The sequence below is a fragment of the Manis javanica genome, chromosome 1 (genome assembly GCF_040802235.1).
Source record: "Manis javanica isolate MJ-LG chromosome 1, MJ_LKY, whole genome shotgun sequence".
Lineage (NCBI taxonomy): Eukaryota > Metazoa > Chordata > Mammalia > Pholidota > Manidae > Manis > Manis javanica.
Window position 1 is genome coordinate 123,050,006 of NC_133156.1, and position 288,358 is coordinate 123,338,363.

General features: G+C 38.7%; 1 protein-coding gene across 11 annotated transcripts; it reads right to left on the bottom strand.

The window, feature by feature from the left end:
- Nucleotides 1-31,503: 31,503 nt before the first annotated feature.
- Nucleotides 31,504-235,813, bottom strand: SPEF2 (sperm flagellar 2). Of its 11 annotated transcripts, XM_073237244.1 has the most exons (37): nt 235,640-235,813; nt 219,503-219,605; nt 206,708-206,960; nt 203,537-203,707; nt 201,661-201,801; nt 199,976-200,040; nt 195,612-195,798; nt 170,547-170,735; nt 164,454-164,641; nt 160,449-160,617; nt 142,816-143,032; nt 141,275-141,423; nt 139,728-139,803; nt 138,407-138,468; nt 136,334-136,437; nt 133,476-133,732; nt 125,511-125,619; nt 124,331-124,488; nt 121,328-121,501; nt 117,839-117,913; nt 111,114-111,262; nt 109,484-109,611; nt 109,269-109,407; nt 103,129-103,266; nt 98,774-98,928; nt 94,946-95,126; nt 82,326-82,467; nt 77,688-77,816; nt 76,784-76,922; nt 73,958-74,187; nt 57,303-57,409; nt 56,447-56,629; nt 50,927-51,019; nt 45,408-45,587; nt 38,992-39,228; nt 38,677-38,799; nt 31,504-31,670 (listed from the first exon to the last, which is right to left on the bottom strand). In XM_073237244.1, the coding sequence occupies exons 1-37, from the start codon at nt 235,695-235,697 to the stop codon at nt 31,581-31,583; spliced, it is 5,448 nt and encodes a 1,815-aa protein (XP_073093345.1). In that variant the 5' UTR covers nt 235,698-235,813; the 3' UTR covers nt 31,504-31,580. The 11 variants fall into 11 exon arrangements, with proteins under 11 accessions (XP_073093345.1, XP_073093310.1, XP_073093323.1 ...); XM_073237209.1 differs by lacking the exon at nt 203,537-203,707 and having other exon boundaries at nt 31,506-31,670; XM_073237216.1 differs by lacking the exons at nt 31,504-31,670; nt 203,537-203,707 and adding an exon at nt 33,845-36,334.
- Nucleotides 235,814-288,358: the final 52,545 nt, after the last annotated feature.

The window sequence follows — 288,358 nt, forward strand, 5'->3', positions numbered from 1 at the left end:
TTCTCTCATTTAGTTTTTCCCTTGACTGATTTCAGCTTCACTGGTTTCACTGGCTTATTCACCCCTGGCTGGGAAAACTCCTCTCCCAAGAGCTACACTTTGTAAAAGTATTGCTGCTCTAAGCAGAGGTAGAGGAAATGGAGAGATAGAGCATGTGAAATTTGGTATTCCTGTCATTCCCAAACTTATCTGTGCTTATTGCAGATAAGGTAGTGGATTCAAATCTAGGCTCAAACTATGTTAGACTAGAATGTGATTAGGGTGCATTTTAAAAGAATCCAAGACAAATGTTTATAAACTTGTAAAGTCAACCAACTGATTGTGTGGAGTTAGCTTGGCCTTAAGGAGAAATTCCTTTTCCTTAAAAAGAATAATGTAATTTATGAAGTAGTGAAGTAATTTATTGCAGTTTTATTTTAAATAGTTCACCTCTAATCTCTAAACCTACACACTAGAGAGTTTCACAAGAACAGTGATTTTGTTCTCTGTGTATCCCTAGTACCTACTTATGATCATCCATCATAGCAGGCATTCAAGAATTGTTTGTTCAATTTAGGAGTTGGTGAGCTATGGCCAAAGGGCCAAGTTTGGCCCACCACCTGTTTTTGTAGATAAAGTTGTATTGAAACATAGCCACTTTTGTGCTACAACAACAGAGTTCAGTAGCTAGGATAGAAACTGTATGAAACACAACATCTGAAATCTTTGCTATCTGGCCCTTTATCAAAAAAGTCTGCTGATTCCTTGTTTAATAGATAAAATAGTTATTTTCTCAGTGTATTTAAAATAGGATTATATTTGTGAGGATGTGATCACTGCACAATTTTTCAGGAACATGCAAGCCACACTGAAACCTACATATACAGAGCAGTGGCCTGAAACAATGGCAGATATTTCACTCTCCCTAAACTTGTCTTTCAATCACAATTGTTCATAATGTGGCCTCATGGTTAAAGTAGTGATAGTTGTTAGGCCTGGCTGACTTCTTGGTAATTGTTGGATTTTTTTCCTTTAAGTCATTACAAATGTTCAAAGGCATAAACTGATAGAAATTCTGTCATCTACAGATAGTGCCTCCTGAAAGACATGCTTCTGCTCAGCCTTCTGAATAATTTCACATGGATTCAAGCATTATCTCTTTTGACTTGCAGCTATTCTTTTTTGGAAAAAAACCATAAAACTGCAATTATAGGGTGATGAGTACAAAGATGGTAAGTAGACAGTGAGTTATAAACTTCTTTTTGATTCACTGTTACAGAATTGATCCTATAAGTCTGTAAAAATGTCTAAGTTGACAGATGATAAGTTGAAGCAAATAGAAAACATGGACTACATCCTTCAGTGTGTAAAGCAGAATCTTTGAGAGCTGCATGAGTTAGCTTGTCTCTTTATTACAGTTGTGACAATCTCAGAAAACAAAAAAAGGGAAGGTGGGGTATTTGTACCAGTCTCTGGAAACCCCTCTTCATTATGAGGCAGATCCAGTGACAGAGGCTGGCCCCTGTTAATAATGTCACACTGTGGACTGCAAGCTCAAGGGATGTTTCAGAGCAAGAAACCAACTGAACAGGACATAATCTCTCTCTTCCATCTGCTGAGGCCTCCTTTTGCCATTTTCAAACATATCTTGAACCAAATAAAGAGTGACAAACTTTGCGCAGATAGTAATTTGTGTCCTTGATTCTAATCTTGTCTTGAAATCTTGGTTAGAAAATCATAAGCCTGATTCACAAAAATTGGTATGTTTTGTGCATTGAGCTGAATATCCTTTCAAGAAAACTGTGATTATAAATTCCAATGAACTGAGTAAGTGTTCCAAGAGGAATCACAAATTACATCTACCCTCCAGCACAGAGCTCATGAATGCTCACAGACTGTCACTTGATGGGTGAGTAATTGGCTCATGTCTCTTTAAATTCTCTTGTTTATCATTTAAGTGGACTATCATTTTGATTGTATCTCTTTCCTTTAGTTGTGAAGAGGTAAAAGAACAAAGCCAAAACATAATATTTTGGTACAGCATGTGCTAGTTTGCTCAGGGGATTTCCACTAGCGTACTTATTCTTTCTGGGTGGGGTAGAAGATGCCAAAGGACCTCAGAGAGAAACCTGGTTTAAGCATGGGGAGCTCAAAGAAAGAAGAGCCTTACTAGTCCTTCTAGAGACTACTGGGGAAACAATGGTACCTTCTCTGCTTTCTTTAACCAAGTTTTGTTAGCCCTTCGAAACTTAGAAAAGCTGAGGTAGAATCACCCTGCTCCATATACATCCCAAATGAGAGACCTTAACTCTGCTTCTGTGTCATTGCTGTCTGTGAGAGAAGTGGAGGGTAAGAAAACACATCAGGGAAGACCCCAGGGCAACTGAGCCTCCCCCTGTGAAATCAGGATCTAGTATCAGACCATGGACAAAGCAGCGGGATTGGACACTCACCCTCCTCTTTGTTTCTCCCATCATTTCCTTTCCTCTTCCCACTTTTGTATGTTGTTTTCCTTTAGTTTCAGGAGCTCCTATGATGTGGTGAACTATAAAAGAAGAAAGGCATTTTATTGTTTCTGTATACAAGGTGAACACAGTGACCTCGTAACACTCCCACTATCAGTTGGTCACTGTGCTCCTCTCTTTGTGATCGTTCAGCCCATTTGTTAAACAGACAAAGCACATGAAGATGATTTTCTTCTATTTTCATACTGTAATAAGTTATGTATCCTTCACATATAATTGGCTGAGTTTTAAAACTCAGAGACCTGATCTTTGAGCCATGTTTTAGATTCTGGAGTGTTAGAGTTGGAGGACCTTGTGTTCTCTTTATTTGATAGTTTGTTGTTTGTTTACTTGATAAAATTCCCCCAGGAGTCCCATGTTTTCTCTTTTTTACCAACCAGTAATGATAAACTTTTTCCTGGACAAATACAGGCTGAACATCTTATTACTAATTTTCACTATGGGACTTTCATTTCAATCCTTGCCGAGATTATAAATTTAGTGGGACAGATACCAGTGCATCATCTCTTTTAACCCCCTGGGGAAACAAGCTTTTTCAAGACCAAAATATTTCTTTGAGTCAGTTTTTCTGTAAAGCTTATCAAATAGCCCTTAACCATTTAGTAATTTGTCCTAAATGAGAAAGTTTAACAGTCTGTCACCTTGTGATTGAATGTTGGATCACAAGGTAAATAACGATGTCAGCAGCAACACTAGGAATAACAGGCAGGATATGTGACTATATGGATATCCTGGACAAAGTCTGATGAAACAAAAATGGAACATTTGAGTTTGAAAAATACTCTAAAAGTCCCAAAACACATTCCTTGAAATTTATATTAACTGCCCCTCCTACCGTCACTTACCTACCTTAATTAACAGTTAGACTTTTCTCTGTCAGGTGGAAAAATAATCTTGGTCACCTCCCTTCTGCTGGCAAAACACATTCAGTCCAGGTCAACGGAGTGACTAGGGACCCCATGAGCTATCGAAACAGAGAAATAAAAACACCCCAGGATGTCAGGTAGGTGTGGATAGCTGTAGAGAACCCTAACCTTGCTCTAGTCCTAAACTCATTGTCTTGAGCATTTAATCAGTGTGCGCTGAGTCAGTCCCTAGGGCTCTGAGGGGGAGTCCCAGCGCAGTGAAGTTTCATTTCCAGGAGCACAGTGTTTTCCTTGTTGTGGCTCTTCTTTCATTTCCCTTTCCTCCTTGCCCCATGTCTTCAGCCCCTTGCCTGGCTGTCATTTGATTCTTTTGGGGCAGAGTTTGAAATGTCATAGCTGTCTCTCCTTGACAAGATTTTAATCTCTGTCTTTGGCTGCAACACAAATTTTGAGGGCCTCAAATTTTGAGGGCCACCTCTTTACCCATTGCTGAAGAGATTTATGTTGGAAGACAAGTTTTGATGGCACCTATCCAGATTTTGATAAAAACAGGAACAAGTATGATCCTTGGGAAGAGTGGCCTGCCTTTTGGCAATAGCTGGAGTTCCCAGCACTTCTGTGAGCTGCTGGAGCAGGGTGTGGGTCCCTTTGCAGTTTGGAGATTCCCTCTCAGGCTTTTTCCAGCAGACAGTTCACAGCAGACTCCTGCTCACAACTCTAGCATCAGCACCCCATAGATTGTTTCGGAAATGTCTGGATTAAGTAACACCATTGCATCTGGGGCCCTGGCCTATAACTCTGCACAGATTTCCTTGTCTCAGGGTGAGCCCCTTTACTCCAGCAGAGCCCTTCCTGGGGGGACTCCAGAGCTGACACCTGCATCTGAACCCAAACAACTGGGAGAATTGGCAAGAGCCCTTGATTCTACTTCATAGGCTTCCCCTGCTCTTTCAGAACCCAGCACCTCTGTGTAAATTGAGTCCCCAGGAGAAGCATGTATTGTTTAATATAATTATAGGGTACCCTATAATTTCCTAAGCAAAATATGCAAAGTCAACATTAAAAGTGTCCTTGAGTGATACTGTTCAAGGAACTCACCCAGAGAATCAGCAGATGTTCCTAAAGAAAAGGAGCGAGGGGTCAGTTGGTTGCCAGACTTTATGACCTGGTCTAAGTTTTTTAAGACACATTTGTCACTTCCAGAAACTTAACAAGGAGGCTATGGGAGTTACATGCATAGACCATAAAGACAAAATGAAACTTCCATGTAAGATGCTCTTACCTCCCAGGTGTTTTGGGTGCACTACAGTGATCTTTGGGGCCCACTCTGCTGTTACTGAAGAACACACAGGAGGCCAGATTCCAGGCCTTTACCCCAAGGTTCCAGAAGGGCCAGCCATCACTGGTCCATGTGTCAAAATGTCCAAGGCCATGTCCACTTAACAATATCTCCAGGGTTTAATGCAGTTGGGGCTGGCAGCAGGATGTTGCTCTGCTGGCCATATCCTGGCTAAAATAACTTCTCTTTGGTTTGCACATACAGTCCTATAGGAGAGGCAGCAATGTGTGTTAGCATATCCACAGGGCTCTAGGCTTCCTTTCAGGGCTTCTCATTCAAATGCCATAGCACTGTCCATAAAAGAATTGACTAGGTCTGTACATTATTGGTGTCTGACTTCAGGCCAGATTTCAACAAACCATTGTACCTCTCTGTAATGCCTGCCCTTGTATAGTTATATGGTACATGAAACTTCTACTTTCTTCCTAATTGCTGTACCCATTCTTGTAGCACATGTCCTATAAAGTGGGTGCCTTGATTGCTCTCAATCACCTGCGGCCAGCTGTAGGCTGCTAAGAGATGTTCTAGGCCCCTTTTGTTGTTTACTGATCTGCATGATGTTCAGGAAAAGCAGCTAACAGTCTAGTAGATGTGTCCACACAAGTCATGGCATACTGATATCCTTTTGATATGGGCAGAGGCCCAATATAGTCTATCTGCCACCTGACAAGGGGTATCGGCCCCTTTACTATTGTCTCATGTTGCTGTGGGACTTGGTATAAGTCCCTCTTAGAACACCTCAGGCACTCCTTCTAAGCTCTGCTGACTTCTTCAAAGGTCAACGTCAAGCCCCACCAATGGGCTACAGCCCACATTGACTTTTGCCCCACATGCAGCAAATGCTAATGTAACCATTGTGCTGCATCAGAGGCAGGCTTTTCCTTCTAGCCAATGCATGCGTGTCAATTTGTCCTCTTCATCATTCCCTGGGGATGCCAAAGGCAAATGGCCAGTCGCATGATATACAGTAACAGTCTTAGTCTGACCAGAGGCCCATAGGTCTTGCCACAACTCTTGCCCCCAGAGGGGCCACTTACCAACCATTCAGTTAGCATGGTACCATATCAGTAGCCACAGATAGATGGCTCAGCTGTCAGTGCAAACAACTATAGGGGAGGGCTCCTGGGTGATCATGAGCCATATTGCCTGCAACTCAGCCCATCAAATGCTCTTCCCCTCTCCATCCTCCATCCATATTATCTCAGTCTTAGGATGGAAAGCCACAGCCCTCCACTTCAGGGGCTGCTCATGACTAGAGCCATCTGTATACCAAAGATCTTCAGGTATAGGACTTTTCCCTCCTGATAAGGACTCTTGGTTACCAATGGATCAAAAGCAAGTTCTTCCTGCTTTCCACTGGCAAATGTTACAGTCCTAAATAAGCCTTGGAGTTCTCTACTTAAGGGGCTAGTAGAGACGGAGCTACAGCATTGTAAATATGCACTCCATTAGGTCAGTGTAGGTATCTGTGCCACGCCATTCCATGGCCTTTGGGTCCAGTCTCACACATACCCCATGATGGGATAGGCAGTTATTAGCTTCCTTGGAGCTGTTCCAGTGATGGGCTCCATAGCCAGCAAGGCATGGTACACAGCAGCCAGTTGCTTCTCTGTCAGTGTGTACTGGACCTCTGCTCCTTTTCATGGTTGTGACCAGAATCCAATAGGTTGGCATGTTCATTCAAGCTGCTGCCAAAGACCCCATCCATAACCATCTTCGGTTACATGAACATCTAGCTCACAGGGCCTTGATGAGTCCATTACACCCAAGGCCTGCATGGCCTCAACTGCTAACTTAGCAGCAGTAAAAGCAGCTGTGTATGTTTCATCCCAGTCCCACCTGATGTTCTTTCATATCAACCAGTATAGGGTTTCAGAATTTGTGCCAAGTGCAGGATAAACACTCTTCAGTAGTCCAGAAGACCCCAAAACTCTTGTAATAACACCACAGTGGTAAGAGTAGGGAAAGCCTGGTCCTTGTCTATGACTGCTTCAGGAATAACATTAATTTTACGTGACTGGACAACCCCCAGGAACTTTACTGACAAACCAAGTCCATAACCTTGGTGCTGTTCACAGTCCATCCTTTCTCTTGCAGATGTTGTAGCACCTAGAAACTGTCCCTTCTAAATCTGCAAGAGACTCAGATGTCAGTGTAATATCATCAATGTAATGATACAACTGCACCATTTGCTGTTTCTTCCATGTGGCCAAGTCCTGGGCTACAAGTCTGTGACAAATGGTGGGGTTGTGGAGGTAGCCCTGTGGAAGGACTGTGAATGTCCACTGCTTACCTTTCCAAATGAAAGCAAACTCTTCCTGACTTTTCTGTGCTGTGTAAATAGAGAAGAAAGCATTAGCAAGGCCCACAACATAATGATACAACCTTAGGTCATGATTGAGGGTGTCTATAAGGGCTTCTATGGAGGGGACAGCAGCATGCAAAGGGTGTGTGACTTTATTCAATTCCCTGTAGTCCACAGTCATATGTCGGGAGCTGTCTGGCTTTTTCACTGGCCACACTGGGGAATTAAAAGGATGTTGAGTGGGGTTTATAATGCCCACCTTCTCCAACTCCTGTAGAGTTTCACCAATTTCCTTGTGCCCCCTAGGCAATTTATACTGCTTAGTATTTGTCATTCACTGAGGTACAGGCAGAGCTACAGGTGGGTACTTAGCATGTCCCCTCAGAACTGCCTTTACCACATGTACCCTCACATGCAATGGTCTGTAACCACAGACCCTGCAGGATATCTACCTCAAAAAACATATTCTGGGATGGGAGAAATGTACAGAGTATACTCCGTTAGGGATAAATGCCTTATCCCCAGTGGGATTTGGGCTTTTTTCACTCTAATTCCCTTAGCCCATAGCCATCTATCACAACAGGGATACCAGGAAAATGCTCAGGGTTTCCATAAATCAAGGAACATTCAACTCTTTTGTCTACAAGTGCCAGGACACATTGTCATTTAGGGAGGACCAATGAATTGCTAGTTCTACATGTCTCCTCTGGTCCCCATCACATCCCCCAAGGTGGGGCTTTGACCCTCCCGTCAACCGAACTGCAATGTCGAATCATTGTCTTGTGGGGGTGAGGGCCCAGGCAGAGCCTGAGTACTGTCCCCTATGAAGTCTTGCAGGGACACAGTCAGACATGGGGCTTTGCCTTTGGCTTCCATATCCTGGACCTCAGTGGCTGGAACTGCTGCTCTGGTTTTAGTTGGTGCCACAGTTCTAAGAAGATCCTATTGGGCTGCCCACCAAGTTTTTCTTTCACTACCCTGGCTTTATCTAATCAACCCACATCTGGGTCTTCAAGACCTTCACAGGGCCCTTTGCACCTCTCTTTTCAGTCATAGCCCATACTTCCTTCCATTCTCTTATTATTTCAACCTCCCCCAGATCTGCTAAAGTATGAGTAGCCTCTTTTATGGGTTTCCCTTTGTGGGGGGCAAAAATAGTCACTAGAGACCCAAAGAGAGATGGGGGAGCTGTATGGAGCACCAGATTTCTCATTCCTATGATGAACAACTCCTCACTGGGGCCTTAGGGGTCCACATTATACATATTTTTCATACGAACTCCCATAACACCACTGGAGCTCTGCATACTTTTTCCAGCTAGTGGATAAGCATGGTATATCACCCTGATTAGGCCAAACTGCCCTGATGGCTGCTGTCAGCCAATCCAGAAGCACCTGATTCCCTGAGGTGTGACGGGCACTTTGCAACTGTTGCTAGAGGGAAGGGTGAGTCGTCAGGGAAGCCAGTCTACCCAATTAAGAACCCGACATAACAATGTTTTCCACCTCCACATCCCAGAGACACAGAGCCCATATAGGCCAAGGTTCCAACAGCTTCTGCCAATACTGGACACTCATGTCCACCAGCTCATCCTGGGTATAGAGGCAGAGCATAGAGTGCTCTACAACCTGTGGAGGGGGCACCTCCTCCCCCTGAGGACCCCACTGGTTGTTCCATTTTTACTTTCTTAATTACAAGTGGGTGGGCCTTTAGTACAGGAGATGCTGGTGACTCAGGTGGTGGCCTCGGAAACAGATCAGCCCTCGGCCACAGCCCCTCATCTTCCTCTGGCATCTCCTCTACCATCTCTGGGGCTGAGGGCACAGCTCTTTCCTTCCCCTCCCCCATGGCCTCCTGCAACACGGATTCTCTGGCTGCTTCCTCCCTCACTGCTAACGTATCTTTCAGGAGCATGACCCATCCCAGTTACTGTCTCTCTTTCTTAAGGGCATCCTGTAGGTCATCATCCAGCTCATCCCAGCAATGCCGAAGTGTGTCTCTCTCCTGCTGAAATCTTTCTTTCTCCTTAATAACATTTTCCACTATCTCAAGGAAAAGAGATCCTACAATCCCAGTTGCTACACAGCCACTCAGGGTCTCTAAGCAGTCTTCTATCTTATGTAGGGCTAATTCTGCAGCTTCCAGTGTCTCTATCTTTCCTCAATTCTGAGGAAGGCCTCACTCCTCTAGGAGGTGCTATACGCTAGACCAATTCCCCACTAGGCACTTTCCAAATAGAAGCCCCACAGATAGGGGGCTCCCAAGTGAAGCTGCATCCTCACCATCCCTAGAGGCATCCCGCCCAAGGGTCACACCCATGTAGACATATTTTGGGTTCAGAGGTCCTGCTGACTAACCACCAGATGTAACTCCAGGGGGAAAACCCCGGGCAAACCGAAATCGCTCAAGGGGGGAAATAAAGTGGGAGAAACCCGTTATTTCTTACAAGCAGTTATTCCACGTCTCTCTCAATCCAGCTGCAGAAGAGCTCCATCCAACCTCTCTGTTCCAGATAAGCCCTCACTCACCCATGTAATTACCTATTGATACTGAGATGGACTACTTCTCTCCATCCCTTGGAAGCACCTATTGATATTGGAGAGGCACTAAAGCCAGGCAAGAAATTCTGGAAATATTGCAATTTTAGCCACACTAACCTTGACAGCATGTTACAAATCCCACAGCTTGGTTGGAGAACAACTGAGTGTTCTTCACTACTGGGCATCACCTGTATACTCTTTCTCCCTTTGATCCATCCCTAGCTAGGCAAGTTCCATTGCTTTCTCACTACCCCCATACCCCCTCCTGGCCAGGCTGGTGGAAGCCTTTGGTTCTGTTCCTGAAAAGCCTTATTGCTGGAGACTCAGAGTACACCAGCAGTCCCTAAGTCCTCCTCACCATTTCTCTAGGGAGAAGAATACCATACACTAAATAAAGAACTTTGTTCTTTCACTGTAAATATCCAGTGTTTGGAAAGGCTAGTAGTTGAAAAGGCTATTCTTTCTCTTTCCATTTGTCTTGGCACTCTTGTCTAAAACCAATTAACCATAATATAAAGTTATTTTTAGGCTTTCTATTTTCTTTCATTCTATATTCCATCATTTTGCCAGTAACACACTGTCTTTATTACCATAGCTTTGTAGTAACTTTTGAAATCAGGAAGTGTGAGTCCTTCAACTTTGTTCTTTTTTTCCAGATTACTTTGGCTCTTTTGAGTCCCTTGCACCTTTAGTATGAATTTTACAATCACTTTGCCAATTTCTGCAAATAAGGCAGCTGGAATTTGATAGAATTTAATAGACTCTGAAGGTCAATTTGGGGAGTATTGACATCTTAATAATATTAAGTCTTCTAATCCATTAATACAGGGTATTTTTCCATTTAATGGTTTTCACTAATTTCTTTCAACATATTGTGGTTTTCAGTGTACAAATCTTACACTCTTTTTTGGTATTTATTTCAAAGTGTTTAAATCTCTTTGATGCTCTTGTGAATGGACTTGTCTTCTTAATTTCATTTACAGATTGTTAATTGCTAATGTATAAAAATACATTTCCTTTAAGAAAATTGATCTTACATCCTGTAATCTTTCTGAACTCATTTATTAGTTTCAATCGTTTTTTTCTTGTGAATTTCTTAGTATTTCCTATATACAGCCCATGTCACTTGTGAATTGAGATTGTTTTATATCTTCCTTTCTATTCTGGAATACTTTTATTTCTTTTACTTTATTAATTGCCTTAGTTAGAGTCTCTCGTGCAATGCTGAGTAAAACTGATGAGAGTGGACTGCCTTGTCTTGTTCCTGATTGTAGGTGGAAAGCATTCAGCCTTTCTTCATTAAACATGTCATTAGCTATAGGTTTTTATTAGATGCCATTTATCAAGTTGAGAAATTGCCTCCTACCCTTGCTTTTTTGAGTATTTTAATCATGAAAGGGTGTTGTATTTTATCAAATGTTTTTGCTGCACTTAATATGAATTGAAGTGATTATGTGTGTTTTGTCTTTTATTCTACTAATAAGGGTGTAATAATTTTGTTAATTTCCATATATTAAACCAACCTTCCATTTCTTGGTCATGGCCTTATTATGTCACTGAATTCAAGTTTACTACTATTTTGATGAGGATTTTTGCATTTTTATTCGATGAAGGACATTGATCCGTAGTTTTGCTGTGATGTCTTTTTTTGGTTTGGCATAGGGTAATACAGCATAATAGAATAAATTGGGAAGTCTTCCATCCTTTTCTATTTTTTGGAAGATTATGAAAGATTCGCATCGAATCATCATTAAAGGTTTAGTAAAATTTATCAGTGAAGCCATCTATGTCTTGAATTTTATTGTGGGAAGTTATAAAATTACTAATTCAATCTCTACTTGTTTGGGTTATTCAGACATTCTGTTTCTTCTTGAGTCAGTTACGGTGGTTTATGTCTTTCTAGAAATTTTCCCATCATCTAGGTTATCTAATTTATTGGCATGTATTTGTTTATATATTCCCTATAATCACTTTTATTGTTGTCAGACCAATAGTGATGTCTCCTCTTTCATTCCTGATTTTAGTAATTTGAATCCTCTGTTTTTCTTGGTCATTCTTGTCAGAGGTTTGTGTAATTTTTTTATTGATTTTTTACAATGCTTTTCTAATTTACCATAGGTATGTATTTTTTAGAGAATCATGGAAAGGAAAGAAGACACTTTAGTGATAATGTCCCTTAAAAGTGCTTTTTGGTATCTGTGGGGGAAAGTTTTACCTACAAAAGAGTCATTCTTCTGTATTCTGGTTTGACTAGCTAGAATCACAGTACCGATCCAGAAAGAGATGACTTGTAGTTCAGATGATGTAGTTAAGTAATTATGTGTGAGATTTTGGTAAGTTTAATAAAAAATCTTTGATTTCACATAAAGTAATAAGCTCACAGATGTGCACAGGGACAGAGATCTCTGCTCTTTGTAACACATTTTGTTTCATGGCAGCTGCAAATGTGGTGGAAAGCATATTTGACTAATAGGACAGTGAGATGCTTTATTTGCATCTGAGAGATTGGACAAGATTATTATGTAGCTGAATGAGGGGTGGCTGGCTCTCCATGGGTACGACGGTCCCTTGTGGCTAAAAACCAGGTTTTAATATTGTTAGGCAGGTGATTTGCTTGGTTTCATTAAGAAAAGAAATGGTTGATGTGTATATGTGGGGGAAATCTGGGTATAGATGCAGAGAGCTTGAGTAGCCAGAGTAGAGAGGGTGAGGGGCCAAGAGGAGAGAGTGACACTGAACGGATGTGACAACTGCCATATGACATATTGACGTATTGACAATTGCCATATTGACCTTTGGGAAACTGAGAGTCTTAGGCTATGTTACAGTGTGCTGCACATTTTAAAGCTGTGTTACAAATTCCTAAGAGATCTGCAGTAAAATTTATATTAGTTATCAGTGCCTTTACAGTGTGTATGTGTGTATGTGCTTAATGTGACTAGTTTTAAACAGGCTTCATGGCAGGAGCAGATTATGTAAGGTATTTATTGTCTTTCATTGAGCTCCAGACCTCTGGAGAGGTTCTCAGGGAACACTGGAAGAAGGTGGCAGTGGTCCTACCTGCTTCCTCTATAATTAGCCTTGTTAATTTTTTCATATAGTGCAATTCCTTTTACAATTTCACTTTGAAAAGTTTACTTTTAAGAATTTTTGCCTGAAAAATATGGAACTAGATGATCTCCACAATCATTTCTGTAGTTACAGGATAAATGTGAATAGATTAAATAAAGAAATCAGAAGATAATCTATGATCATTTGCATTTTCCTGCACTTTTATTATTAATAGTAAATAAAGAAGAAACAGATAGGGGTAGTGAAAACTCAAGAAGTGACCATTTTAAGTCTTAAAAAACAAAGCCTACTTCTGCTACTTATTTATCCTCAGCTCTTTGGACTTTCCTCTTTGGCACTGCCTTTATCTTCCCATCTGCCTTCCTTTGCATGTCCCCTTGTTGTCCCAAGGGAATCTCAGGAGGTACAGTAGTATCAGTGACCTATCGAACTGATCCAAGAAGGTAAAATCAGCTGTCCCCTCTTCTTTTGACTATGTTGCCTAATACATTCTGTTGTTGGCTGTGTGTTAAGAGAGAGAAAAGATAATAACAACCTTGTATAGCCGAAGCCCTCTTATCTGATCTTCCCACAACTGACCCTTCAGATAAACCAATGTTCTCTGTTTCCTCTGTAAACACACACAGATGCTTATGGCGCACCAAGCACCCAAGGCACACTGTTTTGACCAAAGATAAACTGGATTTGTCTGCAGATTTGTTTATGCCAGATGTAGTTATTACCGTAATCACAGTTTCAATACTACATGGACTGATGAACTACCAAGATAATATAAAAATTATTCTATGATGAAACATTTGAATGATTTGAAAAATGAAGCTGATTCATTCATTGCATTGAAATATTACAATCAAATTATAAGCATGAGAAAATTGTTAATGATTGGTAAGAAAAAATCATAAACATCTAAATAATGCACTCTTCACTCAATTTCACAAGTATCAGTAGTTTATTGGCCCATTTAAAAGAAATAGAAACTGGAAATTGTTGACCTGGTAAAAGGTCTATGTGTGTACATGGAAAACATCAAATTCCAATAAAAGGATCTGTACTCAAAAAAAGCCCTTAGACTTATATCAAGATATTGGTAATACATACTAATTTAAGTTAAAAATGTCTAGGCTATGCTTTTTAATGATTCTACTTTTTATTCTATTATTTTCAGTTAGCTGATCAGTTCCCACTTCTGACAAGAGATCTTCCACAGTAACGGATTTTGTTGCTCACTTTGTTCATTTATTGTTTTATTTATGCCTCAGTACAACCATTTTAAATAGTACTATTGTTCTGATTTTACAGGTTAAGTATCTAAAACTTAGAAGGGTTAGCCCTCCTACTCAAAATTTTACAACTAGAATATCCATAGCAAGAAATAAATAACTGAATAAACTGGAGAAAGGAACTCTTTTCTAGACAAAATTCTTAAATTATAATATTCCCCTATTTGCTCATACTTTAAAAAAATTTCATTGAGCAACAGTTAGGGACCAGATCTCAAGGATATGCAAAGATTTAAAAAACTATCTGCATTCAACATGGAAGGATAAGGCGATTAAAACAAAAAATACAACCTCATAAAGCCTAACTGTGCTTACAAGGCTTACAGGATCACATCAGAGAGAAGAAACTGGCTGTGTAAGCCACTCTTCTGTGTCTCGGTTTTCTAATTTTTTAAAATATATACAATAATGCTTTTGCAAAGCTGTGAGCCTTAAAGTATTTAGCATTTAGATATAAATATATAAGATTACTTGTATAATTATGAGTATAATATAAATAACAAAATTTTATAGAAAGTATTTACATATAAATATACATAAATGAAAAATTGCATATAAAAAAAGAAAAAGGAACCTGGTATATAACAGGTATTCAGCAAATGGTAACTATAATTGCTAGCTGGGCCTTCAGTTCTGCTTCCTCTGTTGTCTTCTGCACCAAAAGTTACTCTGCTACTTGGCTTCCTGATTCCATGCAAACCTAGGTTCATTCTATTTCATCCCTAAAGTCAGGCAATTCAACATAAAACCAGGCAAATTAATCTTTGGAGGTCCGTCACATAATGTACTGAGCCTTTCCCCTCTGCCCCCTGTTCTGTGCTACACAGAAACAGCGCTTGAGCATCAGCTCCCAAAATAACCTGCTCCTGCAAGGTGGAGGAGAGTAGCAGCCAGGGAAGAAGGAACAAAACAGCTCATTCTTTGGAATGATTTAAAAAACCCACCTTACTGATGGAAGAAGGGCATGAGATAAGCATTCTTCCCTATAGCCCGCATTTATTGCAACACTTTACAGTGGACAAATGTTTCCTACATTTATCTTTCCTTCTTTATGTGAGTTTTTATTTGCCTCTCACTTGGCAAAAAGAAAAAACAAAAAAAACCAGTTTCTTATTGTCAGTTGTTCAGTACATAGATACAGGTTTTTTTTCCCCTTGTTGTGCTCCAAAACTGATTTTGGTTCACTGTTGCTCTGAACTTTTTCTTCTTTTTGGTCATCAAGGTGATAATTCATCTCTGTTTCACATTTGCAAATCAACTGAGAAATGGGATCCAAAAGTGTGTTTTGCCATGTTTAAAGTTTATTATTTGGAAATTTTTAATTTCATCCCTTGGATAATGAAATTTTAAAATTTAGTCAGGATAATAAAAAAAATGTTGGAAGTATGTATTTAATGTTAACTGAGGTAAGGCAGAGACATGGGACAAGCATCATGATTAATTTTCCTAAAAATGCTGAGGTATAAGAACAGGAGGGACTCCACCTGAAGGCTAAGATTCCATTTTAAAAAGTGGAGACTTAAGAAGATTCTTAACATATTCTTTGGCGATTAGTCAACAGCTTATCTTAAGGCCAGCAGTCTTAACTACTATGCTCCCAGTGCTTGAGGGTAACCACTATCTTGGAGAGGAATGGGATCAGTGAATCCCTTGTGTTTAGGTTTTTCTCACAGACTTAACTGGAAGGCTGACTGTGGGTGGGGACGTAGTGTCCTTCCCTGGAGACAGACATCATGAGGCCACAGTCTAGCCCACGGGCAACAACTCTCCCCGTCCCCTCTTTTGCCCCATTTTTGAGAGCCTTGAGAGAGAGAATCCTAAGCCCTTGGGTACACTTCTTCTCTGAGGTTGCCTACAGTCCCCTTTAAGTGTGTACTTTTAAGTAAAGCCTTCTCACTGCTCAACTTACTGTGCCTTGTCTCTGCGTTCTTCCAGTGGTAAGCGTCTTTGTTGTCTCTTTGCTATTTCATTTCCAAGTCCTCACTCTGTTTCTGCTTTACTCCTGGTAAGTAGGGAGGGGCTGCTGAGAGCTCAGATTTGGACCTGCAAGTTCCCATTGCCTGGGTGACCCAGACTGAACTGCAGCTGTGCGATCTGCTCTTAGTAGCCTGTCTGAAAATCTCCTTTCTTTGGGAAGTTCTCAGACATAATCTCACTCCATCCCAAGTTCCGTGGCTCCCCCAGATCCTGGGGTGGAAGGGGGTAGTCCCCATGCTATGCAGATCCAAGCAGACACAGGATGCCAGGTGACCCTGGCTTCAGGAGTTGGCAAGGGAATCTGCCCTAGGCTGAGAAGGATTTCAGTGAACTTCCCCTTCTACCCAACATATTTGCTTGCTCTCAGCTGCCTGTAAGGCAGCTGCCATTCCCTGCAACTCCTGCTTTAATGCATTCTTTCCTTACCTCCATTCATCTGAACTGCTTCAGAATTCTTTCTCATTCGGTCAAGAAACTTCCTCCGTCCAGGCTGAGATTTCTCGTAGTGCTTCATTCACCTAGTGTGCAGGGACAGACCTCCCCAGACACAGCTGCCCAGCAATACGGCCACTGAAGACTCTACACAAAGACTTTCATCAACTTGAAAAGTTGCATTTTTTTTAAGAGTTTAGTCATAAAGCACCACTTTCAGTCTTTCTCTGATTAACATTAAAAAAGAAACCAGTGCCACTAACCCTTTCCCTCATCTTTCTAGGTAGATGTTTTGCACTTACAAGAAATGTTTACGAAGCAACTGAGGGAATGACTGTGACACAAAGTGAGAATCCATTATGAATGCCGGGAGATAATTAGGAATGGTAAGACCACAGTTAAGGGTGGGAGAGAATCATGAAACTTTTATCAAAATAGAAGTCTGAAAGTTCTGGGTGAATGGAAAGAACCCCAAGCAGTTCAGAGAAATACATCTCCCAGGAGAAAAGCTACCAGCAAAAAAAGCAATCTCCCAAAGGGTTGCATTGTAAAGAAGGAAGGGTGAGACTTAGCACCAGCTCCTAAAGAACCCAGGGAGTGAATGCATGTGGCTGCGGCTCACTCTCCCTCAACACCATCACCGCCCCCACAACCGCCACCCTCATCACTAACACATGTTGAGCACCTTCTTTTATCTCATTTAATTATGACAATAACCTTACTTAGTACACAGCTGAAACTCTGAGATGTTAAATAACCTCTCCAGGATCACATTGTTATTTTAAGATGCAGGTCTGAATGATTCCAAACCCATCCTCTTAACTACTATACTAATGTGCCTCAAAGAACACAATTTAGGGATAGACCTTGGAAGAAGCCAACCTCTCAGAGTTAGTTTGGACCTAGAAAAGACTCCCAAAAGCCACTTAGTCAGAGAAAACTCCTCAGTCCTACCTCAGAGAAAGAGACCCCACAAGTTGCTTTTACTCTAGTGCTGGCTAGCTCTCCTTTACTGAACGTGTACACACTTCAGTTGCGCTCTGCTGCATTCTCATAGACTTCTGGGTGCTCATGGTCATGGGGAGGAATGACCAGCATATGAGTGATTTCACCGAGTGGACAGTTCTTGGAAGGAGGCTTGATTCTTGTCCATTTGCATAACACCATCACAGTAGCTGGTACGTGGTTAGTGTTCAATTAGGATTGAGAATGAATGCATGGGTGACTATTTGTAGCATTTACTGTGAAGTAGGAGCCATAGAATTGTGGCCATATGGCATTTCATTAAACATCTTCTAGTTTAATTCCTCAAAAAGTTTGCTGAATAAAGGAAGCTCATAAAGCTAATTCCTCCATAGAGTAGTTTAGGCCCATTTTCTTCTGTTGAGATCAATAAACATCAAGAATTGCTACTCATGAGTTTTCAGACGAGACTTCACATACATGGAAAACATTACTAAATTATATGAAGATCTCAAATCTGTTATTTTTTCATTGCTGCATCATAGCTGTCTGGTTCTCTGATGTCTCCCCAAGTTCTGCTCTTTTTTGGTTTAAGATCACAGAATGGGATTTGGGATGCCAGTGAATATCTGTCAGCACTGAGTCTCTTGAGAGCCCTACCATATTTGCTGTTATCTGAAAAATACTCATGTACCTTCCATGAGGGCAAATACATATGTTGATGCTATTTCAGTGAAGCAAACAAGAAGAATCTTTCAGGTGTTTCAGGGACAAGGTAGACTCTTATTTGAAATTTTCAAATATGACTTCAAGTTTAAAAAGTAGTTTGAATTAATTAATCAACTTGGATCAATATGACCTCAAAGAAATGAATTTCGATTCCCAATGAAAGCAAGCCATAGTCTTAAACATATTTCTTGCCAGTCTTTCTTCATCTTTGGTCCCTTCCCTCTTTTTGTTGCAGATAACACACAGTTGGCTCAGTTTGGGCTGTCTACAACTATTCCCATCTTTGTAATCTTGACCACTGAAGGCAGCATCTTGATGTTTCCTGGTGATTTACCAACATGCTTACTGAGCAACAAAAAAAAAAGGTGTTCAGGTAGGAAACTTTAGAGAGATTAGGTTTTCCTGTTTACATGGTTAAACAACAGTTCTATCTTAACACACTGGCTTTTGATATACCAGTAGTTAATTTTGTTTCAGCATCATTGAAATAGTGGTGCACTATGAGACTGAGTTTAAATGCAAAGGATTTGATTTGTATTTCAGGCAATAAAAACACAATACAAATCTGAGCCGATTTTGAATTGAAATGAAAAGGATTCCCCACACTCCTCTTCTGCTTGGTTTTTGAAGCCCACCCAGTTCATCCTAAGCCATTTATTTCTATAAACCTGCCTTAAGCTGTTAGCCAACATAGGGTCAAAGTCAGCACTTTGGGTCAGAATGGTGTCAATAACAATTTTTGCTTACAGATGCAAATTGTTCTTGAACATTTGCAGGAACAAAGAGCTTTGTTTAATCTGACACTCTGCTTGTGGTTTATAGGTGTTAAAGACATTTTCCCCAAAAAGGGAACACCCAAAATTAATGTAATTAGCACTTTGGCAATTATATAATAAAAAAATGAATGGATGCATGGTTTATCTGAGTAATTCTAGAACTTACAAATTCTAGGTCCTCCAAAGGCTTAGTCTAATATCATTTGGAGTTGTATTTCTACATATTCTAAGTAGAGAATATTATGTGCAACAGTGCTCATTATCAAAAATGTGATATCCAGGAAATGTTTTAAATGATACTCCAAAAAAAAACCTTACCAGATAATTTGATCAAGTCCTAAAAACAGCTTTTTAGTTCAGAGGTTAAAATTTTCATTCAGGTATGAGTCATCATTCTGGTAAAATGAATTAAACTGGTCATTTAAAAGGAGATAAGAGTTGACTAAAGGAGTAGTTTGGTTCTTAAGGATGGTTTTTAATGAATCATTAAGAATACTCAAGGAGAACAAAGGGGAAAAAGATGTCACTATCTAAAGAGCAGAGTAGAATAGGATTTTGTAGTGGCATTTTCTGTCATTTTGCTTTTGCCTGATTGAAGAGGTAATTCCATAATGATTTTAATTCATGTTCCTTCTCGGTAACTGTTTTGGAGAAGACTTACATAATTGGAAATAGGTCAACCAGTGTTGGTAAGTGATTTGCAATTGTGCAACACATTACTATCAAAGTAGGTCAGGTCAGTGTCTCACTAAGTGCAGTTCTACTTGTTTAAGAATGAGTTCAGCTTTCACAATAAAAATCTATGCAACATTTGAAAACAAAGAGGAAAAAATTAGGGTTACACAGCCCTCTTTCCAAAGTGATGAAATATGAGTTGCAATCCATGCAATGAAGTTGGGTAGAATGACAAGACCAGCAGTCAGGCTTCAAACCAAGACAGAGTTAGCCAAAAACAGTAACAGTAAAAATTGTCTTTAAAGCAAAATACCATTACTGTGGCACAAAATACTTCAGAAATGTGGTAAATTAGGTAACCGAGAGGGGTGTTTAATTAGGTACTATTTAGTAAAACACTTCCTAAGTCAATACATGGTTAAGCAAACAAACAAAAAACCTGAGAAGGTATAATGAAGAGAATGACTTCTTTTACAAGTACTCACGATTGCTTTAAAACCAACAACACTGATAATGTGAATTTGATATTGTTCTTATTTACTGCAGTTCACCAAATCTAGATGACATTAATTGTAAGATTCCTTCTAATTTCAGAGATATTAATTTGTGGGGAAAATAGTCCAGCTTATGAAAAATGTCCTTTGGTCAGAAGCACTTTTGTCATGTCCTGTTCCTGTAAACGTATGTCTTCGATATCTGTAAACAATAAAATTATACTGCTTGGAGAATATTATGTAACTTATTCCTGTCCATTATTTAGAATGTGTTCGCTATTAAATCATACAAATTAGCATGTGCTCTGCTGTGAAGTCATGAGACAAGGGCACTGAAGTTGCAAAGCACATGCCTTATGTGCTCCAAGACTTAGGGCTGTCTCTCCCAATTCATGGATCGCCCTGTACCTCCTTCAATACTGTATGGCTGCATTTTCCAGAACCAGCAACAGATCTGGAACCCTGAATTTCCAATTGGTTTTAACAGTCTTAAGGTGAATGTGGAGGAGGCATGGTGGGACTTTCTCCCTGGTGCCTTCTTAAGCCATCGAGGCTAATGCCTTGTTGGGAAAGGGTGGAACTGGATACTTCCCACCTGGTGGCAGCAGCTCAATAACTGGCTGGGAGGGGAAACTGTGATGGATCAGAGGCTACAGTTTTCCCAGTTTCCTTGGTGATGCCCCCATCTTTCACACAGGCTTGGGGATTCCTTGCCTACTTGGTGGATAGCACTTGGTTCCTACAGATGGAGGTGAGAAGGACACAAAGTTATTTTCCAAGGAAGACTGAACGTTCACGTAGTAGGCATCTGACGTCCTTAGAACACCAACTTTTTTCAGATTTGTCTTAATAAGCCATAAGTAAGCAGTAAACTCAACACTGTTATGAGAAAAGTTAATGCAGGTGACAAGAAAAAAATGAGACAAAGAAGTCTATCTTTGTCCTAATCTGTGGCGAGGACTTATCTTTAAGAAGGAATGTTCTCAGAAAATGAAGCAGATAGCAGATATATGGGTCATTTGGATGTCTAAGCATCTCAGTACTTTTCAATTTCCCATAAAAATAAACATTTTGGGTAATAGTACCTGAGTGTATTAGATTACATAGTTGTTTAGATCTAATAGCTTTGCAATTGAAGTCAAATTAAAATCTATGTTACAAAGAGAAAAAGGTAGAAACCTATACTGTGCTCCATTTCTGAAATGGTTAAAGCTTTGCCCTGGACTATAAAACCAGGACTGCGGCTTGCAAACAATCTTTGATATTATCTGAAAGTCTTCAAAACAAAATGCAAGTGTTGCTGTATTTTTTTATGGCTTATCTGCCGTATGTGTATTTTAGGTGTCTGTCTGATTGCACTCAGATGTGGGTAGGTGGTGGGGAGGAAAAAATAATGTTTGTTAACTTGGCAGATAAAAAGACTTCAAATTATGTGTGTCTCACATACTCTGGTAATCTGCCCCACATTCTGCACCATGATGTGGGCTAGATACAGCTAATTTGGTGTTTATTTCTTCAGGGAAAAAAAATAAGCTTTGAAATGAGTGTTGTTATAGATAGGTGGCAGTTTCTGAGGTGCATGAGGAGAAATCAGTGATACCTTTCAAGGAAGACTTCAATGGGATTTAATCACAGTTATGGAGCTTCCCTTACGAGCAATTTGATTTTGGGACTCATGTCCTCCTTGACCATGACAGAGATCCATTTTTACTATCTTTTTTTTTGTTTTTTTCGCTGAAAACAACCAAACTAGGAGGTAGCATGTAGGCACCAACGAGCTCAGCAAGGGTGCTCAGACCTTCATACCAAAGTCATTTTAAAAAGCTAAGAGAAGAAGACCATGTTCTGAGAACTTGAAGTCTCATGCTTTATCTTAAAAATGTATAAGTTGTTTGTTTTTGATACCATATGTTGGTATTTGTTTAATAAAAAAACAATGTTTTTCTGATTCCTTTATGCATAAACACACTTACATATACACATAATTTTACATGAATATGACAACACCATAACACAATTTTATAACACTATTTTAACACTATTTTCCTCTCATTTTCTTTTTTATTTATTTGCCCTTTTCACCCATAATCACCTTGTACCCCCTAAATCAAGATTAATAACTTAATGTGTATCTTCTCATATTTTTCTATATGGTCATAGAATCATATACAGCATATACACATATATATGTCTACATACACTACACACACATATATATATACACACACATACCAGGTTATATATATTGCACATATTATAAGTACACCCAGGAATATACCTTTTCATCTTTTATTTTGCAAAAATAGGATCGCTTAATGTATACTTGACTGAATCTGGCTTACACAGCAGTACATTATGGAAATTTCTCTAAATCAACTAGCTTCATCTCAAGTTTTTCTCTCTGTCTCTTTTTTAAAATGACTATACAAGGTCCCATGGTATGGGTATTCCACAATTGACTCAATCATACCCTAGTAATGAGAATATACGTGAATGATGCTTTCCTCTAGGTTAGATCTTCAAGAATGGGATTGTTGGGTTGCAGATTTCAAATATTTAAAATTTTAATAAATGTTATAAGATTGAATTCCAAAAAGTATGTAGTGGTTCACACTCCTGCCACATTAAATCACATTAGAGTAAATATGATGTTTTCAGCACTTGCTACTCAGTCTGTGGTGCATAGACAGGAAGCCTTGGCATTACCTGGGAGCTGGTTAGAAGTGCAGAATCTCAGCCCTACTCAAGATTTACTGAATCAGAATCTGTATATTAATAAGATCTTTGAATGATTCATACATACTGTATCATTTTTGAAAATCACTGTTTTAAGTCATTTGCAAACTGTGTTAAATTGGGAGGAGGTATATTTTTCAAATATCTTCTCTGGAGAGTTAACTAAGAAATTAGTATTTGGTTCTTAAGTGGAGCACTGTGGGCCTGGCAGACAGGACTGAGGTGGAAACTTGGATTTCACCATATTTTATTTTCATGTAACCTATGAATTTTTCCATGTACACGTATTATCTATTTTTTTAAATTTAAGATTCTTGCAAATATAACAATTACTTTCCACCCTCACATCTCCAGGGAGGTGGCAGCCCTGTGGCTCCACATGTACTCCCCACACATTACTGCCAACTTTGCACTGTCAGTGTAAGAAGCATGGTGGGAAAGGGAAATTCTTCAAGTCACACAGCTTGCTTTTTGAGAACACAAAATCTAATGATGTCATGGGTTTATCTGACAAAGGAGCTCTTGACAAGACAGACAGACTTAGTGTCATAGGGAGCCTTCGAATTTTTTCTGCAGCCTCCCCATATTTTGAAATGTGATCATCATCCCAGTGTTAAATTTGCAGTAATGTAAAATTTCCCAACACCAGAAAGCTGCGCTAAAAGTGTTGTAACTGACTGAACTTCTTGGAATACGAGAGTTTTCGGGTTTCTTGATAATCAGAGAACTGCCAGGCATACAGAACATCTCAGTTACAGAGCTGCCGCGCATCTGCTGACGCCAAGATGGGGGTCTGCGTTGGAGTAGGCAGGCAGCTCTGGGGCTGGGAACGAAGCATCCGCACCGCCTTCCGGTTCTTGGAAATCCCCCTCAGCCTCAATGATCTACTGTGAATACAACTTATTCTTAGAAAACATCTCATGCAACTAAATTGAAAATATATGGAAATTTTAAACAGTCTCTGAAGGTTAAAATATATAGATCTTTTCATTGTACTTTCTCCAAGTGTCACTGCGGTATGGGTTTAAATGGCTTTACATTAAGAGCAGTAGTAATTCAGACATCTATGACCCTTGAACTCACCCACTCCCTTAGGATCACCAGTCTCCTGAGAAATGTTGGCAAGTATTTGGGGAAATCTCTGGGAAGAAGTATTTTGGGGAACCTCTGCGAGGGTAGGGTTGGCTCTTACGCGCGCTCACAAGCAGATGAGGCTGGCCACCCCTGAGTCTGTCGTTTCTTACTTTTCACTGACTTTGCCCCCTTCCTCTGGGCATCACTTACTGCTCCTGTCAGGGATTTTTTCTTCAGCAGAGTATCTTCTTTCTCCAGTTGGTGCCTGTCTGCAGTTGCACCTGGGACCCTGGAGTCCCAGTGGGGGTGTGAGCTGGAGGGCACTGAAGCTGCCCTGCATTCTTCAGGGTGGGAAGGAAGAACTATATCTTCCCTTGGTGTCATTCTCTTTTAGAGGCCCCAAGCCCAAGGGTTTTAGCAAAACAGCCTTTTTAGCCTTTACTCATAGTCCCCTTTCTCCTGAGACCATGGGTATGAGAGGGCTTTGCCAGAATACAAGTCCAAGTAACAGAGATCACACTGTGGCCGTCACATGGTTACTGACTCGAGCTGCCCTAGCTCCTTCTGGGCTCAAGGCACATTTTGTCTCAGGATTCTATCTTCTGCATATGGGCTTCTGAGTCCCAGATTAAGTTTATGCTGGGGTCCTGCTATACCACCAGCAGGAACTCTAGGTCCATGAAAAATAGTGGTTTATTTTTTGGAGTTCTCTAGTACCTAAGTAAGGTAATACCTAGTACCTAAATGAGGGTCCATTGGCTAAGCAGATACTATCTACTCAGCTCTGGAGGAGCTTTCAGGGGCAGAGGACCAGACAGCTCTTCAGGCATGGGCTCCATGACAAGGCCAGTCCCACTTAATCTTCAACCACTTCTCGGTCTGTCATGGGAATGGAACAGCTCCGTCCTGTGTGGGAAAGAGCAGCACGCACTGCCTCACCCGGAGGTCGGGGAGATCCCTCTCCATCCTCAGGTTCTAGGATTCCTCAGAGCTGCTGCCTGTGCGCAGCTCAGCTGTGAGGGTGCCTGGTGTTGGTGGGTGGCCACGGGGACAGGGCAGGAATGGGCGGATGGGAGAACAGGGGTGGCACTTCATTCAGAGCACCCCTAGAATCAGCAGCAAGGTTTTTAAAAGATACATTTTAGTTTCATAAAATATTATTTTATTTTCCCAAAGAGTTTAAAGGGGATGTCATGGTGGCAAGGAAAAGGGGCAGGGTGACGGGGAGGGCAAAGGGGACACATCTGACCATGCTCTTCTGTCTCAGAGAATTTTTGCAAAAGAAGGGAATGCCTTATAAAGTGAGTCTGCAGCCAGTTTGAAAACAGATCCACCAGCTGTGGTTTCCAGGACAACAGTTTGATCACGACTGATGCATGAGCTGTTAATCATCAGCACCTCAGTGGCCCTGCCTTGTTCAGGAACCGGGGAGTGGTGGCTACAGGAAGCTGGGCTGGCTTTTCCATTTCAATTTAGCCTTGCAGATAAAATTGAGAGTATGGTAAAACATGCACTGCCAACAACCTCCTGATGCCTGGGAATGCGTCAGCCAATGCATCACCGGACTGTCCATGTGCTTGCATGCTTATTCTTAGACATGTCCCAGTCTGCCATTTCCAGGTTTCATCAAGGTTCAGCCTTGTCCCACGCATATGTACAATTTTCTCTTTTACTGTTTCGCGTCTAGTATGGATTGGAGATGCAGGCAGTAAAAGAGACTGTGGAGAGCATTGTACCTATGATCTCAGTCTAGCGTTTTACTTGGTCCTAGCCTCATGGAGGGTCAGATGCCTTGCAGCTCTGGAATTACAGAGTGGCAGCTGGAGAACCCTGGCTGCTGCTTGCCTTCCTTCAGATTATTTTATTTTTTTCATTTACATAGTTCATGGTTTGAATGTCCAGATATGCTGGGTGGGGCCACGTCAGTGCTGTTGTACATGGTTAGGTGGTCTGTACACTGCAAAAATGCAAGCAGTTGAGGGGATAATGGGGGCTGAACTGTTAGGAGGTCTGTTGCACCCTGCCTTGGTGCTCTACGGTCTGGGGGAAGGCGTATCTCCCAGAGGGGGCCCTTTGGAAAGACACACAAAGGGGCTCTACAAGCTGGCAGTGGCCTGGGGTCATGACTTAGACTGGGAATCTGGCTGGGTTTGGCAGCTTCGACTTTGGCCACCACCACCAGTCCTTCTCACTTGCTTGGACTGACCCCTTTTGGGAAACCTGACAGGCCACAGGCCACACAAAGGCCCATGAATATAATCATTTGACTTACACAGAGTTAGTCCACACAATGTTTTCAAATATTTGAATGAGCAATCAATAGTCACAGTTGAAGGGGTTTTGCTTAAGGATCAGAGTTTCTGGCTTCCACAGTGTTTCCAGGTAACATTTGGCAGCAGCCGGGCAATGTGACAGTCCGCAGCATGCCCTGTGGCCTCCTAGCCCTGAGGACGAAGGCTACCTGCTGCTGATCGAAGTGCTTGTGCTCCATTTTCTTGGAGGAGTATTAAGAGGGAAATTAAACCTAGCTTGTGCTCTTCTTTAACTGTGGAAAAACTAAGGAGAGACTGCCAATCCATTTTTAGGACCTGCCAAGTCCCTGTAGCATCTGTGTTTGCTGCCTGCTCTGTCTTGCCAATTGTCCCATCACCATGCAGTCGAGGAAACTGGACGAGTTCAGTGAAAGCACACACTCCTCCATTTGGTCATTAAATTAAGCTGCTAGGCTGACAGAAGAAACTGGATTTGTTGTGATCCCCCTGCAGTCGAGAGAGTAGCTTGTAAAGTGAATTCTAGGAGGTTGTCTGCCCTTGGTCTTAAGTGTTTGTCAGGACCGAGGGGTTAGACCTTTCCTGGACCACGTGCAGTCAGATCAAGGGTCAAAGAAAGGGATATTGTGATCAGACATATGGAGGTCCCAAGATGGGGAGGAAAGACAGAGAAATTAGGAACACAGATAAGGCAAGCCACATGGCCACAGAAAGTCAGGTATGGAGGTGAACTGAGTCTGATTTCATAAGTCAAGGCCCCCGATGCCATAGAGCTGTCAGTAGGGAGGTATTTCTCAAAGGGAAGAGGGTTGATGAGACAAGTTCTTTTCTGAGGGGATCTACTGGGGCTTGACATGTGTGGTTATATCTTGTGACACCTCTACCTGACTCTCAGATGATAGAGAAGCAGCCCATTGGAAGGGTCAAGGGCAACGACTCCCAGGTAGGAATCTAGCCTCTTACTAGCTGTTACTAGTACTACTTACTTGCTCCTTAGTTATGAGTAGGGGAGTTTCTTTGGCTCCTTTCACTGTTTAATGAGCATAGTAATATACTTACCATATATTGTTGCCTAAAGGAGAGAATTAAATGAGTTAATTCTTAGAAAGTACTTAGAACACTGGCTGGCACATGTCAAATACTCAAGAAATATTTTTACTACCTGTTTGTTACCTCTTTTAGGAAAATGAAATCTTTAGAGACATGGTTATCACTTGGAGGAAGTTGCTCTGTGAAAGAAATAACAGCAACATAGTTTTACAAGTGGCACCTTAGCATTTTAAAGAAACTTTCCCAACAATGCCATGGCACCATGGGTGAACTTGAGGACGGGTAGCTCAGTTCACAAAGACATTGGAAAGGTCTCCTGTAGGATGACAAAGCTAAGTGATGTCTTACAATCCAGGCCACTTTTCCTGAACACACTTTTTGCAAGAAGCAGGGTGGCGAAGGCTCTGGTTAATTTACAGGGATTTTACCATGACATGGGCTCAAGCAGTGAAACTAGTGGGACAAGAGTAAAGCCGTCCTCTGTCGGGCTGCATGGAGAAGAAGCCTGCCGCGTGTGAGAAGGATGTTGTGGCTGCAGCCTGGTTTGTGGGGGCACAGCAAGGTAAGGCTGTTTCAGACAGTGCTCAGCGTCACTGACTCCCTGCGGTTAGTGTGAAGGGAGCAAAGACAGCAGCGTTGGCCTGGAGCCCCAGTGCTCAAGGTGCTGCTTTGAGCCCAGTGTGGCCTTTTTGGGGCTTTAAACTGCAGCCACAAGACTCTAGTGGCATCTCTTTCCTGATTTGTTTTGACACAGACTTAAAAACAATATTTCACTCTGTCCTTATGCTAAGAATCTTAGAGTGAATGAGCATGTAGACTTGTGTGTTTCAGGTGCAAAGAACCTTTGGTGATTCTTCTAGTAACAAAGGATGCCCTGCTAAGCTTGTGTCAGAGAACATGGCAGAACCCCTGGAGGCAGAAGGAGACAGTGAGGACACAAGGACTCAGATCGATTTGAGTATGGGAGACCAAGAGAACAACAGGTGCTGTGCTGACATTAACAGAGATGGGAAATTAGTGGGGGGACCTCTTCCCAGGAAATCTCAGAGATGGATGGGACCATAAAGTCATTGAGCCAAATGACCCATTAACGCTTGTATCCCCTCTGCTTCCATTGTAGTCCTCCCCTAAGGAACTGGCCTGGACAGGATAATAACTCAGCAACTAGAGTATGGTAATGGGCTCCATATAAACTTAGTCAAAGCACTGTAAAGAAACGTGAGATGCCCATATGAAGAAGCCTATGCTGAAAGGCTTCTTTGGGGAGATGGATGGTAGGGAAGCAGAGCTTAAAAGTTGATTCAGTAGAGAGAGAATTGCAGTAGGAGCAGGAAAAGGGTAAAGTTCTGGGCTCCTGTTGTGGCTGCCAAGTTCCCTGCCACAACAGCAAATTTGATTCAATTTGCTTTGAACAAAACCCTCTGTCTTTATTTGTAAACACCCCACCCTGTGTTTGTGCAATCAGCTTTTTGAACCCAAGTTGAGTGAATTGCATAGAGGATAGCTTTGGGGGTTAATATTGGGTTCCCTGTCTGCCTATTATTTACCAGCTGTGTGACGTTGGACCAGTTATGTAATCTCTGAATGTCATTTTCATTATATGTAAATGACGATCTTACAAGTATCTGCCCCCCTGAGCTGTGAGAACCAAATGAGATAATGCCTATAAAGCTCTCCACACAGTGCCCGACTCATGGTGAACCCTCAGATGGCTACTACTGTCTACTGTTATCAATTATTAATATCTTAACCTTGTTTTTGGATCCTCTTTCTCTTATTAAACATAGTCTAATTAAAATTTATTTTAACATTGTGTCTACCTTGGTTACAATCTACCTGGATTCTACATCTGTCTCTGCATTTCTTTGTTGATGTTTTGTATGTGAGGTGGGTAAGACAAATGTGGTATTTCCGATAGCAAACAGTCCACTGAGGGGAAGACTTAATGAATAATTCATATGATGAAATTTTTGTGTGTGCTAAAGTCACTCCACTGGTTACAGATTCACTTATCTTTGCACTCAGTCTGTATTTGTTTACCTTGTTCCCAAGGATATCATGAAGATACCAGGAATAATCCTCTAAAATGCCACACTGGTAAACAGAGAAGAGCCACCAGGGTAGGCACTTCAGATCCATTTCACAAATGCAGTAGCTGGAGGATGTGGTCATATTTGGTGCAGAAGCAGTGTCAGAATGATTTTAAGATGGCTGGACATTCCTTAGAGTTGTAAGACTTGAAAGGCCCTCAGGGAGATGACCACCTCATACATTCTCCCTTTCTCTGGGAGAATCTTGTGCAACCCCTGGTTTCACTAAGTTCCATTCCTTGCCTGTTGTAGGAACTGCAGTGGAAAATCTCCTTTTACATCTCCAGGTCATGCCAGTCACCACATCTATCCAATCCCGATGCTGATTAAGAGACTATGATGCAGTGGCGAAGACCCACCAGGGAGACCTTTTGTGAGGTGGTTGCTCACCTACTATTTAGTTGAGTCAATGGGCCTCAGGAGGGAGAGCCTGCAATTTCCTTATTTAGCCACATTGTGCAAGAACATTATTATATAGCAAGGAATGCTGTTGGTTCTGCTTTTGCTTTTTTCTGTTGTAATGTAATGTCGCCTTGTCTTGTTCAATCCTGAATGAAATGTGGCTTAGTGCACAGCCTGTGCTCTTGTCATGATATTTTACTTATTTGTACTCCATTTTCAGATATTCCTCTGCTCCTTTCTCTAGATTAACTAGAATTATCCAGTAATAACTAGCATTACATGTGAGTCAGCTAAGCAGAAATTTTGCAATCTCTGTCAGAGTTTCTTCTCCATCTCCCAAGCTTGCTGCGGGGTCGTCTGTGACCTTGAAGACAAGGGTTCTGGGAATGAAGCCCGTGAGAAGCAAATGTGGGGATGTGTCATTCTCTGGAGACAGAATATAATTCCCACTAACAATAGCAATTGTCTTTGGATGTTCATTGTTTTAGTGATCAATCTAAATGTGGTATTTCCATGCCTTTTGCACAAATATATCAACATAATTTAGAGCTGGCTGTGATTTTAGTCTTGGTTTTGGAGCATAGCAATAAAGAAAATTCACAAAATTCCTGACTTCATGGAATTTACAATCTAGTGGAGTGACAAACAAAAGAGTAAACATATAGTTTATCAGATGTTGACCAGTGCAATGGAAAAAGAAACTGTGGGTGAAATGTGTAGGGGTGGCGGGTTATTTCTGTTTTGTATTATGTGTTGAGGGAAAGCTTTACTGACTAAGTACCATTTAAAAAGACACCTGAAGGAAGTCAGAGGACCAGTCATATAGATATGTGGGAAAAGAAATCATTCAGGTCAGAAAAAGCAAGGGCAAAGGCCCTGAGGCAGGATTGTGCCTGGTGTATTCCAAGACCAACAAGGTGGATTTTTTGCTTAAACGAAGTGGGTAAGGGGGAGAATAGCAGGACATGAGATCAGAGAAGCAGCAAAGGGAAAGATCAAGGTGAGGACAGACTAGACTCTGCATGAGATGGGATGCTAATGAGGGTTGGTGCAAAGGATGACATGACTGACTTGCATTATGACAAGTTCCCTCTTCTGGCTTGGACAAGTTGAATTTTCAGTGACCATTAGCCATCCATGTGGTAATTAAGTGAATAATAAGAGAGAAGTTTGGATTTCAGGGGAAGAAGGGAATAGAAATTTCACCATTAGCCTCTATAAAATCCATAAAGTCATGGAAATGGATGAGTCATCCAGGGATTGAACATGGACAGAAGGCTGTGTGCTGGGGCCCTCCAACATTTAGAATAGAAGTTGAAGATCCCTCAAGAGAGCCTCAGAAAGAACATCCAGGGAGGAGACCCAGAGGGGGCTTCATAGAAGACCAGCCACTGAGAATACGTTATTACTCACTTTAAAACAATGCTTATTTCTGGTACATATCACTGAATTTGTTGCTATTTTATACAAGTAAAGAGATACAGTTTTACATCTACTGATACAGGAAACATGTTCAATTAAGAAAGAGTTATGAATAGATGCCAGGAGCATGACTGTATTAGCAGCTGACAATGCAGCCTTCTCCTCAGTTAGTAGGATGAACCTTGGAATTTTACTGCATGTAGAGCAAGAATTACTAAATGTACCTGGAAGTACTGCCCTGATGTGGAGCTCTGGGGTAATTTTCACTACATTTGCCTAATGGAGGTATTTCTCAGAGGGATTGTTCAGGACTCATGAGTGCATTTATTTTTGAACGTACTGTTCTGGTGCCTTCTATTTTCAGAATCCCTTCAAAATGCACTCCTTCTTACTTGGAATTTTTGCTCTGAAACTTAAGGTTTATTACAGAATATCCTCTGAGTTAAGGAAGGCCCTCTTTCCAGGGCCCATCATAACCTAGTAGGGGTCATTTCTATGTTTAAATAACAAATATGACAAACACCATGTTTATATTTTATGTTTGGAAGATTAGTTGCCAAGTTATTAAAATCATATTCTTGTCTTCATTTCTTTTCCTCTGTAAGTCTTGAAGGAGATCTCTCTCCATCACTTCCTTGTACATGCTCATTCCTTTGGAGAATTATTTTAATATCCTAAGAGAAGAGATTCAAAGAGAAGTTGTAAACATTAATGAATGATTTAGAATTAATGATCATCTAATAGATGGCAGTGATTAAACAGTAAGTTGTTTTTAGTTTTTTCTCCTTTGAGAGTATTGTTCTCTATTAGTTTGAATCCTGCCCTGCATCTTACTAGTTTTACCCTTAGAAAGCTATGAAAGATCTAGGAGCCTGTTTCCTCATCTAATAATGGAGTTGTCATAATTTGTAAAAACAGTTACACAGAGTTTGGCACGTAATAGGTAATCCAAAAGATTATTTCCCTACTAATGAATAAAAAACAGTATTCACCTTCTATTCATGGAAGATGCCAAATTAATCATGTCTATAGATTTGTAGAATTTTAGAACAGTGGATTATTTGGCAGAGGGGATGGTCTCATTTCTCCCAAGTTTTTTAATTTATTTTTTAATATCAGGAATAGAGGGATCTATTTTTTGTCCACTAAAAATAACCAGATATCTTAGACTTTAAATCTCAGTTATCTTACAAGTAAATTTAAAATACTCACACAATGTTAAAGGGATATGAACACATGGGAAATGCATAGAATTATATTTATGCAGTTCCATTTTCTTCCCACACATTTAGGGAAGTGTTTTAAGAATACAAGTTTTTTTCTTCAGAGCTAGGCTCCAAGGTTTCCATTTGACTGAGTCATTTTACTCATAAACATGAGTTAGTTTGCTATCTGAGTTGACTTTTGCTGAGTGATACGCACATTCCTTATATCCATCACTGTCAGGAATCATAATGAATCATTTTCTTGATGGACCTTTTCTTTGAAAATACAGATCTCTTACAGCCAAAGGTCAATCTTGAGCAAACTGGGTGACAAAGAACAGCTGCTCACCATTGACCTTTCTGGTCCTACCTAACATAATTCTTGATAACATGTCTCTTTTGAATAGTATATTTATAAGAACCAATGCTGACGATTGGATGCTAACTTGGGGATTAAAGAATGAACTGACATGTGATTATTTGACACTCCATAGCATGGGGAAAATGATAAGCTCCAGGTATTTAAGCCAGCCCTTGTTAAATCAAGGGGCATAATTTTCAGTACAATTAACAGAGAAAAGCCTCAGAGAGTCTGGAAATGTTTGACATGGGTATTTTGAAAATGCAAAGCTCTGAAACAGTCATAATATTTTATTATAAAGATAAGGGAAGTTAAAGCATATTTTAAAGTCAGATATCTTGAAGAACAAAGTGAGATGAAATTCCCTCCAAGTCACATGTGTATTTATAGGCATTTTGTCCTCATATAACTGGACCCTGGCTCATTCATTTATAAGACATTCTCCTCTGACATTCTGATTTTAAAACTAAAAGATTTATTGTGATCTCTTATTGAATGGAAACCTTAATTTAAGGATATGTGCTCAATTTATAGGTTTGCTAAAAGAAACTTACACTTATTCAGCATGTGCTCATTATAAGAAACTATATTTATGAGGTTGGCATAGAAAATCAAGTGTTCACTTGCATTTGTAGATACATTTGTCATAGGAAATTAGCTGACTTTACTAACAACCCAGTTACAGTATTCTCGTTGATCTTGTTAACATTTAACCAAAGCATTTTTTAAAATAATTTAGGAACATTAATTGAAAATAACCTCTTTGTATAAGCTTTATGTAAGTTGAATTTAACTCAGTGACTTTAATAAAATAGCTATAAAATCTAACACAAAATATGGATCTTCCACGTAGGAATTGGCACATGGAGTTTCCTGGGACTCCATTTTAGACCCTTCGTCATCATGGCTGGGACCAGGGAAAGCCAACTTTGTTTCCCAAGAGCAGACACTGAATTCAGGAAATGAAATGGCAGCTTTGATGTCTGTCCATATGTACTTTCACATGGCTCAGAAATTTTTCCTTGCATTGCAACTACTAACAAACCAGTAATAGTGATAGTTATAATCATAGTGTCTAGCATGTATTGAGTGCTTTCTATCTGCCAAGCACTGAACTAAGTGCTTGGTGTGTAAGTTAGTTCATCCATAGAGGGACCCTGGGCATATGTATGATAGGCCTACTTTACAGATGGAGAGAGTAAGGCACCATGAGGTCACTTGTCCAAGGTCATGTTTGAACCCATTTGGTGTGAGCCCATTCACTGTGGCTCCTGAGCCTGCTCCCCTGGCCACAAAGCCAAGACACCTCTCAACAGGAGCAAAAGTAAAACATATAAAAATAATTATGCATACTCGGTTGTTTTCAAATATGTATTTTTTTAATGTTGCTGCTTCCAAACATGAACCTTGTAAACACAGAACTGTCAGGCAACAACCTTCACTTCCCACTGTTTATAACAGCAAACAACATTTTAACCTGAAAAACCACATTCTAGCTTTTGCTCTACTTATCTAGAAAGATCTTTAAATAACATCACTGTGGTTTAAGTTCATTTTAAAATGTGATCTATTTACTTGTACATGGATACCTGGAGCAAAAAATGATGACAGGATGAGTCGTAATGGTAACCGAGTTTTCAGAGATTCCCCCCCACCCCTTCTTTCTTTTTTTTTTTTTTCTTTTTTGAGAATAGAGCCCCTTACTGGAAAAAAAAAAAAACCAAACTTCTTTTGTTTTAGAACATCTGAATGTAGGCTTTTCAGGTCCTAGGTTCAGCTCTCCTTGACTCACAGTAACATGAGTGAGTTCCCGTTACAGCTGCCCGTGGTCCTCTGTGGTTCCTCCGCGGCGCCTCAGGGAGGAGAGGAGAGGAGGTAAGGGGCCAGGAGAGCAAGAGTGGAAGAAGGTGACTCAGTAGAAGCACTCCGGCAACAAAGGAACAAACCAACTACCAATGGACAGACTGACTGACTGGCAGACAGACAGAGTCCCCTTCTGCTGTTGGAGTGTCAGGCCATCCGGCTATGCGAGACTTGTTCCCTGGAGGTCAGAAACCCTCCAGCTGGGTTGCTCACAGCCAGAAGAGTCCTGTGCAACTGGGAAGATTTGGGGAATGTGCAGAGGCAGGCTTGGGGGTCAATGTCATGGTCCTCTGGGAATATAGTGGGTAGTGGCCCAGGATGTTAGGCATCCTGATACACTGGAGACAGTCATGCAACAAAGAACCACGGTGTTCAAAATACCAGTGGCATTTCAGCTAAGGTGCACTGCAAGCTGATGAAACTCCTTCCAGAATGAGGGAAAAGCAGAAATTTTAAAAAGCCCTGTGGATTCCAGTTTTCCTTGGGAGTCAGAACACCTCTTCAGGGGCGCGATTCTCGAAGGCCGTCATCGGTTGGCTCTTTTCTTTTCTCTTGAAAATGCTAAATAGAATCTTGTCTGTAAGTTAATCATATTTCATTATTCTGGATGTTCCCAAATTATCCTGACTTTGTAGGGAGTTCTCCCACTAGGGGAGAAGACTACTGTGGCATCATTTTATGTTCCTATGTATACTTGATAATGTAAGCTAAATCTTATTATACATAATTACAAGGGATTTTGAAAATCATTTTATTGGTTCAAAATAAGAGGACTGTTCCATGAAACATGGGGCAGACATGTAGGATAGTATGCAGTCAGAAGTGATGGGCTTTGGGAACCTACCTGATATAGTATGGCTTTTGCTGAAATGAAGACAAAAGCGGGTCACATCCTCAGGGCTGCTGACTCCCCATCCTGCACTTGACACTGACTCATTGTCCTCTCTCCACCCCTTGTCTGGGCCTGAGGGGCACTGACCTCACTAATTCTAGGGTCACACTGACTCAGGCCCTCCTCAGCCTAAATAGTGAAGAAAACTGGTCTTTATTAATGAAAACATGAAACCTAAGATACTGAAAAGGGACATGCAACACATTGGTTTCAATGCAAACAACAAATGTTTGTGGAATGTATGAGAATAACAACTTGGAACAATAGTCTATACCATGTTTATAAAACTTGGAAGCCTATTTAAATAAAGAGATATAAGTAACTTTTAAAAAGAGCTTTGTTAAATGTACAGACATAATATGACATGGTTAAGAGGCAAGGAAACACTTAGGGATGAAGAAATTAATTTCACATCAGGCCCCTGCTCAGAAGCCTATCCATAAACCATTGCTTTTCACATGGAACCCAAATTCCTGTGTGACATCTAGAATCTTCACAATCTGGCCTGATCTTCTCCACTGGATGGGGTCACTCTAAGCCCTGCACAGACCACTCTTCAACCCCTGGGCCCCACTCCTCCATACAGTCCTGCTTCCATGCCTTTGCCCAGGCCCCGCCTTTCACCTGGGACACTGCCCTCTCTCCATTTCAAAACCAAAATACTTGCAGACCTCTCCTCTCCCTCCACCCTGCCCATCTTTGAAGACTCAGTTTCTAGAACAAAAGAGGCTCTTTTGAATTCCTCTAACTGTGTGCTTGGGTAGTTTGCCTTCTATCATTTTCTTACAGTTCTTGAATGTAAAAATCCCTGGCAAACAGAAGTGGGATTTGCTTGAGGTCAGCACCTGAGTTTGGGATTCACTTTTCTGTCTCCCATGAACCTTCCACTACCAGCCTCAGTAAGAACTTGGTATTGAAGAGTAATCATAACAGCCATCAGTTCTGTAGTACTTGCCGTGTGTCAGGTACCATGCCAAGTGCTTTATGTGCAGGATCTCAGTTAATCCTCACCACAACCTATTGAATAGGAACGGCTGTTACTCCCATTTGACAGATGAGAAAGTCAGGATTGAGAGAAGTAAAGGTCGGGTGCCTAGGGAGCAGCAGCCCTGAGCTTCAGTCTCGTGACGCTCTGATTCCAGAGCCCTTGTCCTTCCCTGCTATCATCATGCTTCATTGCTGGGAGAGCTTAGTGTCTGCTGGCTTGTTAGAAGTCAGTTTCAGTCATGACCAATTTCAGTCATTTTAAACTTATATTAAAAAGAGGATCAGAAATTCAGAACAAATAAATTTAGGCACAAATATATTTCAGTCTAGACAGTCTCATTTCTGGTCATCAGAGGTTATCACTGAGAATTAGGAGAAATACACCTTAGACCACTTTCATTTTATCAAAGTAAAAGTGCCCAGCAAACCCACTGTAGTCCAAAAAACTTGCAGAAGCCAAACGGGGGAACTCGATGCTGCTGAACAGGGGTGGAGAGGGTTAGAGCAACTCTGCACACCCTGCGGGGCTCGGCCTCCGCCTGCTGTCGCCCCTGCCGCTGGAGACGCCGGCTGGCTGTAGTGGATGCATGCTAGCACCTGCAGGTGGGGCTGGCTTGGGAACCATGCGGGCTCTTGAGTGTAGTTTCACCTTTCTTCCTTCCTTCCTTTTGCTGGGTTGGCCCAGTTTCTATGGGTTTTGTCCTCAGTTTTCCCATATTGCACACTGTTTCCCTGATTTTCTGTATATATTGTCACTGTCTGCACTATGTAGACTATGTGACCGTGACTAGAGGACAATGAACTATGTTAGCACTTATCTGCGGATCATTGTCTCCTTAGTTCCCTTTGGCAAGGGAGGATTCTATTCTCTATACTCTTCAGTTACAAGCTAGAGCCATTAGATGGCTAGAATGATCCAGAACAGCAATACTGCTACCCACCCATCTACCTCCAGTCTTCTGTTGAAAATACAAGGTAGCCCCATAGTCCTGATGAAGCTGCTCCACAGAACTCATAGTAACATCAACAGTATTCTTTCTGTACCTCCCACAGTGCTGACGGTACCCATCCTGGTGCTGAGAGTACCATATCTAGTGCTGACGGTACCCATCCCAATGCTGATGGTACCCCATCCCGGTGCTGATGGTACCCATTCCCAGTGCTGACGGTACCCATCCTGGTGCTGACAGTACACTTCCCCAGTGCTGACAGCACCATCCCAATGCTGACAGTAACCATCTGGTGCTGTACATCTGGCAGTACCATTCCTAGTGCTGACGGTACCCATCCCTGTGCTGATGGTACCATCCCCAGTGCTGATGGTACCCATCCCAAAGCTGACGGTACCCATCCCAAAGCTGATGGTACCCATCCCCGTGCTGACGGTACCCATCCCCAGTGCTGACGGTACCCATCCCCGTGCTGATGGTACCATCCCCAGTGCTGATGGTACCCATCCCAAAGCTGACGGTACCCATCCCTAGTGCTGACGGTACCAATCCCGGTGCTGATGGTACCATCCTCAGTGCTGACAGTACCCATCCAAAAGCTGATGGTACCATCCCCAGTGCTGACAGTACCCATCCCCATGCTGATGGTACCATCCCCAGTGCTGATGGTACCCATCCCAAAGCTGATGGTACCCATCCTGGTGCGGATGGTACCATCCCCAGTGCTGACAGTACCCATCCCAAAGCTGACGGTACCCATTCCCAGTGCTGACAGTACCCATCCCCGTGCTGACGGTACCCATCCCCGTGCTGATGATACCATCCCCAGTGCTGACGGTACCCATCCCCATGCTGATGGTACCATCCCCAGTGCTGATGGTACCCATCCCAAAGCTGACGGTACCCATCCCCAGTGCTGACAGTACCCATCCCCGTGCTGACGGTACCCATCCCCGTGCTGATGGTACCATTCCCAGTGCTGACGGTACCCATCCCCATGCTGATGGTACCATCCCCAGTGCTGATGGTACCCATCCCAAAGCTGACGGTACCCATCCCCAGTGCTAACGGTACCCATCCCAATGCTGACGGTACCCATCCCAGTGCTGATGGTACCATCCCTAGTACTGACAGTACCCATCCTGGTGCTGACAGTATCATCCCCAGTGCTGATGGTACCAATCCCAGTGCTGATGGTACCATCTGAGTCCTGATAATTATCTCTATTGTGCCTGACTTTGCTGCCCTTTGGGAACTGTGTGCTGACCTTTCTGACCTGAAGCTATTAGTGGCTTGGCTTTCCTTGACCCTGTTCTGGCAAGTCTGGCTTCTTACCCCTCTCTGCTAGTCTAGAGTGGAGATGTGCTACCATGCCCTGAATCTGAGCTCAACCGAATTAAGACACCTTTAGGTAATACTCACAGGAATTTTATAGTCTGAATAACTTGAAATCAGGTCTTGAATAAAAGGATGCTTCAAAAGAACAGCAAGTTCAATCGGCTCCAGATTCTTGGCACCTAGTTCCTGAAATACTTTTATGAAGCTCTTTAAAGAAGAGAAAAATGAAGTTAATTAACTTTACAATCCTTCAGATGTTAGAAAATGCATTTAATAAAGCAATTAGCCAGAATTTACATAATGATACATTTTGAGAGCAATTCCTTGAAAACACATTAAAAATTGAGGGCAACTTTTCTTATATACAGGTTACCCCTTTTACAAAATAATCTAACCAACCTCTGAGTAAATGTTCTGTGTCTTTAGGTGGCTGGCAAATCGGTTGGTGTCCTGTGCTTCTTTTCCTCCTCGGAACACTTTGAATAGTGTTTCCATGGAAATCTTTTCAGTGTTTGCATTTTTGGGGATTTCTTCTTTTTCCTCCCTTTTCTCTCTTAATTTCCTTTCCTCACTCATAAAATTTTCCTGAAGTTCAGGATATTCCTCAATTGGACTCATATTAGTAAAGGAAGAAGTCTGCACAATTAAATGAAGAGAACATGAGGGCAGGTCTCTCCAGTAATAGAGACATTTTAAAAACATCAATTTTGTCACATACTTTTTATGCAATGGAATGATAGTGTGTACCACAAACTAGCTAAACACAGTCTAGAAGAGAATATGGTAGCTGCAAAAATCCAAGACCAGTTCTGCTGGTAGTTTACTGAGGCTTCAGTATGGGGTATATCTTGTTCATCTCCATACATGCTTCAGCTTACTGCATGGCCAGGTACATAGTCTTCAATAGACAGATCCTGGAATGAATTAGTGTAGCATGTAATTGTGCACATGAATGCAGGTTGTTAACAGGATTTGTTCTGAAAATTGACTGCAGTTGAGAGGTTGTGGCAAATTAACCTCTCACGCTTGATAGATTCTAGGAGCTTCATAAACATTTATTTGGATACTGGAGGTTAAATCCTACTAAATATTCAGAAGGCAAAATAGAAAACAACTTGCACATGGAAAGTTAGGTTGAAAGTCTTACTGCTGCTCTTTGAACTTAGCCAAGGGCCATGAACTCAGGCCCTGGCATTTTGAATATAGTACAGAGTACATTGTTTCTGAAGCAATTTCTTATGTATCAAACACCTGAAAAAAATTCCTATCCTTTGACCCAGTAATTATAGATCTAGGAGTTGATTCTAAAGAAATATTCATGTGCACAAAGAATTTTGCATATGGGTGGTCATTCAGTGTTACAGCAAACAGAAAACCTGTGGTTCCCCAAACGGGGGAATCATGATATAAATTATGCTGGATCTCTGTGTAGAAAACTATACTGGCCTAAGAATTATCATTTAGAAGAGTATCTAGTGACATGAGAAAAACTCATAGATTAAGTACACTGAGAAAACAGAACAAAGTTAAATACACTAGGATTCTCATTTTTTAAAATGTATCTCTAATTATTAGTGAAAAAAGAGATACATTAAGGAGTTAACAATGGTTACCTCTGGGTAGTAGAACAGGTGATTTCTTTTTCATTTTGTCTTGCACTTTCCAAATCCTTCACAGATTGACATTTATTGTATTTACTGTAGTAAGTGTGCATATGTGTATGTGTTTCTGATGATGAGGCAATCAGTATTTAAGGATTTGCTATAGAAAAATAGGTATTTTCAGAATGTTGACTGGCCTTAGGTCAGAGAACACCTGAGTGCTGATTCTCCTTCACCCCAAGGAAGAAAAAAATGCTAATTTAGGCTTAAAATAAGAGGTGAGTGCCAATGTCTGTGAATATTCAAATCAGTGCAAATTCTTTCCAAATAGTCATGTAAGTCCCTTGTATAAAAGAATTGTGACCCAGCACAGAATTAAGCTTCTAGGAGTAGTAAGTGCATGCAAGGGATTTGCAGGGGCTGTGGGCAGTGTAATAAAGACAGATTGCATTTGCTCTAGCTCTGTGTGGGCTGGGTTTCTATATCCTTTGGTAAATTGGGAATTCAATGTAATCTGAGAGAAAGAGAGAGAATGTTGTGTCAGGTAAAGGTTTTTGGAATTAAGTATAAATCTCTCTCTCTGCCTATCTATCTATCTATCTATCTATCTATCTATCTATCATCTATCTATCTATCTATCTATCTATCTATCTATCTATCTATCTATCTATATCTATCTACCTACCTGCCTATCCAGGTTCTTCTCCATTTTAAATGACTGAAATGCTACATGGCAGAAATGTTTCCACCTAGGAAACTTGGGGATGATCACATTGGCTACTTGTCAATAATTTCCCAGGGCAATAGGACATTTAGTAGAAAGAAATGAACATGGTCAAGCTGTAAAACATCTTGCTGAGTGAGTGGAGGATGAATGAATTTCTATTCAGAGTGCAGCATATGTGCTGTGTGAACAACATAAAGAGAAACTGTGAGGAGCAAATGACTGGTTGGGTTAGATGAGCAGGTGATACCAAAATGAAACAGAAAAGGAAACTGGTCTCTCTAGACTATTTACACAATCAGAGGAGGACTAGTTTTCAAAGGCCCACCATCATGGAATAAATGAATTTTCAATTTTAGCTAAAGGTAACAATTTAAACATTTAAAATTTTAGTTGAAGTTTTAGTGAAGAATCCTTAACTTACTAATGTCAAAGGATGCTTTTAAAAAGTTTGCTAATTTTGCTCTCTCAGGGGTTGGGACAGAATAGACTTAGTGATTCAGTAGGAGTGAAGTTGAGATGGGGCCCAATGGCCTGGCTCAGCATCCCGGTGGGATTGCAGGATGTGCAAGAAAAAGTCACTCTCACCACAGACATCTCTGCAAGACCATGATTTGGGATGTGGGTGTATGAACAAAACCAGGGGTGCCATTTTGGAGTAAAGCCAGTGCTTCTGGATGAGCAATTACTAGTGACATAAAAGCTCTGTGTGAGTCACATTACCAGCTAAGCAGCGGGACAGACTGTGGCTCTCGCAAACACTATGTCACAGTCAGCTAACTCTCAGAGGCTAACAGACTCCCGACAAATGTGTCCCTGGAAGGGTGCCTGGCAATGCATTTTTCTCATTTAATCAAAGGCCCACATCTCAGAAGCAGAACACGTCAGTCCTTGGGACAAATGTGAGCAAAGTGTTAAGGAACAGAACGGAATGAAAATTTATGTGTTTCGAACCCCAGGGCCTCAAACACTCTACTGAGATGCTTTAACAAGGCTTTCAAAATGGGAGATTCAAGCTCCCAATTTACTGAATTCTAACATCATAACCCCATACCACACAGGCCAGAATAAATCATTTTCCAAAATTTCACCTTATCTAAGGCTTCCCTAGGGCTAGTGCATACTCATGAATACTTTGCTCTTGAGTTTCTTTTAAATTACCCAAGAAGCTGTGTAAATAGAAAGTCTGAGCCACATTGAATAAAACAACATGAGTCACAGAAACAGGATAAAGAACAATGACAAAATAGGGAGATTTCCAGTTGTTTATGTGGGAAGCAAAAGCAGAGATCTGAGTACATGTCTTGAGAGGATCTCTGGATTTGTCAGAGGTGTTATTTCTGCGCAGGCTCATCCTGGCTTCCTGGGACGAGGTTGCCCCGGAAACGAGAACACAGTTGGAAAGGCCACAGAAATGGAGCAGCATAATTACAGGCAGGATTGTGAGGAGAAGGGGCAAGAATGAGGGAAGTGGGTAGAGACTGCATTTCAAAAACCCCAGAATTTACTGCAAGCCAGGCAGTGTGTGACAGACATGCACTCTGTCCCCTGCCCCTCACCCTGCTTTCACCTCTGTTGGGCAGAGGTCATGGGTCATTTCCTGTGCTGCGTCCTAGGACTTGAGAAGAGTTCTTGAGAGAAAGGGAGCTCCTTCCTGGGTGGGGCCACTAGGTTACAGCAAGGAGTGGTTTAGGGACAAAAGGGATAGAGCTCCTTCCTGTGCTAGCTGGCCTGGCTTCTACCTACCCAGGCAGTTGTCTATTGCTATAGCAACAATTCTAGCACCTGCTTCCTTTTTCCTGGTCTTTCTGCTCACCACAGCCTCCTGGATTCTGCTATTGCCTTTTCCTGGAACATCTACTCTCCTCCTCTCTATTTGGGAAAAGCTGGATTCCATTCTTCCCTCTCTCTCCCTCTCTTCCTTACCATCATGTTCATGAACATTCATTGAACACTTGCTATGTGGCAGCTACTTTGGGGAACATAGAAATGGGTAAATGTTGTCGTCAACTCAGGGTGGAAATAACTTAGCTAAACAAATCCCTACCTGAATTACTAGGTCCCCTTACTTTCCTCCTCTGCCACCCTCCCCTCCCCATGTATTCTCTGCACAGCAGCAGAGATCCCCATCCACTTTAAGTCAGACGGCCAGATTCCAGTGACTTTGCATCTCCTCTCTTGGCAGAGTCAAAGTCAAGGCCCTATGGTTGGCCCTCCAATGACAGAGGCTGACCTACTGCTTCTTGGAATACACCAGGCTCGACCCCACTGGAGGGCTTTTGCATTCAGTGTTATCTTCACATAAAACGCTCCTCCCCAAGAGATCTGAAAGGCTCTCTCCCTTGCCTTTTTGAGGCTTCTGGTTACATGCCTCTTCACAGAAAGACCTTCTCTGACCTCCAAATTTAACAATGCACCCTCACAACAATGCCTATATTTTTCCCTATACTCTTTTTTTCCCTGCAGCATTTATTACCATTTAATGTGGCCTGTATTTTACTTATCTTATTCCCAGGTCAAAGATGGTTCCAAGCACACACAGAGGCTGGATAAATATTCATTGAATAAATGCATGTATGCATGCAATGGCACTCAGCCCTCCTAAAAGGTGGCTGAATATAAAGGGAGCCCTTTGGAGAGAGCTCAGTGTTTCTCCTGGGTGTCAGGGGAAGCTTCAGGAGTGATCTGGCAGTTGAAATAGGCCTTGGATCCTGGGGACGGCTTGGACCCTTCATGATGGGATGAAGGACCAGGCGGAGGGAAGAGCAAGAGCAAAGATAGGGACGTGGGGAAGAAGAGGGCAGAAACCTCTCTGCTGACTGGAGAGACCCCCATGTTAGTCTTTCCTTTACTCTGTAGTCCTTCTAGGTTTGGCACATTATGTCTCATTCTTTCCTGTGTGGATGGGGGCAATTAGATGGAGTCACTTCAAGGGAGCACATTTGTCTTCTGCTGTATCACTTGCAGATCACGGGGCCATGCCAAGGGCATGATTTACAAGGGTAATTAATTAATTAATTACTCAATCCACTCAAATATTTAATTTCATGAGCTCCATTCCAGTAATTCAGGCTCAAGGATAGAGAATAAAACAGATGGCCCCTCCCTACACACAGGATGTTTAGAATCTAGAAAGGAAGTGTGCCCTGAGAGGGGTATCATGAAGGGACGTGCACGGCATGTTACGGGAACATGCAGCAGCAGGGTGGCGGGTATCTGACATTACTTGAGGTCAGGGAAGGTCTCCTGGATGACACATTTAATTGAAACCTCATGGCAGACTATGAGCCAGGCCTGAGTTAACTTAAGGAGGCCCAGTGTATAGGGGGATGCATCTGCTACTTTCCCAGGGGAAGCATACCATATCTAATTCCTTATTTATCTGGGAAAATTTAAACTGGCCTTGTACTGTCTAAAAGGACAGCATTCTTGAGTGAAATAAACAGTCCTTGCTGAACTTTCTGTTGCTGTGTAAGTACTGAAGCAGAGTCTACAGCACATTGAGGTGAAGAGGCCCAAGTCATCAGCTTGCTAGGCATCTGTCTGGCCTTACTCTGGCCCTATGGAAAGGGGAGGACATCTCTGGTCCATCTGCTCAGGGCCAAAATTTGGTGTTGCATCTAAGAGAATCTATTTCTTTCTGGATGTGAAAGCTGTCATAGGAACTTGCAATTTTTGTTTGTTTTTTTCCAGAGGACCCAGGATACTCTATTTTGACAAACACATATGAAAGAAAAAAAAGCTAGGACATCTAAAGAGTTTGCCGTGGGCATCCCTCTCTGCTCTGTGTTTACAAAGGAAGATAGAAATAAAAGCATTCTATCACAAGGCCACAGCTCTGTCCCCAAAAGATCAGGGGAAGACTTAAAAGTCATGCAAATGGGCACCTAGTAAGTACACCACTTAGAAACCTGTTCTCATCCCTTTCCACTCCAAAATGCCAGAGAATGTCAACCCTTTAGAAATGTAAAGAAGATATGAGGTTTTATTAGTTATCAAGCTTTCTTGTCCTTGGATTCAGGAGCTACAAAATGCCAGGTGGTAGGGCTTTGACCTGAAACACTAGCAAGTGTCACATGTATGTGGAATGTGTCTGAGGCCTGAACTTGCTTTTCCCTGGAAGTTCCACACACTAAGACAAGTAGATTGGGTTAGTATCTCTTTTTCATTGATTAGGGTCAGCACTTCATGCAAAATGAAGGCTGTCTTTGACAGAAAAAACTTTGATTCTGCTAAGAAACTTTGAGCAAATTTTAACTACAAGAGCATTTTGTGGATCATGGATCCCTAGTTCTTAATCTAATAACTGCGTTGTGTTCTTATAAATATAACTATTATTTATAATAAGGCTTTATTGAAGACCTAGCATGTGGTGGATACCCAGAAAAATACAGAGATGGGAAAAACAGAGCCTCTCTTGTTAGAAATGTAGGCTCTCCTGGCATCCCCCTCCAAATCCTAATGCTAGTCCATCTCTGGAATGCAATTACCTTTTCTGCAATAAGAGTAGGAGTTCCAATTGGTTGGAAGACATGAGTCCCAGTGGCCACACTAAGGGCCCTGTAGACCCCTTCCATAGGGTCTGGATGGCAAGCAAAATACAGCAGCATCTGTGTGTAGTCAAGCTGGGGTGGATCCTTCTCATAGTCAGCAAATAGCCTAAAGAACAACTGTCACACAAAAAGAATTTCACCAAGGGTAACATGAGTATATTCTGGTAATCAGTAGATGGACAGGCGATGAAGAATCCTTCTAGCACATAAGCATTTATATGGCCCTTATTTGGAGACTTGATTGGCTTTCTTGACCAGCTTTTCTCAATCATGTGCATTAATAACCTGCAGAATATTCTTAAAATTCAGATTCTGATTAAGTAGATAGTTCTGGAGTTGTCTAAGGTTCTGCACATTTAGCAAACTCCTGAGGGATTTCAACAGCTACTGGTTCTGGTCTACGCTTTAAGAAGGAAGTGCCTAGATTCAGAGATACCACATTATTCTCTATTACCAATAATCGACTCAACTATGAACAATTTAATTAAATATGCATGAAGATAACAGAATAAATTTCTAATATTTGACAAATCCAGTAAAAATGTAAATAAAAAAACTTTGATAGGAAAACGCATAAAATCTATTATGCTATAAAGCAGAAGAGCATCTTAGGGTCAATAGGACATGTAAGTTCATTCATTCAGTCACCCTTTTATCAACATTTATGAAGTGTCTTCTGTGGGCCGGGCACAGAGCTAGGCTGGGATGCTTAAGAACACTATCTGACAGTAAGGCATTGACTGTTTTAGGAGTCATGACCCAGCTGGTGGGTTCCTCCAGGTCCCTGTATCTTCTCCATCTTCCCTCTTACCTTTGAATTACTTTAGGGTTGCCAGCAGGACTAAGAGCAGAAGGGAGCCTGATGCTAACAGATGACCATGACATTGTCCCTGGGTGCTTATCTGTCATTTCTTCCACAAGAACCGGTGAATTTTTGTATTATCTCCATTGAATTTGCTCTTATAAATGCTATGCAGGTGTAACACATCATTACTGCCATTGACAAAGAAACTGAATAGTACAAATTGAGGGGAGATGAGTTAAAATCAAGTTCACATGCAGACTCTGTAATTATACAGGCTTGATTTTAAAGTATTGGATGTTCAAAAAAGGTAAGGCTTGCTATGCTCCTAAGGTCATTTAAGATATTATAGCAGGCAGAATTCTAAAAAGGCTCCAGAGCTTCCCACCTGCTGGCATATGTATTTTGTATAATCCCTTGCCCTTGTGTGAACGTGATGGGAAAGTCATTCCCATGAGTAGGTCACTTTATATAGCAAAGATAAAGGGATTCTGCAAATGTAATTAAGGCCCTTAATCAGTTGATTCTGAGTTAATCAAAAAGGAGCCTGACATTGGGCTTGACCTAATCAGATGAGCCCTTTAATAAAGGGAGAGATCTGAAGCCAGAGGCATACTCTGGCCATGAAGGATCAAACTGTCAAGCTGCAGAGAGGGCTATGTGGTAAGGAACAACAGGTAGCTTCTTGGGGCTGAAGATCTTAATTTTACAACTGCATGGATCTGAATCCTGCCAACAACTTATCTTGGAAGCCAATCTTGGCACCAATCTTGGATGAAATTGTGACCACAGCTGACACCTTGATTTCAGTCTTCTGGGACCCTGAGTGCGGCACCCATCTAAGCCATGTCTGGGCTTCTGACTAACAGAAACCATGAGATAGTAAATGGGTACTGACGAGTACTTATTGAAAACCTATGATGTGCAAGGCATGGACTGTTCTAGGTACTGCAAATGCATTCACGAAGAAAGAGATAAAGCTCCTAACTCCTGAGGAGCTTAATTTCTAGAAGGGGAAGACAGACAATAGAGGATAAATAAAACTAAGTAAATTACATAGTGATTACGGAAACACAGAAAACAAAGTAGGTCAAGAAAAGAAATCGGGAGAGGTAAAGAAGGGGACAGACTATAGAACTGAAAAGGTGAAACGTGAAGAAATATCAGAGGAGGGCAGGAAACTAGCCAGCTCGACATGTGAGGCAAGAGCGCTGCAGCAGAGGGCGCTGCTGGGGCCGGGGTCTCCAGGCGGGAGCGTGTCTTGCGTGGTTGCAGAATAAGGAGCCAGCCAGCCAGGGTGGCTGAAGCAGAGTGGGACGGGGCCCAGATGCTAGGAGATGAAGGGAGAGAGGGAAAGGCACCAGGGAGTACAAGGCCAGGTTGGCTATTTGAGAACTTTACCTTTTCCTCTGAGTAAAACAGGTCAAGGGAGGGTTTGAGTGGAAGCTTCCACGAGCTGCCTATCATCTGAGCTGAGACAAGGGAGAAGCAGGGAGGCCTATCATGAGCCTATCACCCAGGGGAGTTCTACTGTGGCTTGTTCCAGTGACAACAGTGGGGCTTGGAAGAAGTGGTCAGATCCTGGATGTATTCTGAAATAGAATTACCAGGATTCCCTGGATGAGGTATGAGGTTTGGAAAAAAGTGACAACTGGGGATGACTCTGAGGGTGGGGGCCTGAGCAATGGGAAGGACAGGCAGAGTTGCCACTGACTGAGAGAGAGGGCACTTTGGGTGAAGATGGGAGCAGTGGGGTGGTAGGGATGGGAGATTAGGTGTCCAGTTTTGGACAGGGTGAGTTTACCGTCTACTAGAATAATATTTACATGGAGATGTCAACAGACAGCTGCATGCAAGAGTCTTACATTTGGAAGAAAGGTCTGGGGTGGAAATAGACATTTGAGATTGGTTAGCTAATAGTTATCAATATTTCAAACCATGAGCCTAGAATGAACATTAATAGATTTCACATGGACAGAAGCTGTGGAGAAGAGATTAAGACAAAACCTGTGGACTTGAATATGGCAAAATTCAATTGTCTTTTCTCAGGAAATCCCTAAGGATTTTAAAATATAGGAGCAGTTGCTCTTGTTGAGGTATGGAAAGCTGGGAAGCCAGGACATCACCTGCTGAACCTTGTCAGTCATGAGGAAGTGCTTGGTCACTGTCAGGGGACAACAGTGTGATTGCTACACATACATGTCCTGGAACTCTGAGGTCATCCAGACGCAGGGACAGCACTAATGGCCTGTCTCCAGGAGCCCTTGCTGGGTATGACTCAGAGGTGAGCCCTGGATCATAGAGAGTACAGATGACATGCAGGGAGCTAGGTGGGACCCTAGATTGTAGCTTAAGTCCTCTTCTTAAGAGGATACAGAAATCTTGGGAGTGAAGGAAACTGCTCAAGATTGTACAATGAGTCATGCGAGAAGTGGGGATAGAGCCCAGGGCTCCTGACCCTCACAGTGCCCTCCTTGTGGGGCACTTTCCCCTGATTTGGCCTCCCCTATTCTAATTACAGCCAAAGAAGTAAACTTGTTTTGTTGTTGTACATTTTCTCTTTGCACGCATTTCTTTAACTAACACTTACATACGGCTTCCTATGTGCCAGTCACTCACTCTGCACAACCCCACCAGAGAGGGACTAAAATAAACCCAGGCACAGAGGGTTAGGTAACTCCATTAAAGCTTCAAAGGTTGTAAGCAGTGGAATCCATGCTCTGACTCCCCGCTTAAGAGCGCTGAGATCTATGTATTGCTGAGCGACCAGTCTCCGAGACAGGGAGGGATGGCGAGCACCGTTCTCTTCTGTCCTCTGGCCATCACACCCACAGGCACACCTGTCAGCCATCCGTTGCCCCATACGAATACTTTTTTCTCTGGCTTCACAGTCCTGCCTCTGTCCCCAACTTTGTTTCTTGCCTCCCTGTGATTCTCCAGCAGTTTGGGTACCAGCAGGTGGGAAACACACCCCTCCTTGGTCCCGGAAGGCTTTCCTTCCAGCTCCTGCCTCGCAGCCGCAGGGCTAACGGGCACAGTCGGCCTTCTGGCTTTAGCTGCTGGGTGAGCAACTGAAGGGCTTTGCCCTCGACTGACATTTCTAAAAACTTTTGGCTGGAAAGTGCTTTTCACTTGACATTATCATATTCAGACTGTTGGTTTCTTTCCAAGTAATGAAAACTCTGTTTACATTGTTGACAGATTTGTTCACTAAATCACGTAGAGATGGCCTTCCAAAAGCTTTACAGAACTGACCTTAGTCCTCCAGTTTCACGTTAGAAAACAACCAACAACCAAAACAAAAAGCTGTTCCTACAACTACCAGCCTCATGTCTTGAACTTCTTCCTTGCTCCATTTCTCTTACCTACTCTCCTGCTAGCATCTAGCAGAGGTGCTCAAAAAATATGCATCCAATTGAAGGAATTGCTCACTTTAAGGTTATAACTGGAGTCATGTTCAATTTTGTATACTGCAGTTTTGAAATAATGGTTGGCTGGAAGTTGAACAATCAATATACAGTTTGCTGTGATGTCTAAATCTACCATTCAGCTTTTCTAATATCTTATTGAACTTGGCTATGTTAAGTACATTCTTCTATTTTAAACATTTACACTGAAGTCAGAGTAGTTTTCATATATTAAAGTTCTATTTTCTTTTGGGGCCTTGGGGATAAAGGGTAGTAGTAGTAATAATAATAATAATAAAATTGATAATATTACTGATACTCATTGATGGGTCATGGGCAATTCTTATGCAAACCCCTGGTATACTGTGAAAGTTAGTCAAGATCAAAGAGAAATGGATGAAAACATATGCCTTAGACTCCTCTTATTTTGTGGCTTCTTCTTCCTTGGTTTCAGTTATCTGTGGGCAACTGGGGGGTCAGGAAGCAGATGATCTTCCTTCTGAGATGCAGAAGGTAAGTAGCAGCCTAATGCTACATCACAGGGCCTATGTCACTTACCTCACTTCGTCTCATCACAGGCATTTTATTACCACATATCATGCCAAGAAGGGTGAGTACAGCACAATAAGATATTTTGAGAGAGAGAGACCACATTCACATAACTTTTCTTACAGTATATTGCTATAATCATTCTACCTTATTATTAGTTATTACCATTAATATCCTACTGTGCCTAATTTATAAAGCAACATTTACCATATGTGTGTATGTATGTGTAGGACAAAACATAGTATATATATATAGGGTTTGGTACTGTCTGCAATTTCATGCATCCACTGGCGGTGCTGGACTGTATCCCCTGTAGATAACGGGGGACTGCCATATTGGTACAATGACGGTTCTTATCCTAAGCTTTCAGAATTGAAAGGAAGTTTAGAGACAAATGTATTGAGCTTCATCTTAGTTTATTTGGCAGATGAGAAAAGTGAGACCTGGAGAGGTTATGAAAACCATCCCAAATCACATAGAGTTAACAGTGGGACTCTGTCTAAGATTTTGGCCCCTGTCTCCTCCCCCAGAGCTTTTCTATGCTGTTGCCTTAGTGAATATTAAAGTCTGCACTTTGGGGATATAGCCAAGGAACTAGGGGGTGAGGGTGAAGTCTAAAACAAATTATAAATGGAAGAAAAGACAAAGAAATTGATCAGTGTTTTAGTACTACATTTTTTAAAGATCTCAGTAGTTACCTCTATAAGGTGCTTCTGCCTATTGAATGGCAGAGGTTCAATAGGATTTTCTGGAATCTTTATATCTTCATCTCCTGTAAACCACAAACCAGCCTACACACAAAATAAAAATGAAAATCATTAAAGTATGATGCTGAGATGTAACTGTTCCTCCAAAAGCCACTGAGATTGACCCTATCTTGCTCAGGTGTCTAGAGCAATAATCTCCAAAACAGGGTGCAGAAGCCCTGGGAATGCAGGAGAAAATATTTCAACTTCTGTCTACTTGTTTTCTGACCTCATTCTTTTGTAATTTGTATTTTAAAAAATTGGATATTGTGTATAATGTATTACTACAGTAGTATACATGTATAATTTATAAATGAAAACCAACAAATTGGAAGTACTAGCTATATTTCAAATGTTGGACTATGTGATGAAGCTTGGAGGTCACTGTCCTGGAGGGGTCTGCACCCATGACTCTAGCTCTCATTCCACACGTCCTGTTCATGTGCCATCTGTTCTCAGAGTCCGGCAGGTGCTGGTGCACATTGTTGGTGCTGGAAAATCTTGGTTGAGTGAGTGACTGACTGACTCAAGAGCTCAATGACCTAATTTTTAATGACACTGCTCTTTCTCCACCCGTCTCAGATACCAGTGACCAAATTCCTTGATTCCCATTTGGCAATGTGTTTTCACCAATTCCTCCCTTCCCTTCCCACTGCTGCCACCTTGGCATAGTGAGCTTCAGTACCTCCCAGCACAGATCACTCCAGTAAGCACAGACCTTTTTTTGGTTCCAGTCTTTCTCTTACTTGTTTCAGCTTGTACCACACAACCATATCAATTGTCTGAAAACTTTAATCTTGTCATATCATTCTTTGCTCAGAACCATTTCCTACTCTCATTCTTTTGCTCACATCATCCCTCCTATCTGAAGTGACTTCCTGTCTACCCATGTAAATTTACATATATTTCCAGACCACATTCAGATGACACCCCCCCAGGGAGGCCCTCCTTGATCTCACCTCTGAACTCCAATTTGTTTATACCACATATTTGCCATTCATGGCTGCTGTTAAACATCAGGTATAAATTTCTTGGTTTCAGACAATGTGTCTAGCAGAGCTTAATTTTTATACATGGTAAGCACTTCATATATATAAGCATTTTGGTCCCAGGTCTTGCTCCCTTACCATCTTCCAGAGTGATAACCTGCTTTCAGCACTCAAGAGCCATTGGCTTGCCTAATCTGATTCTGGTCAGTGTTCTATTCCTTCTTTCCTTCCAAGAATCACCTGTGCTTTCAGAGAAGACTAAAATGGCATTGGGTAGCTTGTAAGGGGCTGCAGCCCCCAGATGTGAGGACTGGGTTTTCTTTTCATTTGTGAAAAAGGAGGGCTGGTGTGGAAGATGCTGGCCTTGTGGAAACCTGGGAGGAAGAAGACTGGGAAAAAGCTTAAGTTCCAGCAGGGGCTCAGGCTTTGACTGTGAATGCTTTTGCACTGACCCTTGTCCAATTGGCTAATTTGTGGAGGGTAAGTTCCACTCTGTGGGAAAATAAAGAGATGAGGAACATAGGTAAGATTTATAGTTTGGGACATGATGGAGCAACAGAGTTAAAAATCACCCTCCTGCCTTAAACAATAACAAAAATGGATATATATAACACATATATGTGACTTTTCAGACAATCAGACAACAGGCAACACTGTATGTAAAAGAAGGATGTAATTACTGAAATAAGGAAAGCATGTGTGGACTCCTACTATTATTCCAGCCTGGAGTTTACAGGCTGCAGTGCCAGGAGAGGCATCTAAATAAAGCCTAGTAGTCTTACTGAGTTCAGAAGACAGATTTTGGAATTGAGGGAGGCCAAGATGGCTAGAATTTTCAGGGCAGAATACTAGAGATGCACTGAGAGAGACAGAGTGAGCCCTAGAGATCTGCAGAGGGATCTCCTCAAGGCTTGACTGAGCCCAACTGTGGATGTGTGCCTGTGGAAAAGACCAGAAGAGGGATTTAAAAAACACAAGAAAGGGGTAAGCTGAGCAATTTCTGAGACTCACACAAGGCTGGGAAAAGATCATGTTGACACCAGGCAGAGTGGAAGGACCTCCTATGCAAGACATTGAGCGGAACTCCCAGGGGGATGCTGCCTCTGTAGTGGGGCCAGGTTAGCCCTACACTAAAAGCTGCTCTGGGCCCACCCTTACATGTCTTAACATAACTTTGAAAAGATAAAGTTGATTCCAAAACATCAGTGCATGCCCAACAATATTTAAAGGTATATACAATTGGGCACCCAACAATATAAAATTCACATCTGACATTCAATATAAAGTTACTAGGTATGCAAAAAAGCCATAATATATGACCCCTAGTCAGAAGAAATACCAATCCCTAGAAACAAACACAAAAATGACACAGATGAGAGAATGAACAGACATGAAATAAATATATTTCACTTGTTCAAGGAGCTAGAGAAAAACAGGCACATTATGAAGAAAGAAATAAAAGATTAAAAAACTCCACAACTTCTAGAGATAAAAAATTATAATATCTGAAGTGGAGAATACACTGCACTGTATTAATTAAAGATTCACTCTTCAGTGGAAATGACTGGTGGACTTGAAGACATGGAAATAGAAATAAATAAAAAATAAAGAAGAGAGAGAAAAAAGATTGGAAAGAATGAACCAATGACCTGTGGAACAATAAGCACATGATTGGATTCTGAGAAGCAGTGGGAGTACAGAAAAAGTATTTGGAAAAATAACCGTGAATATTTTCCAAATTGGACAAAAACTACAAACCCACAGATTGAAGAAGATCAATGAACCCCAAGCAGAAGAAACTTGGAGAAAACCACACTGGGGAACAAAATAACTACACTGCCGAAGACCAATGGTAAAAAAAAGAAAAAAAAAAGAAACAGATCCCTACTCTTCCCATAGTTTCTCAACGAACTCTTAGTCCCATATCCATTGCTTCAAAGCATGGGAATTTTCTCCAATTCTTAATGCCAAGGATTTATTCATATTTGTTTTCTAAAAATACATGATAATTTCATAAATTAGGAAATTGTTTTCAAAGTGTTTTACACACAAGAGGGCCACATTAGAAAGCAAAAACAGCCTGACTGGAAAACAACTTATGCTTTTTAAAATGTCATCCATGAAAATTTTAGCAATGTGAAATGCCAAACGTGAACCTGTACAGTAGGGATAAATTGATATAGCAGAGGTCAGTCAAACATACCCTGCCTCACTGGGTCATTAGGTGAGTCCTCCTTAAAGAGGGAAATGTCCTTTATACTCTTGCTAAAATACAGCCAAAGAATTGTGGGTCTTTTACTTTCCCTTAGAGAGTAAGTGCTTCTGGATTTGGATTCTAGAACATCTGACTCATTAAGCCTTTACTAACATGCATTCTCACTGATAGAAGATTAGTAGAGAGTTCAACATCAAAGAGTTCTACATGAGTGTGACTAGACATCCACGCACAACAGAGGCGAACACGTGACAGCTGCAGCAGGGTGGGGAGCAAAGGGCAAATGGGCTTTAATGTTTGCATTGCTTAGCCGAGGTTTACAGCCCAGCTGACTTCACAGAGCCTGTGTCTTACTCCATTTTAGAAGATGGGGTAATCAGCACACTCTTAAGTGGCTGTTGTGGTGAACTTGCAATTAGTAAAAAAAAGAAAAAAAATTAAATAAAAAGCAGAGTAGAGAGCCCTTTTCTCCCAAAGAAATCCATTTCAGCAATGCAGTTATACTATTCTACTGTTCTAATGTGGCATTGTCAAGAAATCCTACAAAATTTTGATGGAGAAGCGTTTTTGACTTTTCCCATAAGAAAACTATTTTTGGGGTGAGTTGGTGAGTGTTGAAAATCTGTAAGTCATGTAGGATGGTCAAGTGGGTCTCTTCAAATGGCCTTCTTGTCCTGGGGCTCCTGAGGAGTGAGAACTAGGTGAGCATGGGGAGAGTGCAGAGCTCAGAAATCAACTGTTGCCATAACACAGGCAGTGTTCATGTCAGTATTTCTGAGTTTCTATTAAATGTAATTGCCAACTTTCTCCAAGAAATTCACATCTTTGGTAAAGATGCTTTCTGGTTTTGACTCAGCACCTTGGTAAAAATCGCAAACACCCTTTGTTGGTCCCATGTTCATGCAAAACTGGTGTAATATGTGTTAATTGGCACATATTGTAAATAGTGAAGGTTATTAGTTTCATGAGGGCCCACTTTTTAAAATCTTCAACCAATGATGAAAACAGAGTAAGTTTTGATGTGCTGTTTTGCTTTTAGACAAAATCAACTTAACAAGTTATAAGTATGGGACAGTAATAAAATTTATAAACAGCTGTACTTGGAAAGTAAATATAAGAATCCAATCAGCCAAGCATCTGTCTTGCCCAGTCCTGAGGAATCTCCTCAATGTTCAAATATTATTTCCTTTGGCTCAACTGTATAAGTGTGGGAAACTCAGGGCTGTCTGAAAGCAGGCCATCCATTAATTGGGGATGAAAAGAGAAGCAGGAAGGGATGTCTTCTTTCAAAGTTGAAATATATATGAGATACAGACACTTAGAGAGTATCGCCAATTTCAAAATTAGCACCTTTATAAACGTTTCCCTCTTTTGTGTCTATGAGCAGTGTGAACAGAGAGCAATAGGCTGAACTCAAATAGTAGACACAAAATAAATAAAACAGGACCCTCTTAGTTATGGAATTTCATTCTCACTCTTTCCTTGCTCAAATTTCTCAAAAATGAATTGACTTTTCTTCTTATCTTCACTTCCTCAAGACCTTTTCATTTCATCTGTCCTCTGCAATCGGGATTCTGTACTCCACCAAAATTGCTTGGTAAATGTCATCAACTATATCCTAGCTGTTAAATCCAGTAGTCAAGTATCATGTTACTGGATTACCCATCACTTTTCATGCCCCTTTGGGGATCTTACCCATTCATAAAGTCTCCAACTGCCTACATGAAAATGACTTGCAATTCCTTCTGCATCTGCCATACCAGATTGGACATTTTTTGTCTGCAATTCTCCACACTCATTTCAAACTCAACTTGTCAAAAACCATCTCATTAGTCACCAAGCCAAATGAAAAATAAAAAAACCCTCTCCCTTCTCCAGTGTTCATTGATTTCCCTGTGTGGCACTGTTATGCTACTCTCAGAGCTTTGGCTTATTGGGCATTGGGCTAATTAAAAGCTGGGCAGGTGATTCTGATGTACCACCAAGGTTAAGAAGCACTGTGTTGGAGCTCACAGAAGAGCAGTGAAGTCTAGGTGACTACTTTCAGAGTGCCTAATTCTCTAAGCAGGTCTGACTCTGTGAGATCCCTTCCCTGTGGGCAGAAGCCAGGCTTCTGCCCGGGACTCTGGCAGTGCCTGTGCTGGGTGCCTACACTCAGGCAGCCAAAGGACAGAACACTGGCCTGCGACAGGGCACTGAGACCTCAGTGAGTGGCACTTAAGTCAAAAGTTCTTTGCATTACTACTGCCACCACATGCTGGTAGCAACCTGCATATACTGCTTGAAGGTGACGGTGCCCAGCTGCTCCCCATCCACAGCCCTGAACCTCTGCAGCGTCTCCAGGAGCTCCTCCTCCGAGGGCACAGGCCAAGGCAGAGAGATGACTAACAGGAATTTCCGCCAGTCCACAAACTCCGAGTTTACTGTTAATAAAGATGTTAACTCCTGTAACTAGAAGAAAACAGGAAATGCCACTGGAATATTTGTATGACTCTGTCTTGAAGCTCTACATCGCATGTTTCTTAGTAAGAGACTCAGTTGAAGGAAGGAGGCTTTTATATCAGTAAATAGAGCCAATTCTGGCTTTTATTCCTCAGGGTCTGCCAACCAGTCCACACCAGACAGTACCTGTTTCAATTTTTTGCTTGACATTTGTGTTTCTTGCTTACTGTTATACATCAAATTTATACATGTGGCTTTTCAACAGAAGAGAGCTAAAGATTACAGAAGAGGCTGTGCCTGTAAAAAAAATACTCTCCCCATTTTGTTTACTGATGCATTCTCAAACAAGAGATTGTGATGAAAAGCAAAACTGCCAGAATTATTCACTGGCACTAGTTAGGATCATTCCATCTGGTAGTAACAGACACAAACTCATGGGCTGAGTCTTATGGTCTCTATAATGTTTCACTGACTGTTAGCATCATCATTCACTCAGTTTTCAAATGCTGAGCATGTACATACTATGTCTTAAGTTCAAGTTTATTCATTTGTTCATTCAAGCTTTATTGATTGCCTACTAAATGTCAGATACTGTGCAAGTACCGGTTATTTTTAAACTACTGACTTATTGATCAAATAAGAAGTATCAAAGCTCTGAAAACCAAACAAAATTGAAGCTTACTTCAGGTTGAGTGAGGTGCATCCAGCTACTAGGAAAGTTGTTTGTTCCAAGGTCTAGGGTTACCAAATCAAGCAGAATGTCAGTAAAGGCTTTATTTCCTATCATACCTACAACACAATGAAAAATATTATTTCAGTTTATCATATGACAGGGAATTTGTTTCTTTTGCTAAAATAGAATAATGGGTAGTTGTGTCATCACTTTCTTCATATTATTTAAAACTGTAACTTTTAGAGAAACAGAAGACATTTGAAAACATAAAAATAATACATTTCCTGATGTGCTCCCATTATTATTTCTCAGATAAGTCAAAATGTCTTTTTTGGCTACGTAATAAATCATTCCAGATTGGGCAAAATATTGGGAGTGTATACTTTCATTTGGAATCTTCTTTGATTTTTTATTCAGAATATGTTGAATTTTTTTAAAGAATACTCTAAGGTTTCCTATATACAGTAGAGCACAAGAGAAAAATATTTTAGTGAGTATGGGATAAATGTGTTTCAAATGCCTGCAAACCACCACTGGGATCAAGGCAACACATTTATCCTTATTTTGTTCTTTAGGTCAGAATATATTTATTTTTGTAAATGCAGGGAGATTTCAATTGATAAAACACTGGGTTAGACGTGCTAATTTAATCATCTAATTTGCTCAGTATTTCAGAGTATTTCACAGAGGATCACTAACCTTTTAAATGTTTTGCTCTTACACACTAATCTACACTGTCCAAAAGAGATGTCTGTTTTGTCTGTTTCTCATTTCAAATTGCATGCACATGCATTAAAAAATAAATAGGAAAACAAAGTAAATGAGCCTGCTTGCAGAACTATCTGTCTAACCTCCAAGACAGAGGTAGCTTCTAGAGCCAGGAGAGACTCCTACATGTATTCGGGTCTTTCAGGCCCAAAGTATATAGCTATTCTTCTTTGTTTAGGAATAAAACCAGTGAAACACAGATGTAGCATCTCAAATTTTTCTTTTTTACCTCTAAATATTTAGCATTTATAAAAGCCCAACATAAATTTTATCATTTTCTCTAACCTTTAGGAAAATGCAACAATCCTTCAGAAATTTCAGTGGTTCAAACCAAATATATACAGTCTTGAGATCTGGAAGTTAATCTTCTGGGTAGCAAGAGCAGCAGACTCTTTCTTTCTTTGATACGATTGGCCATCCAGCAGGTTGTTCAGATAAATTCTCTCTCCTTCTCAATCAAACCTGAGTATCCAGTTTTATGGAGATGAGAACATTTTCCCAGGTAGTAGAATTTTCAGTCCAACGAGATTTATGTGATACCATATTAGTTTTCAGGGAAGTTAGAAATAAATCATTCATGATTCTCAGGATGAAACCATGAATAATACTTTCAGCTTACATATAAATTGTTTATCTGGTGAACTCAGTGTAAAATGTGAAAAACATTTTAAATTTGATTTGTTACTTCAACGGCCAAGGCATGTAGTAATATGATCTTCACATATAATGAAGATAAACAGATGAACTTATACAAATTTTATTCACGGGCCAAAAGAAACCCTCTTTCAATTTGGCCTTAAGTTAGTTATCTGATCCAACAGTCATTTAGAATTTCCAGGAAAAATAGTTAACCATATGCTGGGCCTGAAGGAACTCAGACCATAATCATAGTCTGGACTTAGCAATAACTCTCAGAAAGATGACATCAAAATAACACCATTGCTTAGAAGTATCCACCTCCACCCAAAGAATGTGAAAGTATGTGTGAATACAGTAGACTTAGAAAGTTACAGGAACACCAATTTTTGGATTTTTGCTTTGTATGTTTGGGAGATACCAAATGCCTTTTGTGTTTGATGTGAAGACTGGTTATTGTTTACTTTTAAATTTCAGCTTTTTTGAAAACAATTTCTTTTGCTATGATCAATGACAAAGCCAATGTTTGTCACATTACCAATCACTTTCACAGTGGCTTTCTGAGTTTGATGAGCAATCTGAATTAGGTCTTGTGTCACCAGTTGAAGACAGTGTCCTTGTATTCCATAAATGGATAGCTCTCCTAGGGTCAAAATTATTAATGTCTGGAGAATTCAACTGAATTATCAGGACATCTGTCATGCTTTCAGCCTTGATCTTGGCATGCATTTGTGACTTGGTGCGTTCCATCTGACTAAAGCCACGTTCTGCCTCAGCTGAACTTGCAGGGAGGGTCAACACTAGGTCCACTAGTGTCAGGATATTTGGATATTTGTGTAAGTAAACAGAATTCACAAAATCCCAGGTCAATTTGCGGATGTTCTGAAATCTAGGAGGAAGAATGAAAAACGTGAAAGATCGAGACTACCAAGTTATTTATATTTTATAAATATCAACTGGCTTAATTATGCTTACCTAGCATAAATCTCCAATTTCAACATGCTCCATTCAGTGTCTACTTCCTCAATTCTTACGTTGGCAGCTTCCAGTACTGGTTCATAATGTGCAGCCAGGATGGATACCTCTTTTTCTCCAAATTCTATAATCAGTATACAAGAGAAAATGTCACATAAATTAAAGAAATTCATACAGGCAATTAAAGAACAAGAGGCTCTGAGTCAGCGCATACAGGTTACCTTGATTTATCTTTGCAGGCCACAATTTAAAGCTTCCAATTGTGGTAGCCTTCACCACATCTTCACTGGCGTCTTTGAAACAGCTTTTCAGCTTCTTGATAAGAAGTGTTAAAATCATGTTTCTCACATCAGAAATGTTTCCCTTTCCTCCCAGGCAGTAACCATGAAAGTGTGTGACTGAATCCACCCTACGTTCTTTTGGCCCTGGTCTGGAGAGAAAAATAAAACCAAATAAACAATTATTGAAACAGCACTGTGTGAGTAATTTCCCAAGTCAAACTGTCTAGTTTGACAGTCCTCAGATTATCCCGGATTCCTCACCGTGTTTGATATATCTTGAGCATTTCCAGTGTGGACTCCAAGGTGGCAAATATGTCAGCAATTGAAGAATTTCTGTTCTGATTGACACGGGAAAGAATGCTAAGGATATTAATGACATCCACTAAAAAATGGATAAATTTAACAATGTCTGCTTGGAGAAGGAACTCTAGAAGGTCTTTGGCTTTCTGATGATTGGTGTCACTTCTGCCTTCATCTGCCTGTAACATAGGTGGAAATAAAATACTGGTTTATCTTTCTCAAAATTATTATTTAAAATTTCTCAATAAAATTCTGTTCTGTCATTCTGAAAACTTTAAATTGTATGGTATTTCAAAACTACTTACTGAATGCAGCTGCTGGACAATTGCAGGATATCCCTTGAGAAAGTTCTGAAGGGCTGCCTGTAAGCCCAGAAGCCACCTCCTGCCTCCTATGTGAGAAGGCATCACAGGTCGAAGGTGAAGGCCTTTGAAAGCAGTTATCAGAGAACTCTTATGAAGAGGAGAATTGTGATAGAAGTGATAGATGCTGTGAAGAAGGTCACTGACATCATTGTACATGGGAATGCTCTGGAACACCGTCTTGTAGGATAGCTCAAGATGATGTGCAAAGCAATATACAGGCAGCACACGTGGCTGGATTTCTCTTAAAAGCAGGGCCACCCCGTTGGTTTCTCCTGTTGAGCCAGAGGCACCATCACTTCCAAAACCAACCAGTTTGTTTGCCCAATTTTGGTTTGACAGACTCAGTTGAAGATTTCTCTCTAGAGTTTTCTCAATGGCACTTTTTATTGCCAGAGAATCCTTCTTTTCTATTGTTTGTACCCCAACAATTTGACAATGCACTTTCCCTGCCTGTGCAAACTGCACATAGACAAGTTCAGCTTCCTTAGTTGAACTGTCTGTGATTCCATCGCTGATTACAGAGAAAAATTTACTCTGTTCTAGTTTCTCTCTTAGATTTCTCCGTTCAACTTCAGCAATGAAATATGTAAATATCCTTGCTGATCTGTTAGTTCTGAATACTGGGCCAATATCAATACCTTTCATATCATCCAACTTGCACATCCAGATAAAATCGCTGAGGGGACGTCCAGTCTTCGCAATAGCATGGCATGATCTGAATAAGTTCTCTACTCTCCCGAAGGTCACCTTGCTCATGGTCCTCATCATCAGCTGTGTGGTGGCTCTGTTCACCGGAGAACCACTTGTTGCCTCCATTAATGAGGCCTTGGCATGAGCCTCACTGAGATGATGTGCACTGAGGAATTCAGTCCTGAAGTTGTCAGTGCCGTAACAAAAACTCACTTGGTTCCCCTTTGACTTTACTCCATGCTTGCGACACAGGCCACAGAACATAAGGTTTAGTATCTCATCGTATACAAGCCAAGGGTATTTTTTTAGCCAAATTTTCAAAAATTGATTGCTCCTCTTTGGAAAGTAATGGTCAATTTCCTGTAGCTTTTTCTGCTTTTTGGTGACTGGATTCACATCATCTGGAGGATTCCTGGCTTTAAAGTAACTCCATGTTGTTATTTTAAGTAATCGCCAATGTCTACCTTCAATTGTGCTTAATCTCTGCCTACCCCTCGCCCCCTACATTTGCTCATTATTTCAGAAAAAATTATAGCGAGTGCTTACTACTTATCAGGCATTCCTTTTCCGTGGCAACAAAAAAGAGCAACAGGAAGCACATGGCTGTGTGTCTGTGAGGTCTGCCTTGCCCATCTGGCCCATCCTGCCTTGGTCCTGCCTGCTCTGGCAGCGCTAGAGCTGACTTGGTCATTCACAAGGGCTTTAGGCTCTGAGACCATCCTAGCTGGATTTGGAAAGGAGATGTGCCTCATGTCTCACCTTTTTATTTTCCCTTACGGTCTAATTTTTGACACATATTTTTTGGAAAGGGGAATATATATTTACCTGGATAGACAAAAAACTTTAAATTACACAAAACAATGTCATAAAATACCAGTTTTTCTCTGAAGGCAGAAAGCCCAGACTACATATCTATTACCTACAACTTCTGACTCTAGATCATTAGATGAAATAGTCCATTTTTTTTGTATAATGAAAGAAATGGAATATGTGTGTGATATTATGCTGAAATACCTCATGTTGACATGCATACCCAATGTTTTGTTTTGTTTCACTGCTTTACTATCCTAGTTTGACTCCTCAACTACATTTTTTTATTAAAGTATCATTGATATACAATCTTATGAAGATTTCACATGAGCAACATTGTGGTCACTACATTCACCCATTTTATCAAGTCCCACCCACCAACACCCCATTGCAGTCACTGTCCATCAGTGTAGTAAGATACCAGAGTCACTACTTGTCTTCTCTGTGCAATACTGCCTTCACCATTACCTACCTACATTATGTGTACTAATCATAATACCCCTTAGTCCCCTTCTCCCTCCCTCCTCACCCTTCCTCCCCACCCTCCCTTTCCCTTTGGTAACTGCTAGTCCCTTCTTGGAGACTGTGAGTCTGCTGCTGTTTTGTTCCTTCAGTTTTGCTTGGTTGTTACACTGCACAAATGAGTGAAATCATTTGGTACTTGTCTTTCTATGCCTGGCTTATTTCACTGAGCCTAATACCCTCTAACTCCATCCATGCTGTTGCAGTGGTAGGATTTCTTTTCTTCTTATGGCTGAATAATATTCCATTGTGTATATGCACCACATCTCAACTAGATTTTAAACACTTTTGACAGACTGGTGCTTGCTTCTTTTGTGTTACATAATATCTAGATGAGTGCTAAGTCCTTGGTAGATGTTTAAAACTATAAATCTCCTTTTTCATTGATGCTCATCATGTCTTATCTCTTAATATCTTTTAATGGAAAACTTGTGACATTAGTCAATGAGCTTTGGCCTTTCTTATCCTACTGCATCCAACTTTTATTTTGTTTTTTTTCATCAGTCTTTTTGCAGTGGTTATTGTTAAACATAGTGCCACTTTTTTTTTCAAATCCTAAATATTACTGTTTTCATTTAAAATGAGACTCCTTGTAGCTGATCTTACTGCCTCATTTTCTTATCTGGACAGTGGGTTACTTGTCAGTCCCCTGTATCAGGCCCTTAGCGCCAGGCTTAGTGCCTGCTTTATGCACATAAATGTTGGTGAATACATAAAAAAGAAGTCTTCTGTTGCTAAAGGAAAGGACTTCAGCTTTCACTACTGATTTAGCTAGCTTTTAGGTTTTTATGTTTTTAAAAGGACAGATTTTCCAGAAAGTGTTACCTTGAATTGTGAGCACATATTTTTATTTGCCTCATGTAAATTCTCTGGCTTCATGAGAATATATTTCCTCTTGAAGAAACACCTGAAACTCTGCCCACAGACAGTTCTACCACATCCAAAGGCTTCTAGATTTACTACTGCATTTCCGTGATCTGAATCTGATCTAGTGGAAGATGTTCACTCACTGCAAGAACCATAAGGTACTGGGGGCCACACTCCTTTGTGCTGTAATCCCTAGATTTTGCCCCCTGGCACAATATCCCTGTTAATACCATCAGTCCTTCTCTACCATTCCTTTTCTCAGAAAACTTATTGTATTTCTTGATTTGTTAAATGTCAGGCTTACCTCCCTGCAAATACATAGCATTGTATTCTTATAATTTTCTCAGAGACATAAAACCTAGAAAAATCCACAGACCTTTCTAGTTACTCCTTTCAGGTGCCCTTATCCTATTTCTCAGTTAGTTGAGCTTTATGGAGAGACAGAGGAGCATCTGCTGCTCTCCCAGACAGTCTCTTCAATCCAGTCTCCCAATTGTTTGACTCTAAATGCCTTTGAGAAATGCCTTCAATAATCCTCTCCTGCATGTCTTTTGCAAGCCACTTGAAACTTCACAATCTGACCACAAACTCTTTGTGGTCCTCACCTCCTGCCTCTTGCCACAGCTAGTCCGCTGGTCCCTAAATTTGTCATGCAACCTCAAAATCTCAATGTCTACTCTATTTTCTTCCCCTTTGCCTAGAATACCCTGCCCCTGCTTCTCTTCCTGGAAGGTTCCATCCAAAAGTTTCTTCTGAGTTAACCCCTCTGCTGGCTCACATGGGCATCAATGATCCCTTCCACCTTAGAATTCCTGTAAAACCATGCAGCTCAATGATCTAGCTTAGACAATACAACCTAGAGTTCTGAATTTGTACCTTCTCTGAGACCAGTCACCAAATCTAAGGTCTCCATGAGGGGTTCTAAGGAGGGGACCTTGTCAGTGTTTACAACAATGTTATAAATCTTGAACAATTAAATGATGCCTCTATTGAAGAATGGTGGGAATACAGAATTTTCTGGACTGTGTTCTTTTCAGATAGCCTCTCAGCAGAAGCCAAAATAGCATGAACCAAATCTCCAAAGGCATTATATGCAGTACTTACATTATATGCAGGGCTTACAAGTAATGGACACCTTACAGTTTCAGTGGGGGTAGAGAAACACTGCTGAAGTGTTCTAGTTTCAATAGACTCCAAATTGCTTCCATTAGAGAAAGGCCATCTTTCTAATGTGCTTGGCACTTGATGTTAATAGATAAGAGATGCCTAATCAGCAGTTACTGTGGTAAACAAAGTGAACGTTTTTGTTTTTGTTTTTGTTGTGATTCTCCAGTCTGGACAGACACATATCTCATGGTTTAGTTCTACCAGATGTTGTAATTTTTTTTTCTGGAAGTGTTCTGGGTAATGCTTGTAGGTGTCTACTATGCCAAGTTCACCTTTAGGACACTGAGCTAATATTTTTGATGACAATAATCGTAGTTTGTATCAATATTGTATAATGTTGCATAATACATAATGATATATTACTATAATTATATAATTAGATACCAATGGCTTATATTACATGTAAATTGCATATTTTATGTGCCAGACACTTTCTAAACACTTTACATATGTTAATTACTTGGATGTTCATAACATCCCCATGAAATACCCTATTTTCCAGATGAGGAAAATGAGACAAAGACCATACCACTGAACTTTAAAATGCTCTTATTTAAGCTGTTCCTAAGATTCTGAAATATGGACCTTTGTTGGGTGGCAAGAAAAATGTTAGCATGACAAGTTGTTTCAGTGTGTTTTTCATGATCTTGTATGATTATCATGCATAAGGTCATTTTTTTCTGGCATATTTGTGGCAATCATATCAACAAAATACATTTTATGTCTAATTACTATCTTTACCAAAGGGGATTTAGTATCATCATAAGTTTCAAAATGTGATCAGGAAAAGAGTTTTGAATATAAGCATTACAGCATATGATGCATTTTCAATTTTACATTATCTTTAGTAATGACTTTTGAATGACTTAATTTCCAAGTGGGTTAACCAATGTTTAGTAGAAAACTCCTTAAGCTTTAGGTCTTTCCATTTATATCCTGATATTAGCTACTCACAAGTATTTATTCAGGCACTTATTTTAATCAATGATTATCCATTCCCCTCAATAATTTTATTTATGTAGCAGAATTAAAAGTTACAAGGTGTAACTTAATGACATAACACTTCTTATAAATTTTCTTAAAAATCTTACTGTGGACCTGGTAACATAATGACTGTTATGTGCAAACATATATGCTCTTTTTCTAGAAAAAAACTACTTGTTCATCATATTTTAATACACTTTAGTAAACTTGAAAGTTTCAAGATATCATAGGTTGCATTGGCATATATGAAATTGTATAGGAAATGCTCATATTTCTTAGCTTAGAAATAACAGCAATTTTCAAGCTCAAGCAAGAAGTTGTGTAGGGTCACACATTTAGAAAAGTACCACTTTCACCTAGTTGCTCTATACTTTCAAAACTGTTATCACTTTAACTAAGACTGTCTTTTGAAATTGTAGAGTTATAGGATAAATACAATGAAAGGTACAATAAAAGATCATTTTACAATTTGTGGATGGAATATGACAAAAGACTTTATTTAAAAAATGGATGGGTGTGTATCATTTAAGTTAGTGAACAACAATCACAGAACTGAGGAAGAAAGACTAAAGTCAGAAGATGCTTTTGGGGGCCAGGTGAGATGGGGAGAAGGGGTGATTGGTAATTACTGGACTTCCTCAGGGAGGGGAAATGTCAACATTTGCAGCCTGTCTTTAAAGATGTCATCAGAGAACCTTTAATTTTGTGACTTGGGGATACTGAAAAAGGCATGATTATTATTTTGCCTTCCTTTTATAACATTAGCAAAAACAATAATAAATACTATATCTATTGATAGATTGCCCAATACTGTGCTATTTTACAAGTACTTAAAAAGCAACAAATACAATATATATTTTTTAAGTTTTATAACTGAACTAATAAGAAAGAAAAGGGTTTAAAATGCTCATATACCAAAACTCATTTTGAACCATCAATATTCCCAAATACCACAGTATTACATAGCTTTGTAAATTCTCCAATAATTAGAGCCATCATTCTTAAATCTGGGTTAACCTTCAGCCTGGGTAGTTTCTTCAGACAGAGGAGGCCTCCCTATCTTCTTGCCTTCTGTTCATGCTATTGGAGAAGAGAAGCAGCAGTCCTGACCTTTCCTTGAGTACATCCATACTCACTGCATACCTATACATTTTCTAGTGGCTATTCCGCCAGCTCTAAGTATCCTCTGTATCCTTGTCATCAAATCACTCTTCATTTCTTTCAATTTCTCCTTCCAAGGTATTGTTGCACAAAATTTTCCCTGACCAGCCTCACTGCACACTAACTGTCCTTTGCTTTGCATTCTTGAGCACTTTTATAAAGTTCATATTCTATTCCAGAAAGAACATAAGTAGAAGTCTATGTTTTCTTCTTTGCTCATCTTTTCAAATTACACCAAGTCCTTAATAAATGGTTTTCCTTTTACATCTACTTAAAAAATTTATAACTAAATAGGAGGGCTGAACAAGATGGCAGCATGAGAATTGAGGCAGAAACCTCCTCCCAAAAGTACACATAACATAAAAATAGAGCAAATACAGCTGCCTTGAAAGAGCAACATGAAAGTAGACTGCAACAGACTGCCTACATCTGGGGAAGAGAGAAGACTTCACAGAAAAGGGTAATGTAGCAAAACTGTGATACTGAAGGTCCCAAGCCCTCCCCCAACACCAGCTCACAGGTTGGAGGAAGAGAAATGGAGCAGGGAGGGGGTAGAACCCCAGGACTGCTGAACACTCACCCCTGGAGATCTGCTAAGGGAGCATGGACCCACATTATATGGTGCTCTGGAGATTAGAGGGGTTGGAAAGCAAATACAGGCAGAATAATTGAAGAGACTGAGATTCCAGGTGCTTGTAGACAAAAGTTAAGCACAACTTGCCACTCCAGGACAAAAGAAAGGCAGGCACTTTGAAAGACTTCCCAATAGCGAGAGGGCTGCTAAAGGGGCAAGGATTACACAGAACTTGCTGCTCAAGACAAAGAAAAGGTGGAAAAAATCATCCTGGCACACTCAGCCCAGCAGGCTGGGAACTTTCAGGAGCCTCAGGCACTCCATCTCCCTGGCTGGCAATGCAGTGCCAATAGGCAGCCTACTGCTCCTTCCTCATGGCAGGCACTGGTCCACACACCTGCTGTCGTGCCAGACCAGGCAGAGGGTGGCCCTGCCTATGGCAGCTACAGGAGCATAGCAGAGAGGCTCCTCCCTGTATGCTCGGCACACTCCCTGGCAATGGAGGCAGGCACTGCAGCCGGGAAGCAGGAAAGAGCTCTTTACTCCTAGCAAGCACTGGTGCCACATGCCTGTGATCCCCATCATCACTCCAGGTACTGGGCAGCTCCAGAGAGTAGAGCTTCTGGGCACTAGAGGGCACCACCTACACAGTTATTATTCCATAATAATGATTAGAAGTATGAAATAGCAAAAGAATCTTGTACAAGCCACAATACCTCAAACACCAGAAAGAGGGCTAAGTGAAACTGAAATGACTAATCTTCTTCATAAAGATTTCAAAATTAAAATCATAAGCATGCTCATGGAGCAACAAAAAAATATTCAAGATATCAGGGAGGACTTCAAGAAAGAGTTAGAAACTTTGAAAAAATACAGTGTCTGAAATGAAACATACAATGGAGGAATTTAAAAGCAGATTAGATGAGGAAGAGGAGACAGCAAATGAAATAGAACAGGAATACAAAGAAGATGAGGCACAAAGAAGCTGAATACAAAGAGGAGAGAAAAAAGGATCTCTAGGAATGAAAGAATAATAAGAGAACCAATCCAAACAGAACAATATTTGCATTGTAGGGGTACCAGAAGAAGAAGAGAGAGAAAAAGGGACAGAAAGTCTCTTTGAAGAAATAATTGCTGAAAATTTCCCCAATTTGGGGAAGGAAACAGTCTCTCAGGCCATGGAAGTACACAGATCTCCCAATACAAGGGACCCTAGGAAGAAAACACCAAGACATATAATAATTAAAATGGCAAAGACCAAGGACAAGACAGAGCATTAAAAGCAACTAGAGAGAGAAAAAAGATCACATACAGAAGAATCCCCATCAGGTTGTCATCAGACTTCTCAGTAGAAACCTACAGGACAGAGGGAGTAGCATGATATATTTAATGCAATGAAACAGAAGGGTCTCCAACCAAGAAAATTCTAGGTGGCATGATTACCACTTAAATTTGAAGCAGGGATAAAACATTTTCAGATAAGCAAAAGTTCAGGGAATTTACCTCCCACAAACCATCTCATTTCAGAGGGACTGCTATAGATGGAAGTGCTCCTATGGCTAAATAGCTGTCACCAGAGAAAATAAAACCACAGCAAATGAAGTAGACCAATTAAGCACTAAGCAAATTCAAAATCAAATCAAATATCTCCCAAGTCAGACAAGGGATAGACAAAGAGTACAGAATATGATACCTAATATATAAAGAATAGAGGAGGAAGAAGAAGGGGGGTTAAGAACCTTTTGATTGTGTTATAATAGCATACTAAGTGAGATAAATTAGACTTTGAGATAGTAAGGAAGTTGCCTTTGAACCTTTGGTAACCATGAATCTAAAGCCTGCAATGGCAATAAGTACATATGTATCGATAATCACCCTAAATGTAAATGGTCTGAATGCACCAATGAAAAGACAGATTCAGTGAATGGATAAAAAAACAAGACCTGTCTATATGCTGCCTACAAGAGACTTCAAACCCAAAGACATACACAGACTAAAAGTGAAGGGATGGAAAAAGATATTTCATGCAACTAATAGGGAGAAAAAAGCAGGAGTTGTACTACTTGTATCAGACAAAATGGACTTCATAACAAAGAAAGTAACAACAGACAAAGGACATTACATAATGATAAAAGGGTCAGTCCAACAAGAGGATATAACTGTTATAAATATCTATGCACCCAACACAGGAGCACCTACATATGTGAAACAAATACTAACAGAATTAAAGGGGAAAATAGAATGCAATGCATTCATTTTAGGAGACTTCAACACACTGCTCACTTCAAAGGACAGATCAACCAGACAGAAAATAAGTAAGGACACAGAGGCACTGAACAACACATTAGAACAGATGGACCTGACAGACATCTACAGAACACTTCATCCAAAAGTGACAGTATACAGATTCTTCTAAAGTGCACATGGAACATTTTCCAAAATAGATCACATACTAGGCCACAAAAAAAGCCTCAGTAAATTCAGGACTGAAATTGTACCAACCAGCTTCTTAGAGCACAATGGTATGAAACTAGAAATAAATTATGTAAAGAAAACAAAACAGCCCACAAACACATGGAGGCTTAACAACATGCTCCTAAATAAAAAATGGATCCATGACCAAATAAAATGAGATATCAAATGCCACAGATATTTACTCTAAGCAATACATGGAGACAAATGAAAACAAGTCAACACCAAAATCTGTGGGATGCAGCAAAGGCAGTTCTAAGAGGAAAGTATATTGCAATATAGGCTTACCTCAAGAAAGAAAAAATCCCAAATGAATTGTCTAAACTCACAATTAATGAAACTAGAAAAAGGACAACAAACGAGGTCCAAAGTCAGTAGAAGGAAGGAAATAATGAAGATCAAAAGAGAAATAAATAAAATTGAGAAGAATAAAATAATAGAGAATTAATGAAACCAGGAGCTGGTTTTTGAGAAATAAATAAAATAGATGAACCCCTTGCCAGACTTATTAAGAAAGAGAGTGTACACACATAAACAGAATCAGAAATGAGAAAGGGAAAATCAGTACAGACACCACAGAAACATGAAGAATTATTAGAGAATACTATGAAGAATTATATGCTAACAAATTGGGTAATCTAGAAGAAATGGACAACTTTCTAGAAAAATACAACCTTCCAAGATGGACCTAGGAAGAAACAAAAAATCTGAACAGACCAATTGCCATTAATGAAATCTAACTGGTAATCAAAAAACTAACCAAGAACAAAACACCTTGTCCAGATGGCTTCACTGCTGAATTTTATCAAACATTTAGAGAAGACGTAATACACATCCTCCTTAAAGTTTTCTAAAAAGTATAAGCGGAGGGAATACCTCCAAACTCATTCTATGAGGCCAGCATCACACTAATACCAAAACCAGGCAAAGATACCACAAAAAAAGAAAATTATAGACAAATATCCCTGATGAATATGGATGCAAAAATACTCGACAAAATATTAGCAAACTGAATTCAAAAATACATAAAAAAGATCATCTATCATGATCAAGAGGAATTTATTCCAGGGATGCAAGTATGGTCCAATATTCAAAAATCCATTAGCACCCCACATCAACAAAAAGGACAAAAACCACATGATCATCTCCATAGATGCTGAAAAAGCATTCAATAAAATTCAACATCCATTCATGATAAAAACTCTCAAGAAAATGGGTATAGAGGGCAAGTACCTCAACATAATAAAGGCCATATATGACAAACCCACAGCCAACATCATACTTAACAGTAAAAAGCTGAAAGCTTTTCCTCTAAGATTGGGAAGAAGACAAGGATGCCCACTCTCCTCACTTTTATGCAACATAGTACTGGATGTCCTAGCCACGGCAATCAGACAACACAAAGAAATAAAAGGCATCCAGATTGGTAAGGAAGAAGTTAAACTGCCACTGTTTGCAGATGACATGACGTTGTACATAAAAAACCCTAAAGAATTCAGTCCAAATCTAATTAAAAAAATGGGCAGAGGATATGAACAGACAATTCTCCAAAGAAGAAATACAGATGGCCAACAGGCACATGAAAAGATGCTCCACATCACTAATTATCAGGGAAATGCAGATTAAAAGCACAATAAGATATCACTTCACACCAGTTAGGATGGCCAACATCCAAAAGACAAGGAACAAAAAATGCTGGAAAGGATGTGGAGAAAGGGGAACCCTTCTATACTGTTGGTGCAAATGTAAATTAGTTCAACCATTGGGTAAAGCAATATGGAGGTTTCTCAAAAAACTAGAAATAGGAATACCATTTGACCTAGGAATTCCACTCCTAGGAATTTACCCAAAAAAAACAAGATCCCAGTTTCAAAAAGGCATATGCTCCTTTATGTTTACAGGAGCACTATTTACAATAGCCAAGATATGGAAGCAACCTAAGTGTCCATCAGTAGATGAATGGATAAAGAAGAGGTGGTACATATACACAATGGAATATTATTCAGCCATAAAAAGAAACAAATCCTCCTATTTGCAATAACATGGATGGAGATAGAGGGTATTATGCTCAGTGAAAAAAGCCAGGTGGAGAAAGATAAGTACCAAATGATTTCACTCATTTATGGAGTATAATAACCAAGCAACACTGAGGGAACAAAACTGCAGAAGACTCACAGATTCCAAGAAGGCACTAGCAGTTACCAAAGGAAAGGGGTTGGAGAGGGTGGGTGGGAAGAGAGGGGGAAGGGAATTAAGGGGCATTATGGGTAGCACACACAATGTAGGTAGGTTATGGTAAAGACAGTATTGCACAGAGAAGACAAGTAATGACTCTATAGCATCTTACTATGCCAATGGACAGTGACTGCAATGGGGTGTATGGGGGGCACTTGATAATATGGGTGAATGTAGTAAGCACAGTGTTGATCCTGTGAAACCTTCATAAGACTGCATATCAATGATACATTATTTAAAAAAAAAATATATATATATATATATATATAAACTGTCTCCCTCCTTCTCTCTCTCTCCCATCCTCCCTTTTTAAATTCTCCCTCCTTCTTTCTGTCATACCTTAAAAGGTGTTGTATTCTGCCATATTCTGAAAATAGATAAATACATCAGTTGCTCTCTTTTAGTTCCAAGGGTTTCTAGAATTAATCTAAGACCTATACGTATCAAGTAATAGCTGCTATTTGTTATTTCTTTTCAAACTTTTAGTTGAAATGCAAACTCGCTTTGAGATTGGATCCAAGACTGTATCATGGTTATCCTCATGAATGTTAAGGTCCCTCCTGAAGGGGATTATGAATGGTCAACCGTTTTCCAAATCTACTTCTATCTACTCAAATGCCCTCAAACACTTTAGTTTTGACCTGCTAATTGGATGATTTTCTTCCCATTACCCAAGTAGGATTAAAGAAAATCCTATTTAATATTTAGAATTGTTATACATGTATCTTCTTATTTTATATGTAAAAAATAGTGTGGATAAAATGAAGCACGTGCAAAATAAAAGGGCACTGTGAAGCCCACACAATGGGGAAGAGAATGGAAGCTACCTGACTAAAGGATTGAAAAGATTTTATGGGCTGGCTTTATAAAACTGAGAATTTGTTTTTGTATGTGCTGATGGCCACATTTCTTTCCTTCCCAGATGCTGCCAACCTGCATCGGGGTCCATCCATAGTTATAGTGTGTGCCTTTATAGCTTGGAGGTGTAAACCCACTCAAGCTGATTGGATGAACTCATGTGTCAGGGTAGTGGTTCACGCAGGGACACATGTTTATACCTGTTTCACCCACTGGGCTTAGCAAGAAAGTGTTCAGATTTAAAGTAATTTTCTTTTGACTATTGAGATTTGATGTGGGTTTCTGGAAATACTTTACTTAAAAAAATACATGCAATATCACTATTATGAAAGTGGAAGTACTTGTGCTCTCAATTGATAGAACTCATTGAAAAATATCTGGAAGTAGGAAGACCCTGAATTTTAAAATGCTTGTGCAGATTCTATAAAGCCACCATGAAAAATGTGAAGGAAATAAAGAATTTGTGTGCAAAGAATAACATGTACACATATATGTGAACAAATGAATTAATCACTTACACAAATATTTGTTAACAGCTTGTTTCTGCTCTTGTTCCATGAAGATTTTAGGGAAAAGGCAAATCTGAAAGGGAAATTCTTTACTCCCTGCTCACCCTTCACAGACTAGTGGGGGAGAAAAAACACAAGCTCATAATCCCAATAAAAGACCAGATGTAGGCACCAATGGCTGTGCTTCAATTGCTGGATGGAGGCAAGATTTGTACCAATTTTCTAAAATACCAAATTGCCAACTGGATCAAGGGAGGGCAGGAGAGGAGCACACCAGGAATGAGGATCACCACGCTGCTAAAGTAGTCGTCACTGTTTATCTCCTGTTTAACTCAGACCTACGTTGCATGAAGCAAATATGTGATAAACTAGAAGAAAGCAAGGACTTGTTTTTGTGCCACACAATCCCAGCGGGCTTGTGGGCTGGCAATTGCTATCCTGGTTAATTTTAACTTTTTTGTGCTCTTTTCATGGTAATTATTCTTCCTACCTTTCGGTGCTGTATCTAAGAACTGATTTTGAAGATTGTCCAGCTGTTCGATGGTCAGTGTGCCATTTTCTTCCTTTTCTACAGGTGGAGGACGTATTGGAGGAGGAGAATCTGGAAAGACTTTTATATCACCATTAATGAAGAAGTCTTCTTGGTCTAAATAAAGTTCATTCTGAATTTTTGTAGATGTTTCAATATGATAGCGAGCTACTTCAGTTAATTTTTCCACACTGGAAGTGGAAAATTGAACATAGTTATCTGTTTTACTAACAGGTTAGTTAAAGATACTATTAGATAGATTAACAGTGCTTGCTTATTAGACATACATATTCACAGAATTAACACGTTGTACAGTGAAATTGGGCAATTCAATATGCATTATTTAAAAATTACAATTTCTCCTACATCTATTTTGTGAAAAGGCAGTATATAAATAAGTAAATGTATATTAGAAACAAAACAAATACTCCTTACAGAGCAGAGTCAAACATTTTATACAAAGTTGAGCATAAAGAGTCCATTAAGTACTTCTATTAATATTAGAACATATTTTATTGCATAAGCAAGATTATGTCGAGACATATTTCTTCTAAATATGAACTTGAATAAGGTTATATGGCAGAAAAACCTTTAAAATATGACTGTTAGAATAACACATTTGGAATCAGGGTAAATTATAAATTGAAAAAAATTTGATAATGCATTCTATTTATTCCACTAGGAAAAATACCACTAGCTATTCTCTAACTTTATATTAAGGAGTTTGATGCTATCTGAGACACAGCTGTCAGAGTGGACTGAAGACATAACCCATTAAATTGCCCTGCTATCTGCACACAGAACAAGAATTCCTAGCTAAATCATGCATATCATGCAGGATGAGCATCACTGGAACCACTGTGGTGCCATGGAAAGAGCACTGGAAGCTGAGCTCTCATTCCAGGACACTCTCTAGCCATGGAGCCTTGGGAAGTTAGTTACTTAAGCCCTCTAAATTTCTTTATCTTTGCAATGTAGCCAATGACATATAACTCCATACCTTATAGTTGTTATTGTGAAATCACACAGGGCATGGATTTAAGCTGCACTGGAATTAAAGTTATGGCCCTAATGAAAGGCCATTTCAAAGGCCAGAGAAGCTTTACACATGAACAAGTACAATATTATTGTATTACAGAAAGAATCTTGTTTATATCTTGCAATAAAGACAACATGGAAGATAATGCATATTTAATCTGCTCTTATATAACTCAGGAACACCAAAATATTCATATACTAAATAATTTAAAAAATATATCAGTTGCTGTCTTTCAAAAGACACTCTTGAATGCAAGTCCAACATGCTGTATTTGTGTCCACATAGTATGTATTATTTAATTAGTTTATGTTTGATGGTGTCTGTGTGCTGGGGGTCAGAGAAGAAGGGCAATGAAGAGCTGTGGAGCTCACCACCATGTGTGAGGAGGGACTCTAAATGTAGTCTGAGACCCAGCCAAAGCCAAGGTATCAAAATAGATATGTGCCATCTAGTGGAAGGCTACCAAGAGTAACCTTATTATAAGAATGGGAGGGATCAAAACAATCAGGTAAAAGAAAAGCAGGATTTGAAGTTCAAAGGAATTGGATAGATTGCTTTTTTGAGAATTTTTGCAACTACCAAAACAGCATAACTGAACAGTCTTAGGTTTTAGCTTTTTGTGGCCACATTCAGAGGTCAGAGATGCATGCATGCACAATACAAATCTGAGAAAAAAGAGTATGTCTGATAAAAATATGAAGCATTTACACTGCTGGCCACATGGATGGAAACTGTCAATCCTAAGAGTGAAGAACATTTCATTTGTACATGGCAGGCAGAGAACAGAACTGAACATAACTGCTCGACGATGCTGTTGAGTAACTGACTTGGCTAGCCAGGAGTAAAATTAATTTAAGCATTACTATAGTAAGGTTACTAGGCTGCTGATGTGTGTGTACATACATGTATACATGTATGTGTTACTATAGAGCAATAGATACAAACAACTAGGCTGAAGATTTTACAATAGAACTTTCATTATTAGATAAAAATTAGAGAGAAACCATAACAACTGTCTTGAGATGGCAGTTGTTACTTCTGAGCATACTTGCCATTTGTACCCCATGTTACATAGCAACTTCTACATTTTCAGTAAATGTGTACTGCAAACTGTAGTGTGTAACAGGACCTAGATCTAGAGGAAACCCCTGAAAAAGCCTTGTCAGAGTGAGTTATTTTATAGATAGAAGTCTGCATGGCCCTAAGCGATCAAGCATGCTGTTAATTTGTGAACAATTAGGGAGTCCCCACTCCTAGTGGATCATGACTCCTGACTCTCAGTTGAAGGTGATTCTGCTCTGCTGAGCTGCTCTTTATGCCTTTTAGGGAAGAATTAAGAGGATAAAACTGCCTGCTGCGCACTGTCAGTGAGAGTCTGGAAAGCCTTTGGAACCCAGTAAAAAAAAAGACCGGGGGGATTACCCTGATGAGGCAATCAGCCTGGCTGGTAAAACCTTCCCATGAATAACTTTTTAATATCCCATTAGTTGGTCCTGACAAGTCTTACCTTGTAAATAAAGGTCTTCACTGAGCAGTGTGAAAACCAAATTTGTAAATACTGCGCAAAACTGGATATTGCAATAAAACCCTCTGATACTTGCTTTAGTGTTTGAAAAGAGTCAATACAAATGCATATGTGATTTTGATTTGTAAATGTAATTTACATTTGTAAACACCTTAAAAATCCATGCCAATTTTGGCCTCCAGGAGTTAACAGTGCATATTTGAAAAGCCATGCAATACTTTACCTGGCCATTTCCTTCAAATACCTTTCACCAAGCCACTTTTCCATGAGTTTATATACATCAACTGCCTTTGTTAGTAAATCTTCAAGGAAAGCCAATGCTTTTGTCTTTATCAATTCAAGTCGGAACTGTGTGGATATCTCTATTTAAAAAGAAAAATAAAGATTTTTTAATGCATGTATATGCTTTTTCTTATGAAGCAAATTCAATTTCAAACCAGTTATCTTTCAATTTGTGAAGATTTAAATGTACATTTAATATACCAACACAGATGAGTAACACCTTACCCAACTCATTGAAAAATCATTTGACAGTTTATTTAAACCACAACTATAATTGAGCTTTACATTTATTGCATTTTATAGCAATATATTCTCTGATATATTGGAATGGGAAAGTACAAATAGATAGTTTCCAAGTTTCTAAAGAGGGAAAGGGTACAAAGCAGTTTGATGATCTCCCTACATTAGAAGCATGGAATGGCAGTGTCACTGTATTTCTCAGCACCAGAAAAACTAGACTAAAATCTATGTGTCCCAGGGCCTATTGCTGTCCCTAGCACACAATAAAGTCTATGTATTTTACCTCCAAAATAGATTTCCAGTTTTTCTGCTCTGCTTTTACAATTGCCAGTGGCCTAGTTTGGGCACTGGTTGTCTGTCCCTAAACTACTACAACCACCTCAACCTTGCTTTCTCTGAGTTCCTTTGTCCACCTCAGTGAGCTCTTGTGCAAGTCAGATCAAGTCCACACATGGTCACCTGAAAACAATCAGCTGGATGTTATACTTTTTGATTGGTTTGCTTTGTGCTCTTTCTCGCAGACACAGTTTGAGCCTGTTGTGGGCTGTTTGCCAGTTGATCTATTTCTACTGAAAAGTATCATCTTAATTCTTTCCAATTGCTACCTTCAAACTGCAGGGCAGCAAGATGTTCTTCTTTTATTTTGAGCCTCAGTTCATTTTTCCTTTCCATCTCGGCAATCTCCTCTGCAGGTACTATTACAGGAGCAGCTTCTGCCAAAGGTGGTGATTTACCTGGAAGGGCAATGAAACACCTTTAGTGTGGATAAAATGAAAGTTCCTGTGGCCAGGATTCTCACCTAGCCCTGGTTGGCTAGTTCACTACACACATGTGGGCAATACGCTGCTACTGACTTTATATAAAGAGCTCCGCCCAGGGCAACACTGTGGCACAGCTGCAGGGCTGCAGGAGAGTGGAAGCAAGACAAGAGTGGTGGCAGCACTGAGGACAGAGACAGATGGCTGCAGAGGCAGAGATGCTAGTGCTCGACCTACCGCCGGGAGAATAAGCTGGGTAATAAACCCTTTCACCCTAAAGAAACATTCTACTGTCATTTCTTTGGTCACACTGAATCCATAGCGAACTTGCTGGGGGCTGAAACCCATTGGTAAGACAATTGGCAAAGTCAGCAGGGTTCATTGTTGACCAAAGAAAAAGACAGGTTGCTGTTATGGGAGAGGTGCTTCAGTGGGCTGCCCCTATGAATGGGGAGACAGTGGATTGTCCCCCAATGGGTATGTGGTCTGAGGTGGCCTGCCTCCTAGAGGGCTGGGCACCACCCCAGGACTGGAGGCAAGTGGAGGTGATACCTGAGGCAGTAGGGGTGGCCCTTGGTATAGTAAGTAGATCTTTTGAGAGACAGAGTGACTGTGAGGCAGTGGGGACTGTGGGTTGGCTGCTTCTCACAGTAATAAAAAAGTTACAGAAGAGGACATGCTCCTGAAAAAGACCCAAGAAATGGTGGCACGAGAATGCAAACTGCAAACTTCTGTGGATTCCCTGAAGAAGGAAATGGCATTGATGCAAGAGGAGGCAGCATGAGAATGCCGGCAATGAGGTCCTGTTGAAGAGGTAAAAGATTCCTTACAGAACGAGATGCAGCACTGCCAGGTGCTCTGAAGGAGGAAAAGGCCATCAAGGAAAAAGACCAACTCCTGAGGGAAGCACAGGCAGAGGCAGCACAAGAACACCAGCTGCGAAGCATTGAGCTGAAGGTAAGAGAGCTGCTGAAGACTGAGCTAGCATTGCTGTGAGGCACGGTAGAAAAGGTAAAGGTTGTAGCAGAGGAGGCACTTGGGGGAGGGGAGAGAAAGGTGCCATCAGCCCCAGAAATGGAGGAGCTGGGGAAGGATGAAGGGGTGATGCCGGAGGCACTGGCGCCTCCTCTATTGAAAGCATGCCCAGTGGTTGTAAAGAAAATAAAGTCCCAGAAGCTGAACTTTCCCCAAGGAGAGGAGCAGCCCCCTCCCCAGGTCGTGGAGCACTCTATGGTCTGCCCCTATACTCAGGCTGAGCTGGTGGATTTGGGCTCCCGGTTTAGGCAGAAGTCCTCGGAGTCAATATCAGCTTGGCTTCTGCATCTGCGGGACTTAGGGGTGGATAGAATTGTTGTGTCAGGATCAGAGATAGGAAAGCTGGCTTCACTGACAGTTCAGCCTGCCTTGAGGCAGAGATTACAAAGTGCACATCAGACCCCAGGGAATCACTCCCTCCTCAATTGGCATATGGCTGCACTTCATGCTGTGTGGCCCAATCCAGGTGATCTACCATCCTCTCCTGCTAGATGGTAGACATATGGCAGATGTATGCTGAGCTCCAACAGGTGTTACAAGAGTTAGGCATAAGAAATGCCATAAGAAATGCTCAGCCATCTATAGTCCAGAGAATTATAGCCCAGATGAAGAGATTTTCACTACAGGGATGGGAAATATTGTTCTTCAAATGGCTCTGACATCCCTCTTTGGATCTCTAGTGGCCATTCTTTCCCCTCACTTAGGGCAGCCCATAAGTGAGGTGACATGTACAGTAGCAGACTTAGGAGAGGCTGAAGCAATGAGAACATGGAAAGAAATAAGGTCTGTACTCACAAGAAGAATTTAAAGGGCCCCATGAAGGTTATGATGACCCAGATGTGAGTTGATTCAACATGAGCAGGAGCAGATGGAAGGAAATTAGATGGGAAGCAAATAGGATCTTACTAGAGCTATGGCAACAACTGAAACTAGAGCAACAGTTCCAGCCATTAAGACCAAAGAGGCAGAGATCAGAGACAGAGCCAGAAGTCTGGCCTGTGTGCCTGTAAGACTTTTTGCTGGAGAGACTGGAGAAAGAGGGTATTATAAGGCCCACCCATGGTTCTTTTGGTTAACTCATTTGAGTAGAACTGGTTTGAATACAGCCAGGATGACCACTTAGTGGCAATGGATCTCCTCAGGTTTGAGGGTTATTATAACTTATAATTTGTTATTTGTATATTGTATTATGTTGTTGTGGAGTTTGATTACAGTGTTTCGATTTCTTGCACAGAGACCATTGCAGAGGACTGAGGGTACATAGATTGAAAGGAGAGAATCCTGGAGGGGTGGACTTTGGATAAAATGAAAGTTCTTGTGGCCAGGATTCTCACCTGGCCCTGGTTGACTAACTCACTACACATGTGTGGGCAATACGTTGTTATTGACTCTATATAAAGAGCTCTTCCCAGTGCTCTGGGTGACACTGTGGCATGGCTGCAGTGCTGCAGGAGTGTAGAAATGAGACTGGAGTGGTGGCAGCACTAAGGACAGAGACTGAGACGGCTGTGGAGGCAGACATGCTAGTGCTCAACCTACAATGGGAGAACAGGCTGGGTAATAAACCCTTTCACCCTAAAGAAACATTCTACCATTTCTTTGGTCATGCTGAATCCATAGCTAACTTGCTGGGGGCTGAAACCCATTGGCAAGACACTGAATAAAATGCTGATATACAAGTGTGCTCACGTGGGACTTGGACAAAATGAGTACAAAGTAAATGTGTACAGTGATAAGCCTCTGGGGGTTTGAAAGGAGAAACCCTGGTCTTAACAGCATGAATGATTTAACAGTGATAGTTTTTCTTTGAGAATTCTGCATGTGGTATGTTTATATGCATCTATCCCACAAATGGGTGTAGCATCCCAGGAAAATGAGGTGTGCAGCCAGTGCAGACAGGGTGACAGACTCCAAAAAGGGTGCAATTGAGAGTTCGGGGACAGAAACCAGAGAACTCCAGCCTCCTATCTGCTACCTGCAAAAGTACCACTCCATAAGAGGTACTTGGATTAGCCAAGTGTTTCCTGGGTCCTCATCAAGAAAAAACGAGGGAATAACCTTAAGACAAGTAGCTGAAATGTAGCCGATGGTCAAGAATCTGTCATCTACTTAATTATCTTTTAACCAGTGCTTAACTACAAGTACTGCATGATTAGGTAAGAAAATTAAAAAATAAGAACTTGTCAGTATTTGAGAATTTACTCATGAGAAATGGCAGTGTGATTCTAGTTGCTGGCCCAGTTTCATACTTCTACTTAGTTCAGTAAATCTGACCTCAGGGTAAGATCTCAAGTGGTTTAAATCTTTTGGAGAAGGTACAAAAGTAAACAAAGAAATTGTAATAAGATGTGTTAACTGCAGTAGTGGATGTATATATAAATTACAGATGAAAGAGCTTAAGGTCTCTGGATTTCTGTTTTATCGTCTATAAAGAGATTGGACTCAACAAATTATTCCATTAAAGTGAAGCATTTTCTTCCAATGCTGTTTATTTTTTCCATGTTTACCATCTGAGATGGAGTAACAGGGTGTGTTCTTTATCATGGTGCTACTCAACCTGTTTGCATCCAGTGTGCCCCCCCCCCCCATCCCTTCCATCTTCTGGGCTTTGTCTTAACTCCACTCAGGAGTGACCGCTGGGGAGCATTTCCCTATTCCCCTCAGATGAGTGTGGTAGCCTTGCTTTCAAGGGACTTGTACCTCCCCTACCAAAGGACAGTGACAGTAATCTATTAGGGCAGGGGCCACACTTTTGTTTTTAAGTTTCCCCTTGTGTCATTAGCGCCTATCACAAGGTGTTTGGTGGGTGCTTAATAAACTTGTCAAGAACGACTGATTAGTAGAGTGAGTTCTGTTTATGTGCTCCATCTCTTCTTCTCTTGTTTCAAGTCACTTCAAAAATGTGTAAGTGGAAACACTGGGGGTGGGGTGGGTAATGTTTGTGCCAGAGCTTATCCTTAAGGTTAATTGGAGGAGATCTCTCCCAACCTGAATTTTCTTTCCTCTTTATTTTTCATAGTGCCTCAGAGGCAGAGATGGAGGCAGGAGACTTCCAGCAGAGAACTTGCTTGAATTAAACCTGAAACTTACATACATGGAATTGACTTTTAACCTCACTTTCTCCTGGTTACTGCAGCTAGTGTCAGCCCCTTCACACACACTTTTCAGATTACATAGTTTCATCTTGGGGTTCTTTTAACATGTTCCTAACTGTCTTTGAGTTTTATTTTATCCTGCATACACTTGGCTGTTTGGATAATCAGGTTAGTTGGGACTGCTATACAATATGATTTGCCAACTAACATCACAGCTCACAGAAGCCCAAGTTTCTAAGCCATGCCTAATGAATAATATTCTAGTGGCTCAGAGGCTAGTGTATTTGATTAAATGCTTATTTTCTACCAGAGAGATTTAAGCATCCACAGTTCTGGATGCTAAAACCATTAATACCTTTTGCTTTCTTTTCCTCATTTTTCTTGGGTAGTTCCTTTTTGACTTTTTTATTTACACCCATCTGAAGAGATTTTTCTTTTGAGTCTGCTGGCTGGTATTTTTCTTCTTCCATGAGCCTCTGATGAATTTCAGCAGCCACCTGATTGTGTTAGAGCAATATTGCAGTTAATGCAACACTTATGAAATATGATAACCATTTGGATTCAGACAACACCCAAGTCCATCTAAGCCTCCTCCTACTGCAATCAGCCATGCCCCGTCCTTAATCTCTACAGAACACACACTTCAGTATTTGGCTTAAGTAGAAAAACCTGGCCGTGTCCTGAAATGAGGCTTCCCTGCAGCCATCTGTGCAAAGGCTGTTCACTTTCTCAAGCCCTGCCTGCAATGCATCCTTGTATGTCCACGTTGTGCCCCCCGGACTGTGATGATTCCGTGGTTTTGCAAAAATTCCTTTCTTTTAAATCTCGACTCTATGGATTTAATACCTGCGGTTGTTCTTCCATGTTCTTGTTATCTATTGGCCTTCAATCCTGGGCATTCCCCTATATGGATGTCTCTGAATCTTTTTTTCTTTATTGAACCCATATAGAGTTTTTAAGATAGTTTCTATTAATCACATCCCACTCCGTGAAAAATGAATACTGCAGAAGTGTGCCTATGTATTTTATAAGTATCTATGCTTTATACATAAAATGGGTAAGAATTTTTCATGGTCCTCAACCAAGTTTTGGGAATACATATGCCCTGTATTAATTGGGATCGTGGAGACCTGAATCCTTGGCTTCCTCTCTACTCCCCCATTAGACATCATCCCAGCTAAGTGCAGTGTTCATGAGGTGACCTCCCACAGCCTAACCTCATCATCAGTTCTTAACTTCCTGTTGTCAGGTTCTGCCCATCTCAGTAAGCCCTCTTTTCACTCACAAGTGCCCTGGCTTGGGAGATTAGTTGTATGACACCCCCCTCTCCATAATAGCTGGGGAATGGGGAGGGGCAGGTGCTCCTGGGATCCTCTGAGGTTCTGTGCTTCAGGCAACAGTAACCTTGTCTTGGGGCTTGTGCAGCTGGGGGCCTGCCAGCAGTTGGAAAGATGGAACCTTTTGAAATAAGTCCAACTACTCCTGAAGAGGTAAAGGACCTTTATGGGTATAGCTCTAAGAAATGAGAGCTGGGAAAATACTCCCAAAAGGAAGAAAGAAAACCTATAAATAACACGGAGGCAGGAGCAATAGATATTTGGAAACTTTAAAATCTCCATAAAGCTGATGAAGAAATGGGGGTCTTGAGAGTTTATTTATTAAAGTGCTTACTGTGTCCAAGGCTGACATTATTTCTGGGGAGAATTGGGTTGGGGCCCAGGAAGAGAAAGAGGAAGTTGGCTGGAGGTGAATGAAAGGATGGATAAGGCACAATCTCCATCCTCAAAGAAGTTCAGTCTTTTGGGAGAGAGAGACCAGCCAGTTCCTGCTGTCTTCATTTTCCCACCATAATTCACACCCCAGGGCTCAGCATGTAACTGTTCCCCACCTGTCCTGAGTGTTAATCACCCTCTAAATGGGTTTTATCATTCTCAAGAGATGAACCAGTCCAAATTCTTGGTATTCTCCATAGCTTTTAGCACCTGCTATGCTCATAGGGGATGCCTAGGAAAAGTTTATTAATTGGTGGGATTTCTTTTAAAATCATCATACTCCACAAAATATACCCACAACTCAAATATTAGCAGAACCTTGGAGGGATATAGAAAGGTTTCAGAAAACAAGCTTTTTAAACAAAAAAAAAGCTTTGATAAAAATGGATTTCATGATATATACTGTACTTTCAAGTTCTTGGTAAAACTGAAAGCAGACTTGTTAACACCCCCCACCCCACAATTGCAAGCAATTTGTTTTTGAATCTGTTCTTGCAAATCATGGAAGTTAGCAATTTTCTTTAGATTGGATTTTTCTCCTTTGTAAACAAGCTGGTTCTGGTGGTGGTGATGATGATGATGATGATGATGATAATGATAATTATCATCACCTGCATTTTCTGGTCCACTTCTTCAAAGACCTCTGGGTCTCTCTCAAGATTTAACATAATTCAAACATATCCAGCAGTCTAACCTGTAAGGCTCAAAAAACTTTAGGAATAATGCTTTGATACTGTGGGTGCTAAATATGACTTGTTCCTTTGAAATCATTGCACACCTGATAATTAAAAGACAGTTTTACTAAAAATTAACATGGCATACTAAATGTATAGCTCTTTGTAAAACTGTTGTGTAGAAAAGCACCCGTGTTAAAGTGCTCTAATTTCAGCTGCACTAATCTCAGCTGGTGTGCTTTCTCTGCAACAATACGCTGAATCACATCAATCTCATTTGGAATTCAAAGTTCTCTTAAGGTCATGTGATATCAGTGTCATAAAGTCTATCAGAAACATGAAAATAGGATTAAAATACAATTATTAGTAATATTAATTTCTAAACAATAATTTCTTCTCTGTTTCTCTGTGTTTTTTAAAAGTCCACAAGGAGAATAGTATAATTTTGAATAAATTTCTTAACATAATGATTATGTTTACAATTTCTAAAACACTTTCATGTACATTATTTCATTGGATTTTTTCAATCATTCAAGAAAGGAAAAATAGGTTGTGTGTCTCCCATGTTACAGATAAAGAATTAAAAACTCAGAGAGGTTAAGCGATTTTCCTAAAATCACACAGCTTAATCAAGAGGGGTAGTCAGTGCTCTTTCTGTTGTATGATACTCTCCTTTTAATAATGCAATAGTTTAAAAGATTATTTTCCCCAGGTAATTTTAATGGGATTCATAAGATTTTTAAACTATGTTTATGTAGCTCAATTAACAATAAGAATAATAATTCATATTTTTCCTAGAATGTCTAGATCTGGTTTCCTGTTCTCTGGTGCTTGGTAGTTATTGTGGTCTTTGTGGAGATCATTACTGTCCTTGCCATCATCATTGATACTCACATCAGTGTCTTCAATATGGCTGCAGCAACATCTCAAGACTATATTGAGGGCTCAGTATTATGTTAGATTTGAGCATTATGTTAGGTGTAGGGTATATAAAAAAGTATTGGAATCCAGTTAAGTATTCAGGAAAACAACCAATAAGATAAAAATGACTAACAATAGTCTAGCTAATAAAAGCCTAGACAATGAGTGGGAGAGACAATAACTGCTACAAGGATTGAAAGAGTATATGATCATAGAGGTCTAGGACTTCAGGAAACAGGTAACCAACTAGTCAGGAATCAAAGTAGGGATGAGTTCTGAAGGTTTAAAGAATGTATAGGAGTTAAGCAAATGGAAGGAAGGAAGAGCATATTTTAAGACAGAAAAAAAGCATTACCCAAGGTGCTGAAATTATTAATGCTCATGAAATGTGTACAAAACGATATGTAGTTGGTTTATAAAAGGGTTTGATGAGTTGATACTAGCCAAGATATGAGGCTCTGAGCCTCCAGGTCAAGGGTTTAGGATTCTCTGTTGGCCACTGGAGGTTATCAATACTACCCCATTCTCCTCTAAGGTGGATAATGGATGGTCATTCCTGTATTATTATAAGAATCATATGCTTTTCTAAAAAATGAGTTCTTTTCCTTCTTCTGTATCATTAGCATAATTCAGCTGTAGATATATTTGGGGGTATAAATCTACAATCTTGCTATGTTCTTTTTCTGTATGTATTGCTTGTCCTGAATCATTTCCTGTCCAACTTTCTCTTATTATTTTGGGTTTTATATTTTAAATTATTTCATTTTTTCCATTTATTAGTTTGGAAGTAGCATACACTAATTCACTTAGTGGTTACTCTAGGAATAACACCATGAATTATTGGCTAAATAATATTTAGACTTTGATGAGTTGATGCGTAATGGTGTGATTCCTAGGGTACCCCTAATAGAAGAGTAATAGAATGCATTACTTCCAAAATTACAGAGGGGAAAGGGCAAGAAAGAGAAGATACAGAAAGGATGAAAATAAAAGGATGAATAAAGATACAATGTAAATAATATCTAAAAGTATAATTTACAAAAAAGCATGATAGGTAAAAAAATATTACCTCATAGTAAGAAAAGGTTCAATTTACCAGAAAGATTGAACAATTTAAAATTTGTATATACTCAATTTCATGGCATCAAATATGTATAAAGCAAAAACTGACAAAACTACAGAGAGAAATGAGTAAGTCCACTCTCCAGTGAGTGATAGATGTTATCTTATCTCTCTTGACCATCCAAAGGAGAAAACAAGCTCAGTAAGAATAAAGAAGTCTTAAACAATGATATATGTAATATATCATATATTATATTAAATATATTTAATGATATAAATATACAATAATATATAAATATTTATATACAAAACAATTATACATATAATAATGGAATATGTGTATTTCAAGGACACACAAATCCAAATTGACCACAAACCAAATTCCAAAAAATTTCAATGAGTGTGACTTCTGATTAAAATGTAATTAAATTAGAGATACGCATGCTATTTTTAAAGTTAAAAGTATACTTTTAAAATGTGTTGAACTGGATGATAATGAAAAAAATGTTGAAACTTTTGAAATACAGTTAAGCTACAGAGGGAACTTTACAGTAGCAAATTCATATATTAAAAAAAAGAAAGACTGAAAATGAACAAACTATCACCTATTTCAAAGCCCTAGAGAAGAAAGCCAAAATAAAATAATGAGGAATAAAATAAAATTTTAAAAAAAGAAAACAGTAAGGTGAATTAGTGAAAATAAAAGTTATTTGAAAAGACTGATGTAATTCATAAATTTCTGGCCAAGCTGATTAAGAAAGGGGAAAAGTACAAATAATCAGCATCAGAATTGGCAAAGAGAACATCAAGTAAATACTGCAAATATTAACACAAACATAAGCGGATATTTTAAAGAACATGCCAACCAATTTGAAAACAGAGATGGAAAAATTCCGAGAAAAATAAGACTTAACAAAACCAACTCAAAATCAACCAACCCTTCTCCAAGAAGAAACATAAAATACAAAGTATCCTATACCTATTAAATATAATGAATCCTTGGTTGGAGGGAGCAACAAAACTCCTCCTAGAAACTTCCTACAAAACTATAAGCCTAGATGGGTTCTTAGTGGATGCTACCAAACATTTCCAGAAAAATAATTCCAACTTCTTCAAAATCTTCCAAAAAATAGAAAGAGAAGAAACATTCCCCAACTTGATTTATGAGGCTAGTATTACCTAAATGGTGGAAGTTGAGAAGGTCAGAGAGAGAAAAATGATAGAATTTTCTCACTCATGTACAAAGATTAAAAAATCCTAAACAATTTATTAGAAAGACAAATTCTACAATATGTAATGAAGGACAATGCTTCATTATAATGTTGGACATACTCCAGGGATGCAGTGTAAGGTTGACATTAGGAAATTGACCGATAAAATATTTCACATTAACAGAGAATGGAGAAAAAAATCATATCATAACCTCTATGGATGCAAAAAAAGGCATTTGATAATACAATCATGAAAAACCCTTATAGTAAGCTAGAAATGAAAGGAATTACCAAAATCTGACTATCTGAAAAGAAATCTACAACTAACATTTTTTTTGACAAGCTGATTTGAAAATTTATATGGAAAGGCAAAAGCCAAGAAAAACCAAAATACTCTCAACAGATGACAAGGCAGAATGATTTTCTCATCCAGATAACATACAAATGGTATGATATATGTGGTTTTGGTACACGTGTAGACAAACAGAACAATGCAAAAGGTCTAATTAATGATATGTGGTCACCTAATTTATGACAAAGATGATATTGCAGTGAGATGGGGAAAGGATTTAGTATTATCTGTGAAAGTCAAAGTATTATGTATAGTATTGTCTACTGACATCGAAGAGAGCACACACTTATAGATATGCATCCAACAGTTATGTGTGTGTGCGCACCAGCGGACATGTACAGGAATGTTCATAGCAGTAGTATCCATAGTGGCACCAAACTAGAAACCCATATGTGTATAAATAGTGGACTGGTTAAGTAAACTGTGATATATTTGTGTCATGAAACACTATACACAACAAAACTGAACAGACTACAGCTACACACAACAGCGGGGGATGAAATTCACAAATAATTTTGAGTAAAGAAGGTAAAGTAAGAATCCATTTACTTAAAGGTGAAAAACAAGCAAACACAAACTATATTGGTTAGATATACAGTCTTTGGTAATAAAACTTTTAAGAAAATGAAGGAAATGATTACTAAAAAGGTAAGACAGAGGTGCCCTTTCACTGGGCTGAAGAGGGCTAGGTTTGGGAAGGCATACAAGAGGAGCTTGGAAGGTGCAGACCTTTTCCATCAATGCCCTGTGTGTGGTTCCAAAAGTATTTTCTTTAGGTGGGTTCATCAAGTCATGTGATTATATTTCATGATCTTTCCTGTGTATGTCAAAATCCACACTGAGATATTTTATAAAAGAAGACAATGAGAAGAGCCTATGATCACTTTTGACGGGGAAAAAAGAAGGACGGAGAAAATAATGAACAAGGGGCAGAAAGGAGGCACTGAGTCTGCTTTGTAACATGCCAGAAAAAAAGAGTCCTGGAAGGCAGAGTGCCAGCAGGGGTGTGCGTAAAATTGTAATATTTCCAGAATCTCTTGCCTGGCCTCTCATCTGCATATCAATAGGTGTTTCCAACCAGTGGAGAGAAGTATTCCATCTTCATATCAATAGGTGACTACATGGGGGAGCGAGGGCATATCTGGACTAGAGAGGGTGGGTGGGGTCCCTTTTTGCAGCTGGATCATGAGCGAAATGGGCAAGCAGAAGTGGATGACTGCCTGTAAGCAATAAATGGATTTCTGCCACTTCGTTTCTCCCTTTGATTTCAGTTTCAAAGGTAATTTGCCCCCAGCTGAAAAAATATTTTTCCCCCAGAGTTGCATCTGGTGGTAGTTGGCAGGACCTCAGAACCTGAAATCTGTCTTCATGGGTGCAACCCTTGGGTGCGCTGCCCCTACAGATGGTGGAGAGATACCCAGAAATCCCCCTGCAGGAGGTGAGAAGGCCCCAGCGGCTACAGCAGTGGAGGGTGCAGCTTCACCCAGGAGCCCCCTATCTATGGGGCTTACAATTGGGGAGCCCCTAGTGGGAAATTGGTCTAGGGAAAGCACCTCCTAGACAGGCGGGGCCTTCCCCAGAATTGGAGAAGGGTGGAGACACCAGAAGCTGTGTAATTAGTCCTTTGTGAGATAGAAGACCGCACTTCTGGCTGGCTGATAACAGCCATCAGGGCAGTTTGGCCTAATCAGGGTGATATACCACCATACTTACCCACTAGCTGGAAAATGTATCCAGAGCTCCAGCAGGTGTTAAGAGAGCTGAGCATGAAAAATATCATCTGTAATATGGACTCCCAGGGACCCGCTGAGGAGTTGTCCACTGTAGGAATGAGAAATCTGGTGCTCCATACAGCTCCCCTATCTCTCTTTGGGTCCCTAGTGACTACTCTTGACCCCTACATAGGGCAACACATAAATGAGGCAACTCATACTTTAGTAGATCTGGGGGAGGTTGAAACAATAAAAGCACGGAAAGAACTATGGACTACAACTGAAAGGAGAAGTGCAAAGGGCCCTGTAAAGGTCTTGAAGACCCAGATGTGGACTGATTTGATAAAGTTCAGAGTAGTGAAAGAAAAACTTGATGGGCAGCCCAATAGGATCTTGTTAGAACTGTGGCACCAATTAAAGCCAGAGCAGCAGTTCCAGCTGCTGAGGTCCAGGACATGGAAGCTGGAGGCAAAGCCCCATGTCCATCCTGTGTCCCTGCAAGACTTCCTGGGGCACAGTACTCAGGCTCCACCTGGCCTTCACCCCTTCAAGAGGATGACTGGACATCATGGTTTGACTGAGGGGACGGCCAAGGTCCCCACCTTAGGGGATGTGGTAGGGACCAGATGTCACATGTAGAATTAGCAATTCATTGGTCCCCTCAAATGTACAAAGTGTCCTGGCACTGGCAGACACAGGAGCTGAATGTTCTATGATTTATGGCAACCCTGAGTGTTTTCCTGGGCCTCCTGCTATGATAGATGGCTATGGGGGTAAAGCAATTAGAGGGAATAAAGCCCAAATCCCATTGGGGATAGGGCATTTACCCCCAAAGGAGTATACTGTGTACATTTCTCCCATCCCTGAATATATTTTGGGGGTCTATATCCTGCAGGGCCTGGGGTTACAGACCAGTGCAGGTGAGTTCAGACTGAAGGTACATGTGATACAGGCTGTTCTGAGGGGACATGCTCAGCACCTGCCTTTAGCTCTGCCTGTTCCTCTGCAGATGACAAATACTGAGCAGCATAAATTGCTTGGGGGGCACAAAGAAATTGGAGAAACTCTTCAGGAATTGGAGAAGGTGGGCATCATAAAGTCCACTCACAGTTCTTTTAATTCCCTGGTGTAGTCAGTGAAAAAGCCAGATGGCTCCTGGTGTATGACCATGGACTATGGGGAACTGAATAAAATCACACACCCTTTGTGTGCTGCTGTCCCCTCTATAGCACCCTTATGGACACACTCAGTCATGAGGTAGGGATAACTAAAGTTATCCCAGAAGCAGTCATAGACAAAGTGGAGGATTTCCCCACGCCTACAAGTGGGACAGTATTATAAAAGTTTTTGGGTCTTTTGGGCTACTAGAGAGCGTTTATCCAGCACTTGGCACAAATTCTGAAGCCCTTATACTGGTTGGTATGAAAGGGCATTAGGTGGGACTGGCATGAGACCTGTGCAGCTGCTTTTGCTGCTGCTGCTAGTAAGGAGTCATGGTCATACAGGCCTTAAGTGTAATGGACTCATTAAGGCCTTATGAGCTAGATGTTCATGTAACCAAAGATGGTTATGGATGGGTCTTTGGCAGTGGCTTGAATGGATGCACCAACATATTGGATTCTGGTCTCAATTATGGAAAGGAACAGAGGTCCAGTACACCTTGACAGAGAGGCAACTGGCTACTGTGTACCACACCTTGCTGGCTACGGAGCGCATCACCAGAACAGCTCTAAGGAAGGTAATAACCATCTGTCCCATTGCAGGTTAGGTGAGACTGGACCCAAAAGCCATAGAGTGACATGGCACAGATGCCTACACTGGCTAAATGCAGTGCATATTTACAGCAGCACAGCGCCCTCTCTACTAGCCCCCTAAGTGAAGAACTCCAACACTTATTGGGGCCAGTGACCTATACCAGTGGAAAGCAGGAAGAACTTGCTTTTGAGCCATTGATAGCTGAGAGTCCTTATCAGGAGGGAAAAACCCCCATACCTGAAGATGCTTGGGACACAGATGGCTCCAGTTGTGAGCAGCCCCCAAAGTGGAGGGCTGTGGCTTTCCATCCTAAGAGTGAGACAACATGGATGGAGGATGCAGAGGGGAAGAGCAGTCAGTGGGGTGAGTTGTGGGCAGTATGGCTCGTAATCATCCAGGATCCCTCCCCTATAGTTGTCTGCACTGACAGCTGGGTCGTCTATGGGGGCTTATCCCTGTGGCTATCGACATGGTACCATGCCAACTGGATGGTTGGTCACTAGCCCCTTTGGGGGCAAAAGCTGTGGCAAGACCTATGGGCCTCTGGTCAGACTAAGACAGTTATCATGTAGTATGTGACTGGCCATTTGCCTTTGGCATCCCCAGGGAATGATGCAGACATATTGGCCTAGGTGCGCTGGCTAGAAAGAAAGCCTGCCTCTGATGTAGCCCAATGGTTATATCAGTATTTGTTGCATGCAGGTGAAAGATAATGTGGGCTGTAGCCTGTCAGTGGGGCTTGCTGTTGACCTTTGAAGAAGTCAGCAGATCCCTGAAGGAGTGCCTTGTGTGCTCTAAGAGGGAATTATACCAAGTCATGCAGCAACATGGGACAATAGTCCAGGGCTGATACTCCTTATCAGGTGGCAGATAGACTATACTGGGCCTCTGTTCATATCAGAAGCATATCAGTATGCCATGATTAGTGTGGAAATGGCTCCTGGACATTTTCTGAACATATTGCAGATCAGCAAACTACCAAGAGGGGCCTAGAGTATCTCTTTGCAGCCTACAGCTGCCTGGATGCACGTGATTGAGAGTGATCAAGGCACCCACTTTACTGGACATGCATTGCAAGGATGAGTGCAGCAATTAGGAATAAAGTGGAAATTTCATATACCATATAACCCTACTGGGGCAGGCATGGTAGAGAGGTACAATGGTTTTTTGAGATCTGGCCTTAAGTTAGACACCAATAGTCTATGGGGCTGTTCAGTTCACTTATGGACTGTACTATGGCATTTGAATGAGAAGCCCCGAAAAGGACCATTGAGCCCTGTGGAAATGCTAACACACATTGCTGCCTATCCTACACAACTGTATGCACAAACCAAAGAGGAATTATTGAAGCCAGGATATGGCCAGCAGAGCAACATCCTGCTGCCAACCCCAACTGCATTAAACCCTGGAGACACTGTTGAGTGGACCTGGTCCTGGACATTTTGACACATGGACAAGTGATGGCTGGCCCTTCTGACACCTTGGAGTAAAGACCTGGAAGCTGGCCTGTGTGTTCCTGGAGTAACAGCAGAGTGGCCCCCAATGATCATGGTAGTGTATCCAAAACATCTGGGAGGTAAGAGCATCTTATGTGGAAGTTTTTTTTTTTATCTTTATGGCCAGTGCATGTACCTCCCATAGTCCTATATATTGACCCATATGCAACTCCCACAGGGCAGGGGGGTAAAAGTCTGGTATATTAGACCAGGACTAGATCCATTCCTGCCACTGTCTTATCACAGGACCACTCCCTTGCATGCATCCTACCTGATGGACAAGATGTGCTTATGCTGATGTCATTAAAACATGTATCTTATTGCCTTTAAGGTAATTTTCTTCTATAGTCCCTTTGGCCTGTACTCACCCCCTGGCCTCAGCTGCTGTGTGATGACTGCTCTGAACTCTCTACCTATACAGCTACTGACTGTCTGTGGAATGGGTGAGCTATGGATTTAATCTGTATATGACTTTGAACCTAGTTGAATCCTCTGGCTTGAGGATTATCATTTTATTGCTGTTGTTATTGTATTTTATTAGTCTGGTTATAATGCTCTAGTTTTCTTGCACAGGGGCCATTGTGGAAGATGGGGATTGAGTTGATTGTGAGGCAAGATTTCTGGAGGGATGGGCTATAGGTAAAATTGCAATGTTTCCAGAATCTCTAGCCTGGTCTTAGTGCATCTCCATATCAATAGGTGTTTCCAAGGGGTGGAGAGAAGTAGTCCATCTTCATGTCAATAGGTGATTACAAGGGAGCAGGGCATATCTGGAGTGGAGGTGGGGTGGGGTCCCTTTTTGCAGCCAGGTCTAAGAGACATGCAGAAGCATAGGTGGACGACTGCTTGTAAGCAATAAATGGATTTCTTTCACTTTATTTCTCCCTTTGACTGATTTTGGTTGCAAAGGTAATTTTCCCCAGGCTGGGAAAGTATATTTCCCCCAAAGTTACAAGGCGTCTCAGAAAATGCCCAGTGAGAAGTGCTGACTGCTCCATGGGAGACTGATACACACCTCCTCTGTGTCTTCCAGAAAATCTTTTGGAAAGTTGGTACTGCTTTCTTTTCCAAATGGGATATTTCAGAGAAACCACATAGGCCAGGACTGGAGGATGAGGGCACAGTGGTCATCCAAGGAAAACTCTCTGTGCCCTCTGTGTGGCGTGAAGCCTTTGCTTAAATTACAGCCATCTGTGTGCTTTTTCATTGCCTTTTGGTTTTGGTGCAGGCTCTTTTCAAGCAGGGACTATCATCTCTTCATCTTCCAGTGAGGGTGGAAATGACATGAACTTTTAACTCTTACAGACCTAGATTCAAAACTCCTCTCTGACACTTACCTGCTAAGTAATCTTGGCAGGTTGTTTAATCTTTCTGGATCTTAATTTTTTACTGTAAAGAGGACAATAATACCTACCTCACAGGAGACTTATGTAAAATGCCTAGCAGGGATTGTAACCTAGAAGCCTATAGCCCAGAAGTGTGTTATGTGTAGCTCTGTAAATTTTTTAAAAGTTTATTTTTAACAATGCTAAAATAAGTAAGTTTCACCTAAAAATTTGAACATCTGGCTTTTTCTTGGAAAAATGAAAAATCTGGCTATAGTGGGCCTCATTCTGAAATGGCAAAGTGGGCTAGGAAGGAATAGTAGATACCTCTTTATGAAGGGGAGTGATTTCCACTTGGCCACAGTCCAACCCTTCCCTATTGCCTTACACTCAATTCACGTCATGACATGTCTTGATTGGCCATTTAGACCTCTGCATTTGGAACCCTGGCCCAGCATAGAAAATAATCTAAATACTGGTTCACTTCTTTCTTGATTTCATATATTTGCTGACTGACTGCATTGTTTCACTTCCTATTTTAGAAAGAAACAAAAACAAAAAACCTTCCTGAGGTATGCATTTATACAATGTTTGCAAACATTGTGTGAATTTCCTTCCTATCCATAGCATATTACCAACATGGGTACTTAGTGAACAGTCTTACTAGAAGAAAATGTAACAGCAAGCAGGCTTACCATGTGGGAGATTGCTAAAGAAGCATGCTGCCAGGTGTCCATTACCAACTTCTCATCTGCCTCAAAGTTTAACTCTACGTTTTCCAGCGAGTGATCCACTTTGCCCTTCAGTGTGGCATTTATTTTTGGTTTGGATAGAGCTGAATCTGGAGAAATGGATATTCGAGGAACTAGAGGAATTCTTTGGAATACAAACAAAAAAAGTACAAAAAATTTTATTTACCAGAATTCTATTTTCATAACCATGCTTCTTTGTGAATTTTGTTGTCTTGCTTTAAATATCAATTTTCAAAGTTTTCCTGAAGAACTGTTTACATGAAGGAAAGACTAAAAAGACTACATTCAATTTTTTGTAGTCTTTTTAACAAAAGGGAACTGGAAACAAACAATAACAAAACCTAATTTTCAGGTTTAATTCTCAGGAACTGTGAAGAGGGGGAGTCAACAATGGCATTTGAAGAAATGTAATTTTGAAATTGATTAGTATCATTTGGCTTTCTGAAGTGGACAGTGGAAGCAGGGTATGACTGATGTGAAGTCTAAAAGAGAGTACCCCGAGGAAGCAGAAAGATTTTGGTGGGTGGGTGGGGAAGAGATCCATCAGCCCTCCCCTCCTGGTCTAGAACATGGGTGATGACAGCTTTCTCTTTGTTCGGTAAAGTGCCTTGGAAACAGAGCCAACCCTGTGGCTGGCCCTAATTGTTTCTGGGAACATTCTATCCCAAAAGGATTCCAATCTCAAAGGCTAACAAAGGCAGGGAGGGAGCCGCAGGGCAGAATGCTTATTACAACTGGGATCTGCCTCAGTGATAGAAAGTTCCAAGAGCTCTCTCGGGTAAGGAAATGGGGATAGAGAAGCTCCAAGGATGCCTTTGCTAAAACTTGAGGAGGACAGTCAGGAGCAATATGAATAAACATTAGGTTTGGCAGACTCAGAGTGGTGATTCAGAAAGCTGGTTGTGAACTCCAGCTATTAGCTTGGTCTTGTTTTGAATCATTAGGTGAAGTTTCTTGAACTCAGCTCTTGGAGTCTTACAGTGCTTGGAATTCTGACAGTATACCATGCCTATAAAGGCAATGTGTTGAGGATCTACTATGCACTATATGTTTACACACAAGGACAATTTACATTACTAATGAAGTGTGCTAAATCTCAGTTGCTGAGACACATGAGATTCATTTGTGCAATAAGCTAAAGGTTGTGTCTCATCTCTAGATGTTTAATATAATAAGACATGCATTTCCCAAGGCTTGCTTTAGAGGATAGAGGTAGTGGCATATCATTTAGAAAAAGAATTTGGGTTTAGAATTCATTTACTAGAAAAACCTCTGGTTTAGCTAGCTCTGCCACTATCAGTAGATATCAATTGGGGCATGTCACTTGACTTTCCCAGGCTCTGTCCCTCCTGGAACAATATAAATATAATAGTAATTATTAGGAATTACTAATTGTTAACTAATTATTAGTTACTGTTATTTTTATGCTGTCATTATGGGGGAATAAAATAGACTAGCTATGTGAAAATGCTAGACACCATGCCTCAGTGTTAAAGACAGTGTGGCCGACTGCTTGGTTGGTAGACACACTGAGTGACTGAGGCTTCCAGTAGACACCCAGAGCAGGGGCTTGCGGTGGAGGTGAGTGTAGTTTTGCAGAAAATAAGAACTGCCTGTTCTTTGTTTCATGCTACTACCTGACATTAATAGCTTCCCCATTATGCCTGACTTGCTATTTTGTGCTAAGAACAGAATGCACTGCTACTATGAACATTGAAACTTGGCCTCTTTTCCTGGTTCTGAGGGTTCGTATTGCCTTTGGAATTTCATTGTTTTTAATTTAAAAGTTCTCTTTCAGCAGCTTGCTGACTTAAACATTTGTCTTGTATTTCTATCAAGAAGAGGGCACAAACTTTCCTTCTGTTGTTTTCTTGCTCACACATGGGCCTAATAGGGAAAATGCCACTAGACGGAAGAAGTCTACAGAGAAGAAATGGGCCTCAGATCACTGTATAACCCTCTTGTTGAGATGATTTTAAATCCTTTTTGGAATAAAGGAGAGTAAAACAAACAAAACAAGAACATGCAATACTCACAATTAAAATAGTACATGTAGGTAAAATAGTTTATTGTATCATAAAACAACAATAATAGTTACCACTTATTGAAAGTTACTGGGTCTAGATATCAAGTTTTCTGATTCCCAGACAAGGAACAATGTGCTTTGAGGATTTCCTTTTCTGCTATCTTCACAACAACCCTACTTTATAGATAAAGAACCAAAGGCTTAAGAGAGTTGGGGTGAATTTCCCAGACAAATAGTCTTAATTTACTTACCTACAGCTAGTAAATAGCAGACCCAGGACTAAAACTGGATTTGTTTGGCTTCAAAACATTCATTACCCCATATTGAGTTTGTGCAACTCCTACTACCTGAACTGACTGAGCAAGCTTGTAAAACAGAGTACATGATAGAGCCCAAACAGGAGGACCGCCATTTTGAATAAGCCCACCCACCATCTCAGAGACCTAGGTTTCATTTTACTTAGGTTACAAACATTTTCTGGAGGACACCTCAGCAAGCCACAAGACCACCTTTTCCCTGACTGTCCCCTCAAAAGCCTGCCAAAAATCCCAGCCATAAAAAGCCTCTAGCCTGTAAGAGATGCCTTCTTTGTTCTACTCACCAGAACAGAGGGGTCCCTCTCAGGTTTAGCAATAAATCTGCTTGGACTGTTCAGTTTGCATCCCTTTTTTTCCTTTTAGCACATACACTATTTTTAATGTATAATAATACATAGCCTATCTCCTTGGAGGTTTAAATTTAGTGTTCAGTGCCTGGATATTATTTTTTAAATCTAATTTCTTTTTTTTCCTCTTTATATGTACAGTTTCCCATTTTCTCATGACCCACTCATTGGTCATGAGAAAGTATTACTTTAATTCTTAATTCTATTTTATTAATTTTTTAAATTAATTTAATTTTAAGGAATTTGAGTTTTGTGCTTTATTACTTTAATTCTTACGTTTTGCTCTCTTTTAATGTTTTATAGTTGGGATCTATTTTGCAGGAATTACCACCAACTTCCACCCCCCCCATTTCTTAATGAGATTTTTAGCTTTTTGGAGTTTGGCATCTTGTCCTTCCACTGCCCCCACCCATTGGGTTATAAAGGCAATCATTTATAAGCTTTTATATTGCACAGGAGGATCTGGTTGAAAATATAATTTTTCTTCTACCCTTGTCACCAAGATTATTTTCTTGCTGGCAGCAATCTAATGTTAGACTACTGATAAGACTTTCAGTCTCATGAAGTCATAATCACATAAGACTAAGTCCATTCTTTCTCAGTTTCCTTCCCTGTAAAAGAAGGCTCGTGACCCCTTTCCATTTCATTTGTATGTGACAAAGACACACACACATACACACACACAGAACTGCTTAGCACCTTTCTTAAAACTGGTAGTTTCATGATTCTCTACTGAAGACGTTTGGGGCCAAAAGTGTTATGAATTCAGAATTTATATATGTAACATATTCCCGAATATTCCCACAGAGACTGTAGGAGGCACTCTATAATAAAACACACTATGCCTCTACAGCAAAATGAGTTAATAATCACTCTAAATTGGACAAATAATGCATATCCATAGTTTTCAGTTGAAGTTAGGAAAAAAATTTCAGTTTCAGAACTTTTTTGGATTTTGGGTTTGCAGATAGAGGAGAAACTTTTTTTTTTAGGAGTATGTTTTTTATTAGTGGTATTCAATTTAAAATCATGAAACTTTATGCTCATAACAATTACAGGGTGACACGATAGCTTGTCTTACCTAAGTTGATTTTCCAAAATGTCTCTACCATTCAGTTGGACCAATGGGACTCGAGTAAATCTCTTACTGTCATCATCTGTTGGGATTTTGCATTCCATCCCCCCGTAGTAATCTTGAAGGAGTCTCTTTGTATCTTGGAAACGGTTTAGTTCTGCCTTTGATAGAAAATATAAATGTTAATACCCAATAAAGAAAAAGCTGATGTGTGTATATTTCCCATAGAAGCTCTGTAAGCACTACTTTAATGGAAATAAATAAAGAGAATTGGCTACAAGTACATATCTAAATTTTCATAAAAATTAAAGATAAGTGGTGACTGTGTTCTCTGTACTTACTGAATATGATTCCACTTAACTAGATAATTGCACTTAACATTTCTATGCCTCTTAATACGGTGACAAAAGATTACAGTATATATGATGTCTGGAGTATATTACTCATTATTTTAACATTAAAAATTTTTCCTGAACACTAGAATACATTAACAAACATTTGAATGTCTTCCATCATAAGAAACAGGTTAGTAAATATGGGAGATAGCAAAAGTATGATACATACAAATACAAAATAAAAATATAGATATACAAATACAAAAAACTGAAGTACAAAATAAGACTAGGTTTTGGTCCTCTAGGACTATTTCACCCAGTTGTGGAGAAATGACAAGTGGTAAGGCAAATTGATATGAACAGTTCTCTTTTTACATTACCATTTTTTCCCACTATGGACAGTAGGGAGATCACTTCTCCATGGTTGCAGCAAAACACCTCTGCTGACTTTGCTAGTACACGCCTTGGGGCAAATGGAGAAGCACAGAGGACTTGGTGGCAAGGCGAGCTTCAGTTACTCCCAAGTGACTCCTTGCCAGCTGCTCATTTCCCTTTGCAGTGATGGTGGGATGCATGCATAGTGAGACCCTCCATGGGGGCCAAAGGAACAAATGTAGACAATGAGTTTCCCAAACAATTGTCCCACTAGGTGTCAAATCAGGTGTATTTGTGCTTCTCTTTGGTAGTAGAACATGACCTCCAGAGTTTGCTTTGGTTTAGTGGGGTTACTTAAACCAGTACCTGAGGGCCTAAAGATTGAAGTTTATATGCAGATGTATTCTATGATATTTAGTTCATTATAGAACACATTTTCCAAAAAAGGGCAAAACTGACCTAGTGTTCAAAACCCTTAGCTGAGCCTAACGAAAGGGTATTTATGAAGGGATCCTTATATTTATCAAGCAATTAATGTTGCCGTTTATTTCATAAAACATCAAGAAATAGTCCTCTACTGTCATATTCACAGTTTAGAACAAGTAAATGCTTTTGCATTATAGTCTGTAATAAAAGACAAGGAAAGTTCCAATAAATTTGTTTTTGATACAGAAAAGTATAAGCCAAATTGCTCCTGATAAACTGTTTTTGGCATTATTAAACTTTTCTAGCTAAATGATTGAAACAGGAAGAAATTCATTTTGTTAATTTGAATCTATTATAAAATAATCATCCTACACTGTTTAATATTATAGAACATACTTTAAATACTCTACTTGGATTTTAAAAATAAATATATATTTAACTGACTTTTAAAACCAGCATTTCAAAGTGATTAGGAAAACTAAACATTTTTCTCTTTCCTTACAGAGCAACCAAATTTAGTTTAAAAATATTCATACATAGACTAATCTCACAGTTTGACAATAAGTATTTGCATTTGTCATGCTTAGATTTGGTAAACCAGTAATAAAAAAATGAATCTTGTAAATTATACTCATGAGAACCTGCATAATACCACATTTACAAATGAGTAGCATGTAAATGTAAACCCAATTTGTACAAATCAGATACTGACAAATAACTTTGGGAGTTGAAGAGTACTGTTGTAAGGTTATAAAAAACCATTAATCTAATATTTAAAAAAAAGAAATAACAAATATTGGTGAGGATGTGGAGAGAAGGGAACCCCTGTATACTGTTGGTGAGAATGTAAATTGCAATCATTATGGAAGCAGTATGAAGGTTTCTCAAAAAACTAAAAATAGAAATATCATATGACCCAGGAATTCCACTCTTAGGAATTTACCTGAAGAAAACAAAATTGCTAACTTGAAAATATTTATGCACCCCTATGTTTATCACATTATTTGCAATAGCCAAGATATGGAAGCAACCTAAGTGTTCATGAGTAGATGAATGTATAAAGAATATGTGGTACATATTCACAATGGAATATTATTCAGCCATAAAAATAAATAAAATCTCACTATTTGCAACAACATGGACAGACCCAAAGAGTACTGTACTATGTGAAATAAGTGAGACAGAGAAAAACAACCATCATATGATTTCACTTATATGTGGGATCTAAAAACAAAACAAATGAACAAACAAAACAAAACAAAAATGGGCTCATAAACATGGAGAACAGACTGGTTGTTGCCATAGGAGAAAGAGGTGGGGGATGGGTGAAATAGTGAAAGGGGAAAAATAATTAGTCATTAAAGCATAGCATTACATTATTTGGTAAATAAGTTTAAAAATCAGTATATTTGGATGAAAAAATGCCATCATCACTGTTGGCCTCAGTTTCCTCATCTATGAAATGAGCATTATATAGAATTTATAGCATAGGGTTGTTGTGAGATTTTAATGTATCCTACATGAAAGTCCTTGTACTCCTTGTACAGACTAAGAACTTAACAAACATTAGCTTTTATTTGCTGCCCTTTCCTTTATCTTCTTGTTTCCAAGTTGGTTCTGGATGTGCATTCAGTTTCTCAGGATGAGAGCCTTAAATCTAGGTATTGCTGAGATGTATGAGTTACCATCTCTAGAAGAGGCATGTATTGCTCAGACTAATGAGAATGATTCACAAAATTCTCTCTTCCTCTTGCCTTCGCTATTGGGTTTCAGTTGCTTCTGCCATAAGCTTTTGACATACCTGTTCAATATTTAGTCTCTGCTTGCCCAAATGGGTGTCCAGGGATGCTGCCTAGACTGGCTGAGGCTGACAGGGAGTCTCACGCTCATCCTTCACAGCCCCACGCCTTGTACTTCCCATGTGGATCCCAGTGCTAGCTGTCAGCGAGGCTGCTCTTGCCTCTCAGGTGTCTGGTGACTTTTCAGGCCTCCTATTGTCCAACCTGTTCCCCTGCACCATTGACTTGTCGCTTTCTAGCAGTCACGGTCATTTGTTGAACAGCATTTAACACCCACTGTGTGCTAGCACTGGGGATTGTCAGGTAAATATTCTCCTTTCTTGCATTATCCCTCAAGCACATTAATTACTTGAAGACTAAAAATGTACCCTTTTCCATTCTTTATCCTCACGGTTATTCTCTTCGGAAAAAATACTCAGGTAGACATGACTTGACCAAGACAGCCTTAATATTCCTCTCAGCTTGACTAAACTTTAGTCTTCTTTCTAACTCTAGGCTCCTTACCTCCCTTTTCTTAGAATATTTACTTTAGAAAACTTTTCATTGTAAATCCTTTCTCTTTCCCTTTGAGGTGTAAATCTTTTAAAAAGGTTTTTGCCAGTTTAGAACTGTCTTTCTTAAGGCCCTGGGCATCATCTCTTTGAAACACAATTTGTAAGGAAGATATCACCCTTCACCAGTTCCTCTGCGAGGGAAGGAGTTGAACTTACTCCTCGGAGGGTGCCTTGCTTCAAATGGTAAAACTGACTCCTGTCATGAAGAGCAGAGATGTACTCTTCCTTTAGGCAAGGCTAGTTAGCAAACAGGGAAGGCCTCTGACCCCACCCTACCCCAGCTCTTAAAATCTCTCTAGCTCTTTTTCTTGGCAGAGCTGGATATTGAGACATGGTCTGTGCTCTCTCCCCTATTGACATCAGTCTGAGAATAAGATCAATGTCTGTCTTATCTTGTTCAGTGCAATATTTTATTTTGATAAATATAAGTCAGTCAAGCTGCAAATATAAGTTAATCAGGCTGTTCTGATGAACAGTCTGTTTTTCTAATCCAATGGTCAGTTTTTTCTAGAATCAAATGCCTGCTAAGTTTGATTAGCATCTAGCCCATGCTTTGTGTCAAGGCCGCTTTCTTGGGGCTTCTGCTGGCCACTCTGGGTGTCTGCTATGAGAGGCTGCTGAAACAACGTGCAGGATAGATTTCATCTCTGCTGTCCTCTGTGTGGTTCTAGGCCGCCTGGAAGCTGGTTGCGTGGGATGCTTCCAGTTCTGGTGCTTGTTTAGCCCAGGCCAGAATGATTTATTTCAGCTAACTTCCTCAGCAAGTTGGAGCTCAGGCCAAGTGCTGTGACTAATATGAGCCCCGAAAAGACCCCTCGCATTCCCAAAGGAATTGTTACATGAGGGATGGGTCTGTGGAAGGCCACTCTTACCTGCATCAGTGAGAAGAAATGGTTCATCGTTATCCCAATCAAGTCCTGAAACCAGCTCTCGCTGATGATATCCAGACGCTCTTGCTCTGCCTCTTCCTTCCGGGCATCACAAATGTCCCACAGGCGGTCTCGTAAATCCTGAACCCAAAGAAACATCACTGTCACGTGAAGCTTTAGAATCATAGCTCAAATTACTGGGTGTAATAAAACTAAAATCCCTTCTCTGCCTTAAAAATGTGCCTGAAGAAAATTTAAAAATTTTAGAGCACTCATATATTTTATTCCTTCATTCAACCAATAATTAGCTAGCTTTTACTGTCAGGCCCTCACTTTCTAAGACTAGCCTAACAAATTATATGCCCCTATCTACCACAGATCCACTACAGTTCACTTTGTTTTATGCATTCAAATCCTGCCTCAGAAAATTTCTGTGGTTGACACATCCTTTCAGGGAATTTCTGGGGAAATGGGGTGTTGTTGGTGGAAGAAGTAAGCAGTTGTATTTAATCCAAGGGAATAAGCTTGTTAATTAATCATGAGTAGTCATTCATAAAGCAATGCACAAAAGGAATGTTGTCTGAGCTTAATGGGACTGTCCACAAATAAGCTTTGTACTGAAGAATTAGCAGTGGAAAATCTTTTGAAGATCCCAGTTCTGCCACTTACAATAATAATGATAATTATATATGTATGAATATTATATATGTATTATATATTCATATGTATGAATGTGCAATGATAATTATACATATGAAAAGTATGTATAACAATAGTTACCATGTATGGAGGCCTTTCTATGTGTGACAGTGTGTCAGAATATAAGTAACTATACTTACATTACTTATTTAATGCCTTACAACAACCTCAGGTACTATTATTATCTTCATTTTGCAGAGAAGGATACTGAGTCATAGAGGTTATTTTTCCAGTCACATGATGAGTAAGTGGTGGAGCCAGAATAGAGCCTGTGGTCTTGGGTAATATGCAACACTATATTAGGTCTCAGTTACTCTATCTGTAAAATGGGGATATTACTTTACCTTTTGGATGTGCCATATAGAATAAATTCGTTTATGTATAAAAAAAGCACACTATTTGGCACACAATATTTCTTCAATTAATGAAAACTATTATAATCTTATCAAAATAAGAATATGATGTTATTCACAGCAATAATACCTGTTTAATAAAATATTCCATTAATGAAATATATATAGTCCAAGAAAACTTTACAGTTTTCACAATAATAATCATTTTTTGAACATTTACTATGTGTTGGGCATTGTGTTAAGTGCTTTGCATTGATTACCTCACTAATCCCCACAATAACCAAGAGGTAAGTTTCTGATGAGAAAATTGATTCCCAGAGAGGTTAATTTACTTGCTTACGGTTTCAATGTGGGAGATCCAGGAATTTGAAAGCAAGCAAGCTGATTCCAGGGCCAACAGTGGTTTTATTTCTGTGATGTTGTGTTTATGGAACGCATTTTGGTTTGTTACCTTGTGGGGGCTGCACATGCAATGAAAATATCACAGGCATTTTTATAGCCACATGCCAAGCATCAGAACAATACACCATTGTTTTAAAGGTGGTCTTGGTATGTACCTCCATGATCTTTCTACAAATGTTCTGTCAGACATTCATTGAGGACTGGGCTTGTACTTATCAAACATTTATACATTTTAAAAGATAGGCAAGGACCACAGCACAGGAGAAAGTGCAAAAGCCTGAGACCTTATTTCTAGTTCTCTTTCTTCTCCTGACTCACTGTGAGGCCTTGGCACATATGAGCATCTCTGCATTGACTTCTCAGAATTGGAATCAAATAATCCAAGAACAAGGAAAATTAAAGGCATAAAGAGGGTCTGGGCTTACCCAAAGGCATGGCTGGTTCATACTTTATTTGATGAGAATTAGGGAATACTAAATATCCCTGAATAATCAGAGGTAGGTTGTAGTAAGAAAAACTCATGACTATTAATTTTGTTAGATGAAGTAAATGGACAAAACCATTAAAAATGAACACCTTTACAAAAGTTGTAAAGGTTCTCTGTTGGGTCAAAAACCCAAATTCAACTTGGATGGTTATTTACTAGAGTCTCACATAAAACAAAATGCCAAAAAGAAAAAAAATAAAACCTTACATGAAGCAAATACAAATAAAAAATAAAGTCAGGGTTCATGATATTGACATCAGATGAAGTAGAATTCAAGACCCAAAAGTACTTTGGGACAAAGTTGGTTGTTATATACTGTAAAAAGGTGTAGGAGACCACAGAGATATACCTTACTGTGCATCTTCACATATCAAATAATGCTGCATCAGAGAAGGAAGCAGTTTAATGAACAGTTAAGGGCATGGGCTGGGGAGCAAGGCAACTTGAGTTCAGCTTCCAGCACGGCCACTTGTTATCTCATCACCATATTTCTTCACCTATAAAATGGGAATATCAGTAGTTCCCACCTCAGAGGGTTGTCCTAGAATGACATACTCGGTGCTTAGCTAAAACTGCTGCTGCACTAAAATCTATACATCAAACACTGTAGCAAAGAAAATGGACAGAAATGTAATAGTCAAGGGGGTCTTTAACTTAAATTAGTTTTTGCAAGATTATAAAGGTGTAAAAAAGTAAAAAAAAGAATAGAGCCATTGTTTTGATCAGAATTACCTATGACACTTCCAAAAGAAAATGTGATACAAGGCCCCATCCTAAACCTATTGAGTTTGGACACAGGGCCAGAAGCAAAGTCAGGTTTATTTTTATACACTTCACAAGTTTCTCCACTACACACTCCTGCTGAGAAGCCACTAATAGGAAGCATTATAATATCAATAATGAGGTTGATTTAGCCAAAACTTATTGATCCTTCCAAATAGAGACTATATGTTATTTTCTAGTATCCATGGGATTTTTCATATTTTAGTCAACTAAAAAATTAAAATAAGTTTAAAAGATTATTAAAGTTAATTAAAATCAAATCTCTATATACCTAATTCTCTGATTATAATACAACAGAATCTGAAGCAAAGGACAAAGGTTAAGCAAAGATGTTTGTCACTTGGAAATGAAACAAACATCCTTTTAGATAATTACGTGGTCAGTGAGGATATCAATACTGCAACTCTGTAATATTTAGTAATTCATCATAATGAAAATGCTATAATCAGAACCTATGGGATATATCCAAATCTCCACTTAAAGGAAGTTTGGGTTTTTTTCCTAGACGATTCTTGCCAGAAGCTTCTCAGCTTTGTTTGGATTGATAGTTTAAGTTCAATGTTTTTAATTTCCCAAGTTGTCCATTTCTGCTTTTATCCTCATTAATTCCCTTCTCCTTTTCTCAGGCTTATTTTCTAGGTTCTTTTTGAAGTTACATTTATTTTTTATTCTTTCATGTTTAATATAAGTCAAGAAAAAAAAGACAAAGGGGAATATATCTACTATATATAACTAAATAGATTGATAAATCAGAAAGATATCCACAGATAATACAGACATATATATATGTCATACATATACATATATATATGTATATGTCATACATATACATATATGTCACATATATATGTCATATCCACATACATATATGTCATATACAACTGTATGTGATATATTTGAAAGTTTTCTCATACCATTTGACTGACTTTTTGAAATAATAAAATGAGATCCCTATCAAAGTAATAAATAATTTAAATATTTTGAAGTAAAATACAAAACTTGAAAGCATTAAAAGTGGCACATTTGTATATAATTTTGGGGTGGATACGTATTTTTTAAATGGACCACAAATACAAGCTATAAAAGAAAATTTTCCTTTATTTATCTACATAAACATTAAAAGCTTTCTGCATCAAAACTCATCTCAAATAATGTAAGGCAAACATCAGACTGGGAATATGTGTGTTCCATGTGAACAACAGATGATTTATAAAAAAGATATAACTCAATACCTGACACATTTTCATAATCTGTTACTTAAAATGAAATTTTAATTATGTAAATTTTTAATATGTAAATTTTTTAAAATTTGCAAATCTTCAAATTTTTCATATATTTTAAAACTAAGCATACTTTTAGAATCAGCAGTTACCATTTTTTGAGAAATTTTCCCAAGGAAATAATTAAGGATATGGCAAATATTTAGCTGGATGAAATTTTACTGTATAAATTCTCTGTAACAAAAAGCTGTTTCTCAACAAATATTTGTTAATGAAACGGTGATTAGTAATAGCAATTTGCTAAATAGGATAATTCATTATTAAAATATCTCTTAGATATAAGAATGAGGTAGATGAATTTTTATTGAGAAATAAAACATGTTCTGTTGTTGAATAAGAATGTTAAAAAACAATATGTACATTACAGTCACCTTTTTTCAAGAAAGACAGTAAAAATGGTTAACTACTGGCAATGGAATTATGGATTTGTCATTTTTAATTTTGCTTCTTTTTAATACCTAATTTATCTATAATAAACATATGGTACTTTGGTAATTACAAAAAAAATCCCACATAAGATATTTTAAATTTAAAAACCTTCTCTATCTATCAAAACTCACCTGGTGGACATGGGGAAGAAGTATACAAGAGGGCTGGCATTATAAATAAGTAGGAAAGAGCAGGAAAGGAGGTATGTTTTAGGATTTAGTAGCTATTAATTACTGTTTGAGGAACATCTAAGAACAGGTAAAATACTTCAGTTTTATTAGGATATTTGTTAATTCAACCCATCTTGGGTGAACCCTCCATCACCCCACTCATAGTCACTATAATGCCTTTACTTAATTTCAATAGCCTCCCAGTTGGTTTCCCAATGGTTTCTTGCTGTTTACTACTTGTAAGACTTGCTGTCTTCCTGCACTATAGACTCTTAAAACCAGGAACAAAGGCTTCAACTCTCATTCAGATCAATACCAGTATCTTAATAAGGACTTCCAAGGCCTTAGATAATCTATGCCCTTATGATCTCTCTGGCCTCATCACCAACCACTCCGGCCCACGCTTACTCTGCGCCAGCCACACCCCTTGCTGTTCTTCAGACACCCAAAGGCAAAGTGCCTTTGCTTTTGCTTCTTCCTGTGCCTGAAACACTTTTACTCCAATATCTACATGGCTTACTCAGTAACTCCTGTACTGAGTTTGCTCAAATGTCACCTTTTCATTGGACCTTTCCACAGCCATCATATATACAACGGTGCATCAACGTTCCCCTCCACACTGCCCTGCTTTCTTGTTTTTCACATAGCACTTGTTTCCAATGAAATACTTAAGATATGTTTACCTGTTATTGCTTATTCTCTATCTTCTGGCTACCAGAAATAAACATCATGAGGTCATAAACTTTTTGTTCACTGTGGAATCCCCAACCTTTTGAACAGTGCCAGGACCATGAGAGATGCTCATAAGCACTTTTTGTTGTTATACAAATGAGTATTGAGATTATACTCAGATTTGACTACTAACAGCTTATACTTGAGGTTTATATTTAAGGCCTATATACTTCAGGGAAAGAATTCCTCTGGCAGGTTAAGGGGTTCTGTAAATTTACACAGGAAAGACAAAAGGTGAGAAATTGTAATCAGTCTTCTTGTGCATCAGAGGTCCTTTTCTAAAGCATCAGGGTAATATACTCCATTTATGAATTTGTGAAAATCTTCCTGTTTCCTGAGTGCCAGGCACTGTGCTTACTGGAAACAGAATGATGTATATGATTTGCTACCCTCAAGGGATTTACTCAACAGAGGTAAGCCTTTAAGTCTTCCATGAAGTTTCTGATTCCCCTGTCCCTGACATCAACCAACCACATGACTGTATTCAAGACAGGCATGTACTTCACACCAGGTGTGGACATAATTACATGGCCCAACAAGGGGGTTAGGAGTCTACCAAACAAATGCCAGCAATGCTCTTGTACTGTTGGCCTTGGCTTCTCTTTCTGGAAGCACGGGCCACCATATTCTCATTCTGAATTCAAAATGCAGAAGAGCCATTGCTCTTGAAAGTTGGCATTAAATGTTCAAATCATTCCCCTCCTCATCCTTACACCTCATGAAAGCAAGAAGGGAATGAATTAGGGTTTTGCAGTGTGAAGTTTAGTAATGTGGAGACCTGGACCCAGCAAGTCACAGAGTCCCTTACATTCACTCTTTGGTGTAGTTCAGCTTTCGTTTCCTCATCATCCCACAGGTCTTCAGGAAGAGAGTTGAAATCAGCCTGCCATTGAGATACGAAATCTTGCTTGTGATCTGGACGCCTTAGAAACTGCTGGAAACTTGTTCTGTAAGGCATTAAGATAATGAGATGGGGCCTACATGTCACACCTAAAAAATTCTCACTTTGGAAACTTAACTCACCTAATCTCATATAAGTAAGAAAGCACAGAATGCTGGTCCTCTCTCAGATGCCTGAGTACTGTTTTGACAGACTTTACATAGGAATTTTCTATCAGTTCCCAGTAAGGTACTAAAAATGAAGGTATTTCCTGTTAAATGGTAAAGTACAAAAAACATAATTTCAAAGTGAAAATTCTTCTGAATATTGAGTAAAAAGAGCAATACTAAGCAAGAATATCCAGATGAAACTGTAACTTTCACTTGTGAATGGATTAGACAGAAATTTGTAGCTTTTACAACTAAATGGAAACATCCTGTCTCCTAAAAATGTAACTCATGATAAAATTGTGTTCAAATTAGTCTATTTACATCCACAGTAATGTTTACTGAGCAGCCATTATGTGGAAATGCTGTACTAGATTCTAGAAACGCAAAAACAAGCAGATTTCGTCCTGAATCCCAGCCTACCTTTCCTACTAATTATCTTCAATGGATTCAGTACTTTTGTCCTTCACTCCCCACCCCCTGTCAAATAATATCATTTTAATTGTGTTGCCTTCCCACCCCTTCTATGTCCTGATTTTATGACAATTTTTTAATATATTTATCTTACAAAGCGGCTTCTGTTTGGCTGAGTGGTATCAATTGCACTAATCCCTAATTTTATGATTTAATGTTCTCATCTTTAAATATTTTCTGTTTTAATTTCCCAATCCATGCTAATTAATGAATTGGAACCCATTGTATTGCATTCTGTACAGAAGACAGTGAATTATTCTAAATGTTCCTGATCTCCCCAGTGTTTATAATCTAGCTGGGGAGATAGGACTTTTCCCTAGGAAAGCTCAGTAACAACACAACCACTGCAATTCACTACTGGGCCTCAAATGCTTGGCATGGATGGTCAGTGCTGAGGGCTCATAGGGGTAAGAAATCAGGGAGCACTGCAATGAAGAAGGTAAAGGTTGAGTCTTTTAAACAGCTCTTTGTCTTTTAAAATTTTTAAAAGAAAGACCATTCTGTGTGATTTCCAGAGATGATATATGTAGTAAAACAATCAGATTTGCCTAGGTGGCAACTGGGCTTTGCAATTGTCAGAGAACAAAGAACAGAATGGAGTATCCAGGGCTCACCTGGGGCATCTCCTCACCTTTACTGGCATGCTCATTGGAAGTTCATAGGCCAGATAGCTAGCTACCTGTTTTTTTTTATTAGTTTTAGTTAGCATCAAAAATTTTCTTCTATTTCTAAAAAGTCAGAGGTTAAACTTCATTTTAAAGTGTTATGATGTAGGCATGATAACATGGAAGGAGGGCTATAATTTGCTGGATGTGTGTTCTGGGGAAGTCATCCTTCCAGGAAAACTGCATTTCTGCTTATCCTTGCCAAGAAAATTGGTCCTCACAGAACCCATTTGTTCTGCAGCTTTCAGCACTCAGCAGCAGTACAAAACACGACTCAGAAACTTGAGGGAGTAGAGAAAGGATGAGACGTCGTTCAATGAGTAGTCTCAAAAAATCATTTTGGCTTTTTGATGAGTATATATATTACCAGCAATGGAAGGCCTTTGGACAGTGAAAATAATGGTGTGAATCTTACTATAAACAGGAGAATGAACAGATTCTTCTAGCTTGACTCAAAACTGCTGTACCTCGGGAATTGGTTCATCTACGTAGACCCATTCTTCCGATCCAGGTTTAGGTTGTGGTGGTACTAGAGGAGCAGATGACATATCTATAGAGTCAGCAGGGGGTTTCTTTGCTGGTGGTTTCCCTCCTGGAGATTTTTCTTTAGGAGAACCTTAAACATGCATATTAAATCATTCCATTACAAGTAGATGAATGGGACCAGATTCTGGTGGACAAATAAATCTATGATTGCCATGGACTTCAGGCAATTCATTAACTACTTTTTTAAGCAGCTTTGGGGAGATTTAGTAAATCAAAAATCAAATACCTTTAAGTGACTAATAATACAAATAACATTTTCTTTAAAGCAATCCAACATCTCTTGTCCAATTGGCTATGAAAAGCAACTTGGTATTTTATTTTCATTTCTTTCCTTGCTTCCACAGTGAACATATGGTTCTTACAAAGTCTGGAGCAAAGTGTATTTCATTTACTATTGCAAAAACTGGCTAATCAAACTCCCCACCCTGCATGAGAAAGAGGGTAACTATACCTAAGTAGTGTTCTTGGTGTTCCTTGGAGCCCAGGGGAGGAGCAGGAAGGAAGGAGGTTATTGTAAGAGCTAGCTGGAGTCAGTGCCTGAGACAGCGAGGAACGCACAGGAGGAAAAGGGGTACTGTGCTTTTAACTATTCCCACATTCCCTGAATGAGACACAGGAGTTCTGAGTAGGAAACTATTTCCTAATACAGTCAGGGAGTAGGAAAGAAGCCTGGCTGAATCATGGCATAAGAGAAGGGGAGAACATGAGAGAGGAAGGGGAGAGTAGGGAAAAGAAGGGGAGGAAGTAGGAAGGAGGAAGAGAATGAGCAGGAGGAAGAGGAGGAGAGGGAGACAAAGAGGCCTAATTTCCAGTTCAGAATCCAGAAGAGACATATGTCTCATTTTCCCTGAAGCTTCTAGAGGGGAATTTAGATCAGTTAAATGGCACCCTCCTGGTCTGAAAGACCTAGTAACTAATCAAAGTTCCTTAACTCAGAAAGCATCAATATTCCCTCAAGGTTATTACAGTTTAGAAATTCATTCAGTTTAACTTCCACTTACCTTTTATTACCTTCCACAGATTAATTTTTGAGATTTTAGATGCAGTTTATAGATGCTATTAGGATAGGGAGCACTTTCTTTCCCCAAAATGTATTTCTTTAATGATTATTATTCAATGATAATGCTGTCTAGGAAAGTAAATACATTTTCCACTTTCATGCCAGTTAAAATATATGGATTATAAGTATGGGGAAAATCATCAATTATGTATTGTGACTCTATTTATACATATAAAAACCTTATTTATAATCCACAGTTCTGAAGTTGTTTCTATATATTTTTAATTTAGAAGAATTTAAGAAAATCTTTGCTCAGGCAATAACCAAAAATGTTCACAATTTGATATATATATTTCTATATGATGAATTTTCATTCTTTAGCCTGACTCTTTGAAGAAGTAAAAGTGATAATAATATGTATGGGTACTTTAAGATGAATTTCTTTAAGAATTCCTAAGATGAAGAACTTTGTAATTATAAATGTGAGACTGGAATGAGTTTCTTCTATTTTAAGAAAAGAAAATCTTTTCTAAAAAATCATGTTCAGTGAAAATTGAGAGAGGCAGGGAATATTTTTGGACCATTGTGCTTTGATTTCATTTAATCTTCATCTAAATCTTAACAGTGAAAATGCTAAAGGGCAAAAGATTTGAATAAATAAAAAAAATGTATCTATGTCAGTGAATGAAAATAGATGTCACTTTTGAACAAAATCTATCAACCTCTTAAATGTTAACAGGGGCATTCCTTTTTAAGTACCATCTAGCCAACCATAAGAAAGCTTCAGTTTCTAATAAGATATTCTGCTTTCATTTGAAAGTTGGATCACTGAGTCCTCAATGTAGCCATTCTTTATGCATGAAAGGATTGGAGAGTAATCTATCCTTAGCACATGGTAAAGAAGATTTTATCAATTCTTTTTCATTTGTAAGATCTTAATGGTATGACACAAAAGCCCATGGAGTAAGAACAAGTAAAAATAAAAATAAAATAAGGTAAGAAGGAAAATGTAATTTCAGGTCATAGGATTTATTTAGTCATGTTATCTGTAAATAAATGATCAAAGCTGAAATGATAGGGCAAGAGTTTTGAGTAAAGAAAATAACATAGTAGGAGCTCAGTATAGGTAAGAGTAAACTTCATCAATTGATGTGAGGACATTAAGAAGACTAGAACCCTCAAATTAAATTGGCACTACTCAGGGAAATGAGATTGACGGAGAAAAAGATACGAAAAATCTGACTTTTTTTTTTAAAAAAGAAAGGCATTATTGTTACCTATCAGTCCTCCAATATTTCCTAGTAGGATCTGATTTAATTAGCAGCTTCACTAGGTAAAAGCAAGAAGCTTTCTCTCCTCAGAGTCCTAAAATTCCTGTTGTTACCCTGTGTGGAGCTGAAGATACAGAAAGTAAACGACTACAAAGTAATGAGGGCTAGTTATCTGGGATCTCTTTTAATTTTAGTGTAATTATACTTATAATTGGTGATAAGTTTTGGGAACTTCCTATGTCAACTTTGCAATGCGTTCCCCTTTCTGCCTACAGTCTTTAATAACTTGGTCTAGAGTCAATAGTAATAATAACTCATGTTTATTTAGCACCACTGACTCTGAGCCAGACCCTGTTCTATCTACTTTTTTGTACATATACTTATTCTTTATAGTAGCAATGGGAGAGGTTACTTTTATGACCCCATTTTACATGTGAGGGAACCGAGGCATACTAAGGTAAACTTACTTGCCCTAGGATGTTCATATGGCAAAAACAGACTGGGTCGAGTCTATGCTTTTGACTCTCACACTTTATTGCCTCTGAGTATCTATTGATATTCATATCATATTACTTATATTTAGAAACTTGCAAACTTTGGAACAGTTCTTATAATACTATTTACTTGGCCTATAAATTGATTTTAAGATCACTTTCTGTTTACAATACATACCAACTTAATTTTTCTACTTCTGGCATAAATTTAAAAAACTGCAAGAAGAGTAATAGATTAATTAAAAGACTCATACTTAGGAGTATAAGTAGTACTATTTAATTCACTTAAAATATGGTGACAGAAATAAGGCAAAACCCAGGAAAGCCATGAGCGCCTTAGCGTTATGTGTTAATATGGGAGTGTAGATTACACTCACCTACGAGTGAGGAGGCTCTAACTTTCCCTTCTTGTAGGTTAACAATTCCTAACAAAATACTATCTTACTTATTTTGATTATCAATTTTTTCATCTTTGAAGTGGGAAATGATCACTCCTACTTCATACATGGTTATGATGAGTTAGCGAAATTATATATAAATTATTGTGTAGTGCCTGGCACATGGCAGGCACTCTATACAAGGTAGTTTACTATTATGATTATGAATTATAAAAGGAGATTGTTGCTAAATTTTGATGATAATAAATTATCACTTTCAGATGTGTGGCATAAATCTTCAGATGAAACTTAATGTGTTTTGCATTTGATGTAAAATTTATAAAGACCTTGTGCATGGTACCACATACTAGTCTTTGTTTAGGTCACAGGTGATAAAAATCTACTTTTGAAATTAATCTTAGAAAAGTTCAGGGCTTTTTACTTCTATTTTAACAGCACTGTTATATACATGCTTTTCCTAAATTATAACCAACTTAAATATTTTGAGTAATAGGGCATATTATAAATAACACATTAGAAATAACCAAATGTTTCTGATATTTTAATGGCAAAAATAGGGCAATAGCAATAGGCTCCAGTATAGCAGTTCTTCAACTCTAATGATCATCAGAATTCCCTAGAGGGCTTATTGAAACACAAACTGCTGAGGCCCAGAGGAGTTTCAGATTCAGTAGGTCTGGGGTGGAGTCAAGCATTTGTATGCCTAATAAGTTCCCAGGTGGTGCAGATGCAGCTGGTATGGGTACTACAATTAAAGAGCCACTGCTCTAGTAGATGCATCTAGGTATTTCAATTGATTTCACTTTTATCTTTTCTTTCTTCCATTCTTCCATGTCCTTCCAATTAATGTCATTGATGTTTATAACATCGATGTTACATATATTGCTAAGTGACCTGGTAGTGTTAAGCAGACAGACAGACATAAGGGGGTTCAAACAGAGAAAAGCCCACCAAAAGGGACTCAAAGGGTTAATCAGATAAAACCAGAAAGCCATAAATGACTCACAGAGTTAATTAGATGAAGCCATAAAGGCCAGGAGTGACTTGAAATGTCCCAACATTCCCAGATAAGAAACTTCAGAGTGCAGGCACTCCCCAGATAAAGAAAAACATCAGAGCACAGCCCACGTCTCCATTTCATCAGTCAGAGCAGGCTTCCAGAGCTAAGAATTGTCAATCAAGCACTTCTCTGCACCACTAAAACCCCATAAAAGAAACCTCACAGTAAGCAGTCAGGGCCTGTCTGACACTAGGCCGGGGCCCACTCTGTTAAAGAGTGTAATAAAACTTGTTTGCTTTCTTGACTTTGGTTTCATGTCTCACTTTATCTGACTTCCTGGCATCATCAAACTGAACTTCTTCCTAACAGTAGCACCTACAACTATAAATCAGATCAGAAGGCAAGCCCTGGCACAGTACCAATGCTAATACATGGGCAGGCCAGAGGAATTAAGGTGATATTATTTCCAAATGTTTGCTCCATAGAACTCTAGTCTTAATGAATACTCTTCTGAAAGAAAATAATTTTGTAGCCAAAAATACTATGGGATATTACGTACTACAACTTCCACTCCCTTAGAGAAGAACATTGACATATAAAAAAAAACCCTGTGATTAAAAACATTTTAATTTGGCTTAACTCAGCATTTTCTGAAATTTAGTTACTTAGGGAAAACTTCCTTCATTTAACCCCTCTTTAATACTTCCTAGGTAAGGTCACAAGATTGAAAAGCTATTTATTGTTTTATGAATTAATGAAATGGAACAATGGCAAATGGTTTGAAGATAATAATAAAACCTTTAAGAAAACCATAAATACAATTGCAAATGGCATTTCAGTGTCAAGTTTAGGCAGAAAAATGGGAGGGACTGATCTAATATACAAAGAATAGAAATGAGTCAAAGATGCCAATAGCAGGAAATAAAGGTAAGCTTGAAGAAAGAAGAAAGGAGATGTTCCTCAAACCAATGTAATTGGTATTAAATAGCCAGTGAGAGAAACAGATAATTGAGAGTGTTTACCTTAATGGTATTAATTTCAAATATTAAGAATTAAAATCATCTAACTTCCTTAATGAAGGAAATTCTGTTATACATGCTAAAACAACAGCATTTCTATGTAGCAGAGGAATTCTAAATCCTGACTGAGAGTTAACCTATTTCAAATATTAAACAAAGCAGAATTCAGTAAAATAAAAGCAAAAACACGTTTGAAGGTCCTTGGACTCATTTAAATGGAGCTAACTGCATGATTCAGTGTGTATTTTTACTGGATGAAATTGTATTTGCTTATGTTTTGTATGGAGTCTGTATAATTTTAACTAAGGATGGTCTTAGAACATGCACATTTTCATGTCTAACTTGACCATTTGGTACTTGCTATTTATAGGTCTATTTAATTCCTATTTTTGATGATTCTATGATGATCCTTTATGTGCTTTTGTTGATCACAATGAGAAAGCAAGGGATGAGTAATGTAAATATGAAAATTGTTTTGCTATTGGTAAGCAGGTAAGAGATATACACTTTGTAACAACGCCATTTGAAGGCACCCTAGAAAAAGTCAGCTATATGTATCCATAATTGCATTTCACTCTTTGACTGCTATGGAAGCTTCAGCATAAAGCTAACTACTACACTTTTAGAGCCTGGGATTTTCTTCTACCAGTCATCAATTATTGAAAAACTTATATCCCCCTTATTTCACAGAAATAGGTATAATAAAATAGTAATTAACTTACAAGTGAAATTAGGGTCAAGAAGAAATACAACTTAAACTGGAAGGTCAAAACCAGGGGAGAAATTAGAAACCAGATATTGAGATGTAGGTCCTTGCACAGACACTAAATCTGAGCCACTAATTTGGTTCTGAACTTCTACATATCTGAAATAGAAAGGGAAATGCTATCATTTAGAGTGCTAATTAACCACTCAAAGGAAAAAAAAGTTTCCTGTCCCTTAATTCTGAATGAAATTTCTCACCTAGGATTTCATATAGGGACCATTGAATGATGTAGTGGGCTTACTATATCTTCAGAAAATGAAGTATCAGGTTATTATTGGTTTAATGAAAGTTTCACCTCCACTGCTATGTTATGTTGTGGAAGAAGCTGAGAACTTTATACCTAAAAAGTGTTTGTCAGTGAAAGCAATTCTATGGGGAGCCCAAGAAAATATGGTTCAGTATGTAGTTTTCTGATGGCACATCTTAGTTCAAGGATAACATCTATAATACCTAAATGGATATTCTGATATTAGATATTCTCTAAATTGTTCCCACAAGCATCACTTTTCTCAGCAGGATCCTTGTTAAGAGCTGGACTGCAGAAAAAATGAAGTTATATTCTTTGGCAAGGGCTAATGGTTCACAAATGGTTGAGAGAAGCATTCAGTGTATACTACTGAACAAATCTAGCTATTTTCACTGAGACAGTTAGGAAATGCAGAATCACATATAATCATGTCTATCTTTATCTGCTGTACCTTTTCTTTTGAGTGAAGTTTCACCTTTCTTCCCTTTTCCTTCCTGAAGAGATTCTTGCTTACCATGTGGGGGTTCTAAACAAAATTCAACACATAAATATCATTGATAACTTTCTTCAACAGCCTGGGCTACAGGATTTGTAAGTAACCAAATGTTATTTGTCACAGATAAACAGTTATATTCATGAACTGCTTAAAATGGCTCAGGCCTTTCCTGTGAGCTAAAATGAATTGGAAGACAGACTATAGACTCAAACTTCTTAAATGACAGTTCTTGATAGTATTACTCTATTTTGTCTCTATTGAGAAATTTAGTCATAAGTTTAATATGAACATTTGATCGTGGAATTGATCATAAACTCTTCAATGCAACATAGCAGTGGAGTTTTCAATGTCACAAATCCATTTGAAGCATATGGCTCTATTTGGATATATTTTAACTCAATGATCCTTGTACAATAAGACAACTGAATATATAATAAAAATGATGCCCAAACACCTTGAAGAAGAGTTAAATAAGCACATTGTTTTGATATGATGCATCCTTGAACTTGTCTTGACCTCATACTTGGTTGCCTTGTGACTTGTACATTTCCATTTTGTTCTAACTGTAACTGGTAATGAAAAGGATAGTTTGGACATATTTCTCTTGGATTCCCTGGAATCTAGTTCAAAAATATACTGGAAGGGGTAAAATGGGAAACAGATGATGGCAAGGTCAGTAAGATGTTCTACACAATAAATTAGTTCCTTAAAAACTTCCTGCATTACTCTCCAAACAAGTTCAATCATTTTCCACTCTTTGTTCTGGGCTACAGGTTTTTTTCTTCTCCTCTCTTCATTGGAAGGATGGACAGAAGGGTAATATAAATGCCTGTGATGGAGAAAGCCCATCTGAAGTATTCTTTGTATGAAAAGTGATATTTATAAGTATGTGTAGAGGCATAGCCCTTACATTTAAACATCTCAGACCCAACCACTAAGATTCCATAAAAAATAAGACTAGTGAAAGACAAAGAAGGATTAACCTTGAAGCTTTGTTAACCTCTATAAAAGGTTTGCAAATGTCCAGATAGTTGACTACCAAACTCAAAGTAAATTAGATCCAAGTGAAAATAAGTGAATATAAGTGAAACCATTTGGTGTTTGTCTTTCTCTGCCTCTGGAGATCAACCATTTTATACATTTTTAAAGATCAGGCACTAACTAGCCTTACCATTGATGGAACAAAGAGACATTTGAGTTAGTTGCTTTTTTAGAAGTAAGCTTATCATAATAATAAAAACTCTGGATAAGCTCTGAGTTTCTTTAATAATAACAATAATATTCTGGATAGCTAACTATTTAAAAAGCTCGCACTTCAGCACAAGGCAACAGAGAAGGTAAAAACAGAGATACCTGAGACACTGAATTTATAAAGCATGACGGGGAATTATGATTTCTGTTGGGGGCAGTGTGTACTCTGCCCATCTTTTTTTTTTTTAAATCAATTCTAAAATACTGAAATCTCAAAATAATATTCTTAAATAGCAGCATGGATAGTACTATTGCATTTTGTCACACTGAGAACTTCAGTTCTAAATTAAATTCTGACATTTGGTAGTGGATTTGATAATAAACCCTTTAATAGAATATAATTGAGGTTTTTCATGTTTAATCCCAAATGCATTTGAAACAGATACAAAATGCAGAAATATATACAATATATAATTAAAGTTGGACAAAATGACTGTTAGTACTCAGTGTACTGTGACTCCATTCTATACTCCATTTATACCCTGATTTTTTTTTTTAAGTACATAATTCCTTGTTTTCTGCATCTCAACTGGGTGTTTGAATTGGGCATGTTCAGAAGCCTCAGCCATTTAGGTCTGAAAATGTTCTCTTTTGAAAAAATTCATAAATTATTTATATAAAAATAAACAAACCTGCTGGAAACTTCCCTCCTTAAAAATTGCTTAACTAAGCTTCACGGAGCCGTAAGGGCGGCACGGCCACTCTATTGCCTCATCCCTGCGCAGGAGCACTGAGATCTCCTCCCAGTAATGCACTATTATTAGAAGGCAGTAATTAGGCCTCTGGAGATTAATCCTTTTATACATTTTTAAAGATCAGGCACTAGCCCTACCCTTGGTGGAAAAAAGAGACAGATACAACCACTCTTTGAAGCAACAATAACTTTATTCTTTCTCCAATGCACAGTATTCAAGAATACAATTTTAAATTCACAAGCAAGCTTCAGAAACTTAAAGACTGAACTGTGTTAAAACTGTGTCAAAACACTAAAGACTGGTTTCAGGTAATGGCTCCAAAACATACTCTTGACTGTGACAGGCCAAGAGGAAGGAAGGAGAGGGAGAAGCTATGGTCAGAGGTTAAAAGCCTTTACTGGCTAATTCCAGGCTCCCTGAGGCCCTGTGAGAACTGCCTTCCTCAGTTCTAAACAGCATTTTAAATGCTTCCACTATTCCTGCAGAGCTCTCAATTTCTTTTGTTTTCTTCCATTCCTAATAAGGTAGTGGGAAAGGGGTATATATTTAATCCATGGCTTTGTGCTTTAATATATGTTACTAAGGTCTTCAAATTTATGTTTAATATAAATTAATTTAATTTAAAAAATTCAGACCCATCTCAAATTCTGAAGCAGAAAGATTATGGAGTTTAGAAATGCAATCATAATGCAGTTTCAAGAATACCGAGGTAGACTGTGTAACTGCACAGTCAGTCCTGAATAAAGTTCAAATCGGAAATTAGAGCCAAGTTTGTGCATGTACACAGCACCAAACTGATGTTGACATTCTACCCATATCATGCATTTCAACAATTGAGCAACTTTAGTCATTACATTCATTGTCTATCTCTATTCACATTCTGTCATTAACCATGAATAGTCCTTAGGTGCTAAGGATCCAGAAAGAAGTTAAACTAAAAAATATTCTCTACACAAACTCTTTTCCAATATTACATATTATAAATATGTTTATTGAGGTGTGAAGTGCTTGTTTCTAGCCCATTATAATTACATAGCACTAAAGATTAAGAATCTCATATAAATTCCAGTCTCTAATGAATGCTGTTAATTTGTGTCCTTATTCTTGTGGATAATTGGCTATTTTAATTCTCATTTTCTGAAGATGCTATCACTCTTTACATAAATGTGACTACAGTTCAGCAAACAGACGTGTGTCCTCTGGATCTGCTTGTGTGCCTTTCCTCTTCTCACCTGTAGTTTTATTCTTATCAGTAAATTTGGGTGTGAGGACTCCCCACTCCCTCTCATACAGAAAAGTACCTGGGCTTTGGCATGACCACACTCTTAGTTACTCAGGGCTTTTTCCACTGCCATCTGAGTGTATAGTTTGGTTTCGTATGATTGAAGTTGCTCAAAGTCTGAATCTGGATAAATGTACTGGTACTATAATTTATAATTCTTTTCTAAGTGAACATAAGAAACTGGCAAACAGGATTATAAATTATTCTGTCAATCACCTGATGGTGGTTTTCCTTTTGCAGCGGGAGTTTCTGAACGCTCACCCTGAGGATGGGTTTCCTTCTCTTTTTCTGGTTCAGGAGGAGGAGGGGGAGGAAGAGCAGGAGCTGGCGGCTCAGCCAGTGAAACTTCTTCCTTTTTCTGAGCTTCCTTTTCTTCTAATTTCTTTTTAACTTCAAAAATATAAGAATGGACCTTTATTAGGGGCTGCAAACACCTATTCTTTCATTGGAACTAAGGTAAATCTAAATAAATACATAATTGCCCTTACTACTCTAAGGCTAAATTTACGTTTTAGGGCCCTCCCTTAAATCATCCAGTCCTTAAAGCTGAGATTGGAAGCCTTCTTCCCTTGCCTCTGACAATTGAGAGAGAGAGAGAGAGAGTGTGTGTGTGTGTGTGTGTGTGTGTGTGTGTGTGAGAGACAGAGAGAGAGAGAGAGAGAGAGTGTGTGTATGTGTGTGTGTATGCGTTGTGTTAGGTAGAAAAGCTTGCTGAGGGCGTGCCAGATGTAAAAGTGACCACCTAGAGGTTGCTAATGTAGTGGAATAGGAAAATAAAAAAATGTTTCAGAACTTACAGTGGAAAAACAAGGTGTAAAAAGCATACAGAGAAGGTGAAGAGCGATGTGATAGAAGAGGTGGGGGTGGAGAGCAAATGGAAGAAGAAAACGTGCAGCACCAACTTCCATGAGTAAATGCATATCAAGCATTTAGAGGAATGCAGACCAACTGAGTCTAGCAATTCATTCCTTCAAGCAGCAACCATTTACTGGGCCTGAATTGTGCCTTGCATGAAGGAAGGGCCATAACCGTAATATAAAACTATTAACAGCACTGCTAATAATAAAAATAAAAGTAATACAAATAACAATAGGTGTAGTTTTGGTTGCCAGAAATACAACAGCAAAATAAAAGGGAAAAATCGCTGTCTTGCAAAGCTTGCATTTTAAAGGTGGGAGGCAAAGCATAAGCATGAAGTTAATTTATGTAAGAGGTTGGGCAGTGGTAAGTATACTATGAAGAGAATACATAGAATGGGGTGAAGGGGATCAGGAGTGCTGTGAGACAGTTTTGTAACTTTTAAACAGAGTTCTGAGCAGGGCAGGTCCGCTGAGAAGGTGAATTTCAGCAGAAACTTAAGAGTGTTGCAGGAAGAGGAAACAGTCAGCCAGGGCTTGACAGGGTGGAGCATGGCTGTTGGTGTTTTTCTAGGTTCCTCTTCATTGTGATGACCCTTTGCCTTTCCTGGTTCAGGTTCACCCTTCCTAGGCACCCACCCTGCCTCCCTGCCCTTCGCGGTCCCCCACGCTGTTAATGGAAATAGCCACAGCTTTAGGGACTACACCACTGGCAATGAACACCAGCAGTCTGTGTGGCTGTTTTTTTTATATGTACTTCCTGTTCTTCTCAATTCAGCATTTCAGAAAGATGCTTCAATCTGTTATATGTTTTTTCAGAGTGGAATTAAGTTTTCTTTTTCAGATTATAAAGTAATATATAATTGTTTTTTAAAAATCTAACAATTTAGGCAGGTGGAAAGGAAATTGTTTAATCTCTTTGTCCTCCTTCTCCCACCATCTAGTATTATATATTCTGCCAGACTATTTTCTGGGCATATATATTGAATACATAGACATACTTTTAAAAGCAAAAACAGAAAGAAATATTTTATGTATAATCTTCTTATTCCTACTTAACAACATATTATGGTTATTTTTTCCACATCAGAATATATATCACGCACATTTTATTTTTCATTTTTTTACTTAATGGGATGTTTAATAGAGAGTACTGGGCTAAGTAAATGCTTATTGTTTTAATGATATTTGCTAGAGTAATGAACTGATTGGAACGTAAATCTTCAATGAGTGGCAACTGAAACCGTTAATAAGTGATTAGAATGTAAACTAGGGAAGTGTTGAAGTAGCTGGCAAAAACAAACTGATTCTCAGCTGTAAAAGCTTATAATCAGTTTGGCTTTGCCTCCCAACCAAGACAAGGATTGCTGTGGGAGGCTTCGTTCCTCCCTTCAGCCTAATTTCTGTCAAATAACATGCTAAGCTTCTTAAATATATGGATTGGCTTTTATTTTGTCTGAAAGCTTCACATGGGTGTTTTCTGGAAGTGATGAGGAAGCTTGTCTGTCTAAGCCTGAGCTCCTGGATCCCTATCGTTTTTTGGCTTATACCTCTATGATATTTTAGTGTCAGTTGATTGATGCACTATGGTAGTTAGGTCATAAATCTAGTGACAGGAGACAGCATGCTATCTAGGCAGTTCTGGAATCCTTGTGATGTTTTTAACTTTGGCCAGTATTATTATACCCAGAAACTGTAGTTGCCAATATAATTAGGGATGACTGATAAACATGAGGGAAACATTTATTTCTCAAATATTTTCTGAAAGGCACAATCTCATCTGAAGTATGGCATTGGCAGTACGTGAACCTAAGATCCCTTTCAATAATAAATTCCAATAATACTAAGAAAAGTTAATGGGCAATTATTATTAGTTGAATGAAGGAGGAAGGAGGTCAGGATGGTTGAATGCTGGTGAGATATACCCTAGGGGCAAGCTTATAAATAAGTAAATAATCAGGAAATTCATATCAACACAAGAAGATTTTGGGGGATGTAAACTGCCTAGTGTTTCTGTCCTAAAAGTAGAATTCACTCACTATTTCCTTATAATGCTGATGTTAACAGATTGAAATCTTTACCCTTCTCTATAATATCCTTTTAACTCTATTTTTTTCACATGAAAACAAGGTGCTCAGTGAGATGACCTCTTTTGATTAAATTAAATTAAAACAGAAAGAAAGAGATCTCTTATTTAGAAATATTTGCAGCAGAAAGCTAAAATCAGAATTAGAAGACACTTGTAGCTACTATAATCCAAACAGAAGAGGGGACTTTGCAAACACACTTTCATTTCCTCCTTAACTCATTAAAACCACATACTTAGTTGCATAAGCTCAAAGTTATAAAAAAATGTAATTACCTCTATTCTCCTTTTTCATTATTTCAGTCATAAATATTTCTTTTACTTTTTGGCATACAGACTCTTTATCTGTTTCAGCATTGATTTTTATCAAAATATTTTCTGGCTCTGTAAACCATTGTTCCAATAAAGGCCAGTTGTCCAAGAAGCCTATAATTCTGCAAAACCAAAATAATGTATCAAAATCACATGCTAATTGAAATATGTTAGTACCATTAAGCATGATTTATGTGATATGCATAATGAAAAAATAAGCTGTCAATATAGGTAAAACTGAAAAAGCAACTCTAAAGAGATATAGGCAATGGAATATTATTCACTTGAAAGAGAAATTATTGAAGCCATATTTTTTCATATTACATATTTTTTCAGATATATGAAAGAATAAGATTTGCAAATGCCACCATTTCAGTGAATGCCACAGAACCATTTAAGTTCATTTGCCTAAGTGAGAATCTCAAGAAACATCACCTTCACTCATAGCAGAATAACTCTGAGCCCATTTCTTACAGTAGCTGCAGCTTGAACCACCTAAGTTATTTGCTTTTTTCTTAGAGACAGAAACTGAAGAGATCTTTGAGTAAGTATAGATTGTTGGGGCTTATTTGTTTTACTCAAATATATTCTTGGAATGATTTTTGAAATCTTCTCGTCCTTGAGAGTAGACAGATTTAATGTAGCTCAAATTCCTCTTCTCAGGGTTTCATAAAATTGTCCAATTTTGTCTAAATTTTCTTTCCAATAAGCAAATTGGACACAACCAAAAGAATGAGTGTTTTTTTTAAAGCATAACTTCACTGTAGCAAAACAGAAGTAGTTTTAGAATTACACTATAGTCTGATAGCTAGCTCTTTGAAATTCCATGATCTTCACTGGCATTTGCTGAATGAGGGCTGAATTAGGATTACACATAGTGAACTTGTAAATTCATGTAACCATAAAGGGGAATGCCACCTGATTTTAATTCTTTTCTTCCAACACTATGATAACTTGTACTTTGAATATGAAAGCACATGAGTATTTCACTCAACACCTGAACTGCTTTGTTTTGCTGTACCTGTAAAAGACTGAATGCTAGGAAATACATATTATTTCTAGAGCTGATGATTCCAAAGTGATTAATTGTCAGTCTGCTGAAAGGGCAAGAAACAAGAAACAGGACACTGAGTTTTTAACTAACCGATGCTGTATTTGGTCTCTTAAATTCTGGTCTTCATCCATATCTGGGTTTTTGGCAGCGACACATTGACTGATATCTTCATGAGGAGTTTTACTTGAAAATGCTTCAGCTATGATACAAAAATTATTTAATCAGATAATTTGCTAAACCAGTCAAAGTTGCACTAATACTGCTAAAATGTACTGATGCAAGACAGTCAAATGGGTCTAATATTTGGTTCTGCCATGGGTCTAATATTAATTAAAATGTTTAACAAGATGTTGAAAGAGTATAATTTTTGGATCAGAATTCAAATTTTCCTTTGAAATTGGGGAAAAGGAGGTAAAATGCAACTTCAAAGAGGAGCTGTAGTTTCAATGTAGAGCATCTCAGGACTAAGAGAAGATGAGAATGAAGTGATGTGTATCATGAATAACAAACTAGAAAACAATTAGAAATCAACACTATGATATAAAAATTAAGAATGAAATAGCACGGTGACCATAAAGTCAAATATGCATAAAAATATTTGTTAGTATTATATTACAATAAAGCAGTTACTTTCTTTCTAGACTTTATGATCTTTCCCTATAGAACAGACATAAGGAATCAACCACAAGAGACCAAAAACAAACAAAAACAACCTCAACAGCTCTGATAGAGTCCTATTCAGAATTAATAGTACACAATCCAGAATACCTGTGGACTTAGAATAAATGGAAAATCTTAAAGAGGAAAGAAAGCCTTAAGCAATATTCAGTGGAATTATAATTACTCTGGCAATGCAGGAGAACATGGAAGAGTGAATTAATGGTGTTCAGTAAAATGAAGGATCTTCACAGAGTCTAGTAATCAATTGTTTTCCATCTACATTCATGATTTTAAAAAAGGAAGCAGATTTAGAATACAGAATGATGCTTTTACATTATGGACGAATTCAGAAGATTACTGACATCTGGAATGGGTGACCAAAGACTATGGGAGTTCTTCTCAGGAGATGCTAACATGCACACCATCTCCTGGTCACTCTGTCATACTTGTCAAGAACTTTGGCACATGCATCAGCATTTTGCTCTTCCCAAACCCCACCCAAGCATTGGGTCCTTTCCCTTGGCTCCATTCCAGCACTTACTACCGTGGCCACACCCTAGAATTTGTAGTCACCTTGAATGGCTCCATCTCTGCAATCTTAATGACCTGTTCTGCTACTATTTATCCTCCCAGCACTCCCAAAGAGCCAATGAATCTCTCCAATATCATCCAGTCCCTAAATTCCTCCATTCTTTTCCCCAAATTGACCAGCATTATCCTGACTTCACTTTATTTTCTAGCACACCTTAGTCACATGGTTGAACACTTCGGCTTCTCTCCCTCATGTAACAACTTCAATTTGTGTCCTGCTACACCAGCCTTTGATGATATTCATCTCTCTTTCCAAGACCACACTGAAACTGGTAGACATCTTTCAGGAAAAACATATACCCTCACTATAACCTCACTAAGTCCCTGGCTCAAAAATCAGTTAAGCTCTTTCATACATATGCACTCTTTCCTAAAATAGAGAGAATACTAAAATAATAATAATAAATATCCTGTTGCTATGGCTTTTTTCTTTCTCTCAGAGACAAACTTCTTGAGAATTATCTCCACTCAATTCTCCACCTGCTCACCTCCCATTCATGCCTCAGTGCACTGCCATCCACCCTTCCCTGTCCTCCCTGCATTAAAACAGCCCTCTTTCAGATCACCAGCAACATCAAGGACAATAGTCATGTTTCAGTCCTTATCTTGCTTGATTTCTCTGTCACACTTATAAGTAAAATTAATGCACAATTCTTAAATGTTTTTACACATATATTTTATTTTCACAACAAAACTTGTAAAGCAGGATTGTGATTCTGTTATTGGTCCCAAATTGCACAATTTATATATAGCAGAGAAGGGATTTGATTCCAGTACATCTGACTCCAAGTTCTGAACTTCTTTTCAGTTTTAAAACTGTTTATTGAATTATGCTTGCCAAAAAGAATGCATACACATATACAGCTCATTGACCTCACAAACTGAAAGCCCAGATTAACAAACATCAGCCTTGGAAGAACCTTCGCGTTTCTTTCCTGTCACTGTCAGTTAGGAAGTTAACCATCCAGAACTTGCACTGCAAACATTGCTGCACCACTCAGTATTGTGAACAGTGCTGCTGCTCCTCAGGCTGGCCAGCGGCCCAAGGCACTGACTGAAAGCCCAGGCAGCCACCTACTCTTCCACTCTGACACAGCCTCTGCTCCCACATGGGCTATTCCCTCTCTTCAGGTCTCCCTGCTTTCCTGCCTGTCAGCATTGAGTTTGGTCCATTACTCTGTTTAGCCGTGGTTGGGCTGACGTTCAGCCTTTAAGCCCCATTGATTTGGCTGCTTCCCTGTGATACTGTTCTGTTAAATCTTCTCCATGGAAACCAAGCATTGAAGGACAACCCACTGCACCCAACCCTAGTGACTAGGCTCCCACACCCCAGCCTGGGCCTCAGGACCACAGCCCCTACTGATCTGGGGCTGGAGGGGCATAGTACAACACCTTTATTTTGAAAATCTGTCTTTCCTTGGCTTATGAGACACTCCTCTCTTTGGATTGCTTCTTCTCTTTCTAGCTGTTTCTTCTAAACACTTCTTCCTTTGTCCTGCCCATTAAATGCTGATGTTTTCTTGGGTATCATACTGGACTTCTTTTTGAAAATATATTTTTCTCCCTAGATGATTTCTTTCACCTTCAAATCCTTAATGTTGGTGCACACTTCCCTCCTGACATCTAGACCCATCTGTAGAACTCTTCTCTGAACATCTCGGTGTAAAAGTCCCACAGGCATTTTATGTTCAATATGTCCCTAAAGAAACTCAATGTATTTCTTTCCATATTCTCTAAGAGGATGGTACCAGTGTTCAAAAAGTTGTGCAAGCCAGAAATTTGAAGTCACCCTTTTCTCCCTGTATTACATCACATATCCCAACAATGATCACTAAATTCTGTAGTTTTTCCCCTAAATACCACTGACTCTTCCTACCTTGTCTTTTACAGCTATCTTAATGTCTTTTAGACTGTAATAGTTTTGGAACTCATTTCATTGCTTCCAATGCATCCTCCACATTGCGGCCAGAATGACCATTATATAAAAAGTATGTCTAGTTACATTAACTTTTAGATTTAATATCATTCAGTGACTTCACATGGCTTGAGGATGGAGTTCAAACTTTAGCTTGAGGGAAGGCTGCTGAGCTTGCCCCTGACTACTTTCTAGGTTCATTTCTGCCACTCCTCCATACCTTGCTGCTTCTCAGCCCTACTGAAGTACAACTGACACCCCAACAATACTGGGGTTAGGGGAACTGACCCTCTGCAAAGTCAAAATCCACATATAACTTTTGGCTCCCCAAAAACTTAGATATTTATAGCCTACTGTTGGCCAGAAACCTTACTGATATATAAACAGTCAACACGTATTTTGTATGACCTATGTTATATACTGTATTCTTACAATAAAGTAAGCTAGAGAAAATAAATGTTTTTTCAAATTGTCACAAGTCTCTAAAAAATTTTCCAATACTTTTATTGAAAAAATCTGCATGTAAGTAGGCCCACACACTTAAAACCTGTGTAGTTCAAGGATCAACAGTAATTGCTGTTCTTTGGATGGACCATTCTCACCTGCCAAGCCTTGTAAATGTATTTCTCTCCACCTTCCTATCTTGGCCTGGTTAATCTCTTCTCATGCTGGGCACACATATTATAGCACATAACTGACAATATTGCAATAATCAGTTCATTTTTTCTTTTCACGCTACAGTGTCAGTGACTTGAGGATGGGGACTTGCCTTTCATTTCTGTATTGTCAGTTTCTGACACATTATAAATATTAGATACATATTTACTAGTGGTGCCATTTTAGCTCCCATCACTCTACACTAGCACAATCCAAGAGAATTTTCTGAGACACTGGAAATCCTCTCTATCAGTGCTGCCTGATACTAGCCACAGGTGTACATGAAATGTGACCACTGTGACTGATGAACTGAATTTTTAATTTATCGATTTTAATTACTTTAAAAAGCCACGTGTGGCTAGTGGCTGCCATATTGGACACACAGCTCTATACTGTAACCCCTTGGTTCCTTATCTACAATTTCCACTAAACTCTTTGAAAGCAGGACCCATTTCTTCTTTATTACTCTATCACTAATGCCTACCACAGTGTGTGGCACTTAGAAAACATGCAATAAATAATAAATAAGTATGTGAATGAACAAGGTATTTTAGAAGGATAGAGTTTCATTTGTCTAAATTAGTGTGGGGGGTCCTGCTTAAGAAGAAAAGTATAAATTGGCAAAATGATCTTTCAAAGGCCATTGAAATCTTACATTCTAAGAAAGAAATATCTTAAGATATGAAAGAACAACACTTTTTATTAACTTAAAATGAATACAAAAGCTGCAGACTGATTTTCAAAGTTGTGCACTCACTCGGTTCTGATCAAAACAAGTAAGAATCATAAATCAGTGGTTTAATACTAGTTTTCATGGCTTAGAGGCCCTAATATAGCAGTAGGCTCAGTTTACTTTAGACCTAGGAACATACAGTATTAGAAATACATAATAAAAAGAAAAAATATCACAGTGTGCTTTAATAATAATTTATGAGACTAAATAAGATTATTTATGTGTATACATGCATAAAATGTGACAAAAGAGAAATTCTACTTGGAGAATTGGAAAAAGGGCAGTTTTAAGCCTGTTATAAGTCACTAGTTCCAGGATTTAAAAATTAAACAACTACATGCTAACATCAGCTTTGACAAAGTACCCAGAATCATTCATCATGTTATTTTGATAGGGAATTGAGAGAACTCAAACTGGATTGAGTTGGATTTCTTGAAAATTCTTGCTAATTGATTTAATTTTTTTTTTGAAACACAGCACTATGCTTCCTGTGGAGTCCCACCAGGGAAGGTATACCTTGTTGAGTCCCTTATAGGGCTGTAATCAGTTCTCAGACTCTGTCACCCACAGGTCTGTATGTGTACTTTATAACAGTTTGTATCCACTTTCAAATCAGATTGATATTGAGTTCAGGACTCTGTTCTACTACCACATGACCACAGATTATTGATGCTCACAGCTAATCCTCAACTATGTCCTGAACGGGAATGGGAAGTGTTGGCTAAACAAGCAGAATCATCACTTCTGTCAGGATAGCTCCTACTCCCTAGAATGAACAGAAGTGAACTGTCCCTTTTGAGATTTGATGGACAGAACCAAGTTTAACTACTGGGCCCAACAGTTGAAGTAATATCTAATAGTTTTGTCATTTTGTTTAAGTAAAGGATGAAAAGAAGATCTCAAAATCACACAAACTCAAAATAAGGATGAGTGTGATCTTGGACAAGTCAAGTGCTCACACTTTAAATTCCCACCTATAAATAAAGGCACTGAATAGATAATCTCTAGCTTTAAATGTCACTTCATTTGTAGTAACAGCAGTAATAAAAGAATGATAAATGGCACCAAATGGTACCATTTGATAAACAAGCTTGGGAGTTTTCCAGTTTTTTAAAAAGGTAGAATCAAGACTCTAAAACAAATGTAACTATTCAATTAATGAGGGAACCAGTAAGATCTTTCACTAGTTCAAATGAAAATCTGAATAAGAGACACATTTATAAGCAATCAGGAGTAGATGTAAATAGATAAAAAAAACTAGTTACTACGTATAGAGTAATGTAATATTTGGAATAGTCTTTTTGAAAGTGCATAAATTGTTATCTTGACTGAATAAATTTCATTTGCATGTCTATGAAAAGGATTCATTTGAATTACTCTCACTTTCCTACAATTTATAGAGTTATGGAAGAGCAGAGACAGAGCCAAGGCAAGGCCAATGGAAGGCACAGATCCCTATGAGCCAGATACTTCATAGGGGCCCACAGACAATAATTCCCAGTCTTCTACTGAAAGGATATCCAATAGTTTCTTGTTCACTTTAGGCTTCCTGATGTGCTTGCTACATGCTTAGCATCATGTGCCAGATCTATCCTGTGTTTAACATATATTTACCTTGTTTAATACCTGTGATATTGTGACATAATAAATATATATCTGGTCTTTGTCTCTGGCTCCTGACAGACCTCTAAAAACTCTTATGAGTGATAGGGATGAGAAGAACATCTTTTGTCTTTATAAAAAGTTCCTTTCAACTTTATCTGCATTTATGCTAATGAGGTGACTTTGGGAGGCTGGGGCCAGGTTGCCAGAGGAACCAAATTAGATAATTAGGTAGTTAGAACTTTCAGGGGTCTGGAACTTTCAGCTCCATCCCCTGATTTCTAGGGAGGAGAAAGAGCTGGGGACTGAGTTAATCACCAATGCCCAGTGATTTAATCAGTCATGTCTATATAATAGAACCTACATAAAAACTCTATTGAAGGGGTTTGGAGGGCTTCTGGGTTGGAAAATGCATCCACATACCAGGATGTCCATGTTGACTGAAGTTCCTGAGCTTAGAAGTCTTCCAGACCTTGCCCAATGTACCTCTTCATCTGGCTCTTCATGTGTATGTTTTATAATACCCTTTATAATAAACCAGTAATAGTAACTAAAGTGTTTCCCTGAGTTCTGCAAGCCATTATGGTAAATTATCAAAACTGAGGAAGAATTATGGAAAACACAATTTTCATCTCAGACAGAAGCATGAATAACCTGGGGCTCCACTAATGGAGACTGGCATCTGAAGTCTGGGGGAAGTCTTATGGGACTGAGTCCTTAACCTGTGGAACCTGCACTAACTCTTGGTAGGTAATGCCAGAAATGAACTAAATTTTAAGACACTCAGTTGGGAACTAGAATAATTCAGTAGTATGGAAAACCCACACATTTAGTTCAGAAGTGTTTTGAGTAAAGAAACAGTTTTCCTTTAATATCCATAACAACACAAGGTGTTCTATTATGCAGGTAATGAAACCAAGGTTCAGAACAATCAAGTACCTTTCTCAAGGTCAAAGACCTCATAATTGGAAAGCCAGGGTTCAATAATATGTGCTTTTACCTGTAAGCATTTAATTTGTGGAATACATTAATACTTTCATTCCAACAGTGAAAAGTAGTTAAATAAACAATAAATTTTGGCAAGGCTATTCAACCCTACCATCTGAGGACTTCAGCCAACTGACACCTGCTCCTCAGAGTTACACATAATTCAAGGGAACAGTGCTACCAGATCCTTCCTCGAAGTACACATGTGGTCTAGAACCTTCACAGGGCTACCCACCAAGATGTACTGGATAGCCACAAGAAGCTCCTCTATGCATTCAAGTCTCAAAAAAGGCTCCTCTTTTTGCCAAGGGAGCTGCCAAGTTGATGGAAAGGTTCAGTGAGATGCCTGCAGATGGCATGGAATTTTCCATTAGTTCTAGGCTTGGCCTGCAGTGCAGAATACTAATAGTCAAAGCAGGAAGTAACTGCTCTGTTAAATAATTCTTAGGAATGCTGAAATGGATTCTTTATTATTCACTTACAATTAAAAAATTTTTTTATTAAGGTATCATTAATATACAGTCTTATGAAGGTTTCGTATGATCAACACTGTGGTTACTACATTCACTGATATTATCAGGTCCCCCCCACACCTCATTGCAGCCACTGTCCATCAGCATAGTAAGAAACCACAGAGTCACTACTTGTCTTCTCTGTGCTACACTGTCTTCCCCATGACCCCCCTCACACCATGTGTGCCAATCATAATGCCCCTTAATCCCTTTCTCCCTCCCTCTCCACCTCTCCCCTTTGGTAACTGTTAGTCCCTTCTTGGAGTCTGTGAGTTTGCTGCTGTTTTATTCCTTCTCACTTACAATTTTAAGGGGGAATTCACAGATTCAGTCAAAGAATAAATAAACAGAGCTTTAAACTATTAAGTATATCAAAAAAGAAAAAGTGTTCAGCTTACCCATGATGTCATTCATGCGATTCAGCAAGGAATTATCTGAAATATCCAATAACATAACAAAATCAAACGCAGAAGGGGGAAGAGGCACTTCTTTAGAAGTTGTAGTATCAACAACCAGTGTGGGTATTGGTGTTTTCTTTCCCTCCAGTTCAATAAGGTCTCTGTTGCAGCCTGTCAGAGCTTCTTCCAGAAGCTTTGCTTGGTTTAATGTCATTGGAAAACCATCAAGGATCCAGCCTTGATCTGCAGGTATCTGACTAAATTAAAAATGTACAAACCATTAACATTTTGGTAGACACAAGTACTTTGAGAATGATAATACAGTAAGGCTTGCCTTTTTCTTTCAGTGCCGCAATAACTTCCTTCTGCATGAATTTTATTACTTTATAGCTAAAATTTGATTTATTAATGCACCATAAACACTGCTTTGTTTAAAATCTTCTGTACACTCCTACTGCCTTCTAAATCTATTTCAGAGACCATAACATGGTATTTAAAACTAACTGGCCACAACTTCTCTATAACTTCTATTTTGAATCATTTACTTCAAACTGATCTCCTATTATATGAGTACAAACTGCATTTTCTAGCTTGTGTTCATAGACAATTCCTCCTTTAAACTTGTTTCCTCATCTATATATAGCGAGATAACATACCTCACAGGATGGTTGCAAGGATGAACTGAAATGATGCACTTTAAGACCCAGCACAGAGCTCAGCACATAGTGGATACTCACATTGCCAGCCTGGAAACCTCCTACCCCACCCACTCCAGTGTGGCGTCATAACCGCATGAACTGAACTCCTCTGGCTCTCATTCACTTCATCATATAATTGGTAATTTTTATTATTGGTTGAGTTAAAAATATCAAGTGAGTCTTCATTATCTCAATTAAATTATAAGTTGCTTCAGGGTAAGGATCATTTCTTGGGTTTTTGCCCTCAGTATAGCATCCCTTATACAGAACAGGTGCACCAAGAGTTATTTCAGTTCTTTAAATTGGAAAGCAATGTGAAAAGAGCAGAAACTTTAACTTTGCTCTTCTAAACTCTTAATTATACAAAACTGAGGTTTTGGATTTGGGGTTAAAAGTTATAATTTTGTTTCTTTGTCTCTTAAAAACTCATTTTAAACAATAGAATCCCCTTTCCAAAGGTATGTTAAGTCTGCTTTGGTGTCTGCATGTGATCCATGTGACAATGTGGCAAGGAAGGAAGGGAAAAGCTGAAGTTCAGAGAAGTTTCATTACTTGTCAAAGTGGAAACACTGGAAATGACCCCAAATCCAGTGATCATGCCACAGAATCAAGCTGCCTTCAGGTTACTGCCTCTATTCCCCAGATTTATGAAGAGCAGGAAAAGACTGCATTTTGCTTTTATAACCTGTCCAGAGTTTGGTAAAACATTCTGCGTAGGATAAGTTTGCTGATTCACTGAACTAAGAGGGAGAAGTTTCTTCAGAACCTTACTAGGTCTGGGTGACCTCTTCTCCCCGCCACAGTCTCAGGAGCTACTTCAGAGGGAGGAAGCGGTCAGGGTCACTCTTGTTCAGCCACAGTGTGAGGACAGCAGATGATGGGGAGACAGGACTCCTGGGCTTTGGCTCTGGATGCATCACTAACCCGATACCTGACTGGACTGCCTTCCTTTCCTTGTTGAAAAGGATGTATTTGACTAGATGAAAGGATTTCAAACTGATGACAGGACTCTGAAGATGCCTTAGGGGCAAGGAGTGGTGGTGGTGGAAGGGTAGTGGAGTTCTGAGTATGGGGTGTAAATACGCCAGCCCCACAGAAACCAAAGCTAAGATCTGCTTTATGGCTCATACTTTTCATGTACAATTTTCTTTGAACAAGGAGTCCCATGGCTAAAACATGTCTTAAGCCAGTTACAGATGTTACAACTATTAGAATGAGATCCTTTCCGGCTTTGAGGGTAGTACACCTGTGGTCTGACTTCTTCAGCACTGATTTCAAAGAGAAATCAATCATTCCAAAATAGATCACAACTGAGAGGCAACTTTTATCTTTAATGAGGTCTCAAGAAAATTCCTCAGAGGAGTCCATTCCAGATATATAGTAAAACTTCTCTGAAACCTCCTTTCCTCACCTCTTTCAGTCTTAGTATTTCCCACACAGCACAGCTACCCTAATTCTATTTCCTCACCTGCCCTCAGCACTCCAATACTCATTTACCCTTTTTGATGCTTTTTTAAAATCCTGCCCAGCCTCATCTCTTTATTATATGGATTAACTGAACATCTAAGGCTTATATTAATTTCTCTTTTTTCTATATTACAAAGGAGAGCTGAGAAGAATCCTTCAACCATAGAAAGGAGAAAGGGAGAGATTACAACATTACACCAATGTCAATTTTTCCTTTATTCTCTATCACATATCATCTCTGTGCTATGCACACATGAATTCCTGCCTGTGCAACCACTATTTTCCACTGCCTTCCTACCCAGCGCTGCCCAGCCTTCGGATCCCAGGTTTACTCCCTCCCCATGAAACAGAACGAGGAAGAGTATTGACCTGTAAGCACACAGGTACATTCTCTCCCCTCTCAAATCTGTCCCTCAGCTTTTCCAAGTATTGGATTTCTCCTTGGATTCCCCACAGGGAGTAGAACCTGACCTGTATTCACACCTAGGTGAATGAAATTAAGCTTGGCAAAGTAGCGGAACTAAAATGTTACAGGCATGTAAATACCAAAACATACATTATCTGGCTGCATGTTTTCTTATGTAGATGAGGAGTTTTCTCACACATTAAAAATAAAAAATATTTCTATATTATTCTTTATATACCCCTATCTGATAAGGAATATATTAAAAAGACACAAAAGTTAATACGTACTTAATAGCATTTGCCATGATGCTAACTAGCAACATGTCAGAAACGCTCTTTCCTTTTTTCAGCAACTTTTCTGATTTTGCACCAAGCTGAGCTCGCACAGTAAGCTGTGAAAATAAACAATGAATGGTAGCATACAGCTCATTTAAAAGTCAGAACCCAAGTATTTGGAGGAAAAAAATTTAAGTGGTCTTGCTCTCTAGTGAAGACACTGATCATTTGGCACAATTCTGGAGCCAGCTAAGCCCTTCAGGAAAATGCATTTGCAGATTTTGAGGACACTCTTCTGTGGCTCCCTCCCTTCCAAGATCTTTCTTTTTTAATTTTCAGCTGCTTTGGCATCCCCAAATTTCACCCTCTAATACTTAAAATAAAAATGATTGATGCTTTCTGCTTGAGTTCTAGCTCTTCGTGCCGCACAGAGGGGGCATGCCTCTGGGATAACCTGTGTAAATATGGCTCTTACCCAGTTTAATGCTCTTCATTCAGTGGACAAATTCATACATTTGTTTTGGTTTTTGCTGCTTGCTTATTTGCTGCTTTGCTTTTTCTGCCACCTGCTTTTGGCCCTCAAATAATTAGTTTTTCTACTTTGTCCAGCATTTATAATGTTATTTGTAGGATGGCTAATCCAGCAAAACAGGAACTTCACTAGTGCCAATTTTAACCCAGCTACCAGAATGAGTATTTTATAAGTCATATAATATTACATCTACTCAAAATCCTGTGAAGATTCCCCATTTGCTCCAAATGTCTTAATCATTGTCTATAAGGCTGACCTGTGTCTTCTCCCTTCCTGCTCATCTCTCTATCCTCATCTCTTACTAGTCTCCCACCTTGCTGGCCAGGCACCTTTCTGCCTAATCACCATCATCCAGCTAGTCTTGCTGCCTGAAATGTTTCCCCAGATCCAGCTGGCTGATTCTTTTAATCTTCTTTCAATCTAGTTAAGCCTCACTTTCCCAAGGAGGCCAACTCCATTTAATACTGCAACCTTCCCTCTCCCTGCCCCCTGGCCTAAGCCCCTGGCCCTCCTTACTCTACTCTACATTTCCTCTCTATTGGCAGCATTACCATCTAACAGACCATGTAATCCCACTCATTTATTCAGGTGTTCAGAATTTATTATCCTTCTCCTCTTAGAATGTAAACTTCTTAAGATCCAGGAACCCTGTTTCTTTGGTCAGTGATGTATTTGCAATCCAAATAATTGCAACAATGTGCAGAAGTATCCCCTTTGAACTGAATAGAATACAGAATTTGGGAGATTTGTAACCCAATAAATATAAATATAAAAGCTACATTTAGCCTTTCTGCTAATTTTTATTTCAAATATGCAGACTAAAAATTGTAAGTCCTCCTTTATCACTTTCTCTAAACCCATTTTCCTCCCTATCAGTTGTCATGTTTACAGTCTACTGTACATTCTTCCAAAACTTTCTCTATCTTGAAGCAGTTTTGAAATCTAAAATATTATACAATTGTTTTCCATGATGAAATGCATAATAAAAGTAATCAAATGTAATAAAAATGAAGTAAATGAAATACCCAATGATTCATCTGGCCATCCTATTTGAGGACAAAAAAAAAGTTTCTATATATAGGAAAGCAATACTGTATATGGAAATATTAGTTTCCATTAGGTTAAATAATAAGTAAATTTTTGTCAACATTTCTTAAGGGATTAATAAAAATTCTGTAGAGTAACCAATAAGTCTATGGATAAATTCTGTAAAAATTCTTTAAAGGAAAAGTGTATGAGAGAAAATAAAAGTCATAAATTAAGTGCTAAGAAAAAACATGTAACTACAAACTTGGCATAAGTCTAAGATAAAAAAGCACATGTTTACTTTCTTACTTGGCAAAACTGAGTAGCAATTCCCACTGCTTTAGAGATAAACAATTTTAAGAATATAAAGAATATTAAGTAAATTCAGATTTAGCTAATATTTAACATCAGATTTACTTTAAAACAAAGAGGAACACATTGTTATTTCATTCCAATTGAAAACACACTAAAAGGCTATGAATCATGACACATTTTGGTGTCCTAGTAGCCAAAATTATAGTACTTACTTCAGAGAAACTACCACTTGATTTGCCTTCTCCACCGTTTGGCGTTTTATTAGAATCAGTACCTAAATAAAGGAAAAGTGGTAAGAACAAACTCCAGTATTTACAACTAACAACCACATTAGTATTTGTGGACAGATGGGTTACTGGATCCAGCTACGTATGTGATACTCAGAGGAAGGAGGTAACAGAATTGCCACCGCACAGCCTTTACCTTCACTCCACAACACTAAGATCCTGGCCGCTGTGCGGCTTGGTGTTCTCCACCCACTTCTTTCCAGTATGGCTCACTAACAGCCACATCATTAGAAATACTTTCACATAGTTCAGGCTTTCTTTCCAGAAAACTAGCCTAGTTGCTCAAGAAAAGTTGTTAAAATGTTAATTCATAATATTTTTATTTTCCTGTATTATCAAGTTATAGGTAATGAACACATCTAACAGTAAAAAATTCTAGAAGTCAAGAGTTTTTAGTTACATTCTGTAGAAAAAATAAGTTTTCAGTATGTGTTTATACTTAGCTAGACTTTTGTGATAGGATACATTATACAATACTTATAATAGTTTAAAAATCAATAAAATTATTTCATAAGAACCAAACAACTGAAATAAGGGCCAGATTATGTTCTTTTAAAAGATGACAACACAACTCTAGAAGACTTGAATGCTCATAATGAACACACATTGTCCAGCAGTGACAGCAATGATGACGATCGCACTGGAGGACCTGAACTTTATGCTAGAATATGAGGAAACTATTGAATCCGGTGTACCTTTACTAGCACAAATAGAAAAGATACTTAAGATTTAAACTTGTTTTCCTTCAGTGGTTCTACAAAGGATCTGAAGGACTAAAGCCCAGATGCCAAGTGAGGTAAGTCTTTGTTATGTTTGAGATAAAGGGGGGTTCAGGTGGATGGAAGCGGCCAGACCTTGCAGCCTCCCTCAACACAGTGAACAAAGCAGTAGCACGCAGAGAGAGGTGCCCTGCATAGGTGAGAAGAAACGATAAAATATTGTCTCCTCACAAAGCCAGGAAGAGTGACAACGATTTATTCTGGAGGTTTCACAACCTCAACAAAACTGAGCAACTACTTGAAGGAATGTGAAAAGATTTCTTTGTGATTTTTGCCTCTTACCTCTAGTTGTAAAGAAGAGTTAAGGATTTCTGTGCTTATGTTGCTACCTGTCAAATGACCATGCAGACAACTATGCATAACTCCCCTTTCTTTCCCTGGAAGTGTTTTTGTGTCACATACATGTGTGTTTACTGTTTGTCTCTCTTATGTAAATAAGGAGTGATTTATTTATATGTCTTACTTACTAAGTATAGTTTCATCTTCTGTTTTTGGTAATGTTCCATCTGAAACTGGAGCAGCTGAAAATACATTTTTCAGATCCTTTGGGGAGAAAACACACACACACACACACACCCATTCAGAGATTTTTAACATTGTCATATTTTAATAACATAATTAATTTTATTTTTATATGTAAGGTTTGAGAAAAATACACTATTTTACCAAAAATATTAATAATATTTGAGAGGGAACAAATGATTTTTGGAAACAAAATTTGATGATAAATTGTACTTAAAGAAATACAGGGTAATTGGTGGTATGACCTGTTATCCAATTGGCCTTCATTTATTATGCAAAATACAGCCCCTGCCATTTTGAAAATATAATGGAAGCTGAGAAAGAGATAGAGTTTATGGAAAACCACCTTAGAAAGAAGAGTCTGGAGGTGTCAGTCATAACCATAAGGGAAGTAAAGAAAAACATGTACATTATCATCCTGCTGATGAGAATATGAAGAGTACAACATGGAAGAAGAGGCAGCTCACAGGGAAGAAAACTTCTCCCAATTTATTTTCAGAATTCAGGGTTAAATGGTATTTATTTTGCAGCCCACGCAAATGATCTGGATTAGACTCTCTGCTAATTACTCAATTACAGAGACAGCATAAGGTAGGAGAAAGAATACTGGATTTAGAATCTGGGATTCCAGTCACAGCATAGCCATGAACAAACTTTCTGACTCTGAGCAAATCAATTAATGCTTAGGGTCCCTACTGTCTCTCCTTTAAAATGAGGGCACTGGATCACGGCACGGGTCTCAAGGTGGGGCCACATTCTCCTATTTCCTGCCTTAGAATCTTCACGCAACAATGTAGCAAAATGCAATACTGATAGGTATGTGCTGCACGTAAAACATGGCACCATGATGCAGTAAAACCATACAGAGACTGCCCCCACCCAAACTGAGATCTACTAGTATAGATCAGAGGTCTGAAAACTAGGCTGCAAGGTTCAAATTCAGCTGGCTGACCACTTTCATATGGTCCCCGGGCATCACTCTGGGATAGCACTGTGAGCCTGGGGACTAGCCAGGGGTTCCCCTCTGCCCACTGTCCAGTCCACTCTACACCCACCTCAGCCACTGGCCAGGGCTGGCATTAGCCTCCAACCACACGATGGTGACTCAGCTGTTGGCCACTGCCAGGCTCTCTGTGGTGGAATTTCATTTCGGGAGCTGGAGACTTGGTGAATTACCTGCAATATTCATACCCTAACTACCTCCAACCCCTGGCAGCTCAGCCCCTCCGTTCCCTTACCTGCCTTACCAGCCAGTGGAGATGGCTGCAGAAGACTGTCCTGGACAGCCCACTGGTTTATGTTTGGATGAGAGGAATTTTCTGTTATATAAGTACCCACATAGTATCTTGATTTTTGCCTCTTGGTCCCCAAAACATAAAATATGTACTTTCTGGACCTTCACAACCTCTGGCCTAGACGATATTTCAGATTTCATACAGCTTCACATCTCTAATGCAGGAGGTGCAGAAAAGGAAGCTAAAATCATACTTGCCTGGCTTCCTTCACTGTTTTCCTGTGCATCTGGCAGAGCCTTTTCATCTTTCTGAATGGGTTGGGCCTTGCTGACTTTTTCATCGTCATGAAATGCTCGGATAGCTTCTTGGACAAGGGTGTCAATAGAAAGTATCTGAATAGGAAAGTCTAAAATACAAAAGACAATTTTATTAATAACTTTTCATTTAAGAAATTGACATCGATGTCCTTCTGAGCTGGCTTCATCCTGTAACAGTGTCTTCAGGGCCTCCTAGAACTGTCTTTTGGATCAAGCTGCTTTTTTATTATTGTGGTAAAATTCACATAATACAAATTTAATCATTTTAGCCTTTCCAAAAGATACACTTCAGTGGTATTTAGGTCATTCACAATGTTGTTCAACCATCACCACTATCTTGTTCCAGAAAATGTTCATCACCCCAAAAGGGAACCCTTTAAACAGTCACTTCCTATCTCTGTGCCTGGTAACCATTAATTTGCTTTCTGTCTTTATGGATTTGCCTATTCTGGATATGCATATCAATAGGATCATACAATATATGGCCTTTTGTGTCTAACTTCTTTCACTTAGCATCATGTTTTCAACATTCGTCCATGTTGTAGCATGTGTTAGTATTTCACTCCTTGTTATGGCTTGTTAATATTCCATTGTATGCATTATATGAATATACCACTTTTGCTATCCATTCATCAGGCAAGGGAAATTTAGATCATTTTCCATATTTTGGCTATTGTGAATAGTGCTGCTACCTATTCCTGTACAAGTTTTTTTTTTTTCTGACTGCCTGTTTTCAATCCCTTTGGGTATTTATCCAGTAGTGGAATTGCTGGGGTCATATTGTAATTCTCTGTTTAACTTATTAAAGAACCACCAAACTGCTTTCCATAGTGGCTGCAACATTTTACATTCATACCAGCAGTGGTTGAGGCTCCAACTTCTCTAATAACATTTATGATTTTCTGTATTTTTTTAATACCGATTCTAGTGGGTAGGAAGTGATATCTCATTGTGCTTTTGCCAAGCTACTTTTTAGGAAGGTCCTTTAACATCTCAGTAATGACCTATTCTCTGCCTTGGAATGGTTCAGGATGGACTGGTCTCAATGCAAATTTTGAGTTTTCCAGTGAAAACAGTAATAGGTAAGTATTATTGAAGAAAACTAATTAGACAGATGGAAACCTGTGCTTCTAACCAAAAGAGCTTCTACAGAAAAAGCCAAAGGCTCATTAAAGGGAGAGTGATAACTCAACATGTGAAAAATAAAAACTTTCATAATTTTAAGTGGATTTCTTTTATATTTGTGACAAATTATTAATTTCCCATTTAATCAATTGGTAAAGTAAGTGAAAAAAAGACTTTCCTAAAAGTATATGACTTGGACAATAAATTATATGATCACTCTATAAGATTTTTGATGACAGAGCTTCCCACTATACGAGCAGATCCTCATATACGTTTTCTACAGACATAGTCATTGAAGCTACAGTCAATGCAAATAGAATCCAAAAAATGAATTTAAAAAAAGAAAGAAATTCTACCTTTTTGTAGAGACTTTAGAGCAGTAGTTTTTCCACTGAATGTTTTCCCCAGTAAGCATCCTTTAATAGTGAATGAAGGTAATTCTGGCACTGTTGATTCGACTTGAGGAAAGGATTTTTCAATCAGTCTGTGAAGCACATGGCCCAAAATGCAATTGTTGGAGGGTGGTAAATTATCAACCATTTCTTCTGGTAAGGCCCATTCTCCAACCATGTTCTGTGAAAATAATGAAACAAACAAAAGAGCAATATTTTTAAAAGTGGAATTTGGGCAATAAGAAATTTTAGTATTAAAAGTGAATCCAAATTATAGCAAACAAAAGCTAATCAATACTTTAATTATATTACATAAATGAGTAATAACATGACTACTACTTTCATGTTAGGGAGCAGAAAAATGAGCTCCTATATGAAGGGAAAAATAAAAAACCCAATTCAAGTATTAAGTTTATGCAAGTAGGCTGCTGAGTTGAGACAAACTGAAATCCTGGTTGAATATTAAGACAATTTAAATTGATATATCATTAGTAGACAGATAAAAAACAATAATAGTTTATCTGCTATCCTATGTAAGTACTAAGCTTATTTTAAAATATTTTACGGTACAAAATACAAAAGAGAACTTTCATGCCCAATATGCTGTCCTCAAAGTCTACTATGTTTGACTCCCAGTTTCTTTAGTCTTGCTGAAATGATCAAAGGGAAGGGAAAAGAAAAACAAAAATTAGAGACTACATTCTCTGACCTCCATGTAATAAAATGGTAAGTCAGTTTTAAAAGATATGGAAATAAAAGTACTTAAAAATTAAAGTATTCTTTTTGAATAATTCTTGAGTTACACAGGAAATTGAAAGTATAAATGTCCAAAAAAGAACATCAAAGCAATAGATTTATTAAAAATATGGGATGGGATCAAATTGCACTCAGAGGAAAAGTCATGGTCCCTTAGCATAAAATGCCTTGATCTAAAATAAAAAAGAAGGGAAATAAGTGAACCTAAGAATGAAAACAGGAAAAAATTAAAATAAAAAAAAGAAACAAGGAGGAAGGAATTCATAAAAAATGGAAATCGATAAGTTAGCAAAACCATTGGGATACTTTTCATTGACATATTTCTAGAACTTGTCCATACTAATAATAATGAAATTCCTACTAGTTCTGAACAAAGGTAAAGAAGAGCAAGTATCAATTTTGTAATATAATAGGAAATAAGTTAATAATAGACTTTAGGGAGAATTAAAAGTCTTTAAGAAAAAATTATGTAAAGCTCTACAATAATAAATTTGAATTTATTACTGTATGGTAATAAATGATATTCTAAGAAAGTATAAATGATTAAAATTAATGTAAATGGAACATTTGAAAAGATGAAAACCATGAAAGAAGTGAAAGAGTTGTCAAAGGACTATACCTAGGAAACTTGAAGACACTGACAGCTTACAGAAAAAATTTCATTCCTTAATTAAACAGAAATTTAAATGTTTAAAGTCTTCTGGAATATGAAAGAAGAAAAGAAAGCTTTCCCTTTAACTTGACAGGATGAAAATATCCCTCATACCAAAAATGTATAAAAGATAATTGATAAAAACAGTATCCTAAAACTATAAGCCAACCTCACTTGGAAATATTTGTGAAGAATTATGCAGCATTAAATTGAGACAATAAAGATATTAATTGACATATACTGTTTGTATGTCAAGATATATATATTTATCTTTATATGTATATATATTGTTATTGATATATTCAACATGAAAGCCTATTTATATATGCTAGTAATATAAATATATGTATATGTCATATACTTATATATGACATATCATATGTAAATAAATAAATGCCTATGTTCTTGTATTTTCTTCTATCAGTGATCTTTTCATATCCATCCAATATCTCACAAAAATGCTTGCTCAGAATATAAAGTTTGATAAGTCCTATAGATGGCTTATCTGGTTTGGTACCAGGACTTTGATATGACAACACATAGATAAGAAAATACTTCTTGAAACAAAAAAAAAATGAAAAAGTTTTTTTTAATAATAGATTTTTCTTTAAAATTGGTGGACTTTATTAGTATATAAATATATTTGAATGTCACTCCTATATAAGCTACCCTTTATTTATAAAATTTATTTTGTTTTAGTTTAATGCCTTTGGTTTTTATAACAATTTGTGGATAATAATTATATGCATTGCTCAAAATTAGCTAAATACTGATTTGCATAAGTCCTGATTGCATTATAACTACTTGCTTCTGCTTTTATTCATTGAAACTGTTTATACTTCTAATTAAATAAGTGATAATTATTTTATACAACATGACCCATCAGAAACTAACCAAATTAAAATTTAAAAAAATGAAACCAGAAAAATTATGTTACTTTAAAATAAAAAAAACTATAAGGCCAAGGCCAAGTTTAAGAGGAATGTTTCCAATGTTCTAATGATTTTGTGCCATGTAGTCACTTAAACTGTTCTAGAGGAAATAGTCTGGGACTTAAATCAGATGATCCGAGTTCCCCGTAACAGTTCTGCTACTTATTTGGTTTGTACTCTTGTCAATTCTCTCATCTTTGTATGATAACAATATCTATCTCATGGGTTGTTGTAAAGATTGAATGAAATGCTTGTGTGAGAAGCCAATGTGACCGCTGACTTAAAAAGTTTTAACTATTTTTCAGGCTGCCACTGGAGGCACATTACAGTGCCACATGGTGGGGAGACAGCATCCACATTCCTGCTCAGGGGAGAAACTACCCCAATCAGAAAGGCACAAAGGGTTCAAAATAAAGCCTTCTTCCATCACTGAATTAGTTGTAGAATGTGACGGAACACAATGGGATGGAATGTTGACTGTGAAGAAAAATGAATGCTAAGGTTAGGAAAAGGATTGATTGAAGCCTGATCTATGGAGATAAGCATATCAAAGACTTGGTGAAACAGGTTTTGCAGAACCACCTTAGATGAAATGCCTGAGTAAAGACCAAGGATAAAGGGTTAAGTCAAGGTAAATATCTTATGTTGGAACAAAAACATGATGAGTGAGAAGGAGTTCAGAAGAACTGGAAGCAGGGAAATTCAGACCAGAATGAGGCTTACTAGTTTAACCACAAAGAGCTACAGAGATTTTACTTCACTGGTGAAGAGAAACCAGAAATTTTTATCAGATCTCCATTTTACATGGTTTGTTAAATGTAATTATATTAGTTACATTAGTTATATCACAGAAAAAATTTATATTTATAAGCTACATAATTCTTACTTCTTTGGGTATTGTTATAAATAGACATCTGCTAGTTTCAAGACCCTTGATGCCCAGGATGGGCAACATCAGATAAATATCACCTGATACAAACTATTGTTTTAACAGGATACTATTTCTGGGCAGCAGTGCTCCATGATACCAGCACTTGATTAATATAAACTGTCATGTTTATATAACAAATAATGTCTTCATTTTAATATTAATATTTTTATTGTGCCTGCATAAATCCCATCAGTATGCATTCGTGAGAAGGTAAGAGTACAAGATTCAAGATCCGCCAGCACCTAACGGTCTACCTCTTCCTATAAATTCTTGCCTACCTACACACAGAAATCACAAAATTACAACAGAAAGTAAACAGTCTCTGCCACTGGTCAAAAGTCACAACCCATTCACAAGTACTGTCTTTATTAGTTGATCTACACTGACCTTTCCAGAAACTGAATTCTGAATCCCTGGGTCCATGATGTTTACCAATTCTCCCTATTTTCACATGGAACTAACACTCTGCCTCCTGTCTGGGTTACAATACACTCCCATGATTCTCTGTCATGTTGTAGATACCTCATGGTTACCTAGATTTCTGATTCTGGTTATGTCATCTATCATATCCTTTATGTTTCCTGTGGCCAGATATGTCAATATCCTTGGCCTCCTTGTTAGTAAGCATGGCTAAAAGCATTATGAGAATTCATAGATAGTATCTGATTGAGAGCAGTGTGCTTGAATGTGGGATGAAGTGCATACTTCAGGGGCAAGCTTAAGATCTTCCATGTGTTCAGTTCACTAGATTTCCTTCTTTATTGTAACACTGCCCAAGTGTGGATGGTGCTGCTGGCAGAACTGCATGGTTTTCTCAACAAATTTTCTTTACTTCTTTGCACATGATTACCCTTACACTAAAGCAAATGTACCTCATTCTCATTTCTTGCCACTTTTAAAGATCAAGTTGAGAAGAGAGCTTTGTCATCTACCCTTTTAAAGAGTAGGAAAGACATGGTTCACTTTGATTAACTTGGATAAACAGAATCTGGCCCTTGGGAGATATTCATTAGTGCATAAAATCTGAGTGTCTCTAGCACAACACTCAACAAACAAACAACATTAGGTTATGCCAATGAAATTTAGTAGTGATATTTAATTGTTGCTTTTGTAGAGTGGGGGTATAGTCTGAAAGTACACACAATCCAGTGTTTGTCTTCATCACTTGTTAGAATTTACCAACACCTGTGTAGACATCCCAAGTTTGGTAGGCACTAAGTGTTTTACGATTCAATTATGGATGCCTCAGAAAGACAAGACAAATATTTTTCCTCCAAAAGAGAGAAAGAACTTCCTAGGAGATACAAAACTGCTTTTTTTTACATCTGCTCTTTTCCTAAAATGCAATCTTATTACCTATATATACTAAGACCCAACAACAGACCGATTATTTTGGTATAGCAGCCAAAGGACTTAGGATGAAAGCTTCTAATAAAGTGACTTCAAGAAACACCACAGGTATTAACTCCACACAATGAAGTTATTCCCCAGTTAGAGTACAGCTGATACACTACAACTCCACCATACAGATATTCAAGCTGCCTTAATTTTGCATCTACTTTGGCTCGCTTTCTCTTGGCCCACCACGCTATAGGAAGTGAGGAAGACATGACAGTCTGCGGTACCTGAAATACAACTAAGGCTTATAGCAGCAGCCTGTTGTAGCCATTACTAATCCTCAATTTCCATGGAACATTATATTTATATGCATCATGATGAACTTCCCTTTAGCTCTTTAAGGCTTCCATTTCACTGATCTTCTCCATTTTTTAAATTGGTCTGGGACCCTGTTCTCTTAGAGCACAATTACCACTTGTACTGCATCTTCCAAGATAATGGCTTTTAAATATTTTTGACCAGGACTCTCAATAAGAGAGATATTTTACATTGTTACCTAGTATTTGTTTCTGGGCATATAATAAAACAGAAAAAAAAATTTTATCAAGTGCTGTCCTTATTGTCACATGCTTTCTTTTCTATTGTATTGTGTTATCTTGTATTGTATTCTATTTATCTTATTTTGTTATGTTTCCAATTTTTAAATCATGGTTCTGACCTATGAATTAATTTCATAATCTGAACTTAGTTCACTGTTTGAAAAAAAAAAAGAGGACAGTTTATTGGACAAGATACCAGAGACCCTCAGTTCTGATTTCATGTCTTTAAGTACCATCTTGGATTCATCTTTTAGATATCTGCAAAAAGGAACTTTATACTAACAGTGACTCAGTGCAGAGAGTTACAGACAGAAGTTAAGAATCAATCTTAATTGATGATAATTTAAAAATCCAGTTCACTCACATTTTTAGATAATTTATATGATTGTTTTTATATCTTAGTTATGGGTTGCTTATTTTAGCATATCTAGAAAATAATTTTTTTGTACAATTACCATGTTTAACTTATTTATAATGTAACTCTTTTATCAAATAACATCAATTATGGTTATTTAAAATGCAACAAAACTTCAGGTTTATTAGAAAATAGGTCAACTAATAGTTAAATTGTATCCAGAGGAAGTTTTAATGAGTGGAGGTAAGGTAATTTGTTAACCAAAGCCTAAACAGCTTGGGCAGGAAATGATGTGTTAACTAGGAACAACCCTACTGTCTTTTTATAATGTTGTAATTCATTGGACAATCTATATATTTCTCCTTAAACTTTTTAAAAAATAGCCAAGATAGATATCTTTAGCAGCTGTGAATAATTGTGATGAGGTAAGTGACTCTTATTAAGGACATCCACAAACATACTTCATGAGTTGAGTTTGGTCTACATGCTTGAAATTACATAAAGGCATGGAGAAATACTAAGATAGTGAGAATGTAAGTGTAAGCTCACAGTTCATAAGGTTAGGTCAGTTTTGGGTTAATGACTTTAAGCAAACTGACATGTACGCAGAGTTCACAACTCAGCTGAAATGCATCCCTTACAATGTGTCTGCATAACCTCCTGTGCTTATCCATGCTGGACATTATGCTCTGGAATGGGTTTTCTCTCATCCCCACTAAATGTGGCCACAGAGAGGGAAGGATCTTTATCTTAATCAACTTTATATCTCCAATACTTAGAACAGTGCTGGCACATAGTAGGTACTTAACATCTATTGATTGAACTAAACCAACCCATCAGAACTGTAGGCTAAATATATGTGAACTGAATAAATGAGTAAATACTGGATATTCAGTTTGGTAATTTTGGTTAAGTATAAAGATGGCTCAGGCCCCCAAATAAAATAGACAGATAAAACCCAACACCAAATCTAGGGACAATATCAGAAAGTTTAATCCTTACAGACAGAAGTTAAGAATCTATTCACCATGTATGAAATTAGCTAATCTTAGAAGCACATCTATAAGTAATGACCTCTGAGTTTTGAGAGTTTCTTCATCAAATCAAGGCACCCTTTTCTCATGGCAGCAAAATCTCAGTTAAAATGTAGTCAATTATAAATAAATTTGGGACTTTGTAGGAGCTCTGCCATAGATACAATAGAGTCCTTGGGTGGGTAAGAGCAATCTGTGGGAATGGGAAGGTAAGATTTGCTTTATGGCAAGCTATAAGTGACCTGGTTAATTTCATTTTCCTTACTGGGTATTTGCCTGGAGTCTTGTAAACCAGGTTGACCTAACTGTGTACCACCTGACTGGCAGATAATAAAAAGAAGCTGCAGGCAGTCTAACTCTGTTTGTGGCAAATACCTAGGGTTTCCTTACTTTACTTCCAGGCCTTTCATTTGAGTCCTTGTGGATAAAGTGAAGGCTCCTGTGGCTAGGATTCTCACCTGGCCCTTGTTGGCTAGCTCACTACACAGGTGTGGGCAATACATCATTACTGACTCTATATAAAGAGCTCCACGCAGTGCTCTGCACAACATGATGGCATGGCTGCGAGGCTACAGGAGATCAGAGCAGCGGCTAGAGTGGTGGCAGTGCCAAGAACAGACTAAGATAGCTAGCTGCACAGGTAGAGAGGCCCAGAGGCAAAGACTGGCTTGCTGCATGCAGACTTTCTCTGAATGGATGGGATTCTAGAGACTGACCTGCCACAGTGGAAATAAAGTTGATTATAACCTTTTCACTCCAAGAACTTTCTACTGTCATTTCTTTGGTCACATTGTATCCATAGTGAACTTGCCTGGCGCTGAAACCCATTGGCAAGACAATTGGCATAGTCAGCAGGATACATTGGTGACCAAGGAAAAAGAACAGGCTGCCCTTGTGGAAGGAGTGTTTCAGCAGGCTGCACCTATGGATGGGGAGACATTCAAGTGTTCCCCAGTGGACGTGGTACTGTGAAGGGGTTGAGGACTGGGGTCTACCCCAAGAGAAAGAAAATTTGTTGCTGACTGAAATGGTATCACTATGAAGTACTGTGGAAATAGTAAAGGATGTGGTAGCCTGAGAGGAAGTGGCTAGAGAAGGAGCAGCACAAGAAGCAGCAGCATGAGAGTGCAGGCTGCCAGGTGCCATGGGGCAGGTGAAAGTAGTGGAGCCATCAGCCCCAGAAATGGAGGAGTGGAGGTTTGATGAACAGGTGGGGGTGGAGGCCCTCCCAGTGCCAGAGGCACTGGCCCCTCATCAGTTGAGGTCCCACCTGGTTGAAAGCTGGTGGAAAGCCAGAGGACTCAGCAACTGCAGGTTCTTCCAAGAGAGGTGCAGCCCCCTCCTCAGGTCGTGGAGCACTCCATGCTCTGCTTCTATCCTCAGGCTCAAGCACACAAGGAAATATGGTCTGCTTCTTGAAAGAAGAATTTAAAGGGCCCCATGAAGGTCACAAGGACCCAGATGTGGGTTGGTTTGAGAAGGCAGGAGCAGACAGAAAGAAATTGGCTGTGGCAATATCTGAGACCAGAGAAGTGGTTCTGACTGCTGAGGATGAAGCAGAAGGCAGAGATAAAGCTACAAGATCAGTGTGTGTCTGCAAGACTTTTTGCTGGAGAGGTGGGAGAAGGTGAGTTTTGTAAGGCCCACCCATGGTCCTTTTACAATGTTCCAGCTTCCTTGCACTGGGACCATTGCAGAGAATTGAGGGCACATAGATTGAGAGGCAAGAATCCTGGAGGGGTGGAATGTAGATAAAGTGAATGTTCCTGTGGCCAGGATTCTCACCTGGCCCTGGTCAACTAGCTCACTACACAGGTGTGGGCAATACATCGTTATTGACTACATAAAGAGCTCCGCCCAGTGCTCTGGGTGACATGGTGGCATGGCTGCAAGGCTACGGAAGAGCAGAGCAGAGGCTGTAGTGGTGGCAATGCTGAGGACAGAGACTAAGATGGCTGCACAGGTATAGAGGCCCAGAGGGAAAGACTGGCTTGCCTCATTCAGACTCACTCTGAGTGGACGGGATTCTAGTGATTGACCTGCCACCATGGAAATAAAGTAGTTTATAACCCTTTCACCCCAAGAACATTCTACTGTCATTTCTTTGGTCACACTGAATCCATAGTGAACTTGTCCGGGGCTGAAACCCAGAGGCATGACAGTCCTATTCTGTTTCAGTTCTGCTGAGCTTCCAACCTCCAGGCTTCATTTTCATTTTCTAGTCTGGTTCTCATCCAATCTCAGCTTTGAAAACTAGCCTACTCAAAGTACTTGGCTTGAGCCCACCTGTGCCTCTTTTTTGTTTTTGGCTACTTGAGGGAAACTCTTTTGACCTCCTTGGTTCCAGATCTAAGAATTCAACCACTGGCACAAGCTCTCCTGGCTGACCTTCTGTCTGGACCTGTCCTGCGTTCTACCAAAGGGAATCAGATATTACAGAAGCACATCTATTACTATGGCAACATTGAAAGTCTAGTGGCTGTATTCCAATTACTGTCCTTAGGGAATGTGGCACTCAGAAAAAAGACACACTGCACAGGGAAGGAGTAAGGCAAACCTTTTTCCAGAGCTTACAGTTTTTGTCTTCCCTTCCCAGGCTTTCTCTTTCCAACCACCCAAAAACACTGAGGGAATCTGGAGAAACTGCCTAAAGTTGTACTTCAGATTTTAAAATTCCTGACAACTACCCAGAATTCTTAGGAGAAGCAGAAAGGGTGGTTGCATATCTTGCCTGATGGAGAGTTCAACTCATGTAACCTGGAAGGCCTATATGGCTTCTTGACCACTGTATGGATCCTGTCTGATAGCCAGGTCCCAAAGGAAAGGACTGATACTACACTGTATTGCCTTTGACAAGGGGGCATTCAGCCAATATGCAACTAAATTCTGACTTTTCACCCAGGAGCTATCATGGAATGGTCTCTGGGTGGGGGCCCAGTGTAAAAGTTTCAGAACTTGAAAAGATGAACCAGCCCCACAGAATGAGCCTTCTAAGGCACCTGACTTCTAGTCGGGTCAGAGTTGGTTATCTACCTGACTACACCTTCCTGCCAGGTAGTCTGGCCTTCAGATTCCAGAGAGGCCCAGGGCATGGAGATGCACACCTCAGACACTGGCAAGGTAAATGCATCTCCAGAGGGAAGGTATGCCTCCTCACCCTGCTGGGCTAATGTGCTTGGTCTGGCCCACACTGTATATACTGCCACGAATACACACGTGGCCCATGATAATGAGAAAGGCAGAGGCTCTACTTGACCCACCATGCTGAATGGAAGACTGTTTTGTAGCCAATGCCTGTCTATCAGTGAAGCTCATGGTTAATTCTGGTTCATGAGGAAATCTGAAGAACTGTTCCTAATCCAATAATGGCTTTCACTCAGAGATCCTGTCACTTTTGTCCTAGCAGTAGCCTTCTGTAATCTGCCCTAATTTACTATTACATAAACAGACATGTTTAATTATGGCCTTTCACAAATAAGATCTAGAGTAACAGCCTCTATCTATCTTGTGCTTATTTTTGGAGGGAAATTCAAATTGGCCAGCATGTGACAAAGATCACTATTACAGCTTATAGGCCCACACTGGAGGAGCTTTCATCTCACTATGACATCTCACAATGCAATCCAATTACTCTAACTTGTAACAAGTCCAGAAGTTCAGAAACCTCAGCATTTATAAGCTGTGGTAGGTTTCCTTTTCCAAAGCTTTGAGCTACTCATTACTTATATATTATGCAAGGGACAAGTTCCCACTCCTGGTTCCATCTTCTGCCCTGACAAGCCACCATGGCCCTTGCAAGGCACTGCACAGGGCACATTACACATTATAGAAGCTGTGCAACAAGCCCAATGTCTTTCAAAGAACAATTGTCTGGGTCTAAAACATATTAAGACTCAAAGGCTTGCATTTCTCCTGACTCCCAAACGCTCTTAGGACAACATCATACTGGACTTTGTATCAGATCTCTCCCTGTGCTAGGGCCACCAAACAATTCTGGTGGTGCTGGTTGTCCTTGTAAAAACAGCAAACTTCATTCCTTAGCTATTCAAAAACTATGTTCTATTCATTGGTGAAGTGGTGGCTCCTTCAAGATAACTTCTATATTAGTTCCTATGGTCTTGCCACTTAAAGAACTTTTCCAGAACTTTCTACATACAAATTCATCTAAATGCTATCATTTCCCACCTGGAACAGTCAGATTGACTGACATGGTTGGAATTTCCCTGATGTCATAAAGTTATGTAGACACTATGACTCGGTCTACCTATCTTGTCACTGTAAAATTCACACAGAATTTTTCCACACAGAATACTCTCACTCATAGTTACTACTAGTAATGACTGCTTCATTCTATTTTCTCTCTTTAGCTTCTAAGGTTGATACCTCAAGGAGGTACAGGTCACCCAAAAAAAGCTTACAGGTGGCACTCACCAATGTATGAAAGACTAATATAAGTCCAGTGTACCAAAGAATGTGGCTGACAGGCAGCACTGGAGAGGAGCTGTGGGGTAAGAGAGTCTTCCAGATGGGAGAGTCTCTGGTTCTCAGCCCAAAACATCTGCCAAAATTCAGACTTTCTTGGATCCAGTCAAGTTTCTTGAGATTATCAACCCCATTGTGTTCTTGTTATATTTATCTGCCAAGACATAGCTTCAGAGTTCAGATACTCATAGCCTGCATTAAAATACTAGGTGGGGAGTCTGAGCAATTGATTGAAGAGAAGCTGGACTTGATGCACAGAAACAGTCTCCTGTAGTTATCAAAGTAGGTAGAGAATGAGCCAGAAAATCAGTGGCAGAAAGCCCTTGACCATTCATCTGTCTTGCCTGGCCCCAGGTAAGAGGCAGTCTGGAAGATGATTGATTTCTTCCTAATCTATGTGATCAAGAGCAAATAAAAATGAGGGGTGGACATTCATTCTAGTTTTCTTCATGTCAATCATCTAGGACTCTTCCCTTTGGCTCTATACTTCTTACCCTTCATTCTATTTATATCTGGATGCCAATTCTTTGAATGTAAACCATTTCTCAATTCTGTCTTGAACTTGATACCTTAATTCAACAATTCCCACCAAGGTTCTCTAATGAACTCAGCTGCCACTTATTCTAGTAATTTGAAGCCAAATAACTTATGACCCATGTTACCCTTCCATTCCTTCCATCCCAAAGACATAAGTCTTTTTTCTTGGCCAACTACAAGCTGAGCGCAAATCAATACATTGATATTCTGCTTTGTAAGTCAGTATCACTATACTTAATTACCAGTAATCAATATTCTGGGGCAGATTAGTGACTTCAGCAAGACACAGTCACACAATGAGTTAGCTTGAAAAGAACAGCCAGATAGTCTTACCATCACAGGAGAAATTTATGGAGTTGAAAGCAAAATGCTAAACAAATGGGGAGGAGAAAATGCAGTTATGAAATGCATAATATAAAAACATAACAAGAATGACAGTGAGTATTCCTTTCCGTACCAAACTTCTCTCCTAGCTCCAATTTGGAGTCTGATCATGACTCTTGTTACTTATTTTTGGAAGTGTTTGTATTTTAACAAAGGAGTGAAAATGTGGGGCATCAGTACAATGGCAGGCAGAATTTTTTTAAGTAGAATGGCACCTCAGTGACATCTCAACTCCCACCATGTAAGCTACTACTAACTCGATCTACTTAAAAGTCAGTTATGGGCAAGGGAAACATAATCAAAAATTAACAAATGGGACTACATCAAGCTAAAAAGCTTCTGTTCAGCAAAGGACACCACCAGCAAAACAAAAAGGCATCCTACACTATGGGATAACATATTTGTAAATGACATATCCAACAAGGGGTTAACATCCAAAATATATAAACAATTCACACACATCAACACCCAAAAAGCAAATAACCATATTAAAAAATGGGCAGAGGATATGAACAGATACTTCTCCAAAGAAGAAATTCAGATGGCCAATAGCACATGAAAAGATGTTCCACATCACTAATCATCAGGGAAATGAAAATTAAAACCACAATGAGATATCAACTCACACCAGTTAGGATGGCCAACATAGAAAAGACTAGGAACAACAAATGCTGGTGAGGATATGGAGAAAGGGGAACTCTCCTACACTGCCTGTGGAAATGTAAAATATTTCAACCATTGTGGAAAGCAGTATGGAGGTTCCTCAAAAAACTAAAAATAGAAATACCACTTTACCCAGGAATTCCACTCCTAGGAATTTACCCAAAAAAAGCAAGATCTCAGATTCAAAAAGACATGCACCCCTATGTTTATTGCAGCACTATTTACAATAGGCAAGATGTGGAAGCAACCTAAGTGTTTATCAGTAGATGAATGGATAAAGAAGATGTGGTACATATACACAATGGAATACTATTCAGCCATAAGAAAGAAACAAATCCTGCCATTTGCAACAACATGAATGGAGCTAGAGGGTATTATGCTCAGTGAAATAAGCCAGGCAGAGAAAGACAAATACCAAATGATTTCCCTCATCTGTGGAGGATAACAAAAAGCAAAAGTGAAGGAACAAAATAGCAGACTCACAGACTCTGAGAAGGGACTAGTGGTTACCAAAGGAGAAGGGTGGGAGAGGGCAGGTGGAGAGGGAGGGAGAAGGGGATTGTGGGGTATCATGATTGGTGCACATGGTGTGTGTGGGGTCACGGGGAAGACAGTATAGCTCAGAGAAGACAAATAGGGACTCTGTGGCATCTTACTACATTGATGGACAGTGATTGCAATGGGGTATTGGGGGGGAACTCAGTAATAAGGGTGAATGTAATAACCACATTGTTTTTCTTGTGAAACCTTCACAAGAGTGTATATCAATGATACCTTAATAAAAAAGAAGTCAGTTATATTCCTGTTTATCTGGAAATAAAAGATATAAGTATCATAGTTTCACAGTCAAAAGATGTCATTAAATTAAGACTTCTTTCTCAGCAGGTAACAGAAGAAGCCAGAAAAAACAAGCAATTCCATTTGAATTAAGGGTTCCTACACTTGACCAGTGAGTTTGCACTTTAAGACATTTTGTAAGTGTCCTGATAAACATCTATATTATGCACTGAATTGTGTCCCGTGAAAATTCATATGTTGAGGCCCTAACCCCCCAACTGTGAGTAATCTGGAGATGAGGATTTGGGTAAGTAGGTTTAAATTCAATTATTAGGGTGAGCTGCCATGATGGGCTTAGTGTCCTTTGAAGAAGAAAGAACAGAGTTTGCTCTCCCTGCTCCATGAGAGAAGGTGGCCATTTGAAAGTCTGAAATAAAGTCCTCACCAAGGAACTGAATCAGCTGGCACCTCAATCTTACACTTTTCAGAACCGTGAGAAATAAATTCCCGTTGTTTAAGCCACCCATTCTATAGTATTTTCTTTTGGCAGCCTGAGATAATACAATGCATATCTCTTAAATAAATAAAAATAGTTATGATATGCCCTTAACACTCATCTGCTGAAACTTATCACTGTATTTGGGTCAGTTATCCAGTGATGTCACTTGAATGATACAGGCTTCAAGTTGATACTCTACACATAAGTGAACTCATTAAATAACAAACTGTGAAGACTGGGTCATTCACTGGGAAGCCAGTGAGCAAGGCAAGAGCTGAGCTGGAGAGTCTACTGCCAGGAGTGGAGTCTAGGAAGCCACCAGATCAGTACCAAAGGCTGGAGTTAGAGAGTAAGAACCAGATGGTGTCTGGAACCCTTGGGTCAGAAAAATCATATGAGACTCATGTAGAAAGACAAACAAAACTATGGCCTATTTATTCACACGTTTCTATTCTCCAGTGGAAAAAGGTGTGGTAATAATAAGTATAATTGTATAAACAAATTTAGGGATGAGTATGTATACATCTGCTGTAGTAACCATGTTAAACCATAACATATATAAATGCAGCTGAAAGTCTAGTTAGTGGAAAAGCCTAAGTCAAAAGTGCTATTGATAAAAAGTGTTCATTACAACACACACTGTAGGGTTAACCCAACAACTACAGCAAATTCAATTTATCATGTACCTAAAGACTTATTTTTCATTGAGAGCAAAAATAGCAGCAATTAAAAAACATGGCCAATTTAAAACAACATGGATGATGTGCTGGACACAAAACATTCCTCCAAATCATAGGAATTTTAAATACAACTTATTAGTGGGTGTGCACAGTAGAGCTCTGCAGATTGACAAGTGTTTTGTGGGAGAGACATCTTAGAAAAATCTGTGTCTTCAGGAAACTATGGACATGAGCTAATTTTAGATTATGAATACCAAATTTTAGCAACTCAAATTCATTCAGTAGGTAACTGCTAGTCAACAGCTTACATAAAAATAAAATGGTGTGAAATTGTGAGTCATTTATCATTCCACTGTACAGACCATGAAAAGGACCCACATTTGGGGAAGTTTGGGATTCACCAAGAGGAGTCTGCTGCATAATTGAGAACTCCTGGATATTCTGTGGGGCCGAGGCTAGAGTGGCTGTTGAACTAGAGGACTTGGGCTGATGGCATAACCTGCTGTGTGTGATCAACTGGGTTTTCAGGGCTCCTCCCCACTCTCTGTTAAATAATTCATTGTTATCCTGTGGTGTGGGCCTGGGAATCCCAGTGTGGTCTGGCTGCTCCATAATGCTGTCCTTGTCTCCCTCTTAGGAGAGATAAATGATATTTCCAGCACACCATTCCTGAATTAGAGCTTTCTCAGAGGTACCAATTCTGTAAATAGAGTGTGATGATGTAGGAAATGTTAAGAGATAAGAGTCAAATTTTTGGCAGCTATATATGATGTGTACATGAGAAAAAATTTGCTTTTAGGCCAACTTCTATGTGTAATATTTTAAAATTTTAAGCATGATAGCTCCAACAGAATTTATGGGCTCAAACCTGGGAGGTATCAATTCTTCAAGGATGGTGGATGTGGTTATCAATAAAAAATGCCAAGAATTTTTGAACAAAAATATGTGAGGTTTTTGAAGGTCACTTTCTAAGCATTTACTTGAAGGATTAAAAATCCTGAGCAAATTTAGCAACGATAAATGTGGACAATGGCTTATTTTAGCTAAGCCAGGGAATGTTGTCCCTCTGCCTCTTGTGTAAAACTTAATATTTAAGTCAGGTAATATATTTTTACATGTTGAAAAATGTATTTTCTTACTTATATGCAAAAACACTTCACAAGTCCCTAAAGAGACAAAAGCTCTAATTATAGGAAATGATAAAATAGTTTACAGTATATCCTAATACCTGTATGTGGTATACTTCCTATCATGTAGTCAAAAGAAACAGAGATTATAAATACGTATCAGAAATCCTAGGGTAATTTTCACATCTACATAAACAACAAAGGCTATAAGCAAAATAAACTGCATTGCTAGAAGTTCATATTCTCCTAACTAAAGTTTACAATTTCCTGCAAAAGAAATGTACCAGTTGCTTCAGGATGTGGGTAAGAGAAGCCTGTTCCTGTGGTAATGATTTCCCAAACAAGAAAAAAAGTTACAAGGGCAAATTTTTGCTGAACTGCAGACGCACATGTCTCCTGATTTATGAAAGCAATAAGAATACATAGAGCTGTTTAATAAATAACTTAGAAACAGAGATTGTGTGAACCAGCAAAATCTGTCAAATAAAATGGCTTAATTTACAATAGGAAGAAATACTTCCACATATTTTGCTATTGCCTAAAGCATTTTATTATGTAGCATTATATTTAGGTTGATGTGCTAGACATAGTATATTCTACAACTATACAAAATAAATATGCACATATATCCTTTAAGGTTCCAATCAATCCTTAAATAATAATCCTTTTAGTAATACAAATGTAGATTTGCCCAATTAAAATATGGTGTACATTCAGTTTCTCTTAACTGATCATAATCTCTTATAATAAAGAAAAAGGAATTTTCTTTCTTTACTTCTTTATCAGAAGCTTATTTTATATATTAGTGTTATTTTACACTTTGACCTATTCATTATCATTTAGCCATTCTCTCAATAAATGTTTATTGAGTATTTGCTAAATATCAGCAAATGAATGGGTTGAGTCATCTTTCCTTCTCTTTTTCATGTGGAAATTACCACCCTTCTGGAACTCATTCAGTATTACTTAAAATAATAAAAAAGATTCATTCTTCTATGGGTTGCTGTTGATTTACCCAGAACTCTTATCCAATAGCTACTAATTTTACATCTTTCCTCCTAAAGATAAAGATGAAGTGGGGTGGGGAGGTCAGGGTGGTGAGGAAAGAAATTAATATGTATTATTTGCACCCAACATGCAGTGCACTTGGCTAAGTGTTTAACACTATTTTAAAAGTTTCCCAAGAACAAAATAAAGTAGATATGTTATTATCCCCATTTCATAAATTGGGAACCAAGTCTCTTAGCACTAAAGGGACTGGCCATCTGAGATCTCACAAGTGGCAGTTGGAAGTGCCAATAATGGGACCTTCGTCTGTCTAACCTCGAGAGGCTTTACATCCCTCTTCTAAGAGGCACCACTGGCAACTGATAATTACTTTTTAAATATTTGAATGAAATTTTGCTTGACCTAGGATACTCATAAAGCTCAGACCTACTCCTCTTGCATTTGCCTCCAAAAGTAATATACTATTTAGAAAAATTATTTAAGAAAAACCTTTTAACAGAGGTTTTTGAAGCAAAGGTAGACAGCTTGCTTATACAAGGAACAATGCTAATGAATAAATTAAAACATTTTAAAAATTTTGAAATCCATCTGCCCTGACAATGTATTATGCTTGATTTTTTTCAGAGCACTCTTCCAATATTCCTAGGAGCAAAAGATAATAGATTGTGAATAGGTTAGGCATTTATAATTTATTACTATGAATACAAATTAAACCAAGGGAAAATGCAAACATAAAATGCCCATTTTTATTAATAGGGAAGAAATGAAATAATATCACAAAATTAAGGTTAAAGAAACACCATTTATTATGTTGCATTCTAATTATTCCATATCAGTGTGTACCTTATATTCTTGATAATCATTGTTATCTAGCAAGTCCCTTTTCTCCAGTTCTGTAAGTTGTTCTGCAGAGGGCTTAGCTGGTAGATGCTTAATGGAGGCTTGGCTGTATATGGGCTTTCCATTAAAAAACAGTTCCTTCCAATCATGCATCAATTTATATGGAATCAGACTATAGCAAAAAAGAAAAAAAAAGGTAAAATGAACCAATGGCTAGTCAAATATATACCCTAAACCTTAGGCTTTCTATTGTCGTAGTCATTCTCCATGGTTTGCTGTTTGCAGACAGGGATTCCAGTTGCTATTATATAGATAATGGCTAGTAAAATGTCTGGGACTTAGTAGGTTTGAATGAATGAATGTTACTTAAAGCCACAGGTTCTTCAAACTTTCTTACTGACTGTGCACCTACAGAAAAGCACATCTTAAAATAATGAGTGCTATCATAAAACACAGGTTCTTTAATTCTCAGCTATGATATTAAATGGCTGTGTTACCTTAGGAAATCATTTAAATGCTCTAGTATCAGTGTCCTCCTATGCAAAATGAACAAGCTGAATACTTCCCAAGGCCCCTTTAGGATGAAAGGTGGTTTACACACTTACAAATAATTTGTAATGGAAAAATCTACTGTCTTATTGTCATTGCACATTTGGTAGCCTTTAAAATTATTTTCCAGTAATTATTTCTATTTAAGTCTGATAAATAATTAGGAAGTAATCAGGACACAGTGACAGAAACTAGTTCAAGGGGGAACAAAATGTGCAAAGTAAGAAAAAAGCCTGACATGATTCACATGCATTTTCTAAAAATAGTTGAACTAGAGTTTGAAATTACAACTTGATAAGTAGTATTTCATTTCTTCCATTCTGACACATGTGGATGAATCTTGAAGACATTATGAGAAAAGAAATAAGGGGAGCAGAAAAGGACACATATTGTCTGATTCCACTTATAAGAGATACTTAAAATAGTCAAATACATAGAGACAGAAAGTAGAATAGAGGTTACCAGGGGCTGGGTTATTATTTAATGGGTACGGCATTTCAGTTTGGGATAATAAAGAAATTCTGAAGATGGATGGTGATCACAGATGCACCACAATGAGAATGTATTTAATGCTACTGAATTGTACACTTAAAAACAGTTAAAAGGGTAAGTTTTATGAGTGCTTTGTCACAATATAAAAGTCTTTCAATTAAATGTACAACTTCAAATATAATCATATTATGTTTTCTATTAATAAAATATTTATAGTTGCCAAAGTTTACTTTATGAAGATATGGAAGTCAATAAATTATAAGCTCAGACATAGACATAGAAATATTGTAATATCAGAATTATTAGAATGGGATTGGCTTCTATTGGAAGTAAGTGATTAACAACCTATTGTCCAAAACTTAATCTTGCAGTTATTGAATTAATATCCTTTTATCTGAATATTAATACTTTAAAGAAGCAGTATTAACAAAAGTAAGTTCCTTTAAGTAGGGTAATACCAAAAATATATCTGTGCTTTAAAAAAAACCAACAACCTGATAACATCTTTTTTACGTAGGGAGACTAAGATGAGTTTATCTTGACTTCATAGTGTAGACTACTAAGCTACTACTGCTACTACAGCCACTGTGGAAGATAGCAAGCCCTCAAAAAACTAAAAATAGAACTATCATATGATCCAGCAATTCCACTTCTAGGTATTTACCTGAAGAAAATGGAAACAGTAACTTGAGAGATATATGCACCCCTATGTTCCCTGTAGCATTGTTTACAGTAGCCAAGATATGTAAACAACCTAAGTGCCCATCAAAGGATGAATGGATAAAGAAAATGTGGTGTGTATATATATATAATGGGATATTATTCAGCCATGAAAAAGAATGAAATTTCACCATTTGTGACAATATAGATGTACCCTGAGGGCATTGTACAACTGAAGTAAGTCAGACAAGGGCAAATGCCATATGATCTCACTTATATGTGGAATCTGTTCAAAAACAAAAAAAAAAACCTGAACCCATAGAAAGAACAGATGGGTGGTTGTTGGAGATTGGGGGTACTTAAAAGTACTTAAAATTAATACTTAACAGTATTAATATTCAGATAAAAGAATATTAATTAAAAATATTTTGCATATTTTCATTTAAAATAAAAGTTTCATAGAGCCATATATTCTCCATTTAATTTTCATGAAGCAGGATTTGTAGAGTAATAAAAGGCAGATGAGTATATACCACAAACTATCACAACAATCTAAATACATATAGGAAGTCCTCACTTTACTAATAAGTTATGCTCTGTAAATTGACTTTTAAGTTGCCTACTTGACATAGAAATAATACTTATATGGGCTGCAAAGAAGGATCTAAGTTGCCTCTAGGATAGGTGGAATATGTGAGACAAAAGAAAACACAGGAAGTTCACCACTGTGTTGTTCCTCAGGTCCTGAGGCCACTAGCTAGTCTCACTTCTTCTCCCTACCCTTCTGAGTCTAGTCTTTGTTTCATATAGAACATTCAAGTTATTTTGTTGTACTTAGTATGGAGGAATTGGGAAAAGGGCATATACTCCATTTTCCCAGAGCAGAATGGGATTTGCATTATGTCTTAGTTTTAAATTACAAAACTTTATTTGTTTAGGGAAACCAATCTACTCTCTTCTATATTTTATATCCCCTTTGAATTATTTTATATTTTTATATTTAAATCTCCCACTTTTACCCTTCTGTAATTTAACCTATTTTTTGAATTTATAATACCATGTATCACCTTTCCTTTTAACCCTTTTATAGTTTAGCTTCCTAATTTTGTTCTTACAATTTCTGAATTTTTGAATTTATATTAATCTGAAAACTACTTTTTAAATGTTTACTCCTGAATTCCTTTCAATTTTCAGTGTTATTTTCTTTTTCTCAATCTTCTACCTTATTAGTTTCATCTTCAAATGGTCCTCACCATTTATGTTATTTCATTTAGTGGTTTTTATATAACAGTGAGTCAGAACCATGGCTGCAGGAATGAGAGCTGTGGAGTATACATAAGGTGATCGGATGCTTTCCCCCTCTGCTCTCTGACTGCAGGTCATCTGGCTTTCATTCTTTTCACTATAATTTCTCAAGAAGATTTCAGTCTGGGTAATTTGAGAGGTACACAAATTTAACTGGCTTGCCTTATCCTTGTCTTGTGGAATTACTTTCCCTGAACTCTACTGTGGTGTCATTCCCTTCAGCTTTCAGCAAGGGACATCATAAGAAATAGGTCTATGAAACCAGATGCCATGTTTGCTTAGAAGATGTTGCTGAAGACATTCTTCCCTAGATCCATTATACTGCTCAGTGTAGCTTAGGTGAGGCCACAGGAGAAAATTACTATTCTAAGCTGAATAACAAGAAAAGTTTTCATTCTGTAAAGAACTAGAGTGGAAAATGGAAATCATGTAACAGATTATATTTCCCTGTTTGCTTTGGCCACCAGGAAGCCCAAACAAAATCTGCAGCTCAGTCAAATCTGCTGCTGGCAAATCTGCTGCTGCCTGTATAACTGTGTTCCAGTTTATCCCTCATTCCTAACTTTCTACTTTAATTTGGATTTTCCTTTGCTCTTCTTATGGAATGTTCTTAATATTTTTTGTATTGTTGAATATTTCTTTATAAATAAGTTGATTCCTTTTATAAACAAGGTCTAATGAAATGAATAGACTTAATGACTAGTAAAATAATCTTTAATTTAATTCCAATCTTCTAGGAAGTTCCAAGAATTTCAAATAAATTATCACAGTTGTCTTTTTTAATTATAGAGAATTTAGATATAGGGTTTAAATGTTAAAAGACATATAAGTACACTTTAAATAAGGCTAGTGAGTGGTTGGATTAAGCAGTAATTAAGGTATCTTGGAACTTCTTAGTATTCTTATCATGGAGCATTTTTGTGTCTCTTTACTTATCAACTTAAGTCTCTACAATCTTATCCTTTCTCATTTTCTGTGGTAATTTTAAAATACAATACTTACTTATTTGTCAACATTCGATAGTCTGACACTTTGGTAGATAAATCAAGTATTTGATCCAAAATTTCTGCACATATTGAATAATGCTTTTTGTAACGAGCTTGAGCTCTTTCCACAGCAATCTGTTCATGAATTTCCTTTTCTCTGAGGGCTTGTTCTTCAAAATCAATCTTGGCTTGTTTTGCCAAAGCCTAAGATGACAAAAACATTTTTTAGTCATCGTAATTATGCAATGATTCAAATGAAAATAATGTCATCATTTCAATAGCCAAAAAATCTCTAAATAGAAGGAAATCTCCTTTTACACCAGGAGAAAATTAATCATGAAAGAGAACTTCTGAGTACATGAAGTACTGAGAATGATGGTAAAGACAACACTGGAAATATCCCACCTTTTTTGTTTTTCTTAGCAAAACTTGGTACAAAGAAAAGTGGGCTAATTGCAGAAAGCCCAATGTGGATTACTGATAAATTGCAATTTAAGTGTTTAAAAGAAAGTTTTGAGTTCATGAGTTGCAAATAATCGAGAGTCAGGGATCAAACAGGTAAGTCTGTGTTGGACCCTAAGCATAGTTGGTCCTTTTGTAGCCATCTCAAGAGCCTTAACCTGACATATCTGCTCTGGCCAATGCCCTTTGCCTTTAGTGGGAGAGTTCTAGGACACTGAATTCTACTTATACTGGCATGAGAATTCCCTAGTTATACTGGCATGAGAATATCACACATTTGCCAACAAATATTAACTGTGTTTAGACAATGGCATTAAAAAAATTGATAAATTAATTCATAGAGACATATCTTTCTGCAGGAAGTAATTAAATACTTAAATAGTTTGTCATCACCTTCTACTCGGTTTGCACTATTATTTTGTTTAGGGAACTCTTTCTTTACACAAAGTGCAAAGGTCAAACTCAGGTGAGTAACTGTTGCTTTTCAAACAGCTATACCAGCTCCTTGAGAATTTCTACCCTGTGCAACATGCTCTAGAAACAAGACATGCCTCCTGTAACTTAACCCAATGAATGTCAAATGGAGGTAGACTTGGGCCTTGTGTACAGAAGTCAAGTATTAGCTATAGGCCTTTGAGTAAATGGGAGCCCCCTGGCCTCCATTTCCTCAATGTAAAATGGGGATATTAATAAGATATGGTGTACTCAGAAAAACTAACATAACCATCTTGTCAGAGAAAATATTTTTTATCATGATATTATTTACAAATGACTAAATAGACTGCTTTTGTCTATGAACCAAATGGAAGGTCCATTTGTTTTGTTATTACTGTTTAATTTTGTTTATTTGTCTTATTTTTTTCTGGAAAAGGAGCTGGGCTGGGTGACCTTTAAGGTTAATTCCTACATTTGACAGGTTTGGGAATTACACCAGAATTTGTTACTGCTGCATTTTGTAGGCCCTGTTTTCATGGAAAAAGTGAACAATTTAAGTAAAAAGCTTTATGGCATGCTTCATGAAGAGTGAAGAGTTACAAGAAAAGAGGGATCTAAGAGAGTAGGAGTAGGCAGATGAGATTTGATGGAATGACAGTAAAACAGGCTGTGAAGCTGGTTTACTATGAAGTGCCATAAGCATGTGGAAATACTTCGATGTGATGAAAACAAAACCCTGAAGGGAACTGTGGACTGTCCCCCTTGGGAACAGAGCTGCTTTTCCCTCCACACTGTCTCCCTTCCTCCTTCCCTGCCTTTCTTCCTTTTTTCTAGCTAATAATCTTCCACCTCTACCTGTCCCCAAACCCTGAGCTAAACCCATAATTTATGGTGCTAATACAGCCAAGTGGGTTGCAGCCCTAAAATAAGAAAGAAGGAAAAGGAATAAAGGAAGTCTGTGGGAGGTAGTAAATCTCAGTGGTTATGAGCCAGACTCTGGAGACTGATGGAGCTGGTTGTGCTCTGGCTTCACCACTGACAAGCCATGTGACTTCGAGCTTTCTAGGTTTCATTTTCCTTATTTGTAAAATGTAGGTAAGGATTGTGTCCACTACAGATGGCCATTGAGAGAATTACATATGCATGGAATGAATAAAGTTCAATGTTTGACTCCAAGTAAAGGCTTAAAAAATGTTAAATATTATTATAATTATTGTTAATAATTATAGTAGGTGACATAGCAATTTGAAAGCAGGAACTGTCTTGATATTAAATAGATACCCTATTGCTTTAAAGGAAGAGATTAGCAGATTTGAATTAAAAACAAACAAGAGACAAAAATTCTTGATGGTGAAAGACATGAAGTTCTTTTCCTTTGTTCCTCTCCCTCCCTTCTCCTCTCTCCTCCCCCACACCTCCCTACACTCTTCTTTCTTTCTTTAGATGTGCCAAACACTGGCCTAAGCCCTGGGGAAACAGTAGTGAGCAAAAGCAAATGCGGCCCCTGCCCTCGCAGAGCTTACATCCAGTGGGTGAGACCATCAAAAAGCCATAAGTTGAAGGTACAACTAACTATATGCTATGAGGAGTGTCACTAGGGAAAGACTGTGGAGCATGGGGTATATATCGGGAGGCCTGACCTAGACAAGTGGCACGTGCACAGAGCTCTGTTCAGGGATCTGAGAGCAGATCTGTGTGGCCAGAGCCCAGGGAATGGAGAGGAACAACTTATGAGCTGGGAGGTGGTCCAAGGGAAGCCACAGATGGGTTTTTGAGTATGAGCACAGCAGTCAGATCTGAGAGTCAAGAAGATTCCTCTGGCTGCAGAATGGAGAATGGTGTGGAGGAAATGAGAGTAGGGCAGGCAATTTGTATAAGTTATCTCTGATTTTCTCCTTTCTGCATATCCAACAGATAGACGGATGAGACAGATGTCTTTTTCACTCCTGCTGTAGGTAATTTACAAAGAATGGAAAAGCAGAAACTGTTTTTCTAAGGAGCAGAAACAGGCTCCTCTTCACTTTAAAGGGCTATATCAAAGGCACATGAATCTAGGTCACTGACAGGGACAGAAGAGAGGGGAGGTATTGAGAAAAAAGAGGAAGAGGGCAAGATATGCACCCTTCTCCCTGGCAGCTCCTGGGGAACAGCAAAGCCTCAGAGGGGAATGTGTGAGGAACCAACAGAGGCTGAACAGCCTTCTCAAAGACTGCTGGTGGCAGCATGTGGGTTTGGGTAGCTGAGGTCTCCATGGCAACAGACTTGGCTTGTATCTGGTGACTGGAATGTTTCCCTGATGACTTGGCCCTGTGACCTCGGACACAGGTGCATCTCCGTGAGCAGAGGTGGGTCGCTGCAATTCAGCACAGGCTGATCTTAAAGAACATAAAGAATGTTATGCTCTTTCACACCCCAGTTGTGGTTGTTAATTCACAGCCACTACAAATGGCTGAAGGAGAGTACTGCCATAGCCATAGCGGAGACTGGGCTGGTGGTGGGATGTGGAGAAAAATGGACAAACTGAAGAGATATTTAGTACGTGACATCACTAGGACATCATGATGTTTTGGATATAGAGGAGTAAGGGTGAAGCATGCTTCCAGTGTGCCCTGAGGTTTTGGACTTGTACAACTTAAATAAATGGTGATGCCATTTGTTGAGACATGGAAATGGAAAAAGACCAATTTAGTGATAAGGGTCATAAATTTTTTAATGTGTTGAATTTGAGGTGTCTCTGAGATTCTGAGTGGAGCTGTCATACAGCTCTACACCTCAGAGAGAAGAGGCATACACGCATGAGTCATCTGTCTGCTGCAGTAAGTCTACCCCCCTGGATGAGGAGGTTGTCCGAGGAAATGATATAGAGGCAGCCTAGGACCCAGCTTTAAGGAACCCGACATTAAATGTTTTGGTATTAGAGGAGAATGAGCCTACAGAGAAGGCTGAGGAGGCACAGCCAGAGAGGCAGGGGGAAACCAGGAGAGAGTGTCCCACAGCAGGACCCACTAGGTGACTACGTAATAGCAGAGTAATAATTAATATTCATAATAAGAAATGGTAATAGCCTGTGAGCATCAGTAACAAACTTAAAAATTTTTAATACATTTAAGAGTACTTCTGGAATTCTTTCCCCTCTCCCACCACAAGCAATAAAAAAAACTACAAGAACATTTAAAGAATATCAACAATTTAAAAAACTTCCTTTTTCTTCACAAAAGCGAAGATGTAGAATGATCATACTGTGGGGCATAAACGTATTTTGTTTACTTAGTGAATGATACTAGAAAGAAAAAGTGACAATGGTCCTTGGACAAATTTAACATTTATTTACTTGGCTCCTAGTTATGCGCCAGCCACTACTAATGGAGGGGGTAATAAGTTCAGTGTTTGGGAGGTAAACAGTGAATTCAAACCATCTCAAAGGAAGGGGTGCCAGAAAAGCAGACAACTCAGCTTTAGGACAACGCAATCATGTAGTCATGTTAAAGGAAGGGATGCAAATTTTTTCAGATGCTTCAGAACCTCACAATTCTGGTGTGTGAGGCTTTAGCAGTCCTGAGCATCCCAGTCCTCTGAAGTCAGTTCAAGCCAACTTAAATAAAGAATAGGTAATGCTTCTCATCACAGTGAGACAAGTCCTGCTATAAATGCTTTGCTGTTCTGCACTTAATTAACGGTTTGTGAAGCAAACACATTTTTCAAATAGGCACTTAGATTAGCTAAATACATAATTTCTAATGTAGGCAAATGCCACTCAATCTATCCTGGTTTACTCTTATCAAGAAAGGGGGATGACACAATTATCCAGCTAACTGAGCTCTTGAAGAAGACACTTGAGATTCATGTTCATGCAGCTCAAATTCACTGGGTATGGCTCCCACTCCTATCCTTAACATTTCAGCCATGTCTGTTCTACAAAGGCAAAAAGCACCGTTGTGCTAACTGTCGATTACATGGTACTTTCTAAATAATATTTCTAAAAGTTGCATAATATTTGCACAAGCTGTATTTCTTTTTCATGGAATATCACAGTGGAAACCATGAAGCATTGCCTCTCTATTTTCTCTTCTGTTTAGCCTGGTTTTTGGAAATATTTTATGACAGTAAAGACAGCCTATCTAATATGCCACTCACATAAGTTTTGTATTTATTCAATCAAATTTGGACAAATGAATTGAATAAATTTTGAAATACCCCCAATAGGAAGCAGACAAGAAGTGATCCATATAATTGACTGGTAAAATAAATCTATTCTGGTTATTAGGACCCATAAATAGATAGACAGACAGATAGATAGATGGACAGATAGATAGATAAGGAAAATATTAATGTATTAAATAATTAAAATATTAGATATTTTGATTTTTCAGACATATAAAATGGCCTGGATAATGATGACATAGTAGGATACCTAGTACCCATATCTTGGTTTCTGTATATCATTCTCAAATACAATGAACAGCATACCCTAGATAAATGGCTTATTCTAGTTCTGAGGAAGGAATAGTACAATCTGGGCCTGGAAAATCTTGTTTAATCAGAAGGTAAGGAATTGTTTACTAAAGATTAATGGAATCTTGTTAAGGCAGCTTAAAAGTATTCTCACTACCTGAGAATATTCACATACAACACCCAACACCAACATCATTCTAGTAAACTTAGTGAACTTTAAAGAAAGAGAAAGCCCTTTATACATCTAAAAAAAAGAGTAATGACTTGAGGAAATTAAAATTAGATTATTGTTAATCTTTTTGACAGCAACATTTTATACATAAAGAAAATAGAATAATGTATTTAAGATATTCAAAGGAAGAAAATGTAAACTAAAGATTTTAATATAGCGAAACTACAATCAATTATAAAAGGTATGGACTATTATCAATTTATAAGAACTCGGAATATTGTTCTCGTGAGCCCTTCTTGAGGAACCTACTGAAGAATACATTTCAGACAACCAAAATGACCAGAGAGACATGGACACAGAATGGGTGGTGAGCATTATTTGTAGAATCAAGATTAAAGGGCCAGAGTACAGTATACAAATGCTACATATGCTATCAATGTAGTTACACAAAAAAATAGGGAGATAATAGAGAGATCATATAAAATATTAACTCATTAAATGATTCACAAGTAAATGCAGCTTGGTTTGCCTTGACTTAGTAGAAAGGATCAAAAACAACCTTAGATTTTTGGGGGAGATATTGTTTACCGCTTCTCTATCAAGAGCATCCTGGAAGTCTTTAAGTCGCCTTTCCTCATACTGCTTTTCTCTGAAAATTCTGTTTTGCCATAAAACTTCCTTTTCATGCCGAACATGCATGAGTTGCACGGCAATCCTGCGCTCCTGCTGGGATTGCCTCATCAGCCGGTTGATCAGCTGCTCCTCCCGATAAGCCTCCTGAAAACACCATTGGAAGAGCCACTTATTTGTCAAAACGATATCTAAATTTCCCAGTAGGCTAAGAAGTTTATGTATAAATAATGCATAAAAGGCATAGTATTCATCTACATCAATTTGTCATTTGATTTAAGTTCAAGCATGGCAAAAACCAAGTTCTAAAAATGAAAACTTCCAAAAAAGTTTGTATAATATTGGTATCCAGAAGCATTATGGTCTTGCAACTTACAACTACTTTAGATGACTTATTACTTCCCTTAAAATCTGACCAAAATTAAATTAGGTGATTGTTTTCAAGGTTTTATAAACAAGCAATAATTCTCAATTTATAAGCATGAAATTTATAAACATAAATTTGGAATTGTGCTGTATGTACTCTTAACATAAATTCTAGTTGTAGAAACAAATGCAGACATTGTCTGGCTGAAGACAGCAATTTGATTAGTTCCCAGTGCGGATATCTCAGTACCTGTGTGAGGAAAAGCAAAAATCTGATAGAAATGGAAGACTCAAGAAGAGGTTGGGGGGGAAATCACCTACTGCTCATCTTAGAAAATCTGAGTGGTGGCAATCTGGAAGAGAAACGAGATTCTCTGGATTCTTTTGGCTGTTTTAAGAGAACAGAAGGGGAACCAGTAAGTGAACAGTGGAAAAAGCATTTAACTGGGAATCAGAGGCCCTGGCCATTGCATCCCCAGTTGTATCATTAACTGGTTGTGTGGCCTTGGGTAAGTAACTAGGATTTTCAGGGCCTGTTTTTTGACAGGTAAAATGAAGTGCTCAGGTGGAAGAATACTTCAAGCTCTCTTACTCTGTCTAAACAGAGACATCATGTGGAAGGAGGAGGTAATTAAATTTCTCTAAGGAAATCAGAAGAATACCCAAATAGTGGAGTTGTCCATTTAACACTCTAATTATTTAGGAAGAAAATCTGGCATCATTAATAATACTGTTTCACATCATTCCTCCCACTGAGATTATAGGATAAATACTGCATATATTTTCAGAATCAAGATACAAATAACAATAATACTCTGTGGTAAATTCCAAAGCTTGAACCTGGGAATTTTGAATAAAAGTTCAACTAAAAATAAATATGATTTTTTTCTGTTAGTAATATATATCACATAAAAAACCACAGATGGCTTTAAAAGATATGTCTCATCTAGTTATAAAATTCTAGAAGTTTTAAAGTTTATCATTTGTTTCCTTTTGAGATCCAACAGATAGGGTGAAGCAAAAATATAAAAATGGCCACAAGTTCTTCAGTTTTCTCCATTCACAGTCTTGAGTGTTATCTGTAGATACTCCCATAAAATAAGTAGAATGTATTTCTCCTCTCCTTACAATATGGGTAATGGGGTGACCACTGATTTAAACTGAACTATGGGATATTAACTACAACAAAGATAATAAGCCAAAAAACTTGGGGTCTGTCTTCCTGAACTCTCTTGTGACCCCTGCCATTGCCAACATATTTTCTGGACTGTTAGAAAATGAGAGACCAGAGAGAGAGGTACTGATCTTCCCATCTGTCCCAGGTAAAGCTCTCACAGGTTAGCCAGCCCCAGCCAACCTCACAGCTGACCAAACACATCGGAGCAAGGCTGGCGAGAACAGAAGAAAGCCAGCATAGCTGAGCCCGCCCAACCTGCCAACCATGTCTTAGGGTGGTTTAGGATAATTAAGTCGCAGTCACAATTGTGTTTTTTAAAAAAATGTCACCTTGATTTATTATTCCAAGTGTATATTTAATAGAAAATACATTCTATATTTGGCAGTGTTTACATGGCAAGCCAAGTAGATTGTCAAGATGAGACCTGGTCATTCTGACCCTTATGAAGAACAAACTCTGTTGGACATGTTTTGATTATTGCTTAGATGATGACACGTATGATTAAAAAGGGAAAAATAAAAATAAATTGTTGAATGGCTGAGTCAATGTTATGTACATGAAGCTTCAGTATGAAGAACCATCTAGTGTATTAATACCTGCACTCAAAAGTTGAGTGGAAAGAATTTTTTGTTCCATTGTATAAGTAGTTCATGTTTTAGAAATAGTCTTTCTCTCAAAATTTCATCAGAATATGGGACACATTTACCCATAAAAAGAAAAATGTAAGTTATGGTTTGGTGCTTAGGGCAGCTGACAGATTTTTTTTTTAACCTATATATAAATATTATGTTTCTGCAATGAATAAAATAGAAAATAATAGAAGTCACATTTCTCTTTTAATTATGTTTAACCATATTTGGGGAAGATCTAGACACATACAATTCAAACACCCTCAATTTGATTGATAGGTCCTATTTCTGTCCTATGAGCTGAAGAGAAGCTTACTCTAGTCCACACCATTGCTGAATTCTCGAGAGATGGCTGAGCAGCTCTTATGGATCAATGGGGCACTGCAGGAAAGACCTGGATACTAAGTATTTAAAAGAGAGTCTTTTAGTTCAGAAGTGAAAGGGGGTCTGGTGTTCAAATGTCAGTTCCAAGAAAATAATACAGAAAAGGTTTGGGGAAAGTAGAAATAGTTCAGTTGGAGTGAAGCCCAAGAACTAGCTAAGATGATAGCCAAATGATCACAGAACCAACTGGAAGCCAAACAGAGTTCACAGTCTGCATTATCTCCATTTAAATACCTATGGAGGAGGGTTCAAGATGGCGGCATGAGAGGTGAGACAGAGAATTCCCCCCCAAACCACATATAGTGTGAAAATATAGTTAATACAACTAACTAGCCCTAAAACAGCAGCAGGAAAGAAGGCTGCACCAGACTGCATACAGACCTCATGAACAAAGCAGACCTCACGAAACAGGGTAACGTACAAAAGCCTTGATCCAGCGGAACCTAAGCCCTTTCTTCACCCCAGCTCACTGGCAGGAGGAAGAGAAATGGAGTGGGCAGGGGGTGGAAGCCTAAGACTGCTGAACACCCAGCCCTGGAGGTCAGCTTTGGAGCACAAACATATACTGAGTGATGCTCTGGAGGTTGATGGGGTTGGGGAGCTGGGACAGGGGAGTGCTTGAGAAACTGAGATTCCAGCTGTTTGTGGAAGACAGGGATCCACATCCAGCCACTCTGGGATAAAAGAAAGACAGGTGGTCTGAGAGGTTTCCTAGCAGCGAGAGGGCTGCTGAAGGAGCGGGGTTTGGACGGAGCTTCCTGCGCGGGAGGATAGGTGGACAAGGTTGTCTGGGCACACTCTGCCCAGCAGGTTGGGAACTCTGAGGAGATTCAGGCACTCCATCCCCATGGCTACCTACCCAGCTCCAAGGCCCTCCACTGTGACAGGCAGCCTGCTGCACCTTCCTCCTGGCCTGTGGGCACCTGCTCATAAACTTGCAGTCACAGCAGTGGTGTCAGGCCAGCCAGAGGGAGGTCCTGCCTACAACAGGTAGAGATGCCAAGCACAGAGGCTTACACCTGTGTGCTTGGCCCACTGGTTCTGACACTGGAGACAGGCACTGCAGCCAGGAATCAGGAAACAGCTCTTTCCTCCCCCAAGGCACCAGTGCCGCTCCCCTATGACCCCCAACCTCACTCTAGGGGCTGAGTAGCTCCACAGACTAGAGCTTCTGGGCACTAGAGGGCACCACATAGAATTATGAAACAGCAAAGGAACCTGGATCAGACCAAAACCTCACAAACCTCAGAGAAATGACCAAATGAAACTGAACTCACCAATCTTCCTGAAAGAGAGTTTAAAATAAAAATCATAAACATGCTCATGGAGGTACAGAAAAATATTCAAGAACTCAGGGATGAATTTAAGATGGAGATTCAATCATTAAGAAATTCCATATCTGAAATGAAACATACAATGGGGAGATTTAAAAGCAGATTAGATGTAGTAGAAGAGACAGTAAATGAAATAGAAATTAGAGAAGAGGAATACAAAGAAGCTGAGGCACAGAGAGAAAAAAGGATCTCTAAGAATGAAAGAATATTGAGAGAATTGTATGAACAATCCAAATGGAACAATATCCACATTATAGGGGTACCAGAAGAAGAGATAAAAAGGGATAGAAAGTGTTACTGAGGAGGTAAATGCTGAAAATATCCCCAGTCTGGGGAAGGAGATGGTCTCTCAAGCCATGGAGGTGCACAGATCTCCCAACACAAGGAACCCAAGGAAGATAACATCAAGACATATAATAATTAAAATGGCAAAGATCAAGGATAAAGACAGACTTTTAAAAAGCAGCTAGAGAGAGAAAAAAGATCACATAGAAAGGAAAACCCATCAGGTTATCATCAGATTTCTCAACAGAAACTTTACAGGCCAGAAGGGAGTGGCATGATATATTTAATGCAATGAAGCAGAAGGGGCTCAAACCAAGAATACTCTACCTGGCAAGGTTATCATTTAAATTTGAAGAAGGGATTAAACAATTTTCAGATAAGAAAAAGCTGAGAAAATTTACCTCCCACAAAGCACCTCTACAGTGCATTTTGGATGAACTGCAATAGATGGAAGTATTCCTGAAGCTAAATAGATGTCACCCAAGGGATAGATGAAGAGTACAGAATATGATACCTAACATATAAAGAATATAGGAGGAAGAAAAAGAAGGGAAAAAAAAGAACATTCAGGTTGTGTTTGTAATAGCAAATGAAGTGAATTAAATTAGACTGTTGGATAGTAAGGGAATTACCTTTGAACCTTTGGTAACCACAAATCTAAAGCCTGCAATGGCAATAAGTACAGACCTATTGATAATCACCCTAAATGTAAATGGTCTGAATGCACCAATCAAAAGACACAGAGACAATGAATGAATAAAAAAGCAAGATCCATCTATATGCTGCCTACAAGAGACTCACTTCAAACCCAAAGACATACAAAGACTGAAAGTAAAGGGATGGAAAAAGATATTTCATGCAACCAATGGGGAGAAATAAAGCAGGGGTTGCAGTACTTCTATCAGACAAAATAGACTTCAAAACAAAGAAAGTAATAAGAAACAAAGAAGGACATTACATAATGATAAAGGGGTCAGTCCAATAAGAGGATATAACTATTATAATATTTATGCACCCAACACAGGATCACCTACCTATGTGAAGCAAATACTAACAGAATTAAAGGGGGAAATAGAATGCAATGCATTCATTTTAAGAGACTTCAACACACCACTCACTCCAAAGGACAGATCAACGAGACAGAAAATAAGGACACAGAGGCACTGAACAACTTATTAGAACAGATGGACCTAACGGACATCTACAGAATACTTCATCCAAGAGCAACAGGATATACATTCTTCTCAAGTACACATGGAACATTTTCAGGAATAGATCATATCCTAGGCCACAAAAGGAGCATCAGTAAATTCAAAAAGATTGAAATTGTACCAACCACCTTCTCAGATCACAAAGGTATGAAACTAGGAATAAATTACACAAAGAAAACAAAAAGCCCACAAACACATGGAGGCTTAATAACATTCTTCTAAATAATCAATGGATCAATGAATAAAACAGAGATCAAGCAATATATGGAGACAAATGACAACAATAATTCAACACCGCAAAATCTGTGGTACGCAGTGAAGGCTGTGCTAAGTGGGAGGTATACTGCAGAACAGGCCTACCTCAGGAAAGAAGAACAATCCTATATGAGCAGTCTAAACTAACAATTAACAAAACTATGAAAGGAAGAACAAATGAGGCCCAAAGTCAGTAGAAAGAGGGACATAATAAAGATTAGAGCATAAATAAATAAAATCGAGAAGAATAAAACAATAGAAAGAATCAATGAAAGCTGGAGCTGTTTCTTTGAGAAAATAAACAAAATAGAAAAACCCCTAGCTAGACTTTTCAAGAAAAAAAGAGAGTCTACACACATAAACAGAATCAGAAATAAGAAAGGAAAAATCACTACAGATATCACAGAAATACAAAGAATTATGAGAGAAAACTATGAAAAATTATATGGTAACAAACTGGATAACCTAGAAGAAATGGACTACTTCCTAGAAAAATACAATCTTTCAAGGCTGACCCAGGAAGAAACAGAAAATCTGAATAGACCAATTACCAGCAAGGAAATTGAAATGGTAATCAAAAAACTACCTAAGAACAAAATTCCTGGACCAGATGGTTTCACTGCTGAATTTTATCAAATATTTAGTGAAGACCTAATACCCATCCCCTGTAAAGTTTTCCAAAGAGCAGAAGAAGAGGGAATACTACCAAACTCATTCTATGAGGGCAGCATCACTCTAATACAAAAACCAGGCAAAGACACCACAAAAAAAGAAAACTACAGACCAATATCCCTGATGAACATACATGCAAAAATACTCAACAAAATACTAGCAAACTGAATTCAAAGATACATCAAAAAGATCATCCATCAGGATCAAGTGGGATTCATCCCAGGGATGCAAGGATGGTACAACATTTGAAATCATCCACCACATAAACAAAAAGGACAAAAACCACATGATTATCTCCATACATGCTGAAAAAGCATCAGACAAAATTCAACATCCATTCATGATAAAAACTCTCAACAAAATGCATATAGAAGCCAAGCACCTCAACATAAGAAAGGCCATATATTACAAAACCACAGCCAACATTTTTCTTAACAGTGAGAAGCTGAAAGCTCTTCCTTTATTTTCAAGAACAAGACAAGGATACTCAGTCTCCCCACTTTTATTCAACATAGCTCTGGAGGTCCTAGCCACAGCAATCAGACAACACAAAGAAATAAAAGGCATCCAGCTTGGTAAGGAAGAAGTCAAACTGTCCCTGTTTGCAGATGAGATGATATTGTATCTAAAAAACCTTAAAGAATCCACTCCAAAACTAACTACTAGATCTAATAATTGAATTCAGCAAAGTTGCAGGACACAAAATTAATACACAGAAACCTGTCACATTCCTATACACTAATGATGAACTAACCGAAAGAGAAATCAGGACAACAATTCCATTCACAATTGCATCAAAAAGAATAAAATACCTAGGAATAAACTTAAACAAGGAAGTGAAAGACCTACACTCTGAAAACTACAAGACACTCATAAGAGAAATTAAAGAAGATACCAATAAATGGAAACATATCCTGTACTCATGGATAGGATGGATTAATAATGTCAAAATGGCCATCCTGCCTAAAGAAATCTACAGATTCAACGCAATGCCTATCAAAATACCAACAACATTCTTCAATGAACTAGAGCAAATAGTTCTAAAATCCATATGGAACCACAGAAGACCCTGTATACCCAAAGCAATCCTGAGAAGGAAGAATAAAGCAGGGGGAATTATGCTCCCTGACTTCAAGCTTTACTACAAAGCTACAGTAATCAAGACAATTTGGTACTGGCATAAGAACAGACCCATAAATCAATGGAATAGATAGAGTCCAGATATAAACCCACACAAATATGGTCAGTTAATATATGATAAAGGAGCCATGGATATACAATGGGGAAATGACAGCCTCTTCAACAGCTGGTGTTCACAAAACTGGACAGCTACATGTAAGAGAATGAAACTGGATCGTTGTTTAACCCCATATACACAAAAGTAAACTCCAAATGGATCAAAGACCTGAATGTAAGTCATGAAACCATAAAACTCTTAGAAAAAAACATAGGCAAAAATCTCTTGGACATAAACATGAGTGACTTCTTCATGAATATATCTCCCCAGGCAAGGGAAACAAAAGCAAAAATGAACATGTGGGACTATATCAAACTAAAAAGCTTCTGTACAGCAAAGGACACCATCAGTAGAACAAAAAGACATCCTACATATGGGAGAATATATTCATAAATGACATATCCAATAAGGGTTTGACATCCAAATTATATAAAGAGCCCACACACCTCAACAAACAAAAAGCAAATAAGCCAATTAGAAAATGGGCAGAGGAGTTGAACAGACACTTCTCCAAAGAAGAAATTCAGATGGCCAAGAGGCACATGAAAAGATGCTCCACATCCCTAATCATCAGAGAAATGCAAATTAAAACCACAATGAGATATCACATCACACCAGTTAGGATGCCCAACATCCAAAAGACAAACAACAACAAATACTGGCGAGGATGTGGAGAAAGGGGAACCCTCCTATGCTGCTGGTGGGAATGTAAAATAGTTCAACCATTGTGGAAAGCAGTATGGAGGTTCCTCAAAAAACTCAAAATAGAAATACCATTTGACCCAGGAATTTACCCTAAGAATGCAGGAGCCCAGTTTGAAAAAGACATATGCACCCCTATGTTTATTGCAGCACTATTTACAATAGCCAAGAAATGGAAACAACCTAAGTGTCCATCAGTAGATGAATGGATAAAGAAGTGGTACATACACACAATGGAATATTATTCAGCCCTAAGAAGAAAACAAATCCTACCATTCGCAACAATCTGAATGGAGCTAGAGGGTATTATGCTCAGTGAAATAAGCCAGGCAGAGAAAGACAAGTATCAAATGATTTCACTCATTCTTGGAGTATATGAACAAGGAAAAAACTGAAGGAACAAAACAGCAGCAGACTCACAGAACCCAAGAATGGACTAACAGTTACCAAAGTGAAAGGGATTGGGGAGGATGGGTGGGAAGGGAGGGATAAAGGGGGAAAGGGGGCATTATGATTAGCACATATAATGTAGGGGGGGACACAGGGAAGGCAGTAAAACACAGAGAAGAGAAGTAGTGATTCTACAGCATCTTACTATGCTGATGGACAGTGACTGTAATGGAGTATGTGGTGGGGACTTGATAATAGGAGGAGTCTAGCAACCATAATGTTGTTCATGTAATTGTACATTAATGAGATTAAAATAAAAAGTATATACCTATGGAGTACTTCAAACTCAACAAGTCCTTAACTAAACTCAGTAAGTCCTTTTCAGACTTGGTCCTCCCAAGAATTTTCCCATCTCAGTTGATAACCCTATAAACTTATGACTCTGTAACCTAAAATGTTAAGGCCATCGAAATCCATTCCTTTCTTATCACTCTTAATATCCAATTCTTGAAGAAGTAGTCTCTTTCACCTCCTATGTATGTTTTTAAGTCACTCCCTACTCCACTCTATACCTATTGACACTGCCCCTACCTCAGACATCAATCCCTCGGTATCATGCCTTTCTGCCACCCCTTCTCCAAAAGCTATCCTCCAAAAAAGTCAAAGTGATCTTTCTAACCTTAAATCTCATAATTTCATTCAGAAGTTATATCTCTTTATGAATCACTAGGCAAGACTGGAGCACAGGTCTCTGGCTCTCTCTTCACAAGCCCAACTTAAATAAGGGTATATTAACAGGGGGGACAGTGCAACAACCTAGAAGCTAGAGAAGACACAGAGGTGTTTCTGATAGATGCAGTGCACATGGAGCCAGAATGAAAGCATCCAGGGCTGTTAGGAGATTCATGTCATGGGCCTGAATAGCCAAGGGCCAGAGGAAATCTTGCTTGACAGAACACCATTTTTTTTTTTGGAGGAAAGAAGGATGGATGAGAAAACAGGCCATATGGCACATGGAAGTTTCCTATTCCATCACTGTGAGGCAGTGGCACTGTGTCCACTACACAGGAAGGCTGGGGACTACACATAATGGAAAGGAGGCAGTAGGAGGGGGAGGCCTCTAGCTGCATACCCAAGGCTGACTCCAGGACTAGCAGCTCTCCCCAAGATGGAGAAGAAGCATCATGAAGATAGAGTTCCCTTGATGGAACCATGCAAAGCACCAACTCCGTTTGATGTCCCTTAGGTTGCTGGATCCCTGAACAGATTTCCCATGAGAGCCTCGAAAAGTCAATGATAATAGCATCCTTGTGGAAAGTGAGGAAAGCCAGAATTTGTGCACCCCATTTTCCAGGTAAAATATCAGGTCTAGATTATAAGCAGAAAGAATTGAAAAATCCCAGCAGCCAACACACAAGTATTTTGTAACATAAATGATGATGTGTTCAAAATTTCATTGCTAGTTAAGGAAAGTTGAAATAGGTAGTTATTTTAAAATCACCTTTTTAATCATATAACTTTTATAATATGTAACTCTTCTAATTAAAAGAGAGACTATTGAACTGAGTAAAGATATATGTGAATCTGAAGTATAAAAAGTAACTGTTTAGCACAAAGAGATGGCAGAGTTATTCTTTGATTTTTTTACTAAGAAAGAAGTGAATCCATGGATAAATAGTTTCATTTCACCATACCTAAATGAAGCTGGTATTTCCCTTCAGTTAATAGAACCACTGAGCAGACCAGAGATAGTTAGGTGAATAAGAGAAATGTCTTCAAATGGTCTTTCATATTTTAGAAATATGTATTTGTCCTGTTTACATTCACAACTCAAATCATCTTACTCCCAGGTCTGCTCATCCTATCACTTTCCCCGTCACAGCATTTGACACCTCCATCCACCCAGCTGCCTGAGCTACATGTTTAGCCTCTCATCCCACTTTTTTACTTCCCCGTATCTAATGAATCATTAAGTTCTCTCACTTTTACTTCTAAAATACCTCCTGAAGCCACTTCTCTCCATTCTCATTGCTGCTACCCTAAATTTAAACTGGGATCATTTCTTGCCTGGTTTACAACAAAAGCTATAACTTGTATAGCTGTCCTATAATCTCGTGTCAAAACTCAAGCTGGAGTGCTCTTTTCAAAGTTAAATGTGACCTTGTCACTCTTGCTCCCCTTTGCACTCAGGACGAAATTTCCTATTTCCCTCTATAAAGCTTACAGGGTGCATATGATTTGGCCTCTGGTGATTCCTGCCAGATGACACATTAGTTCACTACAAGTGCTGAGCCTTTCCATATGACATCCTTTCTGAAAACACACTCTCCTTTATTTTAGCCTCTGCTGGAAACTGCCTCTCATCCAACCCCACCACAATCGCCCCCACCTTCAACTAACTAACTCCTGACCTTTCCTCATGCTTTTGTGCTACCATCCTCCAGAAACCATCTCTGAACCAAGCCAGGGATGGACTTTCCTTCTATGTGTCATCTGTCCCTCCCATCGCCTTTGTACTTTAGTTGCTTACTTATATACTCTGCCCCAAATAGGAAGCTCTGTGAGAGCAGGTTTCTCATTATTCTTATTCGCTGTTGCATCCTGGGCCTAGGACAAATACCCAGAGCACAGAAGAGGCTGAGTAAATATGTGTAAGAGTTGGTGAATGATTCTCAAGCCACCTAGGGGGCTTGTTAGCACAGATGATGGGGTCTCACCCAGAGCTGTGATTTGAGTTCCTTCTTATTTAGTATGTCTCAGGTAGGCACCAATTATTTACATTACTAAAAATTCCCGCATGACGCTGCTGATGCAGGAATCACACTTGGAAAACTTCTGGAGTAGACCAGTGAACAAACTGAGACAACTAACAACTTTTTCATTTTAAAAGTTCCTTTTTGTGATAATGTCAGTAGATACAAAAACAATTTTGAAAAAGGTACTTTTCAGGATAAAAACTCTCAAAAACTTAGTATGGGAGGAATGTAACTCAACATTATAAAGGCCAAATATGACAAGCCCACAGCTGGCATCATACTCAGTGTTATGATGCTAAAAGATTTCAAGTTTTCACCATTCCTATAAGGTCAGGAATAAGACAAGGATGCCCCTTCTTAGCACTTACACTTAATATAGTACTGGAAGTCAGAGAAATTGGCAAGAAAAAGAAATAAAAGGCATCCAAATCAGAAAGGCAGAAGTAAAACTGTCTTGGTTTGCTGATGACATGATATATATAGAGAAAACTCTAAAGATGCCAACAAAAAAGCCTGTTAGAACTAAAGACAAATCTAGTGAAGTTGCAGGATAGAAAATCAATGTATAGAAATCAGTTGTGTTCCTATCCACTAACAATGAGCTATCTGAAAAAGAAATTAAGAAAAATCCCATTCACAATAGCATCAAAAATAAAAAAATCAAATTTAGGAATAAATTTAACCATGGAGATAAAGTATCTATATACTGAAAACTATAAAACACTGATGAAAGAATGAAGAACAAATAAATGGAAAGATATCCATGTATTAATATGAGAATTAATAATGTTATAATGACATAATACCTAAAGTAATCTACATATTCAATGTAATCCTTATCAAACTTCAATGGCATTTTTCACAGAAAGAGAAAAACAACCCTAAAATTCACATGGAACTTCAAAGGACTCTGAATAATGAAAGCAATAGCCAGTGCAAGAAAAACAGAATAGTAGGCATCACAATTGCTGATTTCAAAACATACTACCAAGCTATAGTAATCAAAACAGTATGTTACTGGCATAAAAAGACATATAGAACAATGCAATAAAATAGAAAGCCCATAAATATATCCATACGTGTACAGTCAACTAATCTTCAACAAGGGTACTCAAGGCTATACAATGGTTTCCCTTCAAAAAATTAAAAGTACAGTCTCTTCAAAAATGATGCTGGGAAAACTGGATTGCAAATACAGAAGAATTAAAATGTACCCTTATCTTATGCAATATGCAAAAACAACTTGAAATTGAATTAAATATTTACACATGAGACCTGAAACCATAAAATTACTAGAAGAAAATTTAGGGAAAAAACTTAACATCATCTAGGCAATGATTTTTTGGATATAACCCTAAAAGCACAGGCAACAAAAGCAAAAATAAACATGTGGGATTGCACCTAACTAAAAAGTATCTGCACAGCAAAGGAGACAATCAATAGTGTAAAGAGACAACCTACAGAATGTGAAAAAATATTTGCAAACTGTGCATTCTGGTTAATATCCAAAATATTCAAGGAATTCCAAAAACTCAACAGCAAAGAAACACATAACCCAATTAAAAAATGGGCAAATGAATAGACATTTTTCAAAAGAGGACAAAACAAATGGCCAGCAGGTATATGTAAAGTTGTTTATCATCACTAATCATCAGGAAAATGTAAATCAAAACCATAATAAGTTATCACCTCACACCTGTAAGAATGGTTACTATCAGAATGAACAAGAGATAACAAGTGCTGGCAAGGATGTGGAGACAGGGGAACCCTTACAAACTGTTGGTGGGAATGTAAATTGGTACAGCCTCTATGAAAAACAGTATGGTGGTTTCTCAAAAAATTAAAAATAGATCTATCATATGATCTGGTAATCTTACTTCTGGGTATACCTCTAAAGAAAATGAAATCAGACATCAAAGAAATCCCTATACCCAATTTCCACTGCAGCACCATTCACAACAGCCAAGATATGGAAACAACCAAGGTGTCTAATGATTATGAATGGATAAAGAAAAATGTAACATATAAATACAATGACATATTAATCAGTCTTAAAAAGAGGGAAATCCTACCATTTGTGACAAAATGAATAAGCCTGGAGGACATTATGCTAAGTTAAATAAGCTAGGCATAGAAAGGTACATAGTGAATAATCTCACTTATATGTGGAATATAAAATAGTTCAATTTATAAAAGCAGATCTTGGAGAACCAAGATGGCAGCGTGAGTAGAGCAGTGGAAATCTCCTCCCAAAACCATATATATTTTTGAAAATACAACAAACCACTAATCCTAAAAGAGAGACCAGAAGTCACAGGACAACAGCCAGACTACAACGACACCCATGAGAACCCAGCGCCTCGCGAAGAGAGTAAGATACAAGCCGCAGTCCAGCAGGACCTGAGTGCCCCTCTCCCAGCTCCCGGTGGGAGGAGAGGAGTTGGAGCAGGGAGGGAGAGGGAGCCCAGGACTGCTGAACACCCAGCCCTAGACATTCGCACCAGAGCGCAGACACAGTGCATGCATGGGGTGCTGGATACTAGGGAAACAGGACAGTAAGACCTGTGAGCGGGTCATTGCAGCTGGCGTACCCAGGACAAAGAAAAGCGAATGCTTTTTGGAAGTCTTAAAGAGACAGGGAACCCCACAACCGGATGGAAGCATCCTGGGACACTTAGTCCAGCAGCTGCGAATCCTGGGGAACTCTGGGTGCCTGAACCCCTGCAGTGCAGCTCAGAGGCCCCCCACAGAGATAAACAGCCTCTCGCCTGTTCCCCCTCCGACACGGCTCTGCCATATTGGAGCAGCAGCCTGAGGCAGGCCACACCCACAGCAACAGCAGAGATAAACTCCATAGCAGCCGGGCAAGAATCAGAAGCCCCAAATGCACACAGCTGCCCAGCACAAGACACTAGAGGCTGCTGTTCTCCCAGGAGAGGAAGGCCATAAACTGTCAAGAAGGGACTTTCTCTTACCCAACACACGCATCAGCTCCCCACAAATATATTTATCGCCATGAAAAGGCAGAAGAAATTGATACAGACCAAGATCACAGAGGCAAACCCTGAAAAGGAGATAGACCTAACCAGTCTTCCTGAAAAAGAATTAAAAATAAAGCTCATAACCATGCTGATGGAGCTGCAGAGAAATATGCAAGAGCTAAGGGATGAAGTCTGGAGGGAGATTACAGATGTCTGGAGGGAGATTACAGAAGTGAAACAAACTCTGGAAGGATTTATAAACAGAATGGATAAGATGCAAGAGGCCATTGATGGAGAAACCAGAGAACAGGAATGCATAGAAGCTGATGCAGAGAGAGAGAGATAAAAGGATCTCCAGGAATGAAACAATATTAAGAGAACTGTGTGACCAATCCAAAAGGAACAATATCCGCATTATAGGGGTACCAGAAGAAGAAGAAGAGAGAGAAAAAGGAGTAGAAAGAGTATTTGAAGAAATAATTGCTGAAAACTTCCCCAAACTGGGGGAGGAAATAATCGATCAGACCATGGAAGTATACAGAACTCCCAACAGAATGGATCCAAGGAGGACAACACCAAGACACATAATAATTAAAATGGCAAAGATCAAGGACAAGGACAGAGTTTTAAAGGCAGCTAGAGAGAGGGAAAAGGTCACCTACAAAGAAAACCCATCAGGCTATCATCAGACTTCTCAACAGAAACCTTACAGGCCAGAAGAGAATGGCATGATATATTTAATGCAATGAAACAGAAGGGCCTTGAACCAAGATTACTGTATCCAGCACGACTATCATTTAAATATGAAGGAGGGATTAAACAATTCCCAGACAAGCAAAAGTTGAGAGAATTTGCTTCCCACAAACCACCTCTACAGGGTATTTTAGAGGGACTGCTCTAGATAGGAGCACTTCTAAGACTAAATAGATGTCACCAGAGAAAATAAAATCACAGCAAAGAAAGCAGACCAACCAAATACTAACTAAAGGCAAAAAATAAAATCAACTACCCACAAAAGCAGTTAAAAGAAGCACAAAAGAGCACAGAATAAAACAACCAACATATAAAGAATGGAGGAGAAGGAATAAGAAGGGAGAAAAATAAAGAATAACCAGACAGTGTTTAAAATAGCTCAATAAGTGAGTTAAGTTAGACAGTAAGATACTAAAGAAGCTAACCTTGAACCTTTGGCAACCACGAATCTAAAGCCTGCAATGACAATAAGTACATATCTTTCAGTAATCACCCTAAGTGTAAATGGACTGAATGCACCAATCGAAAGACACAGAATAATAGAATGGATAAAAAAGCAAGACCCATCTCTATGCTGCTTATAAGAGACACACCTCAAACCCAAAGACTATAGGAACAAAGAAAGACTGAAGGAACAAAACAGCAACAGAATCATACAACCTAAGAATGGACTAACAGTTACCAAAGGGAAAGGGACTGGGGAGAAAGGGAGAGAAGGGAGGGATAAGGGTGGGGAAAAAGAAAGGGGGCATTACAATTGGCATGTATAATGGGGGAGCATGGGGAGGGCTATGCAACACAGAGAAGACAAGTAGTGATTCTACAGCATCTTACTACGCTGATGGACAGTACAGTAATGGGGTTTGTGGGGGGATTTGGTGAAGGGGGAACCCTAGTAAACATAATATTCTTCATGTAATTGTAGATTGATGACAAAATAAAAAAAAATTTTTTAAAGTAGATCTTAAGTATTCTCAGCAAATGCACATAAAAAGGTAACTATGTGAGGTGATGGATATGTTAATAAATTTGATTCTAGTAATCATTTCACAATGTATACATGTATCAAAACATCACATTGTACACCTTAAGAAAATATACAAAATTTTTGTCACTTATACCTCAGTAAAAATGGAAAAAATGTTCCCTTTTACCCTAAAAGTAACAATAGATGATACACATGATTGACATAGATTTTAGATTTCTTTTTTGCCAGTACTTTTATATTATTGCTGAAGGGCCCCCACCTATAAGATGGTGAACTTCCTGCTTCTCTTCCGGGTCCTCGGTTCCTGCCAGCGCCACCTGAAGCCCAATCACCTCTCACCCCCTCCCAATCCCAGCACCTAGCCAATAGCCACCAGCCCCGTAGAAGTAACACCTCAATCACCTCATGCCCCTTCCTATATAACCCAACACCTTTTCCGAATAGAGCGGAATTCTCCGGTGAATTGCTGCTGTGTGTCATTCCTTCCTTTCATTGGTGCCAAAACCCGGGAGACAGGGCACCCCAACTGGGCCCCGTCTTCCCCCGACACCAGCACCAGCTTGCCCTCATCCTCTTTTTCCGGCACTGGCTCCTCACACTCACTGCTCCTCTTTGGCCTTTGGGTAAGTTTTCCCCCGGAGCAGGCCGCTCTTCCCCGAGCTATTGCAGCGCCATTGACCATGATCGTCCAGCACAGCCCTGACACTTGGGGACGAGGAGGGAACTCCCCCTGCCTCAGGCCTTCACAGCTGCGGCGGACCCTCAGGCCCCTCCTCCAACAGCCATAAACGAGGTGACTCCTTTGCGGATGAGAATGCTCCCTTTCCCGCCCCCCTCATTCTGCTCCTTCTGCTGAAAATTCCTAGTACTAGGTTCCTCGTGACTCCGGCACTCTGCCTTCTTAGAGAAGTCTGGGTGACGACCCACACTTCCTAAGAAATTCCAACTCGTATACAAGTTTCCGCAGACCACCAAGGATCATTGGGGATGCCCTTTGTCTCCTTGCGGTCTGCTCCCAGTCTGAGGATCTCCGTTCATCTTCCCCTGTTTGTCTCCTTCTCTGTCCTTTAGCCATGGGAGCCTCCTCATCCCTCCCTGAAAGTTCACCCCTTGAATGCCTGCTCAAGCATCTAGCTACCCTCTCCCTGACCCCTGATATAAAACCAAAACTTCTCCATAAATACTGCTCCCAAGATTGGCCGACATACCCCCTAGACAATAACAACCAATGGCCCGCAGGGGGAACTCTTGATCCTAACATCACTCGTGATCTTTTTAACTACTGCCAGTGCCTGAAAAAATGGAAGGAGATTCCCTATATCGAAGCTTTTCGCCTCCTAGCTCAAAATCCCAGCCTCTGCACCACCTGTTCCCCGCTCCAAGTTCTCCTAGCCTGCAAGCCATCTCCCTCCCCTCTCCACACTCCCAGTCCCTCTTCAATTACCTTTGACCCAGCCGATGAACCTCTGCCATGCAGGCTTCCCCATTCGGCCCCTCCCCCTCCTACAACCCCTCTGCCCTCTTCTGCAGTCCGCTGCCGCCTCCACCTCCTCCCCCACAGAAGCCTCCCATCCTCCCCCTTCCCCCTCCTCTCCTACAACAGCCCCTCCCCCTTCCTCCACCACCATCTCCTCCCCCACCTCACCCCCTCCACCTTCATCCCCCTTGCCTCCCCCTCACTGCAGATCGAGCCTGAGACTTTCCGCCCCCCTCTACCTAAGTCCCAGGAGCCTCCTCTGTCCTTGCCCCTAACACCTGTCTCTCCCCCACAGACTGAGCCAGAAACCTTCAGTCCCCCTCAGACTCGGTCCCGCGGGCCTCCCAAAATTATTGCCCCCCTCCAGGAGGTAGCGGGACCTGAAGGCATCATGTGCGTTCATGTCCCTTTCTCCCTAGGAGATTTAGCCCAACTTGAGAAACGCCTAGGTTCCTTTTCCACTGATCCCATGACATACATCAGGAAGTTTCAATGGACCCTACAGTCTTACAGCCTCACACATCGTGACATTTTCATGCTCCTGGCCAATACCCTCCTCCCTGAAGAGCGTAGATGAGTTTGGGACTTTGCCCAAACGCATGCTACCGAAACCCACAGGACTGACCCCACTTATCCCCCTGGCCCCACCACTGTCCCAGAACAATACCCACACTGGGATTATAACACTGCTGTGGGTCTCCGCTCTCAAGATATTTTCACCTCCTGCTTAATAGCAGGTCTGAAAAAGGCAGCTCGTAAAGTAGTCAATTTTCAAAAGCTCCAAGACATAATTCAAAGGAGGGAGGAAACTCCCTCCGAGTTCTTAGACAGACTCACTCAAGCCCTATTACAGTATACCAGCCTGGACCCAGAAACGCCTGATGGAAGACATGTTCTTATGACATACTTCCTAGCTCAAAGCTACCCCGACATTAAAGCTAAACCCAAAAAGTTAGAACAGGGCCCCACTACCCCACAGACTGAGATCCTAACAGTGGCCTTTAAAGTCTTCCATAACCGGGAGGAGGAGAAAGAACGCTGTAAACAAAAGGCTGATCAGGCCAACTTCCAAATGTTGGCCCAGCTGATAAAACCACAACCTGGGCGCCCCTCTCCAAACAAGCCCCCCCACCCCGGAGCTTGTTTCAAGTGCGGAAAAGAAGGACATTGGTCAAGGGTGTGACCCTCCCCCAGATCTCCTACCACCCCATGCCCCAAATGCCACAAAAAGGGCCACTGGGGGTCTGATTGCCCAACCACCCAAAGGGGAGGCTGGACAAACAACCCCCATCCTAAGCCTGCCATAGTGGGGCTTGCAGAAGAATATTGACGGGGCCCAGAGGCTTCTCACCCGACCATTTCCATCACCAAACAGGAGCCCAGGGTTACTTTAATAGTAGACGGTCGCCCCATCTCCTTCCTCCTAGATACAGGAGCAGCCTTCTCAGTCTTGCGAGAATACCGGGGCCCTACCATGCCTGCCATTACTCCCATAGTCAGGGTAGGAGGTAAACAGATTTTCCCATTAAACACCCCCCCCCACCTTTTATGCACAATCCAAGACAATCCCATACCTTTCTCCCACTCCTTCCTGGTTATGCCCCAGTGTCCCATCCCTTTACTAGGATGGGACATCCTTTCTCTCCTCCACGTTTCCATAACTATATACACTCCCACAGCCCCCAGTACTCCCTTTCTGATGGCCCTCATAGCTGACGACCCCCCTCTACCCAATGAAAGCTCCAGTTCTGCCCTCATACACCCTGTAAATCCCTAAGTTTGGGACATTACAAGCCCCTCCATGGCTCTATGTCCTCCTGCCTCTATCAAATTACGTGACCCCTCTCAGTATATCTGTCAGGACCAATACCCCCTAACCACTTCGGCCCTCATAGGCCTCCAACCCATCATTCAGGACCTTTTAAACAAAAATTACCTCAGACCCACTCACTCTCTGTTTAATACCCCCATATTAGCTGTTAAAAAAACCAACGGATCTTTCCGCCTAGTTCAAGATCTCTGCCTCATTAACATGGCCATCGTCCCTATCCATCCCTTAGTTCCAAATCCATACACCCTTTTATCGTGGATCCCTGCCTCAGCCTCCCACTTCTCAGTCCTAGATCTCAAGGACGCATTTTTTTCTATCCCTCTGGACCCCTCCTCCCAAGATTTTTTCGCCTTCACCTGGACGGACCCATACACAAGACATTCTGAACAACTCACTTGGACAGTTTTGCCACAAGGCTTCCGAGATAGTCCCCATATTTTTGGACAGGTCCTAGCTCAGGACCTCAAACAGTTTCATCATGATCACTCCGAGTCCACCTTATTACAATACATGGACGATCTTCTACTCTGCAGTCCCTCATGGGAACAGTCTCAACTTGACACTGCCTCCCTACTTAACCTTCTAGCTTCGAGAGGTTACCGGGTATCCCGTCAAAGCTCAAATCTCTTCCCCTTCTGTCACTTACCTTGGATTCCTTCTGTCTCAACAAAGAAAGTCCTTTACCTTAGACAGAAAATGACTTCTCTCTAACCTGCCCATTCCCAAAACCAAGACAGAAATCCTTTCCTTTCTAGGCCTAGCTGGGTATTTTACAGCGTGGATCCCTAACTTCTCCCTGTTGGCAAGACCCCTATACAATCTCAGCAAGGGCCCCCCTGAAGAACCATTATCCTCCTCACCCAGACACTCCTTCATTAAGCTCCGTCAAGCCCTTGTGGAAGCCCCAGCGCTCCACCTTCCTGATTTGTCGAAGCCCTTCTCATTATACATCCATGAAAGGTCCAGTCAAGCACTAGGAGTCCTAGGCCAATATTATGGCCCATCCTTTGCCCCAGTAGCTTATCTCTCCAAGCAATTGGACCCCACAGTTTGGGGATGGGCCCCCTGCCTATGGGCATAGCCACTGGGCAGCTCTTGCAGAAAGAAGCTCATAAACTAACATTCGGGACGCCCCTTACCATTCTGTCCCCACATGACCTAAAGGACCTCTTAACCTACAAAAGTTTACAGAATCTCCCTCCCTCCAGACTCCTGACCTTACTATCCTCTTTCCTCCAAAATCCAGACATTTTTTTCCTCCCCTGCCCCCCCCCCCGAATCCGGCCACTCTTCTTCCTCTACCCTACTCTCCTCATACTCCCTCACATGATTGCCTGGAAGCCCTTCACAACTTCCTTCCGTGCCACTCCACGATCTCCGAAGGAGCCCTCTCACACTCCGACCTCATCTGGTTTACTGATGGGTCCTCCTTTAAACATGAGAGCACCCACTATGCAGGATACGCAGTAGTCTCCCTCGAAGATGTCATCAAGGCACAAGCCCTACCCCCCGGTACAACCAATCAACAGGCCGAACTCATTGTAGCCATCAGAGCTTGCACTCTGGCCTGCAACACGTCTCTCACACTGTACACTGACTCCAAATATGTATTCCACATTCTCTTGTCTCATGCAGTAGTATGGAAAGAATGAGGCCTCCTCACCACAAAAGGAAATTCCATCACTAATTCAGTCTTAATAACTAAACTCCTAGAGGCTTCACAACTCCCACACCGACTGGGCATAGTCCACTGCAAGTCACATCAAAAGGATGACTCCCCCACTGCAAGAGGTAACAACAAAGCCGACAGAGTAGCCCGGTCAGTTGCCCTATCAGAAGACACACCAGACAACAATCCGTCTGCCCTTGTGGTTTTAGCCTTATCACAAGACACCCTCTGTTCCCAGGACAAAGAGTCTCTCTTCCACTTCTTACACGATCTGTTCCATCCTAGCCCCCAATCCTTGATCCATTTTTTACAATCCTTTTTTTCTCTCTCTCCTGAAGACAAAACCCTACTTGACCAAATCACCCACAGGTGCACCATTTGCCAATGCACTAACCCTAATACCCCCATCAAGGCCCGACCCTTCCCAGCTCATCAAGCAAGGAGTAATGTCCCCGCCGCAGATTGGCAAGTAGACTTCACTAACATGCCCCCCGTATGGCATACCAGATACCTACTCGTGTTAGTAGATACATTTTCAGGATGGGTCGAGGCTTTCCCCACCACTAACAAACGAGCGTCCACAGTTGCCTCTATCCTCCTCACCCAGATCTTTCCTAGGTTCGGGATGCCCACTTCCCTCCAATCAGATAATGGCCCTGAGTTCACTGCCTAAATTATCCAGAACCTCTCCAAGTCGCCCTCGCTCCCCTGGCATTTACATTGTCTTTATCGACCACAGGCTTCGGGAAAAGTAGAAAGAACCAATAGGACTCTAAAGGACATCCTGACCAAACTATCTCTAGAACTACACCTTGACTGGGTTCGCTTACTTCCCTTAGCTCTACTCCGCATTCGGGCCCTCCCAAAGAAACCTTCCTTCTTGTCGCCCTTTGAGATCATGTATGGCCGCTCGATTCTATCTCCAGGGCTCCCTTCCCACAAAGGACCAATTCCTCCCAATATGGCCCTTCTGCTACTCTCTCTCCTCCGCACTGAATTGTGGAAATATCAGGATTCGCTCCTTACTGATCCATCCGCCTCCCAAAATCCTCCTGTCTTACAGCCCGGCCAACTAGTATTTTATAAGCTGCCAGAGGATCAGCCCTCTCTCACCCCAAAATGGGAAGGTCCACACCCAGTTACTCTCTGCACCCCCTCGGCCGCCAAGCTCTTACTGCCTAATAACTCTGTCACCCCTTGGATTCATATCTCCAGTTTGAAACCAAACACCCAGGACCCACCTTCTCTGGACACCCAAGACCCATCTGTCACAATCCAGAGTCCTTCGTATACAGCCCAAGGCACTGTCTACTCTACCATGCCTCATCGCTCTGATCCCTTAAAACTCCACATCTCCCGTTCACCCCCTTTGCCATCCATACCCGAATCATGATTTTTCCCTCCTTTACTGCTCTCTTGCTTTTTTTCCTCATTCCTATTGTCTTCCCCGCCACCCCAGCCTCCTTTGTATGGCAATTCCAAGTCAGACAGACTTACACACAGCATCAAACAAAAGTTACTGCCCTTATTGCCACATTAGACTGCCCTCTGAAAGGCTGCTCTGGGCCTTTATACCTCCACTTTCCTCCCTCCACCGAAGTGTTCACTAGCAGCTACCTTTATTCTCCCTACCTCTGCTTTCTCTATGACCATAGACAAGCCCATTGCAGGCAATGGCCAAATACCTACAGGGGATGTCCCTACTGGTCTTGAGCCATTCACTACATGGGTAACTCCTAGTACCCACAGTATTACTCCTCCAACCATTTCATGAAATATCCCAACGGCTCATTCTCCTTATCAATCCCAGATCCCTGGGACTCTCGATGGGCTGCTGGAGTCACAGCCTCAGTTTACTATGGGGGGTCCTTGACCCCCCATGGTACCCTTCATATCTCTCGAGAGTATGTTCCCTCTCATTCCCAGATCTCTCAAGTTGCATCTGATATTGGACATTCCAAAAAAGTCATTATCCAAACTCTTGACGGTGCCTCTTCATCTTCTCACCCCCGCCCCTCTTCCAATTCCTCCTACTCTTGGTTACAGCTCATTCAGGACACCACCATCTTTCTCAACCACACCCTTAACACTGCCAATTGTTTCTTGTGCACATTACTACAGCGCCCACTGCTGGCCGCTGTGCCCCTTAACATTTCCAATTACTCCTTTCACGCAGAAGGACAACCCTTCCGCCCTCTGGCAGACATAACCCTATGGGAACCAGAATACGCAAACAATCTCACCATCCACCACTGTGTAGACCCAACCCCTCCCCCCTCCAGCGCACTTCACTGTCTCTCTATCCACACCCCTACCTCTGGCTCTACGACTTTTACACAGCCAGGACACTCCTTTTGGTGTAATGGCAGTCTTTTTAACTCACTGCCTCCCAACTCCAGCACACCCTGCATTCTCGTCACCCTAATCCCACAGCTTACACTTTACAGCAGGGCAGAATTCCTTGAGCTCCAACCTCCTTTGCCCTTGCGCACAAGAAGGGCTGCTTTCCTTCCCATTATGGTCGGCATTTCCCTAGCCACCTCAGCCATTGGGGCAGGATTTTCAGGGGGAGCCTTGGGTCACTCTCTATGGGCAATTAGAGATCTCAACGCCAAACTTGAGGGGGCCCTGACATCCACTGCCAATTCCCTGGCCTCTCTCCAAAGACAGATCACTTCACTAGCTAAGGTCAACCTTCAAAACCGGCGGGCCTTAGATCTGCTTACAGCCAAGAAGGGCGTCCATCACCTGTGTCTTCCTTCGAGAGGAGTGCTGCTATTACATCAATGAATCCAGCATTGTAGAAACTGACATTACTAAACTCACCAACCTTGCCTCCAGCCTCCACTCTGCTTCCAATTCCAACCCATTCTCTTCAATACTAACAAACCCCTTCCTCACCTGGCTGTGGCCCATTGCAGGCCCTATAATAATCATTCTTCTCGCCTGTTTCTTCTTGCCTTGTATAGTAAAGTTTATCAAATCCCAAGTTGGTAAAATCTCTAATCAAACTTTCAACCATCTTTTACTCAGGAACTACCAGCTTTTAGCCACAGAAGATCCCTCACCCTCACATAACCTTCTCACCATACGCTGAGACGGACCACTCTCCCCGCTGGAAACAGTTCCTGGAAACACTGGCCTCAGATGCCTGGTTTCTGGCACCCGTATCCTCTTGGCACCATTGGAATCAACAAGTCCTCGACCTATGGTTACAGGGAACCTTCATTGATTTCCAACCTGAAGAAGTCCACATCTACTCGTCCTTCTGTGGGGAATCCTATCAACCCTTTCCTCCCAATCCTCAAACCCTCACTCCCTTCTCCGACCCCGTTCAGCAGGAAGCAGTCAGAGAGAAAGCAACGTCCACACCCCATAGAGGAGAAAGGGGGGAATGAAGGGCCCCAACCATAAGATGGCAAACTTCCTGCTTCTCTTCTGGGTCCTCAGTTGCTGCCGGCGCCACCTGAAGCCCAATCACCTCTCGCCCCCTCCCAATCCCAGCACCTAGCCAATAGCCACCAGCCCCGTAGAAGTGATACCACAATTACCTTATGCCTCTTCCTATATAACCCAGCACCTTTCCCTAATAAGGTGGAATTCTCCGGTGAATTGCTGCTGTGTGTCGCGCCTTCCTTTCAATTGTGGTATGGTATACATAGCATATAATTTACCATTTCAACCATTTTTCAATGTACAATTCAGTGGTATTAAGTACATTCACAATGTTGTATAACCATCAACAGATTTTATGTTCGTTAGTAAATGTTTTATTATAGATTTATTTTTTTTAGTGTATGTGCTATTATGATGAGGATATGCCATTGACATTTGATTCAGAATCAAATAGTAATCTATGTGCATATAGAAAACTACATTTTGTAAAATTTTCAACACTTTATTTAACCAACATTTAAATATCTTACCTCTTGTGCTTCATGGGCTATTAACTGGTCCATTAACAGTCTCCGCCGTCTTTTCTCTCTTTGCTCTCGTGCAAAAGCATTTTCTTCAAGGCGCTTCTGGATTTTTTTAATGTACTCATCATCTGAATAAGTGTTTAGCAAATCGGTAGCTGTCTGGCCTGCTGTATCTAAGGAAGTCTTGGATGCACTAAGAACAAAAGTTTTTATTTAGCTTTGACAAAATAATGCAATCACATGCCAGTACTTGGAACTATGGAGGAAGACCTCAGGAGAAAGCTCCCTTGAATGTTCTGTTAATTTATTAATAAAAGTATCAGAACAAATATTAGAATTTCTGTGTGACACTCATAGCTTATCAATAGAGTCCATTTGTCTCACTCCATTTCTGGACTCCATATTTATGAGGTCCTCAGCATACATAGCCTTCTTTCTGGGCCTATCACCTACTTGTTCTGTCACTTCCCATGATTTTCACTGTGTCCACAGATTCTAGATTTCTCTCCCTCATATACCTGTTAGCTCTAGGCCTCTTGCCTTCACTGCTTTGAATGAAGAATAGGCACAATACTGATAACCCAGTGCCAAGAAAGGCATACCTCTGCAAGAGGCAGCCAGGTAGGTATGCCAATGGTAGGACACTGAAAGTACTTCCATAGGTGGTTCCATCCACCACAACTCTCCTCATACCTATGCAAATGTAAGTTGCTCTCTGAAGTCCCAGTAACACTTTGACCACTTAGGCCAGTTGGCCCAACTCTTACTGCAAGCTCGGTAGTTGAAGGTTGACTTGCTCCTCATACCACACTTGCAAACATAGGTCTGACCTAGCCTCTCGCCCAAATTCTGGAGACCAAAGTGAGAAGATCTACCTCAAGGTTCTTGCCCTACCTCATGTCCAACTTTAAAGGATCAAAAGAGCCTGGTAGTCTCACCAACAGAATGCAAACACACTCAATTTAGTGTGAGACAAATGGTAGCTTGTACAGAATTTATAGATGCATTCAAAAGTTATCTTTAAAAGTAAAAGATACATTTTTATGTATATAAGAATCAAATCATCAATTCTCATCAGCATATCCCTTTAAAAGATAAGCAGAATATAACAGTACTATGATACAAGATACATAATAATACTGTTTGCCAAGAAATAATTAATTTTAATATTATGAATAATTATTTTTAGTGTTATAAGTTATTAATGTATTTGGTTTAAACAACATAATTCAAAAGACAAGGACACATTATGGTGTGTAGAGACTAGTCATCAATTCTCATACAGACAGAAGTGCTTTTATAAAAAGAGTTATTTCATGTTTACTGAATAATCACATTTATAGTACAGATTCTTTGTATTATAGTTCATTATTTTTAGGTTTGCTGTCTCCAGCTGAACTCTTAGCTCATAAGAAAAATATTCTATTAAACTCCTCTCTGTATTTGTGCCTCACAGTCCTGATACGCAGTTGATATTTGCTAAGTTTCAAATTATATACTAAGAAGCACTGTACAAGTGTAATATAATCTTTAAAAAATCACACACTGAAATTCTGGTTATTTTATCAGCAGGGACCAAACCTTCAGTTGCATTCTGTCACTAAGGGTTGTTGAGCAGAAACTGTTTAGCTACCAAAGCCTCCGAAAGTTCAAAGATAAAGTTTAACCCTATTTGTTTATTAAGAGTTAGTACAATGAAGTATTTATAAACACTGTGAGGCATAACTTTTTCAGATCATTCAACAAAATTCTTATGATATTTTTACTTAAATGCGTGGTTTAAAAGTTTGCCTTGAATTAAGCATGTGTAAATAGCTCTTCTGACACTGTATTTATACTGTCAACAATATACTTAACATCCTGCTTCTCCTTTATCAATCATTCCATTTGTCCATCCATCCATCTGCTATCATAGCCCTTAGGTCTGAAGAAAGATATTTACTTGAATAAATACTCATTTTACTAGATTTGGATTTCCTGAGGGCAATATTTATGTTTGCTTTCCAGGCCTCCACAGAGTTAATCATTTTATGTGTATTACTAGAAAAAGGAACCGTGGCCAAATTTGTATATATAAAAAGAGCAGTTGCTAGGAAAAGCCTAAATTAATTCTATGAATCCAAAATAGCATTTATTATTTCTATAAAAAAACAAAGAAATTGAACATGTGGGGAGAATGCAGCCATGGGAGCTCTTGCCCTGTTCTTATTGAGAGATCTACAGTCTAAGCTAAGATTCAGAATGAACTAAAGACGTAATGATGAATAAAGAGGCTCAAGCGGGTCACCTTGTACCATAGCTTTTGTTTTCTTTAAAAGCTTGCTCTAGGCCAGTGCTCCCAACATTTTTTATTTTGGAGCCATTAGAGAAAATGCTCTTGTGAAGCACAGTGAAATGGACTTAAAAGTCCCAGATGAGGCTGTTTATAACTAGAAGTGACTGGTTAACCAGGGACTCCAGCTGCCCCAGGCTCTATTTCTCCTGCTGGTCTGAGAAATAAGGATGTCTATATCTTATGACTGCCCTGTGGTCTAAGTCTCTGGCAAGACCAAGTAGAGACTTCTGCAGAAAAAGGACCTGTGCTAGATACTATTTCCTTCCCTCTTTCCTCAAAACAGAGCTCTAGTTTCATTCAGAAAACAACATATCCAGCAAAAGACCACATTTCCCAGCCTTCCACTCTGCTAGGTATGGCCATGTGACTCAATTCTGGCCAATAAGATATCAGCAGAAATGTTACACAGGACTTCTGGAAAGACTCTTAAAAGGAGCTATTTCTGGTGGGGAAAATCAATTTTTCGCCTATCCTTCCTGACATCTGGAACGTGGACCAAATGGTCAGAGCCCCAACAGTCGTCTTGTATTGTGAATGTGACTTGAAGGACAAAACCACACATTAGAATAGTGGAACTAAAGGGAAGCATCAGTCCTTGATGACCTTGGAGCTGCAACACACACTCTGGGCTACTTATATTCTGATTTCTATTGCATGAGAGAGAAATAAAATTCTACCTAATTTAACTCACTCTTGTTTGGCGGTTTCTAAAGTTAACTGATAGACCCAAGTTCAGGCTGGGTTGGCAAAGGCAACAGGGAAGAGGGTGAATGTTTGCAGCTGTGTCGTACAGGAATGATCTTTTAACATGTAGTAAGAGACAAAACAAGGACACTTATCAATCAAAGTGGATGCTGGTGAAGGGACTGGAAGATGCTGCTGTGCTTGGTGTTAATTTTGGTTGCTAAACTGTGGAAATTGAGGGGGTCCCAGGAAAGAGACTAACAATGGAGCTAAAGAGAATACCATTCACCAATAAGTAAAAAGAGTATTTCAGTATTTTAAGATGGTCATTCTGGTGGTTACCATCTGTTTATCACTACAAAGCATGTGGCTGATGAGGTGTGAGACAGTATTGGAAGAAATCTAGTGGTTCTATGGGCCAAGGTCAGGGTTGGTGTGGTGGGGTTCAGGTGGTGGCTACACGGGTGAGAGGCTTGGACTTTGTTTTCTTTAGGAGTCGGGGGCAGCACTGATAAAGGGAGCAGGAATCAGAACAGGTCATCAGGAGTTCCTGTAGATGGTAGGAAGAAAGGCGATCTGGGTATTCTTCACTTTGCTTCATTTTCTGTCTACACCTGACTTCCTTACCATTTCTTCTTCTAGTATATTCTTATTCCTCCTCATTTGGCTCTACTTCTTCCCCTCAGAAATGTTTGTTTTTCTTCTTTAACAGAGATTTACTTCATATTCCATAAAGTATAAATGAGTAGTGTTTGAATAGTTTCCATTTAAAAATGCAGAACTCAAGTTGCTCTTACATATACAGTCCCTAATAGATTATTTTCTGTTATTCTAAAAGAAAAAAGGAGGGAATCTTTATTTTTAGGCAAATGAAGCCCATTAACCAGGCACTTTTTGCAATGGACTCACTGCACCGACTGCCTTAGTGACATTCGGTCAACCACTCTTCCTTGCTGATCCCTGTGCCAAATGCTGAGGATGCAATCTGGCAGAAACCAGCTAAAGTCTCATAAAGGCTTTACTGTGATAAATTTAAATTAGTGGCAACTTGAACAATTTTAGTGAATGTTTTAAAAAGTGTGTGAACTTAAAAGAGTAAGCATAGCACAGAAAAATAAACTTCACATTTCATAATAGCCAGTTTTCCTCTTGATCTTTACAAAAGGTGGAAATAAACAAGTAATTTGAATTTTAGCTCATTCATCTTTCTTCATACACTCTCTTAGTGAAGATTCCACAAAGTGAAAAGAACTTTGGAACAGTTATTCCAGGTGAACTATTTCTAAATATTCAAAAGTTATAGGTAGAAATGAATGCAGTTTTATGATTATTAAAATAATGCCCATCTTACCTTTCTTTTGCCTGGAGATCCTTTTTTATTAGGGCTTCAAACCTCTTAATCTCATTGGCTACATCCTTTAAAGGAAATTCATTATCAGTTTTTCACCTCTAAACTCCATAGAAAAATCTTTATTTATCATGGTCATTCAAGTTTACAAGTTGGTATGTACTACTAATTCAGATAATTAGGAGTCAAGATATGAAAATGTGCATTCTAGAATAGTTTTACAACTCTGGTTTGTTACTTTTAGACTAAGCTAAATATGCCTAAAAGAATCTTAGAATTATATTGATGATACCAAAAAAAAAAAGTGGTGAGGGAAAAAAAAATCTTAAAATTGCCTGACCGGCATCACTTGGTTCATAACTCTAGCTGATAGCTCATCAAAGATTAATAAGAACAAGGATTGTAAAAGAATCAGGATGTGCACTTTTATTTGCAATACTTTTAAAAAAGAATAAACAATTTTTGGAAATAAATACTTCTTTAAAATTTGTCTCAGGTTTTTAAACACTTCTTGTGCAACCTTATTGACACTACTAATTTGCTCTCCGAAAATTAATTTTAGCCCATTCTTTGTCTACTGAAAATCCTTATTAATGAACTTTAATCAGCTCAGGCAAATATAAAAATTAAATACATTTCTAAAATGAGGTCTGAAAAGCCTCTGTGGTTGGTATTTTTTTTTAATTCAAATACAGGACACTTTTTTAATTAAAAAAACAAAGAAATGTGGATTAATATGAAATGCAATGGATTTAGAAATCAGAGAGGTCTGTCAATCTCTGCTTTAACAGCATTGGGAACTTGGGTAAAACACATCAGCTTTCTGAGTCTCATATACAAAATGAAGGAAACAATACCCTATTTATAGAGTTATTTACAACTTAGTGATAATATGAAATAGCCAACCCACAGTTTGACATATAGCAAATGTTCAATAAGAGTAGTTATTATTCCTTTTCTTAGGTCACAGTACAGCATACCATTAACCATCATCGTAGCAGTATGCTGTGTAGATTGCAAATATTACCATTAAAGTGTAGTATTTCTCCTCTGTGAAATATAATCAGATTGTATCCTATTGAAATGATTGATAGTTGGTTTGATCTAGTAAAATATCACTGGTGTAGTTATCTTCTAATATACTCACAGCAAGCAAATCACTTAACATTTCTGGTACTCATAAAAAAATAATGCAGCATGATGAGAATGAACTGAGTAAAACATATACTAGGAATGGCACATCAGTAAATAATAGCAATGGCACATTCCTAAGTAATAGGAATAGTGCATATATATTATGTGTACCCCAATCGGTCCCTCTGTACCCATGACAGCAGCACCTATTCTAGAACATTGTTATATTCCATTACATGTACAGTTATGACCCATTATAGCAGCACCTATTCTAGAATACTGTTATAGGGACCATAGAGTGCTTTTCAACACAGGAGTCCAGACAGGTACGGTCATTTAATAGGAGTTTGCCACCCCGGCCTAAAGCTTCTGAACAAATAACAGTATAAATGGGTTGGATATACGAACAAGGAAGGAGTTTTGAACAAGGGACAATGCAACAGATAATTTGAAAAGGAAGTAAGAAGTTTTAGAAGGTCTCCCTACATGTTTTAGGGAAAGATCATTCTTTCATCAAAATAAACATAACACAATATTAAAGGATTATTACTTACCTCTGCCTCTTTTTTCTTTTTCATCATTTTTTGGGCCTCAAGTGCTTTCAAAGTACGATTTGAAGCAGGTTTAGGAATCTGTATGATAGCTGCTTGAATTTTGGCCATTATTTCATTTTGTCGTCTTCTGCTCAGGCGTTGCTGAATATCCCATACATGTTAGTTTAGTTATTCCATTCATCAAAATAATAGGCACTGTTATACTCTCACAGGTACACATACATAAAATTTTTCCATTGAGATTTTCAGAGCTCAGCAATTAACCAATGGACTAAGTATCACAACTAATATTAGGAAGCAGGTGTCAAATGACTTATTTTGAAGGTATGATATTAAACACAATCTTGAAATCCCCAAATTATGCTTATCAAATGTGTGCACTTTCATGGGGAACCCAAGAGTGGCAAGCTTCCAAGAAACTCAGTCACCCTCAAACAATGAGTTCAGTGGCTACTTCAAATACTTAATTAAAACTAAATTATGTGATATGCTATTGGATCATTTCTTCACTATACAGGCAGTAGTTATTTAAAGAATATAAGCAAGAAGGTGCAATTGAAAGAAAAAAAGTAAAAATGAGATAAAGTAATTTAAAAATAAATGATTTAAGAGGTCATATAAAATAATCATGTCTTTATGACTACAGCATTATATTAGAACTAATTAGATCATTAGTTCCTACATCCAAAGAAACCTCATTTACCATTAAAAAAATCAAAAGAAATTATAATTTTTTCATTTCACTTTCCAAAATGTGAATTTTTATTTAACTGCAGTATGTTTATCTTTTTTTCTTAAGAAAACCAGTAACACATAGGATCTCCTTTTTATCTTATTTGCTGTAATTTTAAACTTAATTTATTTCAGAATATTTAATGGTGTCATATTTCCTTTTTCCCAATTTTCTTTGGAGATTTTCTGTTTTAGACAGAGCACATCAAATTTGGACAGGCTGGTTTCATAAAAATTAGAGTCTCAGCACCTGGTCTTAACTTACACTCCTTTAAAAGTGCCTTGTCTCCTCACCATGCAACGCCAAGGAGCAACCCCATCCTTCATCTACTCTCTGGCAAGAAATGGGATTATAAGACCTTCCAGACTTTGTCTCTCATTTTTCCCTTGCTTCCCACAAGGAGCTGATTGCATTCAGGATATGCTCATTTCTTATCATTCTAAATAAATGTATTTAAAACATTAGTTGAGAGGAACTATTTCTTTGCCTGTAGTTAACACATTCCATATACCCAACCACGTAAAATTCTCTTAAAAATCTTTAATGATTCCACACACCATTGTCTTCTCACTTACTAACAGCCACAGGAGATCATTAAAGACTTTCAAAGAAATTTGAGAAGCAGTGGAGGGGTTAGTCAAAGCAAAAAGGGCCAGGAAGATGCCAAGAGATGTTTAAGAGCGTAAAAAAGGGAACCAAGCAGAAATCATTCACGTTGACAGGAAGAGAGGAATGGGGGTAGGGCCAAGGGTTACAAAAGCGGGGAAAGTTCTGCACTCCTTAGTGGTAACAATGGTCTTTAGCCTTTGCTGGGGTAGATAGTAGCACCCCCACCCCCCACCCCATCACTAAAGTATCTGAAGCCTTAATTCCAGACAACTTAAGAAGAGATGAAGGTGTCCTGCTACTCTGGAGAACAGCAGTCCTTGTTCCACAAGGAGAGGTGATGGTCAGCCAGAGTGGGAATGAAGAGAAGGGGAAAAGTGTGGGAGGAAAAATGTGAGAGCGGGGCAGAGCAAGAGTCATGCATTAGGAACATGTAACTTGTGCTACATTAATACTTATGCAATGTGCACCACAGGCATCAACTGAAAACAGTACACTCTACACTAATGAATTTCTAGAAAAATTGTTCCATAAAACCTTTTCAATATTAAAACATCTCTGTTCTTCCTTGAGCTTTTGAAATTTTTCAAGTTTCTCAAAGTGCATGCAGACAAAATCTTCTTTCATGTGTTTATATTTTTCTTGAAACCTGTGTGTAACCCACATCAGATTGAAATTAGTTTGACATGGTATCGAGATTTTAAGTCTCTAAATGAAGAAAGCATTTTGAAATATTCCATTATTAGAGAATAAAAAGTATATTGTCATTATATGCACAGAAAAAAAATCTGTCTTCAAACTAACACTCTGAATTGTTGATGGTTAAAATAAATTCGAGCCCCATACTAATCACTCATAGACTTAACTGATGTAAAAATAATTTTAAAATTTTCAATTCCTTCTTATAAGATAGTTTTATTATACTTTTATAAATTTTCTGACCTGAGTTTAATTTTCAATGAACAGAACTTAAATTCTTAGAAATACATGTTCACAAAAATAATTTTATAAAACCAGTTTCAATTCATAAGAGATAATTTAAGAAGCCAGATTCTTTTCATTACTTAAGCCACTTTCTAGGAAAGAGTGAAGAAACATTAAAACTTCTCCGTCACTGGAAATGAGTATATAACAGTCCAAGAAAATGAGCTCTCAAGGATGATTATAAAGTGGGACACAGAGCAATGTGGCTGATATATTTAACTAAAACTTTTATATCTAAAAGTAGTCTTCTTAGAAGCTGAAGACCTACTAAAAACAAGGGTACCATTGCTCAAACCATTTTTGTTCCTTCTCTTCTAAAACTGCCTCAGTAGATACTGACATTTACTTGGAGTAACATTTAAGAACTGCTGAACTACACACCTTCCTGATCCTCTCACTGTTTAAAATGACCTGGTCTCTGTCTTCACAGAGGTAAGGAAAATGTAAGGTCTTTGAACGTCCTACCTCTCCACTTTAACACCTATCTGTATCTTTAACTTAATTCTTACCTTCTCCCAAACCAGGAAATACCCATTGAGATAGTATATTACCTACTGTAAAGTGTGTGGCTTTTAGAGTCAGACAGCCTAGGTTTGTTTCAGCTCTAATACCTACTAGCTTCATGGAATTGGGCAAGTCACTTAACCCCTCTATATATCAGTTTCATCATTTGTTAAAATGGGAATAGGGCTGTTGTGAAGATCAAGATAAATATATATAAAGCACCTTGAACAGGGCTTGACACCTCACTATGTATGTCCAATGAATTTTAGTTACAATTTATATGACCATATAGTAGACACCTGCATTTTCCTCCACCTAGTATCAAAGAAAAAGGCATCTTTTCTTCTTTCCTAAGATATCTTCTCCTACGCCAGAACCATTGATTGCATCCCTTCCTTTTGTTCCCCAGAGAACTTCTTTCTGCTTAGTTCTCACACCAGTCATCTCCTGCCACTGACTCTCAATGACCAAGTTGTCTCAGTGTCTGTGCATAAAATAGCAAACAATCACACTCCCTTAAGCTTCTCTCCTGAGCTACTCTTCTTATATTCTCTTCTCCTTTACCTCCACATTTCCTGATAAAATAGTCTATGCTTCCTTCCTCCTCATCTCCAATTTCTCCTCAACTCACCACAATCCATACCACTCCACTGAAACATTCTCCTCTCCCTAAAATGCAAACTCTAAGAAGGTCAGGTCTTTTCCTGTGTTGTTCATGTGCAAGTGGCTGGCATAAAATAGGAGCCCAACAAATATTTGTTTAATGAATGAATGTCTGACTCTGGAGCATCACCACGGCCTACAGTAAACCCAGTGGTTTCTGTTTGGCCTCATCTACAAAGCTGTTCCAAGTGCTAACTCTACTTTACAAAGAATTTTCTTATATACTATTTCCCTGAAACTACAAAAGAGCCTAACTTTGAGGTAGGTAGAGTTAATCATCCTTGTTTTTATAGCTGAGAAAATTGAAGCTGAGAGTAGTTTAGGGATTGGCTCAAAGTTAATCAGCTTGGAAGTGAAGGATGCAGGATGCAATACCAAGTTATTCAGCTTTAAACCTAATCTAATTCCTAGCTGTCCATGTGTGCTGATTTCATTCTGTTAACCAGACTCATAAGGATGTCCATTAAGAATAGACAAATCTGAAACAGAGAAAGCCTTCACGTCTATTGTGTCACTGTCGCTACATAAATTAAATTTTAAAGTTTAATTATTTCCACTTCTATTTAGTGTGTTATATCAGTGTAGCACTTCCATTATCCTAGTGGCCTGGAGAAGTTAATGCACCTCACTTGCCATAAAAAAATAGCACAGAACTGGAGAGAATTGTCAACTAATAAGTTGTATCAATTAATCAAAAGATATTTAATGAGTATTTGCAATGTTTAAAGCATTTTCTTAGGCACAGTCCTTGAATTTGAGGAACTAAAACTCTTTTAAGGCCATATGACAAATAAATTTTAAAAAGTTAGCCGACAGTATCAGCAAGAGGTTAAGAGCAGAGAGTGAGAATTACCCATGCCCTACAAATTCCATAGGAAGAATCCATGTGTACTGGGAACGTTGCACAGAAATAGGGAGAAAAAAGTTGGGGGAAAGAGGAGAGATGAGAAAGATGAGCTTAGGCAGCAGGGAGGGAAAAAAGGAGTATGTAAGTCCTATTCAAGGATAGGCTGCCAAACAAGGTGGAAGACTTTATGCTGAGGACTATGAAGAAATCAAGGAAGATAGGTCAAGACCATTTAGTAAAAGATCTTGCATGTCAGTATAAACTAGAAACAGGATATACATATGGAAAATAGAAGGTTTCTAAGCAGAAGAACCCAAGTGAAAGTAGAATTTAGGGAAGATCCATCTAGCAGTTGATTAACCTCTAGCAGAAAACCTGAAGCTTGGGAGACATTAAGTTGCTGCAGTAGTTCCTGAGGAGAGCTGAGCTGATACGATAGCGACAGAAATGAAATAGAAGAGCAGGCTTAGAAAGCACTGGGAACTAGGAACAAAAAGAATTTGATCAGCAATGGGCAATGTGGATAGGATAGAGGAAGACATCAGAAATGGACACATGAATTGAAAATACTAAAATAAGATCCCAGTATGGCCAAAACCTTATATGAAGGACATACATAGCCCATGGGATTTCTTTGAGAATGCAACAGCTGTCATTTTCCTTTACCAAATATTATGTTGTGATATGTTTAGGTTTCTTTATGTACTTACATCTCGAAAAATGTCATGTTTCATGCTTTGAAATCTTGTATTTGTCAGGGGTTGCATGGTTTGCATTTGTACTCCAGTCGGTCCACTTTTCTTCTTTTTCTGAAGAACAGTATATAACTGATACAAAAGTTTTGTTGCTGCCCCAGGCTTTTCTGTGATGATATCATGGGCCACATTCTGATCAAACTGCACACCCAGAAGGTTCAGTGTTGGCTCCAAGCGAGAAAAATTATTAAGTTTGGCAGTTGATACTCTAGACATTAAGATATTTTACATAATTAGATATTAGAATTGAATTAAAAACAACAAATATCAGAGGTATTATCATGATCCAATATTATGAATTATCCTGTTCTTCTCAATATATCATTTCTCTCTAAAACTACTCAATCATGTAAATACATTGAGATTTTCTATTGTCATGAACCCCATGCATTTATTTCCCTTGACTGGCTAAACTAAATATACTTTTCTGCTTAAATAGATATTAAATTTTTTATAAGTCAAAACAAAAATAGATTAAGCACCTTCTTTTAAATGAAAAAACGTTACTATGGTTTGGAAAATACTTTACTCAGAAGGCAAAATTATCATTTCAATGTATATTTCTTTAAATTATATTATTACTAGAGTCCAAAAATAGCCTTAAATGTTGCATTGACAACTCAAATAATGATCCTTTCAGACTCAGTCAACAATATTTAATTAATATTAGCTATGCAATCAAATTAATTGTTATCCTCACTACATAGTTAAATTACTACTTTAAGAATAAGTAAAGACCTCCTAATTACAAGTTATACTTATTTTTGAATTGCCTATTATCAAATTAGGCTCACATTTTAGAAGAGCTTCATTAAGTCATTTACTTATTAATTTACTCTCTCAACTAACAAGCATTTATTAAATATATACCAAGGATTTAGTTAGTTAATAAATTTAAGTAAATTTATTAAAATTCTACAAAGATGAATAAGATGTAATTCCTGACCTGGAGGAGTTCATAGTGAGGAAAAAAATAGATGAGCAAAACAGTAGTGCTAAGAGTTGTAACAGAGGTCTCCAATGATTTAGGGCTGCTAATGAGCCTGCAAATCCAGTAACAGAAAGAAGGCGAAAGATGTTGGATGCATTTTCAGCTCTTTTGCCTTTCTATGATCAAATTGGATGGAAATATCAGTTTTAATCACTGATTTATTTTGTCCTTACTTTAACTTCCTAACATTCAGTGACATTCTTTAATGGAAAAAAATGTACTGAACATACATGAATATAAGCCAACGTCTCACCACTCCCACACACCAAAGTGATACCTTAGAATAGAAGGAGTTGCCATTTATTTGGCAGAATTTCAAATATTATAGGGTTACTCTTTTAATTACTTCATTTTGGACAATAAAATTACTTGAGGAAGGCACATGACCTGAAATGACCTCAATTAAACTTTCAGAAGTTTATAAAACTCACTTAGCTTCATGTTTCTAGTATACTATTTCCCAAGACATTGCTCTCAAGTATTGGTTCTAAAACATTTGTTGCTGTTCTAAATCTTTTTTTTTTAAATCACAAATACCACTGAAAAATCTGGTGCAAGCAATGGAACCTTTCCGCAGGAAAGAAAACAAACATCCTTGCATATCCACAAACTGTTCATACCATTTTTGGGTGCTTGCAAACCTCCTAAAATGTAGCCTAAAAATGCCTATTAGCTTCAAGTTAAAAACTCATGCTTTAAAAGGAGATGGGGCTGGGGAAATACATAAATGATTTCTAAACATAAGAAAGGAGCTAATATCATAGGAAGGCCAATGTCAACAAAAACAGTAAAGCAATAATTTGAATTCCTTTCCCAGGAATGTGATGTAAATTAGTGTCCTGTTTCCTCTGTTTACTGTTACTCTTTAACAGAAATATTTGGTATAATACATTTAACATATCACACTACATCAACCAAACTTTGAATAAAATATTTTAAATTAAAAAAAGATAAACAGGTCTTCTAGAGGATGAGAAGAGATAAACAATGGTACAAAGAAATCTCACTATAAAAGAAAACTATTTTTTAGGTCTTCTCAAATCCAGTTTTGCAATTTGTTCCCCCACAAATGACTTTAGAGCTTGAGATAAACATTTATCTAAAAAGATTAAGGTAAAATGGACCAAGTTTTGAAGAGTGTGGCTGTGAAAGGAGTCAGATCAATAACTTGTGCTTACCTTCCTCAGACAGGCACCTGAGACTTGCTTTTGATCTTTTATCACAGTTACCCTTTCACGTCCTTCCTGTTCTAGGAGCTCCATATGCTTTGCCCACTACACATATGTGGAAAGATATGGCCTGAGAGCCATTTGTCAGAGCTTTGGTCTGGGTCATAACCTTGGGCTGCAGAGATAAGGGGCCCCAAAATTCAGGAGGAAGAACCCAAAATCAAATACTGCCCATTTCCAAATTTTATCAAAATTTAGCCCTGTACCCAATAAAAGTAGAGAACACTTCCCCTCCTCTTATTTCAATACATGGCCCACAGAATGCAGTGTAAGACTGTCAATGTTATGGCTGTCACACATGGTAGGCTTTAGAATGATTTTTATGGACTGGCTGAAGAATCCAGGTATAACAATACTTCTTTCTGGAAGTTTATAATATACATTCAAGATTTCCAATCAGTCAAAATTTTGAGAACATAACTGGTGTATAAACTGGTGAATGTCCATTCTTGTTATAGCATATGCTCAATCAGTATAATGATAATCCACTGTTGTTTTTGAACACAGAGAAACCACTGGGACATCTTTTCTCTGGAGACAGACCATATGATGTAAATGATGACCTCTGAGGGAATAAAAAATGTGTTCTGGGAAAAGCCTTCTGTTTGCTTTAGAATTTGATGACCCGTTTTTCTTTCTGAAAATTCCCAGATTTTGTGTATATTGCTCAGAGGGTAGTAAAGTGGGCAAGGAGAGAGGGCGATGGTTGTCTGTTTTTAGTTTTGTTTGTTGACTGGACAGAAATATACTACTGGCAATGTGAGCATGTTCTTACATCTTTTCCTTTATATTGAATTACCCTTTGGTAAAAGGATAAAAATTAAGAACAAAACCTCATTTGAAGCAAATCCCTTCCATAGTATTATTTTTCTCACATACAAGCAATGCTACCTATAGTACATAACACAGAAAACAGATTAATAAATTCATGGTAACTTATGAGAAAGCTTTTATTATTATAATCTTAACATTATATTCATTGATTTAGGGGATAAAACTTTTGTGTCTCATATTTTGGTTCCCAGAGTTCTTAGCTATAAGCTGATTAAATTTTATATTTTGTTTATTCTTATTCTAGGACCTGAGTGACTTAGAGGAAAAATCATATTTTCTTGAGCTTTTTCTAAAACATAAGATATTTTCAACATTATATAAATTATTTTAGGTATCTGATACTTGAAATTCTTATTTGCCAAAAGATTACTTATATCTTCTCCTCCTTGCCATCTGCTTAGGGAATACATCTTACAAGGCAATTAGAAGTTGCTCTCCCAGGGATATCCACATTCCTTTACAGTTTATTCTTTTAACTATTCTGCTACTTTTTACCCTTTGAAATGCACTAGAGATATTCTAAAACAGAGTATTCTTTCAGTGTTAGATAAATTATTCTAAAGATGAGGGTGTAGAGTTTTACCTTCCTACTGAGAAGTTCAAACAAGGTCTGTGATAAAAAATGCAAAGAAAAATAACTCATATCCCTAACTTCAAGGTGTTTGGATATGCAATGTGAAAGAGACACACACACAAAAAAAAACTGACAGCAAAATAAGCAGTGTTATAACACATAAAATTGTAAGGTATATTTATAAATTTCCTAAAGGGATAATAAACAAAAACAACCAAAGAGGACTGGAAACCCGGTTAGACACAGGTCATGACAAATCAGTTTCTGCATATGCGAACCCCTGAGTGAGCACAAAGAAGGAAAAGATGGCGTGGTTCTGACCTACTTATTCTGGAATTACATCTCAGAGGCTGATACTGACTTCTGGGGAGAAGGGAGTGAAGGTAGGAACAGATGTGGCACAGGGCTGGGAGCTCAGTTAGAGGAGGCAGTTGAAGCTAAGCTGCGAAGGAAATTGTATGCCTTGCCCTTGAGGAAAAGATGTGCAATATGGGGTGTAGGACCAGGATTAGAATGTTATCCAGTATCCTAGAAGATTAAGAAATTGTCTGGGATTAGCAAAAGAGGCGTTACGTGGTGTGAAAATATATTTCCTTCCATGACTTGTCTTGTGTTGTATGATTAGTGCATATACTAGTAGCTTAATCTGGATCGTGAAGTAATGACTCACCTCTAGAGTGGAATTATCAGATTCTTTTGCCCAGTCTTACAACATAGGTACAGCTCAATGGAGGCAAATATTCTAAGCAAACAAAAACTAAAGAATATTTGAGTAGGAAATATCAGGTTAAAAGAGTATGGATTTGGAGCAGAACTTTAGGAATGGCAGAATAAAGGCTTCCAAAATCCATTCCTCTATAATGCAATAAAAAAAATTGGCAAAAAATTGTAAAACTCAACTTTTTCATAATTCTATAAATTAGCCAATGCCTTGCAATATTCCAAGGAGCATTTATTTAAGAAAAATTAAATCTCAGTAAGAAGAGATAGCTTGCAGTCATTTTAACTTGCTCTCTTTCCATTCCCTTCTCCCTACTTCCATGGTAGATTTGAAAATCAGCAGCCTTGCAAAAATAGAAGATACAAAAACCAGCAACCTACCAGCCATCTTAAGAGACAGGCAGATTTAAAGTCCCTCAAGAATTCCTGTCCTCAGAGAATTGTCACTATTTGTCCTATCTGGCTGCTCCATGAGAAATCCTCAGTAATAGGCTGTGTCATTATTTGACCTTAGCACTCACTCATTGGAAAAAGCCTTTTTCCCAGGGTGTTAATAAAAAAGCAATTAGTGGCAAACGATCACAGCTGCCTGAGGCAGTGACACCAGTTGAAGTAAACAAGAACCAGTCCAAAACTTAAAGGAAGATCTGAGAATGAAATGTCACTGGGGGTTTTAAAAAGCCCTGACATATTCTTGGGGATCTAGAATGCCACATGAATATACAGGAATGTGTCAATGCTCAGGACAGACACAAGCAAGTCCAAATCTCTCACCTCTGGTTGACCCTGGGGTCCTGTATATGCAGGATGTGAGGCTAAGGCAGAGCTGTTAACTGCCAAAGTGCTGAAGATTCACCTAAAAAAACTCAGAGTTCCTTAACAAAGGAAGAGATATGGGTTCAAAACATTTAAAAACATCTCTGTTCATTAGCTGAACACTAAGATAACCAAGCAGAGACTCTAGTTGCTACACAACAGGGGATACAGGCTTTCCAGAATTAGTCCAGGAAAGTCATTAAACAAACGAAAATGAGTGGCATCACAAACACAAACAGCAAAAACAAACCATGGGGAGGCAGGATAATCGGAGTTGTCACATCATATTATATAATGTAATTTAAATAAATGTATCTTATTATATTATGTATGAATATGAGAACAATAAACATACTTATAGTAACATATTTATAATATACATACTTATAGTAACACATATTTATAACTATGAATATATCTACATATAATACAGAATAATATATAATTATATTACATACAATTATAATAAATGTAAAATAATATAATATGCTACATTATATTAGACTATTTTAAATGTCCATTTGCAACAATTATAACACACACAGAGAAACAAGAAGGTATGGTCCATACACAGGGGCAAAAAAGTCAATAGAAACTCTCTGAGGAAGCCCAGGTGATGATTTTATTAGATAAAGACCTTAAATTATTCATTCTATTTTATTTTACTTATTTTATTATTTTATATTGGAATATAGTTGATATACAATATTATATCAGTTTCAGATGTACAACATTGTACAGATCAGTTATTTTAAATATATTTAAACCCCTAAAAGAATCCAGTTTTTAAAAATTAAAATAAACAGTATGTCAAGAACAATATCTCAAGAAACAGGAAAATGAGAGCAATATCTCAACAGAAAAAGAACATCAATAAAGAAATAAAAGTTATAAAAATAAGAACAAAGTGGAATTCTGGAGTTGATAAGTACAATAACTGAAATGTAAAAATTCACTAGTATAGCCCAACAGCAGATTTGGTTTGGAAGAATAACAAATCAGCAAACTTAAAGATAGATCAATTGAAATTATCCAGAGGTGAAACAGAAAGGAAAAGAACAAAAATGAATAAAATTTCAAAATACATAAACCCATTCCAATCACATAAAAAGAAACCCAGGCAATTCCCAACTAAAGGGAAACCTACAAAATACATCATCAGTTATTAATTCTGTAAAACTGTAAAGATCACTCAAAACAAGAATTGTCTAAGAAAGTATCATAACTGAGAAGACCCTTAGGAGGTATGACTATTAAATGTAATGTGGTATCCTGGATAGAATACTAGAAGAAAAAAGATACTAGATAAAAACTGTAACAAATGTACCATACCGTAGATATTAATAGTAGGGAAAACTGGATGTGGACATTAAGGGAATTTTCCATACTAGCTTCACAATTTTCTGTAAATCTAAAATTGCTCTAAAAAGTTTACTTTAAAAAATCAACAAGACCTCACAGACCTGTAGGAAATCATCAAGCACATCAACACACACATTAATAGAAGTCTCAGAAGGAGAGTGAAGAGAGAAAGAAAGCAGCAGGAAGAATATTTGGAGAAACGATGGCCAACAACTTCACAAATTTGATAAACATGCATGAATGTACATATACAAGAAGCTTAATGAGTTTCAAGCAGGTTAAATATCCACACGTAGACATATTACAGTCAAACTATTGAAGCCAAAGACAAAAGGAGAATCTTAAAGAACAAGAGAAAACAAAGCATCACATACAAAGGAGTCTCAGTAAAACAAATGGCAGATTTCTTATCAGAAACTGGAAGCAACAAGCAGGGAGATGACATATTCAAAATCCTGAAAGAAAAAGATGGCCAAGAATTCTATAACTGGAAAAATTGTGTATCAAAATTGAAGGGGAAATTAAGATATTTCCAGATTTAAAAAAACTAAGAGAATTTGTTACCAGAATACAAGAAATACTAAAGGAAATCTTTAAGGCTGAAATGAAGACGCTAAACAGTAATTCAAATCTATATGGAGAAATGAAGAGTACCAGTAAAGGTAAAAATACACAAGGAAATATAAAATACAGTATAAGTGTATTTTTGTTTGTAACTCTTTTATTTCCCTATCTGATTTAAAAGGCAACTGAATAAAACAATAATTATAAAAGTGTGTTGGTGAGCTTAAGATACAGTTTGTGTAACAATAATAGCATAATGGAAGAGGGAGAGAACTAAACTATATGAGAGCAAAGTTTTTGTGTACTACTGAATTGAAAATAGTATTAATCTGGCATAGCTTGATTTAAATTAAGATGTTATTACAATCCTCAGGGAAATCACTGAGAAATAAAAAATATATAGTAAAAGAAATTATGAGGAATTTAAATGGTACTATTAAATATCTATTTAACCTAAAAGAAGGAAGTAATGGATGAGCAAACAAGACATAAGACATGTAGAAAACAAATACCAAAAATGCAGACTTGAATCCTACTTCATCCATTAAAAAAAGATGGAGTAAATGTGACAACTTTAAGGTAGGTATTGGCATAATAGATATATAGTCCAATTATACGCTGTCTACAAGAGATTACACTTTAGATTCAAAGACACAAATTGATTGAAAATAAAAGGATGGAAAAACATATTCCATGCAAACAGTAACCAAAAGAGAGCTGGAGTGGTTATACCAATATAAGAAAGTTATATGTTTAAAAAATTGTTACTAAATAACAAGAAGATATTTCATATTGATAAAAGGGCCAATCTCTCAAGAAAATACATTAATTATAAAAATAAATTCATCTAACAGTGGAGCCACAGAACAGATGATGAAAAAACTAAAAGAATTAGAGAAATAGCCAATTCTACAAATAACAGTTACAGACTTCAATATCTCATTTTCAACAATGGATAGAGAAACTAGGCAGAATATAAGAATGGAAATATAAGACTGAAGTAACAATATGAACCAAGTAGATCTAACAGACATATATAGAACACTCTATCAAGTAATAGTAGAACACACATTTTTTTCAAGTGTGTATGGAACATTCTCTAGGATAGACCATATGTTAAACCATAAAAATATCTTCAATAAATTTCAAGGGATTGGAATAATAAGAAGTCTGTTCTACAATTATAGTGTCAATCAGTAACAAGACCAAATTTGGAAAATTCACAAATATATAGAAATTAAACAATGTATTCCTAAATAACCATTGTATCAAAGAAGAAATCACAAGGGAAATTAGAATATTATTTGAGGCAAATGAAAGTGAAACATGACATACCAAAACTTATGGGATACAGCTAAAGCAGTGCTTCCAGGGAAATGTATAGCCATTGTTACAAATTAAAAAGAAGATCTTAAATAAAAGAGCTAGCTAACTACATGATAGAAAAAGAAGAGAAAACTAACCCCCAAAAAAGTATAAGGTCAGAAATAATTTACATTAGAGCAGAAATAAATGAAACAGCTAATAGAAAAAAAGGGCAAATCAATGAAACTGAAAGTTAGATTTATAAAAAGTTAAAATTTGCAAACCTTTTGCATGACTTATCAAGAAAAAGAAAACTCAAATTACTAAAATTATGAATGAAAAGAGAGAACATCATTGTGCACAAAACAGAAATAAAAGGGATTGTAAGAAATGTTGTGAACAACTGCAGATCAACAAATTAGTTAATTTAGATAAAATGGAAAAATTCCCAGGAAGACACAAACTACAGAAACTGACTTAAGAAACAGAAAACCTGAACTGACCCTACCATAAGAAATTAAACAAATATTTTTAAAAATTCTCACAAAAAAACTGCACACCCAGTGGACTTAACTGGGGAAGTGTACTCAACATTTAATAGGAATTAAAAACAATTCTTTACAAAGTCCTTTAAAAAATAAGTCTATGAAGTCAATATTACCTTGATAGAAAACTAGAAAAAGATATCACAAGGAAAGAAAAATATATAAATACAGACCCTTATGTATATTTTTGAGGAAAAATCCCTTATGAATGTTTTTGAGGAAATATCCTGAATACTTGCAAACAAAATCCAGCAATATATAAAAATTATTATATACCATGAACAAATATGATTTATTACAGGAATGCAAGGTTAGTTTACAACTGAAAATCAATTGATGTGGCACACTGTATTAAGAAAAAGGAGAAACCATATGATATCAATTGATGCAGAAAAAACATCTGACAAAATCCAACACCCTTTCATTATAAAAATTCTCATGAATAGAAAAACACTTATTTTCATGATAAAGAGAGTACAAAACACTGAGAACTTCATCATTAATGGTAAAAGATTAAGTATCTTCTTCTTACAATATAGAACATGACATGAATGTTTGCTCTTGCCTTTTCAACATTGTTCTGGAAATTATAGCCTGGGCAACTGGATGAAAAGAAATAACAGGCACTCAGATTGTAAAGTAAATTCAAAACCTTTGCCTATTTTTAAATTGAGTGATTTGTCTTTTTATTGTTAGACTGTATTACTTATATATTGTAGAGAAAAGTCTCTCATCAGATAAATTATTTTAGAAATATTCTTCTCATTTTGTGGGTTGTCATTTACTTTCTTATTGGTGTTCTTCTAAACACAAAATTTTTAATTCTTATTATTTCCAATTTAAGTATTTTATATACAGAAGTAAAACTGTATTTGCAGATGACATGATCTGTATGTAGAAAATCCTAAAGAATCCTCAAAAAATTATTAAAACTAAAAAATGCAGCAAGATGGCAGGTACAAAAATCAACTGTATTTTATACAAAAGAAATGAATAAATTTAAAATGAAATTAAGAAAATAATTTATAATAGTATCAAAAAAGTAGATTATTTAGGAATAAATTTAACAAAAGAAGAGCAGGACTTACACACAGAATACTATAAAACATTGTAATATTAAAGAAGATCCAAGAAAGTGGCAGGCATCCCATGTCAATGGATGCACGGCCATTAAAATGGTAATATTCCCCATATTGTCTGGCAAATTAATGCAATTTCTATCAAAATCTGTTGTATTTTTTTGCAGAAATTGATAAGATGATCCAGCATTACAAAAGGACCCAGGAAAGCCAAAACAATCTTGGGAAAGAGCACAGGTGGAGGAATTACACCTCTCAGTTTTAAAACTCACTCATAAACCACAATAATCAATAAAGTGTATTGCTGGTACAAGGACAGACATATAAATCAGTAGAATAGAATTAAGAATCTAGAAATTAACCCTTAAATTATGATCAGTTGACTTTTGACAAGAGTGCCAAAATCATTTACTAGGGAAAGAGTAGCCTTTCAACAAATGGTGCTAAGCAAAATGGACATCCACATAACAATATTAGTCCATAAAGATGGACAGCTACCTCAGAAAGAGAAAAAAATTAACATAAAATGGATCAAAGACCTAAAAGGAAGAGATAAAAGTAAAAAACTCTTAGGGGAAAAAAAACTGTAGAAGTAAATCTTTGTGTGCTGGAACTGGGCAATGTACAAATACAAACGAAAAAGATAACCAAAAGCACAAGTGACAAAGGAATAATAGATAAATTGAAATGCATCAAAATTTAAAAATTTGTGCCTCAAAGAACATCACTAAGAAAGCAAAAAGAGAACCCACATAATGAGAAAAAATATTTGAAAATCATTTCTCTAGTAAGGGACTTTTCTCCAGCATATATAAGTAACAAAACTCAACAACAACAAATAACAAATAACTTCAAAATAGGTAAAGAACCTTAAAATCCAGGAATCTCACTTCTTTGTATTTACCCACATTTGTTGAAAACATATGTTCATACAAAAACCTGTACATGAATGTTTATAACAGCTTTATTTATAATTGTCAAAACTTGGATGCAACCAAGATGTCCTTCACTAGGTGAATGGAGACTGTGATACATCCAGGCAATGGAATGTTATTCAGTGCTAAATAGAAATGATCTGCCAAGTCATGAAAATATATGGGGTACTTTAAACGCATATTACTAAGTGAAAGAAGCCAATATCCAATGACTATATGATTCCAATTATATGATGTTCTAGAAAAGGAAAAACTATGGAGACAGTAAAAAAATCAGTGGTTTCCAGGAGTTGGGTGAGGAAGGGATGAATAGGCAGAGCACATAGGATTTTTAGTTTAGTGAAAATACCATGTATGATACTATAATGGTAGATACATGTCATTATATATATGCCCAAACTCATGGAATGTACACCACCAAGAGTGAACCCTCATGGAAACTATGGTTTCTGGGTGATGATGTGTCAATGTAGGCTCATCAGCTGTAACAAATGGACCACTCTGGCGCAGGATGTTGACGATGTGGGAGGAGGCTATGAATGTGTGAGGGCAGGAAGTTAATGGAAAATCTCTGTGCCTATTGCTCAATTTTGCTATGAATCTAAAACCAATTTTTAGAAATAAAATTTAAAAGAAAATATACAAAGGACTTAAATAACATTTTGTAGAGCCATACAAATGACTAATAACCACATGAAATGATGCTGAACATCACTAACATTAGGGAAATGCAAATCAAAATCACATGGGATACTACTTCATACTCATTAGGATGGTGGTAATAAAAAAGACAGACAATAACAGATGCTGCCAAGAATGTGGAGAAATTGAAACATTCATCTGGTGAATGTAAATGTTGAGGGTACTTTGAAAAATAGTTTGGATGTTCCTCAAAAAGTAAACGCAGACCATATAACACAGCAATTTCACTCCTAGATATATACCCAAGAGAAATGAAAACATTTCCATGTAAAAGTACAATGTTCACAGCAACATTATTCATAATAATCAAAAAGGGGAAACAACTAATATCTGTCAGTTGACGAACTGATAGGCAAAAGTGTGGTATATTCCCATCAAAATTATTCAGCAAATAAATAAAAATGAAGAGGTACTGATACATGCTACAACATGGATAAACATTGAAAACATTATCCTAAGAGGAAGAAGCCAGTCACAAAATACACATATTGTATGATTCCATTGACATGAAATGTGTAGAATAGGCAAATCCATAGAGATAGAAAATAGATAGTGGGTACCAGAGCTGGGAGGTTAGATGGTGGTGACAGTTATGAATATACTAAATATATAAATATGCTTAAAACCACTGAGTTGTATGTTTTAAAATGGTGAATTATATGTGAACTATATCTCAATATAGCTGCTAAGAAATTGTGGACTTACTTTTTACTATTAATAAATAGTAAAGTTCCATTTTGTATTTTTGAAACATAAATAATAATACTAATTGGCCAGGATATTATATGCTGCCTCATTTCTCTTAAAAGAAAGCAAAACCAATCAACAAAATAGGAAGTAATCTGGCCTAAGATTGCAGAAATATGAAAGATAGTAAAATGGGTCCCATCTAGAGAGGAGGTCTTGTTATACTCCTGGGACAATGAAGCACATATATGAGAGCAAGCAAAGATTTCCATGCCAATGTTGTGTTTAGCTAGCTTAAGTTTAGAAGGGATCTTATGATTGACGACTCTTTAAAGTTAACTTTGGAGGCTAAAATCATCCAAAAGCCAATGGAACTGGCACTTTAAAGTAAGGAATAATCCACTAACCTGCTTTCTGAGAATTCTGAAAAATCATCCTGTAGTTCAAATTTGTGCAGAACTTCTCCAATTAGATAGCCACTGGAAAATATCTTTGCAAAGGACTTGGGACCTGAATTTTAAAACAGAGATTAAAAATGTAAATATAATGTTGCATATAAAACTTAAATATTTTCATTATGTACACACAAAGTAAAACTCAGTAATTTACTCAAACTCAAAGTGCCATGAAATACTTCTGAGTAATGCCTTCTAATAACCAAATAAAAGGATTGAATTTTAACAGTAAACATTTTATAAAGATCCCTAAGTAAATATGTCAACATCTGATGACATAGGAAATTTTGAAAGGAAAGACACCTGCTGATCTAATTAAACAAAACAAAAGTAATAAAATGTATAAATAACCTTTGCTCTAAAAACAAACATTCAATATACTTTATAAAATTACACTCTAATACCTTAGTTATCAATACAGCCTCTAGATAACGATAGTATATTTTGGCCAAGCTAAGTGCAATCCAACATTTTTAAACATTAAGACTTTTTTTTTAAACCTTTGTGCAATGGAAATTTTACAAAACTTAGGTGCACCTCCTTAAATAAAGCTTTTCTTTGTTGTTTTGGGAGTGCTTACTCTAGTCCAGTTTTTGTCCCATGCAATGATAGAGATAGCCCAGAGGAAAATGTGCTTTGGAACTATCTGTGCTGGAATCTTGGCTCTGCCCCTAACTAGCTATGTGAATTTTGGTAAGCTGCTTAAACTTGAATTTATTCCTGTCTCCTTATCTGAAAGAGAGATACCCTTATCTATATATATTATGAAGAGCAATTTTCAAGATTAAAGATAAAGTATGAGAATTGCTTGGCATCATGGCTAACACACAGGCACACAATCATAAGTGGAAAAAAATGTGTTAAATAAAATTTGCTTTCTTTAAAAATTTCCTTTGTTTTGGTTAACTTTTATCTTTCATATGAAGTAAAAGAAATCAGGTTACATGGTATCCAAATATATATATAAATATATATATAAATCCAAATATATACATAAATATATATAAATATAAATATATAATATATATAATATATATATATTATATAATATATATATTAATATATATATATAAAACTTATACCCAAAATGCATTATATTACCATAGGACAAAGCCATCAACTCTCAAATGATTTCAAAATCCTCTAGAAATCTTCAACATGTTTTTTTTAGTGTCCTTTAGGCAATAGCAGTCAAAATGCTATATGCCATTGTAGTATCACAAACTCACTTACACCAGATTGTTCTCTTTTATCTAATTGACTAATACTAAAGTGGTTAGTTGAATATGAAGAATAATATTTCTTCATGATTTATAAAACTGATGCTTGGTGTGTAGCTGAAGGACGGTGAGGTAAGCTGCTCCAAAAGGCCACTGCAGAGACCTTACTCAGAAGATACAAATTATCATAAAAATAAAACTTGCATATCTGAGATTAGACCACAAATTTTCCCAAAGCTTCCCTAATATTTGTTTTCAGAATATTTTATATTCTTAATAATACCCAAACTCTTAGACTGAATTGGTATAATAATAAAGTAGTTAAAAAGGATGCCAATTACTCCCATTGATTCTGTTTACTTAGGGTGAGCCCCTGAAGTATCTAGCATTAGAATCTACTGACTACGTCTCCTGGCAGTATACAGTAGTAGACTCTGAAGCAAACTGAAATCCAAATGGCTCCTTCCACCTCCAAAGCACAACGGTGTGCTACTTCCTCCTCCTGAGTCACTCCTCCTTTCTCATTTCCTCAAAGATGCACCCTGCTGGCCACCAATGCTGTTCCCTGGTCTTGTTGCCACCCGTCCTCACTGTGGCATCTGGGCTGCTCTGGCCGTGCCTTGCACCTTTTTTGTCTGTTACTTCCTTCTTTCTCCCTTTTCTCCCTTTTTTTCTTCCCTAACCCTCCCCTATTTTCCTCTTAGTTTTCTGAAGAGCCATTTGATATATAGCTGTAGTCAGGCTTTGGTTTTCTAATAGTCTAAAGGCTACTGTTTTGCATTCAGGAGCTTTGCTATGTCACCTGCAGGTAGTCTCATTCCCCTCTCCCTCTTTCTGGGTTTTGCACTGTGTCTGCTGTTCATGTTGACTGAATGCCTGAAGTCCAGCCATGAATAACTAGGGAATAACTGTATACTATTCCATCACCCTCAATGAAGCAGGCAAATGGTCTGTAGCAAGCTGTTTGCTAGAAAAAGGGTCACTAGAGAAGTAAAATCATAACTGACTTCCTTTGAAGTGGCATGACATATTAATAAGGCAATTCTGAGATGGATGAAATAGAGGCATTTATGGATGTAAAGACAATGAAGAGCAGTCAACACATTATTTCATTGTCAAATTGTTTACTACAAATAAACAAGTATAAAAACATCTGTTGCAGCTTTTAAGCTTATGATACTAGATTTACTATGTGACATGTGAGTAGAAAAGAAAAATAAGCGAGGAGCTAGAGTAAACAGCAAAACAAAGGAAAAGCATAGAAAAAAATAAAAGAGAAGAAAAAAGAAGAATACATCCAAGAAATTAGACAAGGAAAGAAAAAGATGACAAAAAATATATAAGCTAGGAATATATATACTAAAAAGTATGAGAAGGCAGTAAGCAGCCAGAGACAACGAGAAAAGGACAGGGGTGAGGGGAGAGGAACAGTGAAGAAAAAAGTAAAAGCAAAGGAAAGCTTATTATTTTCTCTCTGCTTTATTGTATTTTTCTTCTCACTAGATGTTCCTGAACACCATGACTAATTTCATAGCAGCCACCTCTGTAAATTAATTGACAGTAACAATTGGAATTTCCTATGGGAAACATGAGGCTGGTTGACTCTAGGACAAGGAACAATGAAGAATATGAGAAATAAATAAACCACGGGAGCCCAGTGACTATCGTCATCCTGAGCTGAAACAATTTACATCTGGAATAAAGTTGTTCAGCAGCAACTCAACCATGCTTCCAATCTCCCAAGCCATATGTTTGATCCCCATCACTAAAGTTTTCTTTTGCTGAAATCTTTGATGTAGACTTTTGGGAAAGGTCTATATTAGGCAGGGACAGCAGTTGAAATGTTCCCTGTGCTTCTCCACCAAAATGGCCCTTAGCCAGCTGGAGAAAGTACCTAATAGAGGTAAGTGTTCTAACTTCCAGAATGGTAATGAGGAGAGCATAAGCTCTGGAGAAAGATTCTCTGGGTTTGATTCTTTGCTCATTTACAAACCACTGAACTATGGGCAATTATAATAGACTTGGTTTCTGGTCTTTAAAAGAGGGAGAGTGATGGGTTCTACCTCATAAGAAGTAGTTTGAGAACGGAATGAGATATTGCATGTAAAGTGCATAGCATAATGCTTGGCATATAGTAAGTGCTCAGTGACAATTTTTATTACTATTTCTGCCTCCTAATTTAAGGAACAGGTCACATTAATTACACAACTTGTAAACTCAGTAATATATCCTCAATGACTATAGTAGAAACATCCCTATTTAAAAGGTAATGCAATATTCAGACAGCAAGTATTTGACATTGCCCTTACATTCGGATGCAGGCCCATCATTAGGGCCAGATAAGCTATAATATATAACACTCCCACCAGAAGCATATGCAGTCAAACATGCCACAGTGAGGATGGGTGGCAAAAAAAAAAAGCAGTTGATTTTTATAGCAAAACATTTCAACTGGAGAAATAAAGACTAAATGAAAATGTCATAGAATTTCTTGTTAAGTTTTGCCACCAAATGAGTAAGGAGGCATTTGGATTTTAGAATTGGAGATACAAATCTGTAGACCTATACATTCTATGCTCAGTGGCCAGAACAAAGATCCAGCCTGCATTAACCACAGTTAAAAAGCCAAGCAAATTTGCTTTCATTTGAGAAAGAGAAAAGTAGCTGCAGAGGGCTGGAAACTGGCCTGGCCCCATCAGGCCTCAGTGTTCCTAGGAGCTGGCCTGGCACTACAGCCAGACATTTGCATTCTCCTGCTGAACATAATCAATTTCACAACACACCAATACCAGACAAGACTACTCTGTGATACTGATGGATTAAGAGAATAACAAAATTCCTCTGTAATCATGTCTTTACTCAGACCAAGACAGTATTGTCCAAAACACAAAAAATAACCAAACATGGCCCTATACTGGCCACCATAAGTGAGTGGTTGCTGTTTTTTAACTAACTGGCTTTGCCTTGCTTTATTCTCCTTACTTATTAGATAAGATTTATAAAGATAACTCAATCACAGAGTAGCCTATGCTTCTTGACAGAATCTTATTTAGAGTAAACACCACTTCCCTGAAACATCCTCAAAAACCAAATAACAGAAGCCCAAATGTTTTAAGTCCTTTCTAACACTCCCTTACTGAGATGCCCCATAGTTCCCCATGGTATGTGTTCTCTCTTGCTGGAAACAAGTCAATAAACTTATCTTTGTTTAACTACAGGCCTATCCTGTGGTCTTTGGCTTAAGGACACTGACAATTTCTTTTTGTCAGTGTGATCATCTTTCTCTCTTGAAGACTTTATCATATTTCTAAAAATTTAGTATCTGAAACTGAATCTTCATATCATTATAACTTTCTTTAGTGGTTAAAATATTGGATGGGATTCTTGGGAATTTGTATCTTAAAATTTTGATGTTGATTTACACAATAGCCTTCTATCAAATTTGCTCTCAATTTCTAGTCAGCAGAAGCCAAGTTTTAATCAAACAAAATGTTGCTGAGCTAGCCACGGAATAAAAAAATCTGTTTTTTAAAATATTTTTTCCTATGTATTTCCTAATGACTCTGAGGGATGAGGGATGAGAAAATGTGCAGTTTCATGATACCAAGTTAAAAGTGGTATGAACACAAGTCAGCAGACCCAAAATCGAGGGCTAACTTGCTATTACCTAGCTATATAAGCCTAAACAAATATAACTTTAGATCTGAAAAAGAATCTAGACATTTAATTCTTAACATATCATAAGGTCATAGACAAATAAAAGATCACCCCAATACATTTAAAATATTATATATAAATATATATTCAACAGGATATTTTAAAATCTCTATTCTTAAAATAAAATTTGATCCTTTTGAAAAGGTCTGGACATACAGCCTAATCAATAAAAAGTATACTTAGTGCACAAGAGGACTGAAATAAAGAATGCCCCTGAAATTTGGGATAAATAGTAGAAAATACAACTTTCTAAAATAAAAATTTAATATAAAAGGATAAAACTAGCTAACTATAGAGACCCACTTATTAAAAAAAAAAACTCAAGTAACAAGGGGCATAGAATATTTTTTAAGTCACAATTTCTTTAAATTTTTTATACCTCATGTAAACTATAATCTTATGATATATTAATTAACCTTATTCAGAGTAAAGGCTTGCCAAAAAGAAAAAAGAATACACTAATATGATGATGACAGAAGCTTTATAGCAGTAGTAACACTGGAAAATATCACTGAACAGTATCTTTTATCCATGTACTGGTAGAAGAGGAGAAGCAGGGAACTGGACTCTAATCTAGCCTGTCACAGCTCTGCAGGTAAACTATCTCCTGAGCAGAAAAGTAAACACAAGTATTAGCTTGATTTGAGGGTTCTTTTGATAATATCTGATTGTCAGTGAGAATCTGATCTATAAATTTGGTTTTCTCCTGAGTGTACCAGCCCATTAAGAAAGGACCTCATGTCTAATTGCCATTATGGGTTATACTGCTATCCTTTACCTCATGATAAATTGGTACCCTGGTTTATAATTTCAGCACAATTTCGTTTCACTTAGTATAAAACAATCCTAAGAACTTGTTTAAAATGATCAAATGGATGAAATCACAAAACTGAGGATCAAAGTATCCAAGGTGACTTCTTCAGATGGACCAATCTATATGGTTCAGCCTAAAACAATATTTTACTTTTGCCTCATTCATATACTCTCATGTAATAAGCAATTATTTACCAAATTCCCATCATGTGACAGGTACAATTGTAGGCATTATTCTAAAGTAAGAGACAAAAAAAAAGTCAAAATATTTGTTGATTATATAGATCCGGTATAGATGTTAGGCACTGTGGTAGACATTTTCCATTTGCAATTTCATTTGATGCCCTCCCAAATATAGATAAATTATTATTCTTCTCAGAGCATAATATTGGTAACTAAATATCATTTCTACTTTGGATACTACAAAATCAATATTTAGAGATACTTAACTTTCCCAAAACCAGTTTTCTCTTTGTTGAACATCTGTTACTATTGATAACAATGTTTAGAACTATTGAAATAATTAAAATATGCATAAGGTATTTTTAATTTTCAATATAAACACACCTAGAATCCACAATAATATGGTCTATCTTGTATATCAACCTTTACAAAGGATCTGATCCATACAACACATAGAATTCAAAGGCTTGTACTCATTTATGAAGAAAGTCCAGTTATGACATTCTGATACTAATTTCCTCTTACTGGTGAATTCAAATAGTTTTGTAAACAGAGGCAGTGTTTACTCTTAAAAATAACAGAGTTCTTAAAGAATTTTACAGCAAATGTTTTAGTCGAATTATATTACTTATTTTTCATTATAAAAATAATCCCTTGAATATCAGAGGTAATCTTGTGTTGAGCAACTTTTTGTTACCTAAGACAATTCATTGACGTATAGATCTAAGCATTATGCTCAAAAAGAAATGATCTATTTAAATTTAAGTCACTGCAGTATTGATAACATAGATTTGAATCTTCATATGTTAAGATTGATCAAGTCTCTGGTGACTCCCAGAAACCTCACTATGTGGAGGGAGACTATTCTCAAGTGAGCATCATTGGAATTTATTTCCTTTACAGCTGATATTTATAGTAGTCCAGGAAAGACAAAACTCAATATGATCTGCTTTATTCAAATTGACTTCTACCTTTCAGAATAAACTAGAAATCAATCAGTTTTAGCTGTCTCTCCAATGACTGAACCACCGTTCAGCTTTACCAAGGCAGCAAATGCACTCACTTAGTATTCTCATTCAGTTTTCTTTGTCCCAGCAAGCAACATACACACCACTTCTAAACAAACATTCTCTAAATCCACATTTTCCATTTAGACATCGAGGAATTATGTTTTGCCCTGAGAAGTTACAACATGCCTGGATGATTGAATTTCTGTACTCTTTGTGACTTCAAATTGAATGATAAGACTTATAAAGGGAGCTCAAGAGGGGGCAGAGAAAACATGGTAGCATGAGAAGTGAGGCAGAAACCTCCTCCCAAAATCACATAAAACACAAAAATACAGCATATGCAACTAATCCTGATAAAGTGATCTTAAGGCTGCAGAACAGACTGCTTATATCTGGGGAAAAAGAGAAGACCTCACAGAAAAGGGTAAAAAAGCAAAGCCATGATCTGGCAGGACCCAAGCCCTCCCCCAATACCAGTCCATAGATGGGAGGAAGAGAAATGGATCCAGGAGGAAGTAGAAGCCCAGGACTGCTGAAAATCCAGCCCTGGAGATCTTCCCTGAGAACAAAAACCCACATTCCATGGAGCTCTGGAGATCAACAAGGTTGGAAAGTAAAGATGGGCAGAATGCTTAGAGAGACTGAGATTCTAGCCACTTGTGGAGACAGGTACACACAAGTGTCCCCCAAGGAACAAAAACAGGTGGGTGGTTTGAAGGACTTCCCAGTGCAAGAAGGGCGCTAAAGAGGCAAAGATTACACAGAGCTCACTGCTCAGGAGAAAAGGCAGGTAGTTAAAACCTTCCTGGCAAGCTCAGCCCGCCAGGTTGGGAACTCTTAGGAGCTTCAGATGCTCTGCCCCCTTGGCTGGCAACACAGTTCTGAGGCCCCCAACTGTAGTACACAGCCTGCCTCACTTTCCTCCCAGCTGGGGCTAGTTCTGCTCACCTGCAACCAAGCCATTGTGCCAGGCTAACTGGAGGGTGGCCCCACACATGGTAGCTACAGGAGCATAGCACAGAGGCTTCTCCCTGCATGCACAGCTCACTGGACCTGGCAGTGGAGGCAGGTGTTATAGCCAGGAGGGCACAAAACCCTCCCAGCTGATGCCAGTTCCCAGCACCTGTGACCCCTGCCATTGCTGCAGGTGCATGGCAGCTCCAGAGAGTACAGCTTCTAGGCACCACCTACACAAAGCTATTATTCCATAGGAAACACTTAAAAAATGCAATGGCAAAGAAATTTGATCCAAACAAAATTACAAGAAAAAATGCCAGAAAGAAGGCTTAGTGAAACTGAAATCACCAATCTTCTTGATAAAGATTTCAAAATAAAATCATAAATATGCTCACGGAGCTACAGAAAAATATTCAAGATCTCAGGGAGGATTTCAAGAAAGAGATAGAAACTTTAAAAAATACAGTATCTGAAATGAGACATACAATGGAGGGATTTAAAAGTAGATTATATGAGGTAGAGGAGACAGTAAATGAAATAGAAATTAGAAAACAGGAAAACAAAGTATCCGAGGAACAGAGAGAGAAAAGAATTTCTAGGAATGGAACAACAATAAGAGAGCTTCACAACCAATCCAAAAGAAACAATATTCACATTATAGGGGTACCAGAAGAAGAAGAGAGAGGAAAAGGGATGGAAATGTCTTTGAAGAAATAATTGCTAAAAACTCCCCAATCTGGGGAAGGAAATATTCCCTAAGGCCATTGAAGTACACAGATCTCCCAACACAAGGGACCCAAGGAAGACAACACCAAGACATATAATAATTAAATTGGCAAAGATCAAGGACAAGGACAGAGTATTGAAAGCAGCCAGAGAGAGTAAAAAGATCACTTATAAAGGAAACCCCATCAGGCTATCAGCAGACTTCTCAGCAGAAACCTTATAGGTCAGAAAGGAGTGGCATGATATATTTAATGCAATGAAACAGAAGGCCCTCCAACCAAGAATAATCTATGTGGCAAGATTATTATTTAAATTTGAAGCATGATTAAACAATTTCCAGATAAGCAAAAGTTGAGAGAATTCACCACCATCAAACCAGCTCTACAAGAAATTTTAAAGGGACTGCTTTAGATATAAATGCTCTTTGGGCTAAATAGATGTCTGCCACCAGAGAAAAGAAGCCCACAGTAAAGGTAGAAGAACAATTAATTAACAAGCAAATACAAAATTAAGTGAACTACTCACAAAGTTAGTCAAGGGACACACAAACAGTACAGAAGATGACACCTAATATATAAAGAATGGAGAAGGAATAAAAAGAGAAAGGGGAGGAAAAATAGGAACCTTCAGATTGGATTTGAAATAGAGTAATAAACAATTTAAGATAGACTGTTAGATAGAAAGGAAGGTGTCCTTGAATCTTTGATAACAATTCTAAAGCCGATAATGGCAATAATACATATCTATCAATAATCACCCTAAATATAAATGGACTGAATGCACCAAACAAAAGACACAGAGTTGCAGAAAAGATAAAAAAACAAAAGACCCATGTACATGCTGCCTACAAGAGACTCACTTCAAACCCAAAGACATATACAGACTGAAAGTAAAGGGATGGGAAAAGATATTTCATGCAACTAATAGGAAGAAAAAAGCAGGAGTTGCAGTACTTGTATAGGACAAAACAGACTCCAAAACAAAGAAAGAAACAAAAGACAAAGAAGGACATTACATAATGACAAAGGGGTCAGTCCAACAAGGGAATATAACCATTATAAATATCTATGCACCCAATGTAGGAGCACCTAAATATGTGAAACAAATACTAATAGAATTAAAGGGGAAATAGAATGCAATACATTCATCTTAGGAGATTTCAACATACCAGTCACACCAAAAGACAGATTAACCAGACAGAAAATAAGTAAGGAGACAGAGGCCTTGAACAACTCATTAGGACAGATGGACCCAATAGATGTCTACAGAACACTCCACTCAAAAGCAGCAGGATACACATTCTTCACAAATGCACATGGTATGTTTTCCAGACTAGATCACAGACTAGGCCACAAAAAGAGCCACAACAAATAGAGAACGACTGAAATTGTGCCAACCAGTTTCTCAGACCATAAAGGTATGAAACTAGAAACAAATTATACAAAGAAAACAAAAAAGCCCACAAACACATGGAGGCTTAACAACATGCTTGTAAATAATCAATGGATCAATGACCAAATTAAAACAGAGATCAAGCAATATATGGAGACAAATGAAAACAATTCAACAGCCCAAAATATGTGGGATACAGTGAAGGCAGTTCTAAGAGGAAAGTATATAGCAATCCAGGCCTACCTCAAGAAAGTAGAACATTCCCAAATGAGCAGTCTAAACTCAAAATTAATGAAACAAGAAAAAGACAAACAAATTAGGCCCAAAGTCAGTAGAAGGAGGGACATAATAAAGATCAGTGCAGAAATAAAGAAAATTGATATGAATAAATCAATAGAAAAGGCCAATGAAATCAGGAGCTGGTTCTTGGAGAAAATAAACAAAATAGATAAACCCCTAGCCAGACTTTACAAGAAAAAAAGAAAGTGTACACACATAAACACACCCAGAAATGAAAAAGGAAAAATCACTACAGACACCACAGAAATACAAAGAATTACTAGAGAATACTATGAAAAATTATATGCCAGAATATTGGATAACCTAGAAGAAATGGAAAACTTTCTAGAAAAGTACAACTTTCCAAGACTGACCCAGGAAGAAACAAAAAATATGAACAGACCAGTTACCAGCAATGAAATCAACCTGGTAATCAAAAAACTACCTAAGAACGATTATAGACCAATATCCCTGATGAATATAGATGCAAAAATACTCAACAAAATATTAGCAAACCGAATTCAAAAATACATTCAAAAGGTCATTCATCATGATCAAATAGGATTTATTCCACGGATACAAGAATGGTACAACATTTGAAAATCCATCAACATCATCCACCACATCAACAAAAAGAACAAAAATCACCTGGTCATCTCAACAGATGATGAAAAAGCATTTGAAAAAATTCAACATCCATTCATGATAAAAACTCTGAACAAAATGGGTATAGAGAGTACTTCAACATAATAAAGGTAATATATGATAAACCCACAGCCAACATCATACTTAAAAGCAAAAAGTTGACAGCTTTTCCTCTATGATTAGGCACAAGGATGCCCACTCTCACCACTTTTATTCACCATAGTACTGGAGGTCCTAGCCATGGTAACTGGACAACACAAAGAAGTAAAAGGCATCTAGATTGGTAAGTAAGAAGTTAAACTGTTACTGTTTGCATAAGACATGATACTGTACATAAAAACCCTAAAGAATCCACCCCAAAACTACTAGAATTAATGATTGAATTCAGCAAAGTTTCAGGAACCACCAAAGTCCCTGAATACTCAAAGCAATCATGAGAAGGAAGAACAGCAAAGTTGCAGGATACAAAATTAATACACAGAAATCTGTTGCATTCCTATATACTGAGAATGAATGAGCAGAAAGAGAACTTAAGAATATAACTCCATTTACAATTGCATCAAAAAGAATAAAATACCTAGGAATAAATCTAACCAAGGAGGTGAAAGAACTTTAGTCTGAAAACTACAAGACACTCAAGAGAAATTGAAGAAGACACCAATAAATGGAACTACATCCCATGCTCATGGATAGGAAGAATTAATATTGTTAAAATGGCCCTCTTGTCTAAAGTAATCTACAGATTCAATGCAATACCTATCAAAATATCAACAGCATTCTTCAGTGAACTAAAATAAATAGTTGTAAAATTCATATGGAACCACCAAAGACCCTGAATAGCCAAAGCAATTGTGAGAAGGAAGAATAAAGCTGGGGGGATTATGCTCCCTAACTTCAAGCTCTACTACAAAGCCACAGTAATCAAAACAATTTTATCTTGGCATAAGACCATCCTCATATATAATGGAAAAGAATAGAAGGCCCAGATACAAACCCAAGCATATATGGCCAATTCATATATACAATAAAGGAGCCATGGACATACAATGGGGAAATGACAACCTCTTCAACAGCTGGTGTTGGCACAACTGCACAGCTACATGTAAGAGAATGAAACTGGATTACTGTCTAACTCCATACACAAAAGCAAACTCAAAATGGATAAAAAAAACCTGAATGTAAGTCATGAAACCATAAAATTCATTGAAGAAAAATAGGTAAAAGTCTCTTGAATATAAACATGAGCAACCTTTTTCTGAACACATCTCCTTGGGCAAGGGAAACAAAAGCAAACATGAACATATGGGACTACATAAAACTAAAAAGCTTCTGTACAGCAAAGGACACCATCAGCAGAAAAAAAAGGCATCCTACAATTTGAGAGAATATATTTGTAAACAACTTATCTGGAAGGAGTTAACACCCAAAATACATAAAGAGTTCACATACGTCAACACCCAAAAAACAAATAACCCAATTAAAAAATGGGCAGAGGATCTGAACACACACTTCTCCAAAGAAATATGAATGGCCAACAGGCACATGAAATGATGCTCCATATCACTAATCATCATGGAAATGCAAATTAAAACCACAATGAGATATCACCTCACACCAGTGAGGATGGCCAACATCCAACAGACAAGAAATAACAAATGCTGGCAAGGATGCAAAGAAAGTGGAACCTTCCTACACTGTTGGTGGGAATGTAAATTAGATAAACCATTGTGGAAAGCAATATGGAGGTTCTTCAAAAAATTTAAAATAGAAATACCCTTTGACCCAGTAATTCCATTCCTAGGAACTTACCCAAACAAAACAAGATCCCTGATTCAAAAAGACATATGTACCCCTATATTTATTGCTGTACTATTTACAAGTATATAATAGTATATATTTGTATATAGTGTATATGTATATTTACTATAAATATTACTATAAATAGTATATATTACCATAGCCAAGATATGGAAGCAACCTAAGTGTCCATCAGTAGATGAAAGGATGAAGATGTGTTGCATATACACAATGGAATATTATTCAGCCATAAAAAGAAAATAAATACCACCACCTGCAACAATATGGATGGAGGTAGTCCATCCATATTATGGATATTATGCTCAATGAAATAAGCCAGGTGGAGAAAGACAAGTACCAAATGATTTCACTCATTTGTGGAGTACAACAACAAAGCAAAACTGAAGGAACAAAACAGCAGCACACTCAGACTCCAAGAAGGGACTAGCAGTTACCAAAAGGAAGGTGTTGGGGAAGGTGTGTGGGGAGGAAGGGAGAAGGAAATTAAGGGGCCCTATAATTAGCACTGATAATATAGGTAGGTCATCGGGAAGGCAGTACAGCACTAAGAAGAAAAGTAGTGACTCTATAGCATCTTACTACACTGATAGTGACTGCAGTGGGTTGGGGGGAGACTTGATAATATGGGTGAATGTTGAAACCACAAGATTGCTCATGTGAAACCTTCATAAGACTGTATATCGATGATACTTTAATTTTTAAGAAAAGCCAGCAATCTTCTTCTCCAGGGTGCTTGCAGAAGCCAAAATATGAAAATCCATGTATATATCAAAAGTACAGTATAGGTTTCTCCACACATTTCTCTATGCCTATATAAACAAATATACATATTCATGTATATACGTGTGTGTGTGTGTGTGTGTGTGTGTCAGTCTGTCACTCTCTGCATTTCCTAGCTGGCACAAAAACGGAATTATACTAGTCACAGTGAGCTATAATTTTTGTTTTTTAATTGACAAAAATACATGAATATCCTTTAGGTCAAAAGTTGTAACAACTAATTGGCTATTTCTAATAACTGCATAATAATCCAAAGCTTGAATACAGCATCATTTATCCAAGTATTTTACTATTGAAGGATATTCAGATTGCTTCCATTTCTTTTCTTTTGCTCCTATAATCCATGTAGCAATAAACATCATTTTTCAAATATTCTTACATATTGGTGATTTTATTTTATTTTTGTATGGTAATTTCTGAAAAGTGAGATTTAGTATTCACTATGTCCCAAGTAGTATTTTAAATGCTTTACATTTATTATCTCATGCAATCTTGACACAACTTAATGAGGTATTATCATTACTCCTATTTTGAGTATCATGATACTAGCGATTAAGTGGTAGATGGGGGATTTCAACCCAGGCAGTTGGCCTCTAAGTACCTGCTCTGGACCGGACCCTTATCTCAGAATTACGATTACTTTCCCCAGAGGTTATGCCCACTTACAGTCCTTCCATGGTAGTACAGTTAAGTTAGACAAAGCCTTTCATTTCAGAGCACATAATGGCTTATCTAATGATGGGCACCAACAACAGGCAGTGTGCTTCCTCAGTTGCACAGACCCTATCTTGTTTGTTTCCAAATGCAGTTGGGTGCACTCCCTACAGCCTTTTACAGTATGGAACTTGGTTATTTCAGGGACTGACTCTCTCTGTTGGCTACTCTTAACAGTTGGTATCAAGAAACAACTGCTAGTGATGTGATGCAGAATGCCATGGCTGTCTCTGCTAACACCTTCTGGATTTATACTTAAGGGAAAAAGTCTTTGGGAATTTTCCATTCATAGTTTATGTTGTTAAAATTCTTACTTAAACAGTTTCCAATCTTGTAATCTCCACACAGTGAAGTAGTTCTTCCTTCTCCTCTCAAAACCAAAATTCCAAAAACTGGTTACAATTATAATGGCAGACTACCATTTTTATGTCTCTTATTAATGTCATTTATTTTTTGCAAAAGTGTTTCAATATGCAATATTGTCCTCGGGACTTGAGCAAAGTATGTGCCTTTTACTAATCAAATAAATGAACCAAATTAAATTCAGCAATGTGCAACTGATTTTCTTTGGAAGAATATAACTTAAGGGCATGATACTGTACTTTGGCTCCTATGGTGAGAGAGGAATAAGAAAAGAAAAATGTGAAATATTGTCCTCAGTTCAGCATCATATTTAGGTGAGAAGCAGGGATATGATGGGAAGATCATAGAATCCTGGGAAAGAATTTATTGTGGTTTGCAGGGAACATGTGGGTGGTGATTTGGCAAAGAAAAGGTCCCGGGTTTTTGCCTCAAGAAATGCAACTGGAGGTGCTCCAATGTTAAAGATTCTAATGCTGATAATAAGCACTTTGTTGCTGCAGAAACACAACTAGTCTAGCAAATTCTGTGAATGACCTAAGGTTAGGTTGGTAGTGTTGCCACCTGTAAAACTTGGCCTTATTCAAGGTGCTTCTGGGAAAACAGACTGAAATGACTTGAGCTGAAAATCTCTTTCCTTGAGCAAAACCCTTACCAGCTGGAAAATGAACTCTTGTTGAAGAATCAATGGAAAGAAGTTGCGATGGAGAAGTTCAGAGTGCTGTGCTGAAATTACTTGGCAGCCATAGAAGTTGCCAGCATGTAAAACTGCTTCTGTGGTTGTGGGATTTAAAAGTTTGGGGTGGCAATTTCATGGTTGAGATAAAACCAAGTTAGTGAATAAGGTCAGCTTTGGCCAAGAGTGAGCAGTGGTCCGAAACAGCTAATGTCTGTAAATGTGCAAGCAGTTAAAACTGCTCAAATTTGTGAATGTTAACATATCCTCTACTAGCTCATTTCACAGACACCCCTCTCCTTCTAGACAGTTAGGTATGGAAAGTCTGATTGGATCTATTTTGTACTGGAGGGAACACTCAGAAAGTATGGTAGTTTGTCCAGGAACACATATCTAATAACGCAGTAGCTGGCTTTAAGGCTTCCTGTTTCATTGGTCAGCCAGCACACCATGCTTCTCAGTATGTGAAGAGAGCAATGTCAGGCCCAGATTAGAGTCCAACAAATTCTTCTCTCCACAGGAGAAAGGAGCCTTCCCTCAATCCTCTGCTGGCTTAGAACCACACAGTGGGTCAGATACTGCGGCGTTAGGCCCACCGTAATGATGGATAACTCGGCAGCGGCGGGGCGGACATGGGAGAAGCCCTGTGGTGACCGAGGTGAGCTGGAGGGGCCCAAAGGACCGGCCTGGGGCGCTGCGGACCCGCAGGCGCCCCACCTGCGCAGCTCGCACCTTTCCCTCCACTTTCCATCCGCGCTCGCAGGACCCTAGCCCGCTCTCCCTGGGCCGTGTCACTCACTCACGGTCTGGGACACCTTCAACTCCTGGTTGAGCCACTGGCACAGGATCTCTGACATTGTTCGGCCCGAGCCTCGGATCGCAAGCAGGTACTAGGAACCTGCTGGAAACCGCCCGCCGGCCGCGTCCTCCTGTTGCCAAAGGCTCCGTTGCTAAGGAAGCGTATCCAGGCCGTAACCAGGTGAAAGGCTACAGAGAAGAGGGGCACCAGAGCCCAGCGGCGGCGGACGGAAAATCCTGGCCTGCCCCCTGCTGGCGGTAACGGGATGTGCGCAGGCGCAGGGGGCTCCGGAGGGCCAGGGACGGCGGTGGGGAGCACGTAAGAGGATTGAGAGTTTAGAGGGGAGCGAAGAGACAGGTTTGATTGAAGGGTAAATCTTTTCTTCCTGTTTCTCTTTTAAAGGAGAACCTGTGGAAGTTCTTGCTCTAATGGCAGTTTTGTTATTGTTTTATAAATTGCCAGTTTTAATCGCCGTATTTTAAGGACTATCTTGGCCGAATGCGTCTTACTTTTTAGTCCCAGACCTGCTGTGAAGGGCCTGACAACCAGCAGCATTCAGTAGCTTTTGGTGGTGGTGGTGCAGGACTAAGAGTTAGGATATCTCTGCCTTGTTTTGAGAGGTGAATATTTCATGACCTTATATTCTGATCAGTGTTTCCTCCCAGGTAATTTAAATTTTATTTGAACAAAGACTGCCGTCTTGACCAAATGTGACTTTAGTCCCCTTTGAACCTTCCTTCTGCCTTCGGCCCAGAGCTTGAGCTCTGTCCTCTGCCTCTTTTAGTCCAGTTTTAATAGGAATCCTGCTGGGTCAATTTAATGAAAATAATCCACTCCCCATATCTGATCAAATTCCTTATCTTCAATCCTTGATATCTGATCATCCTGGCTTTCAGCAAGACTCCTGTCAAGTCAGTTTAGCCAGAATCCCCTTACTTATGGTATTTCCTCTTAGTGATTTTCCATCCACTGACCCCAATCCTGCTCCTTGACTATAAATCCCCACTTTTATTGCTATGTTCAGAATTGAACGTCAACTCTTTCCCCGACTATAAAACCCCATGCATTTGTCCCTGGAATAAAGTTTTCCTTACTGTCTTTAACAAGTGCCAAAAAAATTTTCTTTTAATAATTTCTAAAATTTTAGAAGGAATAGTAGAAAAATTATGTATACATACTTATTATGTATATATAACTTTATATACATAAGTAATGTACATAATAGTATATATGTGTATGTCACAAGTGTAAGTTTTCCCCCAAAAGGGCTGGATACACGATATTGTGATTCTTTTAAACCATCGGAACAATAATAGTAATGTCCTACTGGAGCAGATATCTTTTAAGATTAATTTGAGATTGATCTGTGTGTTCCAATTGGATAAAAGCTTAGTACCATTTGACTGTTGGCTTTACTTAAGTGTTTAATCTCTCATCCCTAAGTTTCCTCACCCCCAACACAACAGGCATGACTCTGATGGGAATGCTAGGAAGGATTCATTGCTAACAGAATTGGGGCTCAATACATTTGATATGTCTCACTTTAGGATTATCCAAATTCAAAGGATTATATGATTCCAAAAAGCCTCTATAGCAGGGGGCCTATATCTAATAACATTTCAGCCATTGGAAACAGGTCATCCCTGAAAATACTTCTAAGGTACGGATATGTGCCTAGAAATGGCTTCTGAGGCACTCCTTGTCATCCTGGTAGTATATTTTAAATTGATGACTGATGCAATAGTTTGTAAGAGGTTCCGAGCTTTAATTTCAGTCTGTAGAATCAGGGAGATAGAAAACAATGTTTTCTAGTTTGCTAAGAAAATTACTTTAGGGGAAGGATGTAGATGCTGGTGCACCAGAAGAGAATGTTTGAGCTCATTAACCATCCAGAGAAATGGGCTGCTATTCCCACATCAAAGCAAAAATTTCTGTGCCGATAATAGGAACCACCTGGTTGTTGTTTGTTGTTCATTTCAAAGGATTATTTGTCGTATTTGTCTTTAGAACCCAGCTCCAAACAATATAATCTGCCAATGTGGTATTTTAGAACAGAAGTTTATATACAGGATTTAGATAAATGAAGATATAGACACTTGATACAATAAAAGGCAAAGTCATTTTACTAAAAGCATATTTTTTCAGTTCCTAAAGTATCCAATTTGAAAATGATCTGACAAAGTATAATGAAAATTTGAGCTAATATTTAAATACATACAATTCATTATGTGTTTTTCTTGAAATTGCTAATTTCGTTTTTAGTCCAAATTTAACATTTAATCTATTGCCTCCCATTGAAATCCCAGCTCTGGGTACAGTTTCTAGTACTGCCCATGTTGGCAGTTTGTGTTAAAATGATAAGTGACTTGTTTGTTCCCCCATGTGGAATCAGTTGAGAGAAGAGATGATTAAAGAAATGGACAGTTTCTCATCTGTTCCTAAAATTGCTTCCTAACTGTTTTTAAATTAAAAGCTTTAGTATATTTGGCTCCTGCACCCAACTGTAACTACCACATCAGTTTTAAAATTAAATTTAAAAAGTATTTTGAAAGCATTACCTATCATTTAATTATAAATCTTTATTTCTCCTCTGTAAATAATCAAGGGTGGACTATAAGGAGTTTATTTTGAGATCACAGGTTGGTTTGAAAAGTCACACTGTGTACTGAAATGGAATACACCTTATTCCTTTAAAAAATAATTTTAAGATTTTTTTCGTAAGTGGAATTTTGCACTAACAATAAAGCCCAAGGTTTGAAACAGACACATGTGGGTCCAGATATCTACTTTTGATCTGACTAGCTCTTCAACTTTGGAAAAACTGCTTAACCTCTCTGAACCTCAGTTTTCTTGTCTACAGGATAAGCGCATCAATATGTGTTTGACAGAATTGTAAGGATTCAATGCCTGGATCATATGCTATACAAATGTTTCTTTGCTTTTCTCCTGAGGGTTTATGAATTTCTCATTGCATTACTGGCAGGCTTAGTGTTGAGTAGCTTTTAAGGCTTATAATGCCTTAAAAAGTTTTTGAGACAATTATTTCATATGACTTAGATTTTATTTATGACTAATTTGATTCTTATATATGCATCAATACATATACATAAGCTGATTTTTTTAAATCTTATTTTCTTCCCCACATATGCCTTGTATGCTTCATTTTCCATCATATCACCTTAGATCATTCTCGCATTCCCTCTCAGCATGTTTCACAATGGCGTTGCTCACTCTACATTCGTTAATTCAACAAATGCTTCCCCTAATGTCCACAATAACCCCCTAAGCTACATGTCCCTGTCTCTTCCCCTCTTTGGAACCCAGCTCCAAACAACATAATCTTCCAAAGTGGTATTTTAGAAGAGAAGTTTTTTAACCAGATTAAGGTAAATGAGGATACAGACACTTTATAAAAGAAAAAGCTCTTTATTTCACAAAAAGTCATCCTGTGCAACCAGTCCAGTTCATATTCCTAAAGCCCTTGTCTATTCCTCAGCTCAAGCACCTTCATAAATTTCACTACAGCAGTGTTTACTGACTATGGGTCTTGACTTCTTAACAAAATATGAAGTTTATTCAGTAGGTCATGCCAGAATTATTTATAAGTGAAACAGTGAAGAATAAAATATGATGGTAAATGTTAGGGGGCACTTCATGTAGAAAGGGCAAATGTGTGTGGGGCGGGGGGGGGTTGTTTTTTTTGGGGGGGTTGTTTTTTTTGGGGGGGGAAACATCTTTATAGTTACTGTCCTGGAGGATGAAGACTCCATTGAAAATCATTAACAATGTAGCCATAATCCAATCTTAACCATAAACCACAAAAATCCCTTCTCACAGATTGCTCACATTTTCTCACCAGGTCCCACTCTCCTTCCTCTGTGTGCAAAAAGACACTTCCTATCTCAGCCAATCCTACCCGTTCTTCAGGGTACAGCTCACCAGCCACCACCTCACAGAACGCCCCACTCCTTCCATCTTCCCAAGGTCTTCTCCCTTTGAAAGCTCAAATTAAGTACTTTCTTTTCAACTTCCATCCAAGATGCCTAATTTACCAGCTACCCACAGCTTGGCCAACAACTCAGTTTTGCAATCTTCTAACTTTTTTCTCAACACGTTTTCAAATGAGTATTGATTTAGGCTCTTTCAGCCCTTGTTATTTATGGCAAAAAAATAGTAGAACTGTGAAAGTTTAACTTTATTTAAACATACTTGAAGTCTTTTCTATTGAAACAGATATAACCCTTTCATGTTTCTTATTTTCTAGGTCCACATGACTTGCCTTATGTAGGAAATTGCATATTTCTCAAACATTTAAATTTCAAATCTTAGCAATCAGATTTTAAATAAAATCAACTTAAAAATAAAACAAAAACCTGGTGACCATTTCAGGAAAATGTGGCATATGTTCTATAACTGAGGCAGATAAGCAAAGTTATTCTATCAGAATTCTTTCTCTAATTTCTAATTTCCCCATACTGAAAGTTTCAAAAAGTCAAACCACACTTTAGTATCTGAAATTTAGAGCCCTGAATTTATGTCTGACTTTTTCTTTCCTCAGTAAAAATTTGATTACCAATAATTACCAGTAAATCAGTTTTGCTGACTATAATCAAATTATTCTCATAGCAGCATTGCACTTGTGCAGATAGGCTCACATCCTTTCAAATGACTATTGATTTAGATCACAGATTATGTTTTACAGAAAACTAGATCTCTCTGTGTGCAAGCTTTGCAGCGAACTCCACTGTAGTTTCTCTCTAAAACAATGTATATTCTCTAGAGAATCAGGGTTTTGATGAATTGATTAATTCCTTAAAGTCATTATCCTCTAAATTTCTCCTCTTTGTGGAATCTTTATTATGCTCCCAGTTTTCCATATGCAGACAACAGTCCATCTTGTATTTCTGAATACTACTAGCAGACCAGTCTGTATCATGCTACTCCTCATACCTTCTAAAACTGCAGTGGTTCCTCATTTCCCATCAAGAATATATATCCAGACTTTCCCAACACTCCATACATAACATGGTTCAATTCTACTCAATGAATCTCTAATTCCACACATTCCCATCATGAATAACAATACACCATGCTAATTCCTGACTCTATTCTTTCTGACCAGTTGTACCAAAGCCTATTCTTTAATTCAAGTTAGATTTCTTTCCTAAAATTATCATTGACAGCCCTAATTCATAGCCTTTTCTCTCAACTCCAGTGGGCTAAAATGCACCAGTAGAATCTTGGATATCTTAATACATGGATTGCTTATCATGCTCACATATCTAGAACCTACAACAAATTTTTACATCCCAAACCTAGAACTGCCAAAATGCTCATTCAGTAACGGCTGCAGCATGAATCCATGAGTGTTAACAGGATTTTTAACATGCACCACCACTCATTTTAGCACATGTATATTATGCTGTATAATTTGTTCTTTTGTGTCATGGGCTGGGTCCCATTCATTCATCTGTGCTTAAGATAGTGATGATCATTAAGGGACATGTGAACATGGGAACTGTTTCTTCCTGTATTCTACTTCCAGTTATGGCCATGATGGAATAAGGGATATCATACTTCCCATCCACTCCAATCAATTATAAAAATGGAACAATAGGTAAAGCAACTTTTTGGGCAGTGGATATATAGCGCACATTCACCCCAGATTTCTTCCTGGGGGAGTTTTCCTTCCTGTGGCTTAAATAAATGGACACCAAACAGAAAGTAAAGTTCTCACTGGATGGAGGAAGCATTTGGAATTTTGGGCTAAAGAAGCAGCTAGAATTTGTGGGATAGGATAATGGCAAAGAAGCTATGTAGAGAAGGAGATCCATAAATTAGCTTGATGTCCCTTTGAATCTGGCCAAATGATAATAAACAGTGTGAACCAGGAGACAATAGAATACTGAAGAAAAATTTCAACCTATAATTCCATATCCAGCAAAAATAATCCCTCAACAATGAAGGCAAAATAAAGACAATTTCAGATAACAAAGGCTGAGGGAATTTGATACCAGCAGACCTGCACTATAAGGATATAAGTAAACTTTATATATGTAGAAGTAAAATATATACCAACAATAGCACAAAGAACAGGTGGGGAATAGTAGAATTAAATTGTTGCAAAGCTCTTACAATGCCATAATGTATATATAATATTAATTCAAGATATATATTAATAAGTTCTGTTTACATAATTAATCCCTAAAGCAACTTACAAAAGAAACTTTAAATGATATAGTTAAAGAGCTGTAGAAAAAATGATATATCTAAAAAGCCGGTAGAGTAAATTATGGAAAACTAAGCAAAGACTCAAGCCAGCAGAATGGAGGAAAGGAGGTAAAGGGAATAAAAAACAAATGGGACAATATGATATACTTAAACCAAACTGCATCAATAATTCCATTGTATATACATTAAACATATCAATTAAAATGTGTAGATTATTAAATTGAACTTTTAAAAAGCAAGACCCAGCTGTATATTGTTTAAAAGAAATGTACATTAAATATAAAGACACAGATAAGCTAAAAGTAAAGTTAGGGAGAAACACATAACATGTAGATGTCATTCATAAGAAAAACTAAAGTAGCAATATTAATTTCTGATACAGTGGACATCAAGATGACTATTACTAAAGTTAAAAGAAGGACCCTTCATAAAACTTAAAAAGTTAACTAAGATAAAAAATATGTATAATAATCCTGTTTTCATATGCCTAATGACAGAAGCAAAAACTGACAGAACTAAAGGAATATTAAAGTTATAAAATTTCAATGAAAATTATATAAAATTATAGTTGGAGATTTTAATACATCACTCTTAATAATTGATAAAGTAGATAAAATATTTATTAAGGATATAAAAAACTTGAAAACATATCAACCAAATCAACATAATTGATATTTATAGAGCAATATTGAATAGTATACATTCACAGCCCATTTTGAAAGGAAGCAGACATTGAAGGCTAGTTGTTTAACTACATGACAGTATAACTAGAACTAGAGATACTATAGAAGATTAGGTTGATTGTCTAATGGCTTAAAAAATCATATAGAGAAAATTACTTTTCGTTTTTCTTCTTACTATGAATTCATTGCTATCACAATGCATTAGGTTCGTTTCAGTTAAGCTGTCACTGATTTTTTAAACTTTATTTGTCTGCATTTTTAATTTTTTTATCAGTATCTTTTCAAATATGTTATCAAAAAATTACCATTTCATAATCATTCCACTAGGTCACTAAAAAATGGTTTATTTAATTATGCAGTTTTTATTTCAAGAAAATCACAATACCAATTGTACAGCAAATATGTGATTAGAGGTAAATATGATATCTTGGTAGAATTTTGGCCAAAGAAGTACTCCGTGAAGTAAGATGTAACTATGCTAGAGTTATATTCCCTCTTGATTATTTTTTTGCCTGATTTTTTTCTTGATGGATAGGGGGAAAGCTTCTCTGAATAGCCAGAGCAACAACATAATACTAAATTTCTATGGAATGGTTTATAAAACCAGAATGGTAATTTCCTTTCATTCACTGAGAATGAAGGCAGTGTGTGTGTTTCATGCTGGGTAGTGATTTCCAGACTCTTGGATTTTACCAGTTGTTAATATTCCAAAAGCAAATTTTGAAAACCAATGTAAAATTTCCAATTTTATTTTTTGTCTTTTCAAGTAAGAACATAAAAACAAACACTGCATTTTCTCTTGTCATCATTTTACGTAAGAACACTTTACACCAAAAGAAATCGGAAGCATAAAATTTGAGAACAAAGAACATACTTCAAAGTGAAGAACAGGCTTTATGAAAAGCCCACAGTGTATCATAATAGACTTGTGAATGTCTTTATAGATTGGACCTATTGTAGCCAAACTCTGTCCCAGAGGCTGATACCTAAGCAGTAGCACTTGGATATGGATCCCCAGTCTCCACGGTGTTGGCAACTCTCCACATTGAAATTTTGGAGAGCTGGAAGGTCGTGTGTGTGTGTGTGTGTGTGTGTGTGTGTGTGTGTGTGTGTGTGTGTGTGTGTTCATGTTGAGAGCAATGTATCTGTGAGTGCCTTTTTCAGCCTAAGCCAGTATCTTCTTTTAAGGTATCATCTGTCTTTCTATGCTGTCTGAAAGAATAAATATAGAGTTAGATTTTGGAGGGAAATATTTTTAATGCCTCCATGGAGGTTATAAACTCTAATCAATTTGAAGATCTTTTACTGAATCTATAGAATCCATGTGCACAGATTTCACCCACAAATTCCACAGTACAGGAGAAACTTGCTCCTAATATGCCAAATCCCCAAGAAGAAAGAAGTTTCCCTTCAGAGTCTGTGGGAGACTGCTTCCCTAGGAAACTGCTGAACTCTTAAGAGTACTGACTTGGATGCTTTCATTCTATCTGAGTTGTTGAAGGAAGTCAGACTCAAAGAAAGGCCTTTGTTTGCTCTGGCTACAAGCAATTTCTATACCATATTATTACATACTGATCTGAGCATGTATAAATTATCAAATCCTCTAGAAGTCTGAGAATATTGGATCAAGCAATACCAAAAAGAAATCCAGACTCTTAAATAAAACATGAAGTTAACTTCAGTTTCTTTAATCAGTTACCATGTATTGTATTTCACCAAGTTAATAATAGGTATTTGGAAGTTTTACTTATTCTAAACCACTCAGATATGATAAAGGCAACCTGTGATAAAATTGTAATGAAAATGTATCTGTATTTGTTATGAGATTTGATTTTTTATGCCTAAATAGATTTTGGAAAGTTGAACTCACTGTTCAAGTATTATTAATTTGATCTGTCTACCAGATGGATCTCTTTTTGTATGAAATTCCTGCTAGGCTCCCCAAATAATTCCTATTACAGATACTTCTGGCATCTTGAAAGACAAAGCAGAATTTTAATGACTATAATATATGTTAAAATACTGATGATGTGATGACCAATAATTATATTAAGTTCTGTTACTTTGAAGTACCTTTATTTAATCAGGGAAGGTGCAATTTTTGTTGTTACAAAAAGTTCATGAGATTGCTTATTGGGTATGAACTTCTGTCAGTCAAATAATGGAAATGTTCTATATTGGGAAGTCACATACAAAGATAGGTCTATATTTGTATTTCCATACTAGCCACCAGCAATTTATATACCCATCCTCTGAAATCCATATATACATACACTTACATATGTGTGCATAAAACATTGCATAAAAAAGTGGAAAGAGAAGAAACTTGCTTATAAACGAAATAGGCCACAATTACATAAGCCTCTTAAAATAACCCAGTGCCCATCGTTTAACTCCAAAAACTGTTTTCATTTGAGTCTTCATTTGGAAATCAGGAGCTCTCTATTAACATGAAATTCTTTGGAAGTCAGGAGCCCTGTATTAATGTGAAGATCATTGGAGATACAATAGTCACCTCTTGTGTCTTATTCCACTTACACCATAATTATCTGTTAATATCTTAAGAGAGATCAGCAGGAATGGGATGCAGGAACTTATAGATGAGCTGAGTATAGTGAAAACAATAGCTATTCTGGAAATGGAAGGGTTGCTGTAGGGAAGGTCGGAGAGGATGGATAAACTTTTATTCTTTCCAAAATTTGCATAAAGTTAAGATTGACCTTTAGGATAACATCTGGGGACAAGAGGTTCTATATAAGGGAAAAAATCAAAGAAGTTGTGAGTAAGATAAAATACTAGGACTTTTAAGATTTATATCTGTTTCAAACTATCATTAATGGGGTGGCGGGTGGGAAGGGAGGTAAAAAAACTTTCTGATAGAGAATGAGCAGAAAAATGTGATGAATGATGTAACATACCTCTTTCTCCATTAGAGCCATGAATTCAAGAGTGGCAAGAAAGGTAAAAATCAAGAACCAAGTGGAGAAAAAAAGCTGTTCGTTTTTTAAAAATCCAGTATGATGTTGATTTGGTGTTTTATTAGATGTCTTACTCATATTATGGAAATACATAGTGAGGAAAAAGCCCATAGGCGGAAATTTTAATGAGCGATTTCCTTTTGGTGAAAATGTCAGTCATGTAATCATCATCAACAATAGAAAATGCCAAATGACTGAATTCTATTATATAATATGAGTCTTCGCCGTTTCTCACTGTTCTTAGTGAATGCCATGCCTCCTCCTCCAAACGTCCCAAGGTAAATCTGTTCTCAGTTCAGCACCCAGAGGTGAATGAGCTGGTTTCATTTCTTGATTTAACCAAATTTAGACATCTGAGACTCAAAAGGAGAAGAGGAGGAAGAGGACAGGGAGAAAAAAGGAAGAAGAGAGTGTGAGAAGGAGAAAGAGGAGAAGGAAGAGGTGGTAGGGCAGAGGAAAGAGACAAAAAAAAGAAAGAATGAAGCAGTGGAAGAATCGAGACCTCTCTGATCCACAGCATGGGGGGCTGATGCGATCTTGCAGCTCAGCACAAGCGCTAACGTGTTACTCCTAGATATAAGTTACCTCAAAAAAAAAGGCAATTTGGTAACACCTACTGAGGAATAGTAAAGAAAATTTTGGATTTTTTTCTGTTTCGATCATGCACTTGAAATACAGTTGTAATAGAAATGACATTCCTATAAAATATTCCAATGTATCCCTTTTGTTGACTTGTCTATGATTTAATACTTCTATAGATAACACAGTAAGTATTTTCTTGTAGTTAACTTGAATTTCAGGAGTGTACTAAAGAAAGTATTTTAATTTAGTACCCGATTTATTTATCAACAATATGAAATACTAATACTGAAAAGGCATTAGCTTTGAAGGTTTGTAAATTTGAGTTTTAATATATATAGCTCAATTTCAGTTAAAAGTTTAGTTGTTTTAGAATGAAACTATAGACATAACAAACCCTGTAAGAAGGTATAGCAGAGTTACTTGCTTTGCTATTTTAAAAAACCCATTTGAAATTGTTATTATGTGATTTAAAAAGACTTAGGTCTGAATTGCAGGTAGGAACTGTTGGAACTAGAACATGTATTGAAGTTAGATATTATGTCCTGTAAATATAACTGTTTCTGCATATTTCTGCAGGAATATAGTACCTCAGAAGAATGAGAAGTTTAAGATAATAATTATACTAAGAAAAGTTTGGGTAGTGTTACATTTCCCTCTGCAGCAAATGTTTTCTTTGTAACTAAAGAGCAGTGATGAGGAAGGGTTTTTGAGAACTTAGTAGTTCTGGGTTGGTATTAAAGTTCATATTAATGATATTCTAACAAGTGTCCAAAGTATATGGGGAAATGAATGATCTTTCATGTGATGAACAATGAAAGTTGCCCCTTACTTCATTGTTTCCAAAAATTATGATTTGGTGTAACTGGTAAAAGTGCCTAGAATTATGGCCAAGGTCATTTGGTAATGGACATACAGAAGATAGGGACACTATGGAAAAACAGAAAAATGAAAATGCTTTTGAACTCAAGGGGAATAGGAGAGCAGAAATAAATTTTCATATGCATTTTGGAGGCTCAGGACATTCTGGATGATTGAGAACTGAGACCTCTGAAAACTGTGAACACAGACTTCCTAGGAATTCAGATCTGGAAAAGATACAGGCTAAATGTGGTCATGCAAATGGTTGGATTAATGAATATAAAAAAGCCCAAAGAATTCAGTAACTGCATAAAAATAGACATGGTATCAAACCCCTGAGTTTATATTCGCTCACATAGTCAATGTGCCTAAGAATGCTGCTATCCTTATTACTGCTCATCTCACCTCTCTAGATCTCAGTTCCCTTATCTGTAAGTTGAATGAGTGGGACTGGGTGACTTCTAAGCTCTTCTTCAACTCTATCCCTTCATGAATTCCTTAGTTTTTACTGAATTCAACATCACAGGTGAGGAAGGTCATGGAGGACAATGTCATGCTTGGTAACAGAAAAATAAAAGTAATGGAGAATTTGTGTTTCAGCACCTCAGAGAGACTTGAGAGGTCTTAGAAGAACAGCCCTAGTCTCTAACACAATATTTGCAATTGTATTGTTGCCCAACATTAGATCACCTGAGTCAAAATGAAATGTTTTTTAGGAAAACCATGTGGGGGAGAAAAATTCTCCTCTACCCTCCTGGTCTCGCTTAGTGGGTCTATGAAAAAACTGACAATGAACAGATTAACAGGAGAAAAATCACACAAACTTTTTGATGTTAACAGTTTTACATAGCACAGAGGAGCTCCCCCAAAAAACCATTAGGCATTTGGACAAAAGGAGATATATTTAAGCAGAAGTGACAAGACAAAGAAAAGAGACTTTGAGTTTCTCGGGATGTCATATTGTAGGAAGACCAATACATGGGAAACAAATGGTAAGTAAGGGCTAGTTAGTAAGGCTTGTTTGCATAAACTCTTTCTCAGTGCCATCTCATCTCTGGTGATGAGGTTTCTCGTCCCTTCCTGGTATGGGAAGGGAGTAGGGAAAACACCTTAACAAGGGGAATTTGTGACCTGTTTTCAGGCAGTTAGTGGGACTGAAGCAGGGAGTTCATGCTGTGCTTGCCTTCAGCTCAAAATAATCCTTATGCCAGAATGGCATATTTTGGGGTAGCATATTCTGATGTCCTACAATTTCTATGTTAAAAAATCACTTCAAGTAGATTTTAAATACTAGTAAACTGACCTATGATAGCCTAATTCTTAGAACTTAAAAAAAAAAGTGCAAGATCTAGTAAATTTCGTATAACATACTGTAGTCCTTCCTCAGAGCAGCATTTCCTAGTGTTTCTTAAGTGAGGTAACTGCACGCTATGGAGTAAACATGGAGGTGCAGAAAATTTGTCACTTCCATTTCCATCTTTTCATTTGACACTTTAAATTTTCTGTAATTTTAGATATTTTCAAATAGCCATTTTATTATTTAGTAAATATAAATTGTGTGGTGGTTTATGTCTATCTTGTGTAAATAAATAAGTAGGGACCTCTGATTTTTTTTTAAATTAATGAAGTGCATGATCAAGAAAAAAATCTTAGCAACTGCTAATATGGAGGATTCTCTTTTATTCACTCACTCAACAAATACTTATTGAGCATCTATTCTATGCAAGTCATGATGATAGGTACCAGGACACAATGATAGGACATCATGGACATATTCTTTTAAGTTTAGGAACATTTATTGGCTAATAGATGAGAACAATTTCCTTCTGTTGAATTATGGTGGGCCATGAAATTCTTTCTAGAAGGAAAATATCTTGGATTAAAGCAAAAACCAGCACAACATCTCTATAAACTGGAGAGGCCTTGAGTCATAAACAGTGAAAACTCTGTGGAAAAGGTGAGAAAAAAATATACAACCTAAGTAAGCAATATTAATATCAAGTTAAAATTACCTTCAGAACATAAAGTGAATTTCTAAAAAACACTAATGTTAGATGTCTGTGAATTTTGAAAATCTGCATAGTTTTATTGCCTATATCTAAAGCACTCATTGCTGCAAGTTAAATAAGACTTGTTTTAGTGGGCTCTTGCTCCAGGAAGTTAGCTCAAGTATTACAGTTTTAAAAGCCTTCTGCAAAAGTCTTCTGTTGCTCAGCTCATCATTCTGCCAAAACCTGTTTCATGTCTTGCACTGTAGTGATGTTGATGTTCTGTGCTGACCAACCAGTACAAAGGAGATTTTGCAGAAAAAATCAATTTCTAAAGCAGTTGTAATTTCCTTTGGAGTGCAAAAGAGAAAAATAGAAATTAAAGTATCAAGATTTCTTAGATGAATGAATCTTGCCTTAATTTAAAAGAGATAATGTGACTAAAAGAAACAGGAAATTTCTACACTCTTTGATGAAAGAATGAATGGATAAATAAATGGTGGTACCTTCATTTATTTGGAATATTATTGAGTGCTAAAAAGAAATGATCTATTAAGCCAGGAAAAGACATGGAGGATACTTAAATGCATAGTACTAAGTGAAAGAAGCCAGTCTGGAAAGGCTGATATTATATGATTCAACTTTATGACATTCAGGGAAAGGCAACCACAGAGACAGTAAAAAGATCAGTGGTTGCCATGAATTAGTGGGGAGGGAAGGATGAATAGGCAGAGTACAGAGGATTTGGGGAGCAGTGAAAATATGCTGCCTATGATGTACAGAACATCATAACAAATATTCTATATATACTGTATGTATTATTAATAGTGGACATATGTTATTATACATTCACCCAAACTCATAGAATGTTTGATGCCTAGAGTGAACTCTTATGTAAACTGTGGACTTTGGGTGATAACTAATAAAACAAACCCATTTCCCCACATAACATGTAGTTGAAAATTAACCACAGATTATGTACATGCACACACACACACACAAGTACATTTCTATATAATCAACGCATCAGAGAGAAAATCACAACAGAAATATTTGGAACTGAGCAATGAAGTACTGCATAGAAAAATTTGTGGATTGTAAAAAAAATGACACTTACCAGAAAATGTATTGCCTTAAATGAATATATTAATAAATAAGAAATTTCAGTATCACTTTTAAGTTCTTTGTCAAGAAATTAGAAATAAGCAAGAGATTTTTTAAAAAGGAAAACAATATGTTGGGATTGAAATTCATTATTTTGAAAAATAAAGCAGATCAAATTATGACAGTACATGGCATATAGTAAGGTCTCTGCAACTATGAGCTATTATTATAGTTATTTAAGTATAGGGAAGTAATAAAAATGTTTTTTGTCTACTTAGGGTCAGGAGATCTGCCTTCTAGTGGGTTTTTTTAATTTAAATAATTAAATATTATGTTACCCATAGTGAGCCACTTCATCCTCTGGACCTTGAATACTTACTGCTATATGTAAACTGGTGAGTTTGGATGAAAAGTCACACCGAGTTCTACCTTTTTGGATCATACTTTTCCAGGATCCTAGTGGTGGCAACAATTTGCCTGATATAAAATCCAGCTCATAGATTGCTGTTATCATATGGAGCATTAGTGCCTGCTTTGGAGCCTGGAAACTATAAAACATGGTGAGGTACAGCTGCACAGTGCAAAGCATTAGTAGTAGTAGTAGTAGTAGTAGTAGTAGTAGTAGTAGTAGTAGTAGTAGTAGTAGTAGTAATAGCAGCAGCAGCAGCAGTAGTAGTAGTAGTACTATTACCAGTAGAGGTAGTAGTAGTGTGAAATTTGTAGTAGAGTTGACTGTTTTGCCACTATTATTTCCTTTTAGTGTGGTCACAATTACTAACTTCATTACTAACTTCCCAACATTAAACCCTAAAACCTCTCCTCTCTTTATAATACTTTTTCTCAAGAGAGTTTATAACTCTCTTCTAAGCATGTTACAGAGGTTTCAAGTTGGTGCTAAGTGTTCCTCTGTCAAATTGACTGATGCCTGTCTTGTTAAATCAATATCATGTTCATTTGCTTGAGATTCTGGTCTGAAAGAAAAGTAATGCAGGTTCATTTCTCTCTCAAGTAGAATAAAATAGAAAATCTCTTTCTTTTTCAAACTTAGAGAAAAAGGTCACAGTGAATTTTTGCTCATCATATAGAAAAGTCTTCCTTAGCTTTCTCTTGGTTTTTCCCTTCTACTGCATTGTAAAAAGATGAGTGAGAGCTGGGAATAAGATACCAGGAAAAACTTTTTCTCCCGTTTCTCCTATCTGCTCTCTCTAAACCAGTGGTTCTCAAAATGTTGGTAGACACTTCCAGGAGGTCTAAAGTCAAAATTATTTACCTAAGAATACTAAGTCATTATTTGCATTTTTCAGTCTCATTCTCTCATGAGCATGCAATGAAGTTTTCTAGAAGCTAAATGACATATGATATCACACCAGACTGAATATGGAAGCAGCATGAGAATTGAGCTGTTTCCTGTTAAGCCAAAGGGTAAAGATATTTACAACAATTCAAAACAGTCACTCTTCCCACAAAACTTTTTGACTTTGAACGCTATTTGCCATAGATATGTTCTTTGTGTTAATGTCAGTAGTTCATTATTATTATTTTAAGTGAATTAACAAGTAGGTATGTTTTAGATTTCCATTTTAATTTCAAATGTAAATATTGGTAGCTAGTAATCCACATAAATAAAAGCTCTTGGTAGTATTTAATAGTCTAAAGAGGTCATGAGACCAAAAATTTTAGAACTACCCTAAGTTCCTTCTGTAGCTAAGATGAAAAACTAGGAAATAGGTATACCTAAAATCCAGAGAAAAGAGGCACTTGAATGCTGAGCTGACTCAAAAAAAGAGGGTAATGTACTTGGAAAACCTCTCTCATTCTCCATAGTGGTTTAGACTCAAAGTTAGTAACAAATGAACTCTTGAATTCAAAACCATGTATAAGATTAGGCTGAAAATAATAGAATAAGGGAAAACTTAAGGATAAATGGGAAACTGGACTCTAGATTTTTAATACTCCATCAGGTGTTCTTACTGTTAACCTTAAAATATGGTTATTTGTTAAATGCTCCATGAATTCGTGTGTCTTAGATATTTGGGTAGTTGTATATATGGCATTTGTGCATATGGCTTAAAGTTTACTGTTTGGAACATGTTGTCCTGTCGTCCAGGGCTGGATGGCAATGGTAGTGTAGACTATAGAGGTTCAGAGCAGGGATTCTGGAATCAGGCTGCCTGGGTTGAATCCCAGATTTTCAAGACACTTACTGTCCTCATCTAGAAAATGGGGTTGATAGCAATAGTATCTCTGCCATGGGTTGTTATGAAAAGAAATCAGTGAATATCTGTTACTACTTGAAAAGTGCTTGGCACAAGGCCTGGCCTGTAGTGTGTGCCATGTATACATATTCAGTTAATAAGTCAAACCACAGCTGTCCAGGTTAGATACCATGAAAAAGTGAGGACCTGGCCTGTCAATTGTTGAAGTCAACACAGTATTGAGAGCGGATCAGAGTGAGTTACTAAATAGGAAAAGAAGGCACCAGACTTTGGGGCTAGAATGAGTCCATAGATAGAGCCACATCAAGTCATCCAAGCTCAGTGAGCCAGAGGTTCTCAACGGAGAGGTGGATGAGGTTGGTCCAGATAAACTATCATGAGACTTGAGTGCCTTTGGAAGGTCTAAAGGAGGATTTGCCCATAGTATCTACTTCCCCAAGGATAGAAGCACAACCCTCGGAACCCAAATATCTACTGCTCTAACTGTAAGAAAATCACCACCACCACTTGATGGCAGTATATTCAAATCACACGCACAACACATTAACCATTTTACATTGCTAGATCATTTCCAAATGCTGCCTAAATGCACTTAAAAAATGTATTTGAAATATTTCGAACTCGAAAAAAGGCAGAGAATTTTAAAAAGTCACATCACATTTTTTCCCAGGGAAAATTTAATTAAATTTTGAAAAAAGGAAAACTTATTTACTCTGGTATTTATATTAATCTGTTCTAATACCATTAAGTAATCCAAACGCATCTGAAAGCACTCCTGTTAAATACTTTATAATAGTTAAATTTTAATTAAATGTACTATTTATTTACTAATCTTACTCAAAAATAGGACTTTGCTAGCATATGTTAAATTTATAATACACAGTTTGGCACACATGGGTCTGTAATTTTTCTAAACAACAAAGACCATTTAACCATTGTGTATTTTAACCAAGTAAATAATTGATTTAATATTTTAAAGTCAGACACAATGTAATTTCCTATAATTAAATATGTCACAATAGCTAAACTTCAGAGTTGCAGTGGAACTTCCTTTGTTTCTATGAGTCTTAGATAGTTGAGGTAGGAGGAATTATTCTCTGAATGCAAAGTACTCTTATCTTTTCCATCCAAGTACAAGATCAAGGCACCATCTTTAAGCTTACTATATAGCAACAGAATTGCAGTTAGTAAACTTTCGTTGAAAGATTACCTTTCTAGTACTTGCATTTCACACAGTAGGCATCCAAAAAATGTAAACTAATGATTATAATGGGTGCTCTTCTTCTAGAAGCAAAGTAGAGGAACACAGCCTTTCAGAAGTTCCAAACACATTCCTTCTGTGCGGAATTACACCTAAGGGAACACTGATGCTACCTACCAGGTTCTGTTTTCCTCCTTCTGTTCTCTCTAAGAACAATGGGGAAAAGTTAAATAGATGTATTTGCTTTTGTCGAGAGATTAATTTGAACTGAATACTTGTACTTTTCATGTGACACCTCTATTGAGAGCTTTGAAGTATTTTGTATATAGAAATTTTTAGACATCCTCTAGAATGGAACATAAGAAATACAAGGATTTAGAAGGTTATAGGCATGCCCCTTGATCCTTTCAAAAGAAAACTTTTATAGAGAGCTTAATCATGAATACCTAAAACCTGAGGAGAAATAATTTTTTTTAAAGGGGACTTTGAAAAGGAAGATACCTGAGGAGAACATAGTAAGCCTTCTGTTTTCTATATCCATCAGCCCATTTCAAACACTAACAGGCAAAATCCAAGACAGGATCGAACAGCCTGACAATCACATTTCACAGTCTGAAGCCAGATTATGCATATGAAACTTTTCACACAGTGCTTGGCACATAATGAGCCCTCGATAGCAACATGATAATATATGATAAGCGATTATATTAACAGGTAAATTCTGAGGGAGTAACTGAACTTTCCCATTCCTTCCTATTCCTTGGTGCCCTTTCACCTGCCTCCTTGCCTAAGTGGTATGAATTCATCTATTTAACACATATTTATTGGGTGCCTATTCTATGCCACTGTTTTAGGCACTGGCTGATAATGTTGAACTTTACCTAAGCCTGAAAAACAGCCTCCTCCTGGAAAACAGTGAGGGCCAGGAAATCACCCCTATCCTTAGGAGTTCCAGGAAACAGCTTATTGCAATGATGACCCCCTAGTTTACCTATGATAGGCCAGACACAGACCCTCAAATTCCCACTCTTTTTCTTGGAAATGACTAGCTGAACTGTTGGTCCCCACTGGCCAATCTGGATAAAATGCCTGCTGGTCTGAGTTAACCAGACTTTAGCTTCTCCCCTTCCTCTAGGAAGGAACTGAACTTTGATGTGCCCTTGAACATTGGAATGTAGAATAACCTCTTCTTCCCTCCCTAATGGCAAGAACCAGCCAACCTCAGGGAAAATATTCCCTGATCAACTGCCCTGTCACTCTACCTGCTCATCTTGCTTCCCACCCTTGGCTCTTCCTAGTCTCACTGACTCCTCCCTACAAAAGAAAGGCCTTTTCTGTCCTACCTGTGAGATGCTTAAGACCTCATGGTTGGAGTATTCTCCCTATCGCAATAGTTCTGTGCCCACCCTCTCCCTGCAAGTGTCATAGCCCCTTCCCCTTATAAGAATAATCCTTTTGAATAAAGTGTCTCCTCACTGAATTCCAAATTTGTTTTTCATTTGACAGGCAACAGAGCAGTAAAGAAAACATACAACAACCCCTGTGCCCTTGGAGCTTACATTCATGAGAGACAAATAGACTCTAAGGAAGTAAGTACTTGTACTCTTGCAATGATTACTTAGGAGAAAAATTTTAAATTGCAAGGAAAGAAATTATTAAATAGGGACAGGCAATTGAAATTTTACATAGGGTGGCCCCATAGAGATCACTTTTGAGAAAAGTCCAAGGGAAGTGAGGGACCAGATATCTGAAGAAAGAACCTCATAGGCCTTGAGCTAGGAGCATGCTTAGAGTATGCCAGGTACAGCCAGGGCGTTGATATGCCAGGAGTGGCCAGATTTCCAGACTCCTCCTCAACTCCTTTTGATGAAGGCATGGTGTCCTACCAGAAGGTAGGTCTTAGTCACAGAGCAAGGATACTTTTCTGAACACTGGCAATGCTGGCTGATGGAGAGATGGTTTTACACTAAACTCCCTCTTGATTTCCAAAGAGGAGATTTCATTGAAGAGAAGATCCCTACAGAAGCAGTGAGACCTAAGGAGTCTAAATCCTGTCTACAGGCACAGTAGTAGTTTAAAGCGAAGGCATTTGATTTTCAAGGGCTTGAAATATATAATTTGGCCACAACTGGAGGTTGGAAAGAGACTGGATGAGATGCCAGATGGTTTTGCCACCACAACTAGATTAAGGTCTTGCTAGATTGGGGATGAATGGGGAAAGAATAAGAAAACACAAGCAGGAGAGTCCCTGTATCTTGCCAGCTACTCTTTCTCTTGCCTGGAGCTGGGCCCCTGTGTATGAGAGAGGTAGATGAGAAAACCTTTGCACAGGTTTAGGAATCTGAGGTCAGAGAGTACCTCACTTCCTTTGTGAAGCCAGAAGTTGCAAAATTCTGAGTAGCCCCCTTCTGCTCCCCTTGATCCTCACACCCCAGCATGCTGAAGCAGCCATGGAAGAGAATTTGTAGCATTATATGTTCAGGCAGAGAGGGCTAAGACTTTCTCCCCACAACCCTACCCTACTCACAACACACACAGTCCAAAAGAGTGCAGAAGAATGAGCAGAAGTTCTCTCCAGCCAATGAGTTGGGAGAAAGTGGCTGAGAGTGGACCCCAGACCTACAGTTGAGAGGTTGAGAGGAAACGGGTCTTGATGGGCCAGTGACTGGAGAACAGAGTGGGAGCCTGCATATACACTGAAATTCAGAGAAGAAAACACCAGGCACTGATGCCAATGATCATGTACCAGAAACCTCTCTCCCAGTGATGGTAGGACAATGCATGAGCTAGAACTGGTGGGTCTTCCAGGGAGAAGAGGGTCAAAGGGATTAAAGGAAGTCCTGATCTCAGTGAGTTCATGCTGTTATGGGTTGAGTTTGTTTTCCTTGGTTTTTGTCCCTGCTGTAATAAAGAATTAAAAGGCAGAGACACAATAGTAAAGCAGAGCAAAAGTTCTATTTGAATACAGGCCAAGGGAGGAGTGGGCCAGAGTCAAGATAGACGAAGGCCCCCAACTTTTACGGGGGAGGCCTTGATATTACATTCTGGCTAGGAGGCACCTCTTTGTCCAACAAGGTAGGGTTATTTGATTTACAGGTGCATCTATACAGTCCTCCCTCTCAGTGCATGTCATTTCCCATGATGAGGTCTGATTTGGGCGGTTTTTAGTTCTGTTTAATTGTGCCCCCTGTTGAGATCTGGTTGGGAAGGAAATTTTCTCCCTGCAAAGACTTTGTTGTCTTCCCATGGGACCTCCTACCTGGGCAGAGTTTGGACGGGTTTCTCTTCGAACCTTAACTGGGTAGTTTTTTCTTTGAACCTTATCTTCCCCTTTTCTGGCTGCTCATGTCTACCTTTCTACCTAACATTCCTATCAATATCAGAAACAACCAAGACAAAAATCCACTTCCCCTGAATTGATCAAACTAGGTTTTCTACTATCAGAGGAAATATGATCTTAAATAGAGATTTAAGATTCAGTGTCTGAGCATGTGGTCTGAAGTATCAAGCTAGTGCCATTATTTTACAGGATTATTTTTAGTATTAAGCAGTGAAGCCATCCCACAATGTTGCTCTGTTTATCTGATTCTATATATTTTGTTTCCCAGTATCTGGCAGAACAGTTGGCTACTAATGTTCAGCTCTTTAATTTTGGGCTTTCAAGAACATCCTTTGGTTTGGCTTTTAATCTTGTTAAGTTTTCCTTATGAAAATTCCCTTTCATTATCCTAGTGTATCACTAGCCAGAGGGCGATATGTGCCCTCTAGTCAATTCAGCAATTTCCCTACTGTTATCTCAATGCACAACTCCTGGGGGGCAACACTTAACATTATTTTTTATGTAAGTGATGCTTCCTTGAGTTATGTAATGTAAATTTCACCATTCACAGACAACCACTCTTTAATGATCTGGGTACTTTTCCTTCCACCCAGAATTTTTGTATGCATATTTTACCCTCTTTGTAAATATTTTAATCCTTGCCTAATTTTAATACATATGCCATAATTTACATAGTAATGTTTGTATAGACAATTAGTAAAAGATTTTGCTATTGAAAAGGTAAATGGATAAACTTTCTTGTATACAATTATTTCATCACATTTTGAGTTGTTGCTTTAATATAAATTCTGAGAAATAGGTCAAAGGGCATGGATATTCTCAAGGCTCAATACTCAGCTAAAAATTGTTTTCTAGGAATGTTGCTCTGATTAACTCTCCCATTAACTATGTATGAGAGTGCATTTTTCTCAGTAACTTGGCCAACATTGAGAGGCCTCATTTATCAGATGGTAAATTGGCAGAGATTAAGATAGTGAGTGAACTGGAAAGAGTAAAATTTTGTGCATTTCAGGAGGACAGTTTGCCATTGTCTTTGTGGTATGATATTACTATGCTCAAGGACATTAGAAACACACACCATTTGAATTAGTACCATCAATTACAGAAGTTTTTTTAAGAAAAAATGGAGAACATATGCAAAAATGAGCATTTAAGAATGCTTATTATGGTGGTGTAAAATAGTGAAAAATAGAAGCAACTCAAATAAATAGAAAATATTGAATAAATTATGAAATACCCGCATAACAGAACATTATCAAGCTACTAAAAATGTTATAGTAAAATATTTGACATGAATTTATAATGGAATATTAAGTAAAAAACTAACATCAGTAAAAAACATTTTTTAATTTTTTTAGAACTTAATATGTTGACTGAAAAAATAACTATGGAAAGAGGTAACAAAATATTAACAGTTAATTTTGGGGATTTCTGTTTCTTTGATTTGTTTTCTCACTATGCTTTGTTTTATAATATCTCATCTTTGTAAATATTTTAAAGGAAAGACTGTAGAGGAATGCAGGGAACAGGGCAGAGCCACCCAGTTTTCGTAGAAACTATGTGAGGCTAACATTCCTGGACCCTGCCCTAAGTTAGATAACTAGAAGTAAACGAACCCCCTGGGGTCAAAACTCGTGATAAGTCACATAGGAATGCTTGTGCAAAAGTCAGGCACCTGGTGTATCCCTGTTCCAATTTTATTGGCCAAAGTATAGAATGTGTTTCAAATTCATTGGTTGGGGTAATGTGTGGGCTCTGGTGCAATGACTGTAGAAATCCCATATAAACCATACCTAAAGTTGCTTGGGGTCGGCAGCTCAGACTCGGCCTGCGTGTCAGGGAAGGTGCTGTCGACCCCAGCTCGCTGGCTGAATAAAGACTTTGCTTGAATTTTCATCTCCATGTCCGTGTGGCTTGTCCTCTGAGAAACCCCAGAGTCCTGGACCCTAACATTTGGGGGCTTGTCTGGGATCCGCACAGCTTCCCTGAGAACAGAGGACGGCTGGAGGCAAGGTCTAATTGTCCGGATGGGGCAGTGTAATTCGAGGGTCGCTCCCTCGTGTCTGCATAAATCCATTATAAAGCGGGAGTCGCCATCCCGTGTATGGTCTCAGGTTAGTGACCCCAAGTGAGGAAGTCCAGGTTGATAGTCCCGGCCCCCAGGTGAGCGACCCGGGGTGAAGACCAGGTAACCAATCCTGGCCCTAGGGCCCGAGTGACTCGGCCTTAGGAAAGCAAGTCCGATCGGCAGGAAGCTGGCGCCCGAGGAGGAAGGAGCCGAGCTCATCACCCTGCGGCAGTCCGAGTGGACGCCTTTCGGGAGAATTACAAAAGTTTTTAAGGATCCTGAAAGTGGTGAGTGTGGTGTGCACCAGAGTGAAAGAAGGACCGGTCCTAACGAGTGCGATCAGATGTGGTGTGTGTGCTTAGTGTTATCATTGATTGTTTTATTGTGTTTTGGTTTCGGTTTATATTTCTTTCTGCGCTTTTTATTTTAAGTCTCCCTGCTCTAAGGTTCCTCTGTTCTTTCCGTTCCTCCTCTCTGCCACTAAATCATTCCCCGCGGGCATGGGTCGGGCAATTAAGAGCCATTAGGGCGCCCGCCACTAAAAGACTCCTGTGACAGGATAAGGGGGTCACAGCTGTGAATCCCAGAAAATTCACGTCCCCCGCAGAAGAAAAACTGTGCAACAACAAGCACCCGTTCACAAGCACGTACCCCAGTCATCTTGTTAGAGTGGCATCTCTACCTTACACCCTTGTCTTCCTCGTATTTTTCACTATGGGCCAGACTCAAGCTACTCCTAAAGGCCTGATCCTTTCCCATTTTCCAAAGGTTAGGAAACAGGCTCTGAATATGAGTTTTAACATCGAGAAAAGTAGGCTCGATGCTCTTTGCTCGGCTGAGTGGCCTTCCTTTAGAGTAGGCTGGCCGACCCGGGGGTCTCTTTCCATGGACCTTATTGACAAGGTCAAAGCCGTTATCTCCTGGCCAAACCCTGAGGGCCACCCTGACCAACTTCCCTATATCCTGGTTTGGGAAAATTTGGTTAAGAATCCCCCTTCCTGGCTGAGGCCCTTTTTAGTAGAGAAACCTCACACCGACCCACCAAGAGCCTCCATCCTAGTTGCCCAGGAAGATTTAAAGTCCCCTAATCACAGGGCCAAAAACCCGAGTGCGCCGCCTGTCCTCCCTGATAGTTCTCCTCTTTACCCCCTTCTGCCGATTGAGCAGCCACCCCCGTATGTGGAGGAAAGAGGTGAAGCTGCCGAGAGGATAGAAAATGAGGCTGGGGAACTCAGCGAGAACCAGGCAGCCGCAGCTTCCCCAGACTCTTCAGCAGAGGGAGGCAGGAGTCCAGAAAGAGCTTCCCCACACTCCCCCGCTCTGGCTCCACACTGGGTGCCAGGTAGAGTGGGAGGAATGCAGTTAAAGCCTCAGGGGGCCATGGAACAAGAAGGGGAGGCTCCCTCTTCCACCTCAGAAAGAGCAGTGCTGGTTCTGCCTGTGAGTGCCATCGGTACAGGCATCGCTCAACAATATCAATACTGGCCCTTCTCATCTAGTGACCTCTATAATTAGAGGACTCAGAACCCTCCCTTCTCAGAGGACCCCAAGTGTCTTATAGGTCTGGTAGAGTCCATTATGTTTACCCATTGTCCCACATGGGACGACTGCCAGCAATTGCTCTGCACTCTCTTCATGACGGAAGAGCGAGAGCGTATCCTCAATGAGGCCAGGAGAAATGTCCTCAGAGAGAATAGAAGACCCACTACCCTCCAGCCCATCATCAACGAGGTGTTCCCACTTACACACCCAGATTAGGACTTCGGGACTGCAGAAGGTAGGGAGCGTCTCCGGGTCTACCGCCAGACTCTGATGACCGGTCTTCGGGTGGCCGCCAGAAGGCCCACTAACCTGGCTAAGGTAAAAACTATTGTTCAGGGGGAAATGGAAAGCCCAGCCGCATATCTAGAAAGGCTGTTTGATGCTTACAGGCAGTACACCCCCATAAACCCAGAAGCAGAGGAACATAGATCAGCTGTAGTCCTCTCATTCATCAACCAGGCAGCCTCCGATATCTGGAGGAAAGTCCACAAGTGGGAGGACCTGGGGGAGATCTCTATTAGGGAACTGCTGCAACAGACGGAGAAAGTCTTCAATGCTAGAGAAACTCCGGAAGATAGAGAGGAAAGGCTGAGGAAAGAGAAATGGGTAATGCAGGAGAAAAATAGGAAAGAAGACAGAGAATTCCAGAAGAAGGAGAACAAGAAGCAGAGGGAAGAGATGGCCAGGATATTCCTGGCCAGGGTGAAGGAGAGCCCTAGGCCACCTCGTGGAACAGGACCCCGCCAATCCTGACTAGGATGAGATCAATGCGCCCTGTGTAAGAGATATAGACATTGGAAGAGGGAGTGCCCCAAAAGGAGAGAACAAAGAGGAGGGAACCCCGTTAAGACCCTGCACCAAGAGAGGAAGACTGATGGGGATGGGGCTCAGCACCCCTCCCCGAGTCCTGGGTAACCCTGTGCATAGAAGGGACTCCCATTGGGTTCATGGTAGATACTGGGGCACAGTATTCAGTTCTCAACCAAGCCCACGGTCCCCTAAATCCAGGACACACAAGTATAGTCCAGAGAGCAACAGGGTTCAAGAAATGTGCCTGGACTACTAGCAGAAAAGTAGACCTAGGAAGGCATCAGGTCTCTCACTCATTCCTGGTTGTACCCGAAAGCTCCGCACCGCTGCTGGGCAGAGACTTATTAACCAAGCTCCGGGCGCGCATCCATTTTGAACCCGAAGGGATAAAGATCATAGACAAAGGGGGGCAGCCCCTACAACTGGTGCATGTGTTGACTCTGTCCCTGGCTGATGAACATCGTCTGTTTCAGGCGAATCAAGAAAAGGGAGGCCAGGGAGAAATAGACTCTTGGTTACAGAAGTTCCCTTCTGCATGGGCCAAAACCGGAGAGATTAGTCTCACCAAACATTTGCCCCTGGTTGTTGTTCAACTCAAAGCCGCGGCCCTACCCATCCGGGTCCGGCAGTACCCAATACCAGAAGAAGCTAGGAAAGAGATAGCACCCCATATTCACAGACTGTTAGAGGCAGGAATCCTTAAACCCTGCCAATCTGCCTAGAATACGCCCCTGTTCCCAGTAAAGAAGCCTGGCAGTAGAGATTATAGACTGGTGCAGGACTTGTGAAGAGTTAATGAAAAGATAGAAGACATCCACCCCACAGTGCCCAACCCTTACACCCTACTCAGTCACCTGCCACCCTTACATGTGTGGTACACTACACTAGACTTGAAAGATGCCTTCTTCAGTATTCCACTCTCTGAAGTTACTCAGCCTATGTTTGCCTTTGAGTAGCAAGAGCCAGAGGGAGGAAGAAAAAAGCAGCTTACCTAGACTAGACTGCCACAAAGCTTCAAGAACTCTCCCACTTTATTTAATGAAGCCCTAAGCCAGAACCTAGAGCCCTTCTGCAGGAGCCACCCCCGCGTGACACTGCTGCAGTATGTAGATGACCTGTTGCTGGCTACAGAAACCCGTGAAGAGTGCGAAGAAGCCATGGAGAACTTGCTGGCTGAACTAGGCGAACTGGGATATCGAGCCAGAGCCAAGAAAGCCCACATCTGTCAGAGGTCAGTGATCTACCTGGGGTACAGAATATCTAACAGAGAAAGATGGCTAACACAGGCCATGAAACAGACTATCCTGACTATCCCTGTTCCTTCCTCACCCCGGGGAGTGAGAGAATTTCTTGACTCAGCCAGGTTCTGCAGGCTCTAGATTCCAGGGTATGCAGAAATAGCCCAACCGCTATATGAGGCAACCAAAGAAGGGCCGGGCTGGCAATAGAATCAGGAGCAACAGGAAGCTTTTGACAGATTAAAAGCTCTCCTCCAGGTCCCCGCCCTATCTTTGCCAGACCCAGAAAAACCCTTCATCCTGTTTGTAGATGAAAAGAAGGGAGTGGCAAAAAGTGTCCTGGCTCAACAGCTGGGCCTGTAGAAGAGACCTGTGGCCTATTTGTCCAAGCGACTAGACCCAGTGGCCTCTGGATGGCCACCTTGTCTGCGTATCCTAGCAGCCCTTACTCTACTAGTAAAAGAGGCAGACAAGCTGACTTTTAGCCAGAACTTGAGGGTAACAGCCCCACATACTGTGGAGGGGATCCTCAAGCATCCTCCAGGAAAATGGATGACTAATACAAGACTCACCCACTACCAAGGGCTCCTACTAGATTCTCCATGAATCGCCTTCTCTGACCCAGTGACCCTAAATCCTGCCACCCTTCTGCTGGACCCAGATCTGTCAACCCCCATCCATGACTGTAGAGACATCCTTTCCGAAATTATCCAGGTGCGAGCAGACCTGAAAGACACACCGTTACCGAACTGTGAGCTAAATTGGTGTACAAATGGGAGCCGCTTTGTACAAGAAGGATTCAGAAGAGCAGTGGCAGCAGTAGTAACCCACGAAGGGGAAGTTTTCTAGAGCGCAGCTCTGCCCCCTGGCACCTCAGCACAAAAGGCGGAACTTATTGCTCTCGCTGAGGCCCTGGAAAGAGCAGAAGGCAAGCGGGCCAACATCTACACAGATAGCAGGTATGCCTTTGGCACTGTCCATGTCCATGGTGCCATCTACCGAGAAAGAAGATTCCATTCCGCGGAAAAGAAGAGACTGAGAAATCTGCAAGAAGTCCAAAGACTACTAGCCGCCGTCGAAAAACCCAAAGCAGTAGCAGTTATACATGTACCGGACCACCAATCCAGGAAGACACCTGAGGCCATTGGCAACAACCATGCTGATGCAGAAGCTAAGAGGGCAGCCCTCTTAGACTCCCTTGTACTTGCAGCCCTCGAAATACCCATACCTGAACTGCCCGCCTTGCCACCCAAACCTGAGTATTCCCCCCAAGATCTTGAGTAGATTAGGAAACAAGTATCGAGAGAAGTGTCTAGAGAGAGAAATTGGAGAAGAGACCAAGAGAGTAAGTTGATCCTGCCAGAAGCATTAAGACAATACATGCTTGCTAAACTGCATAAGTCCACCCATCTAGGCTGGAAAAAGCTGTTCAGCCTTTTTCAGTCTGTGCAATTGGTGTTTCCCCACCAGAATGAGGCAGCTCGTCAGATCACAAAAGAATGCGGTAGCTGTGCAATGCTAAGACCAGCTCCAAGAGGGCTGCACCCGGCAGGTACCAGGGAAAGAGAGAGGGCTCTGGGAAATAGATTTCACCGAAGTAAAACCAGGAAAGTATGGATATAAGTATTTACTGGTTATAGTAGATACCTTCTCTGGGTGGGTAGAGGCTTTTCCAACCAAGCATGAGACTAGCCAGGTAGTAGCAAAAAAATTAATTGAGAAAATCATCCCCAGGTATAGGGTCCCTGAAGCTATAGGTTCCAATAACAGCCCAGCTTTCGTTAGCAAAATCCTGCAAGGATTAGCCCGAGCTTTGGGAATAGATTAGAAGTTACACTGTGCTTATAACCCACAAGGCTCTGGGCAGGTAGAAAGAATGAATTGGACCCTAAAAGAGACCCTTTCTAAATTAGTATTAGAGACTGGCAGGGACTGGGTGACCCTCCTTCCCTTAGCTATCTTCTGCACTCAGAACTCCCCCTATGTACATAGTTTAACTCCATTTGAGATAATGTATGGAGCTCTTCCACCCGTAATTCAGCGAGTGCAGCTTCCCGGTGCAGAAGACCCGGCCCCTGACTATCTGAATGTGTTGCAAGCTCTTGCCAAAGTGCAGCAGGAAATCTGGCCCCTGATCAGAGCATATTACGAGAGCAAGAAAATTCCGAGCCTGGAATAGTCTCAGGGAATACAGTATGGGTCAAAAGACACCAAATAAGTACTCTTGGACCCAGGTAGAAGAGACCTTACGTTGTATTGTTTACCACCCCCACTGCTCTCAAAGTTAACAGTATCGCTCCTTAAGTGCATCACACCCACGTTCGGAAAATCCTGCCTCACAAGAACCCAGGTGATCACGAGGAAGAGTGGAAAGTGCGGCAGCATCCTGCGAATCCCCTAAAACTACACCTAAGCCGAAGATGAAGAAGATCCTGCTGATAAGTGCCTTCGTATAGACACTCGAAGAAGCTACATCGGTGAAGCTGATTCCAGGGCCCGCAAGAAAACCGGGTTCGAGTCTCTCCAGGTTAGGTAACCCCTTATGAGAAATGGTGCAGGCATTCGCAGAGACTCTGAACTGCACCACTCCCTCCCTCACCGATCCCTGTTAGTTATGCTATCCAGGTTTACCCCCGTTCTATGAAGCAATCAAGATAAATGGCTCCTACAACATTAATGACTCCTATCCCACTTATTGAGGCAGTGGCCAAGAAGACTTACAATCGCTCAGGTCTCAGTCGCGAGAACGTGTGTAAGCTCAGTCCCGATAGTCCAGAGCCAGTTATGTTTGTCCTACATGTACAATACGTTGAAGCAGTACAAGTAGATTATACCCTCCTCGAGTTGGTGGCTCTGTTTAAAGACAGGCCTCACCCCGGCTATATCCACCTCTGTGTTTAATGCTAACAGTGAGTTTTGTGTACTTGTGGCCATTCTACCACGCCTAGTATATCGTTCTCATGAGACCCTCCTTTCTTATTGGGAAGAATGACCAAACCCCCACCGGGAAAAAAGAGAAGTTATTACCACCTTTACCATTGAGGACCTTTTTGCCCTAGAGATGGCAGGGGCTGGCACAAGAGTCGCAGCCCTTGTAACTCGAGAACAGGAGCTCACAGCTCTGAGGCGGGCTGTCGACAGGGACCTAGAACAACTTCGACAGACAATATCAAACTTAGAACAATCTCTTACCTCCTTAGCTGAGGTGGTCCTACAAAACAGAAGGGGCCTGGACCTCCTGTTCTTAAGAGAAGGTGGACTGTGCGTGGCCTTAAAAGAAGAGTGTTGCTTCTATGTAGACAAAACAGGTGCAGTCAGAGATTACCTGGCCAAACTGAAGAAAGATCTAAAGAAGAGGCGTAAAGAATATGACAGTAGCGAAAGCTAGTTTGACTCTTGGTTCAAATACAAACCTTGGTTCGCTACCCTTCTCTCGGCTGTTACAGAACCACTAGTTATCCTGCTGTTATTACTTATGATTGGTCCGTGCATAGTAAATAGGCTGCTTAAATTTGTGCGAGAAAGAGTTAACGCCGTCCAACTTCTAGTCCTTCGACAGAAATATCAGGCCCTGGATGCCACTGTAGAAGATTCCTCAGTCTAATCAAGAAAAGGGGGGAATGTAGAGGAATGCAGGGAACAGGGCAGAGCCACCCAGTTTTTGTAGAAACTATGTGAGGCTAACATTCCTGGACCCTGCCCTAAGTTAGATAACTAGAAGTAAACGACCCCCCTGGGGTCAAAACTAGTGATAAGTCACATAGGAATGCTTGTGCAAAAGTCAGGCACCTGGTGTGTCCCTGTTCCAATTTTATTGGCCAAAGTATAGAATGTGTTTCAAATTCATTGGTTGAGGTAATGTGTGGGCTCTGGTGCAATGACTGTAGAAATCCCATATAAACCATACCTAAAGTTGCTTGGGGGTCGGCAGCTCAGACTCAGCCTGCCTGTCAGGGGAGGTGCTGTCGACCCCAGCTTGCTAGCTGAATAAAGACTTTGCTTGAATTTTCATCTCCGTGTCTGTGTGGTTTGTTCTCTGAGAAACCCCGGAGTCCTGGACCCTAACAAGACATAAAAAAAATCCTTATTTCTATGTCTACAAAACTAGAATCATTGGTCCAGAAATTTGGCAAATTCCATTCAATTAACATTGTCATTTTAGAGAATGGTCTTGTTTCAGTATCAGTCAAAGCCATTTATTGTAATCGCTTTGTTTTGTTTTTATTCTCAGGAAAATGGATTTCCTTTCTTAATTCTACTAATGTGTTGAATTTTTTCTGTCATACATTTAACTGTAATTATGAGTAAACGCAGTGCTTTATATTTCCAACAATTTTTTCATTAAAACTCCTAAAATAAAACCTGAGAGTGTTTCCATATGTATTTCCATATATGTAACCACTGATAAAGATTAAGTTGATTTTTAAAAGTCACAGAGTTTAAGAAGATTTTTACATATGCAAAAATGTGTCACTCTTGGAAGCCCATCTATCAGATAGCGAGTCTCTGCCAGGTGTCTGTCCCAACTTCTCCCCTCCCTGTCAAATTTAATCTAAAGTTAATTTGTTCCTTTGCTGGTCAAAATGTGGTCTGTTAACCAGTGACGTCGATGTCTCCTAGGAGATTTTTTTTTTAATTCTTTTTTGGTATGATTTTTTATTGAAGTATAGTTGATATACAATATTATATTGGCTTCAAGTAAACAACAGTGTATTCAAAATGCAAACCCTCCAGCCACATTCAAGACCTGCTGACTGAGAATGCACAGGTCAAGCTCCATGTATAATAAGTCCTATGCTATGGATGTTTGAGAAGCCTTGGGTCAGAAGTGATGAGAATAAATCCTTCCAATTTTTTTCTACTTTTTTCTTATTCTTGATTTGATGAACCCTCCTTAAACCTTATCCTGTAGGCAAAAACAACAATTTTAGTACTTTTCTGCTCAGCTTAAAACAATTATTTTTTTTCTTTGACTGGGGGCAAATGCCACTGCATGATTTCAAACCAAACAAATCAAGAAAAAGTTGAAGTTTTCCTGGAAAATTCAAAGGTGGAAAAAGAAATCACAGGCAATTGATTAAGTGTGTCTGTGAAAACTAGATACATCATGCAAGTGGTGAAATTCTTCTTTTTATCCAACAGATGATATCAAATAAAAACAGATTCCTGTACAAAATCAATTACTACATCAAAGTTTTGAATGACTTTTTTTTGCGGCCACAACTTCTTTTTTGGTGAAGTAGGTTCTTTCAAAACTATGCTTTAAAAATATGAATATTTGAACTAGAAAAATTCAGAAAAATAATATGACACTTTTTGACCACTAAACACACTGGTGGAAAATAATATCCTTGGTTTAAAAAAACAGATGGAAAATTTTCCCCTGGAAATTGTTAGGCAAAAAGACAGACATGACCAGGGTGGAGAGAGAATAAAGCCAGTAAAGGCCACTAAAAGGGACTCAAAGAGTTAACTAGATATAACCAGAGAGCCAGAAAGGACTCACAGAATTAATTAAATTAGTTAATTAGTTGAAGTTTCCAAGGCCAGGAGTGACTTGGAATGGCTGGATATTCCCCAGATGAAAACAAATTCCTCAGATAAAGAAAAACATCAGAGCACAGCCCATGTCTTCATTGTACGAATTAGATCAGGCCTCCATGGCCAAAGATTGTCAATCAAGGACTTCTCTGTGTTACCCCATGAGGTAGGGCAGTAAGATGGGACAAGGGTCATGCCATTGTAAAATCTTCTTAGCCTGGAAAAAAGGCCCAACTTCTTCTTTAACTTTGGTTCTTGCTCTACTTCCAGCCCCTTAACCAGTTAAGTAACTTTGTAACCAGGACAGGAGATAGACCACTGAAGTATAAATAAACCTATGTGGATAAAGAATGCTGAGATCTAGACCAACACAGTCACCTAAATAACTCTATTCTTAAAATAACATTCAAAGGAATTATGAATCACCTGTATACATCATGCCTTATGCTGACCCCTACCCAAAAAGCCCTATAAACCCCCAATCCTAAACCCTTAATGGTACCTCCTCTCTGGGGTTGCCTGTACTCCCCTTTCTTTGATGTGTACTTTTTGTGTTAAATAAAGACTTCTAACTGCTCAACTTAATGTTTGTGTCTGCACTCTTCCAGTAGTGATCTTCTTTGTCACTTTGCTATTTCACTCTGTTCTCCAGACTTAAGCACATCTTTACTCTGTCTCTGTTCTACTCCAGATAAGTAGGGATGGGCTACTGAAAGCTCTGATTTGGGCTTGCAAGTTCTTGCTTCCTGGGTGGTCCAGACGGAACTGCAGCTGTAGGATCATGCTCTTTAGTTGCTTACCTGTCTAACCTTAAGCAGTCCTGCTCTGTTCCTCTGTAGAGTAAAATAAAATTTACTTTGTTTCTTGAATTTGTTTTCACTCTGACTTCCCTGCATCTCTGAACTGAAATCCTTCCCAACAAAATCACTATTATAAAACAATCTCTTCAATCCTTGCAAGAATTTCACTATGTATACACCTGTAAACAGAAAAATGGGGAAAAAGGGAATTTTTTTTCCTCTGAGCCCAGTGGAAATAGTCACTGCACTCATTTAACCTATGAGAAGTAGATACATAAAAGTCTCTAAAACAAACTTTTCTCCTTTTGTGAGAGGGATTCTTATGAGCATTCTAAAAAGCTGGATTTTAGGTAGCTAGTCAACCAACTTTATTTTTTATGGCAGATTAAGATGGCCATAATTTATTTGACACTCCTCCTTTCAAGAGGTGGGGTCTAATGGCCCTCTGTTTGCAAGTGGGGTGGCCTTACACCCAATAAAATGCAGAGAAAGTGACTCTGTGTGGTGTCCAGGTCTAGGTAGGAAGAAACCATACAGTTCCTGCCTTGTTGCTTGGAATCCAAACTGGCCCAGCTGGGACTGCCTCTGGGGGCCCAGCAGCCATGCTGCAAGAAGCCCAGGCCATATAGAGAGGCTATGTGGGTGAGGGTCCCAGCTGAGAATCCTGTAAGTGAGTTGTTTTGTCACCCATCGCAGTCAAGTCTTCAGATGCTTGGAGTCCTGGTCAGTATCTGACTGTGACAGCATGGAAGGCCACAAGGGAGAATGCCCACCTAAACACTTCCTGAATTCCTGACCACAAACATGTAGGCAAAATAAAGTGCTTGTTTTAAGGTACTAACTTCGAGGTAATTTCTTAAATAGAAATAGATAAAACACAAATGATCACAATCCCCATACCTGGAGACTGTATTTTTCCTTTCCCTTGCTCTGTATTTCCCATAACATTGACAATTTCTTCAGCACTAATATTAACCATAGCTTTGTCTGGTTATAAGTAACTTGATGACCTCAGGCTGCTGAAATGTCATTTACCTGATTTCATTTTGTTTTCAAAGCTTAATACCCCAGTTGAGTTGCAGGACAGCAAAAATTAATTTAGAGAGCATTGTTGCTGTTTTTAGGATTGAATTTGTAGAAGGAAGGCAATAGCTTTGGGTACTTGAAGCCCTGAGAAAGCCAGGTATAGGCTAAGAAGAGGGTTATGTAAGATGTAAGCAAAAACAGATGAATGAGAATAAAACATTGTTGGCTACTTTTGCAGAAGGCTTTTCTAAAGATGACACTATCCCACAGTTTGTTCCAAAGCAAAAGTGTTCTCCCAAAAACTTCAAAAAACATTCATTTTTGTGAAAATGGGCCCACTATTTTCCACTACAAAACTGTGTTGATTTCCAGTGCATGGATAAAAGAATTTATAATTTGAAATTAAAGTATGTTGCTTATGTGTCTGGTTAGTTTCAGGCTACTGCTTGGAATTCTTGACTTAACCATATTGAATGAAATGTCAGAAGTAAAGACCTCAATCATTTTGTGCCATTTTTAGTCAGAGTCCATATCTATCTTTCCTGCTCTGGCAAGTCAGCTTATCTATGTACTCCACTATCTAAGTATAAGATACCCTAGAGGCTTATAACCTATAATTCTTTCTTCTTTTGATACTTACTTAGGCCATGTTTTGGCATACTCCCATAGAACAAAGGAAACCTGGATATTGGGACTAGATATGTGTCTCTTTTAGAACTGAGGGTTGAGGGGGTATCAGGATGTTATAATGCTCAGAAGGTCCAGAGATAGCTAATTTCAGCTGTGCAGTCTGATGCCCTCTTCTATCCATGAGGGTCCTGTGGGGTTTATGTACAATGAGACAAGGACAAAAGGAAATCAGATCACTGTACTCTCAGCTGGCCTATACCATATTAGAATCCCCCATAATGTTAGAATGTGCAATTTAGGCATAAGGCCTAAGCAGCCCTCTCTTTTCCAGAGGAAGTCTGCTGCCAATCCTCAAGTAATGCAAGCTTTACTCTACTATCCCAGTTTGCCTGTTTTCCCTTGTCCACTTCCTCCAATCTCTCCTGAAGCTAATCCAGTTGGGCTTTTGCCATTCTTGTCTATCAGTGCTCCCCTTATAAAGGTCCCCAGTGAATGATAGGTCACCAAACCCAGGCCCCATAGAAGCCCTGTCCCGATGTGGGACAGCTGCAGGAAAGCAATAGTGATGTGTAGTGTTTAGGCACAGAGGAGGCCTGAGACAACCCTCAATATGGCTCCCCCTTAGTTCCTGCAAGGCATGGAAAGATCCAGATCATTTTTCTGTAGGACCTTTGTGAGACAGGGAAAAGGAAGCAAGGGAGGTTGTGGAAAATAATTCAGAATTAAGAGTCAGCATGGGTGGAAGGGTGCAGGGGAGGGACCCCTTTAGAAAGGCTGTGGAATGAACAGGCTGAGATCCAGTGTAGCTGAGTCTCTGAGGTTCAAGGGAGTGGGAGGGCAGCCCAGACAGTAGGGACTAATGACCTCCTTCCCTTGCTTCTTGTCTCCATGAGCAGATCTCTCCTAGAATCACATTCCTGGCCCCTCTTTACTTCATCACTTGTCACCAGCAAATAAGGAGAAACTGGTGAAATGCTGACCTGAGATGATGTGGCATATTCCCTTCCTCCCTCTCTGAACCTTTCTACCTGCAAAGCACGCTTCTGCTCTGCTCTCCTGAAGCAAACGGGGTCCGTCCTTGCAGAGGAGGCCTACATTGTCCAGATGTGCCACTGACTGGGGGTGTCAGCCTGTCTGATTAGGTAGACAATATTTTAGGCCAGAAAACCTAAACTGTGTTCTCCCATTCATTTTGTCAGTAATCTCAATTTCCCTAAGGCCTCTGTTTTTCTCTTAATTGGATCTCAGCTGGACCAGGAAAGAAGGTATCCATTTACTATTGTCTCAAATCCCAGCAGAGGTTCCTAAGGCACTCTTAATGACACTTTACTCTACAGGTAGCAAAGCAATCTAGCGTTGACATGAAGAGGAATGGGGGGTCAAGACAAGATGTCTTTCTTTTTTAATGGGAGCTCTTTCAGTGTATTTGTGCATTATAGAATTATCCAGTACTGAGGGAGAAAAAATAGAAGATATGGGGACAGATGATAATCGCAGGAACAAAGTTATTCAGTAGATGAAAGAAGTACATGGAATCCACCGCACATGCGGAGTGGTTGCCCTAGATGAAAGCAGGGACCAAGAGCCCACGGTATAATGAAGAACAGCAGAGAGAACAGAGTCAGATATAATCAGCAGTGTGGGAGGACAGGGATGTTCTCTTCTGATTGCTTCTATTTTCTCAGTGAGATGAAAATGCAATGTCATCTGCTATTAAAATATGGACCAAACTGTAAATATATTTGGATTGATGTTTGTTGATTCTAACAGTAATTCAGTTTTACCCACTGTCAGTGCGGTTTCTTCAACTTTTAACTAAACTTGAAATCCCTTACTGTATATGGATTCTGGCCTTTCTGGCTTTATTTTTAATTCTATTATTATTTTTTCTTATTTTAAGCAACTTTAAAACTTTGCATATACAGAATGGCTTTAAAAAAAAACCAAACAGATATAGAAAGGGTGAGCAAGTAAATAAAATAAATGCATACTAATTGTAAAATATGATAGCTATTCTTCACCATAAGATTTGTATTAAAATATATAAGAAGCAAAATTTTGCATTTCATTCTATTTCTCTGGGTGGAATTTTGAGCACAGCCTAGTCCTGTTCGCTGCTCTTTGCTAGCAACCAGAATTAAAGACAAATTTATCCTTCTTTTCAGATCCCTCAGTTTAGAAACCTACCTTAGAGGGTCTACTTACAATATTACAATACTTCTTAAATAAACATTTGGGAATAATAAACTTTTTACTTCTTATTTTGATGAAGAGAAACACAGACCATGGATGTCCAAGTAGCTTGCATGTATTTCATAATATGTAAAACAGGGAAAGAATTTTGAAACAAATCAGAGACATCTGTCAAAGTTATAAGAGGTCAAGGCCTCTTTGTCCCCCATCCTGTTGTGATTGTATGTGCTAGTATAAAAGTTAATCAAATAAAAAGTAATAAACAGTGACAAAATTGAACATTAAGTAATTCTTAGTTAGAAAGTCAGAAGTGTTAAGGGATGAGAAAAAACACAGGCAAATTGTGGGACAATAGAACAACATAGTCCATTAGGAACACCAGTCATCTAATATTTATGTGATCAGTATAGTAGTTGATCATCTATGGTAAAAAGGACTCTGTCATACTGAGAAGTGACTAGTTACTAAGGGGGAATAGTTGGGATAGGTGGGGGGATGTGAGGGGGATAAAGGAGCACAGTAATTTGCTATCACAATGTAAGTTGGTTATGGGGACAGTAGTACAGCATGGAGAATATAGACAATAATTCTGTAACATCTACATTGATAGATAGTAACTGCACTAGAGGGGGTGAGGGTTTAATAATATAGTTTTGAACCACTGTGTTGTATATTTGAAAACAACGGAAGATTGCATATCAACAAGACTTCAATTTTAAAAAAAAGGATTCCCTAATTAAGGAAAAAAAAAAAAGGATTCTGTCATGCAGGGAAAGGGTTAAAAGCAAAGTATTGCCCTGTAGGAGCTGAACTAGGCAGAAGGCAAAGGGACTCAAAGCATAACTTAAAGCAATGTGTTATAATTACTAATTACTGGGAAATTGCAGCACTTTTGAAAAAAGGGAAAAAGGATTTGCTCAATTAAGACGCTATCTTTGTTATCAGTTAGTCAGAGCTAAAGTTGCAATGAATGAACTCAAAATATAGGTGACAGGTATACTGAACATGTAAAAACACTCCATTTACAGATACTTTAAGTGTGAATGCTCACTGACTTGATTTTTAATATGACTACCCATAAAACAAAAAATGAAAAGAAATGCATAAGCAATATAATAGAATGATAAAACAATTCAGTTGTTTACATCTGGTTTGGTTCTTTGATATTCATAATATAAATAATAATCCTAAAAATTATATTTTGTATTTCCCATTAGGAACAATATAGATTAACATGTTTTATGTTGTCTGTGTGTCTCCAACTCAGGCCTCTTTGACATTTGATGGATTAGTGGTGTCATGTTGAATGCTACAAATGGGCATGGTAGTTGATGACTTACATGCTACAGATCCAAAATAGCATTTTTCTTCCCCTTTTAGAGAAACATACATACATATTTGCCTGATCTTCAGTGATTCACAGGCCCACCTCTTATAGGATTAAATTGTCCATTTGATCTCATCAACTTTTTTAACTACTCCATGTAAACACTCTTTTATGTACTTTTATTTTTCAGTGTTAACTCATCAAACCTCTCTGTTCTTTAACATGTCTGTGAAGACCCTCCCTTGAGCATGTTCAAAGTATGAGTATCTTTACCTAAAATGGGAGGATTTGTCTTCAGTAATCACATCATTCATATTGTCTACATAGCTGTTTCTTGTGTTAGTAAATTGTTAAGTGGTATCTTACCGCACAGAAAGTGTGCTTTCCAAATGTACGTTGCAAATGATTTAGATTTTTTGTAAAATTTATTATTTGGAAACAAAATACAACAGGACACAGAGAAAAACTTTAGAAAACCTGCATGTTGTCAGGCAGACCTAAGGGTGAGCCACAGCTCTGCCGTCCACTAGCTCTGGCTTCGGGCATAGCACTTGTGTTTTTGGTCCTGTTTCCTCATGTGTCAGAATTCTCACTCACTGACTGTGTCCCCACTCCTAATCTTGTTCAACTATTTCAAACTATGTTCTTTAGAAGTGGCTGAACCTCTCTTGGCTCAAGATCAATCAGACTAGTCTAAAGAGATCATGGTAATTGGGTGCTTCTGCTGGAGGTTGTTTTGGAGATAGAAATGTTACCCATTTCTGGCCAATAAAACATGAAGCAGGTCAGCCTGGGAGATTTCTGGGGGCATTTTCCTTTCTCTTGAACTAACTCCTCCTGCCAGTGCTCATCATTGCAGGAGGATGTGATTTGTACAACTGGGACAGCCATCTTGTGGGCAGAAGGGTGAAACTAGAACAATCAAAAATCACAGTCTGTAGGCAAAGGATGGCAGAAGAAAGTGGTGCCGATGCCATGGCTCCTGGGGACATCCCTGAATTAGTGCATCAGTAGAGCTTGAGGCTTCTTTGAATGAGAAATAGTCAAGTTCTGTGGAACTTGATAACCAAAAGCCTCTTAATATACCAGTTCTATGAACTGAGAATTTTAATACCTGTATTAGAGGTTTTTGAGAAAAGAACATGTAACACGTGTAAACATTCCACACAGCACTTGTCATATTGCGTGTGCTCAGTAAATGTCACCATGTTACAAAAACAGCTTGATGATGAGGATAAGGATCAGGATGACCTCCTAATATTTCAATATTTAAGAAAGTTCTAACTAGAGAGGTTGAGTGACCTGCCCAAGGTCACCCAGTGAGCAAGCAGTAGAGCAGCAAACAGATTCAAATTTGTAGACTCCTACGACAATATGATTTTCACCTTATTGTGGGGCCTCCTATGTTAGAAAAGTTTCTCTACTGAATTACCACCACCTTCACAGGCCCTGCATTTTATACAGTTTTTTTCCACTGACTAAAATAATGAAACACCAGATAGTCCTTTGATTTAATTGCTCCCTCCTTGTAAGAAATTTGTTTTCCTTTTCAAACACTTACATTCATCTTCATGTTTTCTCCTGAGGAAGTGGTTAAAAGAAACAAATGTAGCATTTTATGAGCTGGAAAATTGAAAGCAAAAGAGTAGAGGCTATGTATTTTGTTTTTTTGTACAATAAATTCTATGTCTTCTAACTGTCAATTCACTTCTTTTTCATTTCTCAATGTTTTTATAGAAGCCAGAAAGCTATATGGGGCTTTGTCCTGAAGATTAGAGCTTGGAATATGAGGAGGGACAAGTCAAAGAATATTAAGGAAGAAATGACCCCAGGTTGTCACCCCAGTTGCTCCAATTTCTAAACTTCTCTACAAATTGAAGCAGAAAAAAGTTTTATTATTCCGGGTGATGTCATAGATGTCTGGAAAAATTTATTTCACATGAGAGTTTTGTTTATAATAGATTGAGCCACTTTGATTTTTATGTTTTGTCCTGACTTTATGGTTTCAGGACAAGACTGGTTGTTAAATCTCACAGCATTTCCTAGTATATTTGTGTTCTGCAAAGAAACAAAGCTTTCTTTGTCAACTTAACTCCGTGTCATTGTGCAATGGAAAGCGTGAAATGTGGTATTATTCTTTTGTAAAGTCATCTTCCAAAGAAGTAGTGTTCTCCTATTAAAAATTTTTAAATGACTTTGGAGACTCAGGGCACTGGAGTTGCCTGAGAATTATATGAACTGGAAAAACACTGATTATCAAGAGCTTATTCAGTTAAATAAGTAAGTATTTCCTCATCACAATTCCCTGCAATTTCAGATTTGAGGTGGTAGAACCAACACCGAAATTGACCTACCCATGCCCCATGCCATGAAAACCGCAGAAAGAATAAAATCCTGCTACAGAGCTGCTTACATCCTTTTATGTTTGCAGTGCTTTAATGATCAGTTCCCCTAAATCATTCCATCTCAGATACATAGTCTAAGGTAACTCTGGTAATGGTAATGCCATTTGCCTTACCAGTGGTTGGTCTAAGCATGGCTATGTGATACAGTTCAGACAAATGAGGCAGGAGGGGAAGTTGGGGGTGAATGAAAGAGGGGGGAATTCTGGGGTGAATGAGACTTAGTTATTGTGTTTTAGGCTGAGGTCCCTAAAGAACAACCTGAGATATAGATGTGTGAAAGGTGAAGAATCTTCCAAGATTTTGCCAAAGGTTTACTGAGAGTGTGTTCTCTGAAGATGAGAATGAGGGAAGCAGAATAGAGCATAGAAAAAAAGCTAAGCAAGAATGTGTTCTCAGTGGACAAATGGCTTCAGCCTGTTCTATGGGAAAATCTAGAGCAAAAATTGCACCTTGAGGTTGGTTTCCTCTTGAGGCAAAGGGCTGACCTTTTGTTCTCCATGGCAGTCAGTTATTAGCTGTTGGATGTCTCACTCTCTTACTATGCCCTGAGATAGAGGGGTGTTACCTCCCAGGCAAGGTACCTCTTATTTGGCCAAATGCAGTTCTCATAGCAGCTCAGGAATGAATGTGATGCCCCAGTGGGAATCTGGAGATATGGGAACCTGGGCAAAACATCAACAGTATTCCTTACTGGTGTTATATCTGAACCTATTAAGAGTCTGAGGACAGTGCCCACATAGGAGAGGGCAGGTCTAATTAACCACAAAGAAATGGTTTGACACACTCAGAGCTTTGACACACTCAGCATACTCCAGATTTTGTTATGTGGAATAAATTGCAGAAGACACCCGTACTCATCTTCTTTTCCTTGCCATTATATTCTAATTGATATATACTTATAAAGAGGTGATGTTTCACATATTACCATTATAATAGACGTACTTAGAAATAAAACATTCAAACAGCACAGACATAAAATCAAAATGTCTTCTCCCTGTTTCCCCACCCACAGATATCTCCTCAGATAATTTGACTATTTTAATTCTTCTGATGCTGTCCTTTATAGTACTAATATGCTTATTTTATTTCTATTTCTTTATCAATTCTAAATAGTATTTATTGACTTCCTGCCCTAAAACATGAGTTTAGCTTGCTTATATTACCTTCATATGTCTGCTTTTCTGCCTAATGATTATTAGTTATACATATTTTTATGTTTTTATTTTGTTATGTTAGGACTTCTAAAATGTATTTGTAGTGCTTTAATGCAGTCGTCAACTTTAGATGGGTTTCTGACTCCCCAAATACAAGGTGAGGCAGTATGTGCTCTGCACCTCCTTCGTGACCCTTCTCCTTGCCTCTAGATCAAAGCTTTACTCAGCTGTACCTCTTTCAGTGTTGTTAATGTTTATAATAGTTACATTTCTCAATGCTTAATTTCTGTATAAGCCTTAGAGCAGAACTTGTTCAAGCCTACCATCCCAGGCCATCCTCAGGTGTGGGGTCCATAGTAATGGTCAAGAGAAAAGGAGAGAAATAGAAATTCCAAAAAAAATCTTCCAAGGTTTTGCCAAGCTTTATCTCCCTTCCTCACCACATTGAGCACTGCTTGTTCTAGTCATATAGTCCAATAAACACCTCTAGACTTTGCCCATGCATATCAATTTTCTACTCCTTGGAAGTGGAATGAATAAGTGAAAGGCAGAAAGGGGCCTTAAGATTCACTTGGAGGCCAATATATCTATGTTTTGGTAATTTCAGGAATTTTTGGCAGTTTTTCCTTTATATCTATTAATAATTTTAATCACAAAATAAAATGTTTATTGTAGAATTATTTATAAATGTCTAATTTATTAGATGATGCACTCATTTTTATTAAAATTTATTAGATTCCCTGTGGCCAATAAGAGATGGAAGTGACATGTGGAGCTGGTAAGTTCAATTTGGGAGATCCGGAGTTTATGGGATCTGTAAAGCATTTAAGAAGAAATGGACAGCAAACATTTGGCTATTGAAGTCTGAAGATGGTGCTAAAAATGCCTATGCAGTTGTTATTAGGCTATTAATTGTAGGTGGCAGGCAAAACCACAGGGGTTTCAAGAAGGAGTTGTGTGATAGTGGTAGACAATTAATGGCCCCAAAAGATGTCTGTGCCTTCATTCCTGAAACCTGTGAATTAGTTACTTTACATGGCAAAAAGAAAAGTCTTTGCAGACATGTTAGGTTAAGGATCTTGAGTTAGCAGTATTATCTTGGACTATCCAGGTGAACACTGTGTAATCACAAAGGTCCTTATGGGAAGGACCAGAAGGCAGAAGGTAGAGTCAGAGAAGGAAATGTGATAACAGAGGTCAGAGAGAGAAAGAGATTGGGAAAGGTTGCTGCTGGCTTTGACGATGGAGTAGAGGGGAACCAGCCAAGGAAAGCATCAGCCTCTAGAAGACCAAAAAGACAAGTAAAGTAAACGGATTGTCCCCACTGATCCTCCAGAAGGAATTAGTCCTGGTGATACCTTGACTTGCACCCAGTGGGACTGATTTTGAACTGCTGAAACCTAGAGCTGTGAAACAGTAAATTTGTGTGGATTTAAGCCACTATTACCACAGCATCACTCCAAGACCCGCCTCCATCCGTTCCCTTCTCCTCATCTGTCTATGTCTAATTTCCTCGGCCTCCCTCTTACAAGAATACATGTGGTTACATTTATGGCCCTTTTGGATAATCTGGGATAATTCATCTCAAAATCCTTAATTATATCTGCAAAGAGCCTTTACCAAATACAGTCATACTTACAGGTTCCAGGAATTAGGACCTGATGTCTTAGGGACATAACTCAGGCTATTGCAAATACAAAGCTAGAAAAACTAAAAGTATTACACAATGAGAGACGAACTGCAAGGTAGTATTGACTAGTGTTAAATGAGGTAGGGCTAGAGTTCTCCAGACTTGGGCTCAAGTCCCCAGTCTGCATTTACTACCTGTGTGAATTTGAGCAGGTGATTTAATATATCTGTACCTCATGGCCCTCATCTGTAAAACAGGTCCATTATTAGCACTTCCATAGGAGGGTTTGGGGGAGCAATAAGTGAGATAATCCACTTAAAACATTTAGACATGATTTGCACATAGCAGCTTTCATTATTATCTATTGATAAAATTAGTAAGAATAGTGGTATTCTGTGAAATTTCCCATTTATCATCAATTATGCCCTTTTACATTTAAAACTACTTCCTCTTGAATCACAGAAAAAGGCAGAGACCAGTTGAGTACTTTTAATCTAAGGGAAAGGTATCAAAATAACCTTTATGAAATAATGATATCAAGCTAGGAGCAAAAGGTGCCATGAGCAAAAATACTGAATATGAACAAATAGGGACTTCAGTCTCAATAGTTTACCTCCCAGCAATACAAATACAGAATCAATATTCAAGGAAAAGCACAGAAGCACATAGCAGAAAAGCTTTTAAACTGCTAGACATTAATTGCTTAAAGGATGACTAAAGGAGAAGCATAACGGTCAATTGAAATAGAATACAATAGATATGATTGTTAGCCTAAGCAGCCCTTTTCAGTGCCCACAGTTATTATTATTTTTTTAATGATAAATTACTATTACAGAAGAGAGAAAAATCTGGCAGAGCTCTTTAAGGCAGCAATTTATGAAGCCACTTGGGATGGAGAATATTCTCGTCAGCAAGTGGAAGTGTGTAGTGCGAATTCTGGTGAAAATTATTTCTTTCCTATTCCTTTATTCTTAATTTAGAGTTGAAGAAAATTTTTTTTTTTATTGAAGGGTAGTTGACACACAGTATTACATTAGTTTCAGGTGTACAACACAGTGATTTAACATTTATATACATGATAATTCTAGGTACCAGCTATCACCATACCACGTTGTTAAAATATTTTGACTGTATTCCTTATGCTATACATTACATCCCGGTTACTTATTTATTTTACAATTGGAGGTATATACTTTTTTTTTTATTTGTGAGGGCATCTCTCATATTTATTGATCAAATGGTTGTTAACCACAATAAAATTCTGTATAGGGGGGTCAATGCTCAATGCACAATCATTAATCCACCCCAAGCCGAATTTTCATCAGTCTCCAATCTTCTGAAGCATAACGAACAAGTTCTTACATGGAGAACAAATTCTTACATAGTGAATAAGTTACATGGTGAACATTACAAGGGCAGTCATCACAGAGGCTTTTGGTTTTGATCATGCATTATGAACTATAAACAGTCAGTTCAAATATGAATATTCATTTGATTTTTATATTTGATTTATATGTAGATACCACATTTCTCTCTTTATTATTATTATTTTTAATAAAATGCTGAACTAGTAGGTAGATACAAGATAAAGGTAGAAAACATAGTTTAATGTTGTAAGAGAGCAAATGTAAATGATCAGGTGTGTGCCTGTAGACTATGTGTTAATCCAAGCTAGACAAGGGCAATAAAACATCCACGGATGCAGAAGATTTCTCTCAGAACAGTGGGAGGGGGGGAAGGTTCTAAACCTCACCTCTGTTGATCCCCATTTTCTCATCTGATGGCCCCCCTGCAACTGTGCCTGTCTTAGGTTGTTCCTCGCTTGAGGAATCTTACCCGTCTCTGGCTAACCAGTCATCTTCCAGGGCCATATAGGGAAATGTTAACTTGGTAAGTGAGAGAGAAGCCATATTGTTTGAAAAGGTTAGCTTTTTACTTCTTTGCATATTTTATGCCCTGTGGCTTCTATGCCCAGCATTTGTCTTGAGGTGTCTTTACCACTTGGAAGAATTATGATACTCGGTAAATTCGATATGAGGCACGAATTCTACTTAAGGGTTATAATTAGGAAGGAAGAAGAAAAGCTACAGAAGTAGCAGGTGGAAGAAAACCTGGGAAGATTGATTATTTCTTTGATATACCTTCTTGTAGAGTAACTTCAGCATGTATAGGTTTTAAACTACTAACTAAATTGCACACACACATTAACATAATAGGAGTACAGTTACGTAACCAAAGCAGACCTGTAATTACCAGCCATCTCCAGTGAAACCAAGAAAACCAGTTAGGCACCTTAGGCATTTGTGAAAACTTATCTAGAATATGGTGAATATTGTCCAACTGAACTTGAACAATCTGAGAGAAATCAGATAAATTAAAACAACCCATTCCTGAGGACTGTTCACATCCCATATGTTCTTTTAACAGTAAATAGTCTGTAGTTGTAAGATTTTGGAGCGCTACAATTTGCACTTCTCCTAATTCTTGGTTGAGATCCAACAGTTTAGATCCTGTCAAATTTGTTGTTTTGCTGTATGCACAGGCCAGCTTAGATATCTCCTTCTTCATTCCCATGGCAAGTCCAGGAACTGGTGGGATGAGTGCAACTACACCTGTAGCAGTGCATGGATCTTTGTTGGGGTTTTTTGATGGTCATCTTCTGGCATGAGTCTTCCCGAGAGTGCTGATGTTGGAAGTTCTTTTTCATATCGTATCTTAGTTCATTTTTGGGGTAGCCAAATTAGACTTTGATCCTCTGTATAAACACAAACGGACCCTTTGCCTACACTTTTATATGCCCTTTATATCACTGTGTAGAACTCATTGGAGGTCACCACACAGGAACTGCTTTTTTTTTAATCATTAATCTATACTTACATGACGCATATTTTGTTTACTAGGCTCTCTCCTATACCAGGTCCCCCCTGTATACCCCTTTACAGTCACTGTCCATCAGCATAGCAAAATGTTGTAGAATCACTACTTGTCTTCTCTGTGTTGTACAGCCCTCCCTTTTCTCCCACCCCCCCATGCATGCTAATCTTAATAACCCCCTTTTTCTCCCCCTCCCTTATCCCTCCGTACCCACCCATCCTCCCCAGACCCTTTCCCTTTGGTACCTGTTAGGCCATTCTTGAGTTCTGTGATTCTGCTGTTATTTTGTTCCTTCAGTTTTTCCTTTGTTCTTATACTCCACAGATGAGTGAAATCATTTGGTATTTCTCTTTCTCTGCTTGGCTTGTTTCACTGAGCATAATACCCTCCAGCTCCATCCATGTTGCTGCAAATGGTAGGATTTGCCCTTTTCTTATGGCCTGGTAGTATTCCGTTGTGTATATGTACCACATCTTCTTTATCCATTCATCTATCAATGGACATTTAGGTTGCTTCCACTTCTTGGCTATTGTAAATAGTGCTGCGATAAACATAGGGGTGCATCTGTCTTTCTAAAACTTGATTGCTGCATTCTTAGGGTAAATTCCTAGGAGTGCAATTCCTGGGTCAAATGGTGTCTATTTTGAGCATTTTGAGGAACCTCCATACTGCTTTCCACAATGGTTGAACTAATTTACATTCCCACCAGCAGTGTAGGAGGATTCCCCTTTCTCCACAGCCTCACCAACATTTGTTGTTGTTTGTCTTTTGGATGGCAGCCATCCTTACTGGTGTGAGGTGATACCTCATTGTAGTTTTAATTTGCATTTCTCTGATAATTAGCGATGTGGAGCATCTTTTCATGTGTCTGTTGGCCATCTGAATTTCTTCTTTGGAGAACCGTCTGTTCAGTTCCTCTGTCCATTTTTTAATTGGGTTATTTGTTTTTTGTTTGTTGAGGCCTGTGAGCTCTTTATATATTCTGTACGTCAAGCCTTTATTGGATGTGTCATTTTCAAATATATTCTCCCATACTGTAGGGTTCCTTTTTGTTCTATTGATGGTGTCTTTTGCTGTACAGAAGCTTTTCAGCTTAATATAGTCCCACTTGTTCATTTTTGCTGTTGTTTTCCTTGCCTGGGGAGATATGTTCAAGAAGAGGTTACTCATGTTTATGTCTAAGAGGTTATTGCCTATGTTTTTCTCCAATAGTTTAATGGTTTCATGACTTACATTCAGGTCTTTGATCCATTTTGAGTTTACTTTTGTATATGGGGTTAGGCAATGGTCCAGTTCATTCTCCTACATGTAGCTGTCTAGTTTTGCCAGCACCATCTGTTGAAGAGACTGTCATTTCGCCATTGTATATCCATGGCTCCTTTATCAAATATTAATTGACAATATATGTCTGGATTAATTTCTGGATTCTCTAGTCTGTTCCATTGGTCTGTGGCTCTGTTCTTGTGCCAGTACCAAATTGTCTTGATTACTATGGCTTTGTAGTAAAGCTTGAAGTTGGGGAGTGAGATCCCCCCTACTTTATTCTTCTTTCTCAGAATTGCTTTGGCTATTCGGGGTCTTTGGTGGTTCCATATGAATTTTTGAATTATTTGTTCCAGTTCATTGAAGAATGTTGCTGGTAGTTTCATAGGGATTGCATCAAATCTGTATATTGCTTTGGGCAGGATGGCCATTTTGACAATATTAATTCTTCCTAGCCACGAGCATGGGATGTGTTTCCATCTGTTAGTGTCCCCTTTAATTTCTTTTAAGAGTGTCTTGTAGTTTTCAGAGTATAAGTCTTTCACTTCTTTGGTTAGGTTTATTCCTAGGTATTTTATTTTTTTTGATGCAATTGTGAATGGAGTTGTTTTCCTGATTTCTCTTTCTGTTGGTTCATTGTTAGTGTATAGGAAAGCCACAGATTTCTGTGTGTTGATTTTGTATCCTGCAACTTTGCTGTATTCCGATATCAGTTCTAGTAGTTTTGGGGTGGAGTCTTTAGGGTTTTTTATGTACAGTATCATGTCATCTGCAAATAGTGACAGTTTAACTTCTTCTTTACCAATCTGGATTCCTTGTATTTTTTTGTTTTGTCTGATTGCCATGGCTAGGACCTCCAGTACTATGTTAAATAACAGTGGGGAGAGTGCGAATCCCTGTCTAGTTCCCGATCTCAGAGGAAAAGCTTTCAGCTTCTCGCTGTTCAATATAATGTTGGCTGTGGGTTTTTCATAGATGGCCTTTATTATGTTGAGGTACTTGCCCTCTATTCCCATTTTGCTGAAAGTTTTTATCATGAATGGATGTTGAACTTTGTCAAATGCTTTTTCTGCATCTATGGAGATGATCATGTGGTTTTTGTCTTTCTTTTTGTTGATGTGGTGGATGATGTTGATGGACTTTCAAATGTTGTGCCATCCTTGCATCCCTGGGATGAATCCCACTTGGTCATGGTGTACGATCCTTTTTATGTATTTTTGAATTCGGTTTGGTAATATTTTGTTGAGTATTTTTGCATCTACGTTCATCAGGGATATTGGTCTGTAGTTTTCTTTTTTGGTGGGGTCTTTGCCTGGTTTTGGTATTAGGGTGATGTTAGCTTCATAGAATGAGTTTGGGAGTATCCCCTCCTCTTCTATTTTTTGGAAAACCTTAAGGAGAATGGGTATTATGTCTTCCCTGTATGTCTGATAGAATTCTGAGTAAATCCATCTGTCCCGGGGGTTTTGTTCTTTGGTAGTTTTTTGATTACGGCTTCAATTCTGTTGCTGGTAATTGGTCTGTTTAGATTTTCTGTTTCTTTCTGGGTCAGTCATGGAAGGTTGTATTTTTCTAGGAAGTTGTCCATTTCTCCTAGGTTTCCCAGCTTGTTAGCATATAGGTTTTCATAGTACTCTCTAATAATTCTTTGTATTTCTGTGGGGTCCGTCGTGATTTTTCCTTTCTCGTTTCTGATACTGTTGATTTGTGTTGACTCTCTTTTCCTCTTAATAAGTCTGGCTAGAGGCTTGTCTATTTTGTTTATTTTCTCGAAGAACCACCTCTTGGTTTCATTGATTTTTGCTATTGTTTTATTCTTCTCAATTTTATTTATTTCTTCTCTGATCTTTATTATGTCCCTTCTTCTGCTGACCTTAGGCCTCATTTGTTCTTCTTTTTCCAATTTCAATAATTGTGACATTAGTCTTTTCATTTGGGACTGTTCTTCCTTTTTTAAATATGCTTGGATTGCTATATACTTTCCTCTTAAGACTGCTTTTGCTGTGTCCCACAGAAGTTGGGGCTTAGTGTTGTTGTTGTCATTTGTTTCCATATATTGCTGGATCTCCATTTTGATTTGGTCATTGATCCATTGATTATTTAAGAGTGTGTTGTTAAGCCTCCATGTGTTTGTGAGCCTTTTTGCTTTCTTTGTACAGTTTATTTCTAGTTTTATGCCTTTGTGGTCTGAAAAGTTGGTTGGTAGGATTTCAATCTTTTTGAATTTACTGAGGCTCTTTTTGTGGCCTAGTGTGTGGTCTATTCTGGAGAATGTTCCATGTGCACTTGAGAAGAATGTGTATCCTGTTGCTTTTGGATGTAGAGTTCTGTAGATGTCTATTAGGTCCATCTGTTCTAGTGTGTTGTTCAGTGCCTCTGTGTCCTTACTTATTTTCTGTCTGATGGATCTGTCCTTTGGAGTGAGTGGTGTGTTGAAGTCTCCTAGAATGAATGCATTGCATTCTATTTCCTCCTTTAGTTCTGTTAATATTTGTTTCAGGTATGTTGGTGCTCCTGTATTGGGTGCATATATATTTATAATGGTTATATCCTCTTGTTGGACTGAGCCCTTTATCATTATGTAATGTCCTTCTTTGTCTTCTGTTACTTTCTTTATTTTGAAGTCTGTCTTGTCTGATACCAGAATTGCAACACCTGCTTTCTTCTCTTTGTTGTTTGCCTGAAATATCGTTTTCCATCCCTTGACTTTAAGTCTGTGCATGTCTTTGGGTTTGAGATGAGTCTCTTGTAAGCAGCATATGGATGGATCTTGCTTTTTAATCCATTGTATTGCTCTGTGTCTTTTGATTGGTGCATTCAGTCCATTTACATTTAGGGTAATTATTGAAAGGTATGAACTTATTGCCATTGCAGGCTTTAAGTTTGTGGTTACCAAAGGTTCAGGGTTCGCTTCTTTACTATCTTACTGTCTAACTTAACTCGCTTGTTGAGCTATTATACACGCGGTCTGATGATTCTTTATTTCTCCCCCTTCTTATTCCTCCTCCTCCCTTCTTCATATGTTGGGTGTTTTGTTCTGTGCTCTTTTTAGGAGTGCTCCCATCTAGAGCAGTCCCTGTAAGATGCCCTGTAGAGGTGGTTTGTGGGAGGCAAATTCCCTCAACTTTTGCTTGTCTGGGAATTGTTTAATCCCTCCTTCATATTTAAATGATACTCATGCTGGATACAGTCGTCTTGGTTTGAGGCCCTTCTGTTTCATTGCATTAAGTATATCATGCCATTCTCTTCTGGCCTGTAGGGTTTCTGTTGAGAAGTCTGATGATAGCCTGATGGGTTTTCCTTTGTAGGTAACCTTTTTTTTCTCTCTGGCTGCCTTTAATACTTTGTCCTTGTCTTTGATCTTTGCCATTTTAATTATTATGTGTCTTGGTGTTGTCCTCTTTGGATCCCTTGTCATGGGAGTTCTGTGTACCTCTGTGGTCTGAGAGGCCATTTCTTCCCCTAGTTTCAAGAAGTTTTCAGCAATTATTTCTTCAAAGACACTTTCTATCCCTTTTTCTCTCTCTTCTTCTTCTGGTATTCCTATAATGCGTATATTTTTCCTTTTTGATTGGTCACTCAGGTCTCTTAGGATTCTTTCATTCGTGGAGATCCTTTTATCTCTCTCTGCATCAGCTTCTCTGCGTTCCTGTTCTCTGTTTTCTAGACCATTAATGGTCTCTTGCATTTCATTCATTCTGTTTTGAAGTCCTTCCAGAGCCTGTTTTATTTCTGTATTCTCCTTCCTTAGTTCTTGCATATTTCTCTGCAAGTCCATCAGCATGGTTATGTCTTTTGTTTTGAATTCTTTTTCAGGAAGACTGGCTAAATCTATCTCCCCAGGTTCCTTCTCAGGGGAATATGTAGCAGATGCCGAAGCTGTCTGGGTTAGTCTTGTCTGGATTATATTTTTTTGCATTTTCATGTTAGCAGGTGCTATTGACTGTCAGCTGGGAGGGCCAAACTTTTCACTTGCTACTGGCCTTTCTTTACTGGGACAACTGCCACCCCTAGTGGCTTGTGTTGGGTAATTGCGTGTAGGCTGGGTCTTTGTGTCTTGCCCTCCGAAGTGTAGGAATTTTCCTTTCTGCCTTTCTGTGGGCGTGTTTTGCCTTAGGCTGTTTCTCTGCTTTCGCAGCACGGGGAGGGGTAATGAACTGGGGGGGTGGTGCTGTTTGGCTGTTTACCTCCGTGAGGGGTCTCAGAGCTGTTTCCCAGGGGGTTAGTGTGCCCAGTTTTCCCTGTAATTTCCAGCCACTGGGCTGTGATCTGTGTTGTTTCCATCTAGCTGTTAAATCCCTGTCCCTTTAAGACTTTCAAAGAGCACTGTCTTTTCTTTGTCACAGGGGCATCAGCTTCGGCACCCACTCAGAGGTTTTGCTGCCCTATTTCCCTAGTTTCCAGCCCTCCACGCATTCACTGTGTCTGTGCTCTGGTGCGTGTGGCTGGGGCTGGGTGTTTAGCAGTCCTGGGCTCCCTCTCCCTCCCTCCAGGAGCTGGGGGGAGGTGTGCTGGGGTCCCGCCGGCTGGGGCTTGTATCTTACCCCTTTCACCACGCGCTGGGCTCTCGCACGTGTCGATGTAGTCAGGCTGTTGTCCTGTGTCTTCTGGTCTCTCTTTTAGGATTAGTTGTATTTGTTGTATTTTCAAAAATATATATGTTTTGGGGAAGAGATTCCCACTGTCCTACTCATGCCGCCATGTTGGCTCCACCCCGAGTTGAAGAAAATTTTAAGAAAGACAAGGATTCAGATCTATTTCACACCAACTGTAAATTTGATTTGGGGAAGTGTAACTCTGGGGAGAGGAAATCCCAGGACAAAATACCTCTAAAACCAAAATCAGTCAAAGAGAGAAATAAAGTTTAAAATTCTTTTACTGCTTACAAATTGCAGTCCAGGGCCGTCTCTCTTTCCTGCTCCAGCAGAAGCAAAACCAACCCTCCCCCTCACCTCTCAGGTTCAGATAAGCCCTCCCTTGCCCAGGTAATTACCCATTGACATGGAGATGAACCTTCTCCACTCCCTGAAGAATGCC

Bases quoted from the DNA above. Each gene is read 5' to 3' on its own strand.
- SPEF2 (XM_073237200.1), bottom strand. From the start codon at position 235,697: ATGTCAGAGATCCTGTGCCAGTGGCTCAACCAGGAGTTGAAGGTGTCC. The intron at 109,612-111,113 runs GTACAGCAGTTT...ACCATTTAACAG, and splicing joins TAGATGAACCAATTCCCGAG to GAAATACCTTCATTTTTAGT. The intron at 103,267-109,268 runs GTAAGGGACTCT...CTTTGGGTTCAG, and splicing joins AACTACACCAAAGAGTGAAT to GATTTACGAGACCGCCTGTG.